Raw genomic sequence first — 288,358 nt, forward strand, 5'->3', positions numbered from 1 at the left:
CTGGTCAGGTGTTTTGTTAACTGTTCCTCAATTGGGGTTTGTCTGATGTTTTTCTCATGATTAAAATGAGGTTATGGTTTTCTTGTGAGGAAGACCACAAAGGGAAAGTACCACCCTCATAACTTCAGAACAAGGGTACATACTGTTCACATGGTTTATCACTGTTGACGTGGATCTGCATCACAAGGCTAGTATTTGCCAGATTCCTGACCAAAGTGGTGTTGGCCAGATTTCTCCACTGTGAAGTTATATTTTCCCCTCTTTCCATACGGTATCCTTTAGAAGGAAGTCACCATGCAAAGCCCACACTTGACAAGGTAAGGAGTTACCCTTAGGCCATTTAAGTAGGAAGTATGCACACAAATTATTTGAAATTCTTCTACATGAGATGTTTGTCTCTTTTCCTCCATTTATTTACTTATTTCATAGGGACTTGTGGCTATTTATTTTGCACTTTGGGTTATAGCCCAGGACTTTGTTATCTATTCTGATGTTCAAGTTGTTCCAGTTTTGGCCATTGCCAGTGCCTTCGCGTTAGCCTCTGTGTCCCTTTGACATGCCCCATCATTTTGTTTTGGGAACACTTCCTTACTTCCTGTCACTGCAGTCTGCTCCAAGCTCATCTTGTGTGTTTCCAGCCCCAATGTTAGAATCAGCCATCTCTCCAAAGAGCTCTGGTTCTTTTTATTGGAGAATGTTATTAGAAACTAAGATCTGGGCACAAGATGTGATTTTTGTTAACTTTGAATCTTTCTTCTGTATGTTTTTGCATATATAGTTCCCTCTCCATGTCTTAATCGTCTTAAAACTGAGATGAATTTCTAAAAGCTTTGAACACTTACGGATGACTTTGGTTAGTAAGATTTGCTTCGCTCTGGCTAACTGTTGTTTTGGATGGTTTCTACTCTTACCACTACTCCATCACTATTTGTAGAGTTTGTCACTCACAGATATGAATTCAGGATAGAAGCTTTCTGGAGAGAAATTATAAATTATGTATGCAGTTTTTCTCGCTACATTACTTTTGACTAAATCAACAGCCGACAAATACGTTTCCGTAGTGAATAAAAAGCACTACGTGTATATACGCATACAGGTGTTTCCCTTTAGGCTTCTTATTGGATCACATTTCGGGAAGAAAAGTGCCGAAATTATTAGCCTGTGATTCGCTTGAAAGTAGCACCTGTGTGTTCTCTCCCTCATCCTTATGTTTCCAGGGCTTAGCTTGTACTCGACACAATCCAGGGGTTTCCTAAACATTGGCTGAATAAATTACAGAGACTCCTAGAACATGGTGAGGCCTCCCATCAATAATTTAGGTGTGTCTAAGGGTTTTTTGTTTTCATTTTTGTTGTTTTTTGAATGGCCTGCTTTGTTTTGTGGGTTTCAGTACCACTAATTAAAAGAATGGTGGTCACTATCTTTTTCAGGGAAACTGTTTTCATCCCTCAGATTATGTTTCATCATGAGCCATGGTAAATTAATCAGTTTTAGGCTTCTTTTCCAGTGATGAAATAAGGCTCAAACTGTTCATTTAAGAGAAAGTGCTTGCCCATAGAAAGCCTATAAACAAGAGTGTGTTTTCCCTTGATTCACAGTAAAACATGAACCCTTTATCTGAGCTCTCTATTACATGGAAAAGCATTTCAATGTATCGTGTTGAATAAGCTCATCTTCTACTGGATGGTACTGAATTTAATTAGAAGAAAATATCTTCATGAAAATAAGGCTTAAATGATATACTGTTTCATTTTAAGACCATAAGTCATCATATCCTCTAAATGGTGGGATAATGACGCTGAAACAAAACCCTATAGCAGAAAAAGTATTCATTTGGTGCTCAGTCTTTCTGGGGAAAACATGTGCATTTTTATTCTTTATCTCCCTTATATTTTTACTTCCAGTTTCCCATTTGAAAGAAAGTTCTCTTGTATGTTTCATTTTAATTCTATTCTAGATTCAGTATAATCTTCATAAAATGAGATTCATTTAAATATACTTGAGGAACTGAGCAGTCTTGGATGAAAGTATTTGAGGCAGCATTTATGTCTTCAATATAAACACTAGCACCACCATCCGTCCGTCTATTCATTCATCCACTTATCAACACTGCTGTGTGTCCATTGCTGCTGTGGTGCTGGGGAAACATGGATGGGAAAGATAGATCGTGCTTTCAGCAGGGGAGGTGTTAAAAGAAACTGAATAACGTAGCAGGATGGTTCTGGTTGAGCAGAAGAAAACACAAAATCTGGGTCTGGCCTATTGTCTTGTGACATAAGGTGGCCTTTAAGGGCCATGTGTTGTGTGTAGCCGCACAATGACTGGGACAGAGAGAACTGGGGTGGCCTGGAGTCTTGTCCCTGGCCATTAGCTTTTTTTTTTTTTTCCTTTTTAAATAATAAGTCACATTTACTAAGTCTTAGCCCATGTCTGGACACTGTTATAGGGACTCTGTGTGGTCTTAATTGGTTCATTTTTCACAAGAGCCCATCCCAACAACTAGCTTACTGAGATGACTCTGTGGTCTGGAATAGGCATTGTAGCTCCTATTTCCATTTTGCAGATGAGGAAACAGAAGCACTGAGAGTTTAATGAAGTTAACTAAGACCATGCAGCTCGCAGTGGCATAGTCAGGAGGTGAGCCCAGGCAGTGTGCTCCAGAGCCAATCTCTCACTGTAATGATTATCTGCACTCTTTCGAAGTCTTAAGGAAAAAGCAACAACAGTCAGAAGCTAAAGAAGTTGTTTTTCTAAAGGGCTCTATGAGTCAAGTAAAAGTAGTGAAGGAAGAAGGAGTGGGGGGCACACAAAGTGCTTCATTTTTTTTTAATTTAAATTCATTTGTTTTAATTGGAGGCTAATTACTTTACAATATTGTATTGGTTTTGCCATGCTGCTGCTAAGTTGCTTCAGTCAGGTCCGACTCTGTGCGACCCCATAGACGGCAGCCCACCAGGCTCCTCCGTCCCTGGGATTCTCCAGGCAAGAACACTGGAGTGGGTTGCCGTTTCCTCCTCCAATGCATGAAAGTGAAAAGTGAAAGTGAAGTCGTTCAGTCATGTCCGACTCTTAGTGACCCCATGGACCGCGGCCCACCAGGCTCCTCCGTCGCCATACATCGACATGAATCCGCCACGGGTGTACATGTGTTCCCCATCCTGAACCCCTTTTCCACCTCCCTCCCCGTACCATCCCTCTGGGTCATCCCAGTGCACCAGCCCCAAGCATCCTGTATCCTGTATTGAACCTAGACACGGAGGAAACCAGAATTGAAAGAGACACGTGTACCCCAATGTTCATCGCAGCACAGTGCTTCCTTTGAGTGGCCAACAGTGACCTAGAGTCTGGGAGAGGGAACTCAGCACTGCCCCTTGAGACTGATGGAGTCGGGAGACCTGAAAGCTAGCATCCCAACATGGACATCATTGTTCTCACCTGGGACACCAGCCATCCTGAGGTGAAACATCCTCTGTTAACTTCAGAAGCCAAGGACAATGACAGAGGGCAGAGGAGTAGGGCAGCGGGCACAGTGAAGCAAGAGAAGAGCCCAGAATCTTCAAGGGGACTGTTCGTGAAGCTGGATATATTGATACAGCTTAAGTTGCTTTGATGTGGTGCACATTCTGGCTGACCCCATGAGAGCTATGAAATCATGGTTTTGCTGTTTGTTGTTTTTTTTCCCAGGCAGTGTGTATAATATTCCTAAACCTTACTCTGCTTTGAGGCTCACTGAGATTATAAGAGATTTACATTTTCCACTTCATTAAATATAATTTGAATGTTTATGGATTTATATTATTTGTATAAATGAAAAAAAATTTCCCTATAATTTGATAGAGTTGGGTTAACTTCTAAAGAAATTATAGTACAAATTTATTATTCGTAATAAATTTTTATAATAGCAATCATGCTTTATTAGTATTACTGACAGAAATGTCAGAAATTTAATTGAGCATTATTGTGCCATCCAGTGCTAAGAATGAGGATCAACTATGTGGACCAAATAGTCTCCTCCCTGCTGTCTTTAACTTTAAGGGAGAGATGTGAACATTTTATGTAGCTCATTCAAGATGCAAGGGAATTCTCAGAGATGAGCAGATGCAATGCTTAGAATGATTGATGGTCTTTTCCGAGATGAGCGAGTACAGGAAACAAGACTGTGTGACCGTGTTTCTGCCGGGGTTCCAGGTCCATTCTCCTTTCATCTCTGGCCTCCCTCCATCATAGACTACCCCCTGTCGTAGAGGAGAACAATTGGATGAGTTTTCCCAAGGATAGGGTGAAGTGGTTTATTTTTATCATCACCTAGTAATACAAACTGTTAAACAGAAAAAACTGAGATAAGGTTTCATCCAAACATCTCATCAAAATGTCCCTGCTTCGGAACGTGTTGCACCCGAGGGACTCTTTCAAAGACTGAAGTCAAAACAGCTGCATCTGAGTGACTGCCTCCAAATGAAGAACAGCCCCATGGAAAGGTCAGGTACCTAGAGCCCATGGGAGATCCTCTCTTGACACTTCCAGGCATAACGGGACCAAGATTTTATAGTGTGTTCCCCCATGCCCACAGTCCCCTGGGGCTTTGAAATCTCTGTATTAAAAGTATCACATGAAAATAAATAAATAAATAAAAGTATCACATGACCTAAATGTCAGGGAAAAATTAAGCTCAGTGTTTTAGAGGAGGGAACCTTGAAAAGGAGATTTCCTGGAGGATAAAGAAGTGACCTAGGGGACTGGAGAAATGAGGGTAACTGGGAGGAGGGACAAGGGGGAAGGAGAAGGTATTCCAGGCTGAACAAAGACCCAGGCGTAAGAAACCGAGTGGATGATCACCACAACCTATAGGCATTTGAGGTTGCTCACCGTCCATCCTTTACTGAGCACCTACTGTGTGCTTCACTACACTGTCCCCATCATTTTAGAGAGGACATGACACGTGGTTGACCTAGCACATGGTTCAGTCTTTTTTCCCTCCTCTCAAAGACAACAACAAAATATACTTGATCCCTAAACCGATTTCAAAAAAACAATTTGATTTTAACCATGTGTGGTTTCCCCTCAGATATGTTCTACTTAATTTTTAAACTACTTTAATATGAATTAAACAATCCAGAAAACTATTTTTTTCTATTTAGTTTTTAAATCACCTTAATCTGAATTAAATACAGATAAACAATTTGATTTATTTTGAAAAATACAATTACATTAGAAATAAAAATACAAATTGCTGACCAATTAAGTTATTAAGCATCCACTTAGTAAGCCATAACTTATAAAAATATCTTAATTACTCAATCTTAATAATGATAGTTTATATTCTATAGAATAGCAAACTATGCTGAAATATTTTAAATACTATATGTCAATCTTCTTAAAAAATAAATCAACATGTGGATTAAGTTTTCTGTAACATTGCTATTAACCTGAATATTCCCATGGTAACAAGACATATCTAACAGAATACAAAGCAGATAACTTTCAATATTTAATTCAAATTCATAAATAAAACCATATTTGTAGTTGTATGAAAGTTGCACATTAATCCAATCTATCAGGTATACAGAAATTTTTAGAATCATATTTTAGAAAATTTTGTGTTAAGACTTTATAATTAATTTCTGATTACAAAAGTAAGACATACTTTCTGTAGAAAAATGAAAAAATCAAAAGGAGAATTAATCTCAGATTAATATTTGTTTGCAGACTATTTGCAGTCTTTCTTATATGTTGTTTCATTTATAAATGTTTTACAATTCTGTATCAAATTATAAATTTAGTTTTGTATCTTTTATTTTTGACTTCTTCCTATGTTGTGAATTAGCTTTTACATTTTTTTTGATAAGTAACAAATTTGTGACATCCTCCACAATGTAATCATGTACTTCCTGTTTAAGGAAATTTTTTTGAAGTCTTAACCACAATTAATCTAATACTAGCAATTATGAAGCCATACTCTGCCCCTTAAAAAATAATGACTAAATAGTTAATTTCTTTATGTCCTTTTTTACTGATTTTGTCAGGTGATTTCTATAAGCATCCAAAATTGATTAACAGTGTTTCAGACTTACTCATCCTTACCAAACATGTTTTGTGTGTGTCTAAAATAGAGTAATTGAGAGAACTTCTAGGAACTCAATCATAAAACAACTAACTTCTGAAGGAGAACTTAGGGGAGGCATTGCCTTATATTTCAGCATTTCTAGTAATCTCCCAGAAAGGCCATAGTATAAAATTTTAAGTATGGTTTACTTTTGGTACACAAAGAAAAAATGATAGTCAGAAAATGCCCTCCACTTGGACATTTTCACTTTAAATATATCTGTTTCCATTATTTTAACTTTGAAATAATATCAAACAGCAGATTATATCTATATAGGATAGATACAACATAAGGACCATAAAATCTAACAGATCCAATTTACTGGAATATAAATGATCAGACAGGGAAATGATGACATTGCCTTCCTCTGGTTGCAAAGAGCAGCAAAAGGAGAAATTTACAAGTTAGAGAAGACCTCAACCCAAGAGGAGAAATGCAGTGGAAGACCAGGAACTTTGGAAACCAAGATTGCCAAGATTTGGGAAAACCTAGGAAGTCCTCTTCTTTCCCAGAAGTCTCATTTCAGCATATCTATGCCACTTGATTCGTGCTTCTTTCTCTGCCGAGCAGCCTCCTCTGCTCCTCAGTCACAGATTGAGAAATGATGGATGATACCTGCAGCTCCAAGACTTGCAGGAAGTTACATACAGGTACAGCTACATGGAGAAATGGATTTTCTCTCAGTTCTATCCATTAGGTGCTAGAAACTGGATGTTTGTGTCCCTGAAAAATTTCTAAGTCCAAACTCTAATCCCCAGTGTGATAGTATTTAGAAATGCAGCCTTTGAGAAGTAATTAGGTCATGAGGGTGGAGCCCTCAAATGAGATTAGTGCCCTTATAAGAAGCAGCACCAGGCAGCTCTCCTCTGTCTGCTCTCAGCCTTTAGAGGATACAATGAGGAGATGGCTATCTGCAAACCAAGAAGTGGACTCACACCAGACACAGGATCTGCTGGCATCTGGATCTTGGACTTCTCAGCCTCCAAAATTGAGGGAAAGAAATTATTGTTTAAACTGCCCAGACTATATTGTTTTGTTATAACAGGCAAAGCTGACTAAATCAGCCAGTAGTTGTCTCAGCTTGACTCACATGCCTAATCCTGTGCCCATCAGCTGTGACCAGGGTCCAGAGTCAACTTGGAATAACCTCTGAATCCCCTCTGATTACTGCAGCAGGGGCCAAATGATGCTTATAATTTTGCCCACTGCAGCCAGGTATCTAAGAAATAGTTTCTGAATTTGTACAAAGTATGAGTTTCTTTTTACTATTTTTTCCTTTTTTGAGAATTATGTTAATAGTACACAAATACATTTTCCGTGTATCTGGTCCATAGACTTCCAGACCTTTTCCTTCGGAGAAATCTTACTGTAAATTTTGTTCTACAATTTGTTTTTGTTTTGTCACTTAACAATATGTCTTGGGTGTTAAAGTTATATATTTTAATGAATTAATTTTTGAAGGTATACAAGTAATACTTGAATTCATCTTTATTGTAAAAAAATTCTAGTAATACATATCATATGGATGAAGAAGTCAAAGTTCTGTTTCACACAACTCCTGAATTATTTTTTTTTAATTTTACTACTATCATGGTTATGTACATTGCTTTGCAACTTGAATTAATGCATAAATGTATATTCATTATTTTAAAAATACATTACTTAATGAAACATTATTTTTAAATATAAGTGCACAGTGAAAAAAATAGAATACCTTTTCAACACCTTCCTGCTTCCGCAGTCTACCTTGCTTTCTCAAAATTACCATTAACAATGTCTTTCTTGTTTTTATAAAACATTCATACAAAAGTGGATAGGTTGGGATTTTTTCTTTTAATGTAATTGGGATCAATTATATTGTAAAGTAAAAGTAAAGTAAAAATAACTACTCTTTTCAGTGTACAGATGTATTTTACAGATAGTTCCACATCAGTACATTGTTGTTGTTCGGTCACCCAGTCACGTCTGACTCTTTGTGACCTCATGGACTGCAGCACGCTGGGCCTCCCTGTCCCTCACCGTCAGTATATACAGACTTACTAAGTTCTCTCTAGCATTCCATTTTATGAATGTGCTGAACTATTCCTCTACTGATAAATTTTGTTTTCAATTTTTCTCTGTTAAATATTATGATGAATATATTTGTACATATTTCTCCATACTCGTGTGAGAATATTTTTCTATATTAAATAAACATAAATATTACAAAAGAGTCCTTCAGGAAAAGCTGCAATAATATAACTCCATTCCACATGCAGTGTTCATTTCCATACAACCTTGCCAACCCTGGATATCAACAATCCTTTTTAATTTTTGCCAATGTGAATAGTAAAAAAATTTTCTTTTCTTGTTATAATTTGTGTTTCCTCATTAGTGAGCCTGGGCATCTGTATTTGTTCACTGGTCATTCATATTTCTTTTTTTTTCTCTTGGAGTTTTTACCCTATTTTAAAAATCAATTTGTTGGAACAGTTTATTCGTCTGTCATTTTGTGTTCTGTAAATAACTTCCAGATTTAACTTTATTCCTGGTATCTTTATCATGTGAAGTTTTATTTTTTTTAAGTAGTCAACACCATTAGTCTTTTCCTTTATGGATTCCAGATATTGTGCATTGACTTGGAAGTTCTTTACCACACCAAGACTATAAAAACATTCTCTGGTTTATAAACACATTGATATATTTTTAAAGATTTAACTTTTAAAACAATCTAGAATTATTTGAGTATGTCTGTGTTGTACATTGAGAGCTAACTCTGTTATGAATAAGTGATTGTCTTATTGGTTACGTAATTGACTAATAACCACTCAACTGATTTGAAAATCTACTTTTCCTATAAATTGAATTCTTATACATAATTGTTCTATTTTCAGACCTTGTTTTCTACTCACCCCTTTCTATTATTTTTATAGTGCTATACTGTTTCACTGAACATAATTTTATATTATGCTTTGATATATGATTTTTCTTTTCTCGACTTTTCCTTTTTCAAATTTTCTCTTACAGATAAATACCTTCCAATTAAGTTACATAAAGAGTCTTATTGGATGTTTTCCTAATTTTCTTCCAACCTTCTGTAGGACTTTTTATTGGAATTATGTTAAATGTAGAGACAAATGTGAAGAAAAAAAAAATGCCCACAGGATTGGAAAAACTCACCTGTAAACCCGTCTCAGACTGGTGCCTTTCTAAGACTCGTCTTTGACTCGTTCCAATCTCTTCTATGGTTATTGGTCTTTCCTGGTCTTCTACTTCCTTTCCAGTCAAACATAGTCATTTGTATTTTCTAGAAAACCTTCCCTTTCACCAAGATTTTCAAATTTACTTATATACAAATCTTCCTCACTCATTCCTTATATTGGTGATTTTGTCTTCTCACTTTTGTCTTCATCAGACATGACAAAGATCTGTTGACTAGTAACTAGGCAGCTGGCTAAGGTCTCTTCTGAACTGTGTTACTTTGTTTCCCCAACTAGCTTCTTCTCCAAGAGTGACACCTGTGTTCTGTGTGAAGTTGGCAGGGCGTTCCAATGGCCATGTTTCATTCTAAGCAGGAAGAAGCTAGGGAGGTTGATGAGCTCCTTTTTCCTATTACCAAAATTAAGAGAGCTTTGATTTGGGGTGGGTCCCATCCTATTACCAAAATTAAGAGAGCTTTGATTTGGGGTGGGTCCCATGAGCGTCATTAGACACGTTTCCTTTTTCTTTCTTACCTTAGTGTGTGTGGTAGAGTTCCCGAGGAGCCCCCGACTCTCTACTCGGCTTCTCCAAGGCAGGCCGTTCTCTGAGGAACGCACGTCCTCCTGTGGCAGATTATCCACCCTCCAGAGAGGGTTTTTCTGATTTTATCCAGGGACAAACACTGCTAATCCCTGCCACTCAGAATAAGTGGGAAGGGAGAGAAAAAGAAGGTGCCCAACTGGCCTAGCTATTTCAAGAATGTGTTGACTCTGAGTATGGAAAAATCACTGAAATTCTTTCAACACTGTAAAATGTTCTCTTCCCCGTGTTTTAGCCTGAGGTTTTCTCTAACCTTGTTTCTTCATCAACCTGATTCCATTTTGTTTCTATTTATCTTCCTAGAAACTTTAATTTTCTGGACATCCTCTCTCAGTTTCCAGTGCTGAAACAGATTTATTCTTGAGAAGCAAGCAAATGAAATCCTTTCTGTCGTTTCCTTCAGGGGCTGGGAGTGGGGAAGAATGTGCGCTCTTCCACCATCTTTCGCCCGGCTCTGTTTTTAAGTTTGTTTACACTGAACTAAAGGGGATAGTCTCATAAGTAAATCACTTAAACAAAATAAGGAATGATCAGGCTCTCGTGTCACTCTGCATTTCCTCTATTGTTTCAGTAGTGAAACCTGTGCTACAGTTTGTCACTGTGAGGAAAATGATGGTGTCCCTCTCTGTGCTGCTCGTTCCTTAGCTCACAGCATTGCCTCCATCACAGTAAATGCTCTGGAATCCAGCTAAATAGAGACCTGAACACATTATTCTACATACAAACCAAAAATACAGAAATTCAAGAACAAGACCTCTGGAGGATTCGATGCAGGTGGATACGGACAAGGCTGAGACTAGGAACCAGGATGGTTTCTCTTGGAATGCGCTCATTTTAGTTGGCAGCGGCAGCAGCTGTCACCCTGCCTCTCATGAGCGTCACTTCTTACGTTACCACTTCAGGGCACCAGCTTGAATAGCTTCATCCTCCTTCCTTTGCTCTCATGTCCCATATTAGAGTAATCAACTGAACCTCAGGTACAATTATCTTGTAAACTGTATTAGCATTTCTGGCCTTTAGTGCTTTTCCAAAGGAAAAAGATGTTGATTAGACTCTGTGTGTGGGTGTGTGGATCAGTGAGTGGGTAGGTGTGGAAGGCTTGTGTGTTTGTTGTTTTAAAGCTTAAGCTCAGAGTTAAGGAGAACTGTGAATTGGTGAGCCACTGGTTTCCTAGAATAAGATTGTTTCTTTCCAGAGAAAGGTAAAATGGCCTTTTTCTGTTTTGTTCCAGCAACATAATAACCATAGGTCTTTGAACCTAATAGCTGAATCCATTTATTCACTGACATCTTTCCATAGGTAAATAGATGTTATTTGTCTTGTCAGGGATAATGCCATTTATATGCCTAATGTGGATGATAATCTGGATTTAGCAAAAATATTTTTGTTCACTTTTGTTGTAATTTATGTTTTATTACTTTTTAATAAAATAAACAGTACATATAAATTTTGTGAGGTAGGGGTATGTGCCTAACTCTTTCTTTTTTGCAGATCCATAATATGTATTGTGTATAATGGAAAGTGATTATTACTGCAGAATGGTAATTAATAGATTACCATATCACATGATATAGACCAGACCTGCTGAGATTGTTCATGAAAAGGTTAATTACCTTACAAATAAAATTTTAGTTGATATATATAGTAATTTCCTTTTAGTATTATGAGAAATCTGGCATGTTTTCAGGTTGCAGGTTCTAACAGAATTGAATATATCTACTTCATATTAAGTAAAAAAGCTGCCAATAACATTTTAAATTATTTCCAGAATTGGCTTTCAGCAGTCTGTGCATAGAATAGTTGTACCTAAAAAAAATGAACAACTATTTTCTTAAAAATAGGATATGTAATTCCAACTTAACTGGAAAATACTACTATAGAAAACAGAACAATCTAACACAATATCTCAGACTTGTCATAGCAATATAACATCATGAAATCATGGGCTGTTTATAGATGAAAGTTACCTTGAAGATATATACATGTATAATATGTATTATGGATTTGCTCTATGACCCTTGAATATATGAAAAAAATAAAATGTCTTAATTTTTACAAGTCCTGTCAAAACTTTCTAGGCCTTCAATCTATAGGATTGTTGAAAATCTATTCTTTATTATTTGGAGTGCTGGCCTCTTCCTTGATTTAGGGCTGACACAGACCAGGAAACACTGGGGGAGGACTTCCAGCTTTCCATCAGTTTCATCCACACATGATGGTTAATTTGTCAGTTTCACTAAGCTATGATGCCCACTTGTTTTATCATGCACCAGTATAAAATGCTGGGCTTCCCTGATGGCTCAGATGGTAAAGAATCTGCCTGCAATACAGGGGACTGGGTTTGAACCCTGGGTTGGGAAGATCCCCCGGAGAAGGGAATGGCAACCCACTCCAGTATTCTTGGCTGGAGAATCCCAGGGACAGGGCATCCTGGTGAGCTACAGTGTGTGGGGTCGCAAAAGAGTTTGACACAACTGAGCTACTCACACACACACAGTATAGATGTTGCTGCAAAGGGTTTTTCTTTTAGATGTGATTAATATACAAAACAGTAGACTTTGAGTAAAGCAAATTACTTTCCAAAATGTTTGTGGCTTCATTCAATCAGGTGAACAAAAACTGAGGTTTCCCAAAGAAGCAGAAATTATGCCTATAAAGACTACAGCGTAGGAATCCTGTCTGTTTCCAATCTGAAGATTCCTGACTCGAGACTGTAGCACCAACTCTTTCCTGAATTTCCAGGTTGTTGGTTTGCTCTACAAATTTCAAACTTTCTAGCCATTATATTCACATGAGTATGTTGTGTGGTGTGTGTTGCTCCTCTGCTCATGGAATTCTCCAGGCAGGAATACTGGAGTGGGTAGCTATTCCCTTCTCTGAGGGATCTTCCCAACCTAGGGATCAAACTCAGGTCTCCTGCTTTGCAGGCAGATTCTTTACCATCTAAGCCATCAGGGAAGCCCTCCGCTCTGGAGAAGTCTGATTAAGAACTGATTAATAATTCTTTAGGTCTTCCCAGGTGGTGCTAGTGGTAAAGAATCAGCCTGCCAATGCAGGACATGCAAGGGACATGGGTTAGATCCCTGGGTCAAAAAGATCCTCTGAAGAAGGGAATTACAACCCACTCCAGTATTCCTGCCTGGAAAATCCCACGTACAGAGGATCTTGGCAGGCTACAGTCTGTAGCATCGTAAAGAGTTGGACACAACTGAGCGACTGAGCACACAATGCAGTAACTCCGTAAGATATTCACTGACAAAGTGCTGTTTCAAAGTCAAACCATTTTACTGCTCTCCACATCCTCCCTTATGATTATACAGTAAAAGTGAGAAATAGATTCAAGGGATTAGATCTGAGAGTGCCTGAAGAACTATGGACAGAGGTTCATGACACTGTACAAGAGGCAGGGATCAAGACCATCCCCAAGAAAAAGAAATGCAAAAAGGCAAAATGGTTGTCTGAGGAGGCTTTACAAATAGCTGTGAAAAGAAGAGAAGTGAAAGGCAAAGGAGAAAAGGAAAGATATACCCACTTGAATGCAGAGTTCCAAAGAATAGCAAGGAGAGATAAGAAAGCCTTCCTCAGTGATCAATCCAAAGACACAGAGGAAAACAATAGAATGGGAAAGACTAGAGATCTCTTCAAGAAAATAGAGATATCAAGGGAACATTTCATGCAAAGATGGGCACAATAAAGGACAGAAATGGTATGGACCTAACAGAAGCAGAAGATATTAAGAAGAGTTGGCAAGAATACACAGAAGAACTATACAAAAAAGATCTTCACGACCCAGATAACCACAATGGTGAGACCACTCATCTAGAGCCAGGCATCCTGGAATGCAAAGTCAAGTGGGCCTTAGAAAGCATCACTATTAACAAAGCTAGTGGAGGTAATGGAATTCCTATTGAGCTTTTTCAAATCCTAAAAGATGATGCTGTGCAAGTGCTGCACTCAATATGCCAGCAAATTTGGAAAACTCAGCAGTGGCCACAGGACTGGAAAAGGTCAGTTTCCATTCCAATCCCAAAGAAAGGCAATGCCAAAGAATGCTCAAACTACCACACAACTGTACTCATCTCACACGCTAGTAAAGTAATGCTCAAAATTCTTCAAACCAGGCTTCAATAGTTCATGAACCAAGAACTTCCAGATATTCAAGCTGGTTTTAGAAAAGGCAGAGGAACCAGAGATCAAATTGCCAACATCCACTGGATCATCGAAAAAGCAAGAGAATTCCAGAAAAACATCTACTTCTGCTTTATTGACTATGCCAAAGCCTTTGACTGTGTGGATCATAACAAACTGTGGAAAATTCCTAAAGAGATGGGAATACCAGACCACCTTAGCTGCCTCTTGAGAAATTGGTATGCAGGTCAGGAAGCAATAGTTAGAACTGGACATAGACTGGCTCCAAATAAGGAAAGAAGTACGTCAAGGCTGTATATTGTCACCCTGGTTATTTAACTTATATGCAGAGTACATCATGAGAAACGCTGGGCTGGAAGAAGCACAAGCTGGAATCAAGATTTCCGGGAGAAATATCAGTACCTCAGATATGCAGATGACACCACCCTTATGGCAGAAAGCGAAGAAGAACTAAAGAGCCTCTTGATCAAAGTGAAAGAGGAGAGTGAAAAAGTTGGCTTAAAACTCAACATTCAGAAAATGAAGATCATCGCATCTGGTTCCATCAGTTCATGGGAAATAGATGGGGAAGCAATGAAAACAGTGACAAACTTTATTTTCTTGGGCTCCAAAATCACTGCAGATGGTGACTGCAGCCATGAAATTAAAAGACGCTTGCTCCTTGGAAGAAAAGCTATGACCAAACTAGACAGTATAGTAAAAAAACAGAGACATTGCTTTGCCAACAAAGGTCTGTCTAGTCAAAGCTGTGGTTTTTCCAGTAGTCATGTATGGATGTGAGAGTTGGACTATAAAGAAAGCTGAGCACTGAAGAATTGATGCTTTTAAACTGTGGTGTTGGAAAAGACTCTTGAGAGTCCCTTGGACTGCAAGGAGATCCAATCAGTCCATCCTAAAGGAAATCAGTCCTGAATATTCACTGGAAGGACTGATGCTGAAGCTGAAACTCCAGTACTTTGGCCACCTGATGCGAAGAACTGACTTATTTGAAAAGACCCTGATTCTGAGAAAGATTGAAGGTGGGAGAAGGGGACGACAAAGGACGATATGATTGGATGGCATCACCAACTCAACGGACATGAGTTTGAGTAAGCTCCAGGAGTTGGTGATGGACATAGAGGCCTGGCGTGCTGCAGTCCATGGGATAGCAAAGAGTCGGACACGACTGAGGAACTGAACTCAACTCAGCACAGCTCAACATCCTCTCTTTCCACACTGCCCCTAACCACTATGATGCTTGCTTTGGTCCTGAAGGCATAGCCCTGAGTGTTCAGTCCTAAGAATCCACATACTGGCCTTGCTACATCCTGGGCTGGGTAGTGACAGGATTCTCATCTTCACCACGTTGAAGTCTCACTACTCCTCTATCTTCTCAACCACTGGGAATTCAACTCTTCCCCAGGGCTGAGTCTTTCCCTCAACCATCCATCACCCTCTTGTCCAAGTGTAGAACCCATCCTTTCCCACCCATCCCAACTCTCATACCTTGGGCAGAACCAACTCCCATACCTTGGGCAGAACCAACTCCCTCTTACCAAAGATCCAAGTGCAGATACATTTAAGAATTCTCAGACACAGAAAAGCTATTTATTTCTCCTTGGGCAACAAACTCAGAATACAAAATGTTGGCATTAAGTGCTCAGAAATTACCCATTTATTCCTTTGAAGTGAGAATAGACATGATTTAATGTCTCATTAAACTATCCTGCTTTGTGGGTAAGGAGTCAAGACCCAGAGAAATTAAGTGGTTTCCTCAAGTTTCCCAGAACATTCTTATACAAAGGAGAAGCTGCTGCTGCTGCTGCTGCTGCTGCGTCACTTCAGTCGTGTCCAACTCTGTGCGGCCCCATAGATGGCAGCCCACCAGGCTTCCCTGTCCCTGGGATTCTCCAGGCAAGAACACTGGAGTGGGTTTCCATTTCCTTCTCAAATGCATGAAAGTGAAAAGTGAAAGTGAAGTTTCTCATTCATGTCCGACTCGTAGCAACCCTGTGGACTGTAGCCTACCAGGCTCCTCCATCCATGGGATTTTCCAGGCAAGAGTACTGGAGTGGGTTGCCATTGCCTTCTCCGGAGCAGCTGCTATCGGATGCCATATCCCTCCCCACTACCTTCATCATATATCTGGCTATAAGCTGCTCCAGACTTGTGCACAAATTTGTGGAAGTCCCAGTGTTGACACTACTTTGCTACCTTGATATGAAATGGCAGGTTGGAATTTGATGCTTAAATGTATCACAGTCTTTGTGGGTTTTGGCAACTGTAGCTTCCTCCAGATAATTCAGCCACAGGCTTTGGAGGGAAGAGGGTCTTTACTGAAATATGTGATTTAGTCAAGCTTGAAATTCAGTGGGCACTACCTGGCATCCGTGGTTAGAACGTTCTCTCTGCTTTTTTTTTTTTTTTAAGTTTAGCAGGTCCTGAAAAGACAGTGCAAAATGTGGCTTTGGGCTGCAGTGTTATAATGGGCTCTTCCTATCCATCTCAAAGGCTCATTATATAAGCTTATTTCTTCTACTGATATCGGAGCAAAAATGGCTGAGTTGTGACTTTTTTCCTATTGCATTCAGTTGTCCAAACATACTCAGACATTCAACAGTACATGAGCAGCCAGCCGTTTGGTCTTTCAACCAAAAAGGCTGTGGCTGGAGTTTCTTGAGAAAATAGCTGCTTTTGATCAAAATAAAATTCAAACTTCAAACGAATACAGTTCATTGCCTATAATAAGCCTTTGTACCTTAGGGGTCACAATAAAACTGTTAGCCTTATGTGTCACTCTCTTCTCTCTCTCACTCACTCTTAGTCTCATTATTTAACTACTTCTGTAGCTAAAGGTCTCTGTGTTTCTGATTGTTTTTCTTTAGAGACCTGCTTTCTGTAGAGATGATCAAAGGTGTCCTTGAATTTATGATACATATACGTATGTGTGTATGTATATGGGATTCCCAGGTGACTCAGTGGTAAAGAATCCACTGCCAGCGCAGAAGATGTAAGAGACTTGGGTTCCATTCCTGCGTTGGGAAGATCCCCTGGAGGAGGAAATGGCAACCCACCTGAGCATCCTTGCCTGGAAAATTCCATGGACAGAGGAGCCTGGCAGGCTACTGTCCCTGTGGTCACAAGGAGTTGGACACTGATGCTGGGAAAGATTGAGGGCAGGAGGAGAAGGGGGCGACAGAGGATGAGATGGTTGGGTGGTATCATTGACTCAATGGTCATGAGTTTGAGCAAACTCTGGGAGACAGTGAAGGACAGGGAAGCCTGGCATTCTTCAGTTCATGGGGTCACAAACAGTCAGACATGACTGAGCAACTGAAACAATTCTAAAAGAAAAGAGTGTGGGTGTAGACTGTTAGGCAGTTGGAAGACATAGCATTGTTTGGAATCAGGATATCAGAATATGTCTTCCTGGTGTGATACCACTAAATACATCTGCCAGGTATGGAGAGCTCAAGATTGCTCCAAAGCCTATTTATGCCAGATTAGCACCTGTGGCCACTGCCTTGGGACCACACATTACAATTACTGTAAGAAGCAGGTTGTGCAGATTCTAAAACCAGGCTGCCAAAGTTCAAATCCTAGCTTTACTGCCTGTTATCTCTTTATAAAGCTTGTATAAGTTACTTATTTTCCCTATGCTTCAATTCCCCACCTGTAAATTCGGGATTTCGAAGAAAGGACACACATCACAGAGATACTGTGAGGCTTTGGTGAATCAGTGCATGTAAAGCCCTCAGAATAGTAGTTGGCACATTGTAAGCAGTGATTTAGGGTTAGTGTTATTAACTAGATTTTTGAGACGCTTTTGTACAGTTTTACCAAACACTGGAATAGAAGGTATGTTTTTTATATTTGACTCTATTGCAAACCCTGATCTAGAACACTGTAATATTCCTTCAGTTTTCTGGATGGAGAACTATATTCCTGTTCTGGAAAATAATTATTTCTTCTGGGTTGGTTTGTTAGTTGGTTCATCTCAAGCAAGTTGCTCTTGAAATCGCTATAGCCGAGAAATTCTTCAGATCATTCAGACCCCCACCCATTTCTTTATGGTTTGGAAAGAAAAATAAGAAGAGATAAGAGCAATGGACTTAGCTTAAGATGGGGGAGGTTTAAATTCTAGGCTTTATTTGGTTGTGTAAAAAAATATCTGTGAGAGTCAATTTCCTCATCTGAAAACTGAGGATGTCCCTACAAAGAAGCTACTTTGGAAATAGTCCTGTTGCAACACTAATTCATAATATAATAAATATTATTTTAAGTTGTACATATAGAAAAGAGTTAAATATAAAAACAAAAGTATTAAAATTGATCAGCACAAAATATAGATGAAAATCTGATCCTGGGGTGAAAAGGATCTTCCTAAGAAACATCTCAAAAAGGAAGAAGTTGAGTTGATCATCAAAATTTTTTAAATAACTTCTACAAATCAAAAACTTAAGGAACTATAAAAGCAAACATCACAGTAGTATTAACCATGTAACAGGGGAATATGTATACTGGATGAGTAATTCTTAAAAATCAGTGAAAAAGATGAAAACATCAATATAAAAATGAATAAAAAATGTGAAACCAATCACAATGTGTGGATTTGATTTTGATTCTGATAAAGAAACTTAACAAAAAAGTATAAGGCAATTGGAAATTGGAATACTTTATATTTTCTGATAAAAATATTATTGTTCATATTTTCAAGTATGACAATAATATGTGTGTGTGCTTTGGAAAGAGTCTTTACCTTTTAAAGATACATTCTGAGACATTTGCAGATGTCTGAAGTTTGCTTCAAAATAATACAGGGGTGAGGTGTGTGACTTGAGGGTATAAATGAAGTAAGATTGGTCATTACTTGATCATTTTTAAAGATGCGTAATGGGTTCCTTATTCTAACAACCTTTATATGATATTTGATTTTTCAATAACAAGAGTATAAAAATTATAATACTGTTTATGAAAATGATAATATTTAAAATATGTTCATGTAGATACATAAATGTATGGTTTGGGGGCATGCATGCACATGTGTGTGTATGTGTTTATGTGTAAACCTTACTTCTGGGTTGGGGGGAGGGGTTGAGAAGGAGAGGAGTGTGATCAAGAGGGGTCCATGGGGACATAATTGTACTGTTAATTTTTCATTTCTTAAACCAGATGAAGCATAAAGTGGTGATTAAGATATTTTAAAAAAATTATGTGCATCTTTATTTTCCCTTATATTTAAATAATTTTTTTAACTGTCGTGGAGAACATTGGAGATGTTGGATACAAGGTTTTTTAAAAATATGAAAAGATGTTTTTTAACAAAAGAAAAAATAAAACAGCAATAACTACAGGGGAAAAGTGTTGAAACTTGTTTTTACTAAAATAAATATAAATTTAGATAAGATAGTTTTTTCCTAGCCCATTGAAAAAAATTAAAAATTATAGCAATCAGTACTGGCTAAAGGATAGTGAATTAGTCTCTCATACACTGCTGGAAATAAAGATTATTTCAAACTTTCTGGAAGAAAACTTTGGTACAGATCAAGACAAAATATTTCCACTTGTTGCTATTTATTGTTTGAAAGTAACCATGGGGAAACACAGAGTTTTTATTGAAGAATGTTCACTGCAATTGTATTTTACAGGAAAATTAGAAACATCTATGTCTTGCAATTGGAATTTAGTTAAATGTATGATGGCGTGTTCATAAAATAGAATTCTGTGTAGGACTGAAACATCATGTTTTTTAATGACATAGAAAACATGGGTGACATAGGATTATGTTTTAAAAAACATGGTAAAGAGTGTGCATATAAACACGATCCCACTTCCATAAGCGACAAGTGAAATCTGAGTGTGGATGTGGTGGGAGAGCCGTCTCTGGGATTGTGTGTCACCTCCTGAGATGTAAGCAAGTCTGGGCAGGCTTAAGGGACTGGTGGGTGGCCTTCTGGGCTTCTTTCAGTTTGCTTAGGGGAATGAAGGAACCTCCTAGAAAATAATTCTAAGGGAAAATTATTCTAAGGGAAAAGGGAGTTGTGAGAAACAAATTTGGCTGTGAGACAAAACCTTAGGGTGAGAGGCTGCAGTAGTTCTGAGCCCAAAGGTGTCGTCTGGCATCTGTCCTGGCTCCATCTCCATGGACTTGGGGCTTGTCTTGGGAAACAGAGGACAGTATGCAAAGTGGGAGGATCTGCTCAAGTAAAGATTTTGCACAGCCTGGGGAGCACCCATGACACTTTCAGTGTGCCCACAACAAATGTAAGATAAATAGGAAGAGAGCTTTCTTTGCTGCTTTTCTGTGGCCTGCACCCAACTTGGAGCTTTGAAGGCTTCATTCAGTGTGTCTTGATAGTCAAAAGCAGTCAAAGCTCTGCGGAAACAGCACTGGGGCCTGGGGCCTGCCATGTGGGTGTTGCCTGGCTGGCTGGGCACCTGGGCACCTGTATGCACTCTCTGGAAATCACAGAAACATGCTGGGAGCAGGGCAAGATTTTCCAAGGCACTGAGGTTTGCAGTTCGCAGCAAAACAGTACTGCTGAAGTGACACTACATTTAACTCCCTACTGGGGTGGTTGCATGTGTGTGTGTGCGCATATCCCAAGAACATAAACCCAGATATTATTGGTGCTTATTATTGTAGCTGATCTCAATTTTTTTTCTTTTGTGTGTAGATTGTGATAGTGTCAGTGTCAGATTAAATGTTTCTATCACTGAGGTTTAGATATGACTGAGCATGCCCAAAGAACATTATTTTGAATGCAGTGAAACTTTCGTTTCTAGCTTAGGGAAGGCCTGAGGATCCCTCTAAAGATTTTGACTCTTAAGAAAAAGAGAGGAAAAAAAAAAAAAAAGAGAGTATATTTTCTGTGCATTTCTGTTATCAGAAAAATATTGGATATATCTCCATTCTCCTCAAGGTCAAATACTCTACGATTTTACAATTCTGTGAAAACATGTGTAGGCCCATGATTAAATATTTTTACTAAACTAGGAAAATGAAAGTATAATAAATAACTTCTGTTGCACATGTTATGTTTTACTTCTAAAATTCCATTTGTCTCCTGTGGAATTCACAAAAATAGTTATGGAGACCATTAGTTTAATTCTTATGAGAGATCCAACAACTAAAATGTCTAGAGCAATGAAAAATAATGAGAAGTTGCTTAAATTGTGTTTTTATTTACACTTCAGTTCACTAGTCTTCTGAATCCTTTGCATATGTAATAGAGGCTGTGTACTTTAGCTATTAATATACTAAGCTGCTTTGTATTTCTCAATTAAGCTGGGATATGAAAATAATGTTTTTGCATGTGTTAAGGGATAAAGTCTGACTCATATGTGATAACATATGATAAATGCCTAAAGTTCCCAAGGGGCAGAGAAGGTGGACCTTATAAAAAGGAAATTTGAAAAAGGCAATTTAAAGAGGATACAAATTATATATGTTCAAAAGGTATCAAGGTAATACATTTAGAATATATAAACTACACACAGTCTTTGTCTTAGGGAGTACCACATTAAGAATCTTTACTAGTTGAGATTTTTAACTTTTAGAATATCTATTGTTTATGGAGGAACTGAGCCTTCACCCTACCTCAAGGCCAATGTAGGAGACACGGGTTCGATCCCTGGGTCAGGAAGATCCCCTGGAGAAGGAAATGGCAACCCACTCCAGTATTCTTGCCCAAGAAATTCCATGGATAGAGGAGCCTGTTGGGCTACAGTCCATGGGACCGCAAAGAGTTGGACATGACTGAGCAACTAAACAACCACAAATATTAAATATTATTAATACCAAAATGAGTATATTAGTATTAAGATTAAAAAATATTTGTTTTTCAAATGTGAGTTGAAAATCAAAATAGATCCAATGCTTTTTCAAATGGTCATCTTTCCAAATGCTTACAAGGGTTTTTTTTCTGTTCAAGTTTCTATTCTTCTTGGTCAAATGTGGTAAATGTATTAGTCAGAACAGGTTATGCTACACTGCAGTAACCAAACACTAAATTTTTGAAGCTTAACATGGTAAGAATTTATTCTGGCTCAAATCATAATTTGAGATGGGTCAGAGAGCCATCTCTGGCTCTCTGCATAGCTAGTAGCTATGCTATATGGAGTATGTGTCTTCTAAAATCATCAGATGAAAGGACTAGTGGAACGAGCAGGATATTTTTAGGTGCCAGACCCTGAAAATGGCTTATATCACTTGTATTCTCACTCATTTGACGGGATCTCGGTCTCATGGTCTCAACCTAATAGCAGAAAGTCTCAGTGTCCAGGAAGAAAATATAGGAAGCAAAATAGCATCTTTCTACCCTAGTAGTTTTATTTTTCCAGGAAATCATCTAGGTTCTCTTGACTTTCAAGTTCATTACCACAGAATTGCACATAATGTTCTTTTATAATCATTTAAATCATATCCCTATCTCTAATTATATCTGTTTTGTCATTCTTAATTTTGTGCGTTTTATTTTATCCCTTTCATCCTAATTTGTGCTTGTCTGCTATTTGATTGGTCTTTACAAAACACAAGCTTTTACTCTTATTTATCTTTCCATTGATATCACAAATAATTATTGAGTGCTATTCTAAGTAAGTGAACATTTTGTGACAATAGGTAAAAGAAAGTTCCTGCTCAGGAGAACTTGGACTCCTCCTGCTGCTTTCAGGCTATTTTGTTGTCCTCATAGCATAAGTTGCATGCTTTTCTCATTTATCTTTAATCTTTCTTTTTATTTTTAATAAAAGGCAGGAGGAAAAGGGGACGACAGAGGATGAGATGGCTGGATGGCATCACCGACTCGATAGACATGAGTCTGAGTGAACTCCGGGAGTTGGTGATGGACAGGGAGGCCTGGCGTGCTGCCATTCATGGGGTCGCAAAGAGTCGGACATGACTGAGCGACTGAACTGAACTAAGGCTATAAAATTTCTTTTTAGGTTTGGGTATCATGACTTCTCATTTTCCTTTTTAGCTCATTTTCTTTCCTTTGGTTAAGATTTCTATTTTGATTTAGGATTTTTTTTAATAGCACATTTTAATTTCCAAGTAGTTAAGTTTTTTGTTGATGATTTATTTTTTCTCTCTGTGTTGAATTATTATCAGAGAATGTAAGTCTATAAAATCTCTGCTTTATAGAATTATTGTTTTCTTTGTGGCCAAGAACATGATTAATTTTTAGACATGTTCTATGGATTTAAGCAGAGAATATATGTTCTCTGATATAAGACATAGTTTTTTATAGCTTGTTGATTGTATTATTAAAATAATCTATGTCTTTCCTTATTTTTTGTTTACTTGAGCTATCAAATTCCAGAAAAGTGACATTAAATTCTTCCACTATATTTCTTTAAAGACCTAACTATACTTATAAACCTTTTTATGTATTGATGGATATGCTATTTTGTGCATAAATTATGGGACAAAACTTTTCTGAATCTAGGCAAATTGTATCTCTTGCCATTAAATAATGTCTAATGTTTAATGTTTTTGGTCTTGTTGTTTATTGATATTTTCACATTTGCATTCTATTTGTATTTACCTGCTGTATCTTTGTCCATGTCTTCATTTTCAGTGTTTCTTTGCAACTTTGTTTCAGATGAATTTCACATTTAAATTATTTTTAATAATGGCCATGATAAAAAATTTAGTTAGCATTGATATTCTTAATTTTATTCTTTCCATTATGTTGTACGTTTTCTGGATATTTTGCCTCATTGTCATTATTTCCTCTCTTCATTACATAGTCTGTCAATGTCAAATTTTTCTTTATCGCTTTTTAAAATTTGATAATTTAGAATTTCTTCTCATATTTAAATTCTGCTTGTGATTAAGCCTATCAGTTCAATTCAGTTCAGTCGCTCACTCGTGTTGACTCTTTGTGGCCCCATGAACCACAGCACGCCAGGCCTCCCTGTCCATCACCAACTGCCAGAGTTTACCCAAACTTATGTCCATTGAGTCAGTGATGCCATACAACCATCTCATCCTCTGTCGTCCTCTTCTCCTGCCTTCAATCTTTCCCAGCATCAGGGTCTTTTCAAATGAGTCAGCTCTTCGCATCATGTGGCCAAAATATTGGACTATCAGCTTCACCACTATATAGCTATATTTACCTATTATGAGAATACAAAAGCTCTATTTAATCCTATATATTTTGTTTTTTATTTCTCTTTCTCCCATAGCTGAGTATTAGAATATTTTTGTTTACTCAGTCTCCCACATGTTCTATTCTTATAATTGTTTATTCTCAAATTTCAGGAATTTCAACATGATAGTCGAACTGTATAAATGAGGACATTTGTAGAGTTCATGTCATTTGTTTCCTTTTTTCTCATTGATCATGGTTATTGCATATAATTGTCTGGTTTTCTCATTATTTAATGTGAGAGGGTAAACCTAGTTCCTCTAAATCCAACATGGTTAGAAGTGAAAGTGTGTCTCTCTCTATTATTACAGTAATCTTTCCTAAAATTTGGTAAACCTCGTTAATTCATACTTTCAGTCTCTTGCTACTCAGGGAAATTTCATCTTATAATTTAATTTCCAGTTTGCCTCCTTCTGAGTTCCAGAAGTCCCAGATGTTGAATTAATCCCTTGTTGGGTTTCCTGAATCTGTCTTCATATTTTCCTTTCCCTCATTGATTCCACCTCTTTGTATTTTGTTCTGTGTTCTGATATGTTTTTCCCAGTAGATTCTCTGCACTACCAATTTGCTTCTCAGCAGTAAACATACCCTACAGTAAGTTGTTTCCTGACTGTGGTTTTGGGTTTCCTAAGCACTTCACCTGGGTCAAGCTGTGGGGTCTAAGGAGCAGAAGAAACAACCAAAGGGTATAAGACAGAGCAGAACCTTTCTGTCATTAGAAAGTAGCAAACAACTCCTTTCCACACAATGAGGAAAACAAGGAAATTTGGATGGCTATCATTATGGATGCATTGACTTTTTTCTGAAATCCCATGGTGGACAGTCTTGGGAGAGAAGTAAAGCTTTGGATTTCTTACTCTGGGTAGGCTAAGAAAATATCGAAAGGTTCTGAATAAAGAACGAGTAAGTGTCACGTGGTGATAAGTATTCCAAGTAAGCCCAGAGCTAGCCCAGTCATAGGCAGAGTATTCTTGCATGGAGAATCCCATGGACAGAGGAGCCTGGAGGGTTAACTCCAGTTCAGTTCAGTTGCTCAATTGTTTCCGACTCTTTGGGACCCCATGCACTGCAGCATGCCAGGCCTCCCTGAACATCACCAACTCCAGGAGTTTACTCAAACTCATGTCCTTTGAGTTGGTGATGCCATCCAACCATATCATCCTTTGTCATCCCCTTCTCCTCCCACCTTCAATCTTTCTGAGCATCAGGGTCTTTTCCAATGAGTCAGTTCTTCGCATCAGGTGGCCAAAGTATTCGAGTTTCAGCTTCAGCATTAATCCTTCCAATGAATATTCAGGACTGATTTCCTTTAGGGTGGACTGGTTGGATCTCCTTGAAGTACAAGGGACTCTCAAGAGTCTTCTCCAACACCACAGTTCAAAAGCATCAATTCTTTAGTGCTCAGCTTTCTTTATAGTCCAACTCTCACATCCATGCATGACTACTAGAAAAACCATAGCTTTGACTATATGGACCTTTGTCGGCAAGGTAATGGCACTGCTTTTTAATATACCATCTAGATTGGTCATCGGAGAAGGCAATGGCAACCCACTGTAGTACTCTTGCCTGGAAAATCCCATGGACAGAGGAGCCTGGTAGGCTGCAGTCCATGGGGTCGCAAAGAGTCGGACAACTGAGCGACTTCACTTTCACTTTTTGGTTTCATGCATTGGAGAAGGAAATGGCAACCCACTCCAGTGTTCTTGCCTGGAGAATCTCAGGGATGGTGGAGCCTGGTGGGCTGCTGTCTATGTGGTCGCACAGAGTCGGAAACTATTGAAGCAACTTAGCAGCAGCAGCAGCAGGTTGGTCATAACTTTTCTTCCAAGAAGCAAGCATCTTTTAATTTCATGGCTTCAGTCACCATATGCAGTGATTGTGGAGCCCCCAAAATTAAGTCTGTCACTGTTTTCCATGGTTTACCCATCTGTTTGCCATGAAATGATGGGACCAGGTGCCATGATCTTAGTTTTCTGAATGTTGAGCTTTAAGCCAATTTTTTCACTCTCCTCTTTCACTTTGATCAAGAGGCTCTTTTGTTCTTCACTTTCTGCCATAAGGGTGGTGTCATCTGCATATCTGAGGTTATTCATATTTCTCCCGGAAATCTTGATTCCAGCTTGTGTTTCTTCCAGCCCAGCATTTCTCATGATGTACTCTGCATATAAGTTAAATAACCAGGGTGACAATATACAGCCTTGACGTACTCCTTTCCTTATTTGGAACCAGTCTGTTGTTTCATGTCCAGTTCTAACTGTTGCTTCCTAACCTGCATACAGATTTCTCAGAAGGCAGGTAAGGTGGTCTGGTATTCCCATCTCTTTCAGAATTTTCCACAGTTTATTGTGAACCACACAAAGGCTTTGACATAGTCAATAAAGCAGAAATAGATGTTTTGCTGGAACTCTTGCTTTTTCGATGATCCGTGTATGGGAGCAGTTTGATCTCTGGTTCCTCTGCCTTTTCTAAAACCAGCTTGAACATCTGGAAGTTCACAGTTCACTTGCGAAGCCTGGCTTATTGTTGAAGCCTGGCTTGGAGAATTTTGAGCATTACTTTACTAGCGTGTGAGATGAGTACAGTTGTGTGGTAGTGTGAGCATTCTTTGGCACTGCGTTTATTTGGGATTGGAATGAAAACTGACCTTTTTCTGTCCTATGGCCACTGCTGAGTTTTCCAAATTTGCTGGCATGTTGAGTGCAACACTTGCACAGCATCATCTTTTAGGATTTGAAAAAGCTCAACTGGAATCCCATCACCTCCACTAACTTTGTTCATAGTGATGCTTCCTAAGGCTCACTTTACTTTGCATTCCAGGATACCTGGCTCTATGTGAGTGATCACACCTAGGGGTGATAGTGAAAGATCTTTTTGTATAGTTCTTCTGTGTATTTTTGACACCTCTTTTTAACATCTTCTGCTTCTGTTAGGTCCATACCATTTCTGTCCTTTATTGTGCCCATCTTTGCATGAAATGTTCCCTTGGTATCTCTAATTTTCTTGAAGAGATCTCTAGTCTTTCCCATTCTATTGTTTCCTCTGTTTCTTTGCCTTGATCACTGAGGAAGGCTTTCTTATCTCTCCTTGCTATTCTTGTGAACTCTGCATTCAAATGGGTTATCTTTCCTTTTCTCCTTTGCCTTTCACTTCTCTTCTTTTCACAGCTATTTGTAAGGCCTCCTCAGACAACCATTTGACCTTTTTGCATTTCTTTTTCTTGGGGATGGTCTTGATCCCTGCCTCCTGTACAGTGTCATGAACCTCCATCCATAGTTCTTCAGGCACTCTGTCTATTAGATCTAATCCCTTGAATCTATTTCTCACTTCCACTGTATAATCGTAAGGAATTTGATTTAGGTCATACCTGAATCCACTCCAGTGTTCTTGCCTGGAGAATCCCAGGGACAGAGAAGCCTGGTAGGCTGCTGTCTATGGGATCACACAGGGTTGGACACGACTGAAGTGACAGCAGCAGCATACCTGAATGGTCTAGTGGTTTTCCCTACTTTCTTCAATTTAAATCTGAATTTTGCAGTAAGGAGTTCATGACCTGAGCCACAGTCAGCTCCCAGTCTTGTTTTTGCTGACTGTATAAAGCTTCTCTATCTTTGATTGCAAAGAATATAATCAATCTGATTTCAGTATTGACCATCTGGTGATGTCCATGTGTAGAGCCTTCAGGTGGAAATAACCCAAATGTCTACCATCAGATGAATGGATAAATAAAATGTGATACATATAAACAATGGTGTATTATTCAGCCTTAAAAAGGAAATTCTGGCACATGCTACAACACAGATGAATATTGAAAACATTATATTTAGTGAAAAAGCCAGATGCAAAAGAGCAAATATTATGATTCCATTTCCATAAAATACTTAGAGTAGTCAAATTGATAGGACAGAAAGTAAAACAGTGTTTTCCAAAACTGATGGGGAATTCCTGTTTAATGGGCAGAGCTTCAGTTTAGGATGATGACAAATTCTGGAGATGAATGATGGTGATGGTTGCATGACAATGTGAATATACTTAATGCCACTGAACTGTACCTGAAATGCTTAAAATGATAACCTTTGTTATGTACACTTTACCACAATAAAAATAAATACAGTGGTAATATATATGTAACAAAATTATATATATAAAGTATATATTATATATATAAAACAAAGTTATATATGTATAATTCTCAGTTACAGTAACTTTGTTTTTTACTGACCCTAAAACTACTCTTAAAAAATAAAGTCTTTTTTTAAAACATAGTTTATCTACATTTTAGCTTGTGGTGGCAAAGGGTATGCAGATAAGCACTACAAAAAACAGAAATATGTGTAGGAAAAGAACTAAGCCTCGTAAAACAGTTAACTGGGAAAAAGAACAAAGGAAGGTAATTATATGGTTACATTGTCATTCAAGGCTATTTGACATTTTTTCCAGGAGATAATGTCAGATCCCTGGTATGAATGACACGGAGAGCAGGATTAGAATGTGACCTATTAGCCTGCAGAGTTCACACTAAATATGCCTCTTTAAAAAAAAAAAGCTTTATTGAGGTATAATTGATATACAAAACCCTGCACATATTTAATATATACAATTTGGTGTCTTTGGACACACACATATACCACAGTAAAGGTAATAAACATATTCATCATCTGAAAAAGTTTTCTCATCCCTTCCAACCCTTTGTGTGTGTGTGTGTGTGTGTGTAAAAACACTTAGCATGAGATCTACCTACTTAGCATTAATTTTTAGTACACAGTCCAGTACTGTTAGCTACAGGCAATACAGGTAAACTCATCTCTAGAATGCATTCATTTTGCATAACTGAAATCTTATACCCATTGAACATCAACTCCCCATTTACCCAACCCGCAGCCCCTGGGAACCATCTTTCTACTCTCTGCTTCTATGAATTTGACTGTTTTAGGTACCTCAGAAAACTAAGATCATGGCATCTGGTCCCATCACTTCATGGGAAATAGATGGGGAAACAGTGGAAACAGTGTCAGACTTTATTTTTCTGGGCTCCAAAATCACTGCAGATGGTGACTGCAGCCATGAAATTAAAAGACGCTTACTCCTTGGAAGGAAAGTTATGACCAACCTAGATAGCATATTCAAAAGCAGAGATATTACTTTGCCAACAAAGGTCCGTCTAGTCAAGGCTATGGTTTTTCCTGTGGTCATGTATGGATGTGAGATTTGGACTGTGAAGAAAGCTGAGCGCCAAAGAATTGATGCTTTTGAACTGTGGTGTTGGAGAAGACTCTTGAGAGTCCCCCGGACTGCAAGGAGATCCAACCAGTCCATTCTGAAGGAGATCAGCCCTGGCTGTTCTTTGGAAGGAATGATGCTAAAGCTGAAATGCCAACACTTTGGCCACTTCATGTGAAGAGTTGATTCATTGGAAAAGACTCTGATGCTAGGAGGGATTGGGGGCAGGAGGAGAAGGGGACGACAGAGGATAAGATGGCTGGATGGCATCACAGACTTGATGGACATGAGTTTGAGTGAACTCTGGGAGTTGGTGATGGACAGGGAGGCCCGGTGTGCTGCAATTCATGGGGTCGCAAAGAGCTGGACATGACTGAGTGACTGAACTGAACTGAACTGAGGTACCTCATACAAAAGGAATCATGCAATATTTGTGATTTTATATAGATAGATAGATATGGCTTATTTCACTTATCAAAATATTAGGATGGCTATTATAAAAATGAAAAATATTGTTGGTGAGAATGTGGGAAAATTAGAACTTTCTTACACTGTTGGTGGAAATGTAAACTGGTACAGCCACTACCACAACAGTATAGAGATTCCTCCTAAAATTAAAAATAGAAGTACTGTACCATATGATTCAACAATCTTATGCCTGGGCATCTATCAAAAGAATTGAAATCAGGATCTCAAAGAGATATCTGCAATTTCATGTTCATTGCAGCACTGTTCACTATAAGCAATTTATGGAAACAACACACTGTCCATTGACAGATGAAAGGATAAAGGAAATGTGATTTATATGATGGAATATTATTTGGCCTCCTTAAAAAAGAGAGTAATTCTTTCATATGCAACAACGTGGATGAACCTGACTAGGGAGCAGTGAGGAGGTTTCTTTCATAAGGGCATTAATTCCACTCATGAACACTCCTCCTTCATGACTGAGCATCTTCCAAATGTCCCACCTTTTAATATCATCCTATTGGGAATAAGGATTTCAATATATAAATTTTGAGGCAGGGGGATACAAACGTGCAAACCATTCCTCTAATGGATAGATTTCCTAGATTTCTTGAAGGCGCTTCTTACGGAAGGCCTCCCACTGTAGTCGCCCACATTTAGGCAATGCCTCTAATCCTGCAGGCTATATAGGCTTCATCCATTAGTCCCAGAGCATCACCAGAACTTCCTTTCAGGAAGTGCTATTGAACCTGATTCAACAAATATCTAAGTTAGGCCCACATAGCCTTACTGTAGTCCCCCAGAGCTACATATGAGTCCGTGTTCACTATTGCTAAAAAAAAAAAAAGCAGGAAATCCTCAGTACATCTCTTTCCCTCTCTTGCTCAGGCTGCTCCAGTACAGCTTCTCCACCAGGCTTCATGCTCCTCACCTTCTGGAAGCATAGGTTAACTTCTCTAAGAGATTCGCATACAGGCCCCTCTCCAGCTTGGCTTAAGGTAAAGAGGGAATGACAAGACACCATTTTCCTCTCTGGACAAAGTGTAGTCAGGGAAACCCCAAAGTTTGCAACAACCTTCTCCAAAGAAATTCTCTCTTTCTCTCTTTTTGCATCTTTAACTTCAAAAAGGTGCCTTTAGGTGAATAATGAAATAGGGATTTAAGTAACCAGTTTTAACAGGGGCAGTCTAGTACCTCCTCTTTGGAGAAGGCGATGGCACCCCACTCCAGTACTCTTGCCTGGAAAATCCCATGGATGGAGGAGCCTGGTAGGCTGCAGTCCATGGGGTCGCGGAGAGTCGGACACGACTGAGTGACTTCACTTTTCCCTTTTCACTTTCATGCATTGAGAAGGAAATGGCAACCCACTCCAGTGTTCTTGCCTGGAGAATCCCAGGGACGGGGGAGCCTAATGGGCTGCCATCTCTGGGGTCACACAGAGTCGGACACGACTGAAGTGACTTAGCAGCAGCAGCAGCAGCAGCAGTACGTCCCCTTAGAATATCAAAGATTTTAGAAACCACTGTTTTGTTGTTGGTCTTTGTTATCTCAGCCAAAAACTCACATGAATTATCTCCACATGAAATAGAGTGTTTTAGTTTATACTGTTTTTAAAATTATTGGCCCAGGTAATATATTTTAAAACATGTTACTTCCATTGCCTGCCTCTCTTCTCCCCTCTGTTTTGGTGCCTTAGAAATGTCTGAAAATTTAGAAAAGTAACAGGGAAATACTAATTACCTTGTTGTAAAACAAAAACAGAACCTTTTTCCTCTCTAGCTTGACAAATCATTCAAGAACTCTCTCCACTGCATGAGTAAGAACAAATGTTATATTGGTAAATACAAATATAAAACATAATTAAATCTTACTTAACTGGAACATTTTGAATGAACCACTCTGCTAAATTGAATTTCCAGGTTAAGCAGCAACCCCTTTTTGTTTCAACGTTCATCATTAAATATCTTCCTTATATTCCTCAGCTGCCTTAAATTCCTCATGGAATCAGGCGATAGGCAAGTCCCTCCTCATCTGCTGATTTGCTTTCCATGATTTCATTTACCCACGGACAACTGTGATCTGAAAATATTAAATGGAAAGTTGCAGAAAGGAACAATTCATGAGTTTTAAATTGTGTGCCATTCTGAGTAGAGTGATGAAATCTCGCAGGGTCTTTCTATGTCCCACCCAGGAAGTGAGTCACACTTTTAGTTCAGGGTATTCCCTCCCGCCCCACATTAGTCATTTAGTAGCCATCTCCGTTATCAGATCCACTGTCCTAGTATCACAGTGCTTGTGTTCAAGTCACTCTTATTGTATTTAATGCCCTCGAAGCATAAGAGTAGTGATGCTGGCAATTTAGATATGCCTAAGTATTTCCTTTAAGTGAAAGGGTGACAGTTCTAGACTTCACAAGGAGAGATAAACACTCTTTTGCTGAGATTGCTAAATTCTACAGTAAGAATGAATCTTCTGTCTATGAAATAGTGAAGACAGTAAAAGAAATTTGTGCTAGTTTTGCTGTTATACCTCAAACAGCAAAAGAAATGGCCACAGTGAGGGACGACTGCTTATTTTGGATGGAAAAGACATTAAATTTGTACAATAAGATGCTTCCAGACAGAGACCACACAACATTCACATACCTTTCATCACAGTATATTGCTATATTGTTCTATTTTGAGTTATGGTTGTTAATCTCTTACTGTGCATTCATGCTGAGTTGCTTCAGTAGTGGCTGACTCTTTGCAACCCTATGGACTGTAGCCCATCAGGCAACTCTGTCCATGGGCCAGACAAGAATACTGGAGTGGGTTGCCATGCTTTCCTTCAGAGGGTCTTCCTGACCCACGGATCAAACCTGTGTCTCTTATGACTCCCGCATCGGAGTTCTTTATTTCTAGTGCCACCTGGGAAGCCCAGTCTCTTAATGTGACTAATTATAAATTAAATTTTATCATAGGTATGTATGTAAAGGAAAAAAACATAGCCTATATAGAGTTCTCAGCAGGGCATCTACTGGGGGTCCTAGGATACATGCCCTGTGGAAAAGGCGAGGACTATTGTATATGAATGAAATAAAATTAATATACATGTCATTGCCACCTTTATATGGCTTATAGTAACATAATTTAAAGGTTGAGAATTATAGGAGATATCAGATAATCGTCGTACATCTGGCCTTCCTCTTTTGACATTATCTGGGTCTGGAGGTACCTATACTACACAGGAAAGTAAAGCAGCAGGATAGAACAGGCATCGTTCTGAGCAGCTAGGGCTAAAATCAAGTGCTCAGTCTCAAGTCAGGTGCCGCTTTGTACACGACAATATGGAGAACCCAACTGGAACCTGGGTCCTGTCTTGGGAGACAACTGGATGAGAAGACTGGCAGAATGATATACTGCCAGTCATATATGGTAATAACATAAAGCCAATATACACATGTTCTCCTGTATTCTCTTATATTCTATATTCTCTGGTATTCTCCTGTATTCCATTACACTATTTTATGCCAGTAGCCAGACTTAAATTCCTTGATCAACAATTTTGGGGAAGATACCTGAGGTCAGCATTTTGTGGGTAATGCCCATTGAAGGGCTTTTGCAATGTGGCTATAACGACAATGAGGAAGAATGATTCTAAGAGACTGACAAGAAGAAGAGGAAGTTCTGTAGCCTGGGAATGAGAAAGGGGCCAAGGGTCCCTGGCAGTTTCTCAGGGGTGGTGAAGGTCTAAGGAAGGGTGACGGCTTGGAATACCCCCGCAGGAGGAATCTAGGCATGGATTTCTAGCTTAGGCAAAGAAGCCTGTCCTTCCACCATGATGACTTGTTGTTATAAAACCTCACAGGTTTCTGAGAGCTGAATTTTCTTTCTTTTTCTAGGTTTCCCAATGGAAGCCATGGTTACTGTAAGCAGAGTTATAAGGTGGGTAACAATGTCAAAGATGGCCGGCCACATGTGTGAATGACCAGACGGCTTGTCAGAGATCGAGGGAGATCTGCCTACAGCTAGTTGTCTCCCCAGCAGGGGTAGCTTATACTGAATGGTAATTAAGTCAATTGAACTTTTCATCTTGGGGATTTTAAGTGTGAAATACTAGAGTTAATTATTAGTAGTAAAGGCAGAAGTTTATCTATTCATTTATTCAATAGACACTTCTTGAACTTATACTATTTTTCAAAGACACTGCTATATGATGAGAATATAGTCAGTGAACAAAACAAAACAATTTCCTGCCCTCCCAGTACTCATATTCTAGTGGTAGAGACAAATATTATTATATTTAATTGATTTGAAGACATGCATTTTTTCACATTTTAAATTTCCGGAAAAAAATGGAATGCATTTTAAAGTCATTGGCCTCTTATAACCACAGTTGGACAGGGAGCAGTCAGAGTCATTTTTCTGTGTGAACTTAGTTATCTGTTTGTAACTATAAACACAATTGAATTACATGCATTGAATATGTGGACTTTAAATGCTGTTTAAAATATCTTCAAAATGTGGTATTCTGATATAGCTGAAAAAGAAAAGTTATTGGTAAACATCCAGGCTCAGAAATAGAGCAATGAGACATAAATTTGATATTAGAGAAGCAAGTAATATTATTTGAAGAATGACCACAATTCCATATTTCTTGCTTTATGAGTCCTAGAAAAGAAAGCCACTAGCAAGTAGATTAAGCTGTGTTCCATTTTATTAGTGAGATAGTGGGTGGAAAAACAGTGACATTGAGTATGAGATGAAGAATATATCAGAATATTGAATTCCAATTGTAAAGATGTCCTAGATATAATTTAATTGATTTATTTTGCTTATAGTTTTCTTTTTTGTGTGTGAAGGATATATGATTTTTAAAAAAAGTCTAAATAAGCCTAAAAGACCAATTCCAATGAGTATAAAATAAAAATTCTCAGCGATAAGAAAGATGACATGATTTTATTTGTCAGAGTTTCTCTTTCTCGATGGGTATATAAAATAATGGCACATGTTTCAACCGATAATATCTTAGAGTCACTGAAATTCACTAGCTATATAATGTCAGTGCTAAGTGCCACAAGAGAAATAAAGCAGATAAGAGGATAGAGAGTAATGGACAGATTATGCTATTTTGGGATGTGGTGTTCAAGTAAGTTCTTTCTACTAAAGAGACATTTGAGCAGAAATCTGAAAGAAGTGAGAAAATGAGTCATGCAGTTATCTAGGGGAGGGCTTTTCCACACAGAAGGAACTTCAAAAGCAAAGGTTCTGTGGGAAGAGCATGTGTGGAGTGTTTGAGGAATCAGGAAGAGTTTTCTGTGTTTGGAGCATAGTGGGGAAGTGGAAGAGTGAAGTCCGAGAGGTGGTGGAGCATGTACATTACGGGAGTCCTTGGAGACCATGGCAAGGACCTGGAATTTTATATACGTTATGTAAGTCCTTGGAGACCAGAGCAAGGAACTAGGATTTTATTCTGAGTGTGATGACAAGTCATTGAGGATTTTTAACACTCAGAATGCTGCACGGGGAATAGAATAGGGGGCTAGTTAGAAGATTGTTACAGTAAACCATGGAAGACATGATGGCAGCTTGTAATGGAACGTTTGTGGAGATGGTGGCTTTTGAATACATCTAGTAGGTAAAATCCATAGGATTTATTGATGATTATTTATGAGGATGTCAGGAAGGAATCAGGGATGGTTCCATGGTTTTGAGTGTGAACACCTTGTTAATGGTGGTGACCTTATGGAAATAGGCAAAATTGTAGGATAATTAGGACCTATAGAGGGTTTCAGGGAGGGAATTAGTAGATTAAGACTTTGTTTTGGACTTGTTAAACTTAAGCATCTAAGAGAAAAAGTAAAGTACACAGTCATATATAAGAATCTCTGTTTGGGGGAGGCTAAGGCAGTAGAAATACATTCAGGAGTCATCAGAGTACGGATGGTATTTAAAGTCACCACGCAGGATGAGATCACGATGGAAGTGAATAAAGAAGACTGAAGAGAGGCACGTAGGCAGTGATACAGGGAGTAAATTAGGAGGATTTGGAAGACAAGTGAAGAAAGTGTTTCAAGAAGATGAGACTAATTAACTGTGTCAAATGTTGATGAGATTCAGATGAGGCTTCAGAATTGACCACTGGATTAAGCAATGGGGTGGTCATCAACAGCTTTGACAAAAACAGTTTTTCAGTGGAGAGGTGGGACTAGAACTTGACTAGGGTAGATTCAAAAATGAGAGGTGGAAGGTGAAGAAAATGAGACTGAGGAAAAATGGTGCATGTGAATTTGTGAGAGAGAAAAAAGAAACAAGTCAGATGTTGGAGGAAGACATGAGGTCAAGAAAGTTTTTTTCTTTCTGCTCCTTTTAAAAATTATGGGAATTACTACAGTGTTTAGTTGTGGTTGATGATATGAATGATCTAGTAGAGAAAAGAAACTGAAAGAGAGATATCAAAGAGTAAGCAAAAGAGATGGGATTCCCTCTATACAAGGAGAGTTTGTATAGGAGCCTTAGACAGAAGAATGACTGTGGTCCAGAACCAAGTAATATTGAGAGACGATTCATGAGTTGCTCATGGTTTTGCACATTTTGAAAACAGAGGCACTGACTCATTTACGTCCAAATATCTTTTCAAGAATGTTGGTGTAATGAACCGTCTTGGAAAACTGTGATTTTGTCTCTCTCTGGAGAAAAAGGTAGGCTAACCTGCTACCTATTATAAAAGATATGGGCCCCTAGTCTGAGGATTCCTTTCCTATAACACAACCGATAGCATGCATAAGCATCCATCTGGGCTCACCTGCGACGGGCATGGGACAAAGGGCGCTGATAGTAAATGTGCTGACGCATGTGTTGTCTGCCATGCTATGAGTGATAAAGTCTTTGTCTCCCTACCCAGGGGTCATGCGTCTCCTGTTGGCATTCACGGCTCTGTGATAAGCTATTAGCTAACAGGTAGGGTAAAATCTCAGACCATCAACTCTCCTTGAAATACAGGTTGGTGAAAGGATAATGAGGACATCCTTGCTTGATAAAATATAAAGCAAAGTCATAGGCTAAGAATGAGAATGGGGAAGATATTTTGGAGTTTAAGAAACAGAAGTGAAGGCATGAAGTAGACATCTTAGGGAGTACAGAGATTAAAGAGATAGAATTAACATTGCAAAATTATATTGGGATAATATTTGAATACTTTGAGATATAATATGAAGTGCCATCAGTCTATATAGGTTTTATCCAAGGTGTGGATGCTGAAGGGAGATTTTTGATGGGCTTGAAGAATTGTTGAAATAGACATACTGCGGGGTGTGATCTGGAAAGGTATCAGGGAGTGGTTTAACAACAGGATACCTGACACTGAAATTTTGGAAGCAGTTACATTATGGGTAATTTGTTCCTGTATGGGTATTGATATAGGAAGATGATGATGACTAAGGTAGTGGTAGAGAGAACGGTAATAACTCAGGGATAAAACTTACAGTGAATGAAAGAAATACTGTAGATGACTACAGTAATGAGATGAAGTGGTCTCTCGGGGTGGCTGCTAGTCCATACAGTGGGTGCCGTCACAGAAATTAGGAAATCACCCTGTTGATATGGGCAGCCTTGCCTAAACCTGGCTTAGGCAGGTCTGTCTCTGTGCAAATTACAAATGGCGCCCTTCCTTGGGCCACGGCCATCATCCTCCCACCTTCTGCAGGTTCTGGCTACACAACACTGTACTATAACCCTGAGTCAGATGGCATAAACGTGAATGTGAAGTCGCTCAGTCGTGTCCAACTCTTTGCGACCCCATGGACTATAGCCTATCTGTCTCCTCCGTCCATAGGATTTTCCAGGCAAGAGTGCTGGAGTGGATTGCCATTTCCTTCTCCAGGGGATCTTCCCGACCCAGGAATCGAACCCTGGTTTCCCACATCTCAGGCAGAGGCTTTACCGTCTGAGCCACCAGGGAAGCCAGATGGCATATGTCTCCTCCAAAATAGACTTTTGGGGGTATTTTTGCATATTTGTTTTAAGAAGTGGGTTTTTTCCCCCCTAGAAATGGCAATGGGAAGCAAGGATATGGACTTTCATTCTACCTCAAGGCCAAGCAGTTTGTGTAATATAGCAAAGGAAGCAATCATCACTTGTCAGGATTTCAGGGTAAGCTGAGTCCTCAAGGGAGAGTCAGGCTATAGTGAGAGAAAGAAGGTTCAGATAAGAGTTTGAAGTCATAGAGTATTTAACTGATGACATATTATGAGTGGCTTCCCTGGTGGCTCAGATGGTAAAGAATCTTCCTGCAGTGCAGGAGACCTGCCTGAGTCAGGAAGATCTAGAGAAGAGCACAGCAACCCACTCCAGTATTCTTGCCTATAGGATACTATGGGTAGAGGAGCCTGGTGGGCTACAGTCCATTGGGTCACAAAGAGTCAGACAAGACTGACTTATTAAAAGTTTCACTTTCTTTCATACTATCAGTATTGAGGGGTAAAATTTCATTTTTTAATTTCACTGAGTGATTGAACTGAACTGAGTCCTTATTTCATTCTTTTTATTTTATAATACACACTTTTTCTATCCAATTCTATTCTCTTACTGAAAATACCTGGACTCCTCTAAGATTCTTCTTTGTTTAGTCACTCAGTTTTGTCCCTTTCTCTGTGACCCCATGAATTGCAGCACGCCAGGCTTCCCTGTCCCTCACCATCTTCCAGAGCTTGCTTAAACTCATGTCCATTGAGTCAGTGGTATGATCCAACCATCTCATCCTCTATAGTCCCCTTCTTTTCCCGCCTTCAATCTTTCCCAGCATCAGGATCTTTTCAAATGAGTCAGTTCTTCGCAACAGATGGCCAAAGTATTGGAACTTCAGCTTCAGCATCAGTCCTTCCAATGAATATTCAGGACTGATTTCCTTTAGGATTGACTGGTTTGATCTCCTTGCAGTCCAAGGGACTGTCAAGAGTCTCTTCCAACACCACAGTTTAAAAGCATCAATTCTTCAGCACTCAGCTTTTTTTATGGTCCAATTCTCACATCCATACATGACTACTGGAAAAACCACAGATGGACCTTTGTTAGCAAAGTAATGTCTCTGCTTTTTAATATGCTGTCTAGGTTGGTCATAGCTGTTCTTCCAAGGAGCAAGCATCTTTTAATTTCACGACTGCAGCTATCATCTACAGTGATTTTGGAGCCCAAGAAAATAAAGTCTCTCACTGTTTCCATTGTTTCCCCATCTACTTCCCATGAAGTGATAGGACCAGATGCCATGATCTTCATTTTTTGAATGTCAAGTTTTAAGCCAGCTTTTTCACCCTCCTCTTTCACTTTCATCAAGAGGCTCTTTAGTTCTTCTTCACTTTCTGCCCTAAGGGTGGTGTCATCTGCATATCTAAGGTTATTGATATTTCTCCCGGCAATCTTGATTCTAGCTTGTGCTTCTTCCAGCCTAGCATTTCTCATGATGTACTATGCATTTAAGTTACATAAGCAGGGTGACAATATTCAGCCTTGATGTACTCCTTTCCCGATTTTGAACCAGTCCTTTGTTTCATGTACGGTTCTAACTGTTGCTTCTTGACCTGAATACAGGTTTCATAGAAAGCAGGTAAGGTGGTATGGTATTCCTATATCTTTAAGAATTTTCCACAGTTTGTTGTGATCTACACAGTCAAAAGCTTTAGCATAATCAATGTAGCAAAAGTAGATGCTTTTCTGGAATTCTCTTGCTTTTTCTATGATTCATCGATGTTGGCAGTTTGATCTCTGGTTCCTCTGCCTTTTCTAAATCCAGCTTGAACATCTGGAAGTTCTTGGTTCATGAACTATTGAAGCCTGGCTTGAAGAATTTTGAGCATTACTTTGCTAGCATATGAAATAAGTGCAATTGTACGGTAGTTTGAACATTCTTTGTCATTGCCCTTCTTTGGGACTGTAATGAAAACTGACCTTTCCCACTCCTGTGGCCACTGCTGAGTTTTCCAAATTTGCTGGCATACTGAGTGCAGCACTTTCACAAAATCAGATTCTTAGGGATGGCCAAGAGTAAGAGATTGTAGAAATTCTGAGTAAGCAGAAACCCAGAGGTAGAGAGGGAGATGGAGTGGCTGAGGCTTAAGCACAATGGCCATCTGCGACAGGTTTTCAATCATCAGAGATTCTGGTCATCACTAGGGTGACCACTGGGACTTTTACTCTAGCAGCTGCCTCCCACAGATCTCCCTGAGGCTAGGTGGACTATTATTTTGTTCTTCCTTCCTTCCTGGGTATTCTTACAATAAACCTCTATTATCTAAGGTAGATTTAACATATTTGTGGCATTTGAAAATAGAAAAGAACCTAATTAACAATGACTACGGTAGTTTTCGGAGAAGGCAATTGCACCCCACTCCAGTACTCTTGCCTGGAAAATCCCATGGATGGAGGAGCCTGGTAGGCTGCAGTCCATGGGGTCACTAAGAGTCGGACATGACTGAGCGACTTCACTTTCACTTTTCACTTTCATGCATTGGAGAAGGAAATGGCAACCCACTCCAGTGCTCTTGCCTGGAGAATCCCAGGGATGGGGAGCCTGGTGGGCTGCCGTCTATGGGGTCGCACAGAGTCGGACATGACTGAAGTGTGCTAAGTCGGACACGATTTAGCAGCAGCAGTAGCAGCGGTAGTTTTAGTGCTAGTTTTTTAAGATATCTCCATACTGTTCTCTGTAGTGGTTGTATCAATTGACATTCACAACCGTGCAAGAGGGTTCCCTTTTCCCCAGCCGTAGTTGTCTGTAGATTTTTTGGTGATGGCTATTTTAATTGATGTGAAATGATAACTCCTTGTTGTTTTCATTTGCATTTCTCTAATAATGAGCTATGTTGAGCATCTTTTCATGTGTTTATTAGCCATCTGCATGTCTTCTTTGGAGAAATGTTTGCAGAGCAGCAATAGAGACACAGATAAAAAGAACAGACTAGTGGACACAGTGGGGGAAGGAAAGGGTGAGAGAATTGAGAGAGCAGCATTAAAGCACATACATTACCATATGTAAAATAGACAGCCAGTGGGAGTTTGCTGCATGACACAAGGTTCTCAAACCCTGTGCTCTGTGACAACCTAGAGGGATGGGATGGGATTGGGTGGGAGGTGTGAGAGAGGTTTAAGAGAGAGGGTACATATGGATACCTATGGCTGATTCATGTTGATGCATGGCAGAAACCAACACAATACTGTAAAGCAGTTATCCTCCAATTAAATATAAATAAAATTTTTTAAATGACTATGAATCACAATGCCTCAAACATACTGGTTAGTGATAAGCAAGCACAGTAACAAAACAGGTCTTCTTACCCCAGGATCAAATTTATCTTCTCCAAGGCAGTGCTTCTCTAACTTCAGCATGTCTTTGTATCACCCAGGGATCCTGTAAGAGTGTGGATTTCGACTCAGTAGATCTGGAGTGAGGCTTGATAGTATGGATACCAGTTTTCATATCATACTTTGACCAGGGAGACTCTAGAGTAAGGTGTGGAAATTCTATAAACACCCAACTTTGAAATATTTAAGGCCTGGGGGGCCATACAGTGGCCGTTACAGCTACACAACTCTGCCGTTGTAGCATGAGAGCACAAAGCCACACTTAATACTTAAAGAAATGCACCTATGTTCCAATAAAACTTAACAGGTATATCTCAGAGATCTTGCAGGTTTGGTTCCAGACCACCCAGACCACTGCCATAAAGCAAATATTTCAATAAAGTGAGTCACAAAATTTTTGGTCTCCCAGTACATATAAAATTTACGTTTACACTACACTGTAGTCTATTAAGTGAGTGATAGCACTGTGTTTAAAAAAAAATCCTAACACCTTAATTAAAAAATGCTTTATTACTAAAAAGTGTTAACCGTCATCTTATAATGCTGGGTTGCTACAAACCTTTATTAAAAAAATATATAGTATCTGTGAAATGCAATAAAGTAGAACTAAGTAAAATGAAGTATACTTGAACTAATGGACACTAAAATTTGAATGTTTATAATTTTCATATGTCACAAAATACTGTCATTCTTCTGGGGTTTTTTTCAGCCATTTAAAAATATGGAAGCCATTCTTAGCTCACAGACCATACAAAAATATGTGACAAACCAGATATGGCACGTAGGCTATAGTTTGCCAGGCTCTGCTCTAGAAGGGGCTGTTTTCACTACCTGGAATCATCACCCGAATTCCCCCCATAGTCGGGGTAAACTTGCTCTTGGCCCATCTATTCCAATTTTAGTGGCACCATGAATATCATGATATCCTGACCAAAGAGTAGGCACCTGATCTGAGCTAGGTTTTTCTCTCCCAGGAATTTAGCTCTTGGGTGAAGTGATCTAAAGGACTTACCATGCTAGTTTCTCCTACAGTGGGGCTCCAAAGAGACTGTCTTCTAGTTCCTGCTAACGAGACCCAGGAAGCAGATGAGACCATTCCTTGCTGCAGAATTGTTTCCTAACAGTGTGATGTACACATATGAAACGTTTCTAGGTATAGCCTTGTCAGTTCATTGATTATCATGTAACTCCAAATTCATCTTTTTTGGCCAGCTCCATCCAAATAGAACCAGGCTCTTTAAATATTGATAGGAAAGTTATGACCAACCTCAGTTCAGTTCAGTCACTCAGTCGTGTCTGACTTTTGCGACCCCATGAATTGCAGCACACCAGGCCTCCCTGTCCATCATCAACTCCCGGAGTTCACTCAGACTCACGTCCATCTAGTCAGTGATGCCATCCAGCCATCTCATCTTCTGTCGTCCCCTTTTCCTCCTGCCCCCAACCCCTCCCAGTTTCAGAGTCTTTTCCAATGAGTCAACTCTTCACATGAGATGGCCAAAGTACTGGAGTTTCAGCTTTAGCATCATTCCTTCCAAAGAAATCCCAGGGTTGATCTCCTTCAGAATGGACTGGTTGGATATCCTTGCAGTCCAAGGGACTCTCAAGAGTCTTCAACACCACAGTTCAAAAGCATCAATTCTTTGGCACTCAGCTTTCTTCACAGTCCAACTCTCACATCCATACATGACCACTGGAAAAACCATAGCCTTGACTAGACGGACCTTTGTTGGCAAAGTAATGTCTCTGCTTTTGAATATGCTATCTAGGTTGGTCATAACTTTCCTTCCAAGGAGTAAGCGTCTTTTAATTTCATGGCTGCAGTCACCATCTGCAGTGATTTTGGAGCCCAAAAAAATGAAGTCTGACACTGTTTCCACTGTTTCCCCATCTATTTCCCATGAAGTGATGGGACCAGATGCCATGATCTTCGTTTTCTGAATGTTGAGCTTTAAGCCAACTTTTTCACTCTCCTCTTTCACTTTCATCAAGAGGCTTTGTAGTTCCTCTTCACTTTCTGCCATAAGGGTGGTGTCATCTGAATATCTGAGGTTATTGATATTTCTCCCAGCAATCTTGATTCCAGCTTGTGCTTCCTCCAGCCCAGTGTTCTCATGATGTACTCTGCATATAAGTTAAATAAGGGTGACCTAGACAGCATATTAAAAAGGAGAGACATCACTTTGTCAATAAACGTCCATCTAGTCAAGGCTATGGTTTTTCCAGTAGTCATGTATGGATGTGAGATTTGGACTATGAAGAAAGCTGAGTGCCAAAGAGTTGATGCTTTTGAACTGTGGTGTTGGAAAAGACTCTTGTGAGTCCCTTGGACTGAAAGGAGATCCAACCAGTCCATCCTAAAGGATATTGGTCCTGGATGTTCATTGGAAGGACTGATGTTGAAGCTGAAACTCCAATATTTTGGCCACCTGATGCGGAGAACTGACTCATTTGAAAAGACCCTGATGCTGGGAAAGATTGAGGGCAGGAGGAGAAGGGGATGACAGAGGATGAGATGGTTGGATGGCATCACCAACTCAATGGACATGGGTTTGGGTAGACCCCGGCAGTTGGTGATGGACAGGGAGGCCTGGCGTGCTGTGGTTCATGGTGTCACAAAGAGTCGGACACAACTGAGCGACTAAACTGAACTGAACTGAACCTTTCCTATTCCAATTGGTACAGTGTTAAGTTGCACCAGAGGAGGAGGATGGAGAGGCACTGCAGGAGAAAAAGGTTTTGCTTCTTGGTTTTAGTGGACCAGGTTAGCCAGCTGCTACTGTGGGGACCAGTTCCTAAAGCATGGACAACTTCCACAGCACATGCCTTCTGCAGTATCCAGAGCTGCTCAACACCAGACTCTTCCAATACACTGCAGCCAGCAGTACATAGTGGCCAGCAGCTGCCCCTGGAAACCCCCTCAGGTGGTTTTGCTGCAGAGTGCCTCTGGTGAGACACTTTCTTGTGAGCAGCTCTCCTCAGCACACCCAAGGGTGGATTTCTGGCAAATTCCAAAGGGCGAGTTTCCAGCAAGTTCCTCTGGTGTGTGTGCATACTCAGTCACTTCAGTAGCCCGACTCTTTGGGCCCCTATGGACTGTAGCCTACCAGGCTCCTCTGTCCATGGAATTCTCCAGATAAGAATACTGGAGTGGGTTGCTATGCCTTTCTCCAGGGCATCTTCCCCACCCAGAGATCAAACCCACATCTCCTGTGGCTCCTGCATTGCAGGCTGATTCTTTACTGCTGAGCCACCAGGGAAGCCCCTCCACTGGTGTGGCATCACATGAAATCTCTTCCGAGTCAGCCTGCTCTAACACCGTCTAGATCTCAGCTTTGAGGGATGAGAGCTCTTCCTTGGGTATCTGTTTAAGCCCCAAAGATAGTGGCTGCTTCTTACATCTGCTCTGCCCCCGTGTTCTTTAGACTTACTTCTTACTACCAATCCCATTTTCATTCTAACAGGGTTGGAGTAACAATTCTTTATATTAAACTTCCACTGTTCAAATAACTGTGTGCTTTCTGTATCCTGTTTGGACTCTGGATGATATATATGATACAATAACCAATTTAATTTCCAAAATGATCATACCAATTCACCATTTTATGAGTTTTTATTTCCTCAACCCTTTGAATTGGAAGATTTTTAATAATTGTGCATTTGATGAGTTTTGAAATTCTATCTCTTTGAAGATTGAATGTGTTTTTTCCCAATCACAAGCCCCTTCATCAGTCTCTCTAAGTAATTTCTACACCATGTTTTTGTATGCCAGCCAGAGGTGTGCCTCCTCGGGTTCTTCATGATCATCCCCTAGATGGTATGCTAACAAAGTACATTGAAGCAGCAAGGCATTTTATTCATAAACGAAAAATTCAAAGCCTAAATCTGATTGCCATACCAAACCCTCAGATTCCTATGGCTACATTTTAAAAACCTCAGCTTTCCATTGTTAACATTTTCCCACATCTACTTTTGTAGATATGTGTATGAATTATATGAATACACACATATATTGTTTTCACATCATATGAATATACACATATATTATGTTTATTATTATGTTTGAAACCATTTGAGTGTAAGATGAAGATGTCATATCCCTTTATCCCAAAATATTAAAATTTGCGTAATTTATAAACAGGAACAATATCTTCTATGGTCATGGGTACAGTTCATTTATAAAATAGGAAAAATTTAACAGGAATAAATTTGGTGACTGTAATATACAGTCAATATTTAAATAGTCCGATTTTTTCCCTTATCTAGGATCTGATATAGGCTCATGAATGGCATTTAATTATCATGTCTCTTTAGTCTTCAATCTGAAGCAGGCTTTCTGTCTCTTTTATATGTTACAACGTTGATGTTTTTGAATACACAATAGTTGTTTTATACGTTGTTCCTCAGTGTGAGTATGTCTGATGTTTCCTTATTATTAGATGAAGTTTAGGCATTCTTGATTGAAATATCACAGAAATGATGTTCTTTCCACTGCTTTATATCACAAGGCACGTGGTATCAGTTTCTCCCAATATTGGTGATGGAGGCTTTAAGTGGTATCTCTCAGTTTCTCCATATAAAGTTATTATTCCTCTACTTTATAATTAATAAGTAATCTATGAGGAAATACTCTGGGCCTATGTACTTATCCTGTTTCTCCCCTTCCCCAATGTAATTTTTTATAGTCCCTCCTCCCACAGTGAGAACCCTAGTGCTCCACTCATTTGCTTTATCTTATAAATACATCCAATGTTGTTTTATAATTACCACACTGATGCCACAAACAGCAAGAAACTAGTTACTGAGTAAGATTCAAAAATTCTTTACACTCCTTTTTTTTGATAGACTATGTCCTATTGAAGATGTATAGAGTAGTACTGAGTTCAAAGTTACTTAAATTATGTTTTTTTTTTGTTTTTTATTATTTTGATTTACATTTAGGTTTATTCATTTTGGTTTACATACTAGTTAGTGATTTACTTTTTTGTCCTTTTAATTTTATGTTTTGAATATTTAAAATATTAGTTTATTTCTATCAACCTCTAAAGAAAACCATTTTTATAAGTTTATGGTTTATTCTTTCAGTGTTTCGCTTCACAAAAATAAACATATATATGTATATGTTTTTATTTCTCTTCTTATACAAAAGGTAATATACTATACAAACTCTTTTTTACTTTGCATTTTTCATTTAACTATGTTTCACAGAAATTTACATAGCTTCATAGGGATCTTCCTCATTCTTTACAGCTTCAACAGTTCTCCCTTATGGGATATATGATAGTTTATTCAACCACTTTTCCTGTGTGATCATTTAGGTCATTTTAATACTTTCCAATTATAGACAATATTGTAAAATGTAATACTGTGCATATAAATTTTTGATTTTTTGAGGTGTAACTTTGGGGTAAGCTCCAAGAAGTGGTATTTCTGCATCAAAGCAGAAATGTGTAAGGGTTTTTTTGTTTTGTACTATTTTGCATTCCCATGAGGAATACATGAGAGTGTCTTAGGCCAACTTTTGAGGCAGATGCTTTTCTATCACCTGAAAAATGTAGTCTATTAGTTAAAGAAGGCCAATAAAGGAAGTTGGGATAGGAAGACACCTTTTCATGGTCTCCACTGGGAATAAAGAGAAATGAATGGAATAGAGAAAAGTCTCAGAAACAGACCAAAGTGTTTGTTGAGTAAAACATAAATGTGACAAGTTTGAAACCTGTGTGGAAAAGATACATTTTCAACAAGTGTTATTGACTAAGTGGTTAATTGTTGGGAGAAAAATTTTTGCCAGATAGCAATTACAGAATGTGCTATTCAGATGAATCTGGATCAACCCCTGATGGAAATAACTAAAGAGCCTGGATAAAATGTAAAAAAAAAAAAAAAATTTCCTAAAAGCACAGAAGACATGATGAGAGAGTAAAAAAATTTCTAGACTCAAACAGAAAGAAAATAAGAACTAAGATTAATCCCATTGACTCAGAAGTACCTTGGCCTTCAGAGCATTTTCTGATTCTTGAAAAGTAGCAGCTTAGTTTTGACAACTCATAGGGTGAGAGAAAGGGAAATTAAAACCTATAACTCATCCAAGAAAGGCATTCTCCCTACAATAAACTGGCACTCCAAAGGGCTACACCATCAAGGTAACGGCGAGCCAGAAATTAAAATAAACAAAACTAAAATAGACTTAAAACTCAAATTCAAATTACTCCAAGTGGTTGAATACAGCCCTAGTCTGCCAGTGCCCCCAAGTGTCTGATAGAAGCAAATGTAAATCCTCTGGAAGAAGGATTTATTACAGGTCTCAGATTATTTCCACAAAGATTTTACAAGTATAATGTCCAACACATAATAAATAATAAAGAGGAAAATAGGGAAATGAAGCTCTGTGACTACGAACCAATAGAAAAAACAAACAACAGAAACAGATGCACAAAGACTTCAGATATTAGAATTATCAGATACAATATAAAATAACAATGTTCACTACACTTAAATAAATTTTGAAAAGGCTTGAAAACATCAATAAAGAAGATAAAGTTATAATAAATGATATTTCAGATTCAAAAAAGAACCTAGAATTTCTATAATTTAAAAATATAAGCAGAATTAAAACTCAATAGGCACCTAAATCACTCCATATATAAAAATTAATTCAAGATGGATTATACAACTCAAAACCATAATGCTTTCAGAGGAATACATATGACAATCTTTGTGATTTGGTGGAACATAAAAGTTTTCTTAGGTCATAAGAAGAAAAAATATTTAACACCAAAAGAAACTTATATATAAAGGAAAGAAGAAAAATAGAAACTGTAAATATGCCAGTAAATATAAAAGACCTCATTTTCAGTGCTCTTAAATTATAAAGTGAAAGCAAAAATAATAATTTATTATGACATTTCTAATAGGTAAAATTAAATGTATGAAAATAATAGAAGGGAAAATGGAAGTGTACTGTTTTCAGTTTCTTATGTGAAAAGTGAAGTGGTATAGTATTATTTGAAAGAATAATGTAAAAGATAAAGATGCATGTTGTAATTCATAAATAACCACTTCAAAATAAAATGAAGAGGCAGAGATAATAAGCCAAAGGTATGGATAAAACAGAACAGTGAAAATGCAAAAGAAGACAGGAAAAGAGTAAAAAAGGCAAAGAACAGATAAAGCAAAAAAATAAATAATATCATTGTGTTGACAACATTAAATGTAAATGATCTAAGCACTGCAATTAAAAGGCAGAAAATGTCATACTGGATAGAAAGCAAGAGCCAATTACATACTGCCTGTAAAAGAAAACACTTATATGTAAAGATACAGATAAATTAAAAAAAACAAACTTGCAGTCACTAATCATGAGAAGGATGGAGAAGCAGTACTAATATCAGAAAAATACATCACAGAACAAAGAATATTAGCAAAGATAGAGGGACATTTCAAAATGATAAAAGGAACAAGTTATCAAACATATGTTCAGATCTCAGATGTGTATGTACAGAGTAATAAGCTTAAAATATATAATATATTTTTATATATTTTATATTTGTATAAAATACATAAAGCCAAAACTGACAGATATAGAAAGATAAATAGATAAAAACACATGAAAGTTGAAAATGTAATACACCTATCTCAGTAACTGATAGATTAAACAGAGATAAAACCAGTAGGAATATAGTGGAGCTGAACATCACTATCAAACAGCTTGACCTAATTGGTATTTAGAAACACTGTATCAACCAAAGGCAAAATAGACATTCTTTTCCAGTATACAAGAAATGCTCATTAAGATACATGATATGCTAAAAAATTTTAGTGTATTAATGCATAATAGAAGCTTCTATATGTTTAAGTAGACTGAAAACATGCATAGTATGTTAGCTAACACTATAGTGGTAATTGCTTTGCAATATGTTTATCGCGTTAACATGTTGTACACCTTAAGCTTATACAGTGTTATATATCAATTTATACCTCAATAAAAGTTTTTAAAAGCATACACAATATATTCTCTAACAGTAATGAGATTAAATTAGAAACTCGTAACAGAAATGTCTTGAAAATTCCAAATTTTTGGAAATAAACAACACACAAATAACTCATGATCAAAGATAAACCACAAGTGAAATTAAAATATATTTAAACTAAAATTTTAAAATATAAATAAAACAAACAAGATTTAAATGGTGCAGCTAAAGCAGTGCTTAGAAAGAGAGAAGTAACTTTAAAAGCTCATGCCAGAAAAGAAAAAAGTTTTAGTGTTGATCATCTAAGCTTTTATCCTAAGAAATTAGAGTCAATTAAATCAAGAGTAAATTAGTAGGAAAGAAATAGTAATAAGAGCAGATATCAGTGAAGAAATAAAAGGTTCAAACAATAAAATTAATGAAACAAAAGCTAGTATTTTAAAAAGACCAACAAAATTTATAAGCAATTACTTAGACTGAGTGAGAAAATAAGAGAAATCACAAGATAAATTAAAATTACCAAAATCAGAAATAAAAGAAAGACAATCACTACAGATCCTATAGTTTAAAATCATAAGGGAATATTATGAACAATCTTAGGAGAATAAATTTGATAATTAGATACAATTAATGAACTCCATGAAAGATACAAATTACTAAATCTAATTCATTAAGAAATAGAAATTTTAAATAGCTCTATATTTGTTAAAGATATTAAACAATAATTTTATAATTTTCAACAAAAACTCTGGGCCAGATAGCTTCACTGGTAAATTCTGTCAAACATTCACAAAAAAATAATATAATTGTAGACAAATTTATTGAAGAAACAAAAAGGACCACATCCTAAACCTTTCCCTGACACTGAGGCAAAACAACATCTTTAAAGTTCTGAAAGGAAAAAATGTATCAACTCAGAGCTTTATATCTGCCAAAATATTCCTCAGAACTAAGGCAAGATAAGGCAGTCCCTCCACTATCTGGGAGAAGGCAATGGCAACCCACTCCAGTGTTCTTGCCTGGAGAATCCCAGGGATGGGGGAGCCTGGTCGGCTGCCCTCTATGGGGTCACACAGAGTCAGACACGACTGAAGCGACTTAGCGACAGCAAGGGAAAACTAAAATAATTTGTTACCAACAGCCCTGCAATATATATTTAAAAAAATGCTAAAAGAAGTCCTCAAGGCCGAAGCAAATGGTGATAGAAGGAAATTTTTATTTCAGATCAAATATCAAACATCAGAAATGATAAATATCTGAATAAATATGGGTCTATTTTCTCCCTCTGAGTGTTGTAAAACACATATGACTTTTTAAAGCAAAATTATGATGTTCTCCTGCATTACTTTCAATGTATATCAATATAGTCTGTATGTAATAGTCACTCAGTTGTGTCCAACTCTGTGACCCTGTGGATTATAGTCCACCAGGCTCCTCTGTCCATGGAATTCTCCAGGCAAGAATATTGAAGTGGGTTGCTATTCACTTCTCCAGGGGATCTTCCTGACACAGGGATCAAACCTGGGTCTCCTGCATTGGCAGGCAGATTCTTTACTGTCTGAGCCACCAGGGGAACCCATATCAGTATAATGATTATCTATAACATAAGGATGGCAAGAGGAGAGTAAGCAGTCTATATTGTTAAAAGGCTTTAATATTTTGCATGAAATTGTTAGTATAATATTAGTTTTAGATACACTGTGAAAGGTGATAGATATAGAGAGTAATTCCGAGATCAATTTCCTTAAAAAAATGAAAAAGATATCTTAAAAACCAGTAGACAAAATGGAATACTGAAAAAAATAGTGAAATAATCCAAAATCAGGCAAGAATGGAGGAAGAGTGAGAGAAAATAACAGGGAAAAAAACCCAGAAAACAATAAGCTGGCGTACTAAATCCATCTCTATCAATAATGGTATTAAATGTTAATTGGACCCTAAACATTCCCAGTTAAAAGAAAGACATTGTCATATTGGACAAAAAAAATTATATCCTGCCTGTAATAAGTGAACTACTGATTATTGCAATATATATGTATATATACACATATAAAACATATAAAAGCATTTTGCTGAGTGATAAAAGTCAAAAACATATGATTATATGTCATTTATATAAAATTTTATACTAGACAAAACTAAAAAGACAGAAAGCATGTCAGTGGTTGCCTGGGACCAGGAACTAAGAGGTGGTGAAACTTTATGTGTGATAGAAATATATTTTTTTGATTTGGGTGATGACTAAAAGGCATATGCATTTGTCAGGCTCATTCAACCTGTAAACTTAAGATGATGAATTTTATTTTATATAAATTATCTTCAATAAAGTTGAATCAAAACATTAAAACATAAGTTAGAATTTAGTTACAAACCTTTAAGTTTTTTTATATGTATATGTTTATGTATATTTTAATTTCAGAAGAAACACATTAGTTTAATTTTACTCCCCCTTCTGCTTTGTGCTACACAAAATTATTTTGAACTCAGTAGTCTAGTCCTTGGGAAAATAATACTTCACACTGTTTGGAAAACATAGCTCATCAGAGGGGGGAAAACTTATGCCGTGGCTTCAGATTTGGATTTAATTCCCATCTGATATTTATTAGATAAGTCGAGATAAATCCCTTGCTCTTGTGGAGTTACTCTCCCCTGACATGTAAAATGGTCCTGCTGGGCTGCCAGAGTAAACAAGAGAGGGTGTGTAAAGTACCTGGTCCAGATAGGAAACCTGAAAGAAACGGCTGCCCCCTTTTTTAGAAGAACTACAGGTTCTAGATTTTTAAAAACAAGCCTAATTCCAAATGTTTCATTGAATTTATAATCTCATGTATACTCTTCATACTATGCATTCTGGAGTGTTTGTTTAAAAAAATAGATGACTATATTTTTGAAGCAAAAACAGATAGAGTTTACTTCAGTCATCACTAAAAATAAAAGACTTGGTCAACAATCTATTGACTACTGATTATGGGTCAGGCACTTTTCTAGCCTATGGGGTTACTGTTGGAAGGAGTGATGTGTGTGTGTGTGTGTGTGTGTGTGTGTGTGTGTGTCGCGCGCTCGCGCGTGTGCGCCCGCACGCTCCATGCTCAGTCATATCTGACTCTTTGCTGCCCCTGTGCCGCAGCGCACCAGGCTCCTCTGTCCATGGAATTTTCCAGGCAAGAATACTGGATCTGGTTGCCATTTCCTTCTCCAGGGGATCTTTCCCACCCAGGGATCAAAGCCGTTGTCTCTTGTGTCTTCTACCCTGGCAGGTGAATTCTTTACCACTAGCGCCACCTGGGAAGCCTATATATATGCACATACACACACACACTTATTGTATGAGTAATACAATACACAGCACACCCAAATGTAATATAGTGAACTTCTACAGATTTTGAAACATCTTGGAGTATCCCACACAGTGATAAGACTGTAAGATCCTGGTTCAGTTCTGTCAAAACTGATGTCATACTGGGCAAGTAAACTACATTAATTTCCTCATCTGTAGAACAAGAGATTTGAACTATGTCTCCTTTCAACTCTAAGACACATGTATAGAAAAATATCTGAAGTTTTTTTTCTGATTTTCAAAATCACTCATTTATATGTTGTTTTTCCCACTCATTCTAGGTGTACATTATTAATCAGTTATAAGTCTATAGATAAAGAAGTTTGGTTTCTGAATTATCTTAAACCAAAACAAAATTTTCGTTCATTTCGTCATTAAGTATCTTCTGAGCACCCTCTATGCATAAACAGCCATGCCAGATTCTAAGTATCAAGTAATGATCAAAATGATCTTGGTCCCTAACCTCATAGGACATAATAGGTGTAAAGGATAAGGAAGAGGTTCTCTGATTTGGGAAGAAGATAAATTCAATTTTGATAGGTTAACTGAGAGGTTAAGTTAGGATGATGTATGTTCCAGTGGAGCTGGCAGGTGAGACAAATTAGGGAGATATTACCAGGGATATAGTGTTTAAAACCACAAGACTGGATGTAATTAACTTGAGACAGTGTGTATACTGAGAAGAAAAGAAATCACAGGTTTACATTTTCAGGAAAGTTAATTTTAGAGATTAGGCATAGGAAGAGTTGCTAACAAAGAAGACTAAGGAGATGGAAGAGTTAGAATGAAAGCCACAGTATAGTATATCCCAAAGAGGGGATTGTTAACTGTATCAAATATAAATTAAGTGAAAGAAAGATCCATTGGATTTGGAAAAACTAATGTTACTGCTATACTTGGCATACATAGTTTCAGTGGGCTGGCTGAAACAAGATTGCAATGTGCTGAGAAGTAACTGAGGGTGCAAAGTCAACCCTGGACAAGATTAAAAGAGGAAAAACTCTAGTAGTTGGAAGGAAATACAGGCATGCCAGTTATTGCTGTTTGCTTGCTCCTTAGTGTGACTGTTTTAATTTTATTTTTTAGAATGAGTAATACCCGGGCTGAAGGGAGGTTGAAGATGCAAGAGACAGAAGAAAACTAATGAATGAGACTCCTTGGATGGTGAAGAGTGATGCGATCCACAGGAGAATGGGAGAGGTAGTCTTCGACAATTTTCAAAGACTGGAAGCAGTGGCAGGATGAAGATGCAGAATGGTTTGTAGAAGGATGAAGGGAAAAGAGGCAGCATGGTGGAACGTTTAGGAGCCAGACTGTGAAGACGGGCTCAAATCCAGCTTCTTCCACTTGCTGAGTTTGATTAAATGCTGCTCTCTGAACTTCAATTTCTTCATCAGTGACATGGAAGCAAAGTGTTACCTATAACATAGATTCGTGAATTTTTAAATGAGTTAACACTTTATAAGAGCACTTAAAAATATCTGGCGCCTACCAAGTGCTGTATGGGAGGTTGTTGTCGTTCAGTTGCTCAGTGTATCCGACTCTGTGACCCCATGGACTAAAGCATGCCAGGCTTCCCTGCCCTTCACCATCTCCCAGAGTTCGCTCAAACTCATGTCCATTGAGTTGGTGATGCTATGTTTATGTTATTGTGAGAGGATAAAGAAGGTCCTGTGTGATGGTTTCTACTTTATCCAAGAACTGGGATGAAGATGAAAAAGCTGTTAACCTTTCCAGAATGCAGAATCATGTAAACAATGAGAGCACCTTTTTGCTGTTAAATTGCTCATGATGTAAAGACTGTAATACCCACTGTGCATGATGGTGGGGTGAATCAGGCCTACACCTACACATCTGGTGAAAGCATAAAGTGTACATCCTCTTCAGGAGGCAATTCATTTCTATGAATCACAAGATTTTATTATGCCAATAACACAGAGGTCCTCGGAGGAGGGGTGTGTGCTGTACAGAGCAGGTGGAAAGCCCTGCCACTGAGAAAGCCAGCTACTTACATTTGACTCCATCCCCAGTCCCCTAACTGGTGAAACTCCGAGTCTTCCCTGTGGCTCCTGTTAATTCCCAGGTTTATGCTCTGCGTGTAATTGGCCTCGGGCTACCGTGTTTGTATGCTGTCTTTGTTTCTCTTTCCAACAATTCGGCTTCTTCACAAGTCTCCGAAAGAAATCCACACAGAAGGAGGGGGTCTTGGAGCCCACCGTCTTATATTTTATTTCTCTCTCATATTCTCTGTCCCCACCCCCAACCACTCCACCAAGTCTCCATCCTGCCATTGCCGCTGGGGATTCAAAATTCTCTATTGTGCAGAGCACTTCAACTCTTCCAAATTTCTAATTCCAAAATTGCACAGTAAGCCCTTCAAAACATCCTGGAGACTATTGTAAGACCAACTGTGTTCCTACAAGGGTCATCAATGACAAAATTTTACTACTGCTTCAGCTAATCCATGTCCAGAGCTGCTGCTGCTGCAGCTAAGTCCCATCAGTCATGTCTGACTCTGTGCGACCCCATAGACGGCAGCCTACCAGGCTCCCCCATCCCTGGGATTCTCCAGGCAAGAACACTGGAGTGGGTTGCCATTTCCTTCTCCAATGCATGAAAGTGAAAAGTGAAAAGTGAAAGTGAATTTGCTCAGTCGTGTCCGACTCTGTGCGACCCCATGGACTGCAGCCCACCAGGCTCCTCTGTCCATGGGATTTTCCAGGCAAGAGTACTGGAGTGGGGTGGCATTGCCTTCTCCAAGTCCAGAGCTAAGAATAATCAAATAACCACCAAAGCATAAACAGCTTAAATATTCAACTAAAAGGGTTAAACATCATAATATATATCATGTGATGGAATGTCACTCAACCATTAGAATAGAGTGTGACAAGCACTTAATACGGGGGAAATTTTTGCAATATATTTTTTAACATACACTGAAGTACAAAAAATAAAACAACCAAAAAGGGGTAGGTCCTAACCTCCCTTCTCATCAACACTTTAGTAAGGAATAATGCTTGTATGAGGGTATAACATTTAAACAATGCTGAAGTTCTAAAACGCAAAGCAAAAGCCCTCATTTCCGTCTTTCCCCTACCATCCTCTCCAAGTGAACAATTGCTTATTATACTTCCTAATTTTAAAAAGCATAAATCTACATAAATTCACATCTCTCTTTATTTTAATTTTACACAAAAGAGGGCATACAATTTACATAGTTTTATACCTTTTTAATGTTTATGATACATTTTAGCGATCTTTCAATAGCAGCAAATATGTATATGTATGGATACCCATTAATATAGCTTTAATAATATTTCACATTATTCCACTGTACCAATATACTCTAGCTAGTATCCTATTTGTGAAAACTCTGGTTGCCATACTTTCTTCCAAAAGATTGCTTCAATTTATACAGTTTTCCCATTCATTGTATCTGTACTAAGTATCATTAAAATTTATGATATATATTTAAAAGAAAAAAAAGCCCAGTATAAAAATGTCAGTAAAGTCATTCAGCTACCCATGAATGAGAGCATACTATGTGAATCTGAAAATTATTGCATGGTATTATACAACAATTACAGGGATTAGTAAAATATAGTCCTTAATCTCTGTCCTCAATCTAATAATCTAGGGTGGAGGGGGAGAGAAAGATGTAAGTAAGTAACAACAATACAGATGTTGTTGTTTACATCTTTCTTTACAACAAGTAAGATGTTGTAAGTAACAACAATACAGAAGAGAATAGAAAAGAGAAAGAGCACAAAGAGAGAAATAATTGCCATACTAAAATTAAAACAAAAGGCAGAGCATGGAGGAAGAAATGATTTATTTCCACTGGAATTATAGACACCTTCACAGTACAGGTACATTTTATGTGGTCATTCTTAGAAACCATAACAGCGTCCATTTGCTGATGGTACCAGGCACTATGTTGATTTACCTTAAGTGCACTTTCTAATTTAATCTCTATAACAATATGAGGTAGGTAAGATCTTCACAGGCATTTTACAGGTAACAAATCAGAATCTGAGCAAAATTAATCACAACGTCACTCATCTGTTACCATACACCTTCCCTGTACATCTCATTGCATTTCATCCTCATAATGTTCCTATGAAATAAGAACTATTATTACCCCTGTTACAGGTGATAAAAATAAGGCACAGAGGGCTTAAGCTATTTAAGGTCACAGAAGGTCACAGTGACAGGTAAGTGTCAGAGCAAGGTCACAAACCAAGGCAATCTTAGAGCCCAAGTCCGTCCTTGATTTGTTGTGGGAGGGAATAGGGTGAGGAAGGGGCATGGTAATAGAAGAGAGCTGCATGATTTTTGTGAGGGATGGGTTGGCTCAGCCATACTTTGGAAGCACAGTGACCAGCAAAGAAGCCATTCGCTGGAGACTGGATAAGGCCAATGGGAGTGAGGGAGTTAAGCTCGTGGAAATTAGATACAGAGCAGAGGAAGAACAGAAGACTTTGATGACTAATCGGATGCCTCAATCACAGCCCTCTCAGCCTTCACCTCTCTAAACTAAGCGTTGTACTCCTTTTAGTCAATGCTCACAGGCTTGATTATTTTAGAGGCCTGTTTCGAGATGCTTCTGTTAGAACTGAGATCCATCTTGTACAACGTGGGCTTGAGAAAGGATGATGCTAATGAGCTTTGTGATTGGAATAGTACTTCTCCCTCCCTCGCTCAAGAAGGCAGCAATCATGAGGTTAGGATGGTGGTTATTAATCAGGTTGCAAGAGAAAAGACATCCTACCCTCCAGTAGTTGCTAAGATGAATGAAGAGATATGTCCAATTGCCAGTTTCCTCTTATCCTAACATTTATTTCTGTAGCATTGGACACTGTTGATTACCCCCTCCTTGAAGTCCTCTCTGCCATTAACTTCTGCATTATTACTCTTACTGATTTTTCTCCTACCTCTCTGACTTGCCTTCCCATTTCCCTTGAATAGTACTATCTGCTCCTTTGCCTCTTAAAGGACCATGTTCCTCAAGGTTTGCTCAAGGTTTTCTCCTTCTGTTGCTACTTAAAATCTCAAATAAATTTACTTAGAATTTTTCAACTGTCAGTTCATAGAAAGCAAAGGTCTTGGACCTCTTTGTTTCACTGCTTTTATTCAGAGAACCTCATGTTCATAACTAGGACTCTAACTCATTTCTGAGAAGGTCACGTGGGTCAACTTTATATCTCCTATTTTCAGCAGCCTTGATGATTGGTCCTGATTCAGCTCTGACCTGGACTCTGCTCCTTGACTACATTCATGCTACACCTATGACTGCCCTGCTTCCAGCTACTATGTACAAACACTTTACTTGTTATCAGCTGTCTAGTTATCAGTAATCTACATCAGTAGTTCCCAGATTTAAAGCACATCAAATCACCTGGGAATCTTAAAAAATCTTGACACCTGTTTCCTGCCCCAAACATGTTGACTTAATTGGTATGAGGGAGGGATTTTAAAAAGCTCACCACATTGTTCAAATGTGCAGTAAATTTGGAAACTACAGCCTATGTGGTAGTTCTTACATCCAGTTGCTTGTGGGAATCACTTGGGGAGCTTCTTTTAAAAAATACAGATTTGGGGATTCTACCTTAGACCTCAGCCACAGGAACCTAGGAATCTACCTTTTATGTCTCCATTTGAATGGAATGTTGAAATTGATTCCCTGTCATGTGTGCAACTTGAAGTGGGACTTTATGGCCAGATTACCACTGCCTTCATTCCAGTTTTTTTTTTTTTTTTAATGCCTCCACAATATAACGTCTATCTGTATCTGAAGGGAAGCCAGTCTAGCTTTTTTTCCTGCCCACCTTCTGTGAGTCAGACTTGTGTGTATAAGATCCCAAAGATATTTGGCTGTCATGCCACATGCACTTCAAACTCAACATGGCCAAAACTGAACTCATCAATTTTAATTTTTTGTCTCATCCAGGTGAGCTTCACCCGTACCAGCACCAGTGTACTTGTCCCAAGCCTAGTCACCCTGTTTGTCTCTTAACCATAAATAGCAACCACGTCAGCTACACTATCGGAGAAGGCAGTGGCACCCCACTCCAGTACTCTTGCCTGGAAAATCCCATGGACGGAGGAGCCTGGTGCGCTGCAGTCCATGGGGTCGCTAGGAGTCGGACACGACTGAACGACTTCACTTTCACTTTGCACTTTCATGCACTGGAGAAGGAAATGGCACCCACTCCAGTGTTCTTGCCTGGAGAATCCCAGGGACGCCGGAGGCTGGTGGGCTGCCGTCTATGGGGTCACACAGAGGGTCGCAGCTGCTGCTGCTGCTGCTGAGTCGCTTAAGTCGTGTTCGACTCTTATCGACCCCATGGAGCAGCTACCCTAAATTCTATCCTGTTGGTTCTGTTTTGCAGATGACAGCCTTAGTTCAGATCTGTATTCTCTCTCTACCAGAGTACTTTTTAATAACCTAACTGGTCTTCCTGCCACTAATTTCCGGACTGCTAATCTCAGCTTTCTTCCAGTTCTTTGTGTGTTAGTAGCTCAGTCATGTCCAACTTTTTGCCACCCCATGGACTGTAGCCCACCAGGCCCCTCTGTCCATGGGATTTTCCAGGCAAGAATACTGGAATGGGTTGCCATTTCCTTCTCCAATTTTTTACTGCTACTTGAATGAACTTTTCTAAAGTGCAAATCCGATCTTACCACCACTATGCTTGAAATCTTCTAATGGTTCTAGCTTCCCATTAGGATACAATTCAAACTTTCAAGCTTACAAAGTCTCATGAGTTTTGCCTCTAGTCTCATTCCTTGGGACAAAGTTTCCCTTTTATGTAAGTCACCTGAGCCCCACTCCAGACATACTGAGATTCCTGGGAGGAAGAGACTAGATACCTAATATTTAACAAGCCCTAGGTGATTCTGCTGATCGGGCAAGATTGAAAAGCAGAGCACACACATACACACGTAACACTTCAGAAAGCCAACTTGTGTGAGGCTTCTGGAATGTTCTATACTGTGTCACATCTTTACTGTCATTTGCCTGTGCCCTTCCACCTGGCTCCCTTCTACTTATTCCCTCAAGGTCCCCTCAGGAGTTGGAGTTTCCTGACTTCCTGGACTTCTCTTTGGTGTTTCTGTAACATCCCGTGCCCTTCCTTATTCCACTATTAGTGTGCATGCATGCTAACTCCTTCAGTCGTGTCTGACTCTTTGTGACCCTAGGGGCTGCAGCTTGCTGGGCTTCCCTGTCCATAGGATTCTCCAGGCAAGAATACTGGAGTGGGTTGCCATGCCCTCCTCCAGGGGATCTTCCTCACCCAGGGATTGAACCCATGTCCCTTGTCTCCTGTATTGGCAGGTGGGTTCTTTACCACTAGCACCACCTGGGAAGCCCCATTCTACTGTTTACCACCTCATTATTTTCTTATCTAGCTTCCCCATTAGAATTTGAATTCCTTGATGGTAAACATACTGTCTTGCTTTTCTTTTTTTTTTTAATCCCCAGATTTCAGCACAATGTTGAACATAATGAATGATCGTTGAATGAATTACTAGAAGATGAAAGCGGAGGAGTCCATTGTTAAGTAAACACGGTTGGCAAAAGCCCGGGCAGGATTAGCAATACAGACAAGTATCTGGATTTGAATTTAAGTCTGAAGGTCCTATACCAATAATTTAAAATATAAGTATGTAGAATCATGGTGTAAGTACAGCATACATCAAAATTTTTAATGCAGGTGATAGACACAGACGCAGGCTGATTGGAATAGAGAAGGAATTTATTGAAAGGTTGTTGGAAAGCCCACAGAATTTCCAGGAAGACTAAAATGCCAGGCTTTGAAAACAGACAGGAACAAAGGACGGCTGAGCAGCTAGAATCACGGCCACGGCTAAACAATGGAGGCTGCAGCCCACCCACCTGTCTCCACCAGCGCGGGGCACGCTGCTGCAGTTGGTGCTGCTTCTAGTGAAGTTGCTGTGGCTGCTGTTGCTAAAATGATTTCTCCACTGACTACTTCGTTGCCTTATTCACCCCACTGGAATTGCTATGCTACGCTATGCTCAGATGCTCAGTCATGTCTGTCTCTCTGTGACCCCTTGGACTGTAGCTTGCCAGGCTCCTCTCTCCATGGGATTTTCCAGGCAAGAATACTGGAGTGGGTTGCCATTTCCTTCTCCAAGGGATCTTCCCCACCCAGGGATCAAACCTGGGTCTTCTGCGTTGCAGGTGGATTCTTTACCAACTGAGCAATCAGAGAAGCCCACTGAAATCTCAGACTGGTTCAAATGACTGGACAAGTGTACATCTGGGTGTGTGTGAGATGGAGTTTCTGTGAGAGCAAGCTTCTGAAATTCTCAGCATCCATGTCCCATGGAGCAGATGTCCATAGCTTGGAGAACTTCCCAAATAAAGGCTGGAGTTCAGGTCCTGGATAGCCAATTTAAAATAAAAGTTTCCAATTTTATGTAGTGTTACAAAATGGTAAAATTAATTAAAATCTTAGGGTTCCCTTAATTTCTGAGTAAAATAACATTCACTACATCTTATGCTATCAGACTTGCAGAAATCTTTAGGCAGAAAAAACTGCAGCCTACTTCCTCTAGGATACTTGGAGCATGGATAGGTATCCAGAGGAGAAAGTTAGGTTCCAAATAAGGAGGACAGAGAGGGTAGGGGATGAGCTCAAAATTGGGACTGCAAGGCCAAGAGTTTATAGTTGGCGAGATCAAATTGAAGCAAGAGTGTGAAAACAAACATAAGTTCTGGATGATTGCCTATATAAGGGGAAGTATTCAAGGTTAATGGTTCACTTCAACATGTATTTCTTTTTTATTTAAAGAAAAATGTTCTTTGTAAAAAGATTAGATGCTTTAAAAATTTTCAGCAATATTGAAAAATGCAAAGGAAAATGTTGGAACAATCACTTCATATCCAACCCCCTAGAAATAACCATTAACACTACGGCAACATCATTCCAACCATCATTCCACACTTGGTAGATGTGCAGAAAATATATACACATGTATACAGATAAAAGCATCTGGGCTGCCACACTGCACCACTCAAGTGGTCATCATTCATCCAGAATGTATGTGATAAGGATAGTCGATTGGATGGATGGATGAACTTTTGTTACATGATCTCATTTCAAAAATAAAAGTAGCAGCTTTAATTTTCATTGAGAGAAAAAAATTAAAGGAATTGGTGGACTTCAAATAAATTTTTTTATCACAAAATACATTATTTCCTTTTTATAAAAAGTTAAAAATGAATTTGTTAAAAATAAGAGGTTGAAATTGTTTTTTTTTTGGTGTGTTTCAGTTAAATGCTTTGGTTTTAGACAGTGTCAATTGGCTCACTGCTTGCTATGAAAGATGAGAACTGCAGCCCTCTTAAGCTTGTTGTCTCATACCCTTCACGATTTTGCCATATTTGTGAGTTGTTTTTTTATACTGTCAAGATTTATTACAGTTGTATTCTGTATTTTCCAGTATTTTATTTGGAAATGGATTAATTGCTCACATTTTTTTTTTTTGGCCACCATTTACCCATTTCCCAGTTTTTACTTTTGATTCATTTCTTAATCAGCTGAGTTTTTGTCATCAGATATATTTTACAAGAAAAGCTCGGTGTGTTATATTCCCTGAGGTCTTTCTTTTTAAAGTATGTTTGTTTTTACTTACATGACACCATGCCTGGGAAAATATTCTTTGGTCCTACTTACTTTACTTCAGAACTCTGTTTCACATTTCCTCATCAGTTCTCTGGCACTGAATACTGCTGTGGAGAAGAGTGTGATGCCAACCTTTCTCTTTTTTTTTCTTTTGTACATGATTTGGTCTTTTGCCTTTGAAAATATTTCAAGCTCAACAAGTGAATTGGAAGTTTCTTGGGGCTGAGACTTCCTTATCTAATTATTCTCATCAGAATTTGAGGTGTGATTATCACTCTCCTGTCTTTGGCAGTCCTGAGAAATAGTCTTCTAGCAAGTCTGTAGAGCCAGGGAGTATGAATGCATCAAGAAAAATCCCAGATGGTATCTCTGATTCTCATTTTGTCTTCTAGATCCATTGCCTTTGGTTTTTGTTCCTTTTAGTGTTCAAGCGAGTCCTGTAGATTTTCTTGGGTAGCTTGGAGTGATTTCAGAAACTCAGTAGTTGCTGGAAAGGTAGTAAGGTAAAGAAGTAATAGAGGTAGAAATTATTGAGGGTGTTCTTGGTGGAGAGTTGTAATGAATTCTGAATATAGGAAGTGTGGTAGGTAGACCAGATATACTGTTAGGAAGATGAATTTTGTAAGATTCCTTCTGCCTGGCCAATGGTCTATGATTGGCTGTAGATAGATAGATACAAATGGATGGAAGGCTCTGAATAGAATTCTGTTTCTGGAATAGGTAGATGAAGTAGTTGACAGTCCACCAAGCTAAAATATTTCTGTACTGTCCTCTCATACAAAGATAATGCATGTCATTTTGGTGAGGACGTGTACTTCCACCAAGATAATTTCGTACCTTAGTAAGGAAAAGAGGAGCAGCCAATGATAAAACACAGGATAATATTATCCCAGAGGTGCCTGGGCAGGGAAGGGTCAGAGGACTTGAAACATTATTCTGGACCATTAAATCTATCCTGCCTATATGTATGTGACATAGTTGTTTGTATTTTAGATGTCAATATGCCAAAGACCAGGCTTCCTTGGTGGCTCAGACAGTAAAGAATCTGCCTGCAATGCTGGAGACCTGGGTTTGATCCCTGGGTTATGAAGATCCCCTGGAGGACAGCATGGCAACCCACTCTAGTATTCTTGCTTGAAGAATCCCGTGGACAGAGGAGCCTGGCGGGCTACAGTGCATGGCGTCACAAAGAATCGGACATGACTGAACGACTAAGCACAGCACAGCACGTGCCAAAGACAGAGTTATCAGAAATTGCAGAGATTACTTTTAAATGTTTTTAGTGGGTCTCACTGACCCCAGATGTAGAAGCACAGAAATTGTGGTTATGCATTTCATGCCAAGACATATATCTAATTGGTTTGGTTAAGAAGTCTATCTCCTATCACTGAACCACACTACTGGGAACTCTGCATATTGACCAAGCGCTGGGCCTCTAGGCATTGGTTGGCTTCTCTTGGATTGCTTTCCTTAACTGTGAGTGAGGCTGAACGATCAGAGAGTTTTTTATACAGGAATATTCCTTGTGATGGGCTAGTATGGTGCCTATAGAGCCGTGTGTACATGTGGTTGAGCTCCTGTCTCTTGTTAGTGATGTGTATGTACATGTGTGTTCAGTCGCATCCAACTCTTTGTGATCCCGTGGACTGTAGCCCTCCAGGCTCCTCTGCCCATGGGACTTCCCAGGCAAGAATACTGGAGTAGGTTGCCATTCCCTCCTCTAGTAAATCTTTCCAACCCAGGAACTGAACCCACTTCTCTTGCATCTCCTGCTTTGGCAGGTGGATTCTTTACCTCTGCAGCACCTGGGAAGCCCCTTGTTAGTGATACAGATAGCAAAATGTAGCTCCCTTCTCTGATACAAGTAGAGTTCTCAAGATCACTGTGCTACTCACAGCCACCAAGTGAGATGTGAACATATCAGGGTGTTTTAATTTAGTGTACTGCCAAACTGTCTTTGTCAGTAGATTTTTGCTCGCCCCCTCCCCCCACCCACCCCCACACTGGGGAGTTACCCTTGGCTAGAATGGGCTGCCCTGAAGAAGAGAAACGGGTCAGCTGCGATGGAATTCTCTTTGGGCCCCAAATGGCATTCACAAAGATATTAGAAAGTTAATTTAGATCAGAGATATCAAGCTATAAACCTATATTATGAAATCAGCCCACAGGCACTTTTTCTTTGGCCAAGACGCTCTTTGCCTGCACAGTCATTAAAGGATTTTTCTTTCAATTAGTTGCCAATTTTCAAAACTTAGAAAATGTCCCATTTAAAAAAATCCAGATTTCTCTCTCTTCTTGTAAAATGAGAGATATTATAATCACACCGAGAGCACATGTCTGCTGGCAACACCAGATCCAAAGCCTCCAAGAAGAGCTGAGGGGTGGGCATCCTCCTGACATTAGCCTGTGCTCACCACCTCCCCAAGGTCCCACCAGTTATTATCCTCCCGACAGCAAGTCCAGCTGTCAGTTCCCATTTATTGTTACACCTGAACTTTTGTTTTTCTTGTGGTAGAATCAAGAGGAACATCACAAATATCCTACCGCAAGTGGAACTACATAAGACAGAGGGAAATAGATTTCTTCTTCTTGGCCTGCTTTACTCATTACCTGCTGGTAACCTCTGAGCATCTGAGTGTATGACTGTTGCTTTAGATGATAGAAGGGTAAGGTGGTTCAGGTAGGCCAAGATTAGGATATACGCAAACATGATTTATAGAACAGGGCAGCCCATTCCATGTGACCAGCACTTAGCTTTGTCATGGAGACTTATTGCTTAGCAGTAGGAAAGGGACTGCTGGGGAAACAAAAGTCAATGGTGGGACTTCCCTGGCAGTCCAGTGATTAAGACCACCTTCCAATGCAGGTGTGCTGGTTCAATCCCTGGTCAGGAAGCTAAGATCCCAGGTGCCTTGCAACCAAAAAGCCAAATAAAAGAGAAGCAATATCGTAACAAATTTAATAAAGACTTAAAAAACAAAGAAAGAAAAATCATTGGTAATCAGGGATGATTTAATATCCTCAATTGTTTGTAGTAACATATAGCTTTCCAACTTTTCTCCCTGAGTGTTACTATAGAATTATAATGTAATTTATTGCAAGTCCACTGTTTACTCTCCATGCGTGAACTACTGGGCCAATTAGTGGTTTGTGTGTGAACCTAACCAATGAATCTCAGCTAAGCCTCCTTGTGAGCCATCTGAGTTTTATACCAGCCAGACACTTTGCAACTATGCAGCCATGCAGAATATTATCTTTGTATAAATACAAGCTGTCACCTTACTTTCCTTTGTCCAGCTATCAAGTTTCTTATGCTCTTTAAAATCATTTTTACATTTATCTTGGAATGACTAATACATTCCCATGGTATAAATTCAGAAAGCAAAAAGGGTTTACAGTGAAACATCTTCTACCCACACCTGTCCCCCAATTATCCAGTGCTCCTCATTGAGGGACAATAATGTTACCAATTTCTAATTTATTACTCCATAAATTGTTTATGCTAATATTTTTTCAAACTGTGATCCACGGGACACCTGTGTGTTTCCAAGCTGCATTGAGGAGGTCTGTGAGGGCAGAACTATTTTTTTATGATAATAAGACATGTTTGCCATGTTTGCTGTTGACATTTTCCCTGGTGATGCAAAAGCAGTGGTGGATAAAACCACTAGTACCTTGACATGAGTCGAGACAGTGGCACTAAACTATCCTAGGAGGCATCGTTGTATTTTTGCCTACCACATGTTCACAGTGAAAAACATTCAAATGTCACTTAAGAACGTCCTTGATGAAGCAGGAAAAGCTAATAATTTTGTTAAATCTTGACTCTAGTGTGTCTTCTTAATATTCTATCTGATGCAAAATGAAGTACACATGAAGCACTTTTGCTGTATACCAAAGTACCAGGTTATCTCAAGGGAGTGTTCTTGCATGCTTGTCTGAGTTGCAAACCCAACTAGCTGCCTTTTTCATGGAACACTATTTTTATTTGAGAAAATGATAGACAAACTACGGTTATTCATACAAGGGTTTGGGAAACATTTTCTTAAAAATGAACGAAACGTGCCTGTTGATTCAAGAAAAACAAATGACGGTATGAGCTGCAAATTATAAAATTTGAACTTTCAAGTAAAAATTCGAATTTTGGAAAAACTGTCCACCAGTGTGAGCTCAATATCTTCACAGTATCTAAGAACTTTTCTGATGAAATTGGTGGTGATACAGCAAATGCAGTTTTTTATGTTGTGAAATGAGATGTGTTAACCTTTAGAAGATATGTGTAACTCAGTGGACCAATATTTCCCAAATGACCAACACATGATCCTAAAAATCATGCATGGGTAAAAGAACTACTCAAAGAGCAAAGCAGACCAGTGGATTTTAATGTAACTGGGTATGAATAGTTCTTTGATAGTTTCAGCTACTACATTAACCTTTAAGAAACTATTAGTTGTCGAGTTTTGGTGTAATAGCAAAGAAGAATAGCTAGAAGTCATATGAAAAGTATTTTAAAATACTTCTCTGTTTTCCAACCTCTTATCCAAATGAAATCAAGTTTCTTTCCTTATAATTCAATCAGAACAATGTATAACAATAGATTGAATATGGTAGCAGATATGAGAATCCAGATGTCTTCTATCAAGCCAGATATTTAAGAGATTTGCTAATATATGCCACTCAATTTTTATTTTGAAAAACCCAGCTAATATTAATAAAATATGTTATTTATGGTAACATGTAATCGGTTCATTATTTCTGTATTTTCACATAGTGGAAGGGGCAAGGGAGCTCCCTAGAGTATCATTTATAAGGGCACTCATCACTTCCTTAAGAGCCCATCTCCTAATGCCATCAAACTGGGGACTTGATATCAATATATATATATATTTAGAGGGACAAAAACACACTGTTGATAGCAACATATATTAAATATAAATACATATGTACATATATGTTCTTTATGTGTTCTTTTCTTATACAAAACATCCTACGCTCACTGATCCTGCACCTTGCTTTCCAAACTTAACATGTCCTCAAGAGTTATTCCATTATCAGGACACATAGATATTCTTTTTATGGCTACATGTTATCTCCTTGTAAGAATTTGTATACTTTAAAAACTAGTCTTTTATTGATGAATTTTTAGTTATTTTTGTTCTTAGAGACATGCCACAACGAATCACCTGATACCTGTCTCATGTCACACACGAGTGAGGTGTGTAGGAAATAAGTAGAAATGCTGACCAAGTATTCAAGTGCATACGTAATTTTGATATATGTTCCAAAACATAGAAGCTCATACTTAAAAAAAAAAAACAAACAAGTAATCAAATTACCACTTTATGAAAACTGCTGTTGTTCAGTCACTAAGTCGTGTTTGACTCTTTGTGGCCCCATGGACTGCAGCATGCCAGGCTCCTCTGTCCTTCACTGTCTCCCAGAGTTCGCTCAAATTCATGTCCATTGAGTCGGTGATGCTATCTAACCATTTCACACTCTGTTGCCCCCTTCTCCTGTTGCCTTCAGTGTTTCCCAGCATCAGTGTCTCAGCCTTTCCCATCATTGAAGTCTTAGTCTCTCCCAGCATCAGGGTCTTTTCCAATGAGTCAGACTTTTGCATCAGGTGGCCAAAATATTGGAGCTTCAGATTCAGCATCAGCCCACCCAATGAATATTCAGGTTGATTTCCTTTAGGACTGACTGGTTTGATCTTGCAGTCCAAGGGACTCTCGGGAGTCTTCTCCAGCACCAGAATTTGAAAGCATCAATTCTTCGGTGCTCAGGCTTCTTTATGGTCCAACTCTCACATGCATACAAGACTACTGGAAAAACCATATGGAGCTTTGACTAAACAGACCTTTGTCAGCAAAATGATGTCTCTGCTTTTTAATATGCTGTCTAGGTTTGTCATAGCTTTCCTCCCTTCAAAGGACCAAGAGTTTTTTTAATTTCATGGTTGCAGTCACTGTCCACAGTGATTTGGAGCCCAAGAAAATATAATCTGTCACTGACTCCACTTTTTCCCCATCTATTCGGCATGAAGTGATGGGACTGGATGCCATGATCTTAGTTTTAATGTTGAGTTTCAAGCTGTTGCTTCTTGACCCCCACACAGGATTCTCAGGACACAGGTAAGGTGGTCTGGTATTCCTATCTCTAAGAATTTTCCACAGTTTGTTGTGATCCACACAAAGGCTTTCACATAGTCAATGAAGCAGAAATTCTGGAATTTCCTTGCTTTCTCTATGATTCAACGAATGTTGGCAATTTGATCTCTGGTTCCTCTGACTTTCCTAAATCCAGCTTGTACATCAGGAAGTTCTCAGTTCATGTACTGCTGAAGCCTAGCTTGAAGGATTTTGAGCATAATCTTGCTAGCATGTGAAATGAGCACAAAAGTACAGTAGTTTGAACATTCTTTGGCATTGTCCTTCTTTGGGATTAGAGTGAAAACTGACCTTTTCCAGTCCTGTGGCCACTACTGAGTTTCCCAAAGTTGCTGACATATTGAGTGCAGCACTTTAACAGGATCATCTTTTAGGATTTTAAATAGCTCAGCTGGAATTCCATCTCCTCCACTAACTTTGTTCCTAATAATGCTTCCTAAGGCCTACTTGACTTCATACTCCAGGATGTCTGGTTCTAGGTTAATGATCACATCATTGTGGTTATCTTTTTAGTATAGTTCTTCTGTGTATTCTTCCCACCTCTTCTTAATCTTTTCTACTTCTGTTAGGTCATTACCTTTTCTGTCCTTTATCATGCTCATCCTTGTATGAAATATTCCCTTGATAGCTCCAATTTTATGAAGAGATCTCTAGTCTTTCCCATTCCATTGTTTTCCTCTATTTCTTTGCACTGTTCATTTAAGAAGGCCTTATTTCTCTTTGCTGTTCTCTGGAACTCTGTATTCAGTTGGGTATAATATCTTTCTCCCTGGCCTTTTGCTTCTCTCCTTTCCTCAGCTATTTGTAAACCCTCCTCAGACAACCACTTCGCCTTTTTGCATTTCTTTTTCTTGGGGATGGTTTTACTGCTTCTTATACAAAGTTACCCGAGAAGGCAATGGCACCCCACTCCAGTATTCCTGCCTGGAAAATCCCATGGATGGAGGAGCCTGGAAGGCTGCAGTCCATGGGGTCGCTGAGGGTCGGACACAACTGAGCGACTTCCCTTTCACTTTTCACTTTCATGCATTGGAGAAGGAAATGGAAACCCACTCCAGTGTTCTTGCCTGGAGAATCCCAGGGACAGGGGAGCCTGGTGGGCTGCCGTCTATGGGGTCACACAGAGTCAGACACGACTGAAGTGACTTAGTAGCAGCAGCAGCATACAAAGTTACATCCATAGTTCTTCAGGTAGTCTGTCTACCAGATCTAATCTCTTGAATCTATTCATCATCTACACTGTATAATCATGAGGGATTTGATTTAGGTCATACCTGAATGGGTTAATGGTTTTCCCTCATCTTAAGCTTAAGCCTGAATTTTGCAATAAGGAGCTCATGATCTGAACCACAGTCAGCTCCTGGTCTTGTTTTTGCTGGCTGTATAGTTCCTCCATCTTTGGCTTCAAAAATTATAATCAATCTGATTTCAGTATTGACTATCTGGTGATGTCCATGTGTAGAGTCATCTCTTGGGTTGTTGGAAAAGGATATTTGGTATGACCAGCATGTTCTCTTGAAAAAACTGTTAGCCATTGCCCTTCTTCATTTTGTACTCCAGAGCCAAACCTTCCTGTTATTCCGGGTATCTCTTGACTTCCTACTTTGCATTCCAATTCCCTATGATGAAAAGGACATCTCCATAGAACTGGTCAACTTCAGCTTCTTCAGCATCAGTTGCTGGGGCATAGACTTGGATTACTGTGATGAATGGTTTGCCTTGGAAATGAACCAAGATCATTTTTCATTTTTCAGGTTGTACCCAAGTACTGCATTTTGGACTCTTTTGTTGACTATGAGGGCTATTCCATTTCTCCTAAGGGATTCTTGCCTACGGTAGTTGATATAATGGTCATCTGAATTACATTTGCCCATTCTCATACATTTTAGTTCAGTGATTCCTAAGATGTTGATGTTCAATCCTGCTTGACAACATCCAATTTGCCTTGATTAATGGACCTAATATTCCAGGTTTCTATGCAATATTGTTATTTACAGTATTAGACTTTACTTTCACCACCAGACTCATCCACAACTGAGCATTGTTTCTGCTCTGGCCCAGCTGCTTCATTATTTCTGGAGTTATTAGTAATTGTCCTCTCAATTTTATATGTAAGTTGTGGTCAGGTGAGTATAACAGAGTTGAATGTTATATACATACATATATGTAAATTATATGTTTGAGAGCAAAATTGACTTTAAAAAATAAAAATTAAGAAAGATGTAAAATCTGTTATAATATATAAGGTAAATATTGTAATTTTCCATAAATGTTCTGTATCATGGATGTAATTTTGGAGAAGTTGCAAGTTTTGCCATTTGGTCTGTAGTTGAAACGATTAGTTCTTTTGCTGGAGGCCCTGAAGCAGCTGGCACTGACTGCATCAATGAACACAAGGTCCCAGCATTTGTAAATTCCAAGTTCATAGTGGCCAGTGAAGGAGATAGTACTTGTCTTTGCATAAGCATGATTTCGGAGCCTAGCAGAGATGAATTCCAAGCAAAGACTGTTGCAGAGAGGCAAGATCAGTTCTTGAGTTCCTCACTAGCCATTATAAGTAAATGTAAATGTGGGCTCATAGAATGTGGGCTGGTAAGTGATATAATTAAGTATCTTTGTGTAGGAGGATGGTATTTTGAAAAATATTTTAAATTTTTTTCTTTTTCTTTTAAAATTTTTAATTGGAGGATAATTGCTTTACAATGTGATATTGATTTCTGCCATACATCAGTGTGAATCAGTCATAGGTATACATATGTCCCCTCCTTCTTGAACCTCCTTCCCATCTCCCACCCCATCCCACCCCTCTAGGTTGTCACAGAGCAGGGTTTTTTTTATTAATCTTAACAGTCTCAAGTAAATTTAAAGACATGAAAGTCCTTAGTTACCTCTTCCCTGTCTCCAAATAAGCTTCACAATTTTTTTCATACTTATTGATCAAATTTTGCTCATTATATGGTTTCCCATATCTCCCATTTTATCTTCACATATCAACTTAAATGCCATCTTTTCCAGAAAGCCTCACAAATTTCCCTTACACTCAACCAAATTATTTTCCTTCCTATTCCCATAGCATTTTGTACATTTTCTACCATATTTATTTTTGTACTTTTACCACCAGTACTTTTCTAGTATATATTATGATGCAATATTATAATTGCCCATTTACTGATAACATCTCCACTATATTTTACATCTTAAGGACAGTGATAATATGTATTTTATTTAGTGTGTTTTATTCTCAGACAGATATATAACCTAGTATATTGCCTGGCATATAGTAGATACTCAATAAATATTTGTTGAAAAAATAGAAGGACAAATTTAGCTGAAATATGGGCTCTTGGTATCTGGAAACTTTAATCGAAAAGTCCACAGGGTCCTAGCAACTATTTTAAACAGCCCTATTTTCACATCATTTGTTTTACTGTTTCACATAAAATTTCTAGCAAGACAAATATACATAAGTATTTCTGATATAGATATACTAGTGGTTTGATATAATTTAGAATGCTATTTTCTCTGCTGTTTTCTGTACCTTCCCTAGTGATATTAGTGCTATTTGCATTATTGACCATCACTGACACCTTGGGCCATCAATGACACCTTGGGCCTAAGAGGAAAAAAATGAATTTTCCAAGAAATAACAGGATAAATCATGTAAGAAAAGTAGAGTCAGTACTCTGGTATAATACAAACATCAATAGGCCAGTGAAAGCATGCTTTAGATGATGTTAAAATGAAATTATTTTCTATATTTTGATCAAAATTGATTTTTTTTCCCTTGGTTTCCAAACTACCATAGGTCAACCAAAGGAAGCAGAATCTCAAGAGGTGGGGTAACATCAGCATCTTTTAATTCTGAAAAGGTTTCTTGTGTGTTAACTTCCAAGAGGAAGGATCAAGGGAGGAGGAACACATGAGAAGCTGGAGCTCCAGGAAGCTTCTTCCCCCAAGTTCCCTGCCACCTCCTCACTTTCCTGTAAGGCAAGGTCCTGTTCATTTTCTTTGGGAAAACTTCTCTAATCCTTTCATTCCAGTTAGAAGTTATTATTCCCTCTTCCGTACACTCCTTTACTATCTTCCCATATATTTACATACATTTTTGACTGATCTTGTGTCTCTTCTGATAGAAAACGGGTTTCTTGGGGGTCCACCTTGGGTTGTCTCATGTCATCTACCATGATAATTCACATATGATGATGCTCTAAAGATGTCAAATGCCTTAATATCTCTGCAGTGACTTGCCTCTCTTGTCTATACAGACATGTGACGTAGAGAACAGGAGTATTCAGAAAAGGTGGAAAAAAGAAGCTAGACTAACTCTTAAAAATACAGAAAAGTTTCTGCAAGTATAAGAGGATTTAGATGAAGGAAATAAAAAATCATTTCAAGAATACCATGATTTAGCTTAAACACTCGGAGAAGGCAATGGCACCCCACTCCAGTACTCTTGCCTGGAAAATCCCATGGACCGAGGAGCCTGGTAGGCTGCAGTCCATGGTGTCCCTAGGAGTCGGACATGACTGAGTGACTTCACTTTCACTTTTCACTTTCATGCATTGGAGAAGGAAATGGCAACCCACTTCAGTGTTCTTGCCTGGAGAATCCCAGGGACAGAGGAGCCTGGTGGGCTGCTGTCTATGGGGTTGCACAGAGTGGGACATGACTGAAGTGACTTAGCAGCAGCAGCAGCTTAAACAGTGGCCATAGGCCTAGTTCAAATCTTGATATTAACATTTAGAATTGTGTCATCTTGAACAATGACTTACCTCTCTAAACCATAGTTTATTCATCTCTCAAATGGGGATAAAGAGTAGCTATCTGTGTTAGGTGGCCCCCAAGTTTCCTCCCAGCTGGTGTGTACTGTTTAATCGTCTCCCCTTGACTGTGGGATGAATATGATGGGATTCTACTGTACTGATTAGATTATGTTATGTGACAAAAGAGAAGGGATTTTTTTAGATGTAATTAAGGTTTTAATCATCTGACTTTGAGTTAATCAAAAGGGTGATTATCCTGGGTCGACCTGAGTTAATCAGGTAAACCTTTTAAAGGAGGGTGGAGGGCCTCCCTAAAGGAGATGTTTCAAATGAGAAAGATTTTTCTGCCAGGAATGAAGAAGCAAATTGTCATTTTTTGAGAGCCCTATAGATGTGGCAAGAACTGTAGGGCCCTGTAGGAGCTGCCACCTGGCAGACAACCTGCAAGAAAAAAGGGACTTCAATCCTATGACCACAAGTAGTAGATCTCTGCTAACAATGCATGCACTCAGAAGAGACCTCCAAACCTCATATGACATTGGTCCTGGCTGACACCTTGACTCAGCCTTGTGAGTCCCTGAGCCAAGGACCCAGTTTAGCTGGGCCTGGAGCCCTGATCTCTAGACAATGTGAGATCATAAATGTGTGTGGTTTTCAGCAGTTACATGTGTGGTAATTTGTTACACAGTAATAGAAACAAATATACTACCTTATAGGGAAGATTTGCAGGTTACCAACAAATAATTCTGGCTAAAATTAGATTTTTTTTTTAAAGAAGAAGTTATTGGAACAAAATTTAGTATGTCAAAAAGCTGAAGGAAAAGCTAAATGACTAGGTCTTGGGGTAACAGATACCAGGGCTACTCTAAAGATATCATTTAGAAACTGGGGAGTGTACTCTGAAATAACCTATCTACAGCCAGCTACTCTTGACACTTAGCCCATGAATCAGTCGATACTCCTGACAGAGTCAAAATGGCCTCACTTTCATCACCCACCCATTCCTTGATGTTAGGAAACTGTGGACTTGACAAGCCCCTAAGGCCACACGGAATGAGTCTGCAAGCTCCCTAAAGGGAAAATTGGTGCTATCAGTGAAAGACGAGGAAAAGAATCTAGGGTAGTCACGCACACACACAAGTCCACCTTGCTGTTTCATAGGGTTGTCAAGAAGACATGAGATAATATAAGGAAATTGCATATTTTTTGGCACTCTGTAATCAGTTGTAAACTATTCAGCTCAGTTCAGTTCAGTTGCTCAGTTGTGTCTGACTCTGTGACCCCATGAATCGCAGCACACCAGGCCTTCCTGTCCATCACCATCTCCCGGAGTTTACTCAAACTCACATCCATCGAGTTGGTGATGCCATCCAGCCATCTCATCCTCTGTCGTCCCCTTCTTCTCCTGCCCCAATCCCTCCCAGCATCAGAGTCTTTTCCAATGAGTCAACTTTGCATGAGGTGGCCAAAGTATTGGAGTTTCAGCTTTAGCATCATTCCTTCCAAAGAAATCACAGGGCTGATCTCCTTTAGAAAGAACTGGTTGGACCCCCTTGCAGTCCAAGGGACTCTCAAGAGTCTTCTCCAACACCACAGTTCAAAAGCATCAATTCTTCGGCACTCAGCCTTCTTCACAGTCTAACTCTCACATCCATACATGACCACTGGAAAAACCATAGCCTTGACTAGACGGACCTTTGTTGGCAAAGTAATGTCTCTGCTTTTCAATATGCTATCTAGCTTAGGCATAATTATTAAGCACCAGGGGGCCTAAGTCTCATCTAGAAAGCAAAAGAGAGAATTCAGCCCCTGAAGATGAAAAGAGAAATCCCATATTGATGAAAAAAAGATTTTCCTAGCATTCAAGAAAATAGCCTTCAGTGTCTGATGCTACCTGGATGACTTATAATTAAAAGCTTATCAGAAGATAGAACACTGTAGGTTCCTCAGTGCCCTTTTTGCTAATTATCGCCATGTGCTCAAAAAGAAACCAACTGTCATTTGTTGCTAAGTCACTTCAGTCGTGTCCGACTCTGTGTGACCCCATAGACAGCAGCCCAATAGGCTCCCCAGTCCCTGGGATTCTCCAGGCAAGAACACTGGAGTGGGTTGCCATTTCCTTCTCCAATGCATGAAAGTGAAAAGTGAAAGTGAAATCGCTCAGTCGTGTCCGACTCTTCACAACCCCATGGACTTCAGCCCACCAGGCTCCTCCGTCCGTGGGATTTTCCAGGCAAGAGTACTGAAGTGGGCTGCCATCGCCTTCTCCGAGCTGTCATTTGGACCCCACCAAACTCCAGTGGGTCAGGAAGGGAAACCAACAGTTAATGGCTGTACATTTTCTCACAAAACCCTTAATGGTTGGCTCACATTTCTGACAGTAAATATACCGGAGAGTGCCTAAACCCATCCATCTATGTTTGAATCATGGCTTTCCATTTGAAATTTTAGAAAATTCATTCAGATGTGAGATCACAGCCCACTTACTAAGGATCATAAATGGAATCTAGAACAGCTATAAGTTTCCAGTACTGAGTGATGCTCTTGTGTTATAGAGGCAGGCTCTCCTTTGATCTTTGTGTTAGAGTATGTTACTGGCCAGTACGCCCCTCCTGAAGAAGGCCTGTCTATGAGGTGGTGTCATTTTTGGCCTGAAACATCACTGATGGCTGAATTTAACTTCCATTATGTTCTGTTCTACTCCACAAGTATTTATTGAGCCCCCCATTATGTGCAATGAACTGTATTAAGTGCTATGATAGATTAAAAAAATGAATAGATAAGATAGAGCTCCTGACCTCGGGGTATTTTATTATCTCACAAGAGAGACAAACGTTTACAGGGACCAGATATACAATAGGGAGCAGGATGTGACCAGCACGAAAACAGATGCAGAGACAGAAGAAAGCTTTCAATTTCAAGTGTAATGACCTGGAGTTTTTCATGGTGGAGGTAGAGTTTGAGGCCTTCTCAATTATACGGCGCTCTGGGACAGGTAGCAGAGCTGTTTGTTCATTGTATTCCCAGGGTCTAGCACAGTCCCTGGTATTTAATATATGTAACTTGAATTAGGAAAAAAACTTAATTGCAGTAAAATATACATACATAAATATACATACATAAATATATATATACAGTGGGACCTAATGTCCAAGTGAATGGATGAATGAATAACAGACACTTAACCTACTGTATAAAAGACTTTTTTGCATCCAGATTTTTGTCTTTGGTTCTAGTCATTAGTGGTGGTCTTGGGGTTATATAATCTGTTGAAATTTAATATGTGGATGCACAAACTTTTAGGCCCCAAGTTAGTATTAGAATAAAATTTTAACTTCCCATTAAAATTTGCTGATGTAAAGGTCAGAGTAGGATATACTGGAGGGCCCTAAGATGCCGTGGAGAAGGAAATGGCAACTCACTCCAGTATTCTTGCCTGGAGAATCCCATGGGCAGAGGAACCTGGCTAGCTAAAGTCCATGGGATTGCAAGAGTCAGACACGACTTAATGACTAAACCACCACCATACATACATAAAATTGCCTATTTCAACCATTTTTTAAATGTTTGGTTATGTGGCATTAAGTACGTTTGCATTGTTGCCCAAAAACTATCACCACTGTCCAGCTCCAAAACTTTTCCATCTTACAAAACTGAAACTCTATACCCATTAAATGATGACTCCCCCCACCCCAGATAAGTGTAATCCTAGAAGATTTGTCCTTTTGTGACTGACTAATTTCACTTAGGAGACTTGGGTTCGATCCGTGGGTCAGGAAGATCCCCTGGAGAAGGAAATGGCAACCCACTCCAGTACTCTTGCCTGGAAAATCCCATGGACAGAGAAGCCTGGTAGACTACAGTCCATGAGATCGAAAAGAATTGGACACGACTGAGCGACTTTACTTTCACTTTCAATTTCACTTAGCATGATGTTTTCAAGGTTCACTTAAAGCATGAGTCAGAATTTCCTTCCTTTTATAAGGCTAAATAATATTCCATTGTATGCATATACCACATTTTGTTTATTTACTCATCTGCTTATGGCCATTTGTGCTGTTTCCACCTTTTGGCTCCTATGAATATACAGCTATACACACGGGTGTACAAATCACTTTGAGAGAGACAGAAATTTTGATAGGTCAGTGGGGGCAGAGAGAGGGTATTTCAAGCTTAGGAAATGGCAAGAACAAAAGTACAGACAGGTGGCAATACATGGGGTTTGCTTGGCATGGCTTACTCCTTGGTTTCTCCGGGCGTACTAGCTGAAGATAGAAAGGTCAATTTGTTTCAGTGTTTGGCACTGTAAGGCACTAAATACTAGACCAAGAAGATACATTTTTTTCTAAAGCTTTGAGGAACTATTTAGGGATTTGGAGCAGGGCAGTAACAATACCAACTCTATACTCTGAAAGAGTGAATGTAATGGCAAAGATGTAGTTAGAAATGAAGGGTAATAAGCCTGGCAGGAGACCAGGCTGTTGAGTGGCAGAGGAAATAATAAAATGGAGGGAGGGATTAGAAGATAGATATCACAGAGGAACAATCAATAGGATCTGGATGTGGGTAGCAGCAAGAGGAAGCTGTAGTTAAATGTGACTTAAAGCCCTGGGACGTTATAAACTGAGATGGAGAATGCAGAAGGAAGAAGTAGCAGACAGAAACAATAGTTACTATTCATTAAACTCTTATTATGTGTTAGGCAACTTACATGCATTATCTCCTTTAATCTTGATAATGACCAGTACAGGCGATATTATTAGACACTGGAGGAAATTCAGTTTAGGTAGATTAAGTTACTAATACCTAGTTAAGTAGTAGAAATGGGATTCCAACACAGGTTTAACCCTAAAGTTTTTTGTTTCTTTTAAACCATCACATTATTCACAGTCTTCTAACACATAGAATATCCACATTGATTTATAGCTCAAGAAATTGGAAATGTAAGTCTGAAGCTCTGCAGAATGGTCATGGACAAAAATATAGTCCAGGAGTTCTATACACAAAGATGAATTAAAATGATACTGAGGGAGTACATGAGTTCACTCAAGACAGAATATAAAAACAGAAGACCAGAACTTAACTCCAGAAGCAATCATATTTATCAGGTGGGAGGAGAAAGAAGGACTAGGTCTGAGCCACAAGAGAACAACCAGGAAAGTAAATTGACAAAGACATTACGTGAGAAGACAGTTTTGAAGAAGGGATTAGTCAACACCATCAAATGCTTCTAGAATCTTAAATAGGAAGTGGACTGTAGCCACTAGATTTGACATTTAGGAAGTCTCTGGAGACTTTAAAAGAAGAAAGCATATTCAGTAAGTCCATGGATTGAAGGATGACTCAGATGTATAGAAACGAAGAATGCTGAGTGCAAACTACTTGTTCAAGAAGTCTGGCAACAAAGGAGAAATTATGGCACAGTATTTGAAAGGATGTAGAACTGACAAAAAAGGTTTTCTTTCTAGGACTGGGAAGATATGAGCATATTTGGGGGCTGTAAAAAAGCCAGTGGAGAAGAGCAAACTGTAAATATCAGGAGAATAATGAAAATTTATGGAGGAATAGTGAGAGGGTGTGAGTGATCAAGAACACATTTAGAAAGACAGCCTGGTGAAGAAGTAGGAATATTTCTCCCCGGGATGGGAGAGAAAAAGAGAGAGATTTTGGAAGTTGAAGGGAAGAAGGAGCTTACATTGGGACAGGAGAAAACTGGGGTGGAATTTGACCTTGCAATCAGTACACAGCTGGTTGGGTTATGTAGAAGAGGAAGTCAACTAGAGTCAAAGAAATAGATCATCCAGCTTTATTGAGGGCTCCTCTGAGTTAGGATTATTTTAATCTTTAGTGAAGCCAATCAGCTAGAATAGTGACCAAAACTCACTCTCTCTTTTCTGTCCAATACATTTTCAGACTTTCCTGAAACTCTACAGAGACACCTGATTGGATTTGGGCATTTCCCAAGTCTCCTTAAACTAGATTACTCTTGACTGATTTCATCAACAGTGTACTGATTTTTACCCTTTCATTCTTCACTGTCTACAAATTCTAAGGGCATACATACAGAAAACCTCTAAGCAGTGACAGGAGGTAAGAACTACTTTCTTGGAGAGGTTTTCACAGAAAAAGTTGGGAAATTACTAAGATATGGTGAAATATTTCAATACTGAATCTCAAAATTTTATTCCTTAAAGTCTTCAAACCCATTGAGAAACCCCAGTTTAAAAACCTTTCTATTGATTCTAGTTCCTGAAATAGAACCAAGTGAAAGGCAGAGCTAGTATAATTTAAAGTAACAGATTGTCTTCTTCTTGAACACTGACATTCCATTCGGCATTCTACACGAACAAAGTAATGTTCCAGATTTTTTTTAATATACAGTTACACTTACTGTATTTATGTGATGAATTTTCTTCCAGTTATAGGTATTAATGATTGGAACCATGCCTCAGTTACCTCCCTTATGAAAGATAACATAGGAATGTTATAACAAACATTTAGTTAAAAAACTGAAAAGGGCTTTGAAAATGTAAAAGTGTAATATAAATGCTAAATAAAGATAATATATTCTGAACAGCAGGCTCCTTTGAAATAGGGCCTATGAATTCCATTAGCACTCTCTGTTTACATGCTTTTAGGAACTTTTTGGAGGATGTTGTCCACGGGCATGCTGGTGACGTGGCACCTCTGGCCTGGTCACCAGCAAGGAAAGAGGCAAATAAAAGAGTGGCCATAATAATTCACATAATAGTATTTTCTTAAGTCATTCGATAAATATTTATTGCATTTTTAACTGTGTGCAGGTACAAGTCTGGGTGCTAAGAATACTGCCGGGAGCAACTCAAGCAAAAACCCTGACTCATAAGCTAACATTTATTGATTAGTAACTACACACGAAGGCTTAGTCTTGCATTACTCCATTAAATCCTCATAGAGGGGACTTCCCTGGTGGACCTGTGGCTAAGACTCTGGGTTCCCAATGCAGGGGGCCAGGGTTTGATCCCTGGTCAGGTCAGGGAACTAGATCTGATGTGCTGCAACTAAAGACTGAAGATCTGTGTGCTGTAACTAAGACCTGGCACAGCCAAGTAAATTAAAAAAAAAAAAAAAATCCTCATAGCAGCCTCGTGAGCTAGGTACTATAAATATTCCCATTTTACAGATGTAGAATCTGAGGTAAGAGGTTCGCAACTTGCCCAAGCGGTAAACTTGGGATTTGCTCCTCACCATCTGGCCCACATGTTCCAGTAACAGGCACAAGGTTATTGGGTGTTGGGCCGACTCAACTGACTTTCAGAGTTGGTCCCCTTTAAATCTATAAAGCTAAAAAGAACAGGCCATACAAATTGTTGGTGTTAGGGGTCTTTTGCTTATCTACTCAATTCAAAAAATGACTCAATTTTCCATAAGGGATGGGGAGCCCTCATGGTGATACTAGTGAAGACAGAAATTCTAGCCATGCAGGTGGTTTTCATGAGGTCCCAGAGTGGCCAGGCCTAAGACTAGAATGACATTTGGGGAGTCAGGTGGCACCCTGGGCAGCTCTGGCCTTTATTTGGCTGGCTAACTTCTGCTCTGCTGTACCTTCTGACTTCTATTAATACTTATGCATAGTTTTTGGAGAAGGCAATGGCACCCTACTCCAGTACTCTTGCCTGGCAAATCCCATGGACCAAGGAGCCTGGTAGGCTGCAGTCCATTGGGTCGCTAAGAGTCGGACACGACTGAGCGACTTCACTTTCACTTTTCACTTTCATGCATTGGAGAAGGAAATGGCAACTCACTCCAGTGTTCTTGCCTGGAGAATCCCAGGGACAACGGAGCCTGGTGGGCTGCCGTCTATGGGGTTGCACAGAGTCGGACACGACTGAAGCGACTTAGCATGCATAGTTTTTAATGCCTAACAACTAAGGAAACTACACTCTACTTGCTTCTCTCTGTGAATCATTTAGTTTTTGTAATGCCTATCAACTAATTTTATCTCCAGAACTTCCAGTTCATATGGCAAAGCATAAGTATAGATGAGTCCATTTCATCACTTTTATTCATAAGGGGAAGCACTCCCTGCTGACTCATAGGCTACCCCTTACTTGATTTAGTCCTTGGATTAAATGTCCACTCCTGGACCAATCAGCTGTGGCCAGGAGGCCATGTAATATGGAAAGAACATTCTAGAACAACCAGGCTCTAAAATTATCAGGGGCTACAATCACAGATATGTTATGAAGTCTGGCTTGTTCCTCTAATACTGTTTAGTTATAAGGCTTTTGGATTTAGGCTTTAAGCAAGTAAATGTGTTCTGGAAAATTATTAACTTTTAAAATTTATAAGTCACTTTATAGTTCTATATTGGTCCATTGTTTTAAATATGTCTGTCATATTTCTATCTTTACTTTTGCATCTAAATAAGATTATAATAAATAAGATGCTCTTTTATATTAATTTCCTTAAGATGTCGAGAATTTAAGATTTACATCATAATCCTTTCCTTACCTAATGAGTAATACTAACATATTTTTTCTCTCATCCTTAGCATGTCAATTACATTTCACCATCACAAGCTCTGTGCTAAGAATGTATACAGATGTGTCACAAGAAAAATAAGGACTCAAATTAGAGTATTACATGAACATTTCAGTGTTATCTAGACATTAACAAGAAAATCAAACTCAGCTTGTATAAATAATTATCAATAATAAGAATCTTGGCCAAATCAATGTTAATGTCATTTTTATACTTGGAAAAACATGGAGCACACAATTATATAGACTAAAAAAATCAATAACTTGACTCACACTTAAAAGTAAGATAATGCATTGAAAGAATGATTTTAAGTATTGTTCACGTTAGAAAATTTCTATGGAAAGATTCAATTTTACATGAAGACTTACAACCAATATCACACATTACTACATGGGAAACGGTTTAGGAAAGCAGTTTGTGGCTATGAAACAGATCAAAACTAGCCATTAGGGAATGGAACCCATGACCTTCATCTCATTAGTAACAGGCTTAAACCAACTGAATGCGCTATAAACTGGTAACATTCTGATACCTAGCAGATGGATAGATTTTTCACTCTTTACTTAAAATTCATTTCTTGGTTCCATATTATTTGTACTAAAATGTGACAATGCTGCTGTTACGTGGAAGGATGGCGAGGGATGTGGATTTCAGTGAGATCTCAGAAATCAATTATTACTCTTTCTTTGTGTAACTAGTGAGAGAATTCAAAGCCTGAAGATGAGGTGACCTGCCTAATGGGTTCCCAGTGGATGGTGGCAGAACTGTATTACAATAAAAATCTCTTGGACTTCACTCCTGGTCACTTTCAATTTGTGAGGGGCTGGCTGGTGGAGCAGGTTGTCCTTGAATTGTTCAAGGAAGGGGGAGTATGTCCTTTCAACATAGAACAAACTTAGTGCTAGGAAAAGGGAGTGTAAGTTTCTAAATTGAATTCATACTGAATGGAGGTTACAGGAAGGAATATAGTGAGAAAGATTTTGAATGACCTTCATCTGGGAGGGGATGAGAAGCCTCAGAAAGTCTCCAGAGAATGAGTACAGTGATGGAAAACATTTTCCATGTAAAATGGCTTTAGCTTCAGTCCATGGGGTCACAAAGAGTCAGACACATCTGAGCATGCACACATACACCTCAGGATATTTAGGAATGGAATAACCTGAAGTCATGGGGCTGGGGGCACAAGTTTGGGTATAAATGAATAAATATAAAGAAAAGTAAAGTAGTGGCTAATAATTTCACTTGGGAGGTCAAGGAAGTTACAGATCTGGTCTGAGGATGGGTTAGGTATATAGGTGTGATAGGGTAGAGTTGGGTGGAATGGGAACCGGGAGAGTGGTGGAGACTGATGCCATGAAGAGATGCTGGAAAGAAGGGATTCATCATGGATTATTAACCAGTGACTGAACAGTGGAAGGGTGAAGGAGCAACAAAAAGCTTCTACTAGTATATTATCATTTAGGGAACAGATGGAGAAAGGTTCTGTAAATACCACCAATTTATATAAAGGTCCAGTGTTATTTAGATTCTAATATCACATACTGCCTCTGTCTCAGGTGGTCACACCAGTGGATTCTTTGTAGCAATATCTTTAGATGTGAGTACCTTCAAAATATTTCCCACCTGGAACCACATCTTGGGAACAACTTACATTGTCTTTGAGCTTTTACTGATGACCTCTGAAGGAGATTGGCCATGTATTGGAGATAGCCTCAACTCATCCTTATTTTTCTTACTGCACCTCAGTATGTGCACAGGTCCCAAGCAAGCCATGCTTTCGTGACCCTTGGACCTTTACTCAGACTTTCTCTGATTGGATCATCTTCCCATATACCCTGGACACTTGTCCTTCAAGAAACAGTTATCACCTTTTCTAGAAAGCCTTTTCTTATTGCTACAATAGCTCCTCAATACAGTAGCTCTGCATACCCCTAGTACAACATCTTTCACACTGTAAAGCATTGCCCAGTGCACTAGACTGCCTTTACCAGTCTGAATTCCTTGGGGCCTAGTTTTGATCATTTGTTTATCCCCAACACCTTGTAATGTGGTTAGCACAAGGTAGATCTTTAATATAAGTTTAAAGACTATGTAAATCTCTGAAAAAGCTTGTGAAATAGAAATATAGTCTAGAAATTATCTAGAGAGAACAAGTCTAGAATGGATTTTTATAAAGAGGAATCTAAAATTAATTTTATTAGTTTCCTTGGGCATAGGCCTTAGTTTTGCACATAGCTCCTGGCCTTGCTTCCCTTCTCCTCTTGTAGCCTGCCTTTGGCTATTTCACTGCTTATTATTCAAGGGCTAGGGAGAAAAGGAGAGAAGCTGAAATTCAGATCAGTTAATTAGGCTGTTTGGGAACAGCTCAGAAAAAGGTTGGATATTGTGGGTGAAATCAATATTATCTATAGCCCTCTCTAACCCAGCCTTCCTCATTTCACACTACTAAACCAATGGTTGCCCGACACAGGAAGCATATTTTATAAACTCTTTTCAGCTTCACAGGGTTTGTTCACTTGTTTTGAGTACATGTCAAGCTGTATGTCCTGGGTTTTGGTTTGGAGAATTCGGTCACTACACCAGCAGAAGACACTGTGGAGTAGTCTGTCTCTCTAGGGTAATTTCACGGTCCTAAGGAAAGAATTTAGCAGTTTATTTTTCTGAAACTGGTTCAAGGAACATTCCCGAAGTGAAAAAATTCAATCGAGAATATTATTACTTACATTTTGGAGAAAGATTTTTAATACAGAATGTCCATCTGTGATATATTTAAATTCTAGGCCTCAGGCAGCAATTTTGGAAAAGGGTCTCCTTTACGGTTTATTAGATGCAAACTAGTCCACTCTGAGGGGTAGGGGGCCTTACTTTATCTCCCCACCCCAGCAAAATGTGAAGATTTGCTTCCACCATTCCTGAAATTACCGCCGCTCCTTTTTTTTCCCCTTGCACGGTGAACTCCGTTATTGACCTAAAGTGTTGATCAGAACTTCAATTTCTTCAATTATTTTCTAAGTACTTGTATCTAGTAGAAAAGGAGAATGGTAAGCTGACCAAAAAGAGGCCTACAGTCATCAGTGGAAAGCTGTCAATACCGAAAAACAATACTCTCGCTTGATCTGGTTTTGATGCCCTAACAAAGGCAGGTTTTGCTGTTTTAGGACCGCTCAGCCATCTTGACTGAATACATTCAGAAGGTAGTCCTAGACCTGCTTACTGCCAGAGGACTTTAACACTGATTTCTAAGTTGACATATGTATCCCAACAGATTTCACAACAGAGGCCTAACGCATTTAAGCTGTCAATAAAGACCAACACTTCAGAAACGCAAGGGACGCGGACACTACATGCACACTTTATAATGCATTCTTCCAGTCCTCTAAGAGAGAGGTTGTGTGGGGGGTGGGGGGGTGGGGGGAGCTTAAAACTTTATTTCTCATTTCTCCTGACCCGTAGCATGTGTTTAGCCTTTAGGTTGTGTTTTTGTAAGACCAAGGCCCACACTTTAATGGCTGAAAGCATACGTTTAACAGTACATGGTGGATCAGCTGCTCTGAGGAATGCCTTTTTTAAAAAAGTAAAGTGGAAAATAGACAAAGAAATCTATCACCTTAGCAGTCTTTCATATTTGTTTTGATTGTTCTGGAACCAGCTCTGAGCTGGTGACACGGGTATTGAAAAGATGCACCTGAAACAGGATCTGCGGGCTGCTGCATTTGCCAACCGGCTTTAATGCTGCTTTCCAGCGGCGAAGGCGCAGCAGCATTAACAGGGAAGCCAGCGCGAGCCTCCCCGGCAGCGGCGGCGGCACGGCGGCACCGGCACCAGCGCAGTTTCCCCTCTCCCCAGCCCTGACTCTACGCGCACATGCGCACTGCGCCCGCAGCCCTGGACCATTTGTCAGGACTACTCGTGAGACGGAGAAAAAAAAAAGAGAAAATTTGGGGGTAAGAAGCGGTTGATCGGATCTAATCTCTAATTAATCTGAAGATTTGTCCGTGCCAAAGCCCATTCATTTATTTTCCTAGGTGAGGATGAAAGTTAAGAGACCTCTACAGAGAAGGAAGCGCACCCTCGTCTTGTGAAACAGATCAGGGGAGGGGAAAGGACAGAAGGGGTTTCTCCCCCACTTCTCTGCGCCTCTGGGAAAGAGAAGAAAACTTAATCCTGGGGAAAAAAGTGGGCAAGTGACTCGGAAACGGCTGGAGGGGGAGTCTCTGGGCATCTCACTCTGAAGTAGTGAGTGCGAGTGTGAAAGAGGAACAAAAGAGAGAGAAAAGAGAAAGGAAAAAATGGGGGGAGGAGAGACTTGTATTTTTTTCTTTGCGCGCACACGGGGAAGGGTGTGGGGGGCCGTGCGGAAGGGAGCCGGGGCGAGGCGGCCGCGTCGGGCTCTCGCCCGCGCGCAGGCGGCGGGATGCGTGTGGGCCCCCTCCCCCGCGCCCCCCGAGCTTGTCACTTTGGTCGCTTTCATGACACCGGGCGCGGGGTGGGGAGCGCGGCGGCGCCGGGCTCCGCCGGGGTGCGTGCCTGAGTGGGCGCCGCGGAGCCGCAGCCCGGGCGGCGAGCGCGGCGGCCGAGGCGGGGGGCGCCGGCGGCGGGGGTTGGGGGGGGGGGGCGCGCGGGGGTGGCCGGGGCCGCGTATCGGTGCGGCGGGAGGCGCAAGCCCCGCGCGCCGCCCCTGCGGCCCCCTCCGCCCGTGTGGCCTTTGTGCCGGGCGCGCACCGGAGAGCGAGCGAGCGAGCGCGAGAAGTACAAGTACGGGAGACCGAGGCAGTGGGAAAAGAGGCCGGGCCACTTTCTCCCCGCTCGGGCTGCGGAGAATGGACTGGTTGAATGTGCAGGCGCGTCTCCCCGGCGTGTGCTGTGTGTGTGTGCGCGGCGGAAAGGCCTCCCCGACTCCCACCGCGCACACGCACACTCACACGCACGCACACACTCACGGACCCGCGGCGGGCTCGGCGGCCGAGAGTTTGCGTTTTCTTCCTCGCCGCCTCCCACTTCCCGACCGACTGTGTGAGAATTTCATATAGATCAGCTCCAATTTCCGCCATTTTGGGAAAGTTGCACAAAAATAAACCCTCCGGTTTATTTCTGCCCGAGGCAGGAAAGTGCTTCGGGAAGCGAGGCGGCGCGGGCCCGCGGCGGCCGTCCGCGCGGGGGAGGGCTCAGGGCGCGGGCCGGGCCGGGAGCCCGCGCCGTCGCGGCGTTCGCCCCGCGCCGTGCCGCGCCGCGCCGGGCCGGGTGCGGGCGCGGGCGTGTGTCGGGAGGCGGCGGCCGCGGCCGCGCCGGGGCGGCGGGCGCGGGTGGGGGGGTTGGGGGGGGGAGGCGCGGGGCTGCTTTTCCTGCAACTTGTTTACGCCGTCCTTATATTGGGGAGGCAGAGAGGGGTCCGAGGCGGGGCCGCCGCCCGCCTCGCGCGGCGTGCGTGTGCCATTCCGGAATAATGGGTTTTGCACACTAGCGTCCTGGGCCCGGCCGGCCGTTCTCGCGCCGCGGCGGCTCGGCGGGGGGAAGTAGAGGCCGGCGGGGGTGGAGATCGGGGAAGCGCAGGAGCCGAGGCATCCGCCGCGCGCCCCAAGAGCTGGTGGCGGGGGCGGGGGGGGAGGGCGGAGAGGGAGGAAAACTTGGGAGCCCTGGAAGCGGGGGAGGGGGGCACGGTGGCACGGGAGGGGGGAGGGCGCAACTTTCGTGCTGGTGGTAAAACTTTAATTACCTTGAAAGAAAAAGGCCCTCTGGTCTCCCCCACCCTCTCTGGGCGAAGCCCGGCCCCAGCGCGACCGTGAGAGAAAGTTTAAAAGCGGGCACTTTGCTCCCCGCCTTCCCTGCGGAGGGGTAGGGGTATCTGTTTGTCCGTCTGCGCTCTGAGAGACGTGGGGGTAACGAGCCGCCCTCCGGGGTCGCGAAGATCGCGGCTCTCACCCCACCCTTCCACGGGGAGACGAAGGTAAACGTCGCTTCAGTTTCCCTCCTACCTTCCCCCCCCCGCCACCCCCCCGCTTCCTTTTCCTCCCCCTCCCCGCCGATTTTTTGAGGGGACCCAAAAAACGGAGTCTCTTTCCTTATGCAACTTCCTCGGACGCTGCGAGCACGGCCCTTCCCCCCTCCCTGCATCCCTCGGCAGGCTCCTTGACCACCTCGGGTCTACCGCCAGAAAAAAAATGCGTTAGAGATCATTCACAGTGCACCGAAACAAAAATAGATTTTTGATTGTTCTAAGTTTAAGTTAAGGGAAACTGAGATGAGGAATAAGAAGGGGGGGAGGGAGCGGCTGGAGCGAGTGCGTCGAATTTTAATTTTCCTAGAATGTTGTTTGTGATAGCTTTATTGCTGTGGGGAGCCCGAGAGTCTCCGTACTGGCTAGCTCGGTCGCGTGGATTTTTGCGCAAGTTTTTAGAAAAACACTGACTCGAGTAGAGCATTTCTCCGGAAAGTTTCAAGTGCAGCAAAATAGCGAACGTGCAAAACTGGCCAAGGGGAGACCTCTAGTGGTTAGACGCGTCTTTAAGTTCGGAAGGCCGAGAGCAAACTTTGGCCTTTACTTTTTAGCTACGTAGTCCGTTCAGACGTGGAAGTGATTAGACGACCTGAGCCAGGGGCCAGATGTTGTATGAGAGGATGCTGATCAGAAATAGAAAGTTTAGTAAATCGGAGAGCAAATGAAATCTAAGGACCCAGCCTTCCAGTTGGGGTACTTCTATGGGGAAAACACTTTGCTTTTATGCTGGGATTTGAGATCGGTCACTCTCTGGATTAGACGCAGTTGTTTGATTTTTTTTTTTTTTTTAATATTTGTCATTGTCTATACATTTGATCAACCTTTAATCAGGAGTGACAGATAATTTCATTTGAATGTTAATAAAAATACGAAGTGCAATACATGTTTAAAACTTTGAAAAAATGAAAAACACTTGTGTTTGAAAAGGCTCATATAAATCATTTTATATGAGCTAATCATTTTATTCTCTAGTAAATATAATTTAAGGCCTTATTTTGTTTTTTAAACACATAGTCATATATAAAAATGAATGACCCCAATTTACCTCTAAGAGTGTAATTTTGTTTCACTGGTTAAGACTTATTTCTGAATACTTTGTATAATTTGGGATTTAAACACTTAAATATATGGAAAAAACTTGCTTACATAGTATCTATTCTTCTGCCGGTGTGTGTTCTGCAGGGTAACTTTAAATAAGAGAAACAGTGAGAGAAGTTAAAATGAATCAAATGATCCTGGGAACTTTCATTTGCTTGTCATACAATGGAAGAGACTTTAACAGGGGAACTTAGGGTAGGGCAGTGATATAAATGTAAAAGCAATTTCACCTCATCCAAAGCTAGTTTATTTTTGTGTGTGTGTGTTGTAACATATTAAGTAGTAGTGTACAAAATTATGTAATGTCAGTAATTCAGAATTTGAACTTATTATCTATGAGTTTCAAGGCTTCTTTTTTTAAAATGACAATACTTTGATTTTATTTCTCTTCTCTTTAAATCGATGATAGACCTCCAGGAGAAGTCTTGAGGGTGAACCACAGTCTTAAAGACCATCAGATAATTATTTCTTCACTGCCACTAGGTAAGAGTTGTGTGTTGAAACAAATTGCTTGATATACTTGCAAATATTAAAAGCTGCATTTGAGGGTAAGAAAGGAGAGTGTGGAACAGAGTTGGCAGAAAAACATCATTTTGAAAGGGGTGCTTTGAATTCATGAAAGTCTTGACCCTGATTGTGACTGAAGCTCCAATTAAAGCATTATGAAAAATTAAGAGATTGTTTTGGATAATCTTTGGACTGGCTTTTTACTGGATTCTTAATTCACACTTCAGTTGTACCTGTTCTTTACTGAAAGTAAATAGTTTTATTCTTTGGAATTGAGGAAGCGGGAAATCTAGAACAAAGCAATTGTGAATTAATATAGCTGTTGTAGAAGTATGCTGTGATGTGGAAAGTTCTGGAACTTGGTAAAATTTTGTAGGTGATATTTCCAATAAGATGTTTGGGCACGTTTAAGTAACTTATCTTCTATGGCTCAAATCCTATGGTGGGCTGATGTGTGCCAAATATCATTTCATAGTGTTATAGTGAATTTCCAGTGTGTTAGCATAAACTTGTCAACTTTTAAGCATATCACCACAAGCAATACAGCTGCTGCCCAATAAAGATCTCTTTGGTAATTTTGGAGGGTGCTGGTTAGTCTCCAGTAATCCAGGGCCTACTCTCAGAACAAAGGTCATCCTCAGGCAAAAGGGAACCCTGGGTAGAACATGAAAGTACATTTGTGCGACTCTAGTGCTTTTCTACTATTCATGATGGTGATGTTTAGTTGATAAGTCATATCTGACTCTCTTGCGACCTCATGGACTGTAGCCCACCAGGCTCCTCTGTCCCTGGGATTTCCCAGGCAAGAATATTGGAATGGGTTGCCATTTCCTTCTCCAGGGGATGTTCCCACCCCAGGGATGGAACCCGAGTCACCTGCATTGGTAGGCGAATTCTTTACCACTGAGCAACTAGGGAAGGAAGCCTCTTCTACTTTTTATAACTTTTTTTTAATCGTTCCCTTTCTTTTTCTGCTTCATTTCATTTTCCTTTTCTGTCTCAGGTATTAAAGGAGTTGCTAATTCTTGTTTGGCAAAACAAAAGAAAACAAAAAGTAGCAGGACTAATAATCCTTTTTTAAAAAATTTTGAATTTTATATGGGAGTGTAGTCGATTAAAAATGTTGTGAATAGTTTCAGTTTCACAGTAAAGCGACTGAGCCATACATATCCATGTATCCATTCTCTCCCAGCCTCCCATCCAGGCTGCCATGTAATATTGAGCAGAGTTCCCTGTGCTATATAGTAGGTCCTTGTTGGTTATCCATTTTAAATATAACAGTGTGTACATGTCCATCCCAAACTCCTTAACTGTCACTTCCCACCACTCTTCCCCGCTGGTAACATAAGTTTGTTCTCTTAAGTTTGTGAGGACTAACAGTCCTTATTGAGCCACGTTATAACCATGGTAGGTGTGGTCTAGATGTCAAAACTGAATAAATACCACTATAAAAATGATTGTCAAAAAGGAATTTATTGACATTTTCTGCTCGTGGATCACCTTGAGAAGTATAAATAGCAAAATAAATAGATGTCCATGTAGGTGATGCAGCAGAAACAAGGGGGCGAGAATGGCTGACAAGAAGATCGCAGATGGAAGTAGAGTTCAGACAGAGTGAAGTGTGTTTCCTAGGATGGTTAGTTTCATGTTTAGATATGCTGAGTGGAAGACAGTAGTTATTTTTATTCATTTGGGGAATCATTGTGATTGTAGGTAGAGTGCTAGAATAGGAATCAGAGGACAGTTTAGCCACTAAATATACCACTTTATGTAAATCACATTAACTCTTTTAGCCTAGATTTCCCCTTCTGGAAAATGGGAGTGACAATGCTTGCCTTGGTCTCTTTGTTGAAGGGATCAAATAAGGTTTTGAGAACTATGAACAATTATTCAAATGTTTGGTAGTCATATTATCATTTTACCTTAGCCAGGTTTTGTGAAAAGGGCAGAACAAAAGGTAGGTTTTTAAAAGCTGAACAGAGTGATTTAACTCTTGGCTAAAATAATTGGTTTAGTTTTTGGTGTACATATTATATGGACTTGCTACAATGCTTTCAGGGGATATTTCATTTCTTTAGGAAAATAGTAGTTTCTCTTTTATGGCTTTCTTGAGCGAAGAGACCATGTTTTAAAATGGGGCTGAATACAAATTGTGTTTTATCTCAAGGTAGTCATTTAATAGGTAGGAGTTGGTGAAATAAATATTTAAATATAAAATAATACCAAATTGTGGAAATGGTAGGGTGGTGAAAGTAGAGGGGTTGGTGTGAGGGGAATTTATGTACTGTAATTAATATTTTAGTTAGCATGGGTCTGTTGGGAAATGAAGATGACAAAATAGGTAACTGGAGTAGTAAGAATTTAAACTATAGGGACCAGAAACTGGGTCCTGCAAATGACTGTGAATTTCAGGGGTGCTCCCTGTAGGGCTTTTTCCTCCCTACGTTTTCTAGAACTCTTGGCTGCTTTATTCTAATCCTAATCAACTATATATTATCTAGATAGAAAAAAGAAAATCACAAGTCATTGTTTTCAGTTTGATAATACTGAATTTGCCAAACTCTTGAGAAGTTTTAGCCTATCTCTCTTATCTTGTAAATTATCCAATCAATACTCTAAGAACCTAGAAACCCAGTAGTAGAGGAAAGAAGAAATAATAGTTCCTGTTTAATTAGTCCCTGTGTAATTGAAGGTTGGTTCTTGAATAATTCCGCTGTTTTGTTTGATAGTTTATTTCTAAGGCATACATATATCAACCAAAGCTATTTATAATAGATGCAGTTAAGACAGAAAATTTACAAAAGAAATCATTGAGTTGGCCAGAAAGTTCATTCGGATTTTTCTGTAGGATGGTACAGAAAAGCCGAATGAACTTTTTGTCTAGCCCAATACTTGAGGTAGTGTGGACTAGGGTACTGGTCCAACTTGGTGTCCCAAAGTTGGGTAACCTGCATAATTCCTCTAGTGGTATTTCTACTAGTTAACTGATTTTTATTGAATTCTTACAGTGCCAAACACTGCAAGACCAGGTCTTTGCTCTTGAGGAGTTCCCTACACCCTTACCCTGGGAGTTTGATTTATGAAGTCAAACTGAAAAGCCTTTAAGTCCTTTTTTAGGAGACAGGGTGGTTTGCAGGAAAGAATAAGGACTTTTGAGAGGCACTTGTGTAAAGTTGACTGATTCTGGATGCGCCTCCAGTTTCTTCCTCGGAAGTGAACTTATAGTTAATGACTTGGGTAGTGATTGAAAGAATTACATGTGTATTAGGTTGAATTGGTCAAAAAGTTCATTTGGGTTTTTCTGTACCATCTTACAGATGAATCTGAATGAACGTTTTGGCCAACCCAATAATAAAGCTTTATTATTATTACTTACTATTCTTTCTGCAAGTCAGTGTTTTATGTCAGTCAATAGATATTTATTGGGTATCTTTGTAACTCTGTTGGAAAGTGCTTTACATAATTAATGCATAGAATAGGATGAAATAAATGACTTTGTTGGGGCTATGAAGAAAGCAACAATCTTTGGCCTTAGTGTGTTTATAGTCTATTGAGGAGATAATCCATACACATACAATGATAATTACCAAAACAAAGCTGTGGTTCAGTGCTGTAGTGAAAGGTCGAGGTAAATGCAGTGGGTACTGTGGAGGTAAGTGTGTCCCTAACGTAGGGACCTGCAACATGGGGCACCCTTTGCAAAATACTGTTAAGTGTTAATATAGTCAATGTAATTGTATATTGAGTGCCTTCTGAATGTCAAGCATTAAGCTGGATATTTTACATTCATTCATTCATTCACTCATTCATCTAACAGAAACTTACTGAGTGCATTCTGTATGCCCAGGTACTGTTTTAACAGTATTATCCCTAATACTTTCAGTAACCTTGAGTGTTTGGTATTATTAATTCTCTTTTAGAGGAAACCGGTCCTAAGAGATACTTAGTAACTTGTATAAGTTCATATGCAGCTTGGAAGGGCCGGGACAAGGGAAAATGACACTGGCTTTTGTCTTGTTATGTCTTTAACTTTCTAATTTTCAAAATAGTAATTCTTAACAATATTTCCAGGAAACACATTTCCAGATTTTGAGGAATATATTTGCTTTTATACATTGGTTCACTAAGATGAGCAATAGCAAACAGGTGTAAGAAAAAAATGATGAGAAGAAAACACTGTTTCTTCACTTTACTCTTTCTTCCTCCCTTTTTAAACGTTGGGGAAAGACTTAGTTGTACTGAAAAGAACACCTTGGTCTAGTTCATGGCCTTGAAATGATCATTAGCTGTTAACAAAACATTACTGAAATTAGGTTTGGTAATTACTGGGCTTATTTATTAAAAGGTTTCATCTGTTCTTTGTAGGAAGAGACCTGATAAGGCAGTAGGGTTTGTTTTCAATTAATTTAAATTAATTGATAAATTAAGTTTAAATCAATTAATCATCAATCAAAAGAATAAGACCTAAATTTACCATTTTGTGAACTCAAAACATGATGGAATTTATTGATTATAAAAAAAAATTAAAATGAGGGATAGAGATAATAATGGTGAGAAGCTGGAGACAGGGAAGAATGTAGAGTATGAGAATCAAAGTTTAAAAAAAGATACCCAAGGAATATGACTAAGAATGTATTCACCAAAATGCGATAATTACTGATATTATGCTCTAACCAGAAGAGTAGGCCCATTTACAAAATAAAGTGAAGAGTCTTTGATTCATTAGGTGGTTCTGGTTTATAGTGGGAGTCATATGACATTCCTGTTATTTGAGTCATGGTCCATCGAGCAGAGCTTTAATCTTAACTTCAGAGGATGCTGTTGCAGGCATTGGTTATAGGGTGATGGACTGTTTCTCCTTTGTTGAAGCTCTATCATCCAACAAATTTTTTTGAGCACCTGCTGTATGTTGGAGCCTTTCAAGATTGGACCACGGCTGTATGTTACGTGTGCTTTTATAGAATTAAACTAGTTCAGTTACTGAAACACTTTGAGTAGGATGGTTGAGGCACCAAAATCAGTTGATTACTTTTCCCCCATCTGTTAAACTGACCGAGCACTGAACTGTGAATTGAAGTCCCCGGTCTGGTTGTTAAATGATCTAAATAATTTCACCCCATTGCTTTGTGGTCTTATTTGGAAGATTTGAGGCCTAGCTGTTCAATTTGTTGATAAGGAGTTTAGCTGCAAAGGGTTATCAAGATAAGCCTGTAGACATGACTTCTGTGATAGAAATAAAATCTGGACAAATCTAATTTATTATAGGCAAAAGAAATCAAGTGTAAATCTTTTAATTTTAGCTCTGTGTTCTATAAAAATATGAAGCAGAATAAGAAAAAAGAATGTACTACTTTTAGCATTTAAAAATTATGAAGTGAAGTAAGAAAAAAGAACAAGATACTACTTTTAGTTTTCTTTTAAAATTTAAACTTGTGCATATTTTGCATAAGCATGGAAATATCTCTGTGAGACAGGTTCTTGCTCTTTTTATGCTCTTGAATCCCTCTAATGGGTGTAAAATTTCTATTATTACACTACTAGTGTAGTGTATGGATGACATTATAGCACTTTTCAGGATATTTCTGTCTCAAATTGAGTATCTCATAGTCTGTACATTGAAAATGAACTTCAAATAAAAGCATTCGAAGAGAGTGTGTTAAATATGCCATAAGACTGTTAATGTCAGTTTGTGATTTCATTTTCTATATACATTTTTTTTTTCTTGAAAGGCATTTTTCATTTTCTGTTCCTCCTTCAGAGGAAGTAAGTAGGTTAAGGCCACAGACTCTCAAACAATTCATCCTTCTTACAGTAACAAACGGAAGGGCAGGAAGTTGAGATTTTGTAAAGGTTGCCTTTGGTGACTACCCCTTTGCATGTAATCATCATAGCAGAAAAGGTAGGAAATCAGATAAGCCATCGATATGTTATAAATAGAGTCATTTTCATTAAACATGACTAGTAGTAGATACAGGAGCAGGAGGTATCTCTTGAAAAAATATCAACAAGAAGGCGCCGTCCTAATAATCGATTTCATATATAAAGGGAACCTAGGTTAGCTGCCTCTCAGGCATCTACTACAGGAACATAGATAGGGACAGAAAACCCAGATTCTCAAGAATTTGTTCTTGATGCTATTGAGATTTCAGTTTTCACGTTGAAGTCATCTACAGTTCTACCTGCCTAAAAAAAAAAAAAAATCTATGAACTTGAGCCCTCAGGGCAGAATTCACATCTCTCCACAACAGATCTCAGTTCCAGTATGTGTGCGATTCAGAGTTCTTATCAGTCAGGGTTACTGGAATATCAAAGCTGGTATCTGTCATGCTTGATTTGAAAGGAAAATTTTTCTTTGTAGCAAAATATTTGTTGAGAGATGCTTCATGGGTGAGTTTAGATTTTTCTCTTATCCTTATTGAATAAGCCTGTTTAAGAGGCTTGAATTTAACTTCTTTTGATGTGTTCTTCACTGACACTTAAATAAGGAGGGTTTCTTGGAGCTGGAGAGTTATCCTCTTGCCAAAGAGGTAAATAAATACTTAGCAGCCTCCTTGTTAGAATTTTCACTGGAGAATATGAGATAGATGGACAGATGAAGATCTGTTTCTGATTTTCCCTCTCCCCAGTCCTTGCCCACAACTAGTCTGTTACGTTTTTCCCTTCTCTTTTGTTCATTCATGTGATAAATTTTTATTGATGCCTACTGTGGATATTCACATGAGGGTAATAAAATGAATAAATCAAAGTCTCTTTCCTCCAAAACCTCCTGTAAGAAAGGATCATGATATGATGTAGTAAGTACTATTATTGGGGTACAGAATCTCCCTTCAGCCCCTGTTCCCCTGGCATCTTACATACCCATGTTCCAGCACTTGTACAGAGAAAGACTCTGTAGTCATTTGAGTCCCCTTTGGAGAGGATCCATAGCTTTCATCTCTCTTTTCTCTATAGGCCTCTTACTGTGATTTCTCAATGGTGCTTTCTGTTTGCCTCTGTGTCTTTCTTGAAAGCAGGTCCTGGAACCAGAGTTGATACGCGACGATGTTTTTATGCCTCCTCAGCAAAAATGTCACAGTAAGGTTGCCAATGGCTTAGTCTTAGGTCATTGTTCAGAGATTATGTCCTTCATACTTTTCTCATTGTTAGAATGTTCTTTTCTTTATAAGAGCTTGGAAAAACCAATACTTACTGACTTTTCATCAGTTTCCTAAATTCATTTTGAAGTTGTACTTGTTTGTGAAATCCCAGAGTCCTACCATAGTTCTTAACTCCCACTTTTTTCCGCCTTCACTTCTGGACTCTGGAGAAATCTAATAGGACTTTGTGGTGCAAAGGTACTAGCTTTTGTACAGTTATCATTTCTCTGCTGTGAGATATTCAGACATCTGGTAAACTCATGCTTGAAGGGAGTGTGGACACTGGAGAGCAACTTGTTTCTTTTCTTCAAAATTACTGTAGCTGTTGTGAACTGACTGTCCACAAAGTACAAAGCACTTTAATGTGCATAATTTAAAAACGCTTAAATCTCTATGAAGTAGATATTCCTATTCATTTTTTAGATGAAGGAGCTAAGGCTCAAGAGAGGTTGGGTACCATGCCCAAGATTATTCAGCTAGTAAGTTGTGAAGCCAGGATTCAACCCAGGCACTCTGGCTGTTGTGCTTTTCACCTTTACATTAGATTGGCTTCTTTATTGACTAAAATACATTGTTTTGGGCACTATGGTATAGTCTGAGGGTCACTGTTTTGGGAGGTGAAAGTCTGTTTATTGGTTTGGTGATCTTTTCTTATCTGTAAAATGAGGCCAACAATTCTTGGCCAACTTAAAAGGTAGCTGTTAGGGTCAAATAGGCTAGTATTGGTAAGATCCTTTAAAATGACAAAGTGTAGAAGAAACCCTCCAGCTCCACTGTGTCTGTATCTCTGGAGTGGGTTAGACTTACTGACTTGGTCTGACTCCCCTTACGTGGCCGTGTATTTGTAAATATGTGAGTTCCCCATTACAGCCAGTGTACCTCTCAGGTGTCATGAAAGTGCATAGGAAGGCATCAGAGGATAAATCAGAAAACTGTAGATAGACCTTAAGAGGTGGGGCCATGTCTTTCTCAAGATCACTTTCTTGGGCCTGGACTCTAGGTCCCCAGGACTTTCCCCAGTGTTAGATACTACAGATTTCAACTCATGGATGCAGACTGGGAGCTCAGCCAGAATGTAGCATCTCTATGGTTGATTTCCTAACTTGGAGATGAATGAATTCTCTCCTGTAAAACACTGCCTGTTCTCATGTTATTTCTTGAATTTATTTTCCATAGCTCAGCATTTTCTGAAAAGGGGTTCCATGGGACTTGCTAGACTGTGACAACAGAGCTGTAGGGCTGGCTGACTGTGGGAAGCTTGAATTCAGCGCTTCACAGATAGCTGCGTTGCTGCTGATGGGTGCCATCCATCTCCCAAAGACCCAGAGGTTACATTTCTCCATCACCACAACACTTGTGTCACAGGACACACAGAAATGGTCTCCTGTAAGTTCTGAGGAGCGGATTTTGGGACAGATTGCCCTAGCCTTTCATCTTCGTCTTGTTAACCCGCTTTAGCCTGGTCTCCAGTGTGCTGCCAGCCCAGCGTGATGGTGAAGAGAGCCCTGCCTTCGGGTCCAACTCCCTCTCTACGTGGCAGATCCTTCTCCATTACTTCAGAGGAATTATTCCTTGAAGAAAGCTAGTCATTTCTAGAGCCATGTAAATATGAGGGATTGTTGTTATTAACAGCACAACATCTATGTTGTAATGTTGACATCTTGTAATGGAGCTTTGAACACAGGTGGCTTACCATAAGAGACACCACTGAAATAAAATGAAGGGAAAGGGGGAGGAAAATGCCAGTGACTAATTTTTTAAGGTCGCTGAGCAATTCTCATGAACTCAAATAATTGTTAAACCAGGTAACTATAATAGACAGTTAAGATTTTATTGACTGCGTAACTTTGGAGTAGGCACTGTGTTGAACTGTTATCTGACTCATCTTATTCAGTCCTCACCAAGCGCAATGAAGAAAAGTTCTGTTATCATCCACATTTTATAGATGAGGAAATTGAGGCTTCAGGGGGTTTGTTGGTCTGAAGTCACAGAACAGGACATTGCCAAACCTTGGAAAGTGAATTGAAGAGGAGGAAAGGAAGGTCATGGCTCCTTTAGGAAAGGTCAGGGGATGGAGAGAGGAACTTGAGAGAGTGTGGCAAGTTTTGAGGATGATGCATGAAGTGTTTGATTTGTGTCTGTGAAAGGATGACAAGGAGCAGGGTGGGTGGGGAGAGGGAGGCTCAGCAACTTGATACACCATTTTAATATGGGTTTAGCAGTGGGCAGAGGCCCTTTCGATGATATTACTGAAGGTGATGCTTAAGACTTATTTTTTGAGAATGTCACAATGTGCCAGAGACAGCTTTTGGTGAGTGATTGATGATTTCTACAAAGTGAACCGAAAGCCAGCTTCAGTTGATGGTATTCATGTGGGCATCATAGCAGCAGAGCACTGAATCCCCACTGTGGATGTTGACTTTTCTTACTATTGTCTCACTGTTCTGCAGAGCTGTCATTTTTGTTTCTTTCATGGTCATGATTTAAGGGTTAGCATTCCTGACTTACTCTTCACAAAAGATACATTGCCCTCTTGAACCAAAAACTGATGTGTTTAGTTCCTTGACACCAGGCACTGAGATCTCACTCAGTCCCATCATCTCTCTGAGTGATAGAGTTAAATCTGATTCTCAGATGCTGCTTCTGGGGTGATGCCTACCCCCATTTTACAACTACTCCCAGCTCTTGGCCTTGTTATCTCTGTAACTTACTTTTGAAAACTGTACCTGTTAATGGTAAAGCTATAAAATGGAATTCTAAAAAAACAACTTTATTTGAAAATATTAAACCTGTTTAACTGGCGTTAATGAACATTAGCTGTTCTTGTAAATACTCTACTATTTTGAAAACAATGGTTTGAGCAGGAATGGCCAGGCTGCAGTTAGTACCCTTTCTTAGTAATCTTTAATACTGACCTTATCTGCAGATCCAGACTTTTGGTTTCTAGGCAAGGCCCACTCTCTCACTTTGTGTTGCAGCTACCAGATTGGGTTGCTTATCTTCCCAGGGACTGTTATCTTCTCTTCATCTCAGCCCCAGGCAGCCTCTTCACCTTGAACGTGCTGTACAAGTGCACGCCTGGGGCGTCCCTGCCCCCGACTCTGAGCGGCCATTTTATCCTCTCCTGGCAGATATGAGCAAAGGAATCATATAAAGAGAGGATTATGAAGGACTCTGTTTATCTCCAGTCAAAATAAGATACCGTAGATTCTTGACATTTATGATGGATATAGCCCATGACCATTGCCAGTCCACAACCTGGAAAAAAATCGTTGTAGCGCATAATTCCTCCCTTCAGATTGCTAAAGTATAACTGAGTAATGTAAATGATCTCTCTAGACCTTAACTACTTATCTTACTTGATGAGCAATTTTTGTACTGTCTAGAGCACTTATTGAAACAAATTCACACGTCTTTTCTACTTATTTCCTTTTGGAGCGTTCTGTAGTTTTGTTCACACAATGTGTCTGAGTCATCATTGCATTTGACATTTCAGCCTTTAATTTATCTGAAACTTCTGTTTTGTGGCTGGGACCTATCACTTTCATAAGCATTTCCATGTTCTCCTCGTTCTGTCATCAACACTAGAATCAACTAGCAGTTCATTTTGTTTGTTTCATTTCTTCACTAGAAGCGGAGTTGTTGTCACTTTATGTATGGTGGCTGTAGCACTCTGACACCGCGCTGTGACTCAGAGCACACCTGGACCTTGGCCGGGCCCCCCAGTTCATGGTGTGTGTGATTCAGAATCTTGTCTCTGCGAAATGGCACATTGCTAAATGTGGGAGCTTCAGCTGTTGCTCAGGAATGGTAGAAATCAAGATAGTCTGTGCATGCCAGGGATCTCCTGTTTGTTTGTGATACCTGAGTTGTAGAGAAGTGAGCCCTCAACCCTTTCTTTTTCCATCCGTCTGTGGAGCTGATACATTTGTGTATGTAGTTAAATACCTACTAGTTAAATTACACAAGAGCTTTGGGGAAGTCCATTTCCCCTAGTGCCTTCCAGGCTATGGCTTCAATTGTTGACATCTATAAGAAGCTAAATATTTTTGTAAGGAGAAGCACCTTTCATAACATAGCGTATTTTAAATAAATATGAAATAGAATTTTAAAATATATTTTTATGTAATTTTTTTCTTAAAAAAAATACACATTTAAATATTCAACAGGTGCTAAAGTGGCCACAGAGAGTAGGTTCCCATCCTTTAGCTGTCTTTCAACCTACCATTGCCGCTTCCTGGAGGCAGGCAGTGTTAACCAGCTTTTGACAAATCCTTGTAAAGATAGTCTATGTATATATAAGCAATACTCATACTGATATATGCCCCATTTGTTTTACACAAATTGTATCACACTGTTTATATAACCTATGTAAAATTAGTAGTATTGATTGTATCTTGGAGCTTTATCTGTATCAGAATGTAAAGAGTTTCCTCATGGTTTTCTATAGTGGTATTTTATACTATTGTATGGATGTACCACAGTTTTCCTTTACTGATGGACAGTCGGGTTATTTCCAGTTTCTTGACATTACAAGCAGCGCTATAGTCCATGAATCACCTTTTACATTTTTTAGACACATGTGCAAGTATCTATGGGATAAATTTCTAGAGATAGAAGGACTGAATTGGAGGATATGTTCTTGAAAATTCATTTCCGTAGAGTGGAGGTTGTTTCAATCAATGCTACCATAGTATATGAGAGGGCCCACATCTCCATATTCTTATAGGATTTTTTTTAATACAAGATATTAATTAATTTCATTACCACTTAATGTTTCTAGATTCCTGGTGGTACATGGTAAGCCAGGGCTTCCAAGAATTTCTTTGTGTGAGAGATTGGGGAAGTGTATCCATTTGATAAATGATTCCAAGGGAGAGTCAAGTTGCACAGCTTTGGTTTAGAGGCAGGGGGTGGAGCAGGAAAGAAAGAGGAGGTAATTTTTAATATTTTTATTTATTTATTTTAATTGGAGGATAATTTCTTTGCAATATTGTGGTGGTTTTTGCCATACATTGACATGAATCACCCATGGGTACACATGTGTCCCCTATCCTGAAACCCACTCCCGCCTCCCTCCCCACCCCATCCCTCTGGGTTGTCCCAGAGCCCTGGCTTTGAGGCTTTGAGTGCCCTGCTTCATGCATCGAACTTGCACTAGTCATCTATTTTACATATGGTAATATACATGTTGCAGTGCTGTTCAGAGGAGGTAATTCTGTGTTAAATGTCATTTAGTCTGTCAGCCAGCCCTTTTGTAGATTGTTACGCAAGGAAATTACAATAAAAAGAGTAAAAACTAAAATGAACTGTTTCACACAGGAGGGACTTTGAGAGTATCATATATTTGCATTGGTGCCAGCAGTAATGATCTCCACCTACAGTATTGATGAGACATCCACTGTAGGCATTGGAGGGAACACACTGGGTGTCAGTACCCTTGATATTAGCCATTGTCAGGTATAGTATGCTGCTGCTAAGTCACTTCAGTTGTGTCCGACTCTGTGCGACCCCATAGACGGCAGCCCACCAGGCTCCCCCGTCCCTGGGATTCTCCAGGCAAGAACACTGGAGTGGGTTGCCTTTTCCTTCTCCAGTGCATGAAAGTGAAAAGTGAAAGGTAAGTCGCTCAATCATGTCCGACTCTTAGTGACCCGTGGACTGTAGCCTATCAGGCTCCTCTGTCCATGGGATTTTCCAGGCAAGAGTACTGGAGTGGGGTGCCATTGCCTTCTCCGAGGTATAGTATAGGTGAGTGGAAATCAGAAGCTGCATTGGTGCATTTCCTGGATATCTGATCTCCAAAGCTGTCCCTTTTGATATCAGCAATGGCTGGACTGGTAAAGAACCCACCTGCCAATGTGGGAAATGCAAGAGACATGGGTTTGATCCCTGGGTTGGGAAGATCCCCTGGAGGAGGGAATGGCAACCCACTCCAGTATCCTTGCCTGGGGAATCCTATGAACAAAGGTGTCTGGCGGGCTACAGTCCTTGGGATCGCAAAGAGTAGGACATGACTGAAGCGACTTAACATGCATGCACTGGAGAAAAATGGTAGATCTTGGCTAATAACACAGAGGACACATCATGGTACACGTTTAAGGTACTGCCTTAGGAAATCTCAGCGGACTTAACAAGAGATTTGGAGTGTGCTTTTCTGCACAATGAGAAATACTGCTTGTGACTTAAATGGTGAGTGACTTAACCTACCTGGTTTTTAGGCCTGTAGAGTACAGGTTACACATGAGATGATGGGATAGTGCCAGATGATAATTAAAGAAAATACAAAGGATAGTATTTCTAAGTACTAAAAAAATTTGCTTAACTCTTAGAAGCATAATTTGTTGGCATGAAAAGACGGTATGTTTGTATACAAGATCACATACTTACAGAAGACAGAAAAAGAGGAAAAAGGTGTCATAAAAACAGCTTCTGTTAAAATAATATTGGCTTCTGGTTGTTCTACCTGATTAGGAGATGATGGAAAAAATGCCTAATCTATACCAGCTGTTCATAATTTATGTGATAGTGACTTCAAAATTAGATGAAGGAAAGGAAGGTAGTGAATATTTTTATGCTATAGAATTTTATACAAAATCTCCATAAACTTTAGACTGAGATAATGGATGAAAACTATTTTTATAAATGTTAGATATGTGCTTACAGGCAGAATATACTATATAACATTACCAGTGTATTGTATGCTAATTATTTCCTAAAATATATAATAAACATTTACTGCAGCCTTTGTACAATTATAGCTTTTAGATTTCTCTTATTTTTCTATTCCTCCTCCTAGTCACAGACAGGATTTTGCTGTTGTAAATTTCATACATTTATGGTTTTTAGGTAGGAAAAGACCAGAAATCTATGTGTTGGATATGTGTCTCGGTGACATTTTGTTAATAAGCATATATTTGGTGGCATTTTATTAAAAGGATACATGTGGTACTAATCTATATACATCAAGAACTTCGGACCTAGTGAGCTGGTTTCTGGATTTTCTTGTTCCAGAAAGTAAAATAAGGAAAAGTAGCCTTAGCCAGATTCTTGAGGGGATAAGAGTTTGAAACAGGAAGACAGTGGTTGAAGAAAAACACCAGGGTCAGAATCAGGCTGATCTGGGTTCAATCCTGACTGTGTCACCAAATATGATTCTGGGTGAGTTACTGAACTCTGCAACTCACTTTCTCCAACATCAACTAGAGGGATAATAGAACCCATCTTTCTGTGAGAAAGAAGGAAATGAAATAAATAATTTTTATAAATTATCTAATGCTTTGAATCCTTTTTTGGAAGAAGATGAGATTGAATTAATAAATTTACAATGTTTCTTTTTGCAAGATCACTCAGGGTTTACCTCATTTATCCACCAGGAGGAAAATTATACTATCACTCTATCAGGAAAAAGTTGCCACTCCTACATTATTTAATAGGGAAGTCAGGTTCATTTCTTTTGTTTATTTAGTGAGATAGGAGTCATAGAGAACATCAGTATGAGTCTTAATTTATTTCTTATTTTTACTGCTTTTTAGATGGATTCTTCTCGGGCCTTTACAACTTGAATTCGTGAGTGCTAAGTCTTTATAGCTCACATTATAACTCAGAGAAACACAGGGTTGTTTTTTTTTTTTCCTATTGAGTGTTTAAGATGTATAGAATGTAGGATAATAACCACTCTGGACCCTTCACTCCTCTTCGCAGTTTTCCAGGATGTTGCCAGTCTTGTTTCACCACTTTACCGCTTAATTAATTTGTAGCAACTTCCTCACCTTGTAGCATTTCATTTCACAATTTTGATTTGTATCTCTAAAAATACATGGAAGGCCTCCTCTCTTTAAAGTATGTATCATCTCTCTAAAAAAAGCAACTGTATTTCCCTAATATCATCAAATAGTTGGTATTTGTATTTCCCCTCCTACCTAATCATCTTTTTTTTAAATAATTTAAATCAGGGTTGAAACAAGATCTATGAAATACAGAATATGATTGATTAGTTACTATGTCTCAATCTAAATTTCAAATTTCCTCTTTCGTTTGCTTATTTATCATTCCTTAAAAACTTTTTGTGTGCGTATGTGCAGAAAACAACTTTTTAATCTTGTGTAGCAATGGCTTTCAGACTTTTGGGTCTCAAGTCCCCTTTATGCTCTAAAAAATGAAAAAAAAACAAAGACTATTGTTTTTATGTGTTACATTTATCAATATTTACTGCATTAGAAATTAAAATATATTGGTTATTTATTACTTATAACAACAGTAAATTGATTACCTAAGTGTATACAAGCACACTTTTTATGAAATATAAGGATAATTTCCAAAATTTAAAAGAAAAGGTGAGAAAAGTAGCACTGTATTACATTTTTGCAAATCTCTGTAATGTCTGCTTAATAGAAGACAGCTGAATTATCCCATCAGTTTCTGAATTCAGTCAGTTTCAATACATTGTTTTGATTGAAGCATGTGAAGAAAGTCTCCTTCACACCGGTATCGAGTTGGAAAAGGGAGGAATATTTTAAGATTTTCATTTAATGATGGATATTCTTTAGTATTATACCAAAACTTGCCATGTGGTAGTTTCTTAAAGGTCAGTTGCAGTGTGCAATTTGAAATCTTATCAATGAGTTTTCTGTATTCTGTCACTTTAAAATCACATTGGCCTGTCCTACATTCTGAATGGACCCTTTAACCATGCATAATTTTGTAACTTTAAGCGTTGGTTGTTTGGAAAATACTACCTAACTGAGTTATGACATATTTCATTATTAAGTATCTTTAAAGGTCATTTTCATGAATATCACCATCCATCTCCTTGGAAAAGTCTATAGCTATTGGGAAGCTGTCAGGCTTATTGTGGTACATACAGGTTTTCCAAAATGTTCAAGTTGTATCATTACATTAGTAACATGCTGTCAGTGTTTTCCTTCATATGACAAACTCTTCATTTATTTTTGACAGTGTATTTTCCAGATATCCAAACTTGAATAAACATAATTTTTAAAGTAAAAGTGGGATTTCAAAGGAAAAAACAAAAAACAGCTTGTTCAGCTTGCCTCTCAAACAGTTCACAGGTACTTTGCCTGGAGACAGCCATGGTACTTTGGCATGCCTGAGCTCTGTGTGCATACTCCTCTTTCATCAGACAGAATATTAAAAAGATACGTAGTCAAATATCAAGACTTAATACAGTTTATTATTTTACTTCATCAGAGATGGTCTTTAGTGAGTCTGGCATTTGTTGACTCCTACTGAAATGACTCCTACTGTACCTGAGTGCTTCTGCTCCAGCAGGTTTACCCACTGTTGCTTTGGCTCATCAGTGTAAATATCAGCATAATGAAAAAAGGCAAATAATGTGCTAGTATTTTTATGAAAATAATTTTGACTTCTTGGACCTCTTGAAATTCCCAGAACAACTCATATCTTGCTTCTTACATCTTTTTGGTGTGATTTTACATGTTCTTTTGTCTATGGTATTTCCTGTGAATAGACGTGATCACATCAGATTTGATGTAATTTTTTCCTGGCAAGACTGCTTCATAGATGGTATTGGCTTGGTAGGTATTCTTAGAAGGCACTCATGGTTATTGTCTAGAGCCATTATTTTTAAAGTTGCAAATGGTTATGTTTCAGTTTTATCATTCCTTCTTATTAGGAATCATAAAAAATCAAGAATTTTTTTCTAAAAGGAAGCTTCCTTTCACCCATGATTTGGTTTCCCTGAGATATAGTTCTTATTGATCTCATGTGATACAGTCAGGATAAATCCTTATTTCTTTTCCCCAATAATGAATTAGTGGTTCTCTTGTATTCTCAAAAGGAGATCAGTGAGGTGTTCTTGATTGGTTGGTTTTGAATATCGTTGTGAACTCTTAATAATTTAAACTTATTTGATATGTTTCAAGTCACTGCAGCTAATATCCTTACTTTGGCCAACAGAAGCCTTTTCAGATTGGTCTCTGAGTCCTTTTGGTATGAACTCTGCTGTCTTTGATAGCTTCCTTGCTTTTTAATTTGATAAGATGTTCCTGATTCATCTTGCACATTTCCTGCTGCCAGTTAGCTCGTTCTCTGGGAAGACCTGGGAGAAATGGCATTTAGAGACTACAGTCTGAACACTAGGTGATTAATTTGGACTGGTGGTTGTTTTCCAGAGTTTGTCTGGGCAAAGCTAGAAAATATGCATATTTCTAAAGCAAAGTGCATCATGGAATCATAATGATACTTCCATTCAGATTTAGGACGCATTGATCTTTGACCACTTGTCAGTGACACCAATGTAATTACTTACTTGTTTTATCCCATACCACAAAGACAGCAGCCTCAGAGTAACAGTATCAATACTGCCACCAGTGGGTATATGATTATGAAAAAGTTTGTTCTTGAATTTTTTTTTTAAATGAAAGAAAGTTAAAAGTATTATCACCGTGTAGCTACCCAAACTGGTTATCTTAACATAGCCCTATTATGTTTGCTGTACATTTTGAGACTGTTTTCCTATTTCTAAGAACATCAGTTTGGCAGCTGTTTCAACGAAATTAAATAAATAAGTTTATTGAATCAATCATACTGTGTATTCGTTGTGTTGATAGAACAGACTTAATTGACAAATTTAGTGTAGATGGCATTCAATAATGGACTGAATTTTCTTGTTCTTTTCATCTTCTTTTTTTAAATCTAAATGGCCTTTCTTTTCTTTTTCAACATTTTATATTGGGTACTCTCCTTTATGCACATCTACTCTCTTTTCAAAGTCTTAGAGGGGGAAGAAAAAACTTAGAGGGTGAAGAATTCTATCCCTGTGTGATCAAGACTTTCTGTTTTAAGTGAGTATGCTATGAAACAGTGAATTCCTTTTCTAACAATGGCAAAGGTTTACCATGGTACTTTTTGTTTAAACTAGAACTTATTTTCTCCTGTAATATACTTTAGATTACACTCGAAAAAATGTTTCTGAAGCAGGTATTTCTAAATCTCTGGATGTGGGACACTGTGACCAAGAAAATTATGTAGTTAAGGGAAACTGAAGGAATGACCACTGAAATAAAAATTGATTTGCATGTAGACTATGTGGTACTATGCCCTTTTTTTCCTTTTCCAGGTTAAAAAATAAATCATGACTGAATCTGCCTCTAGCACAAGTGGTCAAGAATTTGATGTATTCAGTGTTATGGATTGGAAGGATGGAGTAGGTACATTACCAGGAAGTGACTTAAAGGTAAGCGGTCTGTATTGCATACAACTGTATATGTGTGTATATCTGTTTGTGTTTATTATTAAAATGAATTTGAGCACATATGTGACATAAGGATTAAAAGCATTAAGCATAGGTGTGTGTAGGTGTATTCAGTTGCTTCAGTCATGCCTGACTCTTTGCTACCCTATGGACTGTAGCCTGCTGGACTCGTCTGTCCATGGGATTTTCCCAGCAAGATTACTGGAGTGCGTTGCCATGCCTTCCTCCAGGGGATTTTCCTGACCCAGGGATTGAATCTGCGTCTCTGGTGTCTTCTGCATTGCAGGCGAATTCTATACTGAAGCACAGGGGCTATAGTTTTGTATGATACTTGTTCCTCTGCCTCTCAAGACAATACATGGCTGGTAGATTGGCAGACGCCTTTGTCATTTGGGGTGGGGGACTAAGAAATCCTTCTGCAATCTGTACTCATTTTGTAGAAATTAATGTATAGTTTCAAGGAAGATCGTTTCAGGATTTCTATGGCTAATAAATTTTAAGAATGGCAGACTTAGAAGGCCTAGCTTTGTATATGTTTTGTAGTGATGGGCTTTGTAACTGAAGTGAAAAGCTACCCTCCCTGTGTCCTAGTTATTTTATGTAAAAACTGGATAAAGCTAAAATACTGAATAAACAGGACTGTTCACCTCTCTTAAATTATTTATACTGTAAACTGTGAATATGGATTTTTGTATAATCACTTGTTCGGAAGCTGGTGCTTCCTGTAAATGAGACTGCTTTTGTAACAATGAGAACTCTCTTCAGAGAGCAGTGCTTGAGTCTGCTCCTTTTCTAGGTGCTCACCCTGCCCCCTTTTCCCCAGCACCCCCTGCCTCCGCCTGAGCCACTCCAGGACCACACCTGCTGCCCCATGGAACAGGGTTGTGCAAGCACCCACCTCTCATTTCTAATTTGCTTTTGCTCTGATCCTATCTCTGGGACCTTGAACCTGTCTGTGGCCCTTTAGACTTCGTGTTTGTACTTGGTCACTTAGGTGTTTGAACTTCTGATCTCCCTGACTGTCTCTTGGCTTACCTCGCTAACGCTTGTCTTTCCTGTCTTGACTAGGAATTCATGCACCCTAATATTGACTTCTTGGAATCTGCTCCCTTTTAGTGGCTACTTGACAAGTACCTGAGCCAAAACTTTTCTAGTTGATCCTCAGTGGTGAGATTTGGACAGTCTGCTTGTTGTTGGAAAAATACTTAGATTTTAGTTGGTTTTGGTTTAATTAAGTGCTGTGTGCCAACATATCTATCTGAGTTTAGCTTAACAAAAATATTGCAGTGAGGTTTAGTGAAATCTGGGAAGACTATCTGGTTTTTAGTGTTAGTTTTCTGTGACCTTGAACAAGTCAGTTAATCTCTTTGGGGCCAGTTTCCTCTTTAGTAAAATAAGGAATTAAATGAATACCAAGGATTTTATCTGCTCTAACATTCTCCAAATGTTCATCTGGATTAGATATGATGGAAATAGAGTGCTGAAAATTTTGAGAAAGAACAACTGTTTGAGATTCTGATAGTGTCAACCACATACTAGCTAAATGAGTTTTGTTTAAATTGAACTTCAGAATCTTTATCTGTAAAATGGGGATATAGGATCTATGTCATAAGCTGGTTATAAGGATTAAAAAAAAATACGTGTAAAAAAAATTAACAAATTCTATCTTTTCTTGCTTTATGGTGTATTATGTAAACTACCTTTTTTATTGTTTCAGAGTCTTATTTTTCTTGTACATTTTTATCCTTTTTCTTCTGAATGGCTTTGTGTGTGTGTGTGTGTGTCAGGTGGATGATGAAATTTATACTTTTTTTTCAGTTAGATTTTAATAATAGAGTGACATCTCCATCCCTGAGAAATTTAGATTGCCTGAAGGTTTTTAAGCAATGGATTTTAGGAATTAACCTATTACTTTTATAAAGGTAATCAGGTAATTAAGCCACTTAGTGGGTATTATAAACTAGGTTATTTGATTTGACTTTTAGACTCATCTAATTACCTGGGTAATTGCCATGTACCCAGTTTACTTTATGTGCTGTTGACAGTTTGATATCCCACTTAAAAAAATAATTTAAAAAACATTTTCTACTTTAGAACTCCTTTTATCCAAAGAGAGTCAAAGACTCACCAGTTGATTATATTGCTTAGGACTCACTTGCTCTTCATATTAAAATTTGAGTTGCTTAGGAGATCTAATTGAGAAATTTATTTTTTCACAATTAAGTTATTGGAAAGAATTTTAAATAAATCATGAAATTTACTCTCCTGCATCATACTTTGCCTATTTGACCCTAGAAGCTCTTCTTTTTTTTAATGGATGAAGGTATGTGGCTTTCCTAATGTGCAGTCACTAAGACAACCAGCTGAAGTTAATTCAGGAAATACATAGAAGTCAGTTTCTTTTCATGGGAACAGGTTTTTATATGCTTCAGTTTATTGCCGTTTTGGAAGAACTTTTCTCTGTAAAAGCCTCATGATTGCTGGCCAATCAAGTTACATCACTCTTCTGCTTAAAATCCTTAGCAGTTTCCTGTATCTTTCGTGATAAAGTTCAAACCCCTTAAGTTCACCACAAAAGGTTTTTGGTGGTCTGACCATTACTTTTCTCCCCAGCTGCATCTTGTTTCACATCTCCATGCCACCTGGTTTCCTTTCCAGCCCAGTCAGCTCATTCACACCTTGGTCTCTTTTTACTGGTCCCTGTTGCTGGAGTCCCCATTCCCCACTTCCCACTGGGCTAACCAACCCTTATAGGAAGCAGAGTGCAAAAGCTCCTTTTTTGGGTGCAGTAGCAGAAAGAATAGAGAACTTATTCTCTGGTGAGCTCTTTGTTTCTTGTGCTTAGTTGCTCAGTTGTGTCCGACTCTTTGCGACCCCATTGGCTATGTGGCCTGCTAGACTCCTCTGTCCATGGGATTTCCCAGGCAAGAATACTGGAGTGGGTTGCCTTTTCCTTCTCCAGAGGATCTTCCCAACCCAGAGATCGAACCTTTGTCTCCTGTGTTTCCTGAATTGCAGGTGGATTCTTTACACACTGAGCCATCAGGGATTGGCCCTACGCCTTTTACTTTAAGTCACTTATTTAACCCATTTGAGGCAGTTTCTGTCACTGATGTTAGTTTACAGATGAAGTAAACAGAGGCCTGGGGTGGTTAATGTCACTTGCTCAAGGTCAGACAGTTAGTTATTGGTAGAACTGGGTCTTAAAACCAGGCTTTTCTGATTTTAAAATGGATTCTCTTACACTGCTATTCTTCAGTCTAACAAGAGAAATGTTTTCATATCAAAAGAGATGAAAGGAAAATGTTAACAGCAGTTTAGAGGCAGTATTATGTTAGCTGGAGGGATCAGGAGGGTTTTGGAAACAGATGTCACGTGAGCTTTCAGGTGCCTGAAAATAGGTAGGAGTCTGTGAGGACTTTTTGGGACGGGGATGGGAGAAGGGAGAGAGAGGGACATTCAGAAAGGGGGTCAGCATCAGGAAGTCCAGTATTAGGGGAGACCAGGAAGTGTCTGCTGGTCCTCTTGTAGTCATTAATAAGACATTTTCACTTAAACAAGCTTTGGAAACTTTACTGTTGTCTCATTTGTTCCTTTAAAATGCACATTAGTGTTTGTAGATTAATATCTCAGGGCCAGCTGTAAGAGCAGGCAGGCGACTTAAGTGGTGAGGCTAGTGGAAAGATGCACGGTAGGGCTTGCTGTCCCTAAGCAGTTCTCTACCTAAACTTCTTATATGATTTCCGAAATTGATCCACAGAGAATTATTCCTCTGTGTCATAAGGATTTAGCCTTCCAGCATCCCTCAGTAAAATGTCGGTACACTCCCAACAGTGATAGCATCTTATCTCGAAAGAATAGTTGCCACTTAACCGGGAGCAAGACCCAGCAGCAGTGATGCAGAAACCCAACTGGAAAATTCACTACACTCTTTGTGCAGGGTTTTGCCTTGTCTTGATTGGCGTTCAGAACACTTTAGTTACTAAATATCTTTGCCCTTAAAATAGATTGGTAAGTAGAACTCAACATTTATTTCAATGTAGTAAGTAATAAAAACAGTAATCTCAGCAGTGTCTTTTAATGATCTGTTATTAAAGACAGGCACAAATAGGCTAAAGATCCTTTGTCTCTATAAGCAAAAATAAAGAAGAGAATGAATCAAAGGTAGTTTAAGCCAAGACAAACAAGTAAAACCTTCTCAACCCCTTATATATTTCAGGCATAATTGTTTTCTGATTGACCTATATGTATCCACTAACAGAAGAAGTTAGTCTCAACTGATATGCTTGATTTGCTTTATAAAGCCCTTTTATAAAGTTTGTAAATTTTTGCATTCTTGATTGTAGAATAGAGTCAGTTGCTATTTTTTTTTTTACTGCTTTTAAGGTGTCTAAAAGAACCAATAACCTGGGGAAAAAAGTGATTTTATCAAGTTTCTATGGTTCTAGCAGCATTCATAAAAATGTTACCAATTTCAGACTTTGAGCATATCATAGGATACTTTAAAAATACTTTGAGGTTAATGTTTTATTATAAGTTACAGGTGTACAATTTAGTGATTTGCAATTTTAAAAGGTTCTAGTCTACTTATAATTATTGACATTGGTTATATTTCCCCATGTTGTACAATATATCCTTATAGCTTATATTGTACCTGATAGTTTATAACTCCTAGTGCCTTACCCCCATGTTGCCTTGTCGCCTTTCCCTCTCCCCACTGGTAACCAATAGTTTGTTCTCTATATCTGTAAGTATGTTTCTTTTTGTTATATTCACTAGTTTGTTGTTGTTTTTAGATTCCGTATATGAGTGATACCATAAAATATTTGTGTTTCTCTGTCTGACTTGTATCACTTATCCGTGTTGCTGCATATGGCAAAATTTCATTCTTTTTGTGGCTGCATAGTATTCCATTGTGTGTGTGTGTGTGTGTCGTATCACATTTTCTTTATCCATTCATCTGTTGGACACTTAGGTTGCATCCATGTCTTGGCAGTTGTAAACAATGCTGCTATAATCATTGGGGTGCAAATATGTTTTAAAATTAGTGTTTTGGGTTTTTTGATATATTCTTAGGAATGAAACTGTTGGCTCATATGGTAGTTCTGTTTTTAGGTCTTTGAGAATCTTCCATAGTGTTCTCCACAATGAGTACACCAAGTTACAATCCCACCAAAGTATAGGAGGGTTTCCTTTTCTCCATATCCTCGCCAAAATTTGTTGTTTGTGTCCAGTTTCATGATGGCCGTTCTGACGGTTGTGAGGTGATGAAACATACAACGACAGTGGTTTTGATTTGCAGTTCCCTGATGATTAGCGATGTTGAGCATCTTTTTATGTGTCTATTGGCCATTCGTTGTCTTTTTTGGGAAAATGTCTATTATGTTCTTCCGCTCATTTTTTAGTTGGGCTGTTTGTTTTTTGGTGTTGAGGTGTATGAGCTGTTTAGATAAATAGATTAACCCCTGTTGCTCATATCATTTGCAGGTATTTTCTCCCATTCATTAGGTTCTCTTTTCCTTTTGTTGACGTGTACTGTGCAAAGCTTTTACATTTAAATAGGTGCCCCCTTTGGGCTTTTATTTCTTGTGTGTTAGGAGATAGATCCCCCGGAAATATTCCTATAATTTATGTCAGACAGTGTTCTGCCTGTTTTCCTTTAGGAGTTCTGTTTTGTTTTGTTTTGTTTTTCCCCAGCGGTATAGGATGCCTTTAAACTTAATGAACCCTATCCACAGATAAATCAATGTCTGCCCTTAACCATAATTTTGCATTTATTTGATGTGATTTATCAATCCCTGAAGTCCATCCATGGGTCCCCGGCTTACAGGAGTTAACCGTGTTCCTAAGTGCATTGTATCTTTACTTTGTGCTTAGACTGTAGGTCAGTTACTGGCAGTGAATATTAGGAGAAGGAAAAGATAACTAGAATTAAATGTTGTTCTGTGGGAATATTATCTTTTAACTTTAAACGTGAGCCTAAAACTCCCAGGTGTCACAGGTCTGAATTTTGATGTGAAGATCCATTCAGCTGCACTCTCTTTCTCAGCGTTTGAAATGCCAGTGTGTAGTTTAGCAGCAGTCTGGAAATTTGAACCACAGAAGACTTTCTGTGCAATGTAAATGTTTTGTACTGTTTCCCACATTTTGTATTAATATTTATCAAAAAGCTTAAATTAACATCAGCATATAATAAAAGTAAACTTACTTACCTGGGCTAATGCTAGTTTTTTAAAAATTCCATTCAGAATTGATTTTCCACCATCATTTTTAACGTCATTAATTAATAATCATGATGGCTTGACTTTTCTACTCTTGCCCAGTAGATGGTACTATCAGCTTTATTTTCAAATATTCTGGTTTCAATGTTGATCATTTAAAACTTTATTTTTTCCCAACAAGTGAAGTTATTTTTAGCTCTTTCCTTCCCAATTGACTTTTTACCACCTCTTAAACTGACATTTTTAGGTGAATCCACAGGTTTAGTGTATGCATGCTACCTGGGAACTTGTATCTGAAATATATAATAGGGAGAAAACATTTTCACTTTCCATATGTCACTTGTTCTATCTAGAAAGCTTTTAATAATTGTGGACCATGTGCAGAAAATTGTTCAAGGTGCTATTTTCACCTGGTGGAAAGAATAATTAGTTGTAAATTTGGCTGAAGATTTTTCTGACTTGTAGACTGAATCTAGTTTGATAAAATTAATCATTCTGTTGGCATGTTGACCAAACAGATTTTTAATTGGAAAATAGAAGGCCTCATTTTAAATACTGCATATTTTCATGTTCATATATTTCTGGGAGCGATCTAAGAACTTTAAGCCAATGTTTTATGATCCTTTTGAATTTTGAGCTTTCTAGCTCTTTGTCCCCTGGTAAAATTAGTGAATCTCCTATGTCATTCTGTTTTATGGGAAAACAGAAGGAATACAGGGTAACTTTGACTCTCATGAATGTGAGTCAACCTAGCTGTTTCAAAGAGGATGGGGCCCCTGCACACAGGTAGTGGTTCAAAGCTTTCAACACATTATGCCCAGTATGATTCCACAGAGGATGCCCAGGAGATTGCAGAAGAATATTTGGTTTGAGGCTTGCCATGAGATGAGGTGAGAGGAAATTTTCAATATTTGGGTTCCAGAATACCCATGAAATCAAAATGCTCTTACTTTTTAGTGGTAAACTTGGCCTGAGGCTAGTAGACTTGTTCAGATCTCTCAGATATTACCAGTTGTTTGGGAGGACTAGAAGTGAATGACTATAATGGAGAATTCTAAAGAGCAGTGAAAGAGGAAATATAGAGCCTGGGGGGAGTCCCATGACTCATGCTTCAGCCTTCCTTCTTCACATCTTGGAATATGGAGATTGGATGTACAAGTCAGAATTTCTAAAATGGTAATTTTTCCTGCTCTTTGAACTAGGTGATCTTGGGTGAGACAAGTTGATTCCTGGGAAAACAGTAATTCTGCTTTTACTAACTTTAATTATTAAATAAAACGTAATATGAAATGTGAAAAAAAAAAAAAGCCTTAGCCAAAAAAACAGTATTTGAAATTGAGAGCCAAAGAAGTGAGCTGGCAACTCCACGGGACAGTGCAAAGGTGGTGGCTTGTTTTGTTAAGAAGTGCTTTGCCGCGTTGTTCTGTTCCCTCTTCCCGAAATTCCAGATTTTTTAAATGCAAAGGTTTTCATCGTGGTAGTGAGTTTATCTGGATATAATTGGGGCTTATCTGAATATAATTGTTGAAATTAACTCTTAAAATGTAGACTCTAAGTGTCAGCCTTTAAATGGTGACAGTTCTGAACACTTTTATAAATTCTGCCTCTTTCTTCTGTTGCTGCTAGTTCCGTGTAAATGAGTTTGGAGCCCTGGAAGTTATTACAGATGAGAGTGAGATGGAAAATGTTAAAAAAGCAACAGCAACTACAACTTGGATGGTACCAACTGCTCAAGAAGGTAAGAGTGGGCCATCTGCATTGTCCTTTCTCTTTTTTTTTTTTTTTTGGAGAGTTTTTAATGTAAGACTAAGGTTTTATAATAGGCTGAACTTTGAAAATCCTGGGTGATCTTCATGTCACATATTCTTAGGTAAATTTCTATAATGAAACTGATATGGAACCAGCTTTAATATTTTTGAAATAACTGTAAAGTGTCTTCTTTCCTCAAGCCAGATCTGTCATAGCACAAGGTTAATTGAAAATTACCAAGTAAATTCATGTTGTAATAGCCTACCCAGGTGATTTAGCCAAAAGCCTGCCACTTTTTTCTCATCTGCTCCGATGGTTGTAACTAACACCTATATGCTGATGACTCCTAAATCTATATCTCCAGCCCCGACCTCTCCCCCGAGCTCCAGGCCCGTATTTCCACCTGCCTACTGGACATCTCCACCTGGATGTCCCACAGGTACCTCAAACTCCACATGTCTAAAATGCGATTCATTTTCTATTTCTTTCTCCCGTCCCCCAACCTGCTTTTCTTTCTGTAGCCCGTAATATCAGTTGATGGTAGCACCATCCATCCAGTGGACAAGCAAGGAATCTAGGAGTCGTCCTGAATTTGGTCTCTCCCAGCCCCATAGCCTATTACTGAATCCTCTTGGTTTGTGTTTCCTAAATATGTCTCAGATCTGGCCTTTTCTACTTATTATCACTGCCGCTGTCTTCATTTAGGCCTTTATCACCTCTCACTTGAACCACTGCAGACATCTCTTAAAAAATCCCTCTGCTTCTGATCTCCCCCAATTTATCCAGCACACTGAAGTGAGAGGAACTGATGTAGATTGCTTATCTGACACTTCACCAACTTCTTGTTGTCTCTTTAGCAAAACATACAAAGATCTGGGTGACCCGCACCCACATGCTTGCTTTTGTCTCTTTGCTCTCTGTTCTGTTCTTTGTACGCTGTGTTCTGGCAGGGCCAGCAGCACTGAATTACATAGAATTCTCCCAGGACTATGTGGTTTCATGCTTCCTTGCCTTTGCTCACACTGTTTCTTCTGGCCAGGATGCTGTTTCTCTCTTTGTCGAGTTGGTAAATTCCTCTTTGGCCTTCAAAACTCTATTGAGGCTTTCTATCAGAAAATCTTTTCTCGAACTACCCACTGCCCCCCCGCACCCCCACCCCGGGCTGGATGAGTCACTTCTTCCTCTGCACTGCTTCTGGAACTTGTTCATGCTTCAATTATTGCATGTATCACATTTTATTATAAATATTGGTTTTCTTGCCTGTCTTCTCTTCTAGACTGTGAGCTCTCTTGGGCAAGGTCTGTACTATCATTATCAGTGTCTAGCATAAATGGGTGCCTAATAAGTGTTTGCTGAATGAATGATTAGCCTAATGATTCAGACGAAAGGAAATGTGGACTCCTAGACAATATGGATAATTATGAGTCAGGAGATCTGCTACATTAAAAGTAAAACAGAAAGATGATTCAGCCCATTAACTAAAACTCATCAAAAACATTATATAACATAGATAACTCTTTTTAAATTTTGTCAAAAAGATAACAGCTGTAAAGGACTCTATGGACGGACAATTTCATCTTCTGAATTTAGTGACTAATGAAATTTTCTTCCACTTTACTTTGAACTCTGTAGAAAAGGCATAAGACAAGCTTTTGCTTGTCTTTTCTACAGGTGTTTTTGTTATGTAAATGATTTGAGTGATCCCAGTCCAGCCCATCCACCTGTCCCTCCCAAAGGAATGATCAATGTTCATTCATTCATTCAACAAACATTATCCTTTTTATTGTGTTGCTAACAAAATTATTAGAAGAAAAAGTTTAAATGTATTTTGCCACGATTTTTGTCATGGTTTTAAGTTTTTTTTTTTTTTTTCTTCTTTTCACCTTCTAGTCTTTTCTGAGAAGACTGGAATGCCTTTCAGGCTGAAGGACCCAGTGAAAGTAGAAGGGCTTCAATTCTGTGAGAACTGTTGTCAGTATGGCAACGTAGATGAGTGTCTTTCTGGAGGGAACCACTGCAGCCAGAACTGTGCTCGACATATTAAAGACAAGTAGGTTTTTGCCCACATTCCACTTATAAAATGAGTTTTAGAGTCCAAGGGCCTGGTGCTTGGGAATAGAGAGGTTTAGTGTTCTCTGACGTCTGTCATCCAAATGCCTCCCCCCCACCCCCACCCCACCCCTCAAGACTTTCCCTTCGGAGGCACTTGGACCCTAATCCCACTGCTGGACCAGGTGGCTTCAGTTATACTGCTCATGTCCTACCTGCAATACAATCTTGGCCTCTTTCTTTAGTCTTTTATTTACATTAATTTTCTCCCCAGCCAAGAGTATTTAGATCTCTTTGGGCTACATACACGTTTTAGTGACGCTGATCCTTGTGAAAATGTCCTTGGGTTTAAATTTTAAGAGTTCTTAGGCAATTGAGCTAAAACTCCATGAATGAAATACAGCTTCCCCTGACTGAGCATCCACTAAATGGCCATAGTGAGGAGTCTTGTAATTGTGTCTCTGTGATTCTCAGGACAGACTGAGGATTCTGAGACAGGGCCATCAGCTGTGACTGATGGTGGTGTGATTGCCTTGTGGGACTCTGATGAGGTCAACTTATCACTAACAAGGTGTATTTCCTGCAAGTACTTGTCTACTGCAAATAAATGACTTGGTATTTATGTTCTTTTGGAGTTTCTCATGTATTTTAATTAGCACAGGCTGGGGAATTGTCTGTTTTTGTTGGCCATCTGGTATTTTGCCAGATTACATTTGGCCTTTTTTGATTGAACTTGGCATTCTCAATAATTGCTAGATTGTTGCTTTAAAATCGCCACCAAAGACTAGGATAGCTCCAGATAATCGATTCTTTTATTAGTATGGATGGTAGCTGTGAAAAACCAATAATTTAAAACTTGTTAGAACCTGTTTCACCTGTAGGGCTGGTGCCCTTTTAAAATTCTATCATTAATTACATAATTATAATAATTATATAAATTAATATATAAGCTAATTTCCACTTTTTGTCTTGACAGTGTCATTCATGATTTTTGTCTGAAGTGTCTCTTATCTATGATATTCTAATACATACACATTTCTCTTCCTGGTTAAATATTTTTAAAAGGTTTTTGCATTGCTAATCAACATGCAGATATTTGATGGGTATTGTTTCCTAGTCACTCTTTTGGGTTTATGAATTCAGCAGAGATCAGAAGGAAGAAAGGGACATGGGAGAAGACAACGAGGAAGAAGATTCTAAGTGTAGTAGGAAGAAAAAGCCAAAGTTATCTCTGAAAGCTGACTCCAAGGAGGAAGAAGAGCGGGATGATGAGATGGTCAGTACCCACAGGGCTTCTCCTTCTGCAGGTGGCACCAGGGTTTCAGTGCTGCTTCTGTGACCTTGTTTTACCATCAGCAGAGTGCCCACCTGTCCTCTCTGTGTGTCACAGTCCTCATCTCATGATGAGAATAATAAATAGTATAGTACCCCTCCCTCAGGGTGAAGAAGTAGGAAGTCCTGAAATTTATTGCTGGAGTGAGAGAGTCACTGGCAGAACCTTCAGTTCTGCAAATTAATTTTAAATTCTTCTTGACAGCAAAATGCCAATCTCATTTTGGTAAATTGCAGACAGATCTTATAATACTATGCGAGTAGGTAGAAAATGGCAGATAAATGTCAGATATATTTAGGGAAAACTAATTCAAAATATGCTAATTAAAACATAAACATCTCTAAAGTATTTATTAGTAGCTCTATATGAAAAGACAACTTTGAAGTCTCAAAGCATTTTCCTTAAGATCAATATTGAGCAATGATTATTGGTTAGTCACTGTTTTAGGAGCTGGGAATTCAGAGATGAATAAGATAGCAGAAGGACAGAATCTTTTTTCTCAGGGACCTATAGTAAACCACTAGGGGAAATATCAGCCTGTGGTAAGCACTGTGATGAGAAGTACAATAGAGCATTGAGATAATCTGACTGTTTCAGGCTAGGTTATCAGGAGGCCTCCCACGGAGGGTGGCTTGGACAGTATGATCTGCATAAGGAGACTGATGTCAAGTTGAGAGTAAGGAGCTCTGCAGGGCAATGGAATTGTTTGAGGAAAAGACCATAATGAAAAACATGTATAGCATGCTTTATTTAAGGAAATAAAGAAGACAAGGTTGCTGAGCCTTGAAGGCTAGAGAAGAGTGGAGTAAGATGAGACTGAAGAGTTCTCTGCAGTCCAGGGCTTTATGGTAAACCAGAGTCATGGGTTGTCACTTTACTCTGAGTGTGCTGGGAAGCCATTGGAAAGTAGAGGGCAAGGGGAATATTTTGATATGATGTTTTAAAATGATCACTCTAGCTTTGACATGTGAGAACAGAGTAGAATCAGGAAAACCAGCTGGAAGCTTATTGTAGTAGACTAAATAAGAGGGCTGTTTAAGATAGAAGGCAGTGGTTTTGAGATAGATGCTAAAGGCAGAGTTGGCAGGGTATATGAGGGAGAGAGAAGGATGAGAGATAACTCCTAGCTTTTTGGCTTGAACTGTTGACTGGGTAATCATACCATTTCTTGAGAATGGGAAGGCCAGAGTGGAGTATAGAAATTAGAGTACGTTGGCCATCATGCGTTTGAGATACTTATTAGATGCCCAAGCGAAAATCCCAGGTAGGCATTTGGATATATGAGTCAGAGCTTGAGATATAAACAGGGGATATTTAGCAGACAGATAATCTTTCAAACCTAAGGAGAGTGATTGGATAAAGAAGAGAAGGGGATTAGATGGCAGGAGATGTCAGCAAAAGGCCCAAGAAAGAGGGGTGGTGAGGTACCAGGGGACCCAGACCAGAGTGGTCAAGGAACTGAAAGAAGAAAGCTTTTCAAGGAGGTGGGAATAGTATCTGTGCTATAACAGAGTGTAATTCTTGGAAATATTCTTATTTTGTAAGGACCTCAGGCCAAGAGCAACAGAGTTCTCAAGTGACCTATATTCTTTCTTTCTTTCAAAGTTATGAAGTGAAACTGAAGAACAGTGCAAAAAATTGCTTTCTGACAGCTCTCTAACTTTTCATTGGTGCCAATATCATGAACTTTTAAAAATCATAAACTTTTCTGCTTTACCGTAGGAAAACAAACAAGATGGGAGAATCCTGAGGGGTTCACAGAGAGCCCGAAGGAAAAGACGAGGTGATTCGGCTGTATTAAAGCAGGGTGAGTTGATGAAAGGAAGGTTTTACTTGTAATTTTATGAAGTTGAAAGTATTTCACACAGGCAGACATTTTAGTCTTAATTGTAATGCACACTATGGCAGTTAAAGGATCGTTTGGGGATTTTCTTTGGTTAAATTGTGTCAATAAAAGTTGGAGTTTAGAAGAAGTAGAAAAGGGCAAGGGGAAAATGGAAATTAGCAAGTTTCAAGCAGTATCAGGGAAAACTTGAGATCATTTTCTGTTATTTATTTTTCCATCAGGTAGGTTCTTTTACTTCTGCACTTTGACTAAAACCTCTGGTCTTACTCATTTCATAAAATTTTAGATTTTTTTTCTTAATGTTTTCTCTCAACCATGACTTCCTGACACAGTACCCTTTTTTCCTTTCTTTATTTCTCGAGGAACACTTTATTCTCTGAGGAATCTAGAGCTTAGGCCCTGCCCTTCAGTACTTGGTGGGCTAATTTGCTGCCTTATTCTTCCTGGACCTTGGGTTGTCTCCCCAGAAGCTTCTGTGTGCCCCACTAGGGTGTGTCGAAGGACCTGCCACATCTGCCCGGCCGGTCTTCCATGTTAGGTCACTGTACTTTGCACAGTCCCATCCTGACCTGCCAATCACATTGTTCCCATGAATCAGGGCCTGAACCCAGCGCTTCTCTTCAGGGTTTAACCACATTCCTCCCTTGTTCGTCTCTTAAAAACAGTTTGAGATGTTTCTACTTGCATCAAGCACACAGCCTAACTTTTACATTTGGATGGCCTTCTCTATTTCATCACTGACATTAAAGGTAGTAAATTCCCAGTTACTCTGCACTCTGCCTCAAAAATGTCTTTGTCCTTTCTGTCCCTTCCCCTTCATTTCTTCTACTCTCAGGGCTCTGGCCCTTCAGTGGCCTTGTTGCTTTAGCCATTTCCCTCTCTTAGGTCTTCCATTTTCTTCCTCTTCAAGAGCTTTATCATTGCCTGTTCTAAGCTCATCTCCAAGTATCTTTCCCTCAATTTTAAAAGGGAAAGGCTTTCCCATCAAGCCTAACATTATATATCCTTTCTTCATTTTCATTTTTTTGTTAAATTAACCCCAAATAAAATTGCTGTAGACTCTGTATCTTTATCATTTATGTGTTCTTTTGCAACTTAAAATTTGGGCTTGGATGCACTGATTTCCCCCCCCAACCCACTTTCTCCAAGTTAGCAGCCAGTCCCTAAGTTACTCAGTACACTGACCTTTTCGCAGTTCTCAGCTTCTTGATTCATTAGGAAAAAACTTTGGAGCATCCTGCTTCTTACTTGCTGAGCTTCCATGATTCTGTTCTATCTTGGCTTCCTACTGAGTCTCCTTCATTTACTTTAAGTTCTTAAAGTAAATGTACTTTACTTTAAGTAAAGTACTTTAAGTTTTTAAAAGTACTTTAAGTTCTTCTGTTCCTTTCTTCTACACTCATTCCTGGGTATACACATAGTTTACTTTTTAGCTCTCATTTCTTCAGAAGAGGAGTCAGGGGAAGAAATTGAGAAATATCAGTCATGGAAACAAGAGAAGAGCTAGGCCTAGGGGTCGTTAGGGAAGTGACAGTTCACAGTAAGTATCCTGCTCTGGAAATTCTATCAGTTTAGTCTCACTTGCCTTTCAGGTTTGCCTCCTAAAGGAAAGAAAGCTTGGTGCTGGGCATCCTACCTGGAAGAGGAGAAAGCTGTGGCCGTGCCGGCAAAGCTGTTCAAGGAGGTACCGACCTTTCTAGAAGGCATTGTGCATAAGGGCAAAGGAGCTGGAACGCTGGTCTGGAATTAGTATTGCCGTTTCTACTATCTGTCTAGGAAATGTGACTTGGGATAATTTTTTCAAACATTGTTTTTCATATGTGGAGGGGGAAGTGGGAGGGTAACTATCATCATATATGCACACCTCCCCTAAAGCCACATGTGTGGGCACACAACGCACATACAAGCACACACCTACAGACAGACGCTGCTTTCTGTCAACGTTTGTTAGGCTTTCATGCATTGATTTGAAGGAGGATGCTTCTGTTACTACTGAAAAACTAGTAGATAAAGAAAAACAACATAAAATGTCATGGCTTTGAGAGAATAAAGATGAGTTACTAAGGTTTGCATAATATAACGGAACATCAAAAACCAGATTGTTAAATAAACTATAGTAAAAATCTTTTATCAGAAGTGAGTTAAGATCAGTAAAAGTAGTTCTGAGTAGGAACTGCTGTCACTGGGCTAAACCAGGGATCAGCAGACTTTTTCCATAAAGGGCAATAGAAAATCTTGTAGGCTTTATGGAGTATATGGTCTCATTTGTAACAGCTTAACTCTGTTCTTGTAATGAAAGCAGCCATAGGCAATGTATAAATGAATGAACATGGCTAATATTCCAGTAAAATTTAATTCACAAAAACAGTGGTCGGCTGGTGTGTCCCATAGATCGTAGTTCACTGACCCTTGATTTAAATGATTTAATTATGTATCACATGATATATAGTAAATCTGCCATCAGTACTTTGTTACATACATATTAACGCACCATTTTTAAGAAGTGGTGAATATTCAATAACAATTTTTTTTGAAAACTGATGAATAGTAAATGTTGAGATGATTACATTTACATTAAGACTTTAATTCAGATATAATAGCAATTGCATATGACTTGTTCTGTATAATTATTTTTTGCAACTTTGGTCCTTTGCATAATAGACATTTTTACACTTTAAACAGTTTAAATACAGTCAATTATTTGAATCAGCAATACATTCATATGATTCAAAATTTAAAGTGCTATAAGAAAATTACGTGTACATATAAGCAATATATAGGCAAATCTTCCCCCTACCTTTAACCACATGATGACATATGTCACATACTGTTTTGAACTTTGCTTTTTTGTCTAACTGAGTTTGGAGATTATTCCATCTCAGTTCATTTACCCACTTCCATCAGTCTTTTATACTCATACATATTTCATCTTATGTTTGTTTCATAATAATACAAACTGGTCCATACTGTGGTTGACATAAATGTCATATATGTATGTCATATATATATCACATGAGTGTTACATACATACATGTGTCAGTCAGTAGAGACCAGCTTAAGTTATTATGGGACAGATATGAGATGAAATATTATTTGTATATATGGACTGCAAGTGTGCTCAGTCATGTCCAACTCTTTGCAACCCCATAGACTGTGGCCCGCCAGGCTCCTCTGTCCATGGAATTTTCCAGGCAAAAATATTGGAGTGGGTTGTCATTTCCTTCTCCACTATGTGGAATGTATAATATATATACATGAATCTTTTGGTAAGTAAATGCTTTAGTGAATAGCCTCATACACTGCTCATTTTGCACATATGTGGCTATCTCTGTTGGGTAACTTCCTAGGATTAAAATTGCTGAGTCAAAGAGAATGTTCTTTTTTATAGATCTCAGGAGATTGCTAGAGGTTATACAAATTTATATCCCTATTAGCAATGTATTTATACATCTCTTTCCCTAGAGCTTTGCTAGTGTAACCAAACTTTTTGATCTTTATCAGTCTGATAAGTGGAATCTATTTTACTGTAATTTTACTTTGTATGACTCTTTGGGGGGTTGATCATCTTTCCGAATATGTAAAACATTTGAATTTCCTTTTCTGTCATCTCTTTGTGTTGTCTGTTTTCACATGAGATGATTGGGTGATCCTTTTTTGTTTTTTTCCCTGCATTTTTAAGAGCTGTTTATGATTTGGTTATAAAGTCTTAAGAATGATTATCAGTCACTAAAACTGCTGTCATTTTACATTTTAGTATCAGTCTTTTCCATATAACAAAAATGGGTTTAAAGTTGGCATGAAACTAGAAGGCGTGGACCCTGAACACCAGTCTGTGTATTGCGTCCTCACTGTGGCTGAGGTAAGCTCTGCCTCCTCTTTATTTTTAAGATAACATAGTGCTTATAGGGTTTTAATAATGGGAAAAGATGCCATTTGTTGAACACTTCCTTTATGCCAGGCACAGTACTTAGTGTTTTGTAAACATTACCTCATTTAATCTTTGCAAGAACCCTTTTTCATCCCTGTTCTATAGATGAAGGAACTGAGGCTCAGAGAGGTTAAGTGAGGTATACAAGGTCACACAACTTCAAAGTAGTAGAACCACGATTTGACCCTGGTCCATTTGACACCATAGCCTTTGCCATACCATGTTCCTTAACATAAGAGACAGACCAACAGATACTTGTATTATTTTTAGTATTTCAAGGTATCTCTGAAGTTTTTCAGGAAAAAATGTCCAAGTCAATTATGTGTATCTTAGTACAATATATGGACTTCCCTGGTGGCTCAGACGGTAAAGCGTCTGTCTACAATGTGGGAGACCTGGGTTTGATCCCTGGATCGGGAAGATTCCCTGGAGAAGGAAATGGCAACCCACTCCAGTACTCTTGCCTAGAAAATCCCATGGTTGGAGGAGCTTGGTGCAGGCTACTGTCCATGGGGTCGCAAAGAGTCGGCACGACTGAGCGACTTCCATTTTCACTTAGTACAATATATTACTGAGAACTCTTTAGAACTTTTTTTTTCATTTATGTGCTTGACTCCTTGTTCTGTCCCTTGAGTTGGGGGAGGTATCTTTTAAAATTTTCCTCAAAGAATCAGATGATCTTGTGTATTAGTTTTGCTTATAATTTTCCTTCAGTGACTTAGTGGTCTTGTAAGAAGTTTGGCTCCTACAGAACATAGAACCCATCTGCTGTGCTAATGGGAAGAAGATTCAGAGGCTGAACTTTTGTGAGCCCAGTGCCAAGCGTGACCTGGCAGAGGTTCCATAAACCCACGTGACTTTTTAACTTAGAACTCTCCCAATCAAGTGCCGCCCTAATTTAAGCAGATGTGTGACCTCAGTGTTGGGCATGGGTTACATAGAGTGAGTTCTCACCACATTCCAGGGATCCTGTTTCATCTAAGTATGAACTGGGGAAGCTCTTCTTTCTCACAACTCTGCTACTGGTGGAAAGGAGACTGTTGACTTCTCCCCGTGTGTGCACCAGCCTTGGTCTGGCCAGATATCACTGCGTGTGGAGCTTTGTAAAGGACAGACAGCCAGCACTGAGCCAGTGCACAATAGGGCACCCACGCTGGGCCCCTGCAGGAGCTGTGCACCCTGTGCTTGTACAACGCAGGGGATAAAGAGGGGGACTTGTCTACATGGGAGAATTATTCTTCACCCAGATCCATGTGCTTCTAATGGCACTAGGAATGAGGCTGAAACCCCTAGCTCAGCTCTTCGCAACAAAATAACGTTTGCTTTCAGATTTTGTTATTTGTTCACTTGTTTTTGTGGCTTTTAACAATGGTGCTCTAATATAATCCATATCATATTTGAGATCCATGTTAATTTATTTTTGTACATGTGCACAAATATTCTGTTCTTTACCTATTACAGGTTTGTGGATACCGGATAAAGCTGCACTTTGATGGATACTCTGATTGTTACGACTTCTGGGTAAATGCCGATGCTCTGGATATCCACCCAGTTGGGTGGTGTGAGAAAACTGGCCATAAACTCCATCCTCCAAAAGGTATTGTCACTTTTTAATTTCATATTTTATATTTTGAAAGCACTTAATTTCTTATATTGTAATTTAGATTTTTGAGAATTCAGACTTTGTGGTTACTCAGGTGGGCCCAAATTTAAGCTTATTGTTCATGATGAAAGATGTTTTTTAAAGTGAAAGAAATTAAAAAAATAGAACCCTACTTAAGAGAATAAACTATGTCCATGTACTTATTTGCATGTCACATAACACTTATTTGATACTTTGACTACAGATTTTAGCTACAAATTTCTATCTCATACACACACACACACACAACACATACGTGCATACCTTCTTGAAATAACTGATTACAAAATTATTTCTAACCTGTTTACATAACTGTGTTTACTAACATTTCAGTAAGTAAAAAACCTTGAGAAATTGTGCATTGAACTTACCTTCATATTTAAGAGATTGGAAAGGAGACTATACTATAACACTGAAAAGCAATTTGGGTGAGGGTTGAACTAATAGTGATTACTCATTTATTATTAAGTTTTTATATTACAGTCTGCCAATGATTTTGCCTATTTCATCTTTACAAAATATCCAAGAATAACAGATTGTATCTTTTTCAGTTCATCCCTAGGGTATTTAATAATATCTTACTTCCTTTCTTTTCATGTTGCATTCAGTATTGTTTGCTTGATGTGAAAGAACCAGGTTACCAGTCTGATAATTTTGGTCTGGGTCTCAGAATTACTGGGGCTTCCCTGGTGACTTAGACGGTAAAGTGTTCTGCCTGCAATGCGGGAGACCTGGGTTTGATCCCTGGGTCGGAAGATCCCCTGGAGAAGGAAATGGCAACCCACTCCAGTACTCTTGCATGGAAAATTCCATGGATGGAGTAGCCTGGCAGGCTACAGTCCATGGGATCGCAAAGAGTTGGACACGACTGAGCAACGTCACTGGTTATTGCTGCTGCTAAGTCACTTCAGTTGTGTCCGACTCTGTGCGACCCTATAGACAGCAGCCCACTAGGCTCCTCTGTCCCTGGGATTCTCCAGGCAAGAATACTGGAGTGGGTTGCCATTTCCTTCTCCAATTCACTGGTTACTACATCATTGTAGTATTATTGAAGTTTTTTTTAGTGGGGGTTATTGGATTTTAGTGGACAAGCCATCTTTTGGTTTTAAGTGAAAAATTAATGGCAGAATGGTATTTTCAGATAACTGAAGGATTGAACAAAAACACCTAGAAAAGAGAGGGATGAAAAAGAAAATATGTAAGCCTTTACATAAATTGGCCTCATATGTGGTGAATTGTTTTTTTCACACCACCTTCTGGACTTTGATGGAAGTAGAAAAGAGAATCTACTGGGTAAAATTAAATGCCCAATTTCCTTTTTAAAGAAATGTTGGCTTTACCAGTGTTGAACATGAACTGGTGAAAACTAAGGAAAGGACATTTCCATTATTGTAGTTGGCCAGCATGCTCACTTCATGTCATTCTTGTGGTGACAGGCTAGAAAGATTTTATCTCTTGTAGTACCATTTTTTCCAGCTTCCCACTGTCCCTACAAGTTAGTCTCCCAAAATAGAATGAGTGAGGGAAAAACAGAGAACTCAACTACCGAAGCTCACTGCTAATGAATTCTACCTAAATACTGGTAGAAATGGTCTGGTAATGAAAAGAAGTCCACCTGAGGACAATGTGTATTTGCTTCCTCACACCTTTTCCTTTCATCCGTTACCATTCATTCGGAATTGAAAAAATAATACAATTTGTTGGAAATAAATACCCTGTGTATAAAAATCCTTAGAGACTAATTATGAGTTAAATACTATCCATTAAAAAAGTCACTTGACGGCTTGATTTTGGCATGTTGGACTTACAGATAAAAGTAAGAATGGAAAGCTAAGTATGAAATATTTTGGTATTTTACTGTCTCTATATGTGTGAATCCTAGGATATAAAGAAGAAGAATTTAATTGGCAGACCTATCTCAAGACATGCAAAGCTCAGGCTGCTCCCAAGTCATTATTTGAAAATCAGAATATAGTAAGTACCTCCAAGATACTTTTTCTTTCACGGGAAGTGGCTTTTGAGTGTTTCCTTGGATAAATTACAAGTGATAACAAGAAACTATAATAAATGTTATTGCTTTGGTAAATAAGGTGCTCTTAAGCTTTAAAGTTAACTAAAAATTATCATGAATAAATATCTTTTTAACTATATCATGGCTGTCTTTTTGAAAAATTAAATAGTAAAAGGCAACATAGTAGAAAACCTAGGTATACTTCACAGTTAAGGCGCCTAAGCAAATTAAATTGACTGGGGCATTTTATGGTTATGGTCACTTGATTTTAGGAGTACTGTTCAGATAGGATTCGCATAGTGAGATGAATGTAACCCTACTTGAATTTGCATCCTAGCTATCATTTAAATCTTTTCTCCAGCTTCTAGCTCTGTTTTGCAGTGTTAACAGGAGCAAAGTCCAGATGTGTTTGTATTTTCTACTTCTTAAGCTATGGGCATCTCTGAGGAGGCCTGATATGTTACAGTGTTCTGCCCTGATCAAGTTCTGATCTAATTGGAAAGAATAGAGGACACGCAGGTGGAAAGCCAGAATCTCACCTTTATAGTTGATGAGAGCTCAGTTGCAGTACATGTGTGGCCTATATCTGCTGACAAATGAGTCTCTTGATTCTGAGCGCTGGAGTTAAGAGATTTACTGGCCCTTCCAACCTCACCACTCTAGCCCATGAGCACTGGACCAGGGCAGACTACTGTCTTGCAGGACAGAGCCTGCTTCCAGAGGGGAGCAAAGTGGAAACTATATGCCCTGTAGGCCAGCTTAACGGTGTGACCACTTCTTCCTTCCAGATTGACCAGTTAGGTGACAGTGTGGAGAGAGGCCGTCATATTTCACTAGGGATTCCCTCCAGATATCAGGAATGAGAAAAACCTTCTCACCTACCCCACATACTCTCCACTTGGGAAATGACATTATCCAGGTGTTTTGAGGGCAGCAAGTCTAATGGCTGAAACATTCTCTAATCAAATTGAACATAGGCCAGCTTGAGTTAGAGAATTAGAAGGGGATTTGTGTGTGTGCGCACACACATGCATTTAGGTAATTAATAGAGATAACGAGCCAGATTATTATTTTTAAATATCTTAATTGAGAAGATAGCTTAATTGCTGAGATGTCCATGCTGCATAGTCAGTCGGCATTCTCCTTCAAGATGAGGGAGGCCAGTCAGGTGGAAAACTCAGCAATTGGCTTGCTGTTACGGCTCCAAGTTTCCTAATCCTTGTCTGGTTCTCTGATGATGAGTTCAGTCAGGTATTTTTGAGCCACTGACCATCATCTTAAATTCTGTGCATTGCTAGCACAAAACTGAATCTTGGACCGTGTGTGTTTGGTATGTAATTAATTTTTGTATTTCTAGATTTCTCTACCTAAGAATACTCAAATATTTATGGTCTGATACAGAAGTCCAGGGCTTAAATACGTAGTAACAGTACCTGTGTAGCATTAGTGCCTGATCCTTCGACTCAGACAGGACTTCACTCTAACATACTCAGATACGTGCCTGTCCACATTTTTGTGATGATAGCTGTATAATTATAGTAAAAAGAGATAACATCTATTTTGCTTAAAGTAATGAGAAAAGTGTCTGTATGCTTCAGCCTGGACAGAAAGATTTTTTCTGAAGGGCAGAAATGACTTGTAGTGTGTTGTGATTGACACTACTGATATCCAAGTACTTCTCTGAGATTAGGATATTTTTCTTCATGAAATATTTTGAGGAATGTTTACATCCACAGCATTTCAAGTACTGCATCTGACTGAATTTTTATTGTTTTTGTTTCATGTCCCAGATGGCCAATAATCTGTGGATTTCCTTATACTACAAGCTATTTTGAATGGCTTTATGTATTAACAGCCAGCTTTTTGGGTGCTATTATGAATAACATCTGGATTGTTGAATTACAGTTGTAATAATTTCCAGCCTTTCATATAGGAAGATGGCCTACTTTTAGTAGAGTACCCTTTTGAAAGATTTTTCAGAAGTGGGAGTGAATTTGTACTGACTTACACACATTTTTAACTTGATTATGTGCATATTTTGTATGAAGTAATTTTCATTGTTAAGTCTGTAATAAAGAAAGAGAGAAACTGAAAGTAAACTATACGGTACATAAAACTTGGCTAACTAGCATAGTCATCTCAAGTACCAAGACACAAGTTAAGATTAAGTAAACTTTTCAAGGTTGTGGGTGTGTTTGCTTTAAAGGTCCAGATAATTAATTGGGTGTAGCAACAGAGCGTTTTTCTTATTGCTGCTTCTTGGAAAGCAACTCTGCTGCAAAACTGGTCTATGATTTTTAAATTATGTGAATATAGCGATGGATGCCAGGCTTTCAAGCAGGGGTGCAGAGAGGGTTCAGGTCCTTGTTGTTAAGTGTGTGCTTATCTCTAATTAAATCTGTATATTTCATAGACAGTGATCCCATCAGGCTTTCGAGTTGGAATGAAGCTTGAAGCTGTAGACAAAAAGAACCCTGCATTCATCTGTGTTGCTACGGTAACAGATATGGTGGACAATCGTTTCCTCGTACATTTTGACAACTGGGATGAGAGCTATGACTATTGGTGAGACATTTTTCATTGCTGTGTGCATTTTCTAATTGATGTTTATTCAAGTACTTATTTAAAACCAGTAATAATGCAAAGCAGAGAACATAAATAACAGTATTCTGTACTCTTTCTCATTTTGGATTTTTAACTTTACCTGTTCCATATGTCATGTGTTTCTAAATAACATCCTTTAGTTCTACTTTGTGATTTGTATTTTAGTTGACTGCCTCCTATGAAAGCACAGTTCGTACCACACTCCCAAGAGACACTCACACATGTGTGCACGCACAGATTCACACTTCCCCTCCTCATCTGAGGTGTCTTCTCTCATTTCTTAAGAAAATATTTTAATCTTCCTTTCATATTTTCATGCCCAGCAGCTAATTTTACTATTTATAATGACAATACAAATTATTAATTGAGGAATATTGTTTTTAACCCTTAAGGGTTTTGGCTATTTTATATAAAGTGGCAGGAGGAACATAATTATAAAGTTATATAATCATGAAAGGATTATAGTAAAGCCGTAAGATTTTGATTAGGCAGTTGAAATAATGGTTTTTCATACCTAATTCACGTTCACTAACAAAACTATAGTTTGCTGGTGAAAGGAATTTCTGCGTGGTTTAGTTCTTTCTGGACAATACTTGCATTGAGAAGTGACAGTTATCTTTATAAAATATGGCTAATGTTGCAGTAGCAAATGGATGTTAATTTATATAAATGTAGCTCAGTTTGAGGAAAACTTGTTTCCTGACCTTTTTAGTGTGTGTATAGTTAAATATTCAGCAGAGCCATTAATAATTTCCATTACTTCTCGGATTGGATTCTTGCACAGTCATCAGTTTTACTTGTGTTGTTTTAAAAAAGGAGAGACATTGAAAGCTATTTGCTGTTTAGACTTTTAAAAGATGAATTATAAAAATCAGAATTATATTTTATGTATGGTTTTCACAGAATAATTTAAAGTAGCTCCATGATCACATCACATAGAATCAAGTACTTTTGAATATTATAGTAAGTTTTACCCAGCTTTTTTCTGAAAAGCATAATTTTCCTCATAGGATATCTTTTTTATTCAATTTGCAATCAAATTTGTTACTGAAATACAAACCATTTCAGGTGTATACAAAAGTTAGAACAGTAGAGTGACCTCCTGCAGGCATTACCTACTACTGGCAATTACCAGTATATACCAATCTTGTTTCCGGTGTTTTCCTGCTCTAAAATCCCAACTCCAGGACTGTTTTGAAGCAGATTCCAGATTCCATAGCATTTCATGTCTGAATATGTATCTTCTAAAGATAGAACTTCTTTTTCTTTTTTCAAATATATAAAGTTATAAATAGCATCATGTCACTAACATACTAAAACATTATCCCCCAACTATCTTGGTTTATTAGCTTTTGGTCCAAATAGGGTGTGCATTGTATGATTGCTTTGATGTTTCTCTTGATCTCTTTTGGTTTATAGTTTCCTGTTCCTTCATCGTTTTCTTCCCCCTGTAACTTTTATTTAAGAAACCAGGCTGTTTGTCCTGTTGACTCTGCCACAGCCTGGATTTGCTGATTGAATCCTCATTGCATTGCTTACCATGTTCTTCTCTTTCTCATATTTTCCGCAAACTGGTGGCTTTTGTTTCATTTAAAATTATCCATACCTGTCTTGAATGAGTGAGTAGATGAGAAAACTATGAATTTAGAAATATTGGAATCTGTCCTGGGTAGAACATATTTTTCTCCCTCCTGTGTTTGATGTGCTGTGTTGATGGCAGTACCAACATGACAATTGGGATCCAGTCCTTTTATTAATAAATGATACCTTATTTATTAGAATCTGTTGAAATGAGAGCTTTTTGCTTTTAAAGTTCTGATTGCTTCAGGGAGAATTTTTTTAAAACAGCTTTTGCCTGATTTAAACACAGTAGGTGAATGTTTCAGTTATTTTTGTGGTCCTGTAAGTATTATAGGGTTTTAAAAGTGCAGGTTCCTTATTTGACATAATATGTATTTCCTTTAAAAGCATTTATTCTTCTGGGGAGAAAAAAAGTAATGAGAAAGTCTAGGAGAATGTATCACATTTTTCTCTGATGCCAAATGCCTAGGGAATAGGAAGCATCCTAGTTTCTTATTAGAAAGAGCAGGGGAAAAAATTGATCTCTTTCAGCAATGATTTTGCACTTTTACGAGCACAACCAAATTATTTTTAGAATGGAATGTACTTTGAGGATAGACTTACAATTCTAACTGTTGAAGTTATATTTGTTAATTGTCAGAAAAAGAATAACAGTGTGTTCTCTTCCTTGATATGCAATTAAGGCATATTGAAAATTACTTAAGTGCACTGAAATTTCTCCAACCTTATTAAATATTATGTTCTTTGATCTTTGAATTTTGGAATGGTTTTTATCTGCATAAATTAGTTACTTAGGTATGTAATTGAGGTTACAAATTGGATTGCTTTCCCAATTTAAAATAGTTTGAAAATGAGATTTTTTTTTTCCTTTGAAACGGGCAGTGATCTTATCTCTTTTTACCTTAGTGGGAATGTGAAAGTGTGTTTGAATGCGCATGTGCGTGCACGCACTCTCTCACACACACACACACACACACACACACATACATTTGTGGTACTGCGTGTTTAATTGAAGTAAAACATTTCTTCCTTTCAAAGAGTAATGCTATGTGGCATTTAAATTTATGTAGGGTTGTAGTAGTTTTTAATGAGAGCAAACAGTATACATGTATTAGAATAAAAATTGGTTTACCTCTGGGTTTTCTTTACACTTTTGTTACTAGTAGTTGGGCTCTCTTACATGTATACATTAAGAGTAATAGTAATTTTATGTGTCTCCCCAAATAATGTTGAAAAGTTTGCATTGTGTTGTCAGTTTCTCAGAGCAGTGTGTGTGTCATCAACCATTATATTCAAGAAACACCCCTTGATGGTGGTGGTGAGTTACAGAGATGACAGGGACCTAGGGACCTCTGCACTTCAGTCTTGAGAGGCTCGGTGTCTGGGAACAGAGAGAAACACAGCACCTCTGTCTTGGCTGCAGAGTCCATGGTGGTTAGCACTTAATTATTAGAACCAACTGCTTACTGTCTGTGGTGGCATGTGGAAGGAAGGACTGACTGACTCACTGAAGGTTTCTCAGAAAGATCTTCCTGGGGACATGGAATTTGAACTGGATCATAAAGAATGATAGGAGTTAGTACTTAGAAGTTGGGATGAAATAGTTCTGGCCAAGGAAAGCACTTACTTATGTTTAAGTCCATGGAGCAAACAGGGATATGTTTGGGGTATGGCAGCCTTGGTATTCAGTAAGTGACTTAATCCTTCTAAGCTTTAGGTGCCCCCTTTGGAAAAAGGGTTAATAGTCCGTATCTCACAAGATGTTGTAAGGATTGAAGTAAGAATTTTAGAAACAGAAACCAGTTTGCAAAATGTTAAAGAGATGGCCGTTATGCAAAGAACTGACTCTTTGGAAAAGACTCTGATGCTGAGAAAGATTGAAGGCAGGAGGAGAAGGGGACGACAGAGGATGAGATGGTTGGATGGCATCATGACTTGACAGACATGAGTTTGAGCAAACTCCGGGAGTTGGTGATGGACAGGGAAGCCTGGGGTGTTGCAGTCCATGGGGCTGCAAAAAAGAGTCGGACACACTGAGCGACTGAACTGAACTGACTGAAAGAGATGTCTGTAAGGCACATCGGGCAGAGAAGTTTAGCCCTGAAGGTGAAAGTGGATTATTGTCTTAGAGGGAGTAAGCCCCTCAGGTGTTGAGCTTGGTTTTAGGCTGAAGGAAAGAAGCCGCTGTTGAGGGAGAGTGGAGACATCTGAGACTGGATAATTGAGGACCCCAGGCCCATAGGAGAAGGGCTAGCCTTGGGGAGAAACGAGCTTTCTTCTCTCTCAGTGTAGAGAAAATGAAGACTTGAAAGGAACATTGATGTTAGGGTGATGAGATGGCACCTCCTTTGTCTCTTCCTGGTAGTCACCTTGTTAGTGAAAATCAGGTTTTATGCTTGAAGCAAATTATGAATATTGAAAACAGCTTCTGTAGGGAATGAGCTTGGAAATGAATTAAGGATGAAAAGGAGAACGAGATGACTCGGTGGGATGAGGTCTGGGGCTTAGTAAAACAGAATGATGGAAGCCCTGAAGAGTTAGCACAGAGTGGGAGCCCAGAAAGTAGGCACTGGAAAGAAATTGGCAGTCATCATGCTTTGAATTCAGGGAGTGGGAGAGACCAAGTGTGCTGTATTTCTTCAAAGAATCTAAACCATTATTGCTTGAAATGAAGACTTTGATGTGTTCCTTAAGTGAGCAACTTGAAATGTTCTTATCCGACTCTCCGCCGAGATCTGGGGAGCCCAGTGTGTGCATATTAGTTTTGTTTAGCTTTGCCAGTGACTGATGAAACCAGGGCCCTTTACTGTCAACCCGAAGCCACTTAACCTCTCAGTGTTTCCATGAGGGTCTTAATGTTTGCTCACTTTATATGACACGTGTGGGTTCTTCACGAATTCTTATTTCTATTATTATCTACCAATCTAGGTCTGATTTGGGTCTTAGCAGCCTTCATAAATAATTTGTACGTACTTGTGAAATGGACTTAAAAATTGTTTTGAAATGGACTTTCTTAACAATACACATAAAAACCCGGAAGAAAGAAAGGAAAGGCACAGGGAGTAACAGTTTGCCAAACATTTCACCATTAGTTGTTCTTCATTGTTTCTTCTTGGTTACATTTCTGCTTTTGAACACTAGATGGGACTAAGAGATGACTTGTGTTTCAATAGTAACAAATAATTTCACAGCCTTCCCACTTCTGAAGGAAGTATTGTTTGTTTATAGAGGGGCTGTAAGTCAACTAGATAAAAATGAGGCTATTTTTATTTTCATAATTGAGACAGCTTCTTTATTTTATTTACCGTTTATTTTAAATGGTGATTTTGATCGATATTTAAATAATATTGAAACCTCATATGAGATTCTGGCTGTACAGGAACAAGTGGCCAAAATATGCTACAGTGTTTTCTTTACTTGTAATATATAGAGAAATCCAACAAACAGAATTGTGTCTAATGATTTTACTTTAATCATCATGAACCTGACATAATTAGAAGTACTTGATAGTTGTCTTAAACTGAAAAAAATTAAAGAAATATTACATACTTGTTATTTTTTTCATTTTTAAGGTGCCATTAAGAGTTTTCCCTAGAATAATATAAAAATTTCCCTAAAATAAAGGCTGCATCATTACTAATAATCCATAGCCAAATGATTTTCCAGGAAAGAATAGTATAACTGGAAAATCAAGATCCATAGTTTTGCTTATACAGTTTAAAACCATGCATCTGACGGGATTGGGCATTAAAGTGTACTGAGATTTCTATATATCCCTCACCTGCTGCTGCTGCTGCGTCGCTTCAGTCGTGTCCTACTCTGTGCGACCCCACAGACGGCGGCCCTCCAGGCTCCCCCGTCCCTGGGATTCTCCAGGCAAGAACACTGGAGTGGGTTGCCATTTCCTTCCCCAGTGCATGAAAGTGAAAAGTGAAAGTGAAGTTGCTCAGTTGTATCCGACTCTTAGTGACCCCGTGGACTGCAGCCTACCAGGCTGCTCGGTCCATGGGATTTTCCAGGCAAGAGTACTGGAGTGGGGTGCCATTGCCCTCCCAGCTTAAGAAAAAAAAAAGCTTTCTTTTTCTATCTAATGTCTCATGTCTCTACTTCTTTTAAAAACAGAACTCCTTAAGTGTGTTTTCTGAGCTAGCTGTGCTCATTTCCTAACATTTTCTCCTAAACCCACTCTGTTCAGGCTTTTGCCCTTTCCCATACCCAGCTCCACCACAGCAGCTCTTGTCAAGTATACCAGTGACCTTTACGTTGGTAAATCCAGTGATCAATTCTTGCTTTTTCTTTTCTTTGACCGAGCAGCAGCATTTGACCCAGTTGATTTCGTCTCTCTCTCTCTCTCTCTCACTTTCTCTCTCTCTCTCTCTCTCACTTTCTCTCTCTCTCTCTCTCTCTCTCACTTTCTCTCTCTCTCTCTCTCTCTCAATTTACCAGTCATTGTTGTTTCTTGGACTTCCTCGCCTTTTCTCTTTTCTGCCCTCTATACTTATTTTCTGGATGGTCACATCTCTGCTTATGGCTTTAAATACCATCCTATTTGCTGATGACTCCTAAATGTGTGTTTTTATCCTTGATCTTGCCCTTAAATTCCAAATTTTTGTGCTCATGATCTACTATTTTACATGCTTGTGAAACATGTTAATATCAGATCTGTTCATTCACTGTTTGGAATGTCAGGCTGTGCTTGCAGTCTTCCTATCTCAAAAAATGGTAACATCCATCTTCTAGTGGCCATGCCCAGAGCCTTGGAATGTTCTGGACTTCCCTTCACTCCCACTCTGCGTCAAATCTATCAGCTTATCCAGTGGATTCTTCCTTTAGAACATTGACCTAAATATACAATCACTTCGTATTATCTTCACCACCAGCACTCTGGTTCAGGTTACCCTCCCCAAATCTGGTAAAAACCTTCCAGCAGCCTTTTGTCTCCTTCCCAAATGTGGTTTACTATCTGCAAAGCAGTCAGACTAATTTCTTTAAAACATAAATCAGATTATACAACTCTTCTGCCTAAAACCTTTCACAAAATGTTCTAGTAAACATCATTTTACTCTAAGATTCCAAGACCTTACTGTGGCCTAATGGCCCCTCTTGATATTTCCTGTTCTCTGCTTCTCTCAGTCCATTCCTAACACAGTTCTGCTTGGTATCTCCTCTTAACATAGCATCTGTACTTGCTGTCCTCTCAGCATGGAAGGCTTTCCTTTATATATTTGAGTGGCTCAGTCCTCTCCTCACTGTTTTCAGATGTCATCTTATTTAAAAAGTCATCTTGACTATGTGTTTTGAAGGAATATCTTAACCACTGTTTCACTCTACTTTTTTATTCCAATTCTTTACATAGCATTTTGCCCCCAGAATATACATTTTGTTTGTTAATTAATTTCCTCTTTTCCCACTATACTATAAGTTCCAAGAGGCTGAAAGTTGGTATTTTTTATTTGCTACTGTATCCTCAGTGCCTATCCCAGTGTCTGGCACATGATAGACACTCAGCCTTTCAATGAATGGCTGAGTGAATGAATGAATGAAGAGTGTTGCATGTTGGGATGAGAGTACTATATGGAACAGGTTTGATTAGGAGCAAGGAATCAGATGTGCATACTGGTAAAGAGGCCTTGGCAAAGCATATACTTGACTGAAGTAAAGATGACAAAGAGAAGAGGTAAGGAAAAGAAAGACCCCATCTTAATACCTGGTCTCTGCCATTCTAATGGGCAATAGAGAGAGTGTGTTTGCTTTTTGAGGGTGATTGCGCTTCCTGCTTTTGTATATTTGTCCTTAGAAATACTGAAATAATTTTAGCTTGCCTGTGTATATGCTGTTTATATACATGTTTATTTTTCCAAATGATTTTCCTAAATGGAAATTCCAAATTTTAGTGACATTATCTTTACATTTGCTATGTTTGCAGTTGTGGAATATAACACCACTTGTGTGGGAACAAAGACTATTTGCCTGGTGTCAGTTTTGTATGTTATATGTATCTGATAGAAATCTCCTTGGTACTAATATGTTGGAAGAGTGAAAAATTCTTTGGTTTAGCCCTTTTTTCCCGAATAAGATAGATTGTGAAAAGGTAGAACTTGGTGTCGGAGAAGGCAATGGCACCCCACTCCAGTACTCTTGCCTGGAAAATCCCATGGACGGAGCAGCCTGGTAGGCTGCAGTCCATGGCGTCGCTAAGAGTCAGATGCGACTGATCAACTTCACTTTCACTTTTCACTTTCCTGCATTGGAGAAGGAAATGGCAACCCACTCCAGTGTTCTTGCCTCGAGAATCCCAGGGACAGGGGAGCCTGGTGGGCTGCCGTTTATGGGGTCACACAGAGTCGGACACGACTGAAGTGACTTAGCAGTAGCAGCAGTAGAACTCAGTGTAAAATGTTCACAATCACTAACTTTTTTTTTTTTTTTTTAACTTTTACTGGTATTTGAGAATTTTCCCTAATTACCAAATTTATATAACTTACAGGTGTGAAGCCTCTAGTCCACACATTCATCCAGTTGGTTGGTGTAAAGAACATCGAAGAACGCTCATTACTCCTCCAGGTTTGTGTTGATTATGTGCCTGCTGTTTGTTATTTATGTCAATTTGAGTTTATTTTCATGGGCTAAAGAGCAGACTCTGTGACTTCATCATAAGACAATGCATTTTTGAGCATGTCACTATTTAACATGCCATGGCTGCTGCTGGTATGAAGTGATAGAGTGGTCAGCTCACATAGAGCGTCACTGTGGTGTATGTGGCTTCTTGTGGATACTCCTGTAATGAAAACTGTCATGGTCATAGGGAAAGGATGCCCCCTTGGCTTGTCAGGAGCTGTTGTGTGGATGTTGCCACAGCATGTAAGCAACAAAGACTCAGCTTGGAGCTTCAAATACTTGTCTCGTTCTATTCTGCCAGCTAGTGTTGTTTTTAGGCTTGTCCCTTGTTCCTTGATACTGCTTCCTAGTTAGCGCCTGATCATTTACTCACTCAGAACCAACCGTTCCTATGATGGACAAGGCAAGTCCCTTCTACCTCCTGCATTTTCTTCTATGTTCAGGGATGAAAGCTTCTATTCTTTACTGATTTACAGAACTGTTTTGAAGGTGAAAGAATAATTGCATAAACCATGTAATGTTAAAGTAAGATATTAATTGGTTTGGTAACTCAAATGTGCTGCTGCCTGAAAGACCCCACTCAGCCCTCCTAGGTTAGGAGCCAGGCTTCTCTGGTGGCTCAGACGGTTAAGTGTCTGCCTGCAACATAGGAGATCTTGGTTCGATCCCTGGGTCAGGAAGATCCCCTCGAGAAGGAAATGGCAACCTACTCCAGTACTCTTGCCTGGAAAATTCCATGGACTGAGGAGCCTGGTAGGTTACAGTCCATGGGGTCACAAAGAGTCGGACACGACTGAGCGACTTCACTTTCAGGAGCCAGTGAATAGTGACTGCCACTATCACCATCTGAATTATGTTATACAGATTCTTTTTGGACTTCGCAATTTGATATTGATCTTTTTATTTTTTTCCTTACCATCCTTTTGGTCATCATTGGCAACCCACTCCAATATTCTTGCCTGGAAAATTCCTTGGACAGAGGAGCCTGGTGGGTCACAGTCTATAGGGTCGCAAAGAGTCAGATAAGACTGAAGTGTCTTAGCATGCACACAGGGATCTGTTAAATTAACAGGACCAGTGAACAGCAGGTTCCTGGCTATGTCTTCACAGCCTGGGAAGGGGTGTGTGAAGTATCATTACTGACTTCTGATGTGAGGCAGATTACCAAGTCTTCTGTCTCTTTTCATGGACTTTTATAATTCAGTAGCAGAGAAAGTATATAGCTTTTGGCAAAATTAAAAAATACAAAATGGCATGTGAAAAGTACCAAACACATAGCAGTGTGAATATGATTGATGCCACTAACTGTAACACATGAAGATGGTTAAACTTGTAAATTTTATGTGATACATATTTTATTACACTAATTTAAAAAGTTAAAAAAAAAAGTAAAAATATGCCAAATAAAAAGACTGGTGTGCAAGGCCTGTGCTGATGTTAACTCTGCTCTTTGGATCCATGGCAAACAAGACACCCTTTCTCTGGAGCCTGTTCTCTAAGGGCAGATTCCTGGCTTGTGTCTCACATCTTCTCTATGAAAAGAAAGGATGTTAATCACCTGTCTCCCTAGGCAATTGCTCTTCTGCTTCTTAGATCAGTCTCATGAGCTGCCCTGCCAGCTACTCCATATTCCTGTTCTTTTTTAACATTGGTACACCTACTGTTCTTTTTCCAAAATTAAAGTCTTCATGTCTTTTAAAATGATTTTTATTTTTTAATTACCAAATTATCCATTTAGATAATGCTTATTTTTAAGAGTTTAGAGTGAAACTAGAGATAACCACTATTCTCTCTCTTAATGGCTTAATAGGTGGTTGTTATATCTTTGCAGAGAAACCTTTTTTGCCTCTGTATACACATACATGCAGGGCTTTAAAAGTGGCGCAGTGGTGAAGAACCCACCTGTCAATGCAGGAAATGCAAGAGACGCAGGTTCGACCTCTGTGTCAGGAAGATCCCCTGGAGGAGGAAATGGCAATCCACTCCAGTCTTCTTGCCTGGGAAATCCCATGGACAGAGGAGCCTGGCGGGTTACAGTCCACGGGGTCACAAAGAGTCCGACATGACTGAGGGACTGAGCACACACATACGTGTATGCATGCAGTCAGCTTTAATGTTACTTAATTCTGCAAGGAATATACCTTAAAAATGCACTGTAAAATGTTGACTACTTGGAAATGTTTGCGTATTTACTCTTTCAGACTTTTATTTTGAAACATTTTCAAATGTACAGAGAAGTTGTAAGAACAGTAAATAGCTCATTTATATAACCTTGAATCAGAGACCCATCCAAGTTTGTCAGTTATATCAAGGATGTCATTTATAGCAAAATAATGGCATATTGCTTAGTTGTCATATTTCTCTGGTCTCCTTCAATATGCTGTCCTTGACTTTTATAACTTGCGTATGTTTAAGAATTACAAATTGATCATTTTGTAGAATATTACTTAATTTGAACCTGATGGATACTTTCTGGTAATTAGATCCATGGTGTGCATTTTTGGCAGAAATATCACAGAAACAGTGCTGTGTTCTCATTGGATCATCTTCTGTGCCACTTGATGTCTGTTTATCTCATTACTGGTTGATTTTTACCAGTGATTGATTGATTAAGATGCTAGTTACCAGGCTTATTCATGGATGTAGGGGGGTTTTTGTCTGTAATTATTAAGTATTTTGAGAAGACACTTTGAAATTGTATAACTATCCTGCACTTCAGTCCCACGTCGCTTCCTAGTTTTAGCATCTGTTGATATTTCTAGTGTGAATCAATATTCTGATAGTTTCTAAATGGTAATTTTTCTTAGTCTTTCATTGTACATAATTAGATGACATTCTTCTGCAAAAAATAACTTTCTCATCTTCCTGTTTATGCATTCAGTTAATTTATTTATATCAACATGGACCCAAATATTACTATTATCATCAGTGGCTTATATTCCATTACTAACATTATTTATTTTCATGTTCAGATTTTCTTACATTTGGCCAGTGGGGGACCCTTTAGGCTGGTTTCTGTGTCCTTTTGACATTTTTTATTATTTTTTGGAGACATTTCCTATTTTCTGGCACAGCCGGGCTTATCTTGTGCTTTCCCTGACCCAACCTTGACGTCACCCATTTTTCCCAGACTCCGTGGTTTATTTTTATAGAGAACGATTTGTAGATGCTATCTGGACACTTGATATGCTCACTGCTTCTGAACTAATGCTGCTGTTGGCCTTTCAGGGGACATATGGTTAAGTAAATATAGAAAAATTTGTTGATTTCTATATCCATTTATAGATATTGAAAACCATGAATGTATACCATTAGCTGCAGTTCATATCTAATACCACCAAATTCATTCTGGTTTTTCACTTTTCATATTTATAGTCAGTGAGAAATCTGGCTTCTATTTTCTCTTTTTCAGTAAGTAAAGACTACATAAAGTAGCCATAAAGAGGATTACATAAAGTAGCCGGTTTCCTCCCCTACTGGGCCAACGCTAATTCCGACTCATGTCTACCTAAGGGGCTTTGGACTCTGGAGGAAACAGGGAGAGTGAGACGGAGGAAAGATGTTGTTTTTATACATTCTATCAGTACTGTTCCATGATTTATTTTAACTTATTTGGCCTAACAATATGATTGTCTGGAATATTTCACATATTGGTGTATATATAAACCTGCCTCACTCTTTTAAATAAATGCTTTCTGTTTTACATTTACGATATTTGTGTGTGTGTGTGTATGTGTGTGTGTATATTTCTATATTGATGGTCATTTAACTGATTTTACATTTTCACATTTACAAATGATGTATTTTCTTTGTACACACGTATGAGATTCTTCCTAGATTGATAGAAGTGAAATATCGAGACTAAAGGGTGTTTATATTTGTGTGTTTGTGTATATCTTGTGTTGTAAGACTGTCCTAACTTGAGAATGCAAATTATATATATTCTCATTTAAAAGTTAATAGAGAAATCATGATCTAGATGAAAACTACTTCATTATTACATGTGGTTCCAAGTGTGTAATCAGTTTAAGTTTGTTTTGTGTAATATGAGCATGCTTTTCTTCATTGTAATGATAACAGTATTTCATCATTTCATAGGCCTGCTTGTGGTTGTCACTATCACTTTGGTTAAACCTGATAGGATTTACTGTTTTCATTCTTAGGTTATCCAAATGTGAAACATTTTTCTTGGGATAAATACTTAGAAGAAACCAATTCTTTACCTGCTCCTGCAAGAGCTTTCAAAGTGGTGAGATATTATACTTTACAATATTTGATTCATTTATGTTGGTAATAGTGTTCAGTCATTGAAATTTAAGAACAGAAAAAGTATTGGTAAACAGGAACGAGAGAGAAGCAGAAGACCAAAGAAGATGTTTTTGAATTTTTACAATTTTGAAAGGGAAATGATTACTGGGGGGAGGGGGTTTGTTGTTGCCAACTAAAGAATACTTCCATTTTGGACTTTAAAGTCTCCTTGGAAAATAATTATGTTTGAATTGGTTTGCAGTGAGTTGATTGTACAGCAGACTTCTGTTTTTCCAGCTAGATATTCTGAAAGACCAAACAGCACAAGATATCTATTGTTTTATAATGAAAACTTTATTTCTTCATTCCTTTGGGTTTGTTTATGGCAAGCTGAGATGTTGTGTGTATGTGTGTGTTTTATTATTATTGCTATAAATCATCATGTTTGACTACCACAATACAAGGTCATCTGTTTTGATTATAGTGTCTTTCTAATCCAGGTAATTGCTTCTTGCCTATTAAGATTCAAAGTTAACGTCATTTGTGTGCAAGGGAAGAATACAAAAATGAAATGTATTTAAAATTTTTTAAAATCTCAAGCAACTTGCTTTATAATTAGTATTTAAGAAAAGAAAGATATATTAAATACTTGATTTTTTTTAAAAAAAGTGACAGTATTATAAGCAACATTTTTAATAAATCCTTTTGTGTGTAAGTTTATAGGATTTTTAATGATAAAATTAATTAGTAGATATGGATCCAAATACATCAGAAAAGAACATAAAAATTTTTGAGAGAAAATTTGTTACATGAAGAAAAGCCATAAATTCAGGATTATACATGAGTAATGTTTAGAGTCATGAAATTTTATAGATTTTTATCTGACCCTCTAACTTAGCCTCATGCAGAAAAGAGCTGCTTTGCAGTTTTGCTTTGAACTGGATAAAATCATGTCAAACTCAGTTTGTATATCTAGTGTCACAGTGATATCAGAGAGAAAATCAGAATTCCTTTAGCTTGGCCTTTAGGTGCCTTGCATTAATTGTTTTGCATCCTTTGCATAATTTTCACACTTGATTTTCATAGTCAGACTTTTATTATACCTGTTAGCCATCACCTTTCCTTCTGCCCATAAATTTTTCAGAGGGTTGTAGGTTTCTGCTGAGTTTTGAGGTGTAGGTAGCCCCATTCCTGTTCTTTGTAGAACAGTTCTACCTGTGTGTCTTGATTGCTAATTTTCTTCTTAGAAAGACTTCTGTTACTTTTTTGTGTCAAGCTAATTTCTGTGTCTCCTCTCCACAACTTCAATGTTCTTCCCTCTCTTTTATAACTTTCATGTTTGTTGACTTTTGCCAAGACAGCTCCAAGTAATGAGAAAAAATTCTTGTCTTCCCTATGACTAATCAGAAAAACCACAGTGTTCTGAATTTCAGCTTAAGATTTTTGACTTCCTGTTTGCTCCTGTGGCTAGTTGCTCAGGCTCTTTCTATCGCCTGCAGGCTTGGCTGTGTGATTTGGGATTTTTTTTTTTTTGTAAGGAGAATGAAGTCCAAAGCCGTTTTAGGAACTTGAGTTCGGGAGGCTGGTTCTCTTATAATAGTTCAGTTTTTTTTTTTAATTCTATCTTTGTGACATAGAGCTCACCTTCCCTTCCTCTGTATCTCACTATATAAAATTTTCTGTTATGGCAGAAGCCACCACATGGATTCCAGAAAAAAATGAAGCTTGAGGTCATAGACAAAAGAAATCCCATGTTTATTAGAGTAGCAACAGTTGCAGACACAGATGATCACCGAATAAAAGTAAGTATTTTCTGTTGTGCTTTTGTTTTTCTTTTTTTTTTAACAAGACATCTTGGATGAAAACTTCAGCAGACATTTAATTCGTGAAGTCCTCAAATTACATTAGTAAAATCATAGGAATATGCAAATTAAGTGATTATGTATCTTTGTAAGTGTTTTTCTACTTTTCTTTATGTAAGTTTTCTCCTTATTTATGACTGACTTTTAATATTTTAAGTTGTATTTGGAAGAAAAAGTAGATACAGTGTATAAGGTAATCTGTTCAGAAGGCGATATAATACTTCATTTTCCAATAGTGTGTGTATATATATATATTTTTTTTAATTAAGTTCGGGTTTTTTTTTTTTTTTATGGGATGTTGGTTTTTGAGACATCCAAGGCCACTGGGTTCCTTCCTTCTCTCTGACAATTTCTCTCTGGAAACTCTCAAGATTATCTTTGTCCCTAATATTTTGATGTTTTGTGATAACATACTTTCGTATGAGGGTTTTTTTCCATTATCTTGCATAAATCTCCATATTCAGACTTGAGCCAGTCCTGTCATTTTCCAGACCTCCTGACATACTTGCTGCCTCCACATTGAGTCCTTCTAGATTCTACACAGTGAGCGTTCTCCCCGGCCCTGCTCTCCCTCTCTCGGCGTCTGGGTTGCAACCCACCCCCTCTCTTCCAGTGGCTCAGCTCTCCCTCACCCACTTGTGCCCTCTGCACTCATCGTTGCCACGTCTATCAGCTACTTTGCTTCTCCGTTTGTCCTTCTGGGTTTATACATTGTCACACATAACTTTCATTTCAGAAGAGAGTGCAAATAAGCACCTGGGTCTAAAATGTGGTTTATTGAGTTGCCTTTCACCTCAACAGAAAATCCAACCAAATTAGTTTTTTTTAAAAAATGAAATACTGTGCTCTCAAAAACTATTATCTGTCTTCATCTTGAAATTGTCAATAATGAATATTCAGTTTTTATAAAGGGTCCAAATTACACTTTTAGGTAAAAAATGTATCTAATTTCCTAAACTGTGATTTAAAATATTTTAAATTATCTGTACTATGCTTTGATATCTAGTAGTCTATTTTCTTTAGAATTTTCATTCAGCCTCATTGCTGAGTTGCTTTTATGTTAATTGTCTTTATAGTGGAACATTTCTATTATAAGTATTTTTGGATGTCTCTTAGGCTTCCCTTATGGCTCAGCTGGTAAAGAATCTGCCTGCAATATGGGAGACCTGAGTTCAATCCCTGGGTTGGAAACATCCCCTGGAGAAGGGAAAGGCTACCCACTCCAGTATTCTGCCCTGGAGAATTCCATGGACTGTGTAGTCCTTGGGATTGCAGAGTTGGATACGACTGAATGAGTTTCACTTTCACTTGTGTTTTGTACAATGCTTAAATATTTCGTGTTGCATGTTTATGTATCTTTCTCTCTTACTCTTTGTTAGGTAATTTTATTTCATTTCAAAATAGGACCCAGCAAGAGAACAACTATCACTTAGCATTATGAGAAAGTCTGATTTTTTTGTTTATGAAAACCTCTTAATGTGCCAGTGACTCAAGTAGTAAAGATGAAATGAAACTATACAAACTATAATAAATTTATTTCATCTGGGCTTCCATAGTAAGAGTATTAATTAGGTTTAATTTTTTTATATATTATGTTTGCATAATTTCTGATAGCAATCTTTAATTGAAGTATTGGTGGCTAAGATGGTAAAGAATCTGTCTGCAATGCAGAAGACCCAGGTTCAATTCCTGGGTTGGGAAGATCCCCTGGAGAAGGGAATGGCAACCCACTTCAGTATTATTGCCTGGAGAATTCCTTGGACAGAGGAGCCTGGCAGGCTACAGTCCATGGGGTCTTAAGAGTTGGACACGACTGAGCAACTAATGCACACATATTTCTGATAGCAATTTTTAATTAAAGTACACTTGACTTATAATATTTTATTAGTTTCAAATGTACAGTGTGATTCAGTATCTTTGCAGGTTATACTCTATTAAAAGTTATTACAAGATAATGGCTATAATTCCCTTTGCTGTATAGTATATCCTTGTTGCTGATCTGTTTTATGCACAGTAGTTTGTAATCTATTAATCCTGTACTGAACTCCGGGAGTTGGTGATGGACAGGGGGGCCTGGCGTGCTGCAGTTCATGGGATTGCAAAGAGTCAGGCATGACTGAGCGACGGAACTGAACTGAACTGAACCGAATCCTGTACTGCTAATTTGTTCTTTCTCCCCTCTCTCTCCCCTTTGATAACCACTGGTTTGCTTTCTATATCTGTGAATCTTTCTGTTTTGCATATACGTTTACTTGTATGATTTTTTAGATTCCACATATAAGTGATTAAATAGCAGTTTTTAAGTGCATTTGCTCCTTATTAGAGAATTGTATTGTTCCTCTGTTCATAATATTTAAATTAAATTTTAACTCTGAAATTTAACCTTAAATTGCTAAAATTCTCCCAGTTGCCAGCCAGCCTAGTTTGTAGAAGAGATTCAGCTTATTTACAGTAACTAAAATATTGTCTCCTTTTTGTTGCATATTGTCATATATTGTCAATAGATCTGTCATCTTTGATAGATGACTTTTCATTGCCAAACTGAGATATCAGTTTTAATGAAAACTAGGAAGGGGTTTGAGGTTGCACAGAGTTGGACACGACTTAGCAGCAGCAGCAGCAGGAAGGGGTTTATGGTATCATTAGATATATTATCTTCAACATATTCTTAAAGGTATTTGGGAGGAAATTATTAAAAGAACCCTTTTATTTATGATGATACCAAGATTTTTGGACTCTATATTGCAGTACAATAGTGTCCTTTTTAGTATCACTGGAAATTTTCAGTATACAGTAGAGTTACTTAGAAGTTAAGTAAATGACATGTTAGGTGCACAGAACCCAAGTTATACTTCTAAGTTTAGAACCTCCTTGGTGGGCTCACCCATTGTTTTTTCCTTCTTATTTTTAGTTATCACAAGTAATTCTAGTGTGGAGGTCGACCTAGTAATCCAGGTCGGAGAACCATTTACTTATTAGGATTGAGTTTGTTTGCCACAGGAAGATAGCTAAATTTTGTAAAATGTAACAAATTTTACATGAGTTACATGAACATTGTTTCCAGTGTGGAAGAAATGAAATTTAGGAATAGGAATATAAGAAAACAGAGTTTCATGTATTTAGTAAAATAGAACACTATCACTTGATGATTAGTTGAGAATTAGAATGCTTAAAATTTACTTTACGCTATGAACTATGTATAACTTCTTAGTTATTGGTAGTACTGACAGCGTAAGCTGATATTCTTAATCAGTGTTATTTGAATGTTACTTTTGATCAGAGGAAAGAAAAGGGTTGTTTCAAATTAAACAGCTTTAAGTGTTGCTTTTATATGCAATGTATGTGAAGGATGAACAAGTTTATTTTGGATCTGTGAATCTTAAGCTTGTTACTCCTCCTGACTAACTTTGTGATTTTTTTCTCCATTTTAAAATTTTATCCATGATTTCCTCCAGATGTGGAATTCTGTGGGATTTAATTCTAGGATTAATTGATTTCTAAGCTTGAGAAAGCAGATCCATTGTAAAGGACATTATTTTGAACCCATATATACATACTTTCGGAGAAGGCAATAGCAACCCACTCCAGTACTCTTGCCTGGAAAAATCCCATGGACAGAGGAGCCTGGTGGGCTGCAGTCCATGGGATCGCTAAGAGTCGGACACGACTGAGTGACTTCACTTTCACTTTTCACTTCCATGTATTGGAGAAGGAAATGGCAACCCACTCCAGTGTTCTTGCCTGGAGAATCCGAGGGACGGGGGAGCCGTCTATGGGGTGGCACAGAGTCAGACATGATTGAAGCCACTTAGCAGCAGCAGCATACATGCTTTAGAAACTCTGTACTTCTCCGTTACATAAACATACCGTAAGTTATATAACCAGTCTTGTAGATGGTAGGCATTCTGGTTTTTTTTCTGGTACAACAATGAATTATTTAGATTATCAAGTCAAAGATGATATATTTTAAGTGTTAATCACTGTTGCCAAATACCTCTCCAGAAATATCTCATCAGTCAAGGCTCTTGTCAGTGGTCTATGAGAGCGTCCATTAATCTCATGTTCACTAGCTCTAGGAATCACCAAAATGGAACATTCTGGCAGATTGAAAGGAAAAGTATTGCATCTTGTGGATTTTAATTTGTACCTTTTTAGTTTTAAGTGAAATTGTCTTTTCATATGTTTACCATTTATTTTTATTTTTCTGTTAATGAGCTGTTTGTTGCTTTTCCACCTTTTCTATTAGATTTTTCATCTTTTTATGATGTGATTTTTTTACGAATTGAGGAACAAAGTACATTGTCACGCGTTAACAAATATGTTTTTCAGGTTTCTTTTGGGTTTTTCATCTTGCTAGCAGTTGTATTTGCCATTGTGAAGATTTGAACTTTGATGTAGTTAAATTGATCCATCTCTCATTTATGGCTCTTGAGTTTGGCATCTTGCTTACGAAGGCTACTGAGCTCTTAAGAGTTCGGTAATTCATGCTTTCTTCTAGAACTTTTATTGTTCAGTTTTCAACATTTGAATTTTTATCCATCTGACATCTATTGTGTTTATTTGTATATTCAGTGTACTATTTATAAGTTAGAATGAAGATGGTTACCATTGGCAGAGTTTTTACTGTAGGGATTTTTGTGACCTGAATTAAACTGTTGATCTTTTTTTGTTATCCAGGTTCACTTTGATGGCTGGAATAGTTGCTATGATTACTGGATAGATGCAGATTCTCCTGACATTCACCCTGTTGGTTGGTGTTCAAAAACTGGGCATCCTCTTCAACCTCCTTTGAGTAAGATACACAAGGATTACTTTAAGAAGTGTTTCCACTGTTGCGTAGTGTGCTTAATATTCTCTTTTCCTTCTCATTCTACTTCTCTCCTGTACATTTTTTCTCTGTGTAATCATTTTTCCTCTTACTGCATTTTTAGTTAACCTGATAGTCAAAAGTACATAAAAGAAGAAATTTAATATCTGAAAAAGTAGTGTGTGCCTAGACTTTCTTTTATTTAGCAGTATCGTCATGTTTTAAAACTAGTACTAAATTTTGGAAGACAATTTGTCAGACTATCAAAATTTAATGTATCAATGTCAATATCTTAATAGTGACTGGATACAATAGTTTTGCAAAGTAGTGCCATCAGGAGAAACTGGGCAGAGTGTACAAGGGATCTCCCTTTGTGTTATTACTCACAATTGCATGTGAATCTACCGTCACCTCAATGAAAATTTTAGTTAAATTCAATTTTTTGAAAAAGGTACACCAAGAGGTTAACATGTGTGTGCTGTCACTTCAGTCATGTCTGACTCTCTGCGACCCTGTGGACTGTAGCCCACCAGGCTGCTCTGTCCATGGGATCCTCTAGGTAAGAATACTAGAGTGGGTTGCCATGCCCCCTTTAGGGAATCTTCCCCACCCAGGGATTGAACCCATGTCTCCTTTGGCTCCTGCATTGCTGGCAGATTCTTTACCGCTAAGCCACCGGAGAAGCCTTGGGCTTAACATGCTGGATTTCAGTTGTGGAGGAAAGTAAATACATTGTAGAAAGAAAAATGTGGCAAATACAATACATTATTATGGAGTTTCTTAAAAATTTATCATGCCCTTCCCAACTAGTGGCTTCATTCCTGGATGTCACCTACAAACTGCAGAAGGCCACCAGAATGCACTGCACGATGTTGGTCACAGTATGTTTAAAATAATAAACCTTGGTAACAAATATTGCTTAAATCTTGGTGCACTCATAGTACAACTACTGTGCAAATCATAAAAATATTACTATTGAGTTGAAGCTAAAGACCAAAGAAGACTGCTTCAGAATAGTATATACCCATGTTGTCCCTAATTTATGTGGCCGAAGTAAACCAAAGATGTGACACATGTACATACGCAAATGTACGTACATTTGGGAATGCTTGGAACATCTAGGAAGGTCAAGTTAACATGGTTAGTCAGGACTAAGGAGGCTATGAAATGTGAAGAGAGTCGCTTAAAGGGGATCTGTAGCTGTTCTTTGTATCCTGGTGTGTTGTTTGAAGTTTTCACAGCGTGTGAGTGTTCATATATTAATTATGTTATTTACTTGATCAAGCTGTTTAGAATCATCTCATTATTTCAGATTTAGGTATCTCTGGAATTTGTGACATTTTGAAAGAGGGTTGGGTCAAAGTTTACCGTTTCACTATTAAAGAAAGACATTGTGAACAAAGTACTAGGGAAAACCTTTAGAAGTCGAGACTTTAAACATAGTTTTAATTTTGTAAGGCCTTCTTTTTCTGTGTATAAGTGTTGATTGAAAAATTGTTTTTGTTTTTTTTTCTTCTTCTGCTCCAAGGCATTTGCCTCTTACAGCCTTAACTTTTTGCTTTTTTCTTTCGGCTTCTTAATAGGCCCCTTAGAACTGATGGAAGCCTCAGAACACGGTGGCTGCACAACCCCAGGATGTAAAGGGATTGGCCATTTTAAGAGAGCGAGACACCTGGGCCCTCACAGGTATTTGGTGCTTCCACTCACATGGAGGTTCCTTCTGTGGTCAGATAGAGGGTGCCTGTCCCTTGTAGGTGGACGGTAATGATTTCCATGGATACTTAATAGACATGAACTAATTCTGCATTCAGATCCATATGAACTATGGTTGCTATGGTGACCATGTAAGAATAAAGAGTGTATGTGTAGTTAAATATTCCTGGGAGAGAATGCATTTGTGAATTTAAATAGATTTACGGTAGTTTCTTGGCAACCTGACTAGTTTTATAGATACTTTACGTCTTAAAGTCATTTGGGGTTGACCATTAATAGTGAGAAGAGGGCGGGCCTTGTTGAAAGTATTTGTTTGGTAAAATATTCTGATTGGGTGACTCAACAATTTGAATAGTGAGAGGTGAGATTATTGTAGATTAGCAGCAAAGATCACAAAAAGCACAAATATAAATAGACACATTTCAGAATACATTGGTCAAAATTAAATGCCTTTCAATATTTTTCTCTTACTTCTAAGTAACTTAAAAGAGAAACCAAAATTATACATTTGAAATTTGATGTGTTACTTGGGCAGTTTGGGCTATTTGTAGACATATTCAAATATTACTGGAATAGAAAGAAATTTCTGTGATTTTAACTGGGATTTTTAGAGAACAGAGGCATCACCTATTCTTGTATATATTAAAATAATAATTTGTCAGTGTAAAGTGTTCTAACTGCATGTTAATTGGATTGCCCAGTAAGAAAAATGATTCCTTGTTTATCTAGTTTATGCAGGTTGTGAATCTCCGTGCTTAAAACATCTGAAGATTGCCCTGCCTGTTTCTCTAAGCATTAATAGGAATTGTAAAATTGACCTGGTTGTTTTATCTTCATATAGGATTCTTCTTCCTTAAATTTCTATAATCTCAAAGCGTTTTGCAGCACTGCTGCCAAGTTTGTTTTATGGGGTTCAGTGTGTTCCAGGGTAAAAATCTGCATGTAGACAGGATCATGATTCCACTTGCAAATATCCATTTAAAAATCCTTTTCATGGCTTGTATGACTCCAAGCCAAAAGCAGTATGATTAAGGGGAGATAAAAATACTGTATCGTAGGAGTGATTCAGTATTGGCCAGTGAAGGCAGCTGGATTACTTTCAGGCATTACAGTAGTATCTCTCCTACCCTCCCCATCCCTGTGTGGGTATGTTCCAAGATCCCCCATGGATGCCTGAAACCTGGGATAGTACTGAACCCTATATATATCATGTTTTATCCTATTCATACATACCTATGATACAGTTTGACTTATAAATCACGCACAGTAAGAGATTGGCAACAATAATATTAAAATAGAACAGTTATAAATAATGTACTGTAATACAAGTTATGGGAATGTGGTCTCTCTAAAGTCGTATTGTACCCATTTTGTTACACACTGTGGCCCTCGCTTTCGCAGTCTGAGGTGTGACAGGAGAACTAGGACAAATTTCTTTTTCCTCACAGTTTGACAGAAGATTCATTTTCGCTGTAGAGATGATTTCCCCGTGAACTTGAGCGTTGTCACCTGTTCACCTAAAGGAAGCACTTTACGGGCACCTGAAGCGCCAGCATCACCACTGTTGTGCTTTGGGGCTCTTGTTAATTACAGCAAGGATGACTGAACACAAGCACTGTGATATCTTGCCAGTGGATCTGGGAACCGAGGAGGCTACTAGGTCACTAACAGGCTCGATGCACTGGACTGAGGGGTGGTTTGCTTCTCACAGGGCCAGAGTGGGACACTGAGATTTCATCATGCTGCTCAGAATGGTGCACAGTTTAAAATTTATTGTTTATTTCTGGAATTTTTCATTTAACATATTCATACTTAGATTGACCTCAGATAAGTGAAACCATAGAAAGCAAAACCATGGATAAGGAGTGACTATGGTATATAATGGAGAAGGCAATGGCACCCCACTTCAGTACTCTTGCCTGGAAAATCCCATGGACGGAGGAGCCTGGTAGGCTGCAGTCCATGGGGTCGCTAAGAGTCGGGCACGACTGAGCGACCTCACTTTCACTTTTCACTTTCATGCATTGGAGAAGGAAATGGCAACCCACTCCAGTATTCTTGTGTGGAGAATCCCAGGGACAGAGGAGCCTGGTGGGTTGCTGTCTGTGGGGTTGCACAGAGTCAGACACAACTGAAGCAACTTAGCAGCAGCAGCAGCAGCATGGTATATAAATCCAAATAACTCATTAGTATGCCAGACTTCTTTATGTATCTATACATTCTTTCATTCAGTAAATATTTTTGAGCAGTAGGGTTGTTTTTTTTTTTTTTCCTAGTAGCATGTATTGGATAACCTTCAAGTGACCCTATAATATTGGACTATTATTTTCTTCATTTTTTTGGTGAAGCCACCATGATACTGTAGATGTCTCTCTAACTTGCCTAATTGACAGCTGGTGAGGAAGGAGCCAGGAATAGCACCCAGTCTAACTGTGCCCTTGACCACTCCCCTGTCACTGAGAATCCGGGCATGGCTTTCCAAATAAGTCACAGATCTAGCCTTTAAAGAACTCAGGGACTAATGAAACTATAAAAACTCGATTTAATTGAAATATGAGATACAAAGTAATAACTAATATTGAAACTTTGACATGTGTACCTTTCTGCTTTACAACCCTAAGATGTTCTTTGAACCAAAGGCAGTTTGTTCAAATTATGAAGGAAAAGATTAAAGAAATCTTACAAATGGGTGAATATTGACATTATGTTGTGTGGTACAATCAAAAATTTACGAAGAATTTTTCTTTTTGGTCTTCTGGGAAGAAAATCCACCTTAGAGCAATGTCTGTAATCTCTTCAGGGGTGTGGTAGGTCTGAGCAGAGAGGTTTGCCTTTCACAGCAAGGTCTGTGCCTACAGTCCTATCCCCTGCTTGATGGCACCAGCCACTCATTAAGACCACCTTTCCCCAGAAGGGTTGTGGACCTCAGAGGTGGTCTAGCTACCTCCATTTCACAGACTTTCAGTGATTGTCTCTGCAGTGTTTTTTCACAGATGCAGTGTTGTATTTGCTAAGTGAAGGGAGAAATTATAAGGAGAATCATATAAGATGTTATGGAGAAATGTGGTTAAAAAAAAAAATCTTTCCGTATAATTGAAGCCATGGAGAATGACGTATTGTTTGGGGGAATGAAAGAGGAGGAAGTAGACATCGAGGCTTATAAGACATGCATTGATACAGAAGTGTTCATTTCCTTGTCACCTATCAGACATAGCCGGCAGATCTGTGCATAGTTTGGGACAGGAATGCAATCCAGAGGAGTAGCAGACAGTGTCAACTCCTGCCTGTGTCGTGGCTTCCCATTTTCTCAGCCCACTCCACTGGCTTTTCTTGGTCTCCCTGAATATGCTGTTCTCTTCATAGCACTTACTGCTCTTTATCTGGCGGAACATTAACCCTTAGTAACCACAGTATGTTTACCATTTCCTTACTAGACTTACGGAAGAGCTGCTGCATCATGAATATTCTTTGACAGGTTCATTTCACTGGCGCTTACTTTTGTCCTTGCCAAGAATGCTGTGTTTAGGAAAACGTAATGAGAAAATTCTCTTTGGATTAATGTGAGAAATTGCATAAATCAAAACATGCATTCTTTGCTTAGATAACAAAGAAAGTTGCTCTTTTGGTAAGAAGTATCAATTTTATGAATATGTAAGCACAAGCCTATGTTTTGACTAGGATGTGTTGTTAGCGTCTCCAAAAATTACAGTAGTTGAATTTGATCTAAGAAGTGTTGGAAATACAAATGTGTTCTCAACAATGAAATTTAAGAATGTGCTGTTTTTAAATGTGGCGATATAAACGATCAGTGAGCGAGTTGGATGTGGATATGGTGTTCCCATTTCTAGAGATGCTCAGAAGCCAGATGATAATTCTGTTTCTAGCAATGGCAACCTTCTCCAGTACTCTTGCCTGGAAAATCCCTTGGACAGAGGAGCCTGGTGGGCTACAGTCCATGGGGTTGCAAGAGTCGGATATGACTGAGCAACTGACACACACAGTGTTCCCATTTCTAGAGATGCTCAGATGACAATTCTGTCTCTAGCAAGGCAGTATTAATATTGGCTGTGTCATGGTGTATCCCTTTCTTGATTCACTCATTTGGCTTACAGAGAGGGCATAATGAGGAGAGATTAAAAGAAAACTAAAGTTATATAAAACTGAATATTTTGCATATCTAATGTCTTCAGAAGTGAAGTAAATCTTCCCTATGTAAGATTTTATCTCAGTAAAATTAAACAGGAAAAGAAAAAAAAGAAATAGTACTTCCTACAACCTCTAAAGGATATTTATAAAGTCCCTTGAGAGTTTTTAAAAATTAATAACTCTGGACATACACCTGCAAACCACAGTCATCATTTTAATTCAAGATTCAGTCCACTCGTGGAACAAACATTTATTGAGTGCCTGCTGTGTGCAGATACTGGGCTAGGTGATGGGCTCTACAGAGAAGGCCTTACTTCTAAGGAGGCCAGCATGGTATAAACAGGGATTTGGAGACGCATGAATGAGTAGTGCTCAGAATTACCACCTTTTCCTGAGGGAAGCAGTGAGCCTCCATAAGCAAGGCATGTTATGGAGTTTTTAATGCTGTTGTTTATTTTTGCTGATGGCCTTTTACCCAATAGGGTTTAAGTGTTCCTCTTCTTCTCCTTTTAAAATAATAATCCTAGGCAGGCTTTTTTGTGTGTGTGACTTCCTAGGTGCCAGGTTCTGTTTTAGGACTTAGATCTGTTATCTCATTTTATTCTCTCAGCAGCTTTATAAAGCTGGCACTACTATAATCTCTGTTTCATAGAAGTGGGAACAGAGATTTAGAATGCTTGAGAAAAGTACCCAAGATCAGAGAGTGGCAGACCCAGGATTCAGCCTAGGCTCTTAAGGTACTAAAGCCCCTACTCTTAACTGCTAGACTCTCATGCAAACCACAGTAGCTGGATAGAACTTGTATTTTATAGATTCCTGTCTTGACAGAGAGTGAGAATGAGCATGTGAGCACTTAGGAAATGGAAGATATCATCCAGTTGTTTAAATAAATGTATTTACAACTAAAAAGGTTGTAAAGGTGGCAGTGGAAGGCGGTGAACAAGGCCGTTTTTTCCACCTTTCCTAATACACTGGACAGTCATTCCAAGGAAAAACTGCCTCCTTACAGGGGCCAGTGGGACAAGAATTTATATATGTATATAGCAGGTATGGAATGATTTGCTAATAGAACAGAGTTCACCCTAATAAAGTCCTCATAGTAAAGAGCTGTGTAATCCTATGTGAATCTGTTCCCCTGATGTCTGGGGAACTGTGTAACAGCAGAGTTGTGTGTACATGTATAATTGCATGTGCCCATTACTGTTTGTAAGTGTACCTGTTGTTGTGCCACGGGCCAAGCCGTACTTACGTTTGTTATTAGAAACCTAATAGACAAGAAATATAAAAATGATTATAAGCCTAGTGAAACCCACTTTTCCCAGAGAAGTTTGATCAGCACTTCTGTGTTTATAAAATCATTAAAACTGCATATGAATTTTATAAACTTAAAAATGAGGAAATTGGCCCAGAAAGGTTAAGTACTGCTTCAGTTCATATTTAACCTTTCTGAGCTTCCTTGGCAGTGTGGTAATAAAGAATCTTGCCTGCCATTGCAAGAGATGCAAGAGATGCGGGTTCGATCCCTGGGTCTGGAAGATCCCCTGGAGGAGGAAATGGCAACCCACTCCAGTATTCTTGCCTGGGAAATCCCATGGACAGAGGAACCTGGTGGACTACAGTCCATGGGGTCGCAAAGAGTTGGCGTGACTGAGCATTCACACACAGTTCATAGCTTCATGGCAGCAGCATCTTGCTAAGAGGTGGTACTCTCAGGTTTAATTGTCATGGATTAGGATAAAGAAATAATTCAATATTGCAAGGTACTTTTTGCTCCTGTAGGAGACAGCTGGAGTTCATATGCTAATGGGATGATACTAAGCAAGTTCCCTTTTTTAAAGCCTCAGTCTCTGCATTAGCGTTAGAATAAGAATGATTTTCCAGTTTTGTGGGAGTTAGATGACATCATGCCAGTAAAGCAGAATACCCTGGGTAACACACTCCATCTGTGTAATGTTTGTTGTCATGCTCTTCATTTTACAAGTGTCTTGTAAAACAGAGTCTTCCAAGTTTGTTTGCTCACTGTGGACAGAGCTGCAGAGCACATTTAGAGCCCGGTTCTTGATTTCCGTCTGGGGCATTGCCCATCCCTCTGTGCACACTTCATTTGCATTCTGTGCCTTTTTATTTTTTAAATCACCTCCCACTATGGGAACCAGCTGGTATCCCTTTCTGTCCTAGAGTAGTTGTAAGAACTGGAGATGTTTAAACCCATTTGATTTTTCTCATGGTTCAGAAGAAGAGAAGGCTTAGCATAATATGTATAGCCGATCAGCACAGGGTTGTGTTGGTTGATCATCCTGGCCCAATAGTGTGTCTTTGTTCAGAAGGCTGTGATTGTTTCCCTGCTTCAAAATGAGAGTTTGAAATTTCCCTCTGGCCCTAGCAACCGAGATAAGGGGGATATTTAGGTGCCAAGTCTCATTCTGCAGCCTTGCCTGTCTGAGCTACCCGTGTTTACATATGGTGGTCTAGAGAGACATCCTCTTCCTTCACGTAATCAACAAACAGGAAGAGGCTGCCTTTGGGGGAGCTTCTAAACTACAGCTATTCACTGTAGTGGGTAGGTGGGAACCCAGCCCATCTGAAAACCCGGGAATCTTCCCTGTGTTAGAGTGCGGTGGAAATCAGCACCCTCATTTTCTTTTCTTTCTTCAAAATGAACATGCAGACAGTTTTCAATAATTGTAAAGCCAGGTGTTTAACAGTGAGTCAAACATTTGATGGTTGTGATATTCTAGGAAGAGCAACACATGTATCAAAAGAAATTAATTTAAAAAATTATATTTGTATTTTTTTTCCTGCCACTTTTTTCCTGAGTGATAGCCACTCAATTGTGTTCGACTCTTTGTGATCCATGGCCTGTAGGCCATCAGGCTCCTCTGTCCATGGGATTCTCCAGGCAGGAGTACTGAGGTGGGCAGCCATTTACTTCTCCAGGGATCTTCCCAACCCAGGGATTGAACCCAGGTCTCCTGCATGGCAGGCATATCCTTTACCTCCTAAGCCACCAAGTAGATAAGTTGCAATAGGGTACATACACAATATGAGAAAGAAAGAACAAAATCAAACTTGACTGTGATCTGAGAGTTGGTTAGTGTATTTCCTTTATCAGAAAGAAAAAATCAAGAGCAAGAAGAGATAGTTGTGTTTTTTATCCTTTTTGTTTTCAGGGGAAGGGAGTTCATTAAAGATGAATTTGGTTTTAACCAAGTTTATTATAAGACATAGCAGTATAAAGTAACATGTAAGTAAAGAAAATAAAGATGTACTTTTACTTACAAGCTATCTGTGATAAATTTTGTAGACCATTTGCAGAATTACTTTGGGAGCCTGTGCACACTCTTCTCTCCTCCCAGGAGGATGTGTCAGATTCTCTTGGTAGAGGGCAGAAAGGCAGTGTTTAAGAATTTTCCCCAAATATTACCTAATCTGAGGAAAAGAATATGCAGGACACTAGCATAATTTACCTAACTCCACATCATTTCCAGATTTCAGGAGGTTTCCTAAAAACCAAGGGCCAAGATAGGCAGTTAGTCGGAGTGGTTGATTCTATATCAAGATACAGAAGCTGCCAGTTGTTCTGGAGTTGGAAGGTTGAGGCCCAGGCACAGGAGTGTCCTGACTTCATGCTGAATGAACAGTTAGTGACCCAGATTCCCTTTGCTTGGATGACAGGAATGATCCCCAGATGGAATCTGAGAGACCAACCCAGTGGTCACCAGTGGAAGGGAAGGGAGCTAGATGGGTCATTATCCAAGTTGCCTTCTTGTCCTTTTTCATATCAGGAACAGGATTAGCTACAGGATGATGTTTTTTTCTGAGCAATCATGAATGCATATGGGCCTGGAGACAGGAAATGGGGGAGCCTCCTTCCTTTAGAGGGCAGCAGCTGTCACAAAGGAAATTAAACAGTTGGTGATGACCCAGGGCCTAGAGATCACTTTGGGAAGCAGGTCTGCTCTGTCTGTCAATCATCTGTCTCTCTCCCACCTCAGTCACCAACCCTCCTATGTTAAGCATTTCTCTCTTGGGCTGATTGTTCACAGACTTACACACAGGCCCTGCCCTTGGACAACACAAGAGGGAATCCTTTGCTGACCATTACTCACTTCCAGAGATTGCAGGAGATTGTATTTAAAAATTTAGGGCAAAGATATATTTTTTTATCAGAATATACTTAAATTATGTTTTAAAGGTAAAAATTTTTTGCTATATGTTTAATCTATGTAACTATGTATTCAGTTAAATTTTTGCATTTTACATTTTGTAGCTTGTTGTCTTAATTGGAAGAAGTAATTATGGTCTAATAGGAGTCTTCTCTTTTTTCGATTTGTAACGTTTTAGTGCTGCCAACTGTCCCTATTCAGAAATCAATTTGAATAAAGACCGAATTTTCCCAGATCGTTTAAGTGGTGAAATGCCTCCAGCTAGTCCATCATTTCCAAGAAGTAAAAGAGCCGACACAAATGAAATCTCTTCGTCTCCTGAAACCAGGTAATTAAAGTGGTAATATTAGTGTTACTCAGAGGTAACTGTGGTTGAAAGACATTTTTTTCCTTAAGGTGTTTTGTGTTCTATGGTGATGTCTTCTAGTACATTACTGAAAATGCCCCTGACTTAATGTGAAATAATGGTGGGGGTCAATACTTGGATTGAAAAAAATTTAGGCAAATTTTTTATAAAAGTATATGCACATCGGGCAAGATTTCTCTTGTCCATCTTTTAGCTGAACTTGCTTGATATTAGAAGTTTGGACATCCCAGTCATTGTATTTCCTGATAATTCATATTTCTCAATGAACTGATCCATATTTATATAAGATCATCCTCTGTAAAGAAGATGATCGATACCCTGTGAAGAATGGACTTTCTTTTTAGTGTTCGTTATACGCCACGTGCTTGTATCTACATTGTTTCATTTAATTATTAGCGTATTCGTTGTACAATGTGCTCAGTCATTTGGTTTTGATTTCACTTGTAGAGTTAAGTTGGAACGTTTTAACCTCTATGGATTATTCAGTAAAGAACCAAGTTTTGTTTGATGTATCTTTAAGTAAATGGCCTCTGTCCTTGCATTGACTGAAGATACTACAAAAGAAAACAGTAATAGAAAGATGATCCTTCACACTTATGTTTGGGGACTTTTCTTTTATGGGGAGTCTTTAAAATCTAAGGCAATGTAGTTATTTGATTATCTTAATATTTGGTAGCTCACGAATGTCCCAAGTGAACATTTGAATTAATTAGTTTGATTCTTAGTTCACAGCAATGTTGTCGAAGCAGTGGCATTTAAAGTATCAGTATCCTCATAGAAAAGCAGTTTTGCCCTATGGATGAAGGAGAGTTATAATCTCTTTAATTAGAAACAACAGTGATGATTTATTCTTAATCCTTAAAACCATGACTAATGTAACCTAAGCTCATTCACCTAACTCAGAACCCTATAATGAGGGCATATCACTTGAGGAAATTTACTTTAAGACAAATGAAGTACTAATTCACATAGTAGTGATTATAGCAACAGAGTTCATTGACTCAAGGAGGTAAGGATCCCTAAAGTTTTTATTTCAAAAGCCAAGATATTGTGTACAATTTTAAAAGGATACTCTGAGGTGCTGGCAGTTTGACCTTCAGGCTTTTCACTAACTTTCTGGGCCCTGGGCTGGATAGCTGGACTCAGTTTCCTCACAGCAGAAAGGAAAATGATAACAAAGGAAAGGTTGTTAATAAAGAAGTCTAATCTTATGGCTTGAGAATGGTTGCTTTAAGGTAGAATTAACAGAGTTGAAGTTAGCTGGCTTCTTTGCTGTAAGTGAATCTGTATCAACGTATTTAATATTTTTAAAAAACTTACTTTTTAAAAGATTTTTATTAGAGTATGCTGCTGCTAAGTCACTTCAGTCGTGTCCGACTCTGTGCCACCCCATAGACGGCAGCCCACCAGGCTCCCCCGTCCCTGGGATTCTCCAGGCAAGAACACTGGAGTGGGTTGCCACTTCCTTCTCCAATGCATGAAAGTGAAAAGTGAAAATGAAAGGGAAGTCGCTCAGTCGTGCCCGACTCTTAGCAACCCCAGGCTTCTCCATCCATGGGATTTTCCAGGCAAGAGTACTGGAGTGGGGTGCCATCACCTTCTCCTTATTAGAGAATAGTTGATTTAAAATACTGTGTTAGTTTCAGATGTACAGCAAAGTGAATTAGTTAGACATATGTGCATTCCTTTTTAGCTTCTTTTCCCATATCAGCCATTACAGAGTAGAGTCCCCGTGTTATACAGTAGATCCTTATTAGTTATTTGTTTTATACATGGTAGTGTGTATAGCAAACATGACATTTTTTGATCACTGATTCTTTTACCTGATCTTAAGAATGGTAAGGTGTACAAAGCTCTGAGAACAGTGAGTAATAAGTAATCAGTCCTCAATAAATGTTAGTTTTTATTAGTTTTGTTGCAAGAGGAATAGTTTGCTTATTTGTTTCTTTTATTCCAGAGAAGCAAAGTAAGGCCGGCACATTTTTTAAATATATACATATATCTAGGTTAAGGAGAAGGCAATGGCACCCCACTCCAGTACTCTTGCCTGGAAAATCCCATGGACGGAGGAGCCTGGTGCGCTGCAGTCCATGGGGTCGCTAGGAGTCGGACACGACTGACGACTTCACTTTCACTTTTCACTTTCATGCACTGGAGAAGGAAATGGCAACCCACTCCAGTGTTCTTGCCTGGAGAATCCTAGGGATGGGGGAGCCTGGTGGGCTGCCGTCTATGGGGTCGGACACGAATGACTCGACTTAGCAGCAGCAGGTTAAACTTTGAGTAGAACACTCAAACAAGATGATTCTCATGATGTCAGATAATGTTCTCTCCTCTTTTCTCAAAATTGTTGCTCACGTGGATGGAGTTCCAAGTCAGGTTTTAACACATTTTATTTGCGTCCTTCATAATAATTTTCAAAACATTGGTCCACCAGACTGTATTTTTTTTTAATTTTATTTTATTTTTAAACTTTACAATAGTGTATTAGTTTTGCCAAATATCGAAATGAATCCAGACTGTATTTTTTTAAAAAGGCATTTGGCACAGCAAGGGACAGCTAGCACTCCCAGAAGCAGACCTTGAGACAAAGATTTGATTGCAGGTGGTTTATTTAAGAGGTGAGGAAAGCGCCAGTGGGGGAGTAGGGAGGTGAGGCCACAAAGGGAAGACAGCTGGTAAAGCTTCACTGTCACACCAGCTACCACTGTGAACAGCAGGAGCACAGTCCTGCTGGGGCCTCTCTGGGAGACTGTGTAAAACACACCTCTCAGGTTTTCCCACCATAGGGATGAACACGCTCAACTGTTTTAAACACTTGGAAAGGAATTATCCTTCAATTAAAAACATGAATAAAGTGGAAAAAACAAACACGAGAGTTCCCTTTGGTCACAGAGCGAGGCTGCCAGGGTGGAAGGATGAGCGAATGCCCCAGCATGTCCCCTGCCACACAGCAGGCAGAGCTGCCAGAACCCGGATAATCCTTGGGAAGGCAGAGCAAGTGAGACAGGTGGGCACAGTGGGTGGCCAGGGGACATGGTCTAGGCACGGCTGACAGTGTCTGCTGCACCAGCCGAGGCACCCATTTCAAGTGCCAGCTGGGCACCAGAATGAAGTATGCTGGCATTGCTTTTGATCCAGAAGCAGAAATAATAAGGCCAGATAAATGAAAAATTTGAGGACTACCTATGTCTTTTTCATACCAGAAAAGGTATTTTAAGGGCCAGTTCATAGGCCAGCTACTCAAAATAGACCCATGGACCACTGGTGTTCCTTATCTATGCTTCACAGGCCTGACTCCATATCTGATCCCCTGACATCTCTAATATTCAGATTAGGGGCCCAGCCAGCCAGAACCTTTCAGTCTGGAGCCCAGGAGCCTACATTTTAAAAGTTCATTTGGGAATATATCTCCCTGCTTAAAAATTTCAGTGACATCTCTTTACTCTTGGAATTAAAGGCCTAATTCTGAATGTAGCCTGCAAAACCAGTGTTATCTGGTATCTGCTGAACTCTCCAGCTTTTTACCGATCAGGTCGTTTTTAAACAATGCTTCAGCCGTCTTGGTCCTCAAACCTTTTCTCTCTGCCTTGAACCCTTGTCTCTAACCTGTCCTAGTGAGTCTCACCTCATGGGCTTCAGGGTAGCTCCCATTTCCCCAGGGAGGCTTCATCCTTTCCTGCAGACCCTGGGTCAGGTTCCTCATCACTTGCTTTCGTGTTACACATGCCCAAACTGTTGATGGTTCTCTGTAAATAGTTCCTCTGAGTCTGTGTGCTTGTCTCATTGGTAAGCTCCACAAGGGCAGAGGCCACATCTTCTCTGATTCTTAGACGCCCTCAGTGCCAAGTATACTACCCGACACTCGGTGAGGCTGGAAGGCCACCATGAGTCATCCACTAGCCTTCAGAGGAGACCTACCAGTCATGTCGCCCAAGAGGCCACCTCTGTGTAGCCTTTTTTTTGTTCCAGCAACACTTCTTACTTTTTAAACTTTGTACAATCCCCACACCAGATATCGAAGAGGTGATTATTAAATGATGAGATAAAGCCCCCAAACACATACCTGTGCTTTTATAAATGTTTCCCAAACTGTTGTTTGCCTTCCTCCCTCCATAGAAAACCATACCATACAAATGACAACATTTGTATGACGCAATGAGAAAGTGGTTGGGACTGCCTCTGGGTGACTAGACAGGGGCCGTGTTTACTGACAGGACCACCGGCAACAATATCTCAGAACTCTTGTACCTGAGCGTCAGGGCATCCTGGCTGGGAAGCTCTGCTCCACGTTAAGAGGGCTCTGCCTTGAGTACTTTTGTAGGTGTACTGAATGTTTGGGTCTGTTTTCTTTACAGAGACTTGTCAAATGGGTGGTCAGCTAATGAATGAGTTGCCAGTGTGTATATAGATAGAAATATGAGATTGTAATGCTTTCCCAGTTATCCGTTCATTCATCACATGCATAAGGAGTGTCAGTATTGTGTCTGGAGCTTTCAATGAGATGTTTTCCTTGGGAGATCAGCAGCTCATCTCTGCCCTCACTGCCCTCCTGGCAGCAGATGGTAAGGCTCTGCCAGTCGGTGGAGGTTTCTGGGGACCAGTAACCTTGCATATCTATATGTCTGCAGCTGAGTAAGAGAACGTGTTTCTCTATATATCTGAATAAAAGCTTTCAAAGTTTTAAACTTTGTTTTGCATCAGAAATATCAGATGCTTGTTAAAATGCAACCCTTAAGGTACCATCTCCAGAGATACTGACTCAGAACATGTAAGCTGCATCCCAGTTCATTTTTAACAGGCACCCCCAGGTGATGGAAGCAAGTGATCTATAACCCAGACGTTGTGAATCATTACTGAATATAAAGACCCTTCTCCAGAGTAATAGTTCATGATGTGTTACCAAACAAAGAACATCAGCATCTGTCTGATGTAGTCTTATTCTCCTGAATATATTCTATAGTGGCTTGTCATTGTGTTTCTAAATTAGGTGCTATCTCTGTTTAAAATCACATTATGTTTTAAGGTCCTGTGTTGTTTAAGCCCGCTTAGAGATAACCATAGAAACATAATAAAGCCTTTTAAAAATACCTGCAAATGCTTATATTAACTTGCAAGGCAAATGTCCATTACTAACCTATATCCAAAGAAAAAATTCAAGTCAATCTTATATAGGCCATTAAAACAGCTTTTCGAGTTGTAGATCCAGTGTTTCTACTTTGAGAATTATGTGGAACAGTTACAGGAGTTGCAGCTTCAATCTGATTTACATAGTTAGGATGAATCAGATTTGCCCATCTGTACCCAAAAAGAAGGGCTTTATGAAACAGATGGGAATACAAACTAACATAAAATATGAAACTGTAAGCATATATACATCTCTTTACTTTGCTAAACTGTAAAATCAAGTAGAGTAAAATTAGAGCCAGAAGTTCTAAAAGGTGGCAAAAGTTAATTAGAATTCTTCAGAAGCTTTGTTTTGCTTCCTAAGGTACTCTGGTCATGAGGACTTGGTATTAATGACTCAGAAAGTCCCTTTAATCCGTGGGCATCCCCTGCCTATTGTAAAGCCTCTCCGCCCCCCCACCCCTTTAGTTGATATGCTGCCAGATATGGATTAGGAACTGTGAAACTCTTCAAATATTCCAGTTCTTGGGAATCTGCATCAAATCTATGCAGTTGTTTATGCACGCTAGGGAGGAGCTGGGTTATTAAAACACTTCCAATCCAGATGCCAACTGCTGTGACACCAAGGCACCCATTCAGAGTATAAGGAAAAGATGACTGTGTTATTGCTGATGCATGGGAAGTTGTTAGAACAATATTGTAACAGGGTCTTACTTTATCTCCTTGAATAGCACTTATTTTTGACTCAGGAGATGTTTTTATATACACTAGAAAATAACATCTGTTCTCCTTTTCTATGACAGCAGCATGACAGCAATGCAGTCCTGCTCTTCTTATGACATGATCTTTATTTCCCAAATCTCATCTTATTGGTTAGGGCTTTTCATCTTATACAAGAATTGATAAATTAATTGAGGAATTCATTTTACTGGGGAGTTTCCTTGGCATCTTGATAACATCCACTATATTTACTTACTCATTATATTCCTTTTTTCACTAACATGTTAGTAGCCTTATTAATTAGGGCTTCCCAGGTGACGCTAGTGGTAAACACCCGCCTGCCGGTGCAGGAGAGGGAAGAAACATGGGTTCAAGCCCTAGGTTGGGCAGATCCCCTGGAACAGGGCATGGCAACCCATTCCAGTATTCTTTCCTGGAGAATGATGTGGACAAAGGAACCTGGCAGGCTACAGTCCATAGGGTCGCAAAGAGTTGGACACAACTGAAGTGACTTAGCGTGCACACAGCCTTATTAATCAAAATTTTTTATCTGTAGTCATTAGGTAAATAGTAAACTGTGTTGACCTTTCCTGAGCTGTGTTTAGGAAAAATGCTGTTAAAACTATTGTTCGTGTATTGTCTCATAAGGAATTTAATTTTTAAATATCTTTATTCAAATGTTAACCGTAGACATACATGAAAGTTTTATTTGCCACTTTTTTCTAATCCCTTTGAATGTGGCGACCTCCTTGTTTGGACACAATCAGCACAATCTTCTCTTCATTTGTAGGAGGCATTTTGGAGACAATTTCAGGTTCTCTAATTTTAAAGTTCCTCTAACATATTACTCTTAAGATTTCCATTTGATTTTTTTTACCTGTTAGTGACCTCAGCCCAAAAACTTTTTTTTCAAAGTGCTGGGGATATGCAAAGAGACATCCTTTTAATATTCAAATTAGGAAGCTACATTTCTTACAGCTCTCACAACATTCACTGTGTCCCCACTTGTTCCTGGAAGTACAGGTAATTTACAGTTCTAACAAAGCCCCAATGAGGCTAGAGTAAGCTATTCTGGAAGGAGAATGATGGAGTGGTTTTGAGGTATGAGCCAAGCCAAATTCATGCTGGAGTTAGAGAGCTGGCTAAAATCCCTGAATTGAAACAGAATAATTGTTTCATATTTTTTCAGTATTATTTTTAACAGACTGATGACTAATTGAAACATAACTGGCTAGGGATTGTTTTTAAATGAAAAATAAGCTTGAAGAAATCCAGCTGTTTGCATTCAAATGCTATCCTGTTGCTATATATTTACTCTTCTAATGTTTGTTTCACTAATATTTACCACAAAGTCTGATTTGAGTAAGATAGTAAGACATCTAAAGCATGACACATAATTACAGAGGAAAAAAAAAAAGGGTGCTGACTCAGAAAGAAAACATTTTTCCATTTGAGTGGATTCCACTGTCTTAATTAAAAGCCTACAGAGTATTCTTCACTAAGATTTTGTGCTTAGTCACTCAGTTCAGTTCAGTTCAGTTGCTCAGTCGTGTCCGACTCTTTGCGACCCCCATAGACAAGAGCCCGCCAGGCTCCTCTGTCCATGGGTATTCTCCTGGCAAGCATATGGAAGTGGGTTGCCATGCCCTCCTCCAGGGGATCTTCCCGATCCAGGGATGGAACCCAGGTCTCCTGCATTGCAGGTAGATTCTTTACTGAGCCACTGGGGAAGCCCTTGAGTAAGATATAAGTAGGAGCATGATAAATGGTAACTTAATATTTAAGAATTACTTACATTTTAGGATAAAATTGTTTACTGACATCTGTTTTCTTTATGTAACCTGTTTTTCTCAGGTTTTGAAACAACCTTTAGATAAATGGTTATGAACCAGACTACAGTCAGACTTCCTAGGCTGCTACTTACTAGCTGTGTAAACATGTAACCAAGAGGGGTTTGTCTCTAGAATGGGAATGTAATAACAGCATCTGCCTCACATAGACATTATGAGGATTGAATGATCTAACACAGGTAAAAGCACTTAGGAAAGTGCCTGGAATACAGTAGTCTCCCTTGGGATTTGACAATTTTTAAGAACCAATTTATTTCAATATTTCTTTAGCCTGAATTGAAATATAATCATAGCTAAATATATATGATTATATAGCTAAATATAATATGATTATATTTCAATTCAGGCTAAAGAAATGTTGAAATAAACTGGTTCTTAAAAATTCTCAAATCCCAAGGGAAACATTTATCCTGCTCCTACTTATGTGTCTGGCTGTGCGTTAAGCACTTATTATACATTATTTTGTTGATCCCTCCAAAATGCCTGTGAGTTAAAGGATTTATTATCCTTGTTTTACAGAAGATGCAGCTGAGGGTTAGGGAAGTTCAGTAACTTGCTGAAGGTCATATAGGACTAGTAAGTAGCAGAGCTGAAAGTTGAACCAGGTCTATTCACCTTCAAAGACCGTACATGTCACCACTGCTGGGCTGCTTTCTCCAAGTTATAATACACACCCTGGGCCTAATCAGCTTGTACTCCCTTCCTAATAGAAATTGTTGGTAGTGAAAAATGGTGATCCAGAGGAGAAGATAAGAATTTTAAAGTAGAGCAAAATCATAATATTAAAGTACAACATAAAAATATTTTGGGTTGTCATTTTAAAAAAAAATCTTCAATAAGCATATCTTGTACTATGTTCCAGAGTGTGTAATAATATTATCCCAGAGTTTTGACATTCTGATATAAACATGTTTTATTTATAATTGGAAGACGGTATAGCTAGAATAACTTTTTGCTTGGAAAGTTAATATCCTTGATAAAGCATTTCATTTTTGCATACAGAAAGAAATTCATAACAGTTCCTATTCAATCAGAATTAGCAATGAAATTTCTAAACTTATGGGTAAGAGAAATACTGGTTGTCCAATTCAGAAAGTGATTTTTAAGTAAAATATAAAACAAGAAAGGATATTAATGAGTCAGATTCTTCATTCCTAACCTTATCAATAAAAGACAGTTGAAAATTTTAATAAGATTATGATACAAGAAGGAAGTTTCCTTTAAGTGTATATAACAGGGATGTGTACTGTATTCTGGAAAAACACAAGGATAAAAAACAAGTAATAATTATTTCTAAGTATAGATTTTGGTGTGTTAAGACCTGGTTCTATACTAGTTCTGAAAATTTGGGATTAACCTCCAAGTTTGAGCGAATGTAACAACAGAACCTTCTTCCAGTGATTGTTATGAAATATCAGACATGTAAAGAACTCAGCCAATCTTGGTGCATAGTATGTTTCTAAGTATATTAACTTTTCTTATTACTTCTCATTAATACTATTTCCACATTTCTGTATGTGCTTGATCAGGAGTCTGTTTCCTTAAGGGGCTCTGTTCACCCATCTATTTCATAATACCTGTTCTAATAGACTATTCAGATAGACCCCACACCACCAACCATCTCACTAAAGAAAACATCAGAACCCTAGGGGACTTAATCACTTTTAAGTTTAAGGAGTTAGCAGGCTCAATATATTAATTGGAAGTAAAACATTCAGTAAACCTTTCTTGTAGTGTTCTGTTTTGGTGCAAATAAATATCCATATTTATAGATTCCCAAGTTTATATGGGTTAAGTTTAATGAAATATCATGAGTTTAAAGTAAGGAAAATGAGAACTGAACATGCTTTTGTAATTAAGCAATGTGAATAAGAGCAGCAGGTTTCTTTTTTGCTTCTCTTTGGGGATAGATTATGGCAGATCAGGCGCAAAGAAACTCTTGGGGTCAAACATATTATTTTCCTTTTCTATTTCTGTTTCTTCCTAGAAAATGATTCTTTTCCTACATTTCATAAATCATCCATATTGTATTTGGGCATAAGAATACAAAAGAACTTCCCTCATACTTTGGTCTTTATAGCTTTATTTTAATGAAGTTTACTTTTAGGGAATATATGATATACTTTACTGAAACCACAAAAATAAGCATTAATTATTAGTGGACAATTTCAATCATAAAAAATATTCAGGAAAATCTAGGACTTAATTTTAGCCTTTGGACTCAGTTTGGGCTTTGGTTTTTGTTTTCTTTTTGGGGTGTTTTATTTGGGGCTTTTTTAACAATATTAATTAAAGCTTTTAGGTAATTATGCTAATTAATTGGGAATTTGTTTCCTTTGACTCAGAAAAATACCAGTTTTAAGATACATCACTCTAATGTGTGATTGTTTATAACAAGCATTAAGATTGGCTATCCACAGACCATTTTTTTCAGTGGCCACAATAACGGATAAATTTGTGGACTCAAAAACTATTATTTCCAGTTTAATATGAAACAAATGGAGAAGATCACATAAGCTATTTTTAGCATAATGTGATCTTAACATGTAATTATCAATTCTTTTTACATAGAAGACAGTTTTCTGTTATTACTTAATGTCCTTTTTCCAGTTATCATTAATTTTCCTACTTGTTTTCACTGTACCTCTATCTCCCCACTTTCCATGGAGTAAGAGCCTCCAGAGTCATTAATTGATTTTTCGTAGAAAAAAATTTTATTGCATAATAAAAGTGATTCTTTCCATTCTCAAATAAGCAAGTATCCTTCAGCAGTTGTAAAGATTGTTTTCAGTATAAACTAAGCCAGGGAGCTCAGATTCCAATGAAATTTCACATATCTCTGGAAGTGATCTTTCTAAGAAAAGAAGTAGTGAATATATTATTTATCACATGCTTACTGTGTTGACATCGTTATGTTAAATTACTGTTGTTACAAATAGGGAATAAATAAGTGCTTCAGTAATTAAGATTATAAAACTCTTTTATATTTTGTTGGGATATTTGGCTTCAAGGGTATTTTCCCTTTTCTTAACACTGAGCAAAAGTGTGGTCTGAGTCTTCAAGAAACTAAGGATATTTGTAAAGGTAACAGCATATGAAACAACAGAACATAAGTACAGAGGATTATAAAATATTATGAAGTATTCATTTTGAACCCTGAGTATATAATAGATTAAGTTAAAATTTTTAAATCCCTGAAATTTAACTTTAAAGAAAATATACATAGCCTGGGCCTGGTTTCCTTTAAAGCCATTTTTGTCCCTGACTTCAGGGTAAAGCTCTGAATTAGGATTGTAATGGGTCCATTCCATTTTAGAGCATTCATGGCATGGTTCGATTAGCATTAGGTCATTCCTAGTCAGAAAGAGATGGAATCAGTTCAGCCTATGAATTTAACCTATTTAAACCAGGAAAAGCTTCCTAGAATTGAGTTTGATTCTCCTGAGCAATCTCAATCTCAAATCCCAGAGCGGAGTAGTATATGGTGACTTGATTAAATGATGTGGACTTTAAAACCCTCTTTTTCCTTGAAATTGTAGTCTTACCAAACAGTGCAAGTAATATTGCTCATGAACATGTGTCCCAATTTGAAGTTGAACTATTCAGTAGCCACATTTTTCATTCTTAGCTTTCTGAACAGTGAATGAAAATTGATAATGAAGGAAATGAACATTTATAGATGTTCTTAGTATTAATTGCTTCTTAATGAAGCTAAAAATCCTTTCGAACATTTTAATGATATCATTGGTTTTTAAATTTTAAATAACAGTTTCTGAGGTGCAGTGTTGAACCATTTCTTTAAACATTTCTATTTTTCTCAGAGACCAGCGTGCTGAGGATGTCAAAGAAGACTTTGAAGAGAGAACAGAGAGTGAGCTGAGGACACCACATGAAGCCAGAGGTACCCATAATACTCTCATATTATTGATAGGTATTACGATTAATACTCAACAATCAAAACTGGAATGTAGCAGTCCCTTTTATATTAAAGACAGACTTCATCTGTTACTGCAAGCAATAAAAGTTTATTGTTCAGGATAATTTTGGTATACAATTCATAACGAGATGGATCCATCTGTGACCTGTATTTATATTCCCTTTCACATCTGTGTAGAATATTGTGTGTAGAGTTTGAATAAGGCCTTCTATTTGCTCCATGTAGTGTGTTTTTAACATTGTTGATGTCGTTTGCTTCATATGTTTCAGACTCATCTCAAAATATGTTGACATACAAATAGAAGTAATATGGTCTTAATCTAATACCTCAAAATGAAAAGAAAATCACTTGAGCAAATGTTTTAAGTTGTTCTGGAGAAAGTAACTTGTCTTATATCTTTGCTGAATAGATATTACAGTAGTTTAACTGAGCAATGAAGTTGTAATGACTGTTGTTCATAGTATAACCTGTATTTATAATTTACACATGGCTTTATAGTTACTATTTATTTTTATAAGAAAAGGTTGGCTGGATTAGGATTTTAATGATTGCCTCTGAGGACTTTGCCTGTCATGTGCTTTCTTGGGTTTAGATTATTTGTAAGATTATAGAATGACACCTAAGGACTGTTTGCCTGTAATGACCTATTCTGTAAGTGATGCTTGGATTTCCATATCTGATTTTCATAAAGCAGTAATTTATGGTTAATTTAAAAGCTGTATCCTCTGCTGTCCTCAGCATATTTTATAGTGTCTAATATTACACCATTTACAAACCCCTACGGATGGCTAGGGTTTCATCTGTGATCTCCCACCTGTCCACTGTGTAATCTTAGACATTTCACTGAATACTTTTCAGTGCTTGTTTCCTTATCTGCCAAAAGATTGATAGAGGTAGTCCCTCCCACAGTTGTTATGGGGATTGAGTACAGTAACATTTGTAACTTGCTTAGAACAGCGCCTGGTACATAATAAGTGCTGTGCAAGTATTTGATTATTTAAAATGTTTCTAGTCACTTAGAAAGGAAAAGAAAAACAATTTGTGAAGGTTTTGTCATCAAGGTATTGTGCTGCTGTGCTCAGTTGTGTCTGACTCTCTGTGACCCCTTGGATTATAGCCTGCCAAGCTTCTCTGTCCATGGCATTTTCTGGGCAAGAAGCCTGGAGTGAGTTGCCATTTCCTACTCCAGGGGATCTTTCCCACCTAGGAATTGAATTCATGTCTCCTACATTGGCAGGTGAATTCTGTACCACTAGCGCCACTTGGGTTCTTAATCCAAAGCGTCAGCCTTTCTTAGTGAATGGTGGTTAGGAGCACGGCCTTCATTCTTGTCTCAGCTACACCAGTACCAGCTGTGCGGCTGGCTCCGGGGAAAGCATTTTAACATTTCTGTGTCTCAGCTTCTGAGTAGTGCCCACATCACTGGATTATGACGAGAAGTGAATGCATCAGTGGCTGCAGGATTAGCTGTAACAGCAGTGGTAATAGCAGGAGTGGTAGCCTTGTGAAGTAAGTGTCTATTGTGTGCAATTATCTGATCCCTGGAAGTTTAGATAGAGTCATGGTAAAATCTTCTGGGCTCTGAACTTTTTGAGGGAAGGAGAAGGCAATGGCACCTTACTCCAGTACTCTTGCCTGGAAAATCCCATGGACGGAGGAGCCTGGTAGGCTGCAGTCCATGAGGTCACAAAGAGTCGGACACGACCAAGCGGCTTTACTTTGATTTTTTCACTTTCATGCACTGGAGAAGGAAATGGCAACCCACTCCAGTGTTCTTGCCTAGAGAATCCCAGGAACGGGGGAGCCTGGTGGGCTGCCGTCTATGGGGTCGCACAGGATTGAACACGACTGAAGCGACTTAGCAGCAGCAAAGCAGTGATTTTCAGCCTTTTCAGTTTCTTCCTAACTTGGTGATATAATTCACTTTTCACTTGATTTACTGAGCTGATTTTGATCCTTCACCCCCCCACCCTCAAAATAGTCTATTTAATGGAGAATTTTAGGTTTGTTAATGTGATATGCATGGTGTTCTTTCTTTTTCATGGTAGTTTTGTCTATTCAAACTTTGTATATTTTTATCCTGTTTTTCTTGATTTGAATTACCTGAGTTTTTCTGTTTTATTATTCTTTCCAAACATTGCTAGGATTCGTATATAACCCTTTAGTGTTTTTCTCACCTACAAAACCTGTAGTTTAGTATGCATTTTATGCTGTCTTATTTTTCATTAGTGAAAGGGAGCCTCATAAAAACAAGCTGTTTTGAGAATTTTTGCACATATGTTCCTAAGTAAAATTTGCCTATTAATATCTCATCCAGTTTTAGCCTCCTAAAATGAGTTTGATAACTTCCCTTCATTTCCAGATTTTTGAAACATTTTATGTAAAACTTTCATAAAATTAATTTTTTCTGTAGTAAAATCTTTTTATCATAGTTAGCTTTTATTTAACTGCTTTCTTAGCTTTGTATTATAATTTTTTTGAAATTTTTTCCAGATTCATTCTGTTTGGAAAAGATTTGAATTTCACCTGCTGACCTTACCATATAAGAGTTTGTTGGTTTTCTTTCTCTGGACCCCATGAACCTTCAGTACAAAATGAGCTCTTATGGTATCTTGGTGATGTTGGGAATATCTCAGATCCTAGTCAGTGTGTGGATGTGTTTAGTTCTTTCTGTCCTTCTGCCTCTCAGGTATAGAGCCATGACCTAGTGTCTCAGATGAGGCTCTCTGTTAGCAGACATTGAGAGTGGTGTGTGCAGGAGTCTTGTTAGTGGTTACTCGGGAGCAATACCAGTGGGAGAGTTGAGAGAAGCAGCAGTGGGCAGAATGAGAAATTGAGTTGTGATGCAGTTACAGCAGAAGCCTCAGTTGATCCCATAAGGAATTCTGGATGAATCTTGAGAATTATCTCAGATTTAGGCAGGAGAATCCCACCTTCGTATCTTTGCATTGACTACTCCTTGGATATTGGCTGAGAAGGGCAGGAACCTCCATTTGGCTTAGGGCAGTTTCTGGAGAGGGAGGTAGCTGTGAGGCATCAGCAGTCACAAGGTAGGAGAGTGAAAGGTCTCAGTTCTGAAGGGTGATTTGGGTGGCGCGCTGCAGCGTCTGCCACACTTGGCTCATACTACACGTCTGCTACACTTGGTCTCTGACTTTCCTATAAGAAAAATCAAACAAAAATGAAAAACAGTATCCTTTCACATATGTGGAGTTAGGCCAGCCAAATTAAATCTAATCTTTTGGTTTTAAACAATGAATCTGACTCCTAAATTCAATCTTCTTTCATTATTTTGCCTGAGATGTCATGAGCTTGCTTTTTTTTTTTAATCCAGAAAACTTCTTTCCGTTATCATTTTTATTATTTGGTATTGTTGCTGTTCAGTCGCTAAGTCATGTCAGACTCCTTGCAACCTCACAAACCGCAGCATGCCAGGCTCCCCTGTCCTTCACTATCTCCCAGAGTTTGCTCATATTCATGTCCATTGAGGCAGTGATGCTTTCAAACCATCTCATCCTTTGCCACGTCCTACTCCTTTGGTCTTCAATCTTTCCCTGCATCAGGGTGTTTTCCAGTGAGTCGGCTCTTTGCGTCAGGTGGCAAAGTATTGGAGCTTCAGCTTTAGCCTCAGTCCTTCCAACGAATATTCAGGGATGATTTCCTTTAGGATTGACTGGTTTGATCTCTTTGCAGTTCAGGGGACTCTCAAAAGTCTTTCCAGCATTTGAAAGCATTAACTCTGTGGTGCTTAGCCTCCAATTCTCATATCCGTACATGACTACCTGAGAAAGCATAGGTTTTACTATAATGGACCTTGTTTGGCAAAGTGATGGCTCTGCTTTTTGACTGGTAATGCCTATTATTCTTGGGTTAGATCCAAAGGATGATATTCAAAATATTTAACAGTTGGTTTGACAGCCAACACTGCACAGGACGGTTAAAACAAACACCAGCTTTAGTGCTGTAGCAGTTTGGAGGCTCCGTGGTGTACTTAGTTACAGCATCTTAGGGAAGTCCCTCAAGTGCCTGACTTCTGAGGGTGGAGGGGCCTGTTACCATCCAACGTGGAAGCATTATAATATTTCAACAACTTGCACATTTTTTGATATTCTAAGCATATATCTCAAGTTGGAATATCTTACTCTTGCTCTGTCAAGTCTGCTATTTACTGCCTTTAACATGAATTTTAATAGTGGTTTTATTTTCCTTTAATTTCTTGCACTAGCTTTTTTTTTTCTTTTTTCTTTTCATAGCCTGTTTTTGTCTTGTAGAGGTCATGTTCCCTTGTGTTTTACTAAAAATCATGAAACTCTTCTGTCAATAATTTAATGCTCCTTTCCCGATGTTTTGTGTAACTTTTTATCAAAGGCCTCATGGTGATTTTTTTTTTAAATAATTTTTGAGTGTAGAGAAGTTTCCCCACGTTTTTTGTGAAGAAACTTACCTCTCAATGCTCCCATTGGGTATGGTAGAATTCCTCTTTCACACCTGAGATTGAGGGTCAGGTAGGTATGCTGAGCTTAGTACGTGCTCTGTAGTGTTCATTCACAATGCCCTTCCCCAGGGTGGAAGCAGCCTTCCCAGATCTAGCCTGGTTAGAGGGTAGTGTAGGAGACAGGAGAGAAATCCTCTTGCAATTTGTGCACTATTTAGTATAGAGAAGACTGAAAAGATCCACCTGGTCACAGCTATGGTTTCTCCAGTAGTCATGTATGGATGTGAGAGTTGGACCGTAAAGAAGGCTGAGGTCCAAAGAATTGATGCTTTCGACTTTTGGTGCGGGAGAAGACTTTTGAGAATCCCTTAGACAACAAAGAGATCAAACCAGTCAATCCTAAAGGAAATCAACTCTGAATATTCTTTGGAAGGACTGATGCTGAAGATGAAGCTCCAATATTTTGTCCCCCTAATGTGATGAGCCGACTCATTGGAAAAGACCCTAATGCTGGGCAGGATTGAAGGCAGGAGGAGGGGATGAAAAAGGATGAAATGGTTGGATGGCATTACTGACTCAATAACATGAGTTTGAGCAAACTCTGAGAGATAGTGGAGGACAGGGAAGCCTGGCATGCTGCAGCCCATGGAGTCACAAAGTGTTGGATACGATTTAGCAACTAAACAACAACAAGACTGAAAATAAGCCACCCTATATTCCTTATAGTCAGTAGGATTTAAGACTCAGTAAGCCCATGAGAGCTATTTTATTTGGAGTCTTAGAGCAAATTGATTTTTAAAAACACTTCCCCTAATAAAAAGCCTCCTACCTTGTTTCTTCTGTTATTTCAATTTAATTCCATACAATATGTGTGATTATGAACCTTTTCAACTTTTTGATGATTCCTACTGTGTTACTGAATTTGACCTTTGGAGACCTTTACTAAATACAATTCATTACATTTTTCTTCTTTCTCTATTTGCTGACTTCTATTTCCTTTACCTGAAAGATAAAATAACTCTTTTTCTCCATTGTAGGAAGGCCCATTAATAAAGGATCCTATAAATTGACCTTAAAATTTAAACTCTTGTATTCCTGGGAAAGGTGTAATTTTCTTTCCCTTTTGCAAACGTTCTTTCTCATGGATGCTGATGGGCAGAGAGAGTTGAATTATATTTTGTAATGTGCTAGATTCTTACTTGAAAAATCAGGTTTGCTTTTTGCTTCCATAGAAGTTGGTTTTTATTTTGGTTGTTAACCTTGAAATGATCCTCAAATATTTTTAATGCATGAGTGTAGGATCTTGGAGCTAAGTTTATCCACATTCCTTGATGTTGTGATCCATTTATTCTACCCAATCACTGTTATTGTTCATCCTTCTTATATTTAGTCACCAGTGTGTAACTCCATTAAAAAGATTGGTTGACAGATGTATCCCATTTCTTCTGGCTTTTTTCCTTTCACATTAAGAGCATTTTTTTATAGACTTATGGAATATTAACTTAGAAGGGCCATTGACTCCTTTTCATTTTTGCCTTTTTATATTCAATATACTCTCAGTTATATGCCTTTCTTTCAAGATAGGAATAATTTCTCCCTTTTGCTGAGCCTTTACTATATGTCAGATAGTGGAATAAGCATTTTTAAAAATATCATGTAATCCTTGCAACAATTCAGTTGCATTGATAGCCAAAATTTAGAGCTGATTAGTGACAGAACAGGTTTTAAATCCTAGTCTGAGTGCATGCTAAGTTGCCTCAGTCATGTCCAACTCTTTGCGACCCCATGGACTGTAACCCGCTAGGCTGCTCTGTCCATGGAATTGTCCAGGTAAGAATACTGGAGTGGGTTGCCATGCCCTCCACCAGAGGATCTTCCCCACTCAGGGATCAAACCTGTATCTCATGTCTCCTGCGTTGACAGGCGAGTTCTTTCCCACTAGTGCCACCTGGGAAGCCAGTTTTATCCGACTCTTAAACTCACCCCCTTGACCATGACTCAGATGACCCAGGGCCACTTTCTGATGCTTCCACTAGCTCACAGTGGGGCTTTGGGCTTTGCCCTGACAGTGTGTTTTTCTCGTCTTCAGGATAGCTACCTCCTAGTGCTGTTTTGAAAATAAAAATGAAACAAAGCATTTGAAGATTCTGGTCTCACTTCTGTCACTGGCTTAAAGGGAGGAGAATGAGTTGGGACAAGTGGCAAGTCATGGTTGGCTTGCTGATTAGCAGTATTCAGGCTTGGAAATAGGAAGCAGAATGGAGTCTGAGTCTGAAAGCAGCGGAGAGCGTGAAGAGTACTTTTCCTTTTCTTTGGGACTTGGGCTGCCTGTGGTTCTGCTGGGGTTCTCCGGGCCCCTGACGGGAACAGTCCTGTACGATGCAGGTTCTTATGTTCTGTGATACTGAGGACATCTCTTTCTTCTAGGAGATTTCATGTTTGGTTTAGAAGGTGGTCTCTATTCTGAAGATTTATTGTCTTGATTCTATGTCAAACATTGGAGGATATATTTCTTTCAGGATCACCTTTATCAGATCTGCCTTCTCACAAGAGTTAATCTTCTACTTCACTTTTTCCTACCCTGAAGTCAAATCAAGAATTTTAATACCTATATTTGCAGCCAGAATTGACAGACATTTGTATTTGCAAACTTCTACTTTGGATAACCACATTATTTATTAAACTTCATTTCAAGGAAGTCTACAAGGATATGCTGTATTAATGTAGCCTTCCAAATTGCATTGTAAATGCTGAGTAAATTATTGCTCTGTGAATGATTTTCGTGTAAGTAGTTGTAAATGATAGAGGCAGGCCTTTACTATCCATTCATGAAGTATCAACAAAAGAAAATAGTCCTCATTTGATTGTCTAGAGAGATGAAGTAGCGGTAAAACCATACAAAGATCCACAAAGTTATTTCTCTGACACTATTCCCATCTAATATTTTCTTGCTTCCAATATTAAGGAAGCTCAGCAATTGATGTTTTAATACTATATTTCCAAAAATGCGTTAAATTGCTTTCCAGGTCATGAAAGAAAGATTTTCTTTTTTTTTTTTTTGGTATGATTTTTTAGTAATAATAAATAGCTTATTCAACATCAGTCTCTGGTTTTATATAATTATTGTCGAGATAACATTTATTGTAGAATAATTAGAAAATACAGGAAATCAAATAGCAGAAAATCAAAATTACTTGTGATTTTATCTTCTAACACACCATTTTCTAAATTTTGGGCAGCATTTTGGATTTTTTAATATCTGAAATATTGTATTAGCTATTTTGTAGCCTGCAGTGTTTTAACTATGTAACATTACAACCATTTTCACATAAATATTTATACTAATTATAAAATAATATCAAATATTCCCTCTGTGGATTGATGCAGCATTATTTAATGAAGCAATCTCTAATGGATATCTAAGCTAGTTATTCCCTGTCTCTCACTATTATAAATGCTATTGCAGTAAACCTTAGTAGTGATTAGGATTAGGGGTGTGTGTGTATGTGATATAAAATTCATACAAATGGCTTACACAGCAGTTTATTTCTCTCTCACATGGAGGAAGTTCAAAGGTAGGTGCTCCAGGATTTAATGGTGCTCAATAGGATCAAAGAAATCAGGTTCCACCTATCTTGTTGCTCTGCTTTGCAGAATGTCTGTTCCCAAAGTCTTATCTTGGTCAGAGGTGTTCTAGAGGGCTGGTTACTCAATTAGTGTTCTTCCCTGGAAGGAAGGAGGGTTAGGGTGAGAGAGTGGGGAGAAAAAGTTTGACCATATACCTTTAGTAAATTTTCATCTTGGGAAATGTCAAGAAATACAGAATACTCCTTAAAAAGTAATATTTTTCATGTAGGTAAGCAGTTTGAGAGGAAAGTGATAAGAAATCTGACCCTTATAAAATGATGGTGGCAGAAATGTCTTGCAGAATTAAAGGCTTTGTTCTCTGAAGCACATTGTACACATTCAGACCTACTCTTCCCTGCTGTTCTCACTGAGCCAGCTACTTGAGCCAAAGTCTGTGCACGTTTATTTGAATGTATATCACATATTCAAATAAAAAATCTGGAGTCATGTTTCTGTGCATTTCAAGGGATTTGGCTCATAATAGATTTTCAGTAGAACAGGATGAGGACCTAAAACCTTAAATCCAGTTATGTGAGATTTGCTGGATGAAATGTGGAAAGAAGGACCATGAAGGGTTTTTTATAAAATATTTGAAGAATTGAAATGTTTCACGGGGAAACAGTTTTCTATATAAGCTCACTCAGGAAGAACCAGGGCTAGTGGATGTTAGCTCCAGTAAGACAGATTTTTTTTTTTTTTCAAATTCAGCATAGTGACTTTTCTAACATTCAGAGCAATTCAAATTTAGATTAGGCTAGTTTAAGAGAAAAGTTATTCAAGATCAACAGTAGAACAGTAGGAAATAGGTTGAAAAAAAACTGTACCCCTAGGCTTCCCTGGTGGGTCAGTGGTAAAGAATTCGGCTGCCAATTCAGGAGACATGGGTTTGATCCCTGATGCAGGCAGGTCCCACATGCTGTGGAGCAGCTGAGCCTGTTTGCCACAACTATTGAGCCTATGCTCTGGGTCTCCTGAGCCACAACTACTGAAGCACACATGCTGTAGAGCCCATAGTCTGAAACTAGAGAAGCCACTGCAGTGAAGCCTGCACACTGCACCTACAGAGTAGCCCTGCTCACTGCAACTAGAGAAAAGCCCATGCAGCAAAGAAAACCCAGTGCAGCAAAAAAAAAAAAAAAAAGAAGAAGAAGAAATAAAAATAAAATTTCTAGGCAGGTCCAGTGGCTTAGATGGTAAAGAATATGCCTGCAGTGCAGGAGACCTTGGTTCGATGCCTGGGTTGGGAAGATCCCCTGGAGAAGGGAATGGCAACCCACTCCAGTATTCTTGCCTGGAGAATCCCATGAGCACACTGCAATTGCAGAGCAGCCCTGTATACTGCAGCTAGAACAAGGCCATGCAGCAAAGAAGACCCAGCACAGACAAAAAAAATAGATAAATAAAAATAAAATTTTATATTGTACCACTTATAATAGCAACAGAAAGCCTCAGATACATGAGAATAAATTTAACAAGAGATGCAAGGCCTCTACACAACAACGATAGAACGTTGAAGCAGGGTATTAAAGAAGACCCAGAGAGATGGGGAGAGAGACTTTGTTCTGGGGTTGGAAGACTTGATATTGTGAAGATGTTGTCTCTCACCAAACTGATGTATATTCAGTGATAATTCTAGTCTAAATCCTAGCATTTTTGTTTTTAACAAGCCCATCCTAAAATTGGCAGTGCAAAGGGGTGAGGATAGTCAAGGCAATCTTGAAGAAGACCTAGATCACAGACATCAGTACACTTATAAAATGGGGGTTGTCAAAATCCATGGATTGGTATAAAGACACCAGTGGAACAGAATCAGAAATCTTTAGTAGCACATTTATATTTATTTTAAAGTTGGAACTGTAGTACAACAGGGAAAGGATTTCTTTTCATTCAGTCATGGTTGGGCAATTAGAAATCCATGTGGAAGAATCATCCTTACCATACACAATAATGCCATTTGTAGCAACATAGATGGATCTAGAGATACTGTGTGAAGGAAACCAGGGAAAGAAAAACACCATAGGACATCCCTTATATGCGTAATCTAAAAAGAAATGATACAAATGGACTTACGTAAAAAATAAAACAGACTCACAGACTTAGAGAACAGCCTTATGTTAATCAGCAGGAAAGGAAGAAAGGAAAGGATAGTTATGGAGTTTGGAATCAACATGTACACACTGCTGTATTTAAAATGGATAACCAGTGAACCTACTGTATAGCTCACGGAACTCTGCTCAATGTCTTGTGGCAGCTTGGATGGGAGGGGAGTTGGGGAGAGAATGGATACATGTATAGGTAAAAAAAAATTTTAATATATGAACTCATTTTATAACAACTTAAAAAAAGATTGTCCAGTTTGTTATCAGACAATTACAGTTGTAACCACAAGTGTAGCACAACACACTCACTAAAATGAATACAATAAGAAAGACAGTACCACATGTCAGTGAGAGTATGGAACATGTGCAACACTTTTACACTGTTAGTTGGTGTGTACTGCAAGCTGTTTTGGAAACTGGCAGAATTTGCTGAGGCTTAAAGTACACAAATGCTATATCCACAAAGCCGCACTCTTCAGTATATATGCAACAGAAAGGTATTCATATATTCAAAAAAAGATACATACAGGAGTGTTCACAGCAGCACTGTTGGTCATAGCCAAAACTTAGAGACAACTCAAATGTTCATCAGACTATTAATTGTGAAATAGTCGTAACAATGAAAACCCATACAGCAAAGAGCAGGTCAGCTACAACCACGTACCGCAGCGTGGATGAATTGCACAAACTGTTGAGAGAAAAAAGCCAGATACCAAATGGAATTTTCATCAAACTGCAGTTCAGAACCAGGGCAAAAAGCAGTGGTATTAGAAGTTGGGGCAGTGGTTTCTCTGTGGCATGGGGTATGATTGCAGGGGATTCTGGGTGTGCTGCCCACTTCTGTTTCTTGCTGAGCTGGTGGGTAGACGGGAGAATTAAGTATGAGGGAGGTGCCTTTCTTCTGAAGGGCTTTGAGTTAAGTCGTTTTCAGGAAAGATTTCTTTTCTGAAGGATCTTATGCTATGCTATGCTAAGTCACTTCAATCGTGTCCAACTCTGTGCGACCCCATAAACAGCAGCCCACCAGGCTCCCGTCCCGGGGATTCTCCAGGCAAGAACACTGGAGTGGGTTGCCATTTCCTTCTCCAGTGCATGAAAGTGAAAAGTGAAAGTGAAGTCGCTCAGTCATGTCCAACTCCTAGCGACCCCATGGACTGCAGCCTACCAGGCTCCTCCGTCCATGGGATTTTCCAGGCAAGAGTACTGGAGTGGGGTGCCATTGCCTTCTCTGGAAGGATCTTAGGAGATAATGATTAACAAACTCTGTCAAGAGTCCCAAGGACAAATAATCATTTATTTAAAAGGCTGTTTAAAAGAATTGGAGAAAACTAGGTTTGGATAAAGGCGTTTGCATTTCTGTTTTATTTTTATTGCAATAATTTCATATCCATTTTCAAAAAAGATAAGGTGGCTATTTAAAAAGTCAGTGTAATTAGTAAATAGAAATTGGAAGAACAAAGCAGAGATGAGATAAAAGGAGAGAACAGGTATGGTATCTACAGGGTAATCTCAGTAGATGGACTTGAACATACTTTCCTTTTACTTCCAGGACATCCAGAGGCAAAAGAGAACCAACTATAATTTCCTAGGTTGAGAGTTATTTTCTTTGTCACTAAAGCTCCGGTGCAGATTTCTTCCCTGAAGCATTAAAAAGGCAACACTTACTGATGTAATGGTACATGTCTTCAGAAATGGCGATATGACAAACGTGTCAGTTGAGTTTTAGGTTGTTTCTTATGATGACCTTCGGTAAAAATGAAGAGAGTGTAATTACTCAGTGAATGTAATGTTGAACCAGTGCTTTTACCTGGTATTCCTGCCACTTGTGGTTTGGGGGTGTCACATAGCGTTGGGGTATTTTTTTTCTTTTTTTTTGCTACTTTTCAGAGAGTGAGTTCACATTGTTTCTGTCAACCAGGTGCCCGGGAAGAAAGCAGCATACAGCAGGCGCAGCGTCGGTCGGCCGTCTTTCTGTCCTTTAAGTCCCCAATTCCATGTCTGCCCCTGCGCTGGGAGCAGCAGAGCAAACTTCTCCCCACAGTGGCTGGCATTCCTGCCAGTAAAGTTTCTAAATGGAGTACGGATGAGGTAGGTTTTACTTTCGTTGTCTGCCAGGGACCTGACATAGGAGTACCAGCTTAAGGAGAGGGCAACATGAATGCGTATGGGGCTTAGTCTTTTTTTTCTAAGAAGAAATTATTCTGAGAGAAACAATGACAACATAGGTTGGATATTTGGAACCTGTACCAGTTAGAGTCTGGCTTCTGTTTCAGAACTGGAATTTTGATCTTATTTTTTAACAGGTGTCAGAATTCATACAGAGCTTACCTGGATGTGAAGAACATGGAAAGGTATTTAAAGATGAAGTAAGTGTTCAACTGAATTGCAGTATGTTTCTTAATGGGGGACACAGCACTGAAATGCAGTGAATAGTGAAATATTCTCAATTGGCAGAGGAGGGAAGAAATGGGTTATGTTGCAATTGACAAAGTGATACTGAGTTGTCTAACAAGCAGTGTTAATCAGTTGTATAAAAACATGTAAGATGAGGAGTAAAGGAAATGTTTGTACCATTTTATGATGCCCCACAGCAGTAGCACTAAACTCATTATTTAAAAAAAAAACACAAAACTTACTAGCATACATTTATGTAGTATATAGCACAGAAAGAAACCAAAGCAGGAAATAAGCAACGTTTCATTTTTAATAAAGTGAAACTAGTTCCCGTTATTTAATTTTCAAGTGTCATTTTAACACCAAGATTAACTTCATTTGATGCTTATAATTAATATTACCATTATTGCTAAAACAATCCCTTCGATCTTACACATTTCTCATGTTGTTTATACTAACTGACATGCATTACATTTATTAACATCTGCCATTGGAAGTGGAGAAGGAAATGGCAACCCACTCCAGTGCTCTTGCCTGGAAAATCCCATGGACGGAGGAGCCTGGTAGGCTGCAGACCATGGGGTCGCGAAGAGTCAGACACGACTGAGTGACTTCATTTTCACTTTTCATTTTCATGCATTGGAGAAGGAAACGGCAATCTACTCCAGTGTTCTTGCCTGGAGAATCCCAGGGACGGGCGAGCCTGGTGGGTTGCCGCCTTTGGGGTCGCACAGAGTCGGACACGACTGAAGCGACTTAGCAGCAGCAGCTGTTGGAAGCTTATTTTATTAGTTTTTTTCATCTGTCTGTCCAAAACTTCAATGTAAAGGATGATTAATAATGATACCACCTCTAGTGAGCATTAGGACAAAAAGAAATTCGACCTCTAACTACACTAGAAGCCGGAGACTCTTTTCACTAGAGAACTTTAGATATAAGCCACTTGCCTGTCAGCTCCTCCAAGCAGAACAGTCCATTATCACGTGATCTTGGCTCCCAGAAGGTACAGTGAGGACTAAGTCATCTCAGAAGTCTTTGTCCCACATCTGCTGTCCGCAGTAATAAGTTATCTTGTTTGTGCCTGTGTTTAGCCTACACTGTTCAAAATGGCACATTTTCTGTTAAGAACATTGCAACAGAGTAAGAGTGTCAGGACTGCCAAGAATTCAGCCACCAGTCGCCAGTGTCAATATACTATTAGCTATCATTTATGCTGTATGTGGTTGCCTGTGAAAATGCACAAGGATCTGATTTTCATCAGCCTTTTTCTGACTTATGTTCTTATTTCAGAAATGTTGTTTTCTTTCTAGTGGATCTTTAATTTGCAGTTACTCAGATTTTGAGCTTCTTAAGGCCCAAGTCCTAAGTGTCTTTGTGTTCCTCTCAGTCGATTTTCTATCTCTAAGCAGACTTATATACCTGCAGGGAGCCATTGTTCTTTCTTTGAAAGAACCTTTGAAAATGATGCAACAGTTTTAAAAATAAATTTCTAGTACATATATTTTATAAACACTACTTTTGGTTCTTTTGATGTCTAGACAGTCCGTATAGATTGCTCTGTTATTTAGTTAAATTAAGGTTCAAATTCACATGATATGTTATTTCTTTGAATAACTTCTTTCTTCATATTATCTTTGGAGACACTCCTCAGGCACCAACCCGATAGCCTGAGGCAGAGCCTTCTTTTGAAGAATGAGGCAGTGAATGTTCTCTGTTCACGTGTCATTCATACGTTCATTCCGCTCTTCATTCATCCTGTGAACTCTTGTTAAATGCCTGCCATGTGTATGTTGCTACATGTGATGCTGTGGTGAGAGGGTTAATTCAGAAGCAATAGGACACGATCCTTGCTCTCAAATGTCTCACCAGGTCAGCAGGCGTGGGGTTCGAGTCCTAGACGAAAACCAGAAAGCAAATCTAAAGTCTTGTAATTCATCTCTGAAAGGCAAATTTGCAGTGCAGGTGTGGGCTGTTACCTGAAACCATCCTTGACTTCTGTTTCTCTTATACACTCCACATATAATCAGTTGAAAAACCCTATTGGGTGTATTTTAAAAGCATGAGGATTCTAGCTCTCTCTCCACCACGACCTCTATGGTCAGAGTCACTGTCATCTGCCAGTTGGATTAAAGCAGTAACTTCTAGCCAGCCGCCTTGCTTCTACTTCTGCCCTTCTAGAATTTATTTCCAGCATAGCTGGGCTGATTCTGCTAGAGCGTTAAGTCAGATCACGTCTCTCCTCAGTTCAGATCCTTCTGGTAGTTAAATCAGAGTAAAAGCCAAGATCCTCACCAGGGCTACAGTCTGACACTCCATCGCCTCTCTCACCGTCTGACCTCTTTGTCCTCTGCCCTCTGCTGACACCGTTCCACACACAGACGACCTTGCCGTTCCTAGCATTATCCAGACACACACCGGCTTTCCTGTCTGTCTGGCACGCTCTTCCTCTAGGTGTTCACATGGCTCACTCCACTTCTCAGTGTCCCATCCCAACTGTCCTCCTTCAGACTGCCACCTCCCACCCCGGACTCCACTGCCCACTTACATCCTCAACCAGCAGTTTTCTCATGGCACTAATCACCTTTTAGAATTATTAATTCCAATTTGCTTGTTATGGCTTTTCTTATAGTCTACCTCCTACTCCTAAAATGTAAACTGTACAAGGAGTTTTTGTTTGCTGATTTTGTTTTTATCTGTTTTAGTCTCTGCTGTATGCCCAGGCCCAAGAATAATACTTAGAATATGTGCTCGGTCGTGTCTGACTATTTGTGACCACAGGGACTGTAGCCCGCCAGGCTCCTCTGTCCATGGGGATTCTCGAGGCAAGAATCCTGGAATACTTTGCCATTTCCTTGTCCAGGATCTTCCCGACCCAGGGGTCAAACCCAGGTCTCTTGTGGCTGCTGAATTGGCAGGCAGGTTCTTTACCACTAGCACCACCTGGGAAGCCCATTTAAAATATAATGGGTACGTAATACATTTTTGTTGAAGGAATATATTCATCCCTTTACGCCCTGAGAAAGACATTCAAAGAGCAGGTCGCTGTAATTTGTGGAGTTAAAACATTGGAAGAGAACCACGAGTGCACAGTGGAAAGAATAATGAAACGGGAGGCAAGAGCCCCAAGTTCCAAGTCTTCCTTCAGAGTTTTGGGCCTTTAGCAAGATACTTAATATCTGGAGTTAGACCAGTTTATATGCATTACGAAAGCATAAACAAAAAGTAAACCCAGCAATATATCGCAGTAATTACTGTTTTTAGAAAGTCGTTTCTTAATTTACTTCTTTCCACCTGAGGTTATCCTTATGGCTGCACATCAAAGCAGCTTGTGAGAAACCCGTTTTCCTGTGGGTTGATTTTTTCAGATGAATAAATTTGACTTTGCTCACAGTCCCTATTTGGGGTGTTATCACATATATGGGTCAGGGTTTCGTACGTAGCAGAGCAGCTCCCTCGCTGCGATCTACTGAAAGTCAGCCCTCGACACAAGGGTTTGTTTAGGGCTTCCCTGGTGGCTCAGAGGTTAAAGCGTCTGCCTCCCATGCAGAAGACCTGGGTTTGATCCCTGGGTTGGGAAGATCCCCTGGAGAAGGAAATGGTAACCCACTCCAGTATTCTTGCCCGAGAATCCCATGGACAGAGGAAGCCTGGTAGGTTACAGTCCATGGGGTCGTACATATAAGAAAGATCTACTTATCAGGAAATGTTTGTACACCTGAACTCCCTGTCTGTGTTGTTCTAGTGTTGCATGTAGAAAACAGCTGATAATTTAACCTTGAATATGTCCCACGACCCTGTGTCCAATCAACTCACAATCTTTTGTCTTTTTTCCTCTCCTTTTAGCAAATTGATGGAGAGGCATTTCTGCTTATGACCCAAACAGACATTGTGAAAATTATGAGCATTAAGTTGGGCCCAGCGCTCAAAATTTTCAATTCTATCTTGATGTTCAAAGCCGCAGAGAAGAACTCTCACAATGAACTTTGAAGGTGGTGAATTTTGAATACCATCAGCTTTCTGCTTTAAAGCTCATATTTTACTCAAAGCACAAAGACAGTTGTAACTTCTAAGTGAGAAGTCTCCAAAAATCTAAAGAGCAATGCTATCAGATTATTTATATTCCTCAAGAGACAATATATATGAATTCTTACAAAAGTGCTTGAGCTTTTAACCAGGTACTGTCTAACAACAGTCGTCTTTCGGTTCTGTTCACTGAGCTAAATTTATCTTTGTAAATCTTTTTGAGGCTGGGGGGGTGGGGGGAAGGGGGACTTCATTAATTATTTATGGAAAAAGTGGGGGGGCAGAGTAAGAACTTTTGGCATTTTGTAAACATTGTTGAATTCTCTTTCATGTACACTGTTTCTTTTTCAATACTTTCAGGAACCTTTTTTATATAATCAAACTTCAACTTAAACCAAATTAGTCAAAGCCTGGCTAAGTGTAGCCAGTGGGACTGTTACCTGTATTGTTAATTCTGTGCCATATTTTGAATTGCAACATTATGCTAAGTATAACTTTGCAAGTCATGATATTGCCTAACTGCTTGTCCTGATTCATTGAGGCTGAATAGTTGTAAAAATTACCTTTCTTTAAATCAGTGTTTTTACTTTTGCACGCAATTATGAAATGTTAAACAAATTACTTTCACCAGCATCTTGACTATAATTACCAAAAACGTGTATATAAATAATGGAATTAAAAAAAATAAAATATATAAACATAAATAAGGTCATGTATTTGAATGGCATCAGTCTCATGCATTGTGGTACCCTGTGTTTACAGGATTCCAGTGATATCAAAGGAATACACAGTTATATTTGAAGGGGGCGCTGTTTGTATGATCTTGAACTATTTATGAGATTATATTGAGCTTTTCTCGTAATTGTCATTGAAATAACTGTGGTGCTTTGCAGAGGTGAAGGGATCGTTCTGTCGATGTAGACACTAATCCCAAAAGAGCTCTGTCTTAGACCTTGCAGTGTCCTCCAAACCCAAAGGTTTTCTTCAGTGTTGGCTAAAGAGAGAGTGTATAGATTTTACTGAAGAGGCAAGATTTGAGGGTGCAACCCCAGTTGAGGCAAACATTCTAAATGCTCACAAATCAGGAAGTGACTTCCTAAAGCTGCATTTTGGAGAGACCCTCTTCTCCATAGAAGTTTGCCTCAGGATAGAAGCGTACAGATGCACTTTAATTGAAAGCCCTTGATTCCCTTTAAACTGAGAGCTGGTAGTGTTTCTTTTGCAAGAATGCATTTCCAACGCAAAAGGTAAATTATTTTATCAGCCTGTGTATGTAACTTCTATTTCCAGGATTGGATATTTATCCAAGGACTATTTTAAAAGTAGAAAGTAAGTTTGTAGCATGTTGTCTGAATTCTGGGGAAAGTTTCACCTTTCTCTGTAGTTGCTCTCATTTTTTCTCATGTAGGATTCCCTTGCTATCTGCCCTGCCCCACACACCCTGTTGGAAGTCTGTAGTGGTCCTTTGCTTTTGTTGTAGTTCAAGGTAAAACAGGGCCCATGAAATCTGCCATGGCCCCTTCATTTCTTTGCATGAGTCTGCTTAAAAAAAGTTTTTCGTTGTTAGTTTTTATTTTCTTTATGTTTTGTTCAGAGTTTGTACATTCAAGTTGCACTTGTTATACCTGACATGAATAAAATAAAATCTTAATTGCAGATACCTTTTCTACATATGTATGATTCTTAAAAATAGATGGGGTGAATGAGAGCAGGAGTAATATCAAACGTATGGCATTAGATAGCTGTGTAATGGAGCTGCAGGGTTCAGAGCTATTTGTCAGGCTATGTCCCAGATGATGTGAAGAGTGACAAAAAGGAATAAAAAAATTTAAAAATGTTATTGTTAGGTCGAGTAGGCTTCACACACATTGAAGACTTCTTTTTTAAAGCATGTGTTGTGAAAAAAAGAGCCTTTAAATCTTACTGAAAACATCCACTTATTCTGAGAAGCATGTTGTTTGTGTTCAAGGCAAGATATTAAGCATCCCTGTTAGGGTGGAACAGTCTACCAAAAGAAGTGGAAAGCTTTCACCATTCCATCCCGGGGATATGCTCTAAGAATGGACTGAGTTTTAACAGAGGAAATAGGGAGCCCATGGTGACAGGGAGGTCCCTGAAATGAGAGAAGGAGGTTTGAGGTAAGACAAAAGGGAAAGATAAGAAATGTGGACCTTGACAGGACCTTCCCATCAGAAGGCATTTTAAAAAACTTTACAAATACTCTATGAGCCAAAGGAGTCCTGCCTGGAGGTTAACATATTATCCCAGGCTGCCATTTTGCAACTTTTGGGTTCAGTAGATTCAGCCTCCAAAGAAAATAGGGTTAGGTTGGTCAAGCAATATTGAATGTTTGCCAAGTGGCATGGCCATGCTGGACATTGGAAATAGATACACCACTGAAGAATGAATTTTATGGGACTCTGCCCTCACGGTCAGCTCATGTCTGTCATGTTCAAAGCCAAACTTCACTGCAGTTTACCTGCAGCTAGCTCCACCTCTCTCTCTCCACCCTCAGCCCAAAGGAGCAAAGAGAGGCTTTCATTCAAGGCTCTTAAAAAAAAAAAAAGGTAATACACAGAATTGAAAGAGACATGTGTACCCCAATGTTCATTGCAGCACTGTTTATAATAGCTAGGACATGGAAGCAACCTAGATGTCCATCAGCAGATGAATGGATAAGAAAGCTGTGGTACATATACACAATGGACTATTACTCAGCTATTAAAAAGAATCCATTTGAATCAGTTCTAACGAGGTGGATGAAACTGGAGCTTATTATACAGAGTAAAGTAAATATCAGAAAGAAAAACACCAATACAGTATATTAATACATATATATGGAATTTAGAAAGACGGTAATGATGACCCTATATGTGAGACAGCAAAAGCGATACAGATGTAAAGAACAGACTTTTGGACTCTGTGGGAGAAGGTGAGGGTGGGATGATTTGAGAGAATAGCATTGAAACATGTATATTACCATATATGAAATATATCACCAGTCCAGGTTTGATGCATGAGACAGGGTGCTCAGGGCTGGTGCACTGGGATGACCCTGAGGGATGGGATGGGGAGGGAGGAGGGTGGGGGTTTAGGATGGGGAACACATGTACGCCCATGGCTGATTCATGTGAATGTATGGCAAAAACCACTACAATATTTTAAAGTAATTAGCCTCCAATTAAAATAAATAATTTACAAAAAAGGTAATACAAATGAAACATATTTACAAAACAAAGACTCAGACTTAGAAAGCAAATTTATGGTTACCAAAGGAGAAAGGTGAAGGGAGAGATATTGGGAGTTCGGGACTTATGTGTACACAGTGCTATATTTAAAATAGTTAACCAACAAGGTCCCACTGTGTAGCGCAGGGAACTCTGCTCAATATTCTGTAATAACCTAAGTGGGAAAATATTTGAAAACGAATAGATACATGTGTATTTATAACTGAATCACTTGGCTGTACACCTGAAACTAATACATTATTAATCAACTATACTCCAATCCAAAGTAAAAGAAGAAAAAATTAAAAAGGCCAGCCATAGAGATTGTGGGCCTCCAAGGGAAAGGACTCTTTCAGAACTTTGTAAATTCATTCTGGAGAAGAGGAATAAGAGTGAAACTTAAAAAATGGGAGTGGGGAGGGAATAATTGGGAGAAATAAAAGAAACTTCATAAGGAACTAAAAGCACATTGTAGTGAAAGGCAAGAAATGGAAACTGTAAAATAGGGACTAGTTATGCAGAAATGTACCAAATTGTTCTTGCCTATCCATTCTCATATAAGCAGTGAATAACCATTGCAGAGGTGGGCAAAAAATTTTCTTTTTTCTTTTTTCCCACTGGCTTAAGCATTTTAACGAACAGTCAGAGATAAAGATACTAGTATTTTGCAGTATTTCTAGAGATGTGTTATAAAAATTTCTTCAATAATATGAAAACTTCTTAAACTTAAAAAAATAATTGGATGCAATAACCCAGAAAATGTCCATTGCACTGTGATGCCGTATTAGCACACTTAAATTCTTCAGTCTTTTAAACCAATCAATTCTTTCAAAACTGAGTAACGTCAAGATTGTGATGATAACAGCAAGGGGTACCTTAAAATCATAATGTTCGATAAATTACAATGTAGGACTCAGGGCTGGATGAGGCACAGGACTACAGCTCCTGAGAGAGACTGGAGAGCTGATCTGCTGCTGCTGCTAAGTCGCTTCAGTCGTGTCCAACTCTGTGTGATCCCAGAGATGGCAGCCCACCAGGCTCCCCCGTCCCTGGGATTCTCCAGGCAAAAACACTGGAGTGGGTTGCCATTTCCTTCTCCAATGCATGAAAGTGAAAAGTGAAAGTGAAGTCGCTCAGTCATGTCCGACTCCTAGCGACCCCATGGACTGCAGCCTACCAGGCTCCTCCGTCCATGGGATTTGCCAGGCAAGAGTACTGGAGTGGGTTGCCATTGATCTAGGAAGGGCCTAACTTGGAAACTGTAAGCTGGGGCCGTGGGAGTGAAAAACCAGGTTCTTATTACAGATCCAAACTAGCCCATGGGGCAACCAAGGCATATGAGAACACTGGAGGTCAAAACGAGGGAAAACCAGAAACCTTGTGGTGAGACAAGAACCAGCCATATCTCTGTATCTCAAGGGAAGCAGAGGAAGAGGAATATGGGTCACCGATGATCAAAACCTGTGCCAGTGAGACCATCCAGCAGTGAGGAGGCCTCAGGAACAGCCACAGTTCCCCACAGATAGGATGGAAGGAAACCTAAACACCCTGCAGGGCAGCTGAGCAGGCAAAAAGAGGAACTGGGGAGCTGTGTGCCATGCTAAGTTGGTTCAGTAGTGTCTGACTCTGCGACCCTGTGGACCATAGCCCACCAGGCTCCTCTGTCCACGGGGATTCTCCAGGCAAGAATACTGGAGTGGGTTGCTATTCCCATCTCCAGGAGATCTTCCTGACCCAGGAATTGAACGTTTGTCTCAGCTATGTCTCTTGCATCGGCAGGGTGGGGCAGGGTTTACTACTAGCACCACCTGTACATCTTAAAATGCTGAAGTTCAAAATGTTTCCAAACAGTGCTCAAACCAAACGGACAGAACCACAGGCCATAAATGTGCAGCTCCTGGGCATTCAGTTCAGTTCAGTTGCTCAGTTGTGTCTGACTCTTTGTGACCCCATGGACAGCAGCACACCAGGCCTCCCTGTCCATCACCAACTCCCAGCGCTTACTCAAACTCATGTCCATCAAGTGGGTGATGCGATCCAACCATCTCATCCTCTGTCGTCCTTCTCCTCCTGCCCCCAATCTCTCCCAGCATCAGGGTCTTTTCCAATGAGTTGGCTCTTCGCGTCAGGTGGCTTAAGTATTGGAGCTTCAGCGTCAACATCAGCACTTCCAATGATTATTCATTCAGGACTGATCTCCTTTAGGATTGACTGCTTGGATCTCCTTGCAGTCCAAGGGACTCTCAAGAGTTTTCTCCAGCTCCACAGTTCAGAAGCATCAATTCTTCAGCACTCCTAGGCATTAAGTCTTTCAAAAGTGGACATATTGCCTTAAGTTCAAGTCATACCCTAATTTGAAGGATTTTAAGAAAATGTGAAGCATAGTGTCTTTTAAAAACTATGCCCCCCTTGAAAGTGTTAACTTGGATTGGAATTTCTTAAAACTCGAAATAAACAGCTCTTTAAGTCATATTTTATTACAGAATTTCAATAAAGAATTTGTGTCAAAGTGTAAAGGTAGAAGGCATTAATATTCATTTGAATCTCAGTGACAAGATGATTTTTCTAATATTAATACCTACCTCTACTAAATCAAAACAATGGTTAATAGTTTCAGCCACCCCAGAGATCCATTCTGCTTAAATATTTGGCATGCTGTTAAGTGACTGGATGTTGAAATCCTACTTCCTTTTCCTTTTCTTTCATAGAAGGAGAATATGGACTGGGCACATCAAAAATCAGTGTCTCTAGGAAGTTGAGGGTTTGAGACAGTCTTCTTGGACACTCAATCCCAAACACATGGAAGGAAGCTATGAGAGCAGCCAAAGCTGTAATACAGTCATCCACCTTTGTGAGTCTCTCTTTTTCTAAATACAAAGAAAATTCACAGACATCCATGTTGAAAGGGTTCTTAACTTCTAACACAGGCGTGGACACTTGCACCTGAATAAAAAAGATTACAGTCACTACCCTGTGGTATGTAAAATAGCTCAATAATACAATGTGCCTCAATTTAACCATGATATTACAATAAACGCACTTGTTACAATTAGCATATTTGTAAATATGACAAAACATAACTTTAAAATAGGCCACCATCCTGCTTCAATATATCGTATTAAACATCAAACCAATGATCACTGATGTACTGCATACCTTGTCATTCACAATGACAAAAAGGCTGGAATCCTCCCCAAAAACATCTGGTAGGAGTAAACAAGTGGCTGTCATCTTCATATCTGTCAAAGCAAACATATTTACAGTCCAAGTAAATGTTGTAAGTAAAGCCAGTATTAAAAGGTGTGGTTTTTTGGTTGCTGTTACTTACCTTCTAAAGAACAAATAAGCTTTCTTAGATCTTAGTTCCCCTAATATTTTTTTTAAACAACATCCCCATGTAGTAAACATTCAAGATCTCCTGTTCTGCCCTCCATATTATAGCCAAGAGGAGGCAAGATTTCTGTACTCTCTGTCCATCTGCCAGAATGATTTCATTGTACTTAACCTGTGGTCTGTAAATTACCTTCTATATGAAATTAACAGGTTACTAGTTTCCTAAATATTATATCACGTATACTTTTAAAATCTATTCTTAAGCTCCTTCTACTTGAGAAATTATTTTTTCTTCCTCACGTATTTTTTCACTAAATTCTACAAAATATAGCTTTCCTAATTATCCTAAATTATACAGGTAACTGAGACCAGATCCCCCTATCCCCCAGGTTTACTAACGTTTCAACATGTCTTCGTCTGTATGCTGTTTCATCTTTTCTTGCAATGCAATATAGATTGGGTTGTCCACCAGTGACAGAGAAGCCAGTATATTTTCTGAATAGGATTCCAAAATGTGCCTTGTTTTCTTACAAATATCTGTTCTTGTAAGAAGCTGGAATTCTCTGAAGAGCTGAAAAAAGAAAAAGATCACAAGAGAAGCTAACCTATGGACTACAAGGAATTAAATTACTCTGTAGAATTACATTGAGTTTTGAATGCTAGTTTATATACTAGATATTGGATTAATTTTAGTGGAGAAGTAGACGTAAGACAGAGGAGGAGAAAAGAGTGGAAGCCTGAAATAAACAGAAAAAGATAAATAGTGGACATGACAAACATCTAAGCATGCAGAACTAAATCTAGATACAGACTCAAGCAAATGAGGGTAACAAAGTAATTGGGGGAAAGAGCAAACAAAAAAGAAATCCCTCCTCGATGAATGCAATGAATATTTTGGCTGTCTGTGTTACCCAGCCGAAATTCTAGGATCTTACACTTCCTTACTACATTGTTGTTTTGGCACTCCAGGAAGAAGCACAAGAAGAAATCTATCCGATTTTAGGAAGCAAACCTTGAAAAAAATCCCTAACCCTATTATCCTAAAGGGAAAAGAGCTTTAGAGACACTGTAACATCAGACAGAAATAAAGGATGAAAAACAATCTACGAGATTCGATTACGAGATGAAAGCAAAACCAGTTAACCTGTATGGAAACCTCTTTACTCAGAATCACTTTTTCCTGCGACCACCTAAATTCTTCTCTTGGGAGAATTCCAGCACCACTCCCTCCCAATTTTTTTTTTTTTTTTTTTTGACAGAGTGACATTATAAAACTCATCACCCACACTAAAAGGAATTATGTAGTCATTACTTTCCCTAAAACTCCATAAAAAACAGTTATATACTACCCACTGGGTCTCATTGCTTCTTGAATGTTTTGGTGGATCATAAATTGCCCAAAGATTAGGTCTGAAAGTTATCAGAAAACTGGAATGCACATCCTCATAAAGGCATAGCAACTCTGCTATCAGGCAACCCTCAGTGGGCACTAATCTGTATTAATACCCTAAAAAGAAACTCTCAGAAAGCAGGGAGATGTGAAGTGAAACACAAGGAGGGTAGAGAGTCCACTTTCTTGGGTGCAGAATCTAGGAATTTCTTTAACTTTTTTAAAAAAAGAGAATTTCAGGTTGACATTAAAGTTGCAGAAAGAGTAAATAGAGGTCACAAATGGCCTTCATGCAACTTTGCCCAAGGCTAACATTTCTGACTGATTTGAAAATAAGCTGTAGACAGGATGCCCTCTTAACCCTTAATTCTTCATTGCATATTATTATTCCTTGTACTTAAGAATTACAAGGACACTATCCTACAGAACAACAGCATAACCATAAAAATCAGGAAAATCTAATCCACAGACCCTATTTAAACTTTCCAGTTGCAATCATGCTCTTTACAAATCTCAGATTTAATCTAGGAACACATGAGATTTAGATATGTTTCTTTGGTCTTTCAGTCTGAAACAGCATCTCAGTTTTCCTTAAATTCCTTAACATACTTGAAAAGTAGAAGCCAATTACTTGGGAGAACACCCTTTCATTCCAGGTTCATATGATGTTTCTTCATGATTTACATATTTTTTAGCAAGAATGCTGGCACTTCTCCATCAGGAGGATGGTTGTTGGTCCCATTATTGAAGATAGTAACTGATTGCTCGGGTAAAATGGAATCTTCCAGGTTAATTCATATATATGTAATAATTATTAATTAAAATACAGTTGAATGTATTTTATGGGGCGATCCCTTGAGCTGGTGTAAATATCTTGTTCCTACTGTAATTTTCATCTGAAAGATTTAGCATTCACCAATGATTCTTGCCTCAATCAACCATCTACTGACTCATTTAGCATTTAAAAAGATCAGTATTTCACTGGTATTTCACACACAGTACTCTGCTAGGTACTTTGGGAACTACCACAATGTTTAGAACATGCTTAGCTCAGTTGGTAAAGAATCCGCCTGCATTGCAGGAGATCCCGGTTCAATCCCTGGGTCAGGAAGACCCACCAGAGAAGGGATAGGCTACCCATTCTTGGGCTTCCCCTGTGGCTCAGCTGGTAAAGAATCCATCTGCAATGCAGGAGACCTGGGTTCAATGCCTGGGTTGGGAAGATTCCCTGGAGAAGGGAAAGGCTACCCACTCCAGTATCCTGGCCTGGACAATTCCATGGTCTGTATAGTCCATGAGGTCACAAAGAATCAGACACGACTGAGCGGCTTTCACTTTCATTTTTTCACTTTCTAACATTTTAGACTATTGGTTTAAGAATTTTTGCTTTAAAAGTATATTTCATACATGTGTCAATCTGTCATACTCTTCTAACAGTTAGAGGCTACCAGATATTGCTGTTCCTAGCAACTGAAAGAGAATCAAGCGATAAATAAGGTATGGTTGCTGAAAATGAATTAACTAAAATAATCTATGTAAAGCACTAAGAACATGCCTGCTATGAAATAAACATTCACATGTTCTCTATAGACATTATTATTAAAATAAAACTTCAGACAAATTCTTATTTCAATTTTTTTTTTTTTTTTTGGAGCGGGGTGTGAAGAGAAGAAAAACCTGTAAAACTTCTCATTTCATTTGGTTTCTTGCACCCATAGCATTCCTTCATGAAATGCGTTCTCAGATAAAACTCTGATGAATCTTTCATTATATACTACAGCCAAAATTACAGTAAAATTATAATAGGACCTTTAATGGCCACCTCAAATAAACTAAATGGAAGGATGTTTGATTTACCCATAAAAACTTCATATATTTTAAGACCACTTAAAGAATCTATCTGCAATGTGGGAGAACTGGGTTCAATCCCTGGATTGGGAAGATCCCCTGGAGAAGGGAATTGGCTCCCCACTCCAGTATTCTTGCCTGGAGAATTCCATGGACAGAGGAGCCTGGTAGGCTACAGTCCATGGGATCGCAAAGAGTCAGACATGACTGACTTTCACTTTCACTTTATGGAATAATTTGGGATGATAAAGGAAATAGATTGTAAGTAATGCTGCAGGCTAACAGCACCCTAACAAACTATCTTGATTGTCTAAATGCGTGCAAAGGGAAAATGTTTCCCACTGTCAAAGTCCCCAAAAGCAGGGGGGTGGTGCCTTGGGGCACCACTGGCAACTCTTCACATCTGATGACAGCCAGTGCGTGTTATCAGAATGAGTCCAGAAATTCTTACCAAATGCTCCTCATTGTAGCCCCTTGGACCCCACACATTCTACTGAGATTCACACCCATCATCTTGCTACACAGTCCTGTTACTGCTCCAAGAAGAAAGAGCGAAAAGTCCATTTGAACACACTAATCAGAGTATTATAGGTAAATACAGATACCTGATAAGGGCACTGCAGGAAAGGAAACATTTTAAGAATGTCCTTCAGAGGTGTTCTGCCGCCAATCAACTTTCTTCTTATTTCCAAAGTCTGGCTCATCCTCTTATCAATTTCTCTCCAATCCTTTTCTGTTTTCACATATTCTTGCTGGAACCAGTTAATATGTTCATCTACCTCAGGATCTAAACAAACAGCTTCCTCCTGCAAAATATTTTCAAAATATCATATGTTCCACGTTTCAGGTGGCAGTTTAACACTCCATGAAGACTTGAATTATGAGCTGTTGTTACATACTCAGTAATGCCCTCATATGTAGCATTATGTTTGACCTTGACTAACAAATGCTGACAATGCTGTGAACAAATCTTTGATGCTGTGAACAAATCAAATAGTTAATTACCAACTATGGAGTTATAATCTGTTCTCTTGACAGATTTAAGAGCTATTCATTTCCTACACACCCTTTTACATGGATATCTAGATTATCCAGAAGTGTAACATGTAATAAGAATGTCATTTTTCCTATGCATTTAAATTTTAGAATGCAAAATATTAAAAAGATAAAGTTTTTAATGAAGGTTTTGTTATTGTTTGTATTCTTCCTTTTTAAATGCCTATTTGGAGTTATAGTACCAGGCCATATAATCTAAATTCAAAACAAATACAGTGGCTATATTGTGATACTAAATCATGAAGTTGTCAATTATATTCCCTATACATTTGGGTACCTTGGATCAGGTGGGGTGGCTAAAAGGTACCCCACGTATTCTCATTAAAAATCTAAAGCAAAAAAAAAAAAATCTAAGGCAGGCGGAACAAGACGGCAGAGGAATAGGTGGACGTGTAGTGCATCTCTCTCCACGGATACATCAGGAATACAACTTCAGACACAGAAGTGGATGCAGAACACCAGCTGAGAGCTGACAGGAGTACCTGACCAGTGGAAAAGAATATGCAGAACCATGCGAAACTTGGTAGGACAAAGGAACTAGGGGGAAAAACAGGAATGTTTCTAGGATGGACCTGCCCTTGGTGGGTGGAGGAACTGAAGCAGGGGTCCAATCCCCACATCCAGGCAATCGTCTGAGTCAGAGGAAAAACATCTAAGGTTGAGAGTGAAACAGCTGATCTGTGGCAGCCTAAATGGATTGAGAATTAAACAGTCCTTGCTGCAGCCATACATACCCCGGACAGGGAGGCAGGTTCCCTAGAAGGTGCAGCAGCTGGGAGCTGGAGTTTTGGGATTGTGGAGCGAGCAATCACAGGGTGAGGACTCTCAGCGAGGGAAAGCACTCTGACAGCAGTGACTCAAGAAAACATTTATTATTCTTATGTTTTGACCTGTTGTGTAGTAGACTCTTTTGGATTTTTTTTTTTACTTTTTTCTTTTTTTCCCCTTTGCCCCCTGCTCTGTTGTAGTTGTTGATTTTATTGGCACTATGAAATCTAATTAAGCTCTTGAGTTTTGTTTTTTGTTTTTTCTTTTCTCACATTTTTTATTGTTGTTATAATCCTCTGCCTCTATATTGGGCTTCTGCAGTTCTAAGGAGTTTTCCCTTTTTTCTCTTTTTCTTTTTTTAGTTTTAATTTTTTAAGCTTATTATTATTTTTTATACATGTATTCCTTTGTTTGCTTTTCCTACTGTTCTTTTCCCCTTTGCAATTAATCTTTAATGTATATAAATCTTCTTCATCTAAGTTTATTTAACTTTGCATATCTATTCTTTCTCTCTTTCCTTTCCTCTCAACATATTTGTTAGTTTTGTTTTCATTGCTTTATTCCCCACTTGGCACCTTGCTTCAGTTTTATTTTCCAGTTTGAGCTTTAGTTAGTGTTGTTCTTAACTGGTAGATATAATCTTTTATTTCCTTTGTTTGCTGGATCAATCTACTGTACTTTATTGGACTGTTTTGATTTTGCTTATTTTACAGTCATCAGGACAGTATGGTGCTGGCACAAAGACAGAAATATAGACCAATGGAACAAGATAGAAAGCCCAGAAATAAACCCTTGCACCTATGGGTACCTTATTTTTGACAAAGGAGGAAAGAATATACAATGGGGCAAAAACTGCCTCTTCAATAAATGGTGCTGGGAAAACTGGACAGCTACATGTAAAGAATGAAATTAGAACACTTCCTAACACCACACACAAAGATAAACTCAAAATGGATAAAACCGTAAATGTAAGACCAGAAACTATAAAACTCTTATTAGAGGAAAACATAGGCAGAACACTGGATGACATAAGTCAAAAAGATCCTCTATGACCCACCTCCTGGACTAATGGAAATAGAAGCAGAGTAAATAAGTGGGACCTGAATAAACTTAAAAGTTTTTGCACAGCAAAGGAAGGTATAAGCAAGGTGAAAAGACAACGCTCAGAATGGGAGAAAATAATACCAAATGAAACAACTGACAAAGAATTAATCTCCAAAATATACAAGCAGCTCATACCACTCCACACCAGAAAAACAAACAACCCAATCAAAAAGTGGGGAAAGTACCTAAACAGACATTTCTCCAAAGAAGACATACAGATGGGTAACAAACACATGAAAAGATGTTCAACATTGCTCATTATTAGAAAAATGCAAACCAAAACTACAATGAGGTATCACCTCACACCAGTCAGAATGGCCATCATCAAAAAGTGTACAAACAATAAATGCTGGAGAGGATGTGGAGAAAAGGCAACACTCTTGCACTGTGGTGGGAATGTAAATTGATATAGCCATTATGGAAGACAGTATGGAGATTCCTTAAAAAGCTAGGAATAAAACCACATATGATCCAGCAATCCCACTCCTAGGCATATACCCTGAGGAAACAAAAATTGAAAAAGACACATGTATCCCATTGTTCACTGCAGCACTATTTACAATAGCTAGAACATGGAAGCAACCTAGATGTCCATCAACAGATGAATGGATGAAGAAGTTGTGGTACATATACAAAATGGAATATTACACAGTCATAAAAAGCAATGCATTTGAGTCAGAGGTGGATGAAACTAGAACCTACTATATAGAGTGAAGTAAGTCAGAAAGAGAAAGATAAATTTTGTATTCTAATGCATATATACAGAATCAAGAAAAATGGTACTGAATTTAAGGGCCTAGATCTGATAGATAGAGTGCCTGATGAACTATGGAATGAGGTTCGTGACATTGTACAGGAGACAGGAATCAAGACCATTCCCATAGAAAAGAAATGCAAAAAAGAAAAATGGCTGTCTGGGGAGGCCTTACAAATAGCTGTGAAAAAAAGAGAAGCGAAAAGCAAAGGAGAAAAGGAAAGATATAAACATCTGAATGCAGAGTTCCAAAGAATAGCAAGAAGAGATAAGAAAGCCTTCTTCAGTGATCAATGCAAAGAAATAGAGGAAAACAACAGAATGGGAAAGACTAGGGATCTCTTCAAGAAAATCAGAGATACCAAAGGAACATTTCATGCAAAGATGAGCTCGATAAAGAACAGAAATGGTATGGACCTAAGAGAAGCAGAAGATATTAAGAAGAGATGGCAAGAATACACAGAAGAACTGTACAAAAAAGATCTTCACAACCCAGATAATCACGATGGTGTGATCACTGACCTAGAGCTAGACATCCTGGAATGTGAAGTCAAGTGGGCCTTAGAAAGCATCACTACGAACAAAGCTAGTGGAGGTGATGGAATTCCAGTTGAGCTATTACAAATCCTGAAAGATGATGCTGTGAAAGTGCTGCACTCAATATGCCAGCACATTTGGAAAACTCAGCAGTGGCCACAGGACTGGAAAAGGTCAGTTTTCATTCCAATCCCAAAGAAAGGCAATGCCAAAGAATGTTCAAACTACTGCACAATTGCACTCATCTCACACGCTAGTAAAGTAATGCTCAAAATTCTCCAAGCCAGTCTTCAGCAATATGTGAACAGTGAACTTCCTGATGTTCAAGCTGGTTTTAGAAAAGGCAGAGGAACCAGAGATCAAATTGCCAGCATCCACTGGATCATGGAAAAAGCAAGAGAGTTCCAGAAAAACATCTATTTCTGCTTTATTGACTATGCCAAAGCCTTTGACTGTGTGGATCACAATCAACTGTGGAAAATTCTTCAAGACATGGGAATACCAGACCACCTGACCTGCCTCTTGAGAAATTTGTATGCAGGTCAGGAAGCAAGAGTTCAAACTGGACATGGAACAACAGACTGGTTCCAAATAGGAAAAGGAGTACATTAAGGCTGTATATTGTCACCCTGCTTATTTAACTTATATGCAGAGTACATCATGAGAAACGGTGGACTGGAAGAAACACAAGCTGGAATCAAGATTGCCGGGAGAAATATCAATAACCTCAGATATGCAGATGACACCACCATTATGGCAGAAAGTGAAGAGGAACTCAAAAGCCTCTTGATGAAAGTGAAAGTGGAGAGTGAAAAAGTTGGCTTAAAGCTCAACACTCAGAAAACGAAGATCATGGCATCTGGTCCCATCACTTCATGGGAAATAGATGGGGAAATAGTGGAAACATTGTCAGACTATTTTTCTGGGCTCCAAAATCACTGCAGATGGTGACTGCAGCCATGAAATTAAAAGACGCTTACTCCTTGGAAGGAAAGTTATGACCAACCTAGGTAGCATATTAAAAAGCAGAGACATTACTTTGCCAACAGAGGTCCGTCTAGTCAAGGCTATGGTTTTTCCAGTGGTCATGTATGGATGTGAGAGTTGGTCTGTGAAGAAGGCTGAGCACCGAAGAATTGATGCTTTTGAACTGTGGTGCTGGAGAAGACTCTTGAGAGTCCCTTGGACTGCAAGGAGATCCAACCAGTCCATTCTGAAGGAGATCAGCCCTGGGATTTCTTTGGAAGGAATGATGCTAAAGCTGAAACTCCAGTACTTTGGCCACCTCATGCGAAGAGTTGACTCATTGGAAAAGACTCTGATGCTGGGAGGGATTGGGGGCAGGAGGAGAAGGGGATGACAGAGGATGAGATGGCTGGATGGCATCACTGACTCGATGGACTTGAGTCTGAGTGAGCTCCGGGAGTTGGTGAGGGACAGGGAGGCCTGGCATGCTGCGATTCATGGGGTCGCAAAGAGTTGGACACGACTGAGCAACTGATCTGATCTGAATGGAGAAACAGATATAGAGAATAGACTTATGGACATGGGGAGAGGGGAGGAGAGGGTGAGACGTATGGATAGAGTAACATGCAAACTTACATTACAATATGTAAGATAGATAGCCAATGGGAATTTGCTGAATGGCTCAGGAAACTCAAACAGGGGCTCTGTTTCAACCTAGAGGGGTGGGATAGGGAGGGATGTGGGAGGGAGGATCAAAAGGGAGTGGATATATGTATACCTATGGCTGATTCATGTTGCGATTTGACAGAAAACAACAAAATTCTGTAAAGCAATTATCCTTCAATTAAAAAATAAATAACAACAACAACAAAAATCTAAGGCGATCAGGGAATTCCCTGGGAGTCCAGTGGTGAGGACTCTTTCACTGTTGAGGCCCTAAGTTTAATCTCTGATTGGGGAAATATGATCCTGCAAGCCTCACAGCTCAGCCAGAAAAACAAACAAACAAACAAAAAACCCTAAGGCAATCAACAGGTTTTGGGGAGACAACAAAAAAACTCTTGAAAAATTAGCTGAGAGGACACTTGGCTGAACTACACTTGAATCAGCAAGTTGACATCCTGTCATCTGACCAGAATGTGAACAGATGTTACCTATAAAAGATGGGAAAAATTAGGACTTTTACAAGTATATTAGGAAAGTGTCAGGTAGATCCACTATCTGTGAACATAAGATGATTAGCAAGACATAGAACAAGTGAACAAATTTCTAGAAAAAAATGTAACATACCAGCAGATCGAAAAGAAATTCCTACAACCTTATATAAATTTAGTTAGAAAATAAAAGTCTTTCCACAAAGAAGATACCAAGACCTGAAAGTTTCACAGTTAAATTTTGCTAAACTTTCCAAACAGAGCGTGTACCAAATTTACATAAATTCTTTCAAGGAGTCAAAGAAAAAAAAAAGAATTCTATGAAGTATTCCAGTCCATTCTACGAAGGCCTCTGTGAAGCCTCTGTGATTCCTAAACCTGAAAGAACTGTATGAGAGAAGATAATTACGGGCCAATCTCATTTCTGGACAAAGTTGCACATACTAGGAACAAGGAAAAACTAACTTGGATTTACCCCAGAAATGCAACAAGGGTTTGACATTAGTAACTGGTCATGCTTCCTGCTAACTACGGTGTATACTGGAGAGTGTCGTTTAACCCTCTAATTCCTCTAAGGTAGTCGTCCACTCTAGAGTCACTGGCCACATTGGCTATAGACCACTTGAATTGTGGCTAGACCAAATTAATACATGTGCTGGAAACACTGGATTTCAAAGACTCAGTATGCAAAACAAGAATGTAAAACATCTCATTAACAAATTTTCATAATGATTACATGCCGAAATGATAATATTGGGTTAAGTAAAATATAGTTTTAATATTATAATTCCACCCGCTCTGTTTCACTTTTCTTGAATGTGACTACTAGAAAATGTTACATTATATCTTTGGTGCATATTATATTTCTATTGGAGAGTGCTATGTTCGATGGTAGGGTTTTCTTCATACCAAATTCCAATCATCCCTGTTTTTACTTCTATTGTCATCAAAGTGACTTTGAAAACGATGCTTCCTTGTGTAACTTGAGCAGTTTTCCTTAACACACAGTCATGTGTCTTAGTCAGCAGGGAAAGGGCTTTGACTTTGCCCCATGTTTCCAAGTGCACAGCTGACTTGTAAACCTTCACAGTATTAGCAAATGTGCCACCTGCTGATGGCAGTAATTGCATTATATCCAGAATGCAATTAACTGTCAACGTTTTTCTTCAACTTTTGCTATCTTGTTCAGTTTTGCACCATGAGAGAAACAACTGTGGAAAAGGCTATAAAAATGATTAGAATATTATACAATAAATTATCATCTGTCAGGTACAGTAAGAAGCAAACAGTAAATGCCCTAAAAGAAATTCAAAGGAACCTCATAGATGTCCTTAGCATTTGACTATCCAAGCAGTTTTTTCATGGCTTTCAAATCCATTTGATTTCTAAGCCAAGGAAAGCTAACACAGAGAACTACTAATGACTTTCAAAGTCATGGGGTACTTATATTCCCAAATAAATAGAAAACTAAAATGTTTTAAGAGAAATAAATTACAGTAGTCCCCTCCTTATCTGCAGGGCATATGTTCAAAGAACCCCACAGGAAGCCTGAAACTAGAGATGGTATTGAACACTAGGTACAGACTGTTTTTTCCTTAACAGACCTATGATAAAATTTAATTATAAATTAGGCACACTTAACTTTCACTTTTCACTTTCATGCACCAGAGAAGGAAATGGCAACCCACTCCAGTATTCTTGCCTGGAGAATCCCAGGGACAGGGGATCCTGGTGGGCTGCCGTCTACAGGGTCGCACAGAGTCGGACACAACTGAAGTGACTTAGCAGCAGCAGTAACTAACAACAATAACTAAAAATAAAATAGAAAAATTATAATGATATACTGTAATAAAATTTATGTGAATGTGGTCTTTCTCTCAATTTAAAACCTATGCATTCTTTATTTCTAGAATTTTCTGTTTAATATTTTCAGAACATAGTCCACCATAGGTAAGTGAAATCTCAGACAACTCAGACAATGAACCTGTATAAATATGGTGCTTGTAATTTAACACCTAGCAGTTAGTTAGCTAGCTAGCTTCTTTATCTATTTAACCAATGTTTGGAGGACTTTGTATGCAAGGGCACCCCAGAATCATTTATTAAATCCTTGTGTTACTGTCCTAGATACGGCATAAGTTTTTTTAAAAAGCACCAATTAACCTCTCTATGGAAACTTCTGTGACATTCCCAGTATATTTTGATATTGCAAGTCAGAATTGGACAAAATATTAGTTTTGTATTTTTCATACTCTGAGAAAAGTCCTTAGAACTCCATCACTTGATGAAGCTTGCCAGGAGCAGAAGAATTACTGAGATGTGGATCCAAAGCCTGACATGCTGAGCTTGGAGCTGCTGGTATTATTCAGGATAGGCAAGATGCTGCTGCTCTACCTAACAACCCCCAGATGTTAGAGCAACAGAAATTTATCTCTCATGGGACAGACCCATCTCTTCATCCTCTTCCTCTGAAAAATCTGGCTTTACCATCTAGAAAGTCAGTCACCACTGCCAAAGAAAGGGAGAAGATGGAGCACCGCATACTGGATCTTCAACACCCTTGACATTCCTTCTCACGTTTCATTGGTCAGGGTCAGTCCCATGGGCACATCTCACTTCAAGGGAGTGGAGAAGTACAGTCCTGCTGGTGGTCTGGAGGAGCCGAGCTGAGTACTTGGTGAGCAGAAATCATATCCACACTCATCTTCCTCTGGGTTTCTTATTATGTGACACCATAGCTCTCCTTATCATTTTAGCCAATTTCAGGCAGTGTTGTCTGTTATCTATGGCCAAAACCATGATAACTGAATGCTGCTGCTGCTGCTGCTGCTGCTAAGTCGCTCAGTCATGTCCGACTCTGTGTGACCCCATGGACTGCAGCCCACCAGGCTCCTCCGTCTATGGGATTTTCCAGGCAAGAACACTGGAGTGGGGTGCCATTGCCTTCTCCGAACTGAGTGCTAGAACACCCAAATCTCAAACCAGAAAAAAATCCCCTATATAAATTCTATATCCAGCAAAACATCCTTCAGATATGAAGGAGAGATTTAAGACATTCTCAGATAAATAAAAAGTGAGAGAATTGGTCACTAGCAGATCTGCCCTACCAGAAATTCTAAAGGTGGTCTTTCAAGCTAAAATGAAATAACATGGACTATAACTGAAATCAACATGAAAAAATAGAGTACTGGTAAAGGTCACGACATAGGTAAACATAAAAGACAGTTTAAAATAGTTCTCTGGTTGTAACTCTCCCATCTTGTTGGTTGTAACAACTGCATGAAACAATAGTTATAAATTCTGTGTTGAGGGACATACAATGTATAAAATTTAACTAACAGCACAAAAGGGAAGAAGAGTATTGTTATACAGGGGCAAAGTTTTTATATGCTATTACAATTAAAAGGGTATGAATCCAAACTAGATTATTATAAATCAAGGTATTAGTTGTAATCTCCAGGGCAACCACTAAAGAAAGAACTAAAAATGTTTATTTACTAAGAGAAACAAAAAGGGGAATTACATTAATATACTAGAAAATATCTACTTTAACACAATGGAAGGCAGTAATTGAGGAATAAGGGATAAAGTAAGAAGAGATGACATATATTAATAGAAAACAAATAGTAGACATAATTCCTACCTTATCAGTAATCATATTAGGTAATTGACAGAATGGATCTAAAAAATGTATCCAACTATATACTGTCTACTAGAGACATACTTTAGATTCAAAGTCATAAGTAGGTTGAACGTAAAAAGATGGGAAGAGATATATTATGCTGCTGAGTCACTTCGGTCGTGTCCGACCCTGTGTGACCCCATAGACGGCAGTCCACCAGGATGCCCCGTCCCTGGGATTCTCTAGGCAAGAACACTGGAGTGGGTTGCCATTTCCTTCTCCAATGCATGAAAGTGAAAAGTGAAAGTGAAGCCGCTCAGTCGTGTCCGACCCTCAGCGACCCCCATGGACCGCAGCCCTCCAGGCTCCTCCGTCCATGGGACTTTCCAGGCAAGAGTACTGGAGTGGGGTGCCATTATATTATGCTAGCAGTAACCAAAAGAGAGAGAGAATAGCTATACTAATATGAGACAAAATAAACAACACAAAAATTGATCCTAGAGACAAAGGAGGATATTTTAAATGGGAAGAGAGCCAATCCATTAAGAAGATACAATAATTATCAACTTACACACATTTAACAATGGCCCAAATGTCATGTGGCAAAAACTGACAGAAGGAAGCAAGAGACAATGATAGTAGTTGGAGATTTTAATGTCACTTTCAATAATGAATAGAAACACTAAACATGTGATAAACTAGCAGTTGGAAGACCGGAGTGACTGTTATTCCTGGAGAAGACAACAGGGATTGTAGGAATTTGGAGCTGGATAAGGGCTTCTTGGGAGGCAACAGTGGTAAAGAATCTGCCTGACGATGCAGGAGACATAAGAGATGCAGTTTCAGTCCCTGGGTCAGAAGATCCCCTGGAGGAGGGAATGGCAACCCACTCCAGTACTCTTGCCTGGAAAATCCAACGGACAGAGGAGCCTGGCAGGCTACCGTCCATAGGGTCATACAGAGTTGAACATGACTGAAGTGACTTAGCATGAACAGAAATCATGCATAAAACGAAAACCTCCAAGAAAATATCATCAAAAGGACTTCTGAAGAAACAGGATTAAGTTACTTAAAATTCTAAAAAAATTAAAGTATAGATTAAATTAGCTGATAAAGATAAAATAATCTGTGCATTTAAAGATCACAATAGTAGCCTCCAAACTGAGAGGTCATTGCAACTAGGAAAAAAAATAGAGAGAAAAGCAAAAGCCTTTGTGGGAAATTCAAAGTCCTTCCTGTACTGCTTTAAGAAAAAAAATTAAATTTTCACCAGATAAATTCAGAGTTCATTTACTCCATAAAGACAGAAGAGAATCTTTTCAAAGTGGATGAAAATATCAGGTACAGATATGAAGAACTGGACACATGAAAGATTCAAGCCAAGTTTTTTCAGAAAAACTTGAAGGAAGCAATGACTATTATCAAAGTCAGCTTATATCCCATGACTAACAAGTTTATGGTAATAAGTTGAAGGTTTTACTGGCTGTAAGAAATCTCGATAATTTAAGAAAAGAAAATGTGTACTTTAGCCAAAAAAAGCATTTCGAAAGTATATTTAGATCCTGGTGTTTCAAATGAGGCATTTGGCAGAAACCCAAGAGGACCACCAATGAATCCTCTGGATGAAGAGATTCCCAGGAAAGGATGTGCATCAGGCTGTGTCAGCGTGAAATGAAGGATTCCTCCATACACCACCTTCATCTTGTCACAGCAGGCTCTTCATGAGAGCAAGACAGAACTTAGCCTAGTGCTCCTTGCTCTGGCAGATGCTCAAAACCTTCCTTTGGTCCTATATCCACTTGCCCTCCCACCTCACTACCCCTAGTCCAGGCTCTAGTTCTCTGTAAGAAGTCAAGTGCTACAAAGGAGTCCCAGGGGCAAATTCTTGAGAAAAGGACCCACTATCCTTCTCCATATTCCAGAAAATGGGGGTGACCTGCCCCAGAAATGTCTATACACTAAGTGCTAAGTGATACTGAGTAATAAACATTAAGTATGGTTTTTCCTGTGGTCATGTATGGATGTGAGAGTTGGACTATGAAGAAAGCTGAGTGCCGAAGAATTGATGCTTTTGAACTGTGGTGTTGGAGAAGACTCTTGAGAGTCCCATGGACTGCAAGGAGATCCAACCAGTCCATTCTGAAGGAGATCAGCCCTGGAATTTCTTTGGAAGGAATGATGCTAAAGCTGAAACTCCAGTACTTTGGCCACCTCATGCGAAGAGTTGACTCATTGGAAAAGACTCTGATGCTGGGAGGGATTGGGGGCAGGAGGAGAAGGGGACGACAGAGGATGAGATGGCTGGATGGCATCACTGACTCGATGGACTTGAGTCTGAGTGAACTCCAGGAGTTGGTGATGGACAGGGAGGCCTGGTGTGCTGCGATTCATGGGGTCACAAAGAGTCAGTCAGACATGACTGAGCAACTGAACTGAACTGAACTGAATCAAATGAATTATGGCAATGGCATTAAGAATAGACTGATAGACCAATGGAATAAGAGTGAGTGCCCAGAACACACTCAAGTCTTTTAGGGGGAAGTTAACATACAATTAAATTGCCACCATAAGCCAGTGAAAAAAATAAGTGGTTGTAAGGGCAATAATTCTATGGAGATCCTTACCTAATGGCATATACAAAAATAGACTCCAGATGACTCAAAGATTTAATCATAAAAGTGCAAACTATAAACTTCATAAAAGAAAGAGTAGGAGAATATCTTTGTGACTTAGAGTATGGGAAGTACTGCTTCCTACAAATTAAGAAGAAAAAGATGCCAACCCATTAAAAACGGGGCAATGGAACTAAAGAGGTAATTTTCTAAAAGAAGGAATTCAAAACTCTAACAAACACATGGAGACATGCTCAGACTCATTAGTTATCCAGGGAAATGCAAATCACAAGACTGAGATTACAGTCTATACCTGTTAGTCTTGGCAAAACTCACAAGGCTGGCTAACGCCAAGCACCGGCAGGAAGACCAAGATATGCAGTACTATGGGGCTGAGACTGACAAAACCATTCTAGAAAGCAATTAGTCAAATTAAGTACCCATGCTGGCCCCATCAGTTCCACTTCTGGGTGGACAAGCCAAAGAAATAACACACAGCTTCATCCAAAACCAGCCAGGTATAATAGTGTTCTCTGTAGTACCATTCATGGTGGGAAGGAAGGGGCTTGAAGCAAGGACTTGTAAAAATTGCTGCAAACATGGGGTAGAAATACACATGGTAACATAAACGAGACTTCAAAAGTGTCAGCGAAAAAGTGAAATACAAATGAGGTATAGAATTGCATTTGTGTGTGTGCTCAGTCATGTCTGATTCTCTGCGACCCCATGGACTATAGCCCATCAGGCTCCTCTGTCCATGGAATTTTTCAGGCAAGAATACTGGAGTGGATTGCCATTTCCTCCTCCTGGGGATCTTCCCCATCCAGGGATTTAGTCCCCATCTCTTGTATCTCCTGCATTGGCAGGCAGGTTCTTTATCGCTGCACCACTTGGGAAGCCCAGAATATCATCTACATTGAGTCAAATATATATAAACCCAAAATTATGGTACACATTTTAGAACACCTCACAAATAAAAAGTACTCTTGCCTGGAGAATGCCAGGGATGAGGGAGCCTGGTGGGCTGCCGTCTATGGGGTCACACAGAGTCGGACATGACTGAAGCAACTTAGCACAAACAAAAAGATACAGATGAAACACATTAGAAGGGCTGCCCAAGAGCAGAGGTGGGGAAAAGGGCATAGAAGAATGAGCACATGGGAATTCCTTGGTGGTCCAGTGGTTAGGACTCCGTGTGCTCACTGCTAAGGGCCCAGGTTCAATCACTGGCTGGGAAACTAAGATCCCACAGCCATGTAGCATAACAAAAAATAAAATAAAAATTAAAAATAAAAGGACTCTCATACTTAAAAAAAATGAATGAGCACAAAAAGAAATGAGTAGAACAAGAGAAGCCTGGCACAGAACAATGATGATAATGTGCCATGAGGTGAGTTTGAGTCACTCGACTTTAACACCTCAGGTTTTTCACAAGAAAATAATACAGTACAAAGTTAATTCCACTACACTGCATACATACAGTTCCTATAAGCTTTTAATACCAATATGTCTTCATCATTTAAACAAGATAATATTGTCAGCAACTTAAGAAATTACTCAGTTAAAACACAGACAGAAATAGACTCACAAACATAGAAAACAAACTCAAGGTTATCAAAGGGGCAAAGGGGTGAAGGAGGGATAAATGAGGAGTTTAAGATTAACAAATACATACTACTGTATATAAAAGGCACAACAACTCAGGACCTACTATATACACAGGGAACTATATTCAATAGCTTGTAACAACCTATAATGGAAAAGAATCTGAAAAAGAATATATATGTGTGTGTGTGTGTGTGTGTGTGTATGTATAACTGAATCACTGCTAAAACCTGAACCACTGTAAATCAACTATGAAAGTGAAAGTGGCTTAGTTGTGTCTGACCTTTTGTAACTCCATGGATTGTAATTCTCCAGGGCAGAATACTAGAGTGAGTAACCTTCCCCTTCTCCAGGGAAGATCCCAACCCAGGGATCGAACCCAGGTCTCCTGCATTGCAGGCAGATTCTTTACCAGATGAGCCACAAGGGAAGCCCAAGAATATCAGAGAGGGTAGCCTATCCCTTCTCCAGCAGATCTTCCTGACCCAGGAATTGAACTGGGGTCTCCTGCATTGCAGGTGGACTCTCTACCAACTGAGCTATCAAGGAAGCCCTAAATCAACTATACTTCAATAAAAAAATATATTGCTCAGTTAATTCTACTGTTTTGAGAATCTGCTTGTGTCTCTGTTTATAAGTACTCTAAAAAGTATAATAAAAGGCAATTAAGCAAGTGAAACAGATTTATCAATTCACAGGGCTACAAGTTGCTTGGACCTAAAGCTAAAACTCAGATGCCTAAGAAGCAGTGTTGCTTATGCTTATGCTGCATTTGATTGAATGTACAACCAGCAGTGACATGGGGTCATGAGGTTGGCAAAGGATTTTTAAACATCACATTTAAATCCAGTATTTTTGGAGGATTGATCTAGAAACATAGCCTGGGATTCTGACAAGTATAGCTCTGCGTACCATGGTTATAATTCCTTTTAGTAGCAGAATGTCAGGAACCAAGGCATTTTTAAGACTCACAGGTGGATGCTTGATGCTGCTGAAGCTTTGGGTTTTATAAGGGCTTCCCCAGTGTCTCATCTGGTAAAGAATCTGCCTGCCAATGCAGGAGATGCAAGAGATGTGTTGGATCCGTGGGTTGGGAGATCCCCTAGAGGAGGAACTGGAAGCCCACTCCAATATTCTTGTCTGGAGAATCCTGTGGACAGAGGAGCCTGGCAAGCTACAGTTTGTGGAGTTGGACATGACTGAGTATGTGTGCATGTGACACACACACACAGAGCATAGTTTAAGCAGTGCCACGCTGACCTCAGAGATTAAGGGAGGAGGAGGGTTGCGGACAAAAGATCTGTGACCTCAGACTCACACAAATTCTGCAGCTGCTTGGTCATCTTCAGAAGCCCACATGAGGGGAGTAAGAAATGCACTGTCCTTCACTGAGGCAGCTACCATCAATATTTTGGTAAATTCCTTCTAACAACAGAAACAAAACAAGTGAAAAACTCTTCTCCTCCCTTATTTATTCCCAAAACTTTTCTCCAGTTTAGCAAAACCCACTTCCCTGCTTTTGAGGGGATGGCCTGCCTCCTGGCTTGTTGCCTACATCAGCATTTCCCATCTCTCTAGCACAAGGGGTAACTTTTTTTCTAGATTATGGAAATGCTGTGCCCAGTCAAGAAGTTTTAAAACATGGGAAAGTTGCCCAAGTATATCTTAATCCAACTATCTTCAGAAATCATAAAGACATATAAAAGAGCTATAAGAATTGAAAATGCAGACTGGAAATAATTTAGGCAACTCATCTGAAGTCTAAAATCCCATGAGATAAGTGGTATATTCACTGAACTTGTCCCTCCACTCTTCTTGGTGTTTTTCCATTTGCTTAGTCACTATGTTGGGTACAAAATACAGAAATACATTGTTTCTGTAATATCCTAGTGTAAAATTTTTTTCATTCTTTGAAGCACTTGGCTTTACAGAACATTAGGTCATAAACAGAGACATTACAATGTTTAAAGAACCAGCAATGTGTAGCTCCATTTGTAAGAGTGAGAAAAGTAAATTCTTACCAATTAGATTTGCTTGGCAAGAAAAACGTTGCCTCTTTTTGCCCCAGCTGGCAGGAAGGTCAAAACTAAATTCTGTTGCAACTTAACTCATCTTGGGCCCTGATACATTCAATCCCTCTTCTTTTTGTAGCAAAGACCCCTGCATGGGCCTTGCTGCTGCTGCTGCTAAGTCGCTTCAGTTGTTTCCGACTCTGTGCGACCCCATAGACGGCAGCCCACCAGGCTCCCCTGTCCCTGGGATTCTCCAGGCAAGAACACTGAAATGGGTTGCCGTTTCCTTCTCCAATGCATGAAAGTGAAAAGTGAAAGTGAAGTCGCTCAGTCGTGTCCGACTCTTAGCGACCCCATGGACTGCAGCCCATCAGGCTCCTCCATCCATGGGATGGGCCTTAGTAGGATTCAATTTAAGACGCAGGCATGTCTAGGAGACTCCAAGATAGGACCCACAAAGGGCACAGTTACAAGATGAACTGAGGTGGTTATGAGAAAGAATAAAAAGATGACTGTACAGGCTGGGTCAATGATGGCTCAACACAAGACAGGAGCTGCCATTCAGCCTGTGTCTGTCAGGGTGACCTCTGACCCCATGGGCTTACCCTTGCTGGGGACAATGACTGCTTTTCCAGTTTTACCATTCATCCCACTCCAGTGAATTTTGGTGGAACACACATCAAAGGGAAAGAAATAAAACTGAATTTTTAAAATATTAATTCATTTATAAAGGAACTCCATTTGTAGTATGAGGAAAATCACATATTTTGAGAATACTTATGCATAATGTAATTATGTTCCTTTACAAAGTGGCTCTTTATTTTAAGAATATAAAATATATTTTCAAACAAATCTAATTATATCTTATGATTTTAGTTTAAAATTGGAATATTGCAGTTGAAGTTTCTATAAAATCACATCTCTTAATTTATGTACCTTTCATCTGTCTTGTCTTTTCATCAAAGAGCAGATATAAAATTGTATTACCTTAACTGGACTGTCATTTTGAAAACACTTTGAAAGTTACATAATAAGATATTTAAAAATACATCTTGATCTAACATTTTTCTTATGTATAATGCTAAAATGAATAGTTTACAAAATATGTTTAAAAAAATACTCCCGTCCCCTGAGACTTATAAGTAGTGACAATAAAATTGAGATAATCTGATAGGCTGCCCTATTAATATTAAATAATTATACTAGCTGAAAAAGAAAACAGAATATTTATACCGAGTACATTCACTAGCATAAATGTGCTTATAGTGAAAAGTTAGATTTACATATTCATGTTGTGCTGCGTGAGTGCTAGGTTGCTTCAGTCATGTCTGACTCTTTGCGACCCTGTAGACTGTAGCCTGCCAGGCTTCTCTGTCCATGGGATTCTCCAGGCAAGACTACTGGAGTGAGTTGCCATGCTGTCCTCCAAGAGATCTGCCCGACCCAGGGATCAAACCTGCGGCTCTTGTAGCTCCTGCACTGTAGGTGGATTCTTTACCACTGAGCCACCAGGGAAGCCCACTCATTCCTATTGGATTGAGGGAAAAACAGTATTTCGGGGGACATGAGATTTAGCTTCTTGAACTTGATAGTTAGGACATCCTTCCCAAGGAGCTCAGTCTATTTTATTAGCAGGGGACATTTTTGTTTCTGAGAGCATCTGGGGGCCATGAAGTAGATAATATCTACAGAACCTCAGGTAATTAGGACCCACATCAACATTATGGTACAGCAAACCCACTGTAGAGTAGGGAATCTCCAGACCCTGCCAGGGGCCCTTGGCCTGAAGTTCCTCACGGCCGCCTCTGTACAAAGCAAGAACACTGTGGAGTTTTGTACCCATGTCTGTGGATTATCTTCCTCCCCAAACCTTGAAACCAGAGGCTACTTGACCCCTACAATATGAGTATTAAAAACTTTCTGTAGTAATAAGAACAGTAAGAGCATAGGACACATTTTAGGATGGGAGGTAAAGAAATTATCCAAAGATCCAGAACTTAAGAGTTTCTCCAGGTCTTTTGAAGATTGTGAAAGAATAAACGAGATGTTCAATAAACCCTCTGCTCAGGTTTTTGGAAACCCTCTTCTGGAAATATTCTCATTCACAAAAGCAAAACAGATTTTCTTGGTTTCTGACCCACATGTTAAATTTTCAAAAGGATATTTTGTTTTGCTTTAATTATTTTAGTATTTGTTATTTCTTAATCAGTCAACCAATAAGTTGTCAGAACAATTAAAGATTCAATCTTACTTTTATCTGGACAGTTTTAATTTCAAATCTTATATCAGCAAGAGATTTCCTTGTCTGGCCTCTTCGGTGTCCAAATTTACACTTATTTCTCATCACTTGTTCATCATCTTCTATGGGTCTTCGAACATATTTAAAGCGATCTTTGAGAGCTCGTTTCCATAAAAACTGTGTAAAATTATAAAACAGGGCAGTTAATATTCAAAGAGGTTTGCATAAGCCTATATAAACAATAAAATGGTTGTCTTTCACCTTTAGGCTTGAAAATATCTTCATTTTCAAATTACAGACTGAGAAAAGTCTGTAATTTTCAAAAGCCAGACTGAGAAACCATGATCCAGTTAAAAGGTGTGTGGGTGTTCACTGTAACAGTCTTTCAACTTCTGTTGTAGATTTGAAATTTTTTGAAATAAAAAATTGTGACTATCAAAATCTTGTAACAATCTATAATAGAAAATAATCTGAAAAATTATATATTTATATATATACATATATATATCATCAATAATTTTGCTGTACACCTAAAACTAACACTGTATTATAAATCAATTATATTTAAATTTTTAAAAGTTAAGAATAAAACTAGTCCTAAAAACAACCAAATGCTTCCTCACTTGTGTGCTCTCTCTCTCACATTAAAATTCTAAGAAATTTTCTACATCTTTCACGGTTACATCAGAAACACAACCTCACATACACTTGTGGGGAGAGTTTGAGTAAACACCTACCATGCCCCAAAGTTTCCCCTTCCACTGTATGTGTACAAACCTGGATCATAATGTGCTAAGCAGTTTTGCAGGTCTCTTAACAGTGAACCATCTTTAGTTAACATCACTGGGAGAAGATGTGGGTAAAAAGCACACAAGACCAAAGTCAGCATTATTCATAACTTTCTGTTTGTCTCATTTGACAACCACAAAACTAAAGGTCAAAATGTAATTAGGTAGATATGTATTTGCTTATATATATGCAAAGATTCTCTGGGAGGAATCTTTAATAATACTGGTTACTTCTGGGAAGGAAACTTGGATGATTGGAGGATAGAGGTGGGAGGGAGATGTTTCCATTATCCTTTCATAGCTTTTGAACCCCATGAAAGTATAACTTATTGAAACAGCAAATTTAGATTCTTTCTTTAAAACACAACTAACTCTATAAACAGTACCACAAATTTTTGGCAAATATTATATCTTAAGTATAGAAGGAATTCATGTCATGTCTGGTAATTATCAATACTAGGACCCCAGATTTGTTTGTATTTTTTTTTTTTTTGAGAAAATTTAGTTGACTTTATCGTGTGCTTTTGTACACAACAGAATATTTTAGAAAGGATATCATACTAGAAGCAACGGTAGCTGAAGACCAGTCTGACTTCAAAGTTACTGGTTCTAGATATATCTTTTCTGAGTCTGGGTGGTGAAAAATAATCTTTAAGGCCCTCTCGCAGTCAGAAAATTCTATGATTCTATCCATATATAATGAACTTTTTCCAAGAAAGAAAGAGAGAAAGAAAGAAAAAAGCAAAGCAAGGGCGGGAAGAAAGAAAACAGAGGCCTTAAATGTTATGTTCACAGATAGTGACATTTATTATTTGTTATTCAGATTGGAACTAATTGCTTAAATTCCACATCTTCAAGAAAGTACAGCAAAAAATTTTTCTCACAGATGTCTGTGAAAATAAAGTACAAAGGACATGCATCTTATTTAGATACAACTACCAACGTATGCATGTCACCTAGAGATATAAGAACTAATAGACATTATAGCTTTAGGTATAAAAGCTATAATTCTCCACAATTGTCCCTTAAGTCATACAGTTCCAGTGTCACAATGCACTCAAATTTTTTTAACCACATTGACTTTTTTAAGTGTGCAGTTCAGTAGAGTTAAGTATGTTTACATTGTTGGGCAATGCAGATCCCTGGCTTTTAAAGCCAAGGGACTTGCAGATCCAGAGAGCAAAGCTTATACCGAAACCTCTAGAACAGTGTTTCTCAACACTGGTTTCACATTAGAATCATCTGGGGTACTTTTAAAGATGCAAAGCCTTCTTCTTCAGATCAACTAAATCGGCATCTCCGGGGATCCTGATGTGCAGCCAGAGTTGAGAACTGCTGCCCCAGAACACCACCAGGATCTTTTTTTGTCAGAACAGCAGAACCGTGAGAGAATCAGGTGAGGCTGTGGGTCAAGACCTCAAGACTATACAACTTCTGCATGGGTCTAAACAAAGGCAAGAACCACTCTAGTGATGTGAAAGCAGAGATGTAGGTACAGTCACAGCCTCTCTTTCTAGTATGGCATCTCTCGAAGATCCTTCCTAGAGACTCACGGTTAAACACGAGCTTCCAGATAGCTTTGAGAGAGAGATTCTGATCATCTTTCTAGAGGATAACATAGAGAGAGAAAGAAGACCAAGGAGGAAGATGGGGAGGGATGAACAGGTGGAGCACAGAGGATTTTTAGCACAGTGAAAATACTATATATGATACAATAATCATGGCTACATCTGTCTAAACACACATAGACTGTACAATGCCAAGAGTGAACCTTAATGTAACCTATAGACTTTGGGTGATTATGATGCATCAGTGTAGGTTCATCAGTTGTAATGAATTACCTCTCTGTGGGGGATGTTGATAACGAGGGATGTTAGGGATGTGTAGGGGCAAGGGGTATTTGGGAAATCTCTGTATCTTCCTCTCAATTTTGCTGTGAACTTAAAACTGCTCTTAAAAAAAATAAACTTTTTTTTTTAAAGAAGACATAGGAACACATAGAAATCATCAAAAAGAACAGAGCAGAGAGAGAAAGACCAAAACTAACAACAAAATGGGAACTGAGAGCAAGAGACAGAAGAGATGGTCAAGGGAATGGAATTAGAGAGAGACCAGACAGAAAATGACAGAGAAGGAGAAACAGATAGACCTAGATAAACAGGGAGAGAGAGAGACTGAGGAAAAGGGAATGAGGCCTGAAATTAGCGGACAGCACAAGGCTCTTATTTTAAGGAGGGTTGAGAGTAACCGAATGGTGCCGTGTGGTCACTTACAAAGCCACAGCCGTCCTCATCCAGGAAAGGGTGGGCCTGCAGTAGGGCATTGACCACGTCGTTATACTGCTGGGTGCTGGGGTACCTGTTCAGCGTGACAGGGAGGACATTTCTCAGTTCAAGAAGCCCGTGTTCCTCCCTATGAGTCCAAATTACATTCACTTTTCTTCCAATCTTTCTATGTGATAATGTAAACACTCAAATAAGGGCTTTCCTGATGGCTCAGTGGTAAAGAATCCGTCTGTAATGCAGGAGATACAGGAGACCTGGGTTCGGTCCCTGGGTTGGGAAGATCCCCTGGAGGAGGAAATGGCAACCCACCCCAGTATTCTCGCCTGGAGAATCCCACAGACAGAGGAGCCTGGTGGGCTACAGTCCATGGGGTAACAGAAGAGTCAGACACGACTGAACAGAGCACACACATTCAAATATTGGCCAATGCTGGACTTATTATCAATCTGTCATGCAAAATCTGAAGAGAGTGGGTTCCAAATGATTTCAAGTCTATTCTGAAAACACGCCCTCTCGCAAGGCAGCAAGTCTGCCCTGTTATTACTCACAGTGAGCCTTCCAGATACTTGGTCATGTCCGCCTGGAGGAACTCAATGATCCTTATCCTCATGCTGTGATCAGGACACTTCTGTTCTGCTAGCATGCACTTGACATCATAAGGAAACTCTGGTAAGACGTAGGACTTAGTCCATTGTAAGGCTTTATTCCTTGCTAGAATGTGTCTCACATTCCTTCTGTGAAATAAAAAACACAAAGAGTGAAATTCTATTTCAAATATATGTAACTTATTAATTCTCTATACCCTGAGAGAATGGCTGGATGGCATCACTGACTCAATGGACATGAGTTTGAGTAAAGTCCAGGAGTTGGTGATGGACAGGGAGGCCTGGTGTGCTGCAGTCCATGGGGTTGCAGAGTCAGACACAATTGAATGACTGAACTGAACTGAAGTGATACACTGAGAACTGATGATAGAAACCACATTCTTGAGATCTATATATATGAACGTCGTCAACCCATCTTCCATCCAGTCATCTATGTGCAAATGTTTAAAGGTTCATCAAGTATCTCTTGTTTTCTTTCCCTTTGCACACACACAAATACTTGTCATTCTGGAAAAAATATCATAACAACATAGGCTATAGAAGACAGTCTGAAGTTGGGAAGAATGTCAATCCATGTATCTTGAGGAGGCAATAGGTAATGCATAGTTTAAAACTGAACAAGATATCTAACTAAAAGAGAGTAAACTGCAATTCAGCAAAGCAAATAAGGCATGTGATAAAGTCTTACTTAGCATCTGATTCAGAAAATTCTTCTAATTAATTGGCTGCAAATAAAATTAATTTATTAATTCTAATTAATGTGTTATTTATTTCACTACAATAAATAATATGGTAGAGAAGTGCAAGAGTCACTTAATGAGTCACTTAGTTGTTCTTGGCTATTTTAATAAGGTAAACTTGGTCTCTAAATTTAAAATAAGTATTAGATATTCTGATCCTCTCAAATGAAGTTTCTACAAAAGGCTACGGAAAGTGATAGCTACAGAAAGCAGATGAGTGGTTGCCTGGGGCTTGGGGTGGGAGAGGAGACTGACTGAAAAAAGGACACCAGGGAATTTTTTAGGGTGATGAAAGCGTTCCAAAGTGGACTGTGACAATGGCTGCACACCAGCATAAATTTACTAAAATTAACTGAGCTGTATACTTTAAGTAGGTGAATTTTAGGTTATGAAAGTTAAATCTCAGTAAGTTTGTTTATAAAATTAAATATCAGAACCACTTTAAAACCTTAAGATCAGTGATTGATCCAGTGTGTAAAAACTAAAATTTTCAAGCAAGTTACCAGAGGGAAGTGGTAGCATTCAGTCCATTTCACTAATAGGACTGATTGGGAAGGAAGTGAAGTAATAGAAGCAAGTCAAGCGGAAGACAAAGAAAGATTTCCTAAATTAACCTAAGTAGGTTAATCTTCTGGCACAAGCATGGACTACTTAGTAGCCCAAACAAAATTCAGATGAGCTTTGAAAGATCAGGTTTCCTTTAGAATTTTAGGTCATATTTTGTAAGAGACCAAGAGATATAACAAAACATGAGGAATAAAGGAAATTGGAGAAAGAATTCTGCTCTCTTTTCATGATAAGATCTTTCTCCTTTTTTCCCCTTTGGCAATAACTATATTGGTGGTGAAAACAGGTCCCAGCTAAAACAAGCACACTGATAATTCAACACTTGATTCAGTACAGCAACAGGCAATTCCCAGAAGAAATTTGTGCCTCAGCCCAAACTATTTTCCAATATGTTCCCCTTTTATTTCATTCATTCATTCAAGCAAATATTTATTGGGAAGGTACTAGGGGGCAATTACTCGTCTACAATCCCTATTTCCTTTCTTATTCTCTTATTTCTTTCTCCCATGATCTCTCCTGTATCTACTTAGATCAAGATTCTAAAGTAATGGCAAGTTTCATTGGCTGTATTTTGTGCCTTCCCAAGATTTTGAAAGGTGCTGTAACTGTGCAGGCATTAAATTTGGTTTCAGTACAACATTTTAACATCTATCTCCTTTTCCTATGAATTTCAAGTCTATTTAACTGCATGACCCCTTTAGACTTTTGAGGTTGCTAGTCTTATACAGTATCTCATCAATGGATAACTTCTACATTCCAATGCTATAAAATAGGTCTTGAGGCAATTTTTATCTTCTTGCTCTATATATGTCTTTTCTCTTCAACATCAGGGTAAGAACTATATATATATATCATGTTCTTATTTCTGTCAAATGCCTAGAATGTGACTAGACACATATAGGCTCAATCAACGCCAGACAGTCCATCTTGCTCCTAATTAGACAAAATCAGAGGCAACAAATTTTCCTTTTCTTTACATTAAAACAACTTAACAAGATATTTGGAAGTGAACAGAATACAAAGTATGCTAACACAAGTCAAAACTAATATTATACAGAATACTAGAATCAGAAATTAAAAACACACTCTAATTGACTGCAGATAACTGCGGGCACAATCATCACCCATTCATAAAAATATTAAAATTCAACATTTGCATTGTATTTTAAAAATCTTTACTCTGAGGTTATGATTATTCATATCATTATTGAGGTAGAGTTGAGCAGAACACTGTAGAAGTCAGCTCAAAGTAAGAACATGGAGCAGAAAACAATCCCAAACTAAGAGGATGCTGATATTTCTGTTTCCATTTCAGAGTCAGTGCCCTTTAACAAGATAATATCAGAAAACAAAGATCTTTAATTCAATGGGTCACAACCCTGGGTTCATGTTAATGGCTAGGACTGATTCCCAGTCTAATTGAATCAGAGTCTACTGCACTAAACACTCAGTGTCTATGTAGACTTTATATTTGTCATAAAATGAAACTAACAATAAACTCAAGCTGACGCATTTGATGACTATCAGTATTATTATTGCCATATGCGCCACTTTAAAAAGTCGTGAGGGACTTTCCTGTTGGTCCGGTGGCTAAGACTCTGTGCTCCCAGTGTGTGGGGGCCAAGTTCGATCCCTGGACAAGAAACTAGATTCCACATGCCTCAATCAAGAGTTCACACGCTGCAACCAAAAGATCCACATGACGTAAGGGAGATCAAAGATCCTGCAGACCTCAACTAAGACCTGATGCAGCCAAATAAATAATAAATGTTTTTAAAAAATTATGAGATAGAGGTTCTCAGGAAGAAGCTCACTGACTGTAAAACTTTAACTTTAATAAGAATGAAAAATCATCTAATTATTTTTACTCCTAAGAAACAGACAATATGGGCCTCACCTAGGATAAGGGAGATGGCCCTATGCAGAAAAGGGCCAATGGAGTTTCAGCCTGTTAAGGAAAAATCTCAACATACAGAAAACAGAAGTTGAGCCTTGGTAGGGAGCAGGAGAGACATACATGTGGGCAACGACTGCTTGTTTTATCGCCACGGTATATAACTTTTTCAATAATTAGGACAGCTCATAATATAGTCCAATTTTGCATGCCATTTTATTATCAGCTAGTATCCAATGTTTTTTTCTCAGATCCAGCCAAGATTCAAGCCTTCTAAATCTCCAGGACACACTTTGCATGTGTCAACCGTTGTTTCTCTCACCCCAAATGCCCTGAGTTTCCTTTATTCTTCTAGGTTCATCTTAGGTCTTCTCCCCAGGTAGATTCTCTTCCCCTCTCTCCTGACTCTCTGGTGGTCTTCCTTGTCTAAATCCCCCACATGGCCTGGTCCAGTACTGGCCCCATGGGTACTCACCTGTATCTTGCTTTCTTACCTGTTTTGATTTCCCTAATGCCATTGTCAAACGAAACAGTTGTTCTACAGTTCTATAACCGTTCTTTAACAGGTCTAGAACTATAACTGCTACATAGTTATTTAGGAACAGTTCTATAACAAAAATGTTATATCAAGTTTCAGGAACATTTGAGAGAGATGTAAAAATATTAAATATAACATTCTATGACAGATAAACAAAGACAGTCATAAATTGCTTAAACTTGTATTTTCACACATGAAATTGACATCTTTTGAACCTTTTCAAAAGGTTCAAACAACCCACCCATGATAAAGGAACCATTGAACAGGAAGGCATCAAGCTGACATGCTAGTGGAGAGAAGTGTGATATCACTAAGTCCTCAAGTTTGAGATATGAAAATGTGTGGGACCCAGATGCAAGAGAGGCAGATCTGGCGATTGGAGTACAGTCCTCTGTTTACACAAAAGATACCTAAGAATTAGACTATGCAAACTTCATAATAATAAACCACCACTGAGAAAACCCTCCCAAAGAAGTTTTCTCACCAGGCTTTAGCTACATCCCATGTGGGTTCTTTATAGAACCAAGGGCAGAGTTCATGTCACACTCAACTGAATTCTGGTTGACTTTTGGCATCACAGTCATGAATCAGGTCTGCTACTTCTGCTAATGCTAAGTGGCTTCAGTCATGTCCGACTCTGTGCGACCCCACAGATGGCAGCCCACCAGGCTCCCCCATCCCTGGGATTCTCCAGGCAAGAACACTGGAGTGGGTTGCCATTTCCTTCTCCAATGCATGAAAGTGAAAAGTGAAAGGGAAGTCGCTCTGTCGTGTCCGACTCTTTGCAACCCCATGGACTGCAGCCTACCAGGCTCCTTCGTCCATAGGATTTTCCAGGCAAGAGTACTGGAGTGGGGTGCCATCGTGTCTACTTTCCTAAAATTTGGGCCACAAATGACACTTTTCTCTAGGGGCCCCCAGCTTGGAGATAATCTGTTACCCTGAGGGACTGTGATGCTTTTCTAGTCCTGCAAAATGGTATTGCTTTCCGGTCCTTGAGGAAGAAGAGCATGAGACAAGTGGAAGTCTTTGCTGCGAAGAACAGCCATTCTCACTACCAGGCTTGGTCTTCATGTGCAAAGAACCACCTCTGTCAGTAGTAGCATTCCCAGCATCGAAGGAAAAAGCAGTGACAAATACTGTGCTCTCCAGGGACTTAATGGAAAGACTGTGTTCCACAAACCTACATTCATTTTATTCTTTTCCACACAGAAACTTGCAGACTCTCTACACTGAAAATGGTATATATCAGGGTGCCCAGTTTTCTATTATCAACTCTGAAACGAAATGCCATGTAACCACATCTAAAAAGCTTCAATGTTTGGGGAACACAGAAGAAGAGAATGGAGTCAAGTAAGAGAAGGTATAGACATCTGTTTAAAGAACTTGCTGTCATCTAACTGTAGGACATGAAAGGACCTTATAATACACATCTTCAAAACAGGGATTGAAGTTCACCAAACTACAAAGTTCAACAGAAATGTTGCTTCTGTGTTATTAGGCCATACTCTGTGAATCACCTTCTTTACTTTACCTAGGCAAGACTTTCCACTGCTAAGAAAACAAAGTAAACAAGCAGTTTTTGAAAAGCCCAATAGAGAGATGCATGTCAATGAGCTAGGTGAGATGCCATCTCTGAAAATATAGAACGATGTCACAGCAAGACATGCACGGACTATGAAGAAAATGCTGTTTTCCTTCAGCTGCAGCCACGAGTAATTCAGAAAATGTTTGCACTGCAACCACCAGTAATTCAGAAAATGTTTGCTCCACATTCTCATCATTTGATATGTGCTTTTAATTTGTGTTTTATAGCTCTGGGCTATCACAGCTGCCATTTAATCTATGAAATTTCCAGAGGAATTTAGTTTCTGAAAGGCATGAGTGAACATGTAATCAAGCAGAAAGTAGAGGTAGAGATGTGGCTGGCATCAGGCACTGTGCTGTAACACAGACAGACAGACACCTCTTAAATCCTCCCTGTCCTTGGTTGCCAGTGAGAGATTCAAGGAGCCAGGAACTTTTGGGGTTTTGACTAATCAAGAAAAGAAGCATAAAATAAATACATCTTTTATTTCTCCCTGTTCTCCAATTCTTCTTGGTATTGACAGATGGTCAAAGACCCAGAAATGTGACCTTACCCTCAATATTTACACTTATTAGCATGATAGTCACAAAAACAGATCTCATAGAGCTATCATAGTCCCTCTTTTTCTTTTTTATTTCTCATTCATAAAAAGGAAAAAGTAATGAGACATTACCTATGCAGTTGTTGCAAAATGTTCAGTACTACAATTTTGTAGTTCATAATTATCAAAATCAGGTGGTTCAGGGCAGTTTTTTATTAATCCACCTGTATACTACTAGGCTTTTGAACCCTGACCTCATGTAAACAGTTTATATCCTCAGAGCATCTGCTAAATAGGGATGAGCCTGGAAAAATTCACTTTTCAAATCTGGCCCACAGTGCTGGTTTTATGTGACTTTTGGGGCCCAAAAAAGAGACTGACTTAGTCTTGTCCCAACTGTGTGCCATCTAGGCTGTGACTTGCCAGTTCCTCAACCATACAGCTTCATACAAATAAAAGTTTCCTAGTTCTAAGGATTCAAGCAATTTGATTTATACCAAAGTACCATTAAACCGGGTGGCTTAAGGGGCTTCCCAGGTGGCACAGTGGTAAAGAATCTGCCTGACAATGCAGGAGACGTGGGAGATGCAGTTTCGATCCCTGGTTTGAGAAGATGCCCAGGAGTAGCAAATTGCAACCCACTCTGGTAATCTTGCCTGGAAAATTTCATGGACAGAGGAGCCTGTCCATGGAAAATTTCAGGAAAATGTCCAGGAAACTTTCATGGACAGGTTACAGTTCAAGGGGTCGCAAAGAGCCAGATACATGTCAGATGTGTAGTTGATCTGACTGAGCAACTACACATACACACACGGGGGGCTTCAAGCACAAACATTAATTTCTCATGGTTAGAGAAGTTGGATGTTCCAGATCAGGGTGCCAGCAAAGCTGGGTTCTTGGCAAATGTGCTCTTCCTGGTTTACAGAAGACCGTCTTCCTACTGTGTCCTTACATGCCAGAAAGAGAGCAAGTTAGCTCTCTGATCTCTTTCCTTTTTATTAAAAAATACTATTTTTTTGGCCATGACCCACAGCATGTAGGATTTTAGTTCCCTGACCAGGGATTGAACCTACACCCCCTTGCAGTGGAACCATACAGTCCTAACCAGTGCACCACCAGGGAAGTCCTGTTGGCCCCTTAGCCTCTAATAAGAACACTAATTCCATCCATACGGAGTCCATCCTCAGGGCCTAATTACTTCCCCAAAGCCCCTCCCTCCAAATACCATCATATTGGGATTAGGGTTTCAACATAATGAATTTTGGAGAGGCACAAGCCTCTATTAATCTATTGTACATCCAGAAACGCCTTGCTGCTGCTGCAAAGGCTGGTCATAAGACAACACTAGCATCACTTAGGGCACCTGTTAGTGGTGCTGGCTCTCAGGTCCCACTCCTGACTTACTAAATTAGAACTTGCATTTTAATAAGATTCCTGGATGATTTTTAATTATCTTGGAGCTTGAGAAGCACTGGTGTAGGGCCCTGATCTATTTCATTTAAGTCCTCCAGGAAATTCTAATGTGCAGTCACAGTTACAGAGCACTGTCCTGTCCACTGGCACAGCACAGGGGCTTCTCGCCTCCTTAACACCACCCCTCTTCATTTCCAGCAAGTCCATTTTCTCTGCCTCTATCTCTCACATTCCAAAAACACATATTCCAAATAGAATGTCCTATTCCATTTCAGGTGCCTGTACCTTTGCACATGGTATTTGCTTTTCTGGAAATGTTCTTTTCTTCTCTTGCTGCATTTTTCTTCAGATGAAATTCAAATTATGTTTCAAATCCACCCTCAACCCGCTGCCTTCAGTTTTTGAGAAGACTTCCCCAGGGGCCTTCTCCATACTTACTTCTCTAAAAGTCTCATTTATCTTTCTTTCTGTGCTGTTTCCATACCCTGTGCATTTCTATTTCTGTGTCTCTTTCTCAATATTGCGGTTATTAACTTCTGTGTCTTTCTTGTCAGAATCTGCGTTCCCCTAGGCAAGGACAAAATCGCCCCACTTTACCCACTGTCTATATCATATCTAGTTCATGGTTTATATTCAGTAGCTTTTGGACTGAACAAAAGGGAAGAAGAGACTAGAAATCAAGTTTAATCTCTCTGAAGACATCCTATTAGTTAATAAGAATGAGCAGGAGTCAGAGAGTTATTTATCAGTCACAACAGCCCAGTTTTCCCTGCAATTCCTGTTTGGCTGCGTCCAGATAGCCTCCACTGAAGGAAAGTTCTGTTCTAACTTGATGAGCCAATGTTCTTCATTTCATTTCATTTGGGTCTCTGCTCAAGCAACATCCAGTCAGAAGTTGAAAGACTGTCCTGAAAACCCTCCTGAAGCTAACACACACATGCACTTACACACACTATTTCCTCTATTTGCCCCTTTTTTCTTTGCCTTATTGGCCTCATAGCACTTCAACATATTTACAGTGTAATATCACAGGCATTTATTATTTCCTCACTATGAGAACTCTGTGGGGGGAGGCTTGGTCTGCTCTGCTCCCCACTGTATCCTCTGTGCCTCCCAGGGCCTGGCATCCAGTAAGCACTAGGGAAATGTTTACTATGGAATGAATGAATGGACTCTGACTCAGGTGAAAAATCATTAAGTCAGTAGTTTCTAAGGTGGGTCCTGTGGTGTTAATAGATGTTACACAGAGAAAGAATTCTGGGCCAGACAGAGGAAAATGCTTTATAGCATTTACTAGGTCACTGTACAGACTTTTGAGAGTCCTTTGGACTGCAAGGAGATCCAACCAGTCCATCCTAAAGGAGATCAGTCCTGGGTGTTCATTGGAAGGACGGATGCTGAAGCTAAAACTCCAGTACTTTGGCCACCTCACGCGAAGAGTTGACTCATTGGAAAAGACCCTGATGCTGGGAGGGATTGGGGGCAGGAGAAGAAGGGGATGACAGAGGATGAGATGGCTGGATGGCATCACCGACTCGATGGACGTGAGTTTGGATAAACTCTGGGAGTTGGTGATGGACAGGGAGGCATGGCGTGCTGCCACTCATGGGATCGCAAAGAGTCGGACACGACTGAGCGACTGAACTGAACTGAACTGAACTGTACACTGGGAATGTCCAGTCAGGGACTAGACTTGGAAGGTAATACGTCCAAAACACACAAAACTTAGGCATGGGTGTTCTATACACCTGTAGGGTAGGAGATGAGGGATGTAGCACTGCACTCTAGTTTCACTGACCTGGGATTCAGCATCTAAATGTGACAATGTATCACTTGGGTGGACTTGCTGTACTTTGAACCTCCCCTTATTATGTGATGGATAAGATACACACACAAGGGTGCTGCTCCTTATTTTAGCTGTGTATGTGGCATTGCCTACAAACAGTATGTCAAGTGTGGACCTACTGACATTTGCCCTCTTGAGCATAGGTGGGTAAGATCATTCTACAGTATTTTATAGTAGTAGCCAGACCCAGAAAAAAAGTCATCATTAAAATAATTTTAAAACATGCGTGAAATTGTGACTAATTTATAATTACACCCAAAGGCTGAAGCAAACCATCTGCACACAAATATATTTAAAGTTCAGGGCAACTGTTTTTAAAGTGGCATTTAGGAAACCTCTACCTGTTTATCTGATTTCATGCCTTATTAGGTACCAAAAGGGAAACCAACAGTTTCGAACAGTGTAGAGGAAAAATAAAGAACGGCATTGTAAAAGAAAAAATATCTTTCTAAAGGATCGCCAACACATGCTGAGGAGAAGGACCTTATAAGCTTTCCATCAAGAAAGGGCATTTAAGCAATTCAGTAAAGAGCATGGGATCACCTATCACCAAAGAAAGCTGCTTCATGTCACAGCAGCATGTGTTTCCTTGGGACTTGGAATTCATCCACTGGGACACACACATCGTGTCAAGAGTCAAAGTCATGTGAATGTCCTGCCTCTAGAGCCTTCTTTTACTTCTTGTCTGCAAATGATCTGGATGGAAAACACATGTTCCTTTTAGGGACCATAGGGGAAATTATCACAAGCATAATGACAGCCACCTTGTATGGGATTATAACAGCTGCCAGGTACCTTCACTGTTATCGTACCTGCAGGTGGGGATTCCCATCACACAATGTGCGGAGACCCACCGGACAACAAGTAACAGTCCGGATTCCCACCCCAGGTGTGTGAGATCCCACCCCAGGTGGCACTTCATCCACCATCCTTTCCCACCTCATTAAAGCACATGGCTTCGTGAAAGCCTTGTAGCCAAACATCAGCTTGCTAGCCTGTTATGTATGAGTGGCCCATAAACTCCTGGGGTTTAATTCTGTTCAAAAAATGAGCACATTTAGCAGGAATTGTATAAAAAATGTCTAAAGAGAAATTGATGCTATTCAAATATTTATGCTGTCTTGTAAAGGTGTGTTCAGTCTTTCATTAGACCATACATCCTCATCTCAAATAAAAACTCCTATTTAGTCTCTGTTTGCCAGGTACTATGCCAAATGCTCTGCTCACAAGGGGAAAAGTGTATGGATTTTGCCCAGGTAGCACTTCTATGGAGGGAATACAGACTTTAAAGTGATTAGTTCCATTATCTAGTCTTATAAGTAAAGAAAGGGGTGTGTAAAGGATGCTACACAGTAGAAAAAGGGCTCCTTGCCTGAGCTGGAATATAAGTGGCAGGCCAGGGGGCGGTTTCCTTCAGAAAGAGGGATTTTTGAGCAGAATCTTCAATAATGAGCAGGTAGAAAAGGGAAGAGAAGAACACAGTCCGACACAGGAACTGTGCAATAGGCTCTTAAATCAACACCTGTTGAATGAATAGCACCCTGGGCAGAAGGGCAGGAGATAGGTGATTTTTAGAAAATATTTGTTTATCTGGCTGTGCCAGGTCTTAGTTCTTAATTCTGGCATGCAGGATTCTTGATACTTGTTGCCACATGAGGATTTCTTTTTGTGGTTGTGGCATATGAGCTCTGTTGCAGCATGTCGAATCCAGTTCTCCAACCAGGGATCGGATTTTAACTCACATGGCTGGATGATGGAGCCCCTCTCTGAGATAGGATGTGGGAGGGGAGAAAATCTTTTATCCCTCCCCATTTCATAGCCCTGAATAAATGGCAGAACCAAAGCAAAACTATCTAAAACAGGTACCTCTGCTTTGTCCTCATCTGCCCACACATAGCTGACTGCCCAGGAGGGGACATCTGCCCTGCACTAGAACCCCCTAGTTCCTCTTCCCCAGATACTGAAAGGCTGAGTCTGTTACCTGGGATGATCTGAGCTCTTTTCATGGGGAATGTCCTGGAGGCAGTGCTATGGTGAGCCTGCCATAGGCCAGCCAGTCTGAATGGGACAGAGTGTACGTGAATAGTAGGATAAATCCATCCTCAAAGGAAGAAGCAAGGGCATGAGGCAGATGAGGGAAGCAAAAGAGAGATGGAGATGGCCATCAGTGGCTCCATGAGAGTGAGGGACAGCTTGACCCCTGGCTTTCCAGCACCAGTGTCTCTACCCCTGTCACTGGGTTCTAGCGAGTTTGTATTTCTTACACTTAAATATACACTAAAGCAAGAAACATAAGTTCAGTTTTTGGACATGTTTAACTGTGGTGCTTGTAATGAGCAGCTGGTTGGCACACAGATTAGAAGACATTTTATGATTAGAAGAAAGATATGAGACTCTGGTTTCCAAACTCTCCTATTTTTCTCCATTTCTAACACAATTCCTTTTTTTTCCTCCTCCATGCCAGACACTGTAAAGGATGAGAAATACCCTGAAGCACTGGTTGTGTTTTTGATCAGCCATGTGAAAAAACAGGCATAACAATCTGACTCAGCCAGCATTGCAGGACCATATAAGAGTGGAACATCATCAGAGAGCTTAGGAAAAAGAAAGGACCCAGAGAACCTGTATAAAAGGGCATCCTCGTCTCCCACTGGTAGCAAGAAGGAACAGGAAAGAGGTCCTCAGCAAAGTGAGCTTACTACCTGGAGCCGTGCTGAGTAGACTGTGGTACTCTGAGTGCTTTCCAGGGCTTCCCGTGCTTAGCACTGAGCAGGTGTTATCTATCTTTAGATAATGGTCCTCACAGGAGCCCTGTGACAGAAGTATTTGTGGTTATTATTCCCATTTTTCGGTTTGAATACTGATTCACAGTGGTGTCTGGGTTGGATCGCTGGGGCTGATTGTTGCTCTTCCTGTCTCTACTGAACAGTCAGAGAAGGGACTGGCAACTTTTGGCAGCTTCATGAAGGGGTAGTTGAAGACTCCCGACAGACTCCACACACCTGGAACCACATCAAAGGATGGCACTGGGAATCAACAAGCACCCATGAACAGAAAGAGGTGAATGAAGCCACCATTAAAACATATTTACATCTTCTGAATCACAGTTCAGACCAGGAAGACCCCGGGGACCAAGCCCTACCTAGGATATTGTCTCTACCTCCTCGTTCATCACCCCCAAGTGGGAGCCAATGGCGTGAAGGAAAGTGGATTCTACCACTTAAAGAGCTGGAGCCTTTGAGCCCAGGGATGAGAGTGCAAGGTTGCAGGTGGTGGAGAGAGAAAGAGAGCAGAGAGGATGCCCAGAGACAAAGCCCATTTGCAAGAGCTCCTGATCACAGGCGCCAGGTTTCCCTGCGCTCACTCACGGGGCTGCTGGCGCTGGGCGGCAGGGGCTCAGGCTGCTGCCTTTGGTCCCCTGAACTCCCATGCTGATGGCAGTATATCCAGTGCTGAGGTGAGAAGAGCCCATCTGGGAAACTAGATAGAAGCCCCTGACTTCTCTAAATCTCAGTTTAACTCAGTTCACAACAAAGAGAGAATAATACTGACCTGACAGGACTGCTGCGTGGGCTAAATGAGATGATAATGGAAACTGAAACTATAAAGGATGACATTCTGGTTTGATTATCGCCGGATTATACGGTGCCAGCTGACATCTCTCCTTTCCATGACAGTACACTTAAAGAAAAGCATTTGCTCAGCAGCTGCTGAAAAGAATAGGTATCAGGGTGATGCCTGAACTGCACAGGGCAGGTGGCTGGGAAATGCTAGGTTGACTACCATGACTCTTGGACTGTATCTTACCTAAAGTCCCCCTCAGGACTTTAGTGCCACATTCCTGGGTCTGTTTCTCTAGATATATAGTTTTCCTCTGTTCCAGTGTAGCCCATATGTTGAAATTCTATAGCTCATAAAACCCAGTGTAGGGATATAAGGAAATGTTTAACAAAGCAGTGCTTCCATCAGGAATGGTCAAGACTGTTAATTCAAAAAAAAAAAAAAAGACTCCGCAAAAAGCTAATTCTATAAGACACTATTTGCAGAACAAATTCCATCTTTGTGGCTACTGCCAATCACTCTGGACAGTTTATGACAGAAAAATCATCTTTTTCCTTAACAACATGTCCTTGAAAGATGCATAATATCATCTCAAAACTTAACTTGTTCAATGCAAAGATAAAAAAAATGACCTTCATCTCTTACCAAATATCTTCATCACTTGATTTACAAAAATCCCTTCCAGAAAAACAAATAGTTTCCACTTAGAAATACATTTAAACATGAAACCTCATAAAAATAAAGACAAATATTATCAATTGGCTTTAAGATGTTTAGAAGTTGTCCATCCCACCTCTGTTTCAGTACTCTGTGGTCAATTAATCCGTTATCAAGGTTGTCAGCTGGATAGAAAGATGGCATCTGCTCCCCACCACTGGCTGGACTCGAGGGCTGTTCATCCCTGTCACCAAGAAAGAAAAGGTGGGTCTAGGGTATTCAACTGTTGCTTTCATAGTGACTCTGAAGGTATAAATCAGCCCAGAGTAAACACTATGATCTGTGTCCGTTCCAAGCTCCACGTTAGAGTCATGACTAAGAGGATTGAAAGAAAAACCCTCTGGGGCCATCTCACTCACTACCAGTTTATACATGCTGGGAGGTGGATGATGCCAGTTCACTGTGCTGTTCTCACTCCTCTATCACATTTAAAGATGGTATTATTGATAATCCTTTCCTTTATGAAACAATGGTAATAACAGAATATACCTTTGTTGATTAACATTATTATTTGGCAAAAAAAATGAAACTCTATATCAGATCCTTTCTCTCTTCCCTGCCATCTAGGGGAACCTTTTATTATTTGTGGAATTTCATGATCTTTGAACCACTCTTCACTAACTCCCTCATCTTCTAAGTGATACAACTGAAAGGAAGGCAACTTGCTTACCTCCACAAGCTACTCAGTAACAGCACCCATTACCTCAGTTTTCCAACTTTCCAACTTCCTGTCCAGTGATTTTTCTACCGGCTTCAAAAAGAGCAACACAAAAGCAACTGGATATACTCCTTCCTGTTATATATTCCTGTCATCTGCCTAAGTCTGAGTTGGAGGCCAAGTATCCTGCCCATATGTGGCCTGTAAATTTTTTTTCAAAGTAACATACCAGGCAACTGTTAGCCACCAAATGAAATTTACACTCAAGTTGGAACCCATCTGTAGACTCTGATCTAGGCTGCCACTTTATAAACTCTTCAGAGTCCTAAGCATCATTTATTCTACCCACTTCATTTTACAGTTGAAACTAAGAAAAGTCAAGCAAATCTCCAAGGTTAGATGAGTAGCTAATATCAGAACAGAGATTCGTAATCCAGTTTTAATACCTAGTTTCCAGGTTCTTTTTACTACACCAAATTTCCTATCTTTATTAAGAACTTATTAAAATTATTTAACTAAATAAATAGCACATTCTTATACATTTTTTTCTATTACTATGACTCCCACATGACAATATATTTGTCAAGTGCCTACATATTTGACAATAAGCAAAAATAGCCAAAAAACATTTTTACTAACTATAACCTATAAACCTACTTGAAATTGTGATTTTGCACCAGAATAATTGAATCTGAATGTAAAACAGCACAAACCTTAGAGTCAACTATTTACTGGGTAGAATGAAGAGTCCCCACTCAGCCCCTGGAAAACCAATGTTCTAAGTCATGGTTACATTTCAAAATGGCTTTATAAACCACATTAATAATGCTTAATATTTAACAAAAGACTATATTTTAGTGTGGGAGAAGGAGGAGATATTTTCTCAAAGATTATGATACTCTGAACATCAGTGTGATTAACTTTGGAAGTAAGTATGTATTATTTTTCACAACCTAGAGATGAAGCAAAAGGAGTGTCAACATTTAATGCAATCAATCCAAGTCAGTGGTAGGACCAGGAATGATGCCCAGACTTCCTGGCAGTCCAGTTAGTCCTCATTTACTAGAGGACATTATAAACTGCTTTGCAGTGGAAAAAAAGGCTGTCAGTTTTCTTCCAAGCTGTGTCTAAGGTAACATCAAGATTCCAGTCAGCTGAGGGGAACTTCCAGCTCAAGAGTACAACTCATCCAAGAATGCTGGGAAACTACTTTGAGCTCTAGATGAGGTTTACGCCCTCCCTGTGCTGCAAAGGAGTAAAGGCATACAATGGGAACTGCATCAAAAGTCACGTATCTTTTACACAGATGTGTCAAAACAGCATTTAGAAGAAATCCCTCGAATAAATCAAATAGTAGACTCTCCAGACCAAATGTGGGCCATTCCTTCAAGCTGACTTATCCCCCTCCTTGTCCCAAATATCCAAATTCTCTAGAAACCAAATTACCTAAGTGAGAGCTCTCTAACATTGCATTGCTTATAAAAAAACAAGACAGAAACTTAAGAGTTTTACAGATATTCTGGAAAAAAAAAAACTAAAGTAAAAACATGGAATGGATTTCATCAAACACCATAACCTTATTTTAAAAATTAATGAATAATCAGAATGTAGTAATTATTTAAACTTAGAAATCTGGCAAAAAGTTTCAAATATCAAAAATCCAAATCAGAATGATTTGGGACATAGCCTGAATGATCCTGGGACATAGATTATAAAGTGAAATTTTTAATTTTATAATTTTTGTTATCATTCCTTTTTATGGCAGAAGTCAATGATTTAAAAAAAAAATAACCTCAAAACCATCACAAATTTTTCTACAAGACTTCTCTGGGATGCTACCACAGCATTGAGTGCTCCAAGAACACTCTTGAAATCCAGTGCAGCAAAAATCTTTAGCAAATCATATTATGAAGGCCTCTAGAAGAGAATATAAATTAGTTACTCTAAGGAATCCTGGGCAAATAAGTAAATACACACATAAATAGCCTTGGGGAAAGCAAAGAAGCAGAAAAAGATGCCTTCCTCAAGTCTTAACTTTAAGACCTAAGCTCAGGAGTTCATTTCTGCTTGTGTTATATTTTAACTGCTTGTTACAGAGATTTCTATACAGGAACTTCAGGCTTATAGGTCTTCCCTAATAAATGGAGTTGGAGTTTAAAAACCTGGTGCATTAAAAGAAAAGATATCTTGATTTATAAAACTTTGCAAAAACTGTTACTGTACACACAAGCTGAAAATGGTCACAATTTTCAACAAAGTTTAAACTCCATATGCCATGCTACAGCCATCTTAGGGAAAGCACAGAATCAAAAATAAGGCCATTCATGAACACTTACTCTGCTTGTGTGACCGGGGCTGTTTCTCCAGGGGACTTCAGCTCTTGACTCTTCTGCTTATATTTTTTAATTAAATCCATTAGAACAGCCTGGTGCCCAATTTTCTTTACCAATTGCTGAACCATCCGATCATTAAGTGCTAGGAGAGCAGCCCCACTTACTTCTTCCTCTGGGAAAAAAGAGAAAAAATCTCTACCTGTCTGCTGGGTAAAATACTGTAAAACACGGCACCCTGAGCAGGCAGAATTATTTCTCATGTTAAAAGGAGCATCTAAACTTGTGCTCTGCAGTTATAAAATTATCTGTGTTTTTGCAAAAATAGAACACTAATATTGCATAATTCCAAATGCACGTCTGCTCCTAAGAAAGTACTGCAACATGGAGTCACAATAAAATTTTTTACATTCACATTAATGCCTCCCCTCTTCTGATTCTACCATTGTTTTCATAAGGAAAAAAAAAATCTTTTTGGAAAAGTATTCTTAATGTACCTCCCAGGCAATAATCAATACTTGTAAATCCAACACTGTACAGAGCTGCCTAAAAATGCACATCCTGGACAAAAGCAATATTAAATGTATATATCAAATGTGTATTTTAAGTAACTCAAGATTTATTTTGAGTTCTTTTTGAAATAATTAGATTTTCTCATGGATACTAGGTCAAATGCAAACTCTGCTACAGTCGGTAAAGAAATGAAAGTTTCCTAGTGTAGCAACTCCACATCAATGTTCACATGCATTAGGAAAAAAGAAATCAATGACAGAGGACACTCAATATCTCGACTGCTCAATTAACATTTTTTGAAAGTATAAACAACTCACCTTGAAACCTATGTACTAGCTCTCCTAAGTTTTTCTCCACCAGCCAACTGCAGACCTGATCAACTGACCAAGTTTCCATGGCTGTATCCTGTAAATACACCTGTAGAATAAAAAGAGGAGTCTTCAGTTTTTCTTTCTGACTGTTGTTCTTCTGTTTAATTTTAGCAATCAGCAGTCTAAGCCTTTCCTTTGCAGACTCTTTGAGACTCTCAATACTAAGCTTCTTTAAAATTATTGTTTTCTGAATACACATCTAAAAGTTGCTAATAAAACAAATACCCATTTTGAAAATGAGACCAGTTTGAACCTATTTCTTAGTCTCATTTCTCAAATTTCTTCACCTTCTCCTACTTTTTTTCCACAGGCATCCCTTAGGTTTACTAACAGACAGCTAGAGACATACAATGGTACTCAATCCTGTACCATTAACACCCAGGTTTCTTCACAAAGAAAAGAAAGGTGTGAAATTCACCACTCTAGGCTTATCAGGAAGTGGTTGACATTTACAAAAGGGGTGGGCAGGGGAGGAAGGGAGGAAGGATGGAAGGATCAGATAAAAGCCTGACAGAGATACTTAGTAAACCCAGCCTGATTAACCCCTTGCAGCTCCCAATCCAGGAGAGAGAGTTGTAACTGCTTCTGATTGCTTCCTTTTAGCAAGAGGACCAAGTAGGAGCCAAATTCTCCACAGTCTGAATGTTTCCTTTCTTTCAATAATATTCTTACATATTCCACTCAGTTCTAGAACTTTATTGAAGACCATTATGATTCATAAAATAACTAGTACGATCTAGCACATTGATTGAAAACCTAACAAAAATTAGTTGGTAGATTCAAAATGGGAAAATGATTCAATATGTCAATAATTCTAAGTGAAAGAGGTATATTATTTGTAAGATATATTATTTAACTATTCAGTTATACTGTCACTATTCTTTTCTAACCATTTGAAAACTTAAAACCAGTTTACCTATTGCAATAATTTTTCTAATCTCCCTTAGGCAGCCCATCCTGTTTTTGTTTTTTAATAGTTCAATCCAAATGACTTAATGGACTGGAGAGAAACTGAAAAAACTTAAAACATTTAAATCTTTTTAACATTATTTTCGATTTCATTTTTCAAACCAAACGATATAGATTTCTTTGTACAGTAAGACACTGACTCTCCTATGAAAACAGAGGGAAAAGCTAATCTTACAGAAATGAAATCCCAAGGAAAGATAAAAAGAGTCATTAAATCATGTATTTAAATTTTATTGCTAGAAGTTCTCCAAATAAACATTATTGTATTTTTCATTTTTGTGTATTTGAATAAGTTACAATTTCCAGCAGTTAGAATGGTGGCAAGGGAGAATCTGATTCCCTTTCATTCTTGACAATCTGAAAAGATAACAGACTTCAAAAATAATTTTCTAAAAAACAAGGACACTTCAAAGGAATAAACCACGTTCCCATAAGTATTCATGAATACTGAGTTAAAAAATTGAAAACAAGGGTTAAATGTAGAAGAACGTCTTTCCAAATTACAGCAGTGGATTTAATTTGCTACGACACCAGTAGCCACAGAACTCCTCCCCTAGGCTAAGCAGCAATAGCAGGGTGTGAAAAGTCATTATTTGCGAGACTCTGGTGTAAATTAAAAATCACACCTTCCTGTCACACTTCTGGCTTCCTTGTGAAGAGTAGGACTTAGAAAAAAAAATAGAAAAGAAAGAAACAAGACAATTCTCTAAACTTCAAGATTAAAAGATATGCAGAAGATACTGCCCTGCAGCCATCGATGGATAAAAGGAAATTTGAAAATAGAATGAATCCTTGAAAACCCCCCTATATTTTTAAATTTCTAGATTCTGCAAAATCTATTTCTGGGAAAAACAGAACAGTTATCAGATTATAACCTCATACAAAATAATAAGATTAAAATTAGTATAGTATAACATTTGTTTTTCTGAACGTTTCATAAAATACACTATCACTGCCTAGACAATGTAACATCTTTAAGTACAAACCTTACAACTTCCTCTCACATAAATAATGGATATATTATTTATGATCTTATGCATCATAAAGGAATAAAAGATATGTCAAAGGAGAAAAGACATATCCAGCAGCTTTATTGCACGTCCAGTATTTTCAGAAACATCTGAATATTTTGAAACGTGAGGGCAAGTATGATCATTACTTATTATAAGACACAATAGTAAAAAAAATTAATAATAGTATTCTGTTGGGATACTCCTGCCAAATAATTATCATTATTTGATTACATTATATTTCAATTAAATAAATTGGTATTAAATATTAAGGAATCTCATCTAACTAAAGCCAGGAAGAAGTAAGACTTTAGCTAAAGCAATCTAAATGTGGGCAAGTGTTATTTAATAAACTTGTTAAAACTCCAGAGGAAAATAATACTGCAAACCATGGATGTGGTTTATAATCTTCAAGAGCAATATAACATATAACAATATCAGCCACAAATAAACACTTTTTAAGAAAATGCAAAAACATTTGTCTCTTTCCCTTCTGTTTGCATTTTTACTTTTATTTTCCCAGAGTTAAAAAACTGAGAAAACAAAAAGATTGTTAAAAGCTTTGATGGCAGCATCTGCCCTCTCTTGAATCAAGGCATCATCCTGCTCTGGGAAAGGACATCTCCTGCCATGGTTAGACTTGAAAGAACCAACCATTTAGCAAAAATTGGGTCCTGATAGTGAAAAAGAAGGAAAACCAAGAGACAAAAATTAAGGATGTGGCTGTCATATGGAGCAATGTCCAGGCAGTTCTGTTGGGCAGCAACCTTGCTTTGACACAAGCAATGATATCACTGAACTCCACTGGAGCATAATATCTCATCTGCTTTGGACTGCCATCTATTCCAACCATCACCAGACCAGGAGGAATGAAAACTGGAATAGTCAATTAGAAAACCTTGCATACCTTAGTAATCAAAACATTTACTGCCTAGATAGCTCAGAGCTAAGTAACTAAAGATAGACCAAAGAAATTAGGTGCCCTACCAAGAAGATAAGACATGTACATAACCAGAACATAGAGTCAGTTTTGATGGATGCAATAAATAGAGGGCTTCCCAGGTGGCTCAGTGGTAAAGTATCCACCTGCTAATGCAGGAGATGCAGGTTCAATCCCTGGGTCAGGAAGATTGCCTGGAGAAGGAAATGGCAACCCACTCCAATATTTTTGCCTGGAAAATTCCATGTACTGAGGACCCTAGTGGGCTACAGTCCATGGGGTCGCATAGAGTTGGACATGACTGAGCACCTTCGCATGGTATAAATAACACTAGGGGCTGAATTTTCCCATTCCCCTGGAAAGGAATGCATCTTGATTTAGAATCTGAATGAAAGATACACTTTAGATAGTGAAGAAGCCTGAAGAAATGAGATCAATCAAATGAACTAAAAATAACATGGCAGAAATAAGCAAGTTATGTTTTGGGACCTGAAAGTGACCACTCTTCCTAGAATGGTGAATATATTGTAGGGAGTAACAATGGAGAGAGTTGGAAAGATCACTGGAGAATTAGAACACTGAATTCTGAGTTTATAGATATAAGCTTTGGGAAAAAAGTCATTGTGTTTTAGAAAAATTGTTTACATAGCTGAGCCAGATGAATTACAGGAAAAGGTGTTCTTTAAGTAAATTGCATATGAGAATGAATGCTTTAACTTTTACTAAACATTCATAAAGGCTTCCTTGGTGGCTCAGATAAAGAATCTGCCTGCAATGTGGGAGACCTTGGTTTGATCCCTGGGTTGGGAAGATCTCCTGGAGGAGGGCATGGCAACTCACTCCAGTATTCTTGCCTGGAGAATCCCCATGGACTAATTTTTCTTCATTTTAGAAAGATAGATATTTATGTTTATATTTATCTTTCCAAAAATTATGGGAATAAAGCTTTTAATTTTTTTCATATGTCTTGAGCAAAAGAGGAGTGAGATGTACAAAGCTAGCCAATACCAAGCAAGTGAAACACACCAAAAGGAACTGTCAGTATATATTAAGTTATTGCCTATAGAATCTGGAACTGCATCACCTTAGGTCAAACAATGAACAAGGAGGGAGCACAGCTGCACCCATCAGAAGACAATTGGATTAACGATTTACTGAGCATGGCCCCGTCCACTAGAGCAAGACCCAGTTTTTCCCACATCCAGTTTCTCCCATCAATTGATGGTTTTGAACTGTGGTGTTGGAGAAGACTCTTGAGAGTCCCTTGGACTACAAGGAGATCCAACCAGTCCATCCTAAAGGACATCAGTCCTGGGTGTTCATTGGTAGGACTGATGTTCAAGCTGAAACTCCAATACTTCGGCCACCTGATGCGAAGAGCTGACTCATTTGAAAAGACCCTGATGCTAGGAAAGATTGAGGGCAGAAGGAGAAGGGGATGACAGAGGATGAGATGGCTGGATGGCATCACCGACTCAATGCACATGGGTTTGGGTGGACTCTGGGAGTTGGTGATGGACAGGGAGGCCTGGCATGCTGCAGTTCATGGGGTAGCAAAGAGTCCGACATGACTGAGTAACTGAACTGAACTGAAGTCCCTCCCATCAGGAAGCTTGCACAAGACTCTTACTCTCATCCATCACAGGGCAAACAGAAGAAGCAAGAACTACAATCCCACAGCTTCCAGAATGAAAACCACAATCACAGTAAGCTAACCAAAATGATCACATGGATTACAGCCTTGTCATGGCAAAGGGGCTTGCATAACTCAACGAAGTTATGAGCAATGCCATGCAGGGCCACTCAAGGTGGAGGGGGTCATGGTGGAGAGTTCTGACAAAACATGATCCACTGGAGAAGAGAATAGCAAACCACTCCAGTATTCTTGCCTTGAGAACCCCAAACGTTAAGCAAAGCCAGATGAGATTGCCATTTCAAAAATATATATTTATTTATTTGGCTGTACCAGGTCTAGTTGAAGCATGTGGGATCTTTAGTTGCAGCACGTGGAATCTAATTCCCTGAACAGGGATCAAACCCAGGACCACAGCACTAGGAGCATGGAATCTTAGCCACTGGACAACCAAGGAAGTCCCCAAAATGTCAATTTTGTACATACAAGAACCTAAAATCAATAATTCCTTATAGTGGAACTTATAGGTTGAATCTTGATTTTGTGAAAACTATTAGTAAGTGTTGGTTGATTCCTTTTGTTCAGCAAGACTTATCAGAGGTCTCTGTGATTCATACCACCTCTGAACTTTGAGAGAGAGAAGTGGTGAGCACAATAATAGTCACTTTAAGGAAAAAAGTTTCTTTTTACACTTATAAGGAAACTAAACAGCAATCTATCTGGGAGAGTTAATTAAATTAATGAACAAAAATAGCAATGAGCCAGAGTTAGAGGTCTTTGGGGATGTCTGGGTGACAAACACCCAGTCTTTTGGCTTTTGAGTCAGACTTCTGGGGCATCCTTGCCTCTGGTTAGCTGACTGTCAAAGCTGATGATCAACAACATGAACTACATTCTCTGGATTCTTGCCAGAGATGGTAGCTGTGAGCTGTGTTGTCAACTTCTGTCAAAATCTGAATCTGTAACTGAGAAGATTTGATAGATGTCAACCCTTCCAGAATTAATCTATAAATTCCAATTAATATTTAAATGTGTTTGTGTTTTAACTTACTATGGTTCTGGTACTGGATAAATACATAAAAGAGATAGAAATGCTTGGCAAAGGGACATGTACTACCAAATATTCAAAAGTAGTTTTAAATTATAATAAGTATAAAAGCATGGTATTACTGAAACAGAATAGAAACCTGGAAACAGAAATATATGGAAGTATTAAAAAGATGTTACACTGTTGGTGGGAATGCAAACTAGTACAGCCACTATGGAGAACAGTGTGGAGATTCCTTAAAAAACTGGAAATAGAACTACCTTATGATCCAGCAATCCCACTGCTGGGCATACACACTGAGGAAACCAGAAGGGAAAGAGACACGTGTACCCCAATGTTCATTGCAGCACTGTTTATAATAGCCAGGACATGGAAGCAACCTAGACGTCCATCAGCAGATGAATGGATAAGAAAGCTGTGGTACATATACACAATGGAGTATTACTCAGCCATTAAAAAGAATACATTTGAATCAGTTCTAATGAGGTGGATGAAACTGGAGCCTATTATACAGAGTGAAGTAAGCCAGAAAGAAAAACACCAATACAGTATACTAATGCATATATATGGAATTTAGAAAGATGCTAACAATAACCCTGTGTACGAGACAGCAAAAGAGACACTGATGTACAGAACAGTCTTATGGACTCTGTGGGAGAGGGAGAGGGTGGGAAGATTTGGGAGAATGGCATTGAAGCATATATAATATCATGTGTGAAACGAGTTGCCAGTCCAGGTTCGATGCACGATACTGGATGCTTGGGGCTGGTGCACTGGGACGACCCAGAGGGATGGTATGGGGAGGGAGGAGGGAGGAGGGTTCAGGATGGGGAACATGTATACCTGTGGTGGATTCATTTCGATATTTGGCAAAACTAACACAATACTGTAAAGTTTAAAAATAAAATAAAATTTAAAAAAAAAGATGTTTTTTTCAAATTGGTGGTGAAAGAAGTGACCATTCCACAAATTTTGTTAGGACACTACCTCGTATCACCTACAAAATAAATTCCTCAGATAGATAAATAATTATTTCAATCATATTTTCTGATCACAATGTAGTAAGATTAGATGTCAACCATCTAATAGTTTTATAGTTTTTTTAAAAAAAAACTATTAAAAATACAAACTAAACAACATGCTTCTGAATAACCAACAGATCACAGAAGAAATCAAAAAGGAAATCAAGATATGCATAGAAACAAATGCAAAAGAAAGCATGACAACCCCAAACCTATGGGATTCAGTAAAAGCAGTGCTAAGAGGGAGGTTCATAGCAATACAAGCCTACCTCAAGAAACAAGAGAAACATCAAATAAACAACCTAACTTTATACCTAAAGCATCTAGAAAAAGAAGAAAAGAAGAACCCCAAAGTTAGTAGAAGGAAAGACATCATAAAAATCAGAGCAGAAATAAATGAAAAATAAATGAAGGGGACTATAGCAAAAATCAACAAAAGTAAAAGCTGGTTCTTTGAGAAGATAAATAAAATAGACAAACTGTTAGCTAGACTCATCAATAAAAAAAAGAAGAATCAAATCAATAAAATTAGAAATGAAAATGGAGAAATCACAACAGACAACACAGAAATACAAAAGATCATAAGAGACTACTATGAGCAATTATATGCCAATAAAATGGACAATTTGGAAGAAATGGACAAATTGTTAGAAAAGCATAACCTTCCAAAACTGAACCAGGAAGAAATAAAAAATCTTAACAGACCCATCACAAGCACAGAAATCGAAGCTGTAATAAAAAATCTTCCAACAAAAAAAAACCCAGGACCAGATGGCTTCACAGGTGAATTCTACCAAAAATTTAGAGATGAGCTAACACTTATCCTACTCGAACTCTTTCAGAAAATTTCAGAAGAAGGTAAACTCCCAAACTCATTCTATGAGGCCACCATCACCCTAATACCAAAACCAAAGATGCCACAAAAAAAGAAAACTACAAGCCAATATCACTGATGAACATAGAAGCAAAAATCCTCAACAAAATTCTAGTGAACAGAATCCAACAACATATTAAAAAGATCATACATCATGACCAAGTGGGCTTTATCCCAGGGATGCAAGGATTCTTCAATATTTACAAATCAATCTATGTGATACACCATATTAACAAATTGAAAGATAAAAACCAATAGATGCAGAGAAAGCCTTTGACAAAATTCAACACCCATTTGTGATAAAAATTCTCCAGAAAGCAGGCATAGAAGGAACATATCTCAACATAATAAAAGCCATATACGACAAACCCACAGCAAACATTTTCCTCAATGGTGAAAAATTGAAAGCACGGCCTCTAAAATCAGGAACAAGACAAAGGTGCCCAGTCTCACCACTACTAGTCAACATAGTTTTGGAAGTCCTAGCCACAGCAGTCAGAGAACAACAAGAAATAAAAGGGATCCAGGTTGGAAAAGGAGAAGTAAAACTCTCACTGTTTGCAGATGACATGATCCTCTACATAGAAAACCGTAAAGACACCACCAGAAAATTACCTGAGCTAATCAATGAATATAGTAAAATTGCAGGATATACAGTTAATACACAGAAATGCCTTTCATTACTATACAGTACAATGAAAAAACAGAAAGACAAATTAAGGAAAAATCTCATTCATTATTGCAATGAAAAGAATAAAATATTTAGGAATAAATTTACCTAAAGAAATTAAAACCTATACATAGAAAACTATAAAATTCTGATGAAAGAAATGAAAGATGACACAAATAGATGGAGAAATATACCATGTTCGTTGACTGGAAGAATCAATACAGTGAAAATGAGTATACTACCCAAAGCAATCTATAGATTCAAAGCAATCCCTATCAAGCAACCAATGGTATTTTTCACAGAATTAGAAAAAATAATTTCACAATTTGTATGGAAACACAAAAACCTCTAATAGCCAAAGCAATCTTGAGAAAGAAGAACGGAACTGAAGGAATCAACCTGCTTGACTTCAGACCATACTACAAATCTACAGTCCTCAATACAGAGTGGTACTGGCACAAAGACTGACATATAGATCAATGGAACAAAATAGAGAGCCCAGAGATAAATCTACATACTCTATCTTTGACAAAGGAGGCAAAAACATAAAATGGAGAAAAGACAATCTCTTTAAAACGTGGTGCTGGGAAAACTGGTCAACCACTTGTAAAAGAATGAAACTAGAACACTTTCTAACACCATACACAAAAATAAACTCAAAATGGATTAAAGACCTAAATGTAATACCAGAAACTATAAAACTTTTAGAGGAAAACATAAGCAGAACACTCTGACATAAATCACAGCAAGATCCTCTATGACCCACCTTCCAGAGTAATGGAAATAAAAACAAAAATAAACAAATGGGGCCTAATTAAACTTAAAAGCAAACTATAAGCAAGGTGAAAAGGTAGCTTTCAGAATGGGAGAAAATAATAGCAAATGAAACAATTGACAAAGAATTATCTCCAAAATATACAAGCGCTCCTGCAGCTCAACACCAGGAAAATAAATGACCTAATCAAAAAGTCGGATACTGGATGCTTGGGGCTAGTGCACTGGGACGACCCAGAGGGATGGTATGGGGAGGGAGGAGGGAGGAGGGTTCAGGATGGGGAACACATGTATACCTGTGGCGGATTCATTTTGATATTTGGCAAAACTAATACAATTTTGTAAAGTTTAAAAATAAAATAAAATTGTAGTTGGAAAAAACAAACAAACAAACAAACAAAAAAGTCGGAGAAGGCATTGGCAAGCCACTCTAGTACTCTTGCCTAGAAAATCCCATGGATGGAGGAGCCTGGTAGGCTGAGTCCATGGGGTCGCTACAAGTCGGACGCAACTGAGTGACTTCACTTTCACTTTTCACTTTCACACAATGGAGAAGGCAATGGCAACCCACTCCAGTGTTCTTGCCTGGAGAATCCCAGGGACAGGGGAGCCTGGTGGGCTGCCGTCTATGGGGTCGCACAGAGTCGGACACGACTGAAGCGACTTAGCAGCAGCAATCAAAAAGTGGGCCAAAGAACTAAACAGACATTTCTCCAAAGAAGACGTACAGATGGCTAACAAACACATGAAAAGATGCTCAAAGTCACTCATTATCAGAGAAATGCAAATCAAAACCACAAGGAGGTACCATTTCACTCTGTTCAGAATAGCTGCCATCAATAAGTCTATAAACAACAAATGCTGGAGAGGGTGTGGAGAAAAGGGAACCCTCTTACACTGTTGGTGGGAAGGCAAACTAGTACAGCCGTTATGGAGAACAGTGTGAAGAGTTCTTAAAAACCTGGAAATAGAACTGCCACACGACCCAGCAATCCCACTGCTGGGTGTACACATCAAGGAAACCAGAATTGAAAGAGACACGTGTACCCCAACGTTCATTGCAGCGTTGTTCACAATAGCTAGGACATGGCAGCAGCCTAGATGTCCACCGGCAGATGAATAGATAAGAAAGTTGTGGTACACATACACAATGGAATATTACTCAGCTACAAAAAGAACACATTTGAGTCAGTTCTAATGAGGTAGATGAAACTGGAACCTATTATACAGAGTGAAGTAAATCAGAAAGAGAAACAGCAATACAGTATATTAATGCACATATATGGAATCTAGAAAGATGGTTAACGATGACCAGATATGCAAGACAGCAAAAGAAACTCAGATGTAAAGGACAGACTTTTGGACTCTGTGGAAGAAGGAGAGGGTGGGATGATTAGAGAAAATAGCATTGAAACATGTATATTACCATATGTAAAGTAGATGACCAGTTCAAGTTCGATGCATGAAGCAGGGCACTCAAAGCTGTGCTCTGGGACAACCCAGACGGATGGGGTGGGGAGAGAGTTGGGAGGGGAGTTCAGGATGAGAGGACACATGTACACCCGTGGCTGATTCTTGTCAATGTATGGCAAAACCCACCGCAGTATTGCAAAGTAATCAGCCTCCAATTAAAATAAATAAATACATTCTCCAAAAATAAGAAAAAGAAAAAAATTAATTTCAAGTTAATAAAAACTAAAGAATTAAATGAATTTAAAGTAAGATTGTACAATAAAAATAAAGAATGATCTCAGTTCAATTCAGTTCACTCAGTCGTGTCCGACTCTTTGCAACCCCATGAACCGCAGCACACCAGGCCTCCCTGTCCATCACCAACTCCCAGAGTCCACCCAAACCCATGTCCATTGAGTCGGTGATGCCATCCAACCATCTCATCCTCTGTCATCCCCTTCTCCTCCTGCACTCAATCTTTCCCAGCATCAGAGTCTTTTCAAATGAGTCAGCTCTTCGCATCAGGTGGCCAAAGTATTGGAGTTTCAGCTTCAACATCAGTTCTTCCAATGAACACCCAGGACTGATTTCCTTTAGAATGATCTATTTGACCACAAAAACTAAAAGATGTAGACATACATATATGTTATATGAAGTTTTAAGTAATATAACAATATTTAAAACAATACAAAGATAAATACAGCTTAAATACAGGTAAATGTTACTAATACACATCAAAAATCTTCAAAATATTCTTGTACTTTGGCCCCAAAATAACATTTCTCAGAATTTGCCCTAAGGATATTCACAGAATGTGCACAAAGATGTTTACAAAGCAATAGCTAGAATTGTAAGGAAATCAGGCAAACTAAATTTCAGCAATAGGAATTGATCAGTGAATTGCGGTCTTCAAAGTTTAAAACAAAATACTTGTAGTGATGAACCACTGTGTTTTAGAGAAATAGTTATGAAATACATTTAAGTGAAAATAGGCTTAAAATAGTATGATTCAATTTGTGCAAAGAAAATAAAATCGGAACAACACACAAAGGTAACATAAAGACCAGGGGAACATACCTGAAGGTAAAAGTGATTCTCTCAGTTTGGTGGAATCGTGCTTTTTTTTTTTTGATTTGCTACTCTCAAAATTGTTTCCATTAAAGAATGTTATTGTTATTTTCAGGAAAGTTAGGGTTTTAAAAATAAAAGGAAAAAAGTGGTTATGTATAGATCATTGCTGAAGTGGCCTCAGTCCATCTGTTTTCACACTAGAAAATTAAAAGAGAGAGCACTGGACCAGATCCAGCCTACTGAAGTAGTTTTAGTTCCTTTACATTATTTTAAAAATGAATAATTTCACCTATAAATCTGGAATCTTGGTTTCTCTTGAAAAATTGGGAGTTCTCGCAACACTGAATTCATATTTCTGAACAGTAACTATTCAGGTCGATGCTGCTCCCATGAAAGAAAAGTAAAACAGTCTGATGTGTTGTAGAGTATAGGAAGCATAGAGCAAGTTTGAAACAAGCTGGATCTTGGATAGCTAATGTCTGTTAACTCTTGAAAGAAGAAGATTTTGAGAAGAGTGATAAATATCTATGTATACATGTATACGTATATGGGCTCCCCCATGGCTCAGTGGTAAAGAGATGCAGGAGACAGGGATTCCACCTCTGAGTGGAAAAGATCCCCAAAGGAGGGCAGAGCAACCCATTCCAGTATTCTTGCTTGAAAGATCCCATGGACAGAAGAGCCTGGTGGGCTATAGTCCATGGGGTCACAAAGAGTTGGACACACAGAAGCAATTGAGCACGGCATACATGTATATGCATATATATGTGTGCGTACAATAATTATCTTTTAATACACTTAGTTCTTAACTAACTTTTTGTTATGTCCTAAAAGAAATAATATCTATCAGAAAAACATTTGCCACGCTTAAAGCAGATATAATAATACATATATTAGAATTTAGGTCTTAAATCAAAAAGTCAAGGACTCAAAGCTTTGTGAGTCAGAAAGCCCTAGTGTGGTGGGGCTTTCGTTTTCCTGATGGCTCAGCAGTAAAAGAATCTGCCTGCAATGCAGGAGCCACACGAGATGCGGGTCCAGTCCTTGGGTTGGGAAGAGCCCCTGGAGGAGGAAATGGCAACCCACTCCAGTATTCTTGCCTGGAGAATCCCATGGACAGAGGATTCTGGCAGGCTACAGTCCATGAGGTCACAAAGAATTGGACATGACTGAAGTGACTTAGCACACACATCCTCATGAAGTAAAAGGCACATTTACCGATCATAGACACTGGCTTAGTTCAATTCTTATTATGTTTCCCATCTCAATGTGTGTGCAATAGTACAGGTGAGAATTGTTTATTTTATAGCTCTGACTGGTGGTAAGAGCTGATGCTATTAAAACATTACAGTTATTAAACTGTTTCTTCAGAACCACTCATCTGTTAGAGCACATGACAATTGATTTCTGAAGCTTCCTAGAAGGCTCAGCTGGTAGAGCCAAGCTGGGCTCTTCTGATCTGTTATACTAAGTGTTGGTCTGATGTTATGGGTGCCTTTTTAGAGGATCTTCTTAATGCCATGTTGCTGAAACCACAGGAGGGAGATGTGGGGACAAAATAGGCACAGGACTCTAGTTCTCCCACGAGATTTCTATAGTTGAGTGACCAGTGTTCATGCTTCTGCCAGGTCTGGGTTTTTCCGAAGACAGGCTCTAATGTTCAAACTTTTTGTTGATACCAAGCTACTCTTCCTAAAATATTGGCCAAAAAAGTAAACATGGTACGAAGAGGTAATCTATGGTTGACGGGCTAGTCTGAGTGTGTGTACTTGAGATTGTGTGTGTGTGTGTGACAGAGAGAAAGAGAATGAAAGCAAGACTAAGCAAGGGAGCAAGCCAGCCTAGAGTAAGGAGGAGAAGAAAAGATTGTCAGTTTATCATTTGTTGTTCAGCTCCTAAGTCACGTCTGACTCTTTGCGACCCGATGAACTGCAGCATCCCAGGCTTCCCTGTCCTTCATTATCTCCCTGAGTTTGCTCAAACTCATGTCCATTGAGTCTGTGATGCCATCCAACCATCCCATTCTCTGTCATCCCCTTCTCCTGCCTTCAATCCTTCCTAGCATCGGGAAGGATTTTTTTTTCTAGTGATTTGGCTCTTCACATCAGGTGGCCAAAGTATTGGAGCTTCAGCTTCAGCATCAGTCCTTTCAATGAATATTCATATTTTCATGAATGATAAAGAATAAATGTTACCAAGTCAAACTTGGGTCCACTTGCTCACTCACAGTAAAGCCAGTCTTCTGACACTGGGTACCACACAAGGAGTTCAGGGTAGATACTTAGTCTCAAAAAGCCTGCACTCTCCATGGGTTTCAAGATAGCACTTTTTTAAAGGCCAAGTGAAAGAGGGATGTCCCAGGATGTACACTCAGCTCACGCACATTCTCTGATTGGCTGATGGTGCCATAACAGGGCTGTGTAGCAGGGGTTAATGTTATCAATCCCTAGGCTCCAGGAAGCCTGGAGGCTACATGCTCATGGTCATCAAGTAGTTAACATCTTTCATTTGGGTTTTCACATCTCTAAAACAATTTGGGGAATGCGCATCAGATACTAATATGGAAGTACTTCAGAGACAGCTAGGGCAGAGACTATGGGGGAGGAGTTTGTACCAGGAAGGTCCCAGAGGGTCCTCCTCAGTAACAATAAGATAATTGTTCCAATACTGGAAATAAAGACTGTAGGAACATAATAAAGCATTCATGTTAGGCAGAGGTAAACAAATTTTTAAACTCACCTACAGCCAGACATCCTGGAATGTGAAGTCAAGTGCGCCTTAGAAAGCATCACTATGAACAAAGCTAGTGGAGGTGATGGAATTCCAGTTGAGCTATTTCAAATCCTGAAAGATGATGCCGTGAAAGTGTTGCACTCAATATGCCAGCAAATTTGGAAAACTCAGCAGTGGCCACAGGACTGGAAAAGATCAGTTTTCATTCCAATCCCAAAGAAAAGTGAAAGTGAAGTCGCTCAGTCGTGTCCGACTCTTTGCGACCCCATGGACTGTACCTATCAGGATCCTCCGTCCATGGGATTTTCCAGGCAAGAGTGCTGGAGTGGATTGCCATTTCTTCTCCAGGGGATCTTCCCAGCCCAGGAATCGAACCTGGGTCTTCTGCACTGCAGGCAGACGCTTTACCATCTGAGCCACCAGGGAAGTCACCAAAGAAATCCCAAAGAAAGGCAATACCAAAGAATGCTCAAACTACCACACAATTGCACTCATCTCACATGCTAGTAAAGTAATGCTCAAAATTCTCCAAGCCAGGCTTCAGCAGTACGTGAACCATGAACTTCCTGATGTTCAAGCTGGTTTTAGAAACGGCAGAGGAACCAGAGATCAAATTCCCAACATCCACTGGGTCATCGAAAAAGCAAGAGAGTTCCAGAAAAACATCTATTTCTGCTTTATGGACCATGCCAAAGCCTTTGACTGTGTGGATCACAATAAACTGTGGAAAATTCTGAAAGAGATGGGAATACCAGACCACCTGACCTGTCTCTTGAGAAACCTATATGCAGGTCAGGAAGCAACAGTTCGAACTGGACATGGAACAACAGACTGGTTCCAAATAGGAAAAGGAGTACATTAAGGCTGTATATTGTCACCCTGCTTATTTAACTTATATGCAGAGTAAGTCATGAGAAATGCTGGGCTGGAAGAAGCACAAGCTGAAATCAAGATTGCTGGGAGAAATATCAATAACCTCAGATATGCAGATGACACCACCATTATGGCAGAAAGTGAAGAGAAACTAAAAAGCCTCTTGATGAAAGTGAAAGAGGAGAGTGAAAAAGTTGGCCTAAAGCTCAACATTCAGAAAACTAAGATCATGGCATCTGGTCCCATCACTTCATGGGAAATAGATGGGGAAACAGTGGAAACAGTGTCAGACTTTATTTTGGGGGGCTCCAAATCACTGAAGATGGTGATTGCAGCCATGAAATTAAAAGACACTTACTCCTTGGAAGGAAAAGACACTTACTCCTTGGAAGGAAAGTTATGACCGACCTAGATAGCATATTCAAAAGCAGAGACATTACTTTGCCAACAAAAGTCCGTCTAGTCAAGGCTATGGTTTTTCCAGTGGTCATGTATGGATGTGAGAGTTGGACTGTGAAGAAAGATGAGCACCGAAGAACTGATGCTTTTGAACTGTGGTGTTGGAGAAGACTCTTGAGAGTCCCTTGGACTGCAAGGAGATCCAACCAGTCCCTTCTGAAGGAGATCAGCTCTGGGATTTCTTTTGAAGGAATGATGCTAAAGCTGAAACTCCAGTACTTTGGCCATCTCATGCAAAGAGTTGACTCATTGGAAAAGACTCTGATGCTGGGAGGGATTGGGGGCAGGAGGAGAAGGGGACGACAGAGGATGAGATGGCTGGATGGCATCACCGACTCGATGGACATGAGTCTCAGCGAACTCCGGAAGTTGGTGATGGACAGGGAGGCCTGGCATGCTGTGATTCATGGGGTCAGAAAGAGTAGGACACGACTGAGAGACTGAATTGAACTGAAACAAATTTTAAAATTTTGTTTCATGGTAAATTTGTAAAACTCTCTACATTTCAATCTTGACTCTTATCCTAGTCAGGTCTACCATTCTTTGATTGTATTTGAGAACAAATGTGGCACACCATGGTAAAGATGAGAGTAGTTTGGAAGAAGAGGAAGAAAAATAAATTGGATTCAGAAATTAGGTCTTCTCCAAGAGATTAAAATATGAAAAAACAGTTGATATTCCTGAAGCCAGGTCTAAAACTAACTTGTCATTTCAAATTCCTTGGCACTTAGAATACAGCTTAAGAAATGCTTGCCTGGGCACTTGTTCCTCATGAAACTGTAAGGAGAGATGCCTAAGTGAATTAAGCCATCGGTCTGCTATTGGCTTAATCCTAGCTTCATTGACTACTAATCACATTACCCTTTTAATCCAATTGCCCAAATCCCCTGTTGAGTTATCCATTTCAGGTTATTCTCTTTCTGGTACAGTTTTCCATCCGTTGCTGCAAACATAATTGCAGTAATTCAGCACAGCATCAACTTTCTGGGGAAAGGGTATTAGTGAAGCTGTCACCTGGTGGGGCCTAACAGGTAGACCAGGGGTGGAGAGGGGTAAGAGGTGTGGCTGAGGGGTGTCTGACTGCTGCTGATTCCCTACCTCTTTCTCAATTGAATTCAGAATTCAGAATTTAACTCAAGAAGTATATTTCCCAACTTATCCAATATAAGAGTCAACCTGGGGTACTACATGAAGATATTGATTCCCAAACTTTTCCCAAAAGATTCTGGGTCAGGTGGCTTGGGGTGAGTCCCTGAAATAAATTTTGAATTATTTCCAGTGGTTCTTCTGATTAGCCAAGTTTGAGAAACAACTGAAATATTCATCAAGATTTATTTCCAATTTATAGGGCCCCATTAAGTCAAAGTTTATAAACTTTGTTTATAAATGTTATAAACCTTTATGACTTGTCATTGAGTTTCCCTGGTGGCTCAACGGTAAAGAATCTGCCTGCAATTCAGGAGACACAGGTTTGATTCCTGGGTTGGGAAGATCCCCTGGAGAAGGAAATGGCAACCCACTCCAGTATTCTTGCTTGGAAAATCCCATGGACAGAGGAGCCTGGTGGGGTAAGGTCCACTGGGTCACAAAAGTGTTGGACACGACTTAGCAGCTAAACAACAACAACATGTCATGAGGCATAAATTATACTGTTGAGAAACTTTTTAGCAATTTATTAAAATAACCAGGTAAATATCACTGGAATTAACATAGTACTATTGTATTGAAAAGGATTTTCATAAAACTTAAGAATGTAAAATAAATATGGTAACCTGATATTTTTCAACATTTTTATTGTGGTTAAATATATGTATATAGCATAAAATTTACCATCTTAACCCTTTTTGTGTGCAATTCAGTAGCAGTTAGTAAGTTCAGATTGAATGGAACCATCACTATGAACTGTTTCACCATCTGAAACTGAAGCTCTCTACCTGTTAAATAATAACTCTTATCCTTCACCCTGATAACCACCGTTCTACATTCTGTCTCTATGAATCTGACACTTGTACCTTGATGTATGTGGAATCAGAATATTCTTCCTCATGTATCTGTCTTATTTCACTTAGTATAATGCTTTCCATGTTGTAGTATCCTTCCTTTTTAAGGCTAGATAATGTTTCATTGTTTATATCACAATCTATTTTTCATTTTATCTATTGATCAATGTTTGGGTTGTTTCCCCTCATTGACAGCATTTTGTGTATAACGCTGATTTGAACATGGTTGTGCAAATATTGTTCGAGTCCCTGTTTCAGTAACCTGATTTTCATGGTTATAATCATTCAACAAAGCCTGACTTCTTCCTATACCACTAGCAGACGTGGAGACTTTACATGGATCTTCTAGATCTGGCAAAATCCCTCTCATATCCTAGTTGGGGAAAAAGGGGTTTCAGAAATGCTAAGTGACTTGCCCAAGGATGCACAGCTGTTTGAATGAGGATGTTTTATCAGGTCCAGTAAGGCAAATAAAATGAGTTCTATTTAATGAGACCAACCTGTAAGTCACTTTCATCCTAATAAAGACAGGAAGCCCTTGTATGGTGACGACTGTCTTCATTTTTGTATTCCCTGTGCTGATCACTAACAATACATTGTAGGACCTCAAAGCTTTTCAAGAAAAATGCAGAGATACACTAATAATCACTGTTTAAATATGCTTTGAAGGAAAACACATACAGTTTGTAAATACAGGGCAGATAGCTATTTTAACCCAGTGTTACCCAACTGCAGTGTCTGAAAACACTGGTTGCCTCCAATCTATTGACAGGTGGTTAGAATTGATATCTCTTTGCCATAGATAGAACTTCTTCCAGGTATACAGAGGTTTCAGATAGTTTCATGCATTAATCCCTTTTCTCACTAAAAAAAAATTTTTTTCCTCCGTATGCCATGATATGGAAAAGTTTGAAAAGTGGAGTCAGGCTAGTAATATGGAGCTTGGAAGAAACAGGAGGAGATGGATATAGCAATGTTTCAATCATTACCTTTGACTACATGTTAATCTCTAGGCAGGCTATGCCCAGCTTCTATACACCAGTCCAATTAAATGAGAATTTCTGGAGCAAGGATCATAGGCAGTAGCATTTTTTAAAGTTTTTCCAAAAGATTCCCATGTGTGTCAGAGCTAAGAACTCATGGTGTAAAGTGAGACAGAGGGAATAAACTTCCAGAAACAAAAAAAGACTTTGCCATGGAAACACTTCTCTCTTTTTTTTTTTTTTTTTCCTTTGACCATGTTGCATGGCATATGGGATCTTAGTTCCCTGACCAGGGATTGAACCTGCCCTCTTCACACACTCCCATCCCCTCACAATCCCCCACATCCTCCAGCCCACACTGGTAGCACAGAGTCTCAACCACTGAACCACCAGGTAAGTCCTATGGAAACACTTTTGTTGAGACTCCTCTTGAATTGTAGCCATCAACTCAAGGGTGTATATTGTCAACCTGCTTATTTAACTTGTATGCAGGGTACATCATGCAAAATGCTGGGCTGGATGAAGCACAAGCTGGAATCAAGATTGCCAGGAGAAACATTAATAACTTCAGATATGCAAATGACACCACCCTTATGGCAGAAATCGAAGAAGAACTAAAGAGCCTCTTGATGAGAGTGAAAGAAGAGAGTAAAAAAGTTGGCTTAAAACTCAACATTCAGAAAACTAAGATCATGGCATCTGGTCCCATCACTTCATGGGAAATTGATGGGGAAACAGTGGAAAAAATGAGAGACTTTATTTTCTTGGGCTCCAAAATCACTGCAGATTGTGACTGCAGCCATGAAATTAAAAGAAACTTGCTCCTTGGAAGAAAAGCTGTGACCAACCGAGACAGCATATTAAAAACGAGAGACGTTACTTTGCCAACGAAGGTCTGTCTAGTCAAAGCTATTGTTTTTCTAGTAGTCATGTATGGATGTGAGAATTGGACTATAAAGAAAGCTGAGCACCGAAGAATTGATGCTTTTGAACTGTGGTGTTGGAGAAGACTCTTGAGAGTCCCTTGGATTGCAAGGAGATTCAACCAGTTCATCCTAAAGGAAGTCAGTCCTGACTATTCATTGGAAGGTCTGATGCTGAAGCCCAAACTCCAATACTTTGACTACCTGATACAAAGAACTGACTCATTGGAAAAGACCCAAGGTGGGAGGAGAAGGAGATGACAGGATGAGATGGTTGGATGGCATCACCAACTGGATGGACATGAGTTTGACTAAGCTCAGAGAGTTGGTGATGGACAGGGAGGCCTGGCGTGCTGCAGTCCATGGGGTCACAAAGAGTCGGACATGACTGAGTGACTGAACCGAACTGATACTATCTTATTATGCTTTCATGTTTCTATTACGACACTCATCACATAGAAATAATATTGTTTGATAATGGTCCTTGAGGTCACAAAGAATTGGACATATCTTAGCCACTGAACAACAATGGATCTAGGCTTTCCCCATTGTATGTTTTTTGATGATAAGGACTGTGTCTTATCCAGCTTTGTAGTTCAAGCACTTAGTACTATGCCTGGCACAGAGCAAGCCATCAAATAATGATGAGTAATAGACTGCATTGCTCCTTTTGAGCAAATTCATAGCGAGCAAACTGAGTAGCTAGTAAAAGACAGAGCTAGTAAAATGAAGAGATCCCTGTGAGTCAGTGACCTGCATAGCTAGTACAGGAGATACTCAAAGAAAAAGAGTCAGAAAACACCCCTATAGTGTCAATTTTAATGATTATTAAACAGATTTAACTGCAGACTCTCATATAGGCACATTTCATGGCTGGAGAAATTTTTTACTCTAGTCATAATTCATAAGACAAGTATCTGCTCATACAGATATTATCAAATGTTTGATAATAAGCTGTGATCTGTTTAGCAACTAAAGTTTAAAATAAAGAATTACTCCATTATATTATATCTTGTTCATGTAGTCAAAGCTGTGATGCAGAATAGTGTTGATTAAATTACTGAAGAGAGCAGATTTCTTTCAACCAATTTCCCTAAAGAGTTCCTAAGAACCTTAACCCTGAAGCTATTCCTTTCAGCTTGTTAGAAGAATGGTATGATATTGGAACTCTTTGCACTTAGAGCATTAATGTCAAACCCAAAGGACTTTTTGGTGGGAGGTTTGGGCAGGCTGGGGCCAGGCAGGGACAGGAGGACAGAGGACTGTCTGAGCTGGTCCAGTTCACCCAGGACCAGGGGTCTGCTATGCTCATAGCTAAGGCAGAGGTTTGTTCACCTCTCATATGCACAACCCTGGAACCCTTCCTGTTCAGGGCTATGGTAGAGGTTTGTTCATCTCTCGTATGCACAACCCCGGAACGCTTCCTGTTCAGCTGGAGGATGGCTCCTCAACAAATGTTGGTTGAATAAGTTGAATGAACAAACAAATTTGGTCCTGGTTGCCTGCATGTTAAGTCCCGTCAGTCGTGTCCAACTATGTGCCCACCAGGCTCCTCTGTCCATGGGATTCTCCAGGCAAGAACCCACTGGAGTGGGTTGCTGTGCCTTCCTCCAGGGGATCTTCCTGACCCAGGGATGAAACTCTCATCTTTTACGTCTCCCGCATTGGCAGGCAGGTTCTTTGCTGCTAGTACCACCTGGGAAACCCAGTCCTGGTTAAAGAAGTCTTATTAACATCTTGTGATCAAAATATAGAAATATGAGTTGGGTGCCAAGATAGTAAGAAATTTTTTAAATGTGTGAATAATCATGTCTGAAAAGTTCTGATAAGGCAAAATTGAACCTGGGGGGAAGATCATCAGTGTCTGTTGCCTCAGTTCAGCCTGTAGTCACATTCTATTTAAGAGCATTATCAGTGCTTTAGAAAAGAAAACAAAGATTTTGTAGACCTTGACAATTGTGTGTATATGTGTACCTTTTTAAATTTATGACTATAAAGATAACATTATCATTATAAAGATATATAGTATAATATATGTATATGTGTTAATATAGTATAATGTATATAATTATACTATAATATATACATTTTAATGTAGTAAAGACTATAGTACACAGTTTTAGTTTTTATTATTTTTATTTCTCCTATATTAAAAAGTTTTTGCACATTATTCAATTACAATAGAATTAAAAATAGACAGTAACCTCTTTAACATTGATCTCAGAAATATTTTTCGTGTGTCTGTATGGGCTAGGGAAATAGCAGCAAAAATAAATGGGACATCAGATTAGAAAGCTTTTGCACACAAAAAGCAGCCACCTTTTTGAAAAGGTAATCTACAACTGAATGGGAGAAGATATTTATAAATCATATATCTGATAAGGGATTGATATCCAAAATATATAGAGAACTCATACAACTCAATATAGCATGAATAAATGGGCAGAAAACCTGAATAAACTTTTTTTCCAAAGAAAACATGCTGATGTTTTGTGTCATCCTCAGAAAACTAAAAATAGAACTACCATACAATCCAGGAATTCCACTTCTGGGTATTTATCCAAAGAAAAGGAAAGCGCTAATTCTATGAGATAGATGTACCCTTATGTTCATTACAGTATTATTTACAATAGCCAAGATATGGAAGTTACCTAAGTGTCCATCGATAGATGAAAGGATATAAACAAGAAGTGGGGTGTGTGTGTGTGTGTGTGTGTGTGTGTACATGTATGTATATATATATGGACTGCAGCCCGTCAGGCTCCACTGTCCAGTGGGATTCTCCAGGCAAGAATACTGGAGTGGGTTGCCATGCCCTTCTCCAGGGGATCTTCCTCACCCAGGGATAGAACCCGGGTCTTCTGAATCGCAGGCAGATTCTTTACTATCTGAGCCACCAGGAAAGTCCATATACATAAATACACACACAATAGAATATTGCTCAGTCACAAAAAAGAAGGAACTCTTGTCATTATCAGCAACATGGTTGGACCTGAAGGGTATTATACTATGTGAAATAAGTCAGAAAGAGAAAACCAAATACTGTGTGCCTTCCCTTATACATGGAATGTAAAAAATAAGGCAAATGAACAAATAAAACAAACAGCTTATAGATACAGAGAACAACCTGATGGTTGCTGGAAGAGATGGGCAGGGGGCAGACAAAATAGGTGAAGGGGATTAAGAGGTACAAACTTCCAGGTATAAAAGAAATAAATCACATGGATATAATGTACACATTACATCATGCAAAACAGTACATCATGAGAAATGCCAAGCTGGATGAGTCACAAGCTGCAGTTAAGATTGCTGAGAGAAGTATTAATAATCTCGGATGTGCAGAAAGTGAAGAGGAACTAAAGAACCTCTTGACAAATGTAAAAGAGGACAGTGAAAAAGCTGGCTTAAAACTCAACATTCAAAAACTAAGATCACAGCATCTGGCCCCATCACTTCATGGCAAATAGATGGGGAAACAGTGGAAACAGTGGCAGACTATTTTCTTGGGCTCCTAAATCACTGCAGATAGTGACTGCAGCCATGAAATTAAAAGATGCTTGCTTCTTGGAAGAAAAGCTATGACAAACCTAGACAGTGTATTAAAAAGCAGAGAAATCACTTTGCTGACAAAGGCTCATACAATCAAAGCTATGGTTTTTCCAGTAATCATGTACAGATGTGAGAGCTGGACCATAAAGAAGGCTGAGTACTGAAGAATTGATGCTTTTGAACTGTGGTGTTGGAGAAGACTTTTGAGAGTCCCTTGGACAGCAAGGCGATCAAACCAGTCCATCCTAAAGGAAATCAGTCCTGAATATTCATTGGAAGTGCTGATGCTGAAGCTGAAGCTCCAATGTGAAGATGTGAAGAGCCAACTCATTGGAAAAGACCCTGATGCTGGGAAAGACTGAAGACTGGAGGAGAAGGGGATGATATAGGATGAAATGGTTGGATGACATCACTGACTCAATGGACATGAGTTTGAGCAAACTCAGGGAGATGGTAAAGGACAGAGAAGCCTAGCATGCTACAGTCCATGAGGTTGCAAAGAGTTGGACATGACTTAGCTACTGAACAACAACAATGTACACATAGGAACATTTAACAACTTTTTGTGGTGGCTAATAGTGACATTGTATAATGCATAAAAGTATCAAATCAATTAGGGAAAATTGACACATAGCATTAATTGTTATTTTATTACCTGTGATTTTGATAATGGTGTGGAGCAGCTATTTCCTTAGTGGGCCAACTTTGTGTATGAAAAACTGGGATATCTTCCAAGCTATTTAAGAGAAGAATTAGCCAGTGGGAGATAGAGCATTTCCACCAGTGTGGCACTGGTCTTGGGTCATTCATTGTGACACAAGCTGAACTTGTGCTGTTTCTGATAAGCAAAGACAGGCCTGGCTGAAGTTTCAGAAGAACAGTCCAATGAGTTTGTCAGACTACAAGGTGTGAGGGCACAGTCCTTCATAAGACTGATCTCACTTAAGAACCAGCTATAAGTTCAGGGGTTCCCAGGGCCACCCCCACTTTTTAGACCAACTAGCTACACAATTTTAAGTTTCCACAACCACTTTAGGTTCCATAATTCACTAGAAAGATTCACAGAACTTACTGAAAGTGTTCTATATATGATTACAGTTTTATTAAGGCAAAGGGATTCACATTAGAAGCAGCCCAAAGAAGAGACACATAGGGCAGTCTGTGTGTATGTGCTCAGTCACTCAGTTGTGTCCAACTCTTTGTGACCCCATGGACTATAGCCTGCCAAGCTCCCCTGAACATGGGATTCTCCAGGCAAGCATACTGGAGTGGTGCCTGTTTTGGAGTGCCATTTCCTTCTCCAGAGAATCTTCCCAATTCAGGGTTTGAACCCAGGTCTTTTGCATCTCTTGCATTGGCAGGCAGATTCTTTACCACTGAGGCACCTAGGAAGCCCAGGCAAAGTCTGGGAGAGTTCCAGATGCACAGCTTCCATCATCCTCAGAACCTGGTCCCTACCCAGTATTGAAGTGTGACAATATTCAGAGCATTCCTGACCAGGGAAGTTCACTGGATCTTTGTTGTCCAGAGTTTTATTGAGGGTTCATTATATAGGCAAGCTTGATTGAGTCCCAACAAAGACATGCCTATCACTTGGCAAATTCCAAGGGTTAGACCTTAACCTCCAGGGACAAAGCCAGCCAAATCCTTTACAACACTGACAATAATCGACTGACGTTCAGTGAGTCCAGGGGGTCCATAATCACTGGGAGATAGAGCATAATGTGTGGACCCAGGGCCCACCTCCCTGTTCACTCTGAAAGCTTTTGGTTTCAAAGACTAAAGTGGAAATAACAGGAGAACTCTATCACAGTTCACAGAGGACCACAGCTACGAGACCCTTCATAAACTCCTGAAAACGATCTAAGCTTGCCACATTGCGTGGCTGAGCTGACCCAGACACAGGCCTGGGGAGATGTTGATAACCTTCTTTATATTCTACAACCTAACTTGCCCTTGAAGTTCCCTGAATCCAAGTGAGAAAACAGGCAAGTGAGGAACAGAAGAGACAGGAGGCAAAATACACACCTTTCCTTTCCTCTGATTTCTTTCAAAGAAACAAACACTATCAAAAACACTAGCAACCAAACTCTGTCTATTGATTTCTAAACTCAATTGGAGGTATTAGCTGAGTTCCTGGGGCGATTTACCTCCATATGTCTCTTAGGGATAACTCTTCCTGTTTGGGGCCAGGAGCCATGTCAGCACACAGATTATTCTTAGTCAGTTTTGGCCCAGCATGCGGATGGCCCAGGCTGGTTAGGAGTTTGGATCTGCACAGTGAAAACTGGTAGGAAAAAAAAAAAACTGTCACCAAATGGATTTGTCATCTTGTATGAAGTCCCTTGTTATTCAACAACCTTAACTCTGATTTGTTAATGATCACTCACACTGTGAATTTCAAGCTCAAAATGGGAAGGATTTGATTTAATTTTCGGATTAACGAAAGCCTCACACTGTCCTCTCAGCCATTTAATGATGTGAATGAAGAGCAAATGAGGTCATCAAGGATTCCAAGTTGAATGGAAAAATAAAAGTCAAACATTTGCTTGAGTTTCTATTCAACAGTGATTTCTTTGGATCAAATCACTTTAAAAAGCAAGATTGGCTGAAGGTCACATTTGGCCTTGGATGAAGGTTTTCCTTTTTAATCAAAATCCTGAAGTAACATCGCTTGATTTCTATTACAATGAAAGCTGACTTGCTGAAGATTATTCTAGTGCTTGAAAAGTAAAAATCAACTTTATTTTATTTTTAAAAATTTCTTCATTTTTTGGCTGTGCCAGGTCTTAGTTGTGGCACGTGGGATCTTTAGTTGCAGCATATGAACTCTAATCTGTGGTTTGTCAGACCTATTACAGTTCCCTGACCAGGGATCGAACCCAAGCTCCCTGCATTGGGAGCACAGTCTTAGCCACTGGACCACTGTGAAAGTCCCCAACTTTACTTTAAAAATTAATTTCATAGAACATTACTCTCTAATACATGCTAGTTACTTTTGCAACTGAGACCAAATTGACGTGAAAAAGTGAAGTGAAAGTGAAAGTCTCGACCAACTCTTTGCAACCCCATGAACTATACAGTTCATGGATTTCTCCAGACCAGAATACTGGAGTGGGTAGCCTTTCCCTTCTCCAGGAGATCTTCCCAACCCCAAAATCAAACCCAGGTCTCCCGTATTACAGGTGGGTTCTTTACCAGCTGAGCCACAAGGGAAGCCCAAGAATACTGGAGTGGGTAGCCTATCCCTTCTCTAGGGGATCTTCTTGACCCAGGAATCAAACCAGGGTCTCCTGCATTCTAGGCAGATTCTTTACCAACTGAGCTATGAGGGAAGCCCTTAGACCAAATTACTTCCTTTTAAAAAGTGATGTTTGCAAGTAAACTTTTCATACTTCTATAACAAGACTACAGATCCTTTCATATTGTCATTCTAGGATAATTCTGTAGGTTTTTGGGGCAAAGTTTTCTTGTTTAATTCCATTTAGATATACACACTGATATAACCCTCAAAATGCCTAAATTCTTAGGTTCTCTTTGGGAAAGAAATCTTTCATTAGGGATTATAATTACATGAATTCTGAATCACAGTTAATCAAATAATGTTCCCTGATTACTAACAAATCTATATAATAAGCACTTAACATAAAATGACCCTTTTTTGTTTTTAATACATACAAAATATAACAATATTTTTGATATAGAAATATGTTTGTGTGCATGCTTAGTCACTCAATTGTGTCTGATTCTTTGCAACCCAATGAACTGTAGCCTACCAGGCTCCACTGTCCACAGAATTTTTCCAGGCAAAAAATACTGGCGTAGGTTGCCATTTCTGACTCCAGGGTATATATGCTTACTTACTTTAAAGATAAATATTATAATAAATATAAATAAATCTATTTTCCCTTTCCTGGTCCCATCTACCAAATTCCTCTTCCTTACAAATAACCTTGTTTATTCTATTCTATTCCTTTTTATTATTTCTATGTGCAAATGCAAGATAATGAAAATATATCTTATGTTTCTCTATAGTTTCAGAAGCATTTTCTTACCCGAGCAGCTGTGCAGTGCACTGTGCGGATGTAGCTTCATCAGCCTGTGTTTTAGTGGTTCATCTGGGTTGTCTCCAAACTCCCGTGAATAGAAACAATGGTGCATATTGGCGTATGCCACTCTCTGTGAGTTCAGCAATCTGTTGACTGCATTCCCCAGAGAATACTTGCTGGATCAAAATTAAATGCACTTGTCATTTTGGTAGAAACTGCCAAGTGCCCTTCATAGGATTTTATCATTTTTTTTCATTCCTGTTAGCAGTGTGGGAGAGTGTTCCTCACTCCTTTCCTTGCCATTGTGAGTTACCAAACTATAGCGTTTCTGCCCTTTTTATGTAGTGAGCTGAGGTTTAGTTTTTATTTCTCTTAAGTGTAAAGTTAATCATCTCTTCTGTTCAAGACCTATCTATATTTTTTATGGGAAGTTCATATGTTTTTATTAGTTGTTTGACTATTTACTCCAAATGTCAAAGACTTTTTTTTAAAGTAACTTTAATGAGTAATTTATCATTTATTAAGTTAATTGCTGTATTTGAAAGTTTAATTGATATGCTGCACGTACTTAAAGGGCACAGTCTGATAAATCTTCTTACACACACAAACACACATATATACCCACCAGTGTATGCAACAATATGGATATGAATACATATCAATCATATATACACACCTATGAAACCATCACTACAATCAAGATAACAAGCATTTCCATCACCCCGAAAGTTTCATATCCTACCAAATCTGCATAACAAACTTGATCTCAGAAATAAGGTATCTGTCCTTGAACATACAGGAGAACAATGTTTGCAGTCTACCCTACCGTTGCTTCTTCTACATTTTAGATGGAAATGGGTGGTCTGAGCCCCCTATCCATTCGTTATGCCTGAAATTGAAAGCTCGTTGTCCTTAAATATTTTCTAAATAGTTTTAAATTTTATTAAGATTTAAAAGGAAATGGAGAAATAGATCTTTTTTAGATCTTTTCCCCCCAGTTTTGAGATATAATTGACATACAACAGTGTGTAAATTTAAGGGTGTACAGCCTAATGATTTAACTTACATACATCATAAAATGATTACCATGATATGTAGTTACATTTATCATCTTATAGAGATACATAGTTTTACAAAAAGAAAAGGAATCTTTCCTTGTAATGAGAATTCTAAGGATTTACTCAACAACTTTCATATGTTACTTATAGCAGTGTTACTATATTTATCATATTATACATTACATCCCTAATATGTATCTTGTAGCTGGAAGATTGTACTTTTGACCACCTTCTTCTAATTCCCTTTCCCTTCACCCCCACCTCTCTGATCTTTTTTTCTATGAGTATGTTTAGTTTTGAATTACAATTGACGTCTAATACTGTATTAGTTCCTGGTACACAACATAGTGATTCAATGTTTTCACGACCCAGATAATCACGATGGTGTGATCACCGACCTAGAGCCAGACATCCTGGAATGTGAAGTCAAGTGGGCCTTAGAAAGCATCACTATGAACAAAGCTAGTGGAGGTGATGGAATTCCAGTTGAGCTCTTTCAAATCCTGAAAGATGATGCTGTGAAAGTGCTGCACTCAATATGCCAGCACATTTGGAAAACTCAGCAGTGGCCACATGACTGGAAAAGGGCAGTTTTCATTCCAATCCCAAAGAAAGGCAATGCCAAAGAATGCTCAAACTACCGCACAATTGCAGTCATCTCACACGCTAGTAAAGTAATGCTCAAAATTCTCCAAGCCAGGCTTCAGCAATACGTGAACCGTGAACTTCCTGATGTTCAAGCTGATTTTAGAAAAGGCAGAGGAACCAGAGATCAAATTGCCAGCATCCGCTGGATCATAGAAAAAGCAAGAGAGTTCCAGAAAAACATCTATTTCTGCTTTATTGACTATGCCAAAGCCTTTGACTGTGTGGATCACAATAAACTGTGGAAAATTCTTCAAGAGATGGGAATACCAGACCACCTGATCTGCCTCTTGAGAAATTTGTATGCAGGTCAGGAAGCAACAGTTAGAATTGGACATGGAACAACAGACTGGTTCCAAATAGGAAAAGGAGTACATTAAGGCTGTATATTGTCACCCTGCTTATTTAACTTATATGCAGAGTACATCATGAGAAACGGTGGACTGGAAGAAACACAAGCTGGAATCAAGATTGCCGGGAGAAATATCAGTAACCTCAGATATGCAGATGACACCACCATTATGGCAGAAAGTGAAGAGGAACTAAAAAGCCTCTTGATGAAAGTGAAAGTGGAGAGTGAAAAAGTTGGCTTAAAGCTCAACATTCAGAAAATGAAAATCATGGCATCTTGTCCCAGCACTTCATGGGAAATAGATGGGGAAACAGTGGAAACAGTGTCAGACTTTATTTTTGGGGGCTCCAAAATCACTGCAGATGGTGACTGCAGCCATGAAATTAAAAAACGCTTACTCCTTGGAAGGAAAGTTATGACCAAACTAGATAGCATATTCAAAAGCAGAGACATTACTTTGCCAACAAAGGTTTGTCTAGTCAAGGCTATGGTTTTTCCAGTGGTCGTGTATGGATGTGAGAGTTGGACTGTGAAGAAAGCTCAGCGCTGAAGAATTGATGCTTTTGAACTGTGGTGTTGGAGAAGACTCTTGAGAGTCCCTTGGACTGCAAGGAGATCCAACCAGTCCATTCTGAAGGAGATCAGCCCTGGGATTTCTTTGGAAGGAATGATGCTAAAGCTGAAACTCCAGTACTTTGGCTACCTCATGCAAAGAGTTGACTCATTGGAAAAGACTGATGCTGGGAGGGATTGGGGGCAGGAGGAGAAGGGGACGACAGAGGATTAGATGGCTGGATGGCATCCCTGACTCGATGGACTTGAGTCTGAATGAACTCTGGGTGTTGGTGATGGACAGGGAGGCCTGGCATGCTGCGATTCATGGGGTCACAAAGAGTCAGATATGACTGAGCAACTGAACTGAACTGAACTGAAACATTACAAATTATAGTTCTATAAGTTATAGTTCTACAAATTAATAAGTTGAATTTATATTTTTACTTTATTATAATAAAGATGGAAGCATCTATGTATCTGTTTTTCTCTAATGAGTTAAATAAACTACTGAGGGGAAAATTATATCTGTATCTATACATACCTAGCAACAATGTATATGATGCCATGAAATGCAATTTTATATTGCATATAGAACTCTTCTCATTCAACTCTGATATCAGAATTGTTATTTTTACATGTATGAAAAACTACAAACCAATTTCATGTGTTTGCACTGAGTTTGAAAATAATAATTTGGTTTCCTGTTGAGCTTGAACATTGTGGTAAGTTTCGAATTTAGTAATGGCTTCCTTAATGATGTAATTTTTCTCTTAAATTTCTATGCGTTGATTGTAAATCTAGATTTTTAAGAACAAGCTCACTGTTAGGTTGAAGACAAAACATCAGTAGTCAAAAAAAGTGAAAAGATTTTCTATCTGGACCGTATCTTGAGTTTTGCAAAACATACAGCTAAAACTATATACGTTTAGACCCCCAAACAGTAAAAAGACATTTGAACCTGGCATCACCTCTGTGTTTTGGAGCATATTTCCTTTCTCTTCCTGCATTCATCCTTGATGAGCTATCAAGCTGCTCTAGTACTCTCTCTCTGGGGGAAGGCCAGAGGATTCCTTCTGGGCCAGTTAGATTCTTTTCACTTGAAATTTGAGTACTGATGAGGGTTATACAAGGTTAGAAGCAAGGCTATTCTGTTGACTCCTTGAAGAATCTGTTCTGCTACATAAATCCCCTTTGATTCTACTTGCACCCCAAATCTTTCTAATACATTTCCTTTTTTACTTAATAGCCCATGTTTCCCTGTTTCTCTAGCTTGTAACCAAGGAGCACTTACTAATGCAGACAGTAATATTTTTTATGTTAAATTAAAAATCAAAGTAGAAAATTTTCCATATTAATATAAAACAACTTTAGAAAACGTGTTTGGAATAAAGATTGAGAAGGAGAGAATTGATGTTCTTGTCATCTGTCCCTGAGAAATGGGGTGGAGGTTGCTTTTTTCTCTACTACATTTTCAATAATGAACATTTATTATATTTTAAAATAATTTTAATTAGAGGAAAATAAGTATAATAATTTAGAAACCTATTATATTCCTGGATTACATCCAGTTACTTTAATATAACTCTGAAAATATGATAGGAACTCTAGTCTTGATTCTTATCATATATCCCACCATAACCAACAGCTACAAAAAACAGTGAAAGAAGCGTTAAAAATAAATGTAAATATTATGCATTATGATTCTTCAGCTACTCATGGTAATATAAACTTTCAGGGCAGCAGCATCTAAAGAATGCTGCTGTTCAGTCGCCAAGTCATGTCCGACTCTTCACGACCCCATGAACTGCAGCATGCCAGACTTCCCTGTCCCTCACCATCTCCCAGAATTTGCCCAAGTTCATGTCCATTGAATTGGTGATGCCATCCAACCATCTTATCCTCTGTTGTCCCCTTCTCCTCCTGCCCTCAATCTTTCCCAGCATCAGGATCTTTTCCAATGAATCAGTTTTTGGCATCAGGTGGCCAAAATACTGGAGTTTCAGCTTCAGCATCAGTCCTTCCGAAGAGTATTCAGGCGTGATTTCCTTTAAGATTGACTGGTTTGATTTCCTTGCTTTTCAAGGGACACTCAAGAATCTAAAGCCTACGAAGGAAGAAACTTTTCCCTGGAGCAGGGGGCCTCACTTCTCTCTCTAGTGCTTATTTATTTATTCATCAAATATTATTTAAAGCTTATCACGTACCAAGTACTGTTCTTCTGCTAGAACAATGAATTAGACCACAAGTCTGCAAACTTTCTCTATAAAGGGACAGATAATAAATGTTTTAAGCTTTGTGGATCAGAGAGCTATGTCTCAGCCACTCACCTGCACTGTAGTACCACAGATCTCCCATAGAAGATATGTCAGTTTATGTGTGTGTAGCTGTGTTCCAATAAAACTTTTTTCATATAAACAGGCAAAATCTCTGTTCTGCTAGAACTAGCTCTCCAAGGAGGGAAAGAACACTCACAAAGAAGAAAACAAGTAAAATAAGATATTTTGAATAGCAATAAGTAGCAATAAGTGCTATAAGGAGAAGGCAATGGCACCCCACTCCAGTACTCTTGCCTGGAAAATCCCATGGACGGAGGAGCCTGATAGGCTACAGTCCATGGGGTCTCGAAGAGTCAGACACGACTGAGTGACTTCCCTTTCACTTTTCACTTGCATGCTTTGTAGAAGGAAATGGCAACCCACTCCAGTGTTCTTGCCTGGAGAATCGCAGAGGCAGCGGAGCCTGGTGGGCTGCCATCTATGGGGTCGCACAGAGTCGGACACGACTGAAGCGACTTAGCAGCAGCAGCATCAAGTGCTATAAAGGAAATCAAACAAGCAAGATGACAGACAGACAATGACAGGAGAATGTAGGCTACAATTCATCTAGGTTTGCAGGAAAGGCCTCTCTGAATAGCAAGAAGGAGGTAGCGGAAGAAAGATTTGGGAAGAGGAGGCTCCAAACTGAGTTTCCAGGCATGACTTGTAGAATGATGCTGAACCCACTAAAAAAGTACTTCCTCTGCCCAAATCAGGAAGTCGAGACATCCTAAGCTCTGTGAGGAGTAAAATATGGGGAAACGTGGTTGGAATGGCGTGCCTTCACCTTAGGAGGTATGGTTAGCTCTGGTGCTAAGCTCATACCTCTTTAGTAGCTGGAGTCAGACACCAGTGAGGGTGGGGGCAAGTCTGAGGTCAACAAGACTGTCAGGATGGCACCAGCTCTTCTCCATAATTGCCTGGGGTCTTCCGGGATTCTGCAGCAGGAAGCCAGTCCGTTAGTCTTAGTCTCATGTCACAGAAGTAAAGAATGACTGTCTCTTCCCTGATTACTGCTTCCCCATAATTCCAGGGACCTCATCTTTGCACAGAGCCCCTACATGTGAAAGGGCATATAAGTAAAATGGGTCAAATGCCTGCTCCTTAGATCTCCACTTGAATCCCTACTACTTTCTGTCCTTGTGAGCTGGATTGGATATGCGGAAAGAAATTTTAAGTTGCACTTTACTTCTCTAACCTCAGATATGCAGATGATACCACCCTTATGGCAGAAAGTGAAGAGAATCTAAAATGCCTCTTGATGAAAGTGAAAGAGGAGAGTGAAAAAGTTGGCTTAAAACTCAACATTCAGAAAACGAAGATCATGGCATCTGGTCCCATCACTTCATGGGAAATAGATGGGGAAACAGTGGAAACAGTGTCAGATTTTATTTTAAATCACTGCAGATGGTGATTGCAGCCATGAAATTAAAAGACGCTTACTCCTTGGAAGGAAAGTAATGACCAAACTAGATAGCATATTCAAAAGCAGAGACATTACTTTGCCAACAAAGGTTCGTCTAGTCAAAGCTCTGGTTTTTCCAATGGTCATGTATGTATGTGAGAGTTGGACTGTGAAGAAGGCTGAGCACCGAAGAATTGATGCTTTTGAACTGTGGTGTTGGAGAAGACTCTTGAGAGTCCCTTGGACTGCAAGGAGATCCAATCAGTCCATTCTAAAGGAGATCAGTCCTGGGTGTTCATCGGAAGGACTGATGCTAAAGCTGAAACTCCAATGCTTTGGCCACCTTAAGAGTTGACTCACTGGAAAAGACTCAGATGCTGGGAGGGGTTGGGGGCAGGAGGAGAAGGGGACAACAGAGGATGAGATGGCTGGATGGCATCACCGACTCGATGCACATGAGTTTGGGTACACTCTGGGAGTTGGTGATGGCCAGGGAGGCCTGGCATGCTGCGATTCATGGGGTCGCAAAGAGTCGGATATAACTGAGCGACTGAACTGAACTGAACTTACTTCTCTTTCTGAAAATTTAGAATCTACATATTCTCCTCTCTTCTTCCCTTTCGTGGGAACCACCAGGTGTGGCTGATTCTTTCTGAGACAAAGGTTTCCCCTAAGCAGGAGGCCCCTCTACTTCCAAATTGTACCTCCCATGTTTCAGCAACCCCTTCTAAGAGAGGAGAGAAAACAAGACAAAGGGGAAGAAAGAGTTGGAACTGACATTTATAATGCTAGAAGCTGTAGATTTTACATCCATTATTTCACTTAATTTTAATGACCTCCTTACAAGATAGATAGTGTTCTAATTTTTTCAGGTTAAGAAGCTTAGATTCAGCAAGGTTTAATAACTTGCACAAAGTCACATAACTATTAAGAACGGAACCAAAATTTGAACCAAGTTCATACTAAATTCTGGGCTCCTCAACCATGGATAATAGGCACTGTGTGCTAGACATTATATGTTTATAATCCCACTTTATTCTTTTAAAAACCTTGAGGCTTAATGAAGGTTAATAATTTCTCCCAAGGCCAATAGTTGGGGAAAAAAGTGTCTCCTCTCTGTGTTACATGCACACACATATACACATCATTAACTGTACAATAAAATTTTTAAAAATTCATCTACTGCTACTTGTATGTTGTTTTTTCCTCATGAATATATATTATCTGCAACTTGATTTTGTATTCTTTATGTCCCTAGGTAAAAAGAGTAGGTAACCACTAAATTCTCATCAGATAAATGACTAGCCAAATTTTAATCAGCTTGCAAATATAAAATAGAAGGTAGATTTCAAATAATGGTTCTTTTTCTACACAAGTTTTTGTTGTTGTTCAGTCGTTAAGTTGTATCTGACTCTTTGCAACTCCATGGACTTCAGCATGCCACGCTTCCCTGTACTTCACTATCTCCCAGAGTTTGCTCGAACTCATGTCCATTGAGTCAGTGGTGATATCTAACCATCTCATTCTCTGTTTCCCTCTTCTCCTCTTGCCCTCAACCCTCAATCTTTACCATCATCAGGATCTTTTCCAATGAGTTGGCTCTTTGCATCAGGTGGACAAAGTATTGGAGCTTCAGCTTCAGCATCAGTCCTTCCAGTGAATATTCAGGACTGATTTCCTTTAGAATGGACTAATTTGATCTCCTTGCAGTCCAAGGGACTCTTAAGAGTCTTCTCCAACACCAGAGTTCAAAAACATCTAATTCTTCAGCGCTCAGCCTTCTTTATGGTCCAACTCTCACATCCATACATGACTACTGGAAAAACCATAGATTTGACTCTATGGATCTTTTTTGGCAAAGTAATATCTCTGCTTTTTAATCACTGTCTAGATTGGTCATAGTTTTTCTTTCAAGGCACAAACATCTTTTAATTTCATGGCTGCAGTCACCATCTGCAGAGATTTTGGAACCCAAGAAAATAAAGTCTGTCACTGTTTCCACTTTTTCCCCATCTATTTGCCATGAAGTGATAGGACCAGAAGTAAGACTGTTAAATTTGTTCCTAGTAAAATGAAAGTATATTTTAATAGAGATGCAAATTTAGTTTTATTGAGTGATTTTATCTAGAGGATAATATTGATATTTCATGCCTTGGACAAAGAATAAAATTTCTATATGCTGGACAATTTGAAGCCTCACTAACCTTATGAAATGTATCATTAAAAACATATGTATGACTGAAATACTTCTCGGGTAGAAATTTTCATTAGAAGGAAGCAAGTATAGTAGTTCAGAATAGACTCAAAAGTCAGAATGTCAAGGTTTGATTCCTCCTTCATTTACTGTATAATGTATGTTTAGCTGAGTACTCTTGCATAAACATTTATTATCTCTGTGCCTTGATTTTTTTCAGCCATAAAATAGCACAAAGGCACATCAACTCTATAGGACTGTGTGATTAACTGAATGATGCTACAGGACTGTGTATAACTAAACTATGGAATTGTGCCCTCAGTAAATATGCAGTTTTCACTTCCAAGCCAAGTTCAAGGGGAACGCAGATATAGCATTGTCACTGAAATGCTCTGACATTCTAACAGGGTTACATGAGTTCCTCTACAGGCTGAACTCTCTGTAGAAGTTCACAAAATCATTTGAATTGCTATTATTTTTGGTACATGCCTACGAATGCCCCCAGGAAAATATTCCACCGAACACTGGAAAATTACAACCTGAGGCATATCATCTTCTATAAAAAACCAAGATTGTGTGGAATGTGCTAGTCTAATTTGAAAAGACATTAAATGGTGTTTCTGCTGCCAAAGAACAAGAAGGAAATTTACACAACATGAGCAGGAATTTCTAGAAACTTTTAAAACTCTTAGAATGGAAAAGGAGCAAGTGATGGTATTTTGATATGACATCTTTGTATTTCACCACCAGATCCAATTCATAGAGTTCAAATCTCTCACTTTCTTCAGGGCACTGTGTGTGCTGAAGTGTAGTTGAGAGGAAATGCTCCCTCTCTCAAATTCTCTGGGGTAACATCTCAATTCAGACTGACTTACTCTGAACTCAAAGAGAGGAAGTGATAGTCTATTTAGATCAGAAGTCACTGCATCCTGCAAGGAAGATGGGCACCACCGCGCTGTGTGTTTTATACTAAAGGGAATCAAGAGCACACTGGAGACCACAATACAGTCCATGGAGACCTGAGATGGTAACCCTCTCAGTCTCCTTTGGAGCGGAGTCATGAATGGGCCTCCGAGAATATAGCAAACCTCTGGAAATGTGTGTAAAACTATATAACAGAGTAAGGCAGAAACGATACAAGTGCCAACTGAGGTGGATATCTAAGATTTATACCAGATTCTCCAATGTCTAGAAGTGGAGTTCAAATGTTGCCCTGAAATACTTTTTGTATTTTGAGGCCAATCACTTGAGTGGTGTCCCTTAGTTACATGAGTATTAAGACAAGGTAGGAGGGTGGTAAAAGTATAACAGAGAGTTTAATAACTTTCAGATTGACACATTGAGATTTTGTTCATGCAAAGCTAGTCTCAGGGAAGTGTAGATCAGTCTGCAAATGGAGTTGGTGGCCCATCCAACGGCTCTTTCTGCCATATCAGTTAAGGTTCTTAGTTGCAAGCAACTGAAGCCAATCTTAATAGACTAAGCAAATTTTAAAAAAGTTTATTAAAAAGACATTCAGTAGCCCACACAAGCACTGAGAATCCTGGAAAACCAAGATCAAAACCAAGCTGGACCCCTGGTGGTCTAGCGGTTAAGAATCCACCTGTTAATGCAGGGGACACAGGTTTAATCCCTGGACTGGAAAAATTCCACATGCCATGGGGCACTAGGCCTGTGTGCCACGATGACTGAGCCCATGCACCTCAGAGCCTGTCCTCTGAAACAAGAGAAGCCACTGCAAGGCCTGCTCACTGCAACTAGAGAAAGTCCACACAGAGCAATGAAGACCCAGTGCAGCCAAAAGTAAAATAAACAAAAGAAAAAAGTAAGCTTCTAGAAAATTTATAAGAAATCCTGACACCCTAAAAATTTAATATATATGTATACCATATTTTGTATATTCAACTTTGAAACTATGTAAATATGTTATAGGTATTTATATGTGTGCTATATATGTTACATATGTATGTTATACATGTTATACATGGAATTATAAAACAGAATAAAAATTTTAAAAGCCATTACTACAAACCAAAAACAAAGCAAAATAAAATGAAGGAACACAACAGTATATCAAGTTGGCAAACTATACAGAAGAGAAATAATTTCAAATGTCTCTAAAATAACTTAATTTGGCTATATATCATCAGTGGATGGACTGTAAGGACAAACAGAACCAGGAAAAATATAAACAATTTTCAGTGATCGTATCTTTGTGGTAGAATTGGTATTGAGACTGCTATGTGTATAGTAAATGGATAATTATGTTGATTCTAAAAAATAGAAATTTGGGTGCAGGGAAAAGCAGATAAAAATATGAGACTGAAAAAGCTAAGTAAAGTCCTTCTATCTGTAAATTCAAACTTAAAATTCCAACTTGAACTCATGATTTAAGTGTATATGATTATATTGTGTGTGCTTAGTTGCTCAGTTGTGTCTGAGTATTTGTGACTGAGTATTTGTGACTCTCCATGGACAGGCTCCTTTGTCTATGGGTATTATCCAGGCAAGAATACTGTACTGAGTTGTCATGCTCTCTTCCAGGGTATCTTCCCAACCCAGGGATTGAAACCAGGTCTTCTGCATTACAGGCGGGTTCTTTACTGTCTAGGGCGCCAGGGGAGCTTTTATATATTTATATATCATATTTACATATATGTCATATTTAGATTAATTTTGACCACTAGAAAGGCCTAGAAATATTGATCATCCTTAGAAGGCAGATTTTATCTCTAAAATCTATTTCCAAAGGAATCAGTTCTCCTTGGTGAAATGACTAAGTCCCAGCCTAGGACCATCAGTGTGAATAATACATATACTGGATTGAATATGAAATACATCAAGTATATTTAAACCATGAATTCATAATAGAGTAAAACAAAATCATGGGGTCAGTCACCTCTGGACGATGCTCGATGAACAACTCATTATTTTGCAAGCTGGTAAATCAGAGAACAGCAATGAAGTCAGGAGTCTCTCCTGTCTTTCTGGTATGACATCTATCTCAGGATAAGCACATAGTTAATGAGAAGTCCCATGTTATAAAAGTATTTGGATCAAACAAGAAGAAACTACTAGGTTATTTAGCATTTCTAGCTCTCTACTCCTTTCTCAACCATCAATCTACACAGCCTGAGTGAGGTGCATTGCAATTATCTATCACTGGTGTTTCTGCCAACGGCACCCACTCCAGTGCTCTTGCCTGGAAAATCCCATGGATGGAGGAGCCTGGTGGGCTGCAGTCCATGAGGTCACTAAGAGCGACTTCACTTTCACTTTTCACTTTCATGCACTGGAGAGGGAAATGGCACCCCACTCCAGTACTCTTGCCTGGAAAATCCCATGGATGGAGGAGCCTGGTGGGCTGCAGTCCATGGGGTCACTAAGAGCGACTTCACTTTCACTTTTCACTTTCATGCATTGGAGAAGGAAATGGCAACCCACTCCAGTGTTCTTGCCTGGAGAATCCCAGGGACGGGAGAGCCTGGTGGGCTGCCCTCTATGGAGTCGCACAGAGTCGGACACGACTGAAGCGACTTAACAGCATCAGCAGCACTGTTTCTGGATATTTCTGATTGTATCTTGTTTCTTTTATGATTGTTGGCTCATAAATATTTATAATACATTTAGTGTGAAGTATATCCTGTAGCATTATAAACTTTCCTTCATTTTGTTTAATATTTTGTGCCATATTTTCACCTTGCTAATATTAAGAGTCACAGATAACCTTTCTGTGTTAATATTCATCCAGTATACTTTTGTTCCCCCCTGCTATTTTGAACTGCTGTGAGTCATTTTGTTTCAGGGGTCTTTAGTGTTCCAATCTGAAAATTTTGATTTGTGTGCCCCTTTGCCTTTATTAACATAACATCACATCACAGCATTTCAAAATGTATTCAAATACTGCAGTAAGAGACTCCAACAAGGGACCACCTAGTGTCAGGATCAAAGCCGTACTGCAGGGAGCTGGGTTCTCTCCAGTCTGTCTCCTAAGCATCTTCATCTCTTCTTTTATCTAATACGCCCGGTAGAAAATGTGCAGGAACAAAAATCACAGTGGAGGAGTTGGGGGCCCACATTGTTAACAAGGGGAAATGTTAGATGTCGGAGGAGCAAGCAGGAAAAGAACTGCTTGTCACCCAGGGCTGCCGGTCTACCCACTGCAGCTGGCTGCCACATGCTCAGCCTGTCCATTCCCAGTCCCAGTAGGGACTCAGCGCAGAAGAAGAAGCAAGGAAGATACCACAAACCTGGCAGTATTCCACACTGAAGAAATTAATGCTAACTCAATCAAGGGACAGAACTTCTCAGTAATAAGCCAGCCTCTCCTTGAGGGCTGAGGGGTAGGAAGAGAAGGCTTTAGACAAAGGATCTGGGCTTCATTTATCAGCAGTTTGGCTAAGATACCTTCTAGAAATCTTAGTGATGAATCCTGCTCTTGTTCTTGGGGCATTGGGAAATTTGAAATTAATATTAGATGGCTATCAGGATAAAACTTGATTAAAACCATCTCTCACGGGCAAAAATATCATCATGTCAATCTCACAGAGCATCTGATATAGGGCTCAATATCAGGTTTTTAAAATAAGACTGTACAGAGGACTTCTGAAAAGACAAATGAAAGAAAATGTATCAATGAGCTAATTGTTCTGATGTGTGCCTTTCCAGACTTCCTTTTTCTTTCGTGGAAAACTTGGTAATACAATTTGTGTGTGCGTGTGTTGCTTCAGTCATTTCCAGCTCTATGCGACCAAAAGGACTGTAGCCTGCCAGGCTTCTCTGTCCATGGGTTTCTCCAGGCAAGAATACTGGAGTGGGTTGCCATTTCCCTCTCCAGAAGATTTTTCTGACCCAGGGATCAAACCTGGGTCTCCTGCATTGCAGGAAGATTATTTACCATCTGAGCCACCATACTGTACTGTTACAATAAAGTAAGCTTGAAAAAAGAAAATGTTATTGAGAAAATCATAACAAAGAGAGAATGTATTTACACTATGTATTTGTATCTACTTAAAAAAAAATCCATGTATAAGTGAATCCTTGCAGTTCAAAACTGTGTTGTTCAAGGGTCAACTGTACTCAAGACAGTCATAGAAATAACATCATTTTTGGACACAGCTACATAATACATTTGATACCTTCCAAAGTTTCCCCCTTCTGCTCTAAGCTGTCAGGAGGTCTACCAAGTGCCCTTACCTTTGGCCCAGCACAAAAGGAGTGGGAAGAGAGGGGGTAAGGGAAGGTTGAAGAAGCAGCCTTTATTTAGCCTTTACTAAATAAAAACCTCCCACCAATTGCATCTTTATGGAGACAGACCTCACAGAACATGAAATTTACCCATTTAAATGTATAACACAGTTGTTTGGGGTATATTCACAGAGGTGTGCAAACATCACAATTTAATTTTTGAATATTTCAGTTCAGTTCAGTTCAGTCAGTCGTGCCCGACTCTTTGCAACCCCATGAATCGCAGCACGCCAGGCCTCCCTGTCCATCACCAACTCCCGGAGTTTACCCAAACTCATGTCCATCGAGTCGGTGATGCTATCCAGCCATCTCATCCTCTGTGGTCCCCTTCTCCTCCTGCCCCCAATCCCACCCAGCATCAGGGTCTTTTCCAATGAGTCAACTCTTCACATGAGGTGGCCAAAGTATTGGAGCTTCAGCTTCAACATCAGTCTTTCCAATGAACACCCGGGACTGATCTCCTTTAGGATGGACTGATTGGATCTCCTTGCAGTCCAAGGGACTCTCAAGAGTCTTCTTCAACACCACAGTTCAAAAGCATCAATTCTTCGGCATTCAGCTTTCCTCACAGCCCAATCCTCACATCCATACATGACCACTGGAAAAACTGTAGCCTTGACTAGACAGACCTTTGTTGGCAAAGTAATGTCTCTGCTTTTTAATATGCTATCTAGGTTGGTCATAACTTTCCTTCCAAGAAGTAAAAGTCTTTTAATTTCATGGCTGCAATCACCTCACTGCAAAAAGAAATTGCATACATATTAGCTGTCATTCCCCAATTCCTCCTTTCCTGCTGCTCCAGCTGGAGACAAGCACTAATCTGCCTGTTATCTTTTTGCATTTGCCAATTCTGGACATTTCATATAAATAGAATCGTATATCACATGGCCTTTTGTGTCTGACTTTTTTTCTCATATCAGAGCATAGCTGATTAACAGTGTTCTAATAGCTACAGGTGCACAACAAAGCAACTCAGCCATACGTATACGTGTATCTATTCTCCCCCAGTGGTCATGTATGGATGTGAGAGTTGGACTATAAAGAAAGCTGAGCACCGAAGAACTGATGCTTTTGAACTGTGGTGTTGGAGAAGACTCTTGAGAGTCCCCCGGACAGCAAGGAGATTCAACCAGTCCATCCTAAAGGAGATCAGTCCTGGGTATTCATTGGAAGGATTGATGCTGAAGCTGAAACTCCAATACTTTGGCCACCTGGTGCAAAGAACTGACTCATTGGAAAAGACCCTGATGCTGGGAAAGATTGAAAGCAGGAGGAGAAGGAGAAGACAGAGGATGAGATGGTTGGATGCTGTCACCGACTCAATGGACATGAGTTTGAGTGAACTCCAGGATTTGGTGATGGACAGGGAGGCCTGGCATGCTGCAGTTCATAGCGTCGCAAAGAGTCAGACACGACCAAGTGACTGAACTGAACTGGGACACCAGGGAACCCCTTTAGTACTTTTAAAACCACTTTATTGAGGTATGATCGATATGCAAATGGCAATACATAATTTATACAACTTGATGATGAGTTTAGAGATTAAGCATACACCTTTGAGACCATCACCATAATCAAGGCCTTAAACTGATCACCTCTAAAAGTTTCCTTTTTCTCCTTTTGTTTATAACATTTTAATTTTCCAGTAGTCATGTATGGATGTGGGAATTGGACCATAAAGAAAGCTGAGCACCGAAGAATTGAGCTTTTGAATTGTGGTGTTGGAGAAGAGTCTTAAGAGTTCTTTGGACAGCAAGAAGATCAAACCAGTCAATCCTAAAGGAAATCAGTCCAGAATATTCATTGGAAGGACTGATGCTGAGGCTGAAGCTCCAACACTTTGGCCACCTGATGGGAAGAGCTGACTCATTGGTAAAGACCCTGATGCTGGGAAAGATTGAAGGTGGGAGGAGAAGGGGATGACAGAGGATTAGATGGTTGGATGGCATCACCCACCAATGGACATGAGTTTGAGAAAGCTCCGGGAGTTTGTGATGGACAGGAAGCCTGGCATGCTCCAGTCCATGGGGTTACAAAGAGTCAGACACTACTGAGCTACTGAACTGAACTGAACTGAATTTTTTTTTGCTGTAAGAGCATTTAACATGACATATATCCTCTTAGTAAATTTTAAGTATACAGTGCATTATTGCTTATTGCATAATCCTACTTTTATGAAAAATTTAGAATAGTCAATTGTGCAAAACCAAAGAGTAGGATAGAGGTTCCTAGGACTGGGAAGATGAGAAAATTTAGAGGCATCAGTCAAAGGAGACAAATGCGAGATGAATCAGTTCTGGAGATCTACTGTACACTATTACCACTCTCTATAGAGTATTCCCTTGCCTGCTATGATTCTTCTTGAGAGCAAATCTTCTTGCTCAGAGATACCTCTAATTTTTACTGCCTCACATCATTCCCTTTTTAAAGCAGAAAAATCTTTGTCCCCTGACTTGTCTGTTTATGATTTTGTTTTGTCTATATGCCCTCTTCTCCAGTTTTCATGGAAACAGCTGTTGTTGCCTAAGATCTTTCCCCAATATAACAAATGAAATAGGATTGGAATAAAAAACAAAACATTTTTTGGTTTCAAATTTATTTTAAACATCCAACCCAGATGTTCCAGCTTATCCAATGTCATTAAATGAATGAGTTCATTTTTCTATTACTCTATGAGATGTTTAATTCAGCTTTATGAAATGGCATGAAACAAAGGTATTTTATAAGCACTCAAAAATCATTATTTAGCTAGCTCACATCCTGGAAATAGTTGCTCTGCTAATAATTCTCTAAAAATCTTTTTTTTTTTTCTCCTGGCATACAAGTCTTTTGGCCTCAACATTGCATTGACATGATCTAAAGTATTTTAAAAATAACGGAAAAATTGAGTTAATAAAGTAGTTGTAATTCATTTAATGTATTTTTCAATAAACTAAAAAAATAATTTAACTGCTGATAGATTAAGGAAACCAGTGAGTCAATTGTCATTGATTTGCTATCCCTTAACCCAGGGGTCTTCAACCTCCAGGCTGTGGACTGGTATCTCCTGTCAGATTAACAGTGGCATTAGATTAGAAATAAGGGCACAATAAAGATAATATACTTGAATCATCCTGAAACCATTTCCCCTTCCTGGTCCATGTAAAAATTGTCTTCCACAAAACACGTCCCTGGTGCCAAAAAAGGTTGGGAACCACTGCCTTAACCACTGCTTCCACCCTCTTTCTTCCTCAACTCTCCCCTCAAGTAGAATCAAACTTTCTAGCAATGATTTATATCTAATATACTCAAAAGGCTATATAGCATCATTGACTTTTTAATTTATAAAATTCAAATCACTTCTAAAATATTTTCATTAAAGTTATAACTTATACATAGCAAGATTTATGCGTTTTAAGTGCATACCTTGATGATTTTTTACATAAGTATCTAAACCAGCAAGTTATAGAACAAGATATAGATAAAGAACATATAGAACACGATCAAGACATAGAACATTTCCAGTTACCAGGGAGACTCCCGTGGGGCTCTTCCTGCTGATATCCTTGAGGTAATCATTATTCTGACTTGTGTTATAGTTTTGCCTCTTCTTGAACATCACATAAATGGAATCATACAATCTACGTTATTGTCAGTAACAATGCATGTTATTGCTTACTCATGTTCATACAATATGTATTTTTGCATTGCAGTAGCTTATTCTCTTTTATTATTGTTAGTATTCTATGGAATGAATATGTTAGTATTCTATTGAATGCAATTAATTCTTTTCACGCTGCTGTTAATGGTCATGTGGGCCTTATAGTTTTTTTCCTGGTGTGATTGCAGCTGTTTTGAACACTCTTGCATATTTCATCTAGTCTACTGTGTCTGATATTAATACAGTAGTGCCAGTTGTCTTATTTTCGTAGTTTTCATGGTGTATTTTTCCCATCCCCTTACCTTTCATCTGTCTCCCTAAATAGTTGAAATTTCCCTCTACTCCTTACTCATTAAGAGATTTATTGTCAATGGATGTTTTATATTATCAAATATTTTTTCTGTGTCAATTGATATGATTATGTGATTTTTCTTCTCTAGCCTGTTGATATAGTGGATCACATTGATTTATTTTCAAATGTTGAACCAGCCTTGCATACCTGGAATAATCCCTACTTGGTAATGCCATATTATTGTTTTTATTAATTATTGGATTCAATATGCTAACATTTTATTGATAATCTTTACATCTAAGTTTATGAAAAATATTGGTCTGTAGTTTTATTATACTGTCTTTGTATAGTTTTGATAGCAGGGTAATATTTGCCTCATAAAATGAGTTTGGAAATGTTCCTCTTCTTCCATTTCCTGGAAGAGATTATGTAAAATTGGTGTTAACTCTTCAAATGTTTGGTAGAATTCTCCATCTGGATATGGAAATTCCTTTCCCAAGAGCTTTTAAAAAATATGACTTTGATTTCTTGTATTGTTATAGAACTTTTCAGATGATCTATTTCATCTTGGTTGAGTTTCAATAGTTTGTGATCTTTAAGGCCTTGGTCCATTTCCCTACGTTGTTTACTTTATAAAGTTGTTTTTAGCATTGCCTTACTATCCTTTAGGTGGCAGAGGACTGTGTTACATCCCTGGTTCCAGTCCTGATGTTGATGATTTATGTCTTCTCTCTTTTTATTTTGTCATCTTGCTAGAGTTTTATCAAGTCATTGATTTTTTTCTCCCAAAGAACCAGCATATTTGTTTAATGTTCTCTATTGTCCTGTTTTCAATTTAAATAACTTCTGCTCTTAACTTTACCATATCCTTCCTTTGGTTTGCTTTGGGTTTATTTTGCTATTTTTCTTTACTGAGGTATGAACTCTCATTGAAACATTTCTTCCATTCTAATATAAGCAATTAATTCTGTAAACTTCCCTCTTGGTTTTGTTTTACCTGCACCCTACGCATTTTAAAATTTCCATCGTGATTTCTTCTTTATCAGTGAACTATTTACAAGTGTGTTGCTTAACCATAAAATATTTTATGGGTATCTTTCTGTTACCAAGTTTTATTTTAATTTCATTGTGGTATGAAAATAAACTCTCTATGATATCAGCCCTTTGAAATCACAATTACAAAATGTTTAAGGTCAAGAAAATACTTCAAAATAATTTTGTGCAGCCCCTCATTATAAAATTGAGGTAACCCATTTTTATAACTAAAATAAGAGAAAATATTGGCTTTAATAATGAGATTTAAGTGATTTTCTGAAAGTCGCATTAACTGAATAAAGTTATAATGAGAACCAGAATGCAAGTCTTCTGAATCTTTAGCCATTTTCTACAATCCCATGCTTCCTCTTCTTCCCAGTTAAGTTCATTCACTGACTTCTTGGCTAGTCCTACTTTTTCCATTAAAGGGTATGTGACTAATTCAGCCTTTCTTACTGTACTTTCCCCCTGATATCCTATTGTGGACTTTCAATTACCATGTGGGTTAGCTCTTATTACTATTTTAAAATTTAATCTTATCTGTCCTATACTTTTTAGAAGGACTGGCCTGAAGTGTTTTACTCTTCTGTTTCTCCTATCATACTAGGTTTAGTGCTGGGCAGACAGTACTTGGTATATTGGTGGTGGTGGTGGTGGTTCAGTCACTGAGTTGTGCTCTTGTGACCTCATGGACTGTAGCCCACCAGGCTCCTCTATCCATGGAATTATGCGGTCAAGAATATTGGAGTGGGTTGCCATTTCCTTCTCCAGAGGATCTTCCTGACCTAGAGATCAAACTTGCACCTCCTGCATTGGCAGGCTAATCCTTTATCACTGAGCCAATATGTTGGTATATTTAACTAATTAAATCTCCATGCTAGTTTTTCATTTTTTTCAAACAATTAATTTTAAGTTTTTTTCATAGCCAAGAATTTACTTAAATTTTTTGCTAAAAATTTGAATTAGAAAGTAACTCCCTCAAAATCCTTAACTTGAATGTAGATGAGTGGAATTTACTTATTTTCCCCAGGATACAAAAGAATGCAGTAAGAAACTAAATATTAAAAAATATACATATATTGATACATTTAAAAATATATCAAAAAACTTATATTGAACCTAGGACACTAAATAACAATCATCTTAGGTAAATCATACTAATTAATAAAAAGTACCTTACGCTACTACTATTAGTACTAATAGCTAACATTTACTGACTGCTTTCCATGTAAATAACTGTTTTAAAATTCCGGCAACACTATTGGAATGTTGTGAGATATCACAAGCCTTGTAATTTGGGCATCACTATATTTATTCTGTGTCTGATGGGGATTTCGCTTTAAGCATAGGCTGTCTACAGTCATGTCGGAATATAAAGCAGACTGGTTATATGAGTCAACACAATTCTGTTTTCATGGAGGCTGAAGTGTATTCTGGGAGAAACAATTTATTAAGCATAAGAAGAGCCAAGCCTATTGAGGAGAACAGTAACAAATAGAAGAAGAAAAGGAATTCTGAATAGAATATGAGATTCATTAACTTGCCACTAACTTCTAGAACAGCCTTTACTGAAGCCTTAGTTCTATAAATTAAGGGAAGGAAAGAAATAAGAAAAAAAGAGAATAAGATGAAGATAGGGAGGGAGGGAGGAGAGGATGGAGAAAGAGAGAAAGAAGAAAAAGGAAGAAAAGAAAGAAGAAGAAAATGAATGAGCTCTGTCACTGGCACACAAAAGCACCATGTTTTTGGAAACTGTAACAGAAAGTACTGCCCAGAGAAGGGGCACCTCTTCTCTACAAATCACTAAGGAACTTTGAGCCCCTGAGTGCTGTTGTTTGGGATGACACCTAGAGGAGCAGCAGAGGTTGCTGCCAGGGCTAGAGGTCGAGTGGCAGCAGGTAGAGTTAGCACCAGGGACTTGCTGTCCCTTGTGGAGTAACAGTGTTGCTGAGAAACCCACTGCAGACAGAAGCAGGACTGGCACCCAGTGGAGCCCTGGGGCACAGTAGAGAAGTGCAGTGCCCATGGAGCAAGGCTGTGCAGAAGAAGCAAACTTGAAACACTTAGGGAGAGGTGTGTAGGAAGCTGAGCTTATGAAACTTGCATGTGGGGAAAATGAGCCCGTAAGAGTTGCATGATTCTTATTAATGAGACTTCAAGTGCACCCACAATGGCCCTGAAAATGTTGGCAAAGCCTGGTGGGTGGGGATATAGTTTTTCCCTTGATGAGAACATTGACTTGCTCTAAGTCACCACAGCTAGTGAGTAGAAGAGCCAGGATTGGAATCCAGTCTGTCTCATTCTGAGGACCATGTTCTTGGCCCAATTGTTCTCTTCCAATAATTAATTCTAATATTTACTGAGCAACTATTAGGTATAAGACTATGCATTAAACTCTGTAAGGAAAGTTCTCAGTCTTAAGGAACAAATTATCTACCTTGTGGTTTATTTGTGGTCCTACATGGAAACAGACGGTTAGACTAGAATGAATGACTTCTATAAGTGTCTTGAAAGCATAGGTTTCTATATTTATAGATATCTTGCTGATCTTGAGATTCCACTTTATTACTGGTATGCATAAAATAAATTTCTTTAACTACTATAGCAACTTGGTCAGTGTATGAAAAACATTGTCATTTTGTTCAGAATAACTTGCAATTATAAGTAACAAGTCTCTGATCATTTAAACAGCTCTTCTTCAAAGTATTAATATCATTTCAGGGCAAAATGCAAATCATTCCATGAATTATACATGTGGTACTGACTTCAAGGTCAAATCAAAATTGCTTTAAAATATATATCTTTGAAAATTTGTTAAGACTCTATCTATTATGCAAATAAGCATCAATTATTACTGGTTCTATAAATATTCTTGGACCTCCAGTTCCATGTCTGTAAAGCCCGGAGGTACAGCTGGATATCCTAATAGTTCCCATGACACTTTGACTCAAACAGAGGTTAGCGCCTGATCTCATGATGTTTTCTGGGGCTTTTTTGGTCTGAAGCAATCTCTTCTTTCTGTTTCAACTTCAACATCCCTCCCAGGGATTTTAGGTAAAAGGATTAAACAAGTGAGAATTTGCCTATGTAGTTACACTTAAATCAAGATGTGATCATTTATAAATGTAAACCATGGATAGTCTAAAAGATCAGTTTTTCAGAAATTCCCTCTCCCAAATAATTCCATATGGTTCTCATCTGATATTGCAGATACTTTAATACAAATAGGCATTCATTTTAATAGTTATATAATGTTTCTTTGTATGAATAAATGGCTTTGGCATTAATTTATTTGACATTTTACTAATAGGTTTTAAGATATTCTCAAGGGTAGGAATACAGCTAAAATTTTATAATGACTTTAAATGAAAAATAATCTACAAAAACACTGAACCACTATATTGTATAACTGAAATTAATATAACATTGTAAATAAGTATACTTCAATAACTGGAAACAGTGTCAGACTTTATTTTTTTGGGCTCCAAAATCACTGCAGATGGTGATTGTTGCCATGAAATTAAAAGACACTTACTTCTTGAAAGGAAAGTTATGACCAACCTAGATAGCATATTCAAAAGCAGAGACATTACTTTGCCAACAAAGGTCTGTCTAGTCAAGGCTATGATTTTTCCAGTGGTCATGTATGTATGTGAGAGTTGGACTGTGAAGAAATTTGAACGCCAAAGAATTGATGCTTTTGAACTGTGGTGTTGGAGAAGACTCTTGAGAGTCCCTTGGACTGCAAGGAGATCCAATCAGTTCATTCTAAAAGAGATCAGTCCTGGGTGTTCATCGGAAGGACTGATGCTAAAGCTGAAACTCCAATACTTTGGCCACCTCATGGGAAGAGTTGATTCATTGGAAAAGACTCTGATGCTGGGAGGGATGGAGGGGCAGGAGGAGAAGGGGATGACAGAGGATGAGATGGCTGGATGGCATCACCGACTCAATGGACATGAGTTTGGGTGAACTCCGGGAGCTGGTGATGGACAGGGACGCCTGACGTGCTGCAATTCATGGGGTTGCAAAGAATCAGACACGACGGAGTGACTGAACTGAACTGAACTGAAACTTATTTTAATAAATAAAAATATTCTCAGGGTTTTGTTATTATAAATAATACTGCACAATATATTCATCTACATATTCCTTGGAATATGAAAAAATTTGTCAGAAGTTCCTAGAAGTGGAATTTCTGGGTCAATGGATGTAAGTATTTTAAGTATTGTGAAATACTGCCAAATTTCCTTCCAAAGTATTTGTGCTCATGCTTGTCAATGGTCTATGAGAATTCCTGTTTCCTTTCAACCTCACCAACACTATACTGTCAAAGGCAAATTTGTGATGCTTACACATTTGATTGGGCAAAAATGTTTCCTCTTTATGATTTTAATTAGAATTTTAAAGTTCATGAATGAGCATCTTATGTTTTTAAGACTTTTTAATGGTTATTTCCCCCTCATTTTCTATTGAATTGTTTGTTTTCTACTATTTTGTTTTAAATGTTTTTATATATTTAGAAAATAACTTTTAGCCTGTCATGAAAGTGAAAGTCTCTCAGTCGTGTCTGACTCTTTGTGACCCCATGGTATAGTCCAGGGAATTCTCTAGACCAAAATACTGGAGCCTTTCCCTTCTCCAGGGGATCTTTCCAATCCAGGGATCAAACCTGGTCTCCCACATTGCAGGCAGATTCTTTACCAGCTGAGCCACCAGGGAAGCCCAA

General features: G+C 38.9%; 2 protein-coding genes, 1 long non-coding RNA gene and 1 other non-coding gene across 13 annotated transcripts; 2 read left to right on the forward strand and 2 right to left on the reverse strand.

Annotated features, from left to right (window-relative positions):
- Positions 1-210: 210 nt before the first annotated feature.
- Positions 211-54,861, forward strand: LOC138989229 (uncharacterized). The gene is made up of 3 exons (XR_011465475.1): positions 211-317; positions 33,734-33,776; positions 53,580-54,861. It is a non-coding gene; the product is annotated as an uncharacterized lncRNA (long non-coding RNA).
- A 30,605-nt stretch (positions 54,862-85,466) lies between these two features.
- L3MBTL3 (L3MBTL histone methyl-lysine binding protein 3) lies at positions 85,467-190,333 on the forward strand. 9 transcript variants are annotated; one of them, XM_070376654.1, is made up of 23 exons: positions 85,467-85,546; positions 89,105-89,178; positions 107,440-107,556; positions 115,422-115,533; positions 115,909-115,983; positions 117,435-117,594; positions 118,737-118,869; positions 120,649-120,733; positions 122,365-122,456; positions 124,527-124,631; positions 126,162-126,297; positions 128,225-128,316; positions 130,767-130,918; positions 139,026-139,102; positions 143,320-143,405; positions 145,096-145,206; positions 149,944-150,058; positions 151,657-151,759; positions 160,277-160,426; positions 171,984-172,063; positions 184,179-184,348; positions 184,564-184,626; positions 188,498-190,333. In XM_070376654.1, the coding sequence occupies exons 3-23, from the start codon at positions 107,455-107,457 to the stop codon at positions 188,639-188,641; spliced, it is 2,343 nt and encodes a 780-aa protein (XP_070232755.1). In that variant the 5' UTR covers positions 85,467-85,546; positions 89,105-89,178; positions 107,440-107,454; the 3' UTR covers positions 188,642-190,333. The 9 variants fall into 9 exon arrangements, with proteins under 9 accessions (XP_070232755.1, XP_070232759.1, XP_070232758.1 ...); XM_070376657.1 differs by lacking the exon at positions 85,467-85,546 and adding an exon at positions 85,609-85,627; XM_070376655.1 differs by lacking the exon at positions 85,467-85,546 and adding an exon at positions 86,380-86,615.
- A 141-nt stretch (positions 190,334-190,474) lies between these two features.
- Positions 190,475-238,242, reverse strand: SAMD3 (sterile alpha motif domain containing 3). 2 transcript variants are annotated; one of them, XM_070376660.1, is made up of 11 exons: positions 238,147-238,242; positions 237,806-237,905; positions 236,982-237,150; positions 234,064-234,171; positions 220,526-220,711; positions 219,966-220,050; positions 216,917-217,081; positions 199,081-199,281; positions 195,637-195,808; positions 195,061-195,143; positions 190,475-194,847 (listed from the first exon to the last, which is right to left on the reverse strand). In XM_070376660.1, the coding sequence occupies exons 2-11, from the start codon at positions 237,882-237,884 to the stop codon at positions 194,563-194,565; spliced, it is 1,533 nt and encodes a 510-aa protein (XP_070232761.1). In that variant the 5' UTR covers positions 237,885-237,905; positions 238,147-238,242; the 3' UTR covers positions 190,475-194,562. The 2 variants fall into 2 exon arrangements, with proteins under 2 accessions (XP_070232761.1, XP_005907465.2); XM_005907403.3 differs by having other exon boundaries at positions 237,806-238,225.
- A 14,167-nt stretch (positions 238,243-252,409) lies between these two features.
- Positions 252,410-252,481, reverse strand: TRNAC-GCA (transfer RNA cysteine (anticodon GCA)). The gene has a single exon. It is a non-coding gene; the product is annotated as a tRNA-Cys (tRNA).
- Positions 252,482-288,358: the final 35,877 nt, after the last annotated feature.

Source organism: Bos mutus, chromosome 9 (assembly GCF_027580195.1).
Source record: "Bos mutus isolate GX-2022 chromosome 9, NWIPB_WYAK_1.1, whole genome shotgun sequence".
Taxonomy (NCBI): domain Eukaryota; kingdom Metazoa; phylum Chordata; class Mammalia; order Artiodactyla; family Bovidae; genus Bos; species Bos mutus.

Coding starts and splice junctions, on each gene's coding strand:
- L3MBTL3 (XM_070376654.1), top strand. CDS start 107,455: ATGACTGAATCTGCCTCTAGCACAAGTGGTCAAGAATTTGATGTATTC. Junction 117,595..118,736: donor GCTCGACATATTAAAGACAA/GTAGGTTTTTGC, acceptor TTATGAATTCAG/CAGAGATCAGAAGGAAGAAA. Junction 128,317..130,766: donor TATTTGAAAATCAGAATATA/GTAAGTACCTCC, acceptor TATATTTCATAG/ACAGTGATCCCATCAGGCTT.
- SAMD3 (XM_005907403.3), bottom strand. CDS start 238,058: ATGTGTATTCAGAAAACAATAATTTTAAAGAAGCTTAGTATTGAGAGT. Junction 237,151..237,805: donor GCTAGTACATAGGTTTCAAG/GTGAGTTGTTTA, acceptor CTTTTTTCCCAG/AGGAAGAAGTAAGTGGGGCT. Junction 195,809..199,080: donor TCCTGCAGTGCCCTTATCAG/GTATCTGTATTT, acceptor TTCTTTTTTCAG/CTCTTCAGAGAATTCCAGCT.